General features: G+C 53.1%; 12 protein-coding genes and 2 long non-coding RNA genes across 37 annotated transcripts; 10 read left to right on the forward strand and 4 right to left on the reverse strand.

Annotated features, from left to right (window-relative positions):
• Positions 1–43,370: 43,370 nt before the first annotated feature.
• EIF3I (eukaryotic translation initiation factor 3 subunit I) lies at positions 43,371–47,203 on the forward strand. Its single transcript, XM_061449747.1, has 11 exons — positions 43,371–43,388; positions 43,571–43,663; positions 43,797–43,884; positions 44,572–44,637; positions 44,807–44,956; positions 45,050–45,177; positions 45,499–45,609; positions 45,713–45,802; positions 46,134–46,207; positions 46,417–46,509; positions 46,847–47,203. Exons 1-11 carry the CDS (start codon positions 43,386–43,388, stop codon positions 46,926–46,928), a joined length of 978 nt encoding a protein of 325 aa, XP_061305731.1. The 5' UTR covers positions 43,371–43,385; the 3' UTR covers positions 46,929–47,203.
• LOC133267477 (myotubularin-related protein 9-like) lies at positions 47,163–51,352 on the reverse strand. The gene is given in 11 exon segments (XM_061449749.1): positions 47,163–47,796; positions 47,798–47,880; positions 48,328–48,479; positions 48,625–48,845; positions 48,932–49,073; positions 49,156–49,317; positions 49,451–49,668; positions 49,761–49,934; positions 50,029–50,154; positions 50,412–50,520; positions 51,060–51,352. Coding segments are annotated over 11 exon segments (1,665 nt in total). The 5' UTR covers positions 51,257–51,352; the 3' UTR covers positions 47,163–47,715.
• A 1,580-nt stretch (positions 51,353–52,932) lies between these two features.
• On the forward strand, positions 52,933–54,160 carry FAM167B (family with sequence similarity 167 member B). The gene is made up of 2 exons (XM_061449748.1): positions 52,933–53,334; positions 53,888–54,160. Exons 1-2 carry the CDS (start codon positions 53,044–53,046, stop codon positions 54,149–54,151), a joined length of 555 nt encoding a protein of 184 aa, XP_061305732.1. The 5' UTR covers positions 52,933–53,043; the 3' UTR covers positions 54,152–54,160.
• An 842-nt stretch (positions 54,161–55,002) lies between these two features.
• On the forward strand, positions 55,003–62,707 carry LCK (LCK proto-oncogene, Src family tyrosine kinase). 4 transcript variants are annotated; one of them, XM_061449744.1, is made up of 13 exons: positions 55,003–55,017; positions 55,962–56,074; positions 58,684–58,790; positions 58,902–59,167; positions 59,298–59,396; positions 59,512–59,615; positions 59,698–59,847; positions 60,194–60,346; positions 60,810–60,989; positions 61,174–61,250; positions 61,337–61,490; positions 61,946–62,077; positions 62,379–62,707. In XM_061449744.1, the coding sequence occupies exons 3-13, from the start codon at positions 58,689–58,691 to the stop codon at positions 62,579–62,581; spliced, it is 1,620 nt and encodes a 539-aa protein (XP_061305728.1). In that variant the 5' UTR covers positions 55,003–55,017; positions 55,962–56,074; positions 58,684–58,688; the 3' UTR covers positions 62,582–62,707. The 4 variants fall into 4 exon arrangements, with proteins under 4 accessions (XP_061305728.1, XP_061305729.1, XP_061305726.1 ...); XM_061449745.1 differs by lacking the exon at positions 55,003–55,017 and having other exon boundaries at positions 55,940–56,074; positions 58,902–58,983; positions 59,077–59,167; XM_061449742.1 differs by lacking the exon at positions 55,003–55,017 and having other exon boundaries at positions 55,940–56,074.
• Positions 62,708–63,651: 944 nt separating this feature from the next.
• Positions 63,652–79,984, forward strand: HDAC1 (histone deacetylase 1). 2 transcript variants are annotated; one of them, XM_061449751.1, is made up of 15 exons: positions 63,652–63,747; positions 68,033–68,145; positions 68,587–68,704; positions 71,641–71,715; positions 72,898–73,036; positions 73,654–73,795; positions 74,960–75,052; positions 75,348–75,456; positions 75,582–75,722; positions 76,198–76,306; positions 76,412–76,542; positions 77,329–77,475; positions 77,578–77,626; positions 77,973–78,044; positions 79,317–79,984. In XM_061449751.1, the coding sequence occupies exons 1-14, from the start codon at positions 63,699–63,701 to the stop codon at positions 77,998–78,000; spliced, it is 1,443 nt and encodes a 480-aa protein (XP_061305735.1). In that variant the 5' UTR covers positions 63,652–63,698; the 3' UTR covers positions 78,001–78,044; positions 79,317–79,984. The 2 variants fall into 2 exon arrangements, with proteins under 2 accessions (XP_061305735.1, XP_061305734.1); XM_061449750.1 differs by lacking the exon at positions 79,317–79,984 and having other exon boundaries at positions 77,973–78,138.
• A 1,533-nt stretch (positions 79,985–81,517) lies between these two features.
• Positions 81,518–83,318, reverse strand: MARCKSL1 (MARCKS like 1). Its single transcript, XM_061449752.1, has 2 exons — positions 83,166–83,318; positions 81,518–82,731 (listed from the first exon to the last, which is right to left on the reverse strand). The coding sequence occupies exons 1-2, from the start codon at positions 83,250–83,252 to the stop codon at positions 82,198–82,200; spliced, it is 621 nt and encodes a 206-aa protein (XP_061305736.1). The 5' UTR covers positions 83,253–83,318; the 3' UTR covers positions 81,518–82,197.
• Positions 83,319–88,450: 5,132 nt separating this feature from the next.
• LOC133267442 (uncharacterized) lies at positions 88,451–90,213 on the forward strand. Its single transcript, XR_009742765.1, has 3 exons — positions 88,451–88,514; positions 89,132–89,232; positions 89,732–90,213. It is a non-coding gene; the product is annotated as an uncharacterized LOC133267442 (long non-coding RNA).
• A 7,174-nt stretch (positions 90,214–97,387) lies between these two features.
• On the reverse strand, positions 97,388–113,089 carry TMEM39B (transmembrane protein 39B). Of its 6 annotated transcripts, none has more exons than XM_061449773.1 (10): positions 113,015–113,089; positions 110,343–110,404; positions 104,004–104,212; positions 101,946–102,165; positions 101,473–101,556; positions 100,695–100,849; positions 99,762–100,098; positions 98,775–98,962; positions 98,230–98,350; positions 97,388–97,762 (listed from the first exon to the last, which is right to left on the reverse strand). In XM_061449773.1, exons 3-10 carry the CDS (start codon positions 104,129–104,131, stop codon positions 97,526–97,528), a joined length of 1,470 nt encoding a protein of 489 aa, XP_061305757.1. In that variant the 5' UTR covers positions 104,132–104,212; positions 110,343–110,404; positions 113,015–113,089; the 3' UTR covers positions 97,388–97,525. The 6 variants fall into 6 exon arrangements, with proteins under 6 accessions (XP_061305757.1, XP_061305758.1, XP_061305760.1 ...); XM_061449774.1 differs by lacking the exons at positions 110,343–110,404; positions 113,015–113,089 and adding exons at positions 104,943–105,051; positions 106,170–106,272; XM_061449776.1 differs by lacking the exons at positions 110,343–110,404; positions 113,015–113,089 and adding an exon at positions 106,170–106,285 and having other exon boundaries at positions 99,819–100,098.
• On the reverse strand, positions 108,007–129,635 carry KHDRBS1 (KH RNA binding domain containing, signal transduction associated 1). Of its 3 annotated transcripts, XR_009742777.1 has the most exons (11): positions 129,302–129,635; positions 122,183–122,310; positions 121,513–121,629; positions 120,309–120,455; positions 117,998–118,134; positions 116,933–117,161; positions 115,958–116,025; positions 115,597–115,655; positions 113,015–113,209; positions 110,343–110,404; positions 108,007–109,036 (listed from the first exon to the last, which is right to left on the reverse strand). XR_009742777.1 is itself a non-coding variant. In XM_061449779.1 (10 exons), the coding sequence occupies exons 2-10, from the start codon at positions 125,646–125,648 to the stop codon at positions 113,112–113,114; spliced, it is 1,065 nt and encodes a 354-aa protein (XP_061305763.1). In that variant the 5' UTR covers positions 125,649–125,664; positions 129,302–129,432; the 3' UTR covers positions 111,898–113,111. The 3 variants fall into 3 exon arrangements, 2 of the variants coding, with proteins under 2 accessions (XP_061305763.1, XP_061305762.1); XM_061449779.1 differs by lacking the exons at positions 108,007–109,036; positions 110,343–110,404 and adding an exon at positions 125,567–125,664 and having other exon boundaries at positions 111,898–113,209; positions 129,302–129,432; XM_061449778.1 differs by lacking the exons at positions 108,007–109,036; positions 110,343–110,404 and having other exon boundaries at positions 111,898–113,209.
• Positions 129,636–131,919: 2,284 nt separating this feature from the next.
• On the forward strand, positions 131,920–151,658 carry PTP4A2 (protein tyrosine phosphatase 4A2). 2 transcript variants are annotated; one of them, XM_061449787.1, is made up of 6 exons: positions 131,920–132,187; positions 140,372–141,062; positions 142,614–142,706; positions 147,340–147,470; positions 148,299–148,373; positions 149,467–151,658. In XM_061449787.1, exons 2-6 carry the CDS (start codon positions 140,967–140,969, stop codon positions 149,573–149,575), a joined length of 504 nt encoding a protein of 167 aa, XP_061305771.1. In that variant the 5' UTR covers positions 131,920–132,187; positions 140,372–140,966; the 3' UTR covers positions 149,576–151,658. The 2 variants fall into 2 exon arrangements, with proteins under 2 accessions (XP_061305771.1, XP_061305770.1); XM_061449786.1 differs by having other exon boundaries at positions 131,920–132,149.
• A 10,459-nt stretch (positions 151,659–162,117) lies between these two features.
• Positions 162,118–243,001, forward strand: ADGRB2 (adhesion G protein-coupled receptor B2). Of its 12 annotated transcripts, none has more exons than XM_061449760.1 (32): positions 162,118–162,174; positions 223,623–224,418; positions 227,763–227,846; positions 228,911–229,075; positions 230,123–230,287; positions 231,295–231,459; positions 232,432–232,596; positions 232,671–232,772; positions 232,876–232,982; positions 233,348–233,542; positions 233,626–233,694; positions 233,770–233,878; positions 233,953–234,099; positions 234,580–234,655; positions 234,725–234,827; positions 235,031–235,074; positions 235,906–236,032; positions 236,550–236,653; positions 236,876–236,978; positions 237,244–237,394; positions 237,625–237,694; positions 237,825–237,891; positions 238,004–238,089; positions 238,741–238,839; positions 239,621–239,792; positions 239,870–239,965; positions 240,572–240,611; positions 240,725–241,368; positions 241,641–241,676; positions 241,958–242,062; positions 242,192–242,245; positions 242,375–243,001. In XM_061449760.1, the coding sequence occupies exons 1-32, from the start codon at positions 162,133–162,135 to the stop codon at positions 242,567–242,569; spliced, it is 4,683 nt and encodes a 1,560-aa protein (XP_061305744.1). In that variant the 5' UTR covers positions 162,118–162,132; the 3' UTR covers positions 242,570–243,001. The 12 variants fall into 12 exon arrangements, with proteins under 12 accessions (XP_061305744.1, XP_061305745.1, XP_061305737.1 ...); XM_061449761.1 differs by lacking the exon at positions 162,118–162,174 and adding an exon at positions 216,801–216,917; XM_061449753.1 differs by lacking the exon at positions 162,118–162,174 and adding an exon at positions 219,668–219,947.
• On the forward strand, positions 162,187–163,871 carry LOC133267494 (uncharacterized). Its single transcript, XR_009742778.1, has 2 exons — positions 162,187–162,747; positions 163,373–163,871. It is a non-coding gene; the product is annotated as an uncharacterized LOC133267494 (long non-coding RNA).
• Positions 243,002–246,816: 3,815 nt separating the features above from the next.
• On the forward strand, positions 246,817–266,252 carry COL16A1 (collagen type XVI alpha 1 chain). Its single transcript, XM_061449765.1, has 71 exons — positions 246,817–247,010; positions 247,918–248,029; positions 249,802–249,864; positions 250,011–250,128; positions 251,340–251,463; positions 251,548–251,823; positions 251,897–251,977; positions 252,204–252,335; positions 252,492–252,542; positions 253,196–253,231; positions 253,648–253,674; positions 253,833–253,895; positions 254,035–254,076; positions 254,155–254,199; positions 254,384–254,419; positions 254,558–254,620; positions 254,736–254,780; positions 254,866–254,961; positions 255,061–255,099; positions 255,362–255,406; positions 255,670–255,705; positions 255,840–255,956; positions 256,041–256,076; positions 256,168–256,203; positions 256,278–256,361; positions 256,445–256,489; positions 256,584–256,619; positions 256,703–256,756; positions 256,896–257,012; positions 257,079–257,114; positions 257,248–257,355; positions 257,446–257,559; positions 257,635–257,688; positions 257,756–257,797; positions 258,225–258,260; positions 258,473–258,526; positions 258,597–258,665; positions 258,761–258,814; positions 258,914–258,940; positions 259,026–259,091; positions 259,177–259,230; positions 259,311–259,364; positions 259,452–259,505; positions 259,590–259,634; positions 259,704–259,820; positions 260,111–260,146; positions 260,344–260,424; positions 260,546–260,590; positions 260,960–261,004; positions 262,007–262,060; positions 262,157–262,210; positions 262,512–262,565; positions 262,685–262,729; positions 262,806–262,859; positions 262,931–262,966; positions 263,199–263,261; positions 263,426–263,497; positions 263,645–263,698; positions 263,795–263,839; positions 263,961–264,005; positions 264,093–264,146; positions 264,223–264,276; positions 264,391–264,441; positions 264,548–264,637; positions 264,739–264,774; positions 264,890–264,934; positions 265,020–265,208; positions 265,293–265,359; positions 265,449–265,625; positions 265,711–265,788; positions 265,886–266,252. The coding sequence occupies exons 2-71, from the start codon at positions 247,954–247,956 to the stop codon at positions 266,086–266,088; spliced, it is 4,830 nt and encodes a 1,609-aa protein (XP_061305749.1). The 5' UTR covers positions 246,817–247,010; positions 247,918–247,953; the 3' UTR covers positions 266,089–266,252.
• A 689-nt stretch (positions 266,253–266,941) lies between these two features.
• PEF1 (penta-EF-hand domain containing 1) lies at positions 266,942–270,004 on the forward strand. Its single transcript, XM_061449785.1, has 5 exons — positions 266,942–266,991; positions 267,113–267,296; positions 267,760–267,915; positions 268,432–268,575; positions 269,109–270,004. The coding sequence occupies exons 1-5, from the start codon at positions 266,971–266,973 to the stop codon at positions 269,336–269,338; spliced, it is 735 nt and encodes a 244-aa protein (XP_061305769.1). The 5' UTR covers positions 266,942–266,970; the 3' UTR covers positions 269,339–270,004.
• Positions 270,005–276,356: the final 6,352 nt, after the last annotated feature.

A 276,356-nucleotide genomic window follows, 5' to 3' on the forward strand; every position in this document is an offset into this window, starting at 1 on the left:
CAGGACAGCTCTGGGGCACCCAGCTCGCTTCGCACCTCCAAATTCAAAACACACAGCAAGTCATAATCCCACCAGGAGAATAAACTGGAATTTGCTTCTGACACCACAGATTGACTCACCTGGTTCCATCACTCGGCTCAACCCTCCTCCATCAGCCTCTCACACGTGGCTAACCAGCTCACCATCTGCAAGAGCAACCAGGCCTTATTCACAGCAATGCCAAGCAAAAGCTTATTCTGCCTCCAAGTCTCAGCCCAAGCTCACACTGACCCTTAGGTTGACAGGCATACACAGGCTCTGATTCAGACAGTCTCAACCCAGACCCTCACACCCTCTGGCTCAGACACTAACTCTACGTAGACTATCCCACCCACTCCCAAGCAGGCTCTCTGGGCCTGCGTCATTAATTACAAGCTTATTCTCAGACCTCTCCTCTCCATTCACACAGCTCATCAAGAGGAGAGAGCTGCACTGTGATTATAAAACCCCACCACATACGTTCCACAGTTCAAGAAATCTACGTGACAGAAAACCAGAGACAAGCAGAAAACTCACAGCTAGCTTATTAAGACAAAAAAAAAACTATAGAGATAGCAAAGCATGCTTCTCATGGTTCCTTATCTTACCAACCCCAAGGACCCTGGGAAGACCATCAGCAAACCAGCTCCGACAATCGTCATGGCAGTGCGAGGTGGCAGGCCCAACCTTAGCGGGCGTCCCCGCGCAGGCAACCTTCACCTGGCTGGCATGAGCTTCTGCCTCCCTCACACAGCATGAGGCTCGGGCTTTCATACTCACAAAAACGCACGCTCGTTGCTACGCAGGGGGCCAGCCCACGGCGCAAGAAGCGGCCAACCGTATCTAGGAAGGTCTCCCAGGGTCAGGACTTCTCCAGGCACTTCTAAAGCACAACTCTCGGGCTAGGAACCAAAGCTGGACCTCGCCTGAAGCAGCCACAGCACAACTCTCGGCGAGGAGCCAAAGGCAACAAACACTACTTTCCCACCCTTGCCTGCTTCACCAAGGACCCTTACCTACTGTCCCAGACACGACACCCCAGACTTAAGCCCCACAAATGGCACCTTTTCATCCTGGTATTTAACTCCCAGGCACTACCTTCACTAAAACTGACCATTCCCCTCCCAGCCACCTCCAAGCGTCTTCTCAGACATTCTGGATCAAACACTACATTGGAATGATACATCTCAAACGCCTTCCTGCCATTCTGACGCTGTCTCCCACCCCCTTGCCTCCTAAAGCGATCCCTCTACTTAGCCTGCATAGTTCCATGCGTCTCGAAGCAACCTCACTGCTCAGAACTCCCACGGCAGACGCCAGCCATGCTGCAGACGCTGACAAGTTCCTCTTCATCACCTGCAGAAACAAACCAAAAACAGGGAACAGCCTGTGGTGGCCCTCATCTCCACCACCCCAGCCATCCCGCCCGGCCTGTTCCTTACCAAACCTCGGCCTCCTCCAAAGCTCCTCAACGCTGCGCTTGCCTGTCCCAAAGCCGTTCCACAGAGTGACCTGGGGTCTCTCCTGCCCTCCGTGCTCTAGGAGTGCAACAGAAGACAATGACCACGGTTCTTGCAAAAGTGACCGACCCCACAATCCTTCTTCTTACCTCCCTCACTCAACTCGAGCACTCATCCTACTCCAAAGATCCAGGGCAAGACCTGCAATACCAAACACAAATACTAAAAGCACTGAACATGTTCTTCTCGATTCTAAGCTACCGCACACACACGCAAACCCCTTACCTCCTCACAGCCCTCCAACATTGGCACCTTTACCTCGCCTGAGTTGTCTGCAGCACCTGAAACACCAAGGCAAACAGATAAACCCTGAGAGAAGGTTCAAAGTAACACCCTCCCCTCACCAAGTCCCCACTGCCTCTCCCATCACTCTGCTACTCCTCCGCTGGACTTTGCACGCCTTCCCTTCTCTTCTTTGAGCCCGGGCACCGCCTGCAGAACACAACAGGAAGAGCTGGTTTTCATTTCACAAAAACCATAAGACGCTCCACCAATTGCTGCTTCACTCTGCCAAGCGGAACTCACCGAGTCCAGGACAGCTCTGGGGCACCCAGCTCGCTTCGCACCTCCAAATTCAAAACACACAGCAAGTCATAATCCCACCAGGAGAATAAACTGGAATTTGCTTCTGACACCACAGATTGACTCACCTGGTTCCATCACTCGGCTCAACCCTCCTCCATCAGCCTCTCACACGTGGCTAACCAGCTCACCATCTGCAAGAGCAACCAGGCCTTATTCACAGCAATGCCAAGCAAAAGCTTATTCTGCCTCTAAGTCTCAGCCCAAGCTCACACTGACCCTTAGGTTGACAGGCATACACAGGCTCTGATTCAGTCTCAACCCAGACCCTCACACCCTCTGGCTCAGACACTAACTCTACGTAGACTATCCCACCCACTCCCAAGCAGGCTCTCTGGGCCTGCGTCATTATTTACAAGCTTATTCTCAGACCTCTCCTCTCCATTCACACAGCTCATCAAGAGGAGAGAGCTGCACTGTGATTATAAAACCCCACCACATACGTTCCACAGTTCAAGAAATCTACGTGACAGAAAACCAGAGACAAGCAGAAAACTCACAGCTAGCTTATTAAGACAAAAAAAAAACTATAGAGATAGCAAAGCATGCTTCTCATGGTTCCTTATCTTACCAACCCCAAGGACCCTGGGAAGACCATCAGCAAACCAGCTCCGACAATCGTCATGGCAGTGCGAGGTGGCAGGCCCAACCTTAGCGGGCGTCCCCGCGCAGGCAACCTTCACCTGGCTGGCATGAGCTTCTGCCTCCCTCACACAGCATGAGGCTCGGGCTTTCATACTCACAAAAACGCACGCTCGTTGCTACGCAGGGGGCCAGCCCACGGCGCAAGAAGCGGCCAACCGTATCTAGGAAGGTCTCCCAGGGTCAGGACTTCTCCAGGCACTTCTAAAGCACAACTCTCGGGCTAGGAACCAAAGCTGGACCTCGCCTGAAGCAGCCACAGCACAACTCTCGGCGAGGAGCCAAAGGCAACAAACACTACTTTCCCACCCTTGCCTGCTTCACCAAGGACCCTTACCTACTGTCCCAGACACGACACCCCAGACTTAAGCCCCACAAATGGCACCTTTTCATCCTGGTATTTAACTCCCAGGCACTACCTTCACTAAAACTGACCATTCCCCTCCCAGCCACCTCCAAGCGTCTTCTCAGACATTCTGGATCAAACACTACATTGGAATGATACATCTCAAACGCCTTCCTGCCATTCTGACGCTGTCTCCCACCCCCTTGCCTCCTAAAGCGATCCCTCTACTTAGCTTGCATAGTTCCATGCGTCTCGAAGCAACCTCACTGCTCAGAACTCCCACGGCAGACGCCAGCCATGCTGCAGACGCTGACAAGTTCCTCTTCATCACCTGCAGAAACAAACCAAAAACAGGGAACAGCCTGTGGTGGCCCTCATCTCCACCACCCCAGCCATCCCGCCCGGCCTGTTCCTTACCAAACCTCGGCCTCCTCCAAAGCTCCTCAACGCTGCGCTTGCCTGTCCCAAAGCCGTTCCACAGAGTGACCTGGGGTCTCTCCTGCCCTCCGTGCTCTAGGAGTGCAACAGAAGACAATGACCACGGTTCTTGCAAAAGTGACCGACCCCACAATCCTTCTTCTTACCTCCCTCACTCAACTCGAGCACTCATCCTACTCCAAAGATCCAGGGCAAGACCTGCAATACCAAACACAAATACTAAAAGCACTGAACATGTTCTTCTCGATTCTAAGCTACCGCACACACACGCAAACCCCTTACCTCCTCACAGCCCTCCAACATTGGCACCTTTACCTCGCCTGAGTTGTCTGCAGCACCTGAAACACCAAGGCAAACAGATAAACCCTGAGAGAAGGTTCAAAGTAACACCCTCCCCTCACCAAGTCCCCACTGCCTCTCCCATCACTCTGCTACTCCTCCGCTGGACTTTGCACGCCTTCCCTTCTCTTCTTTGAGCCCGAGCACCGCCTGCAGAACACAACAGGAAGAGCTGGTTTTCATTTCACAAAAACCATAAGACGCTCCACCAATTGCTGCTTCACTCTGCCAAGCGGAACTCACCGAGTCCAGGACAGCTCTGGGGCACCCAGCTCGCTTCGCACCTCCAAATTCAAAACACACAGCAAGTCATAATCCCACCAGGAGAATAAACTGGAATTTGCTTCTGACACCACAGATTGACTCACCTGGTTCCATCACTCGGCTCAACCCTCCTCCATCAGCCTCTCACACGTGGCTAACCAGCTCACCATCTGCAAGAGCAACCAGGCCTTATTCACAGCAATGCCAAGCAAAAGCTTATTCTGCCTCTAAGTCTCAGCCCAAGCTCACACTGACCCTTAGCTTGACAGGCATACACAGGCTCTGATTCAGACAGTCTCAACCCAGACCCTCACACCCTCTGGCTCAGACACTAACTCTACGTAGACTATCCCACCCACTCCCAAGCAGGCTCTCTGGGCCTGCGTCATTAATTACAAGCTTATTCTCAGACCTCTCCTCTTCATTCACACAGCTCATCAAGAGGAGAGAGCTGCACTGTGATTATAAAACCCCACCACATACGTTCCACAGTTCAAGAAATCTACGTGACAGAAAACCAGAGACAAGCAGAAAACTCACAGCTAGCTTATTAAGACAAAAAAAAAACTATAGAGATAGCAAAGCATGCTTCTCATGGTTCCTTATCTTACCAACCCCAAGGACCCTGGGAAGACCATCAGCAAACCAGCTCCGACAATCGTCATGGCAGTGCGAGGTGGCAGGCCCAACCTTAGCGGGCGTCCCCGCGCAGGCAACCTTCACCTGGCTGGCATGAGCTTCTGCCTCCCTCACACAGCATGAGGCTCGGGCTTTCATACTCACAAAAACGCACGCTCGTTGCTACGCAGGGGGCCAGCCCACGGCGCAAGAAGCGGCCAACCGTATCTAGGAAGGTCTCCCAGGGTCAGGACTTCTCCAGGCACTTCTAAAGCACAACTCTCGGGCTAGGAACCAAAGCTGGACCTCGCCTGAAGCAGCCACAGCACAACTCTCGGCGAGGAGCCAAAGGCAACAAACACTACTTTCCCACCCTTGCCTGCTTCACCAAGGACCCTTACCTACTGTCCCAGACACGACACCCCAGACTTAAGCCCCACAAATGGCACCTTTTCATCCTGGTATTTAACTCCCAGGCACTACCTTCACTAAAACTGACCATTCCCCTCCCAGCCACCTCCAAGCGTCTTCTCAGACATTCTGGATCAAACACTACATTGGAATGATACATCTCAAACGCCTTCCTGCCATTCTGACGCTGTCTCCCACCCCCTTGCCTCCTAAAGCGATCCCTCTACTTAGCTTGCATAGTTCCATGCGTCTCGAAGCAACCTCACTGCTCAGAACTCCCACGGCAGACGCCAGCCATGCTGCAGACGCTGACAAGTTCCTCTTCATCACCTGCAGAAACAAACCAAAAACAGGGAACAGCCTGTGGTGGCCCTCATCTCCACCACCCCAGCCATCCCGCCCGGCCTGTTCCTTACCAAACCTCGGCCTCCTCCAAAGCTCCTCAACGCTGCGCTTGCCTGTCCCAAAGCCGTTCCACAGAGTGACCTGGGGTCTCTCCTGCCCTCCGTGCTCTAGGAGTGCAACAGAAGACAATGACCACGGTTCTTGCAAAAGTGACCGACCCCACAATCCTTCTTCTTACCTCCCTCACTCAACTCGAGCACTCATCCTACTCCAAAGATCCAGGGCAAGACCTGCAATACCAAACACAAATACTAAAAGCACTGAACATGTTCTTCTCGATTCTAAGCTACCGCACACACACGCAAACCCCTTACCTCCTCACAGCCCTCCAACATTGGCACCTTTACCTCGCCTGAGTTGTCTGCAGCACCTGAAACACCAAGGCAAACAGATAAACCCTGAGAGAAGGTTCAAAGTAACACCCTCCCCTCACCAAGTCCCCACTGCCTCTCCCATCACTCTGCTACTCCTCCGCTGGACTTTGCACGCCTTCCCTTCTCTTCTTTGAGCCCGAGCACCGCCTGCAGAACACAACAGGAAGAGCTGGTTTTCATTTCACAAAAACCATAAGACGCTCCACCAATTGCTGCTTCACTCTGCCAAGCGGAACTCACCGAGTCCAGGACAGCTCTGGGGCACCCAGCTCGCTTCGCACCTCCAAATTCAAAACACACAGCAAGTCATAATCCCACCAGGAGAATAAACTGGAATTTGCTTCTGACACCACAGATTGACTCACCTGGTTCCATCACTCGGCTCAACCCTCCTCCATCAGCCTCTCACACGTGGCTAACCAGCTCACCATCTGCAAGAGCAACCAGGCCTTATTCACAGCAATGCCAAGCAAAAGCTTATTCTGCCTCTAAGTCTCAGCCCAAGCTCACACTGACCCTTAGCTTGACAGGCATACACAGGCTCTGATTCAGACAGTCTCAACCCAGACCCTCACACCCTCTGGCTCAGACACTAACTCTACGTAGACTATCCCACCCACTCCCAAGCAGGCTCTCTGGGCCTGCGTCATTAATTACAAGCTTATTCTCAGACCTCTCCTCTTCATTCACACAGCTCATCAAGAGGAGAGAGCTGCACTGTGATTATAAAACCCCACCACATACGTTCCACAGTTCAAGAAATCTACGTGACAGAAAACCAGAGACAAGCAGAAAACTCACAGCTAGCTTATTAAGACAAAAAAAAAACTATAGAGATAGCAAAGCATGCTTCTCATGGTTCCTTATCTTACCAACCCCAAGGACCCTGGGAAGACCATCAGCAAACCAGCTCCGACAATCGTCATGGCAGTGCGAGGTGGCAGGCCCAACCTTAGCGGGCGTCCCCGCGCAGGCAACCTTCACCTGGCTGGCATGAGCTTCTGCCTCCCTCACACAGCATGAGGCTCGGGCTTTCATACTCACAAAAACGCACGCTCGTTGCTACGCAGGGGGCCAGCCCACGGCGCAAGAAGCGGCCAACCGTATCTAGGAAGGTCTCCCAGGGTCAGGACTTCTCCAGGCACTTCTAAAGCACAACTCTCGGGCTAGGAACCAAAGCTGGACCTCGCCTGAAGCAGCCACAGCACAACTCTCGGCGAGGAGCCAAAGGCAACAAACACTACTTTCCCACCCTTGCCTGCTTCACCAAGGACCCTTACCTACTGTCCCAGACACGACACCCCAGACTTAAGCCCCACAAATGGCACCTTTTCATCCTGGTATTTAACTCCCAGGCACTACCTTCACTAAAACTGACCATTCCCCTCCCAGCCACCTCCAAGCGTCTTCTCAGACATTCTGGATCAAACACTACATTGGAATGATACATCTCAAACGCCTTCCTGCCATTCTGACGCTGCCTCCCACCCCCTTGCCTCCTAAAGCGATCCCTCTACTTAGCTTGCATAGTTCCATGCGTCTCGAAGCAACCTCACTGCTCAGAACTCCCACGGCAGATGCCAGCCATGCTGCAGACGCTGACAAGTTCCTCTTCATCATCTGCAGAAACAAACCAAAAACAGGGAACAGCCTGTGGTGGCCCTCATCTCCACCACCCCAGCCATCCCGCCCGGCCTGTTCCTTACCAAACCTCGGCCTCCTCCAAAGCTCCTCAACGCTGCGCTTGCCTGTCCCAAAGCCATTCCACAGTCTGATTCCAAGCGTCTCCTGCTCTCCATGCCCTAGAAGAGCAAAAAAATCCAATGACCATGGTTCTTGCAAAACTGACCCGGCCTACAATCCTTCTCCTTACTTCCGTGACTCACCACAAGCTCTCATCTGACTCCAAAGGTCCAGGGCCAGACCTGCAATACCAAACCCAAAACTGAACCCCTTTGCTGTGTTCTTCTAAACACTGAGACAACACGCTCCAAAATAAACCCTCACCTTTTCACAACTGGAAAAGGAAACTGGAGCAGTGCCCCAGAAGACTATTGCTGAGGTTTCTGAAACAAAGTATGTTCTTTCCTGAACTATTACAAGTACTGAAAACAAATACTTAGCCCACTTTTAAATAACCAATGTAATCAGTCAGAATAGAAAGAACGCGTCCAAACAACAGGCTTACCACCTTTAGTTTTAGCAGTGATGTGGAAGCGCCAACACAGATCACAATCAAATGCACTCATTGAAACAGTCAAGCTGTATTACTTTGCCCACTGTGAGATGGTGCTATAAAACAGCCTATTTCGGTTTTGTCATCTTTATGGCACATTTCAGACCTATTCCTGCTATTCTGATGCTGTTCCCCACCCCTCTTCTGCCAAAAAGTAGTCTTCCTGCTTTGTTTTTATAGTGACTTAAGTCTCAAATAATACTTATTGCTCAGGTGTCTCATACTAGACACCTGGGTGTTAAAAGCATCCACCCAATTCATTTCTCTCATCTGCAATAACAATAGGAAAAAAACCCAAACAAAAAAGTAGGCATATAACATTTTAAAGGCAAACAATTAAAAAGAAATACTCTGAAATCTTAACTACATGCAGAGTGTAAAGAACCAGCGTCTCCTATACTTTAGACTTTTAACATAATAAATGAGCTAACTAAAAAACATTCTTAGACCTTTCTCTGCCAAATACCACCATTGCTTTAACAGCCTCATCCCAAAACAATAATAATATTCCCTTTTGGTCTTCTGTAAACCGAAGCATCCAACTTAGATTTTGTAATACCACAGACCCAAAAGCACTCTTACAAAAGCTCTTAGCCACATAACCTGTATGTTTGTTCAGTAACCACAGCCATGACCACTATACACAAAAAAGAACAGAAACAAAATCCCATTAACAAGAACATAAACCAAAACCAACTTCTGCCATTACTTCTGTGGCCGAAAGCAACAAAAGAAAAACACTTAGCTTAGTACCACCAATAACAATAACACCTCAAAGAAAATCACAGCACAAAAGACTTCAGTGGCACATGGACACATAAACATTCTAGCAACTTAAAACTTAGACCTAAAGAAAAAAAATTTTTAAAAATTACAAAAACAAAACAAAACATTAAAAACACAAAACACCCCAGAGACCTTACCTTGGAAAGAGCCAAACTTTAAAGAAGCTCCTTTGTTTTGAAGCTCTGCCTTATATACCCCAGGCCCTACCCACAACCCCTCCCTCAATTCCCTGGCTCAGGGGTGGGGCAAATCACCAGCTAGGATAAAAACAGCCTGACAAGGTACAGCTGGGTCTTTTTTATCTGGGTTTGGTTTCTTGGTTGCTTTCTGGCTTGAACTTTTTTGCTTTCTTTTTTTGCTTTAGATTTGCATTCAAAATTCACAGACTACACAGCTTTGCTTTTATTCAGTTAGATTTTGAACTATATTTGGTTTCAGAGCACATAGAGTTTTTGTGTCTCAGATTCTGGGGCTCAGACTCACATGGGTTTTTTTCCACACAGGCTGGTTCAGTCTCATGTATTTAAACTGCACAGACACTCCAGCTCAGACTTAGGCTCAACCTGGCATTCACTGACTCACACATCCACACAAATCCTACATTGAGGCTAACACAGACTTCCTGGCTCAGACTTGCTTTCCCATTTTAAGTGAAAAAAGACATTCAGGTTATTTAGCCAAGGTGAGCCATGCTTAGAACACCCAAGTAACAACTTATTTCATGGCCTTGTCATTTTCATAAAACTGTATTTTTTCTTTCTTGTTAGTGTTTTCCAAGGGGTGTACATGTTAGAATAAAGGGATGGAAAACCTTTGAAGTTTAGTGGATGAGTAGTGAAATAACAGGAGAGAGAAATGGTAGTTGCTGAGGCAAGGGTGCAGCTTCTATATCTCTTTGTGTGTCCTTGTTTCCATTTCTTTGTTTCCATTTCTTTTGTAGGTGTTGCAGGTAACTCCAGAGAGGTGAAGCTGCAAATTGAGGAGGGCTGTGAGAAGGTAAGGGGGTTGTCTGGGTGTGTTTGGTGGTTTAGATTTGAGAAAAGCATGGCAAAGGGGTTCAATATTTGTATTTGGTGTTGCAGGGGCTGCCTTCTTCCATTGGAGTCAGATGAGTGCTTGAGGTGAGTCGGGGAGGCAAGGAGAAGGGTTGTGAGGTTGGGCACTTTTTCTAAGCACTGTGGTCATTTGTCTCTATTGCACTCCTAGGACCTGGAGAGAAGGAGAGGTTCAGTGTTGGACTCTACTATGGGATTGGAACAGGAAAACATAATGTTGAGGAGCTTTGAAGGAGGAAGAGGGCTGTTACAGACTAGGTCAGTATTGGTGGGTGGGGTGGTGGTGATGATGATGGCCAGCACATGGTGTTCCTCTTGGTTCCTTTGTTGCAGGTTATACAGAGGAACTTGGCAGCTGTGGCAAGATCCCAAGACTTTGATGTGGGTGTCCTGAGCATCCATGAGACCCATGGCACTATGGAAGTTAAGTAGAAGGATTGCTGCTTGGGACTGCAGGGTGAGAGACAAGGTCAGGAGGGCAGGAAGGGGTTTGAAGTGTAGCATGGGGCTGAGGGGAAGACGGGGTTACTTTGCAGCATGAGCTTACATGGGTAGGGCTGCTACAGCTTGACTGTGTTATAGAGTGAGGGTGTCCCCCACAACCCTTCCCTCAGTGCCCTGGGTTAGGGGTGGGGCAAACCCCCAGCTGGGATAAAAACACCCTGACAATCCACAGCTGGGTCTTATTTTACCTGCTTCTGGTTCATTGGCTGCTCCCCGGCTTTCATTTTCTGGCTTTCTTTCTGTGGTTTAATTCACATTCAAGACTCCAAGACCACGCAGGTTCCTTCTCACACAGACTGGTTCACACTCATACTCGCGTTTAAATTGCACAGACACTCTCTGGCTCAGATTTTGCTTCACACTCACTTAGGCTCAGTCTGACACTGTCTGGCTCATACATCCACATAAATCTCTTGCTGACTGTATCACAGAAGTTCTGGTTCAAACTACTTGGATAAGGCTCCCTGGCTCAAACTCACTCTCACTGTCTAGCTGAAAACTACCATTCAGAGGACTCAGTCAAGGTGAACTATGCTTGAAACACCCAAGTAGTAACTTATTTCAGGGTCGGCTGCAGCTTCTATTTTTTTCTCAACGTGTGCCTGTTTCAATTTTGTTTTTAGGTGCCACAAGTAACTCGAGAGAGGTCAAGCTGCTAACTGCGGAGGGCTGGGAGAAGGTAGAAGGCTTGTCTGCGTGAGTGGTGGCTCAGAGTTGAGAATAACATGGCAAAGGGTTCAGTACTTATGTTTGTTATTGCAGGTCCTCCCTTCTATCTCTGAAGTCAGATGACTGTTTGAGGTGAGGCATAGAGGTAACAATAGTGGTTTTGGGGGTCCGTCACTTTTTGCAAGCACCATGGTCGATTCTCTCTATTGTACTCCTAGGTCCTGGAGGAGAGGAGAAGCCCAGCATCGTATTTTGCAATGCATTAGTAGAAGGTGAATGTAATATTAAGAAGGCAAAGTAGACTTACAGAAGAGGCTGGCATCGATGGCTGGAGTGGTGGAGGTGATGGCCTGCGCAGCATGTTACCCTTTATTTCTTTGTTTCTGGCAGATGATGAAGAGGAACTTGGCACTAGCTGAAACATGGCTGGTGTCTGCCGTGGGACTTCTGAGCAGGGAGGCTGCCTCGAGACCCATGGCACTATGGACGCTTAGTAGAGGGGCTCCTTTAAGAGGCGAAGGGGTGGGGGACAATGTCAGAATGGCAGGAAGGGTTTGAGATGTATCATTCCAATGTAGTATTTGAGCCAGAATGTCTGAGAAGACGCTTGGAGGTGCCTGGGAGGAGAATGGTCAGTTTTAGCATAGGTAGTGCCTGAGAGTTACATGCCAGGATGAAAAGGTGCCTTTTGTGGGGCTCAAGTCTGGGGTGTCGTGTCAGGGACTATAGGTAATGGTCCTTGATGAAACACTCAAAGATAGAAAGTACTGTTTGTCCTCTTTGGCTCCTTCTTGCAGTGTTCTGCTTTGGCTGCTCCCCAAAAATTCCAGCTTTGGTTCCTAGCCAGAGAGTTGTGCTTTAGAACTGCCTGGAGAAGTCCTGACCCTGGGAGACCTTCCTAGATACGGTTGGCCGCTTCTTGCGACGTGGGCTGGCCCCCTGCGTAGCAACGAGCGTGCGTTTTTGTGAGTATGAAAGCCCGAGCCTCATGCTGTGTGAGGGAGGCAGAAGCTCATGCCAGCCAGGTGAAGGTTGCCTGCACGGGGACGCCCGCTAAGGTTGGGCCTGCCACCTGGCATTGCCATGACGATTGTCGGAGCTGGTTTGCCGATGGTCTTCCTAGGGTCCTTGGGGTTGGTAAGATAAGGAACCATGAGAAGCATGCTTTGCTATCTGTACAGTTTTCTGTAATAATGAACTAGTTAAGTGTTCTCCATTTGTCTCTAGTTATCCCTCACCTGGAATTCTTGAACTCTGGAACATGTGTAGTGAGTTTTTATAATCACAATGTAGCTCTCTATCTTGATAATTCATGTCAATGGGCAGAAGAGCTCTGGGAATGAGCTTGTAATTAATGTGTCAGGGCCAGAGAGTCTACTTGGGAGTGGGTATGATAGTATATCTGGAGTTTTAATGTCTGAGCCAGAGGGTGTGAGGGTCTGTGTTGAGATTGTCTGAATGTCAGTCTGTGTATGCATGTTAACCTAAGTGTCAGTGTGAATCTGGCCTGAGACATAGAGGCAGAATTATCTTTTGCTTGGCATTGTGGTGACTAATGCCAGGTTGTTCTTGGAAATGGCGAGATGGTTAGCCACGTGTGAGAGGCTGATGGAGGAGGGTTGTGCAGAGTTGAAGGTACCAGGTGGGTAAACTTGTTGTGTCAGAAGGAAGTTATGCCTTATTCTCCTGGGGGGCTATTGACTTGCTGTGTATTTTTAATTTGGAGGTGCAGAACAAGGACCTAAGTGAGACCTGTGACCTAGAGCTGACTTGAGCAAGGTGAGCTATATTTTGCAGACTGAATCAGCAACTGAGTGTCTTATAATTTTTATGAAATTAAAACATCCCTTGCTGTTGTTTTCTGTAGGCAGTGCTCAGGCTTGAAGAAGACCTGCAGACCTGCGAATGTCAGTGTATGAGCAGTAAAGTGACCGGAGAGGGAGATGGGACTTGGGGAGGCATGGCTGCAGTTTGGAACCTTATCTGTGTGCTTCTACATGTTTTTCAGGTGCTGCAGCCAACTCGGGAGAGGTGAAGACCTAAACCAAGGAGGGCTGTGAGAAGATAAAAAGGGTTGTGTGTGGGGGTGGCTGCTCAAAGTTGAGAATATCATGACAGAGGGGTTTAGTATTTGTGTTTGGTATTGCAGGTTCTGCCTTCTAAATCTGGAGTCACGTGAGTGTGTGAGGTGAGGCAGGGTGGTAACAATAGGGGTTGTGGGTTAGCATGCAAGCACCATGGTAATTTGTCTCTCTCGTACTCCTAGGTTGTGGAAGGCAAGAGAAAGCCTGGCATCAGACTCTGCAATCAATTTGGAGCATGAGAGCACAATGTTGAGGAGCATAGGAGGAGGAAGAGGGTTGTTATGGAACAAGCTGGTGGTGTTGGCTGGGATGGGGCTACTGACAGCCAGCACGGAGTGTTCCCATTTGTTTGTTGTTGCAGATGATGAAGAGAAACTCAGCAACTGTGGCAAGATCTCAGGACTTCGATGTGCGAGTTTGCAACATTGGGCCTGTCTGGAGACCATGGCACTATGGAAACTAAGTAGAGGAACTCTTGTTTGGGATAAGAAGATTGAGGTACACTGTCAAGATAGTAGGAAGGGGTTTGAAATGTGGCATGGGGCCGAGGGAAAGGCAGTGGGCTACTCAGCAGTATAACTGTGGGCAGGGCAGCTCCAGCTTGACTGTTAAATAGTACAAGAGGTCTGTGTTCTGTATCAGCACCTCTTCAGGTCTTGATATACTCATTGCTCATTGAGCACAAGGTGCTCAGGGCATTCCTCTGGCACTGTTGTTTGGATCCTGACCCCTTGCATCAGTCAACTAAGTGACGGCTAGAAAATTCCTTTCCAGTTTTACAAGCATAAAGCACAGTAGGGCTTGTACCTGGTATCATCAATAGGTTAACAGTAGTGAAGGTAGTGCCTGAGAGTTAAATGCCAGGATGAAAAGGTGCCATTTGTGGGGCTCAAGTCTGGGGTTTCATGTCAGGAACAATAGGTAATGGTCCGTGGTGAAACACAGAAAGACAGGCAAACACTGTTTTTTGTCTTTGGCTCCTTCCTGGAGTGCTCTGCTTCAGATTTTCCAGAAAAGTCTAGCTTTGGTTCCTACCCAGAAATTTCTGCTTTAGAACTGCCTGGAAAAGTTCAGACCCTTCAAGACCTTTCTAGATAGTGCTCACTACTTCTTCTGACATAGGCTGGCCCCCTGTGTCAGAATGAGCGTGCATTTTTGTGAGTATGAAAGCCCGAGCCTCATGCTATGTGAGGGAGGCAGAAGCTCATCCCAACCAGGTGAAGGTTGCCTGCGTGGGGACGCCCGCTGAGGTTGGGCCTGCCACCTCGCACTGCCATGATGATTGTCGGAGCTGGTTTGCTGATGGTCTTCCCAGGGTCCTTGGGGTTGGTAAGATAAGCAACCAGGAAAAGTATCCTTTAGTGTATGCTTCACTATCTCTGTAGCTTCCTATGTTAATGGACTAGTTAAGAGTTCTCTGTTGGTCTGTGGTTTTCTCTTATCTGGAGTTCTTGAACTCTGTAACATATGTAATGGGTTTTCCTCCTGACAGTGTAGTTCTCTCCTCTTGATGATCTGTGTGAATGGACAGAAGAGCTCTGGGAATAAGCTTGTAATTAATGAGACAGGCCCAGAGAGTCTGCTTGGGAGTGGGTGTGATAGTATATATAGAGTTAGTGTCCGAGTCAGAGTGTCTGAGTGTCTCCAGGCTGCTTTTGTGTCTCTGTTCTCTTGGCATCCCATTTCCCTGGTTAGGACATTGTGTGTGCATTTTCATGTTTGTAGGTCTTGAAGCTGGGCTTTTTGCATGTCCATCCTGTCAGGTTTTGTGGTTGATTTTGGAATTACGTGGACATTTCGGGCCTTGTTCTCGGGCTCCTGAGGATCCCCGTTGAGTTGCTCGTGGGTCTGTGCTGGTGATCTGGGCAGATGCTGTGTTCCTTCTGGGAGGCAGTCTGCCTCTCTAGTTTTTTCTCTATTTTCCGTGTCACGGATTCTGTAGTGTTCTTTGTGTGGGTGTGTGTGCGGGGGTGTGTGTGTGTTTGCCTTGGGGTTGCTCTGCTCATGCCCTGTAGCTGGGCCAGCTGGAGTATCTATAATGCAAGTCTATGTGTACTATGATTAGAGGTACAGCTTGTGCGTTTTCTTGGGATGGAGGTTACAAGTTCTGTGCTCATCAATTGTCTTTAGAGATATAAAGTTGCGTGGGTATTAACTGAGTTGGTTTTTAGCAATTCAGTGACAATTTTGCAGTTGTTTTTTCAGATATCCCTTATGAAGCAGTTGTCAACGTGATGGAAGTAGCCTTGCATCAAGGAGCCGTGGCAGAGATGGGCAGCAGTCGTCAAACGCTCATAGAGACCCCCCAGTGATCCCGTAACGATCACACTATGATGGGCTGGGGGGGGCGGTGTGGCGCCGGCGCTCTCGCTGCTGCCATCCTGTGTCCAGAGCTGGGTACTGCAGCCCAGGCTCCGCGCATGGGCCGTGCTGCTCCCTTTGTCCCCGCAGCTGTCCCCGGAAGTGGGCTGTGTCACGTGGTGGCTGCTGGCTTCCGGTGAGCAATGGCCGGCGGGGCCGCAGGTTGGGGTGCTCGTGGCCGCAGCCCGGTGTTCGCGCGCCGGCTCCGGTCCCCCCGGCGCCGTGTCGGTGCCGCATGCGCAGCGCCCGGGAGCAGCATGGCGGCGGGCAGGGTCCGGGTCCCGGCAGCGGCGGCAGCGTGTGAGATCCGAGCCCACCGGGGGTCCGGGGCGAGCGGGGAGGCCTTGGGCGGGCGCAGAGGGGCGTCTCCTGCCCGCTGGGAGCCCGGCGCGGGAAGCCTCACAGCGCCCGGTGCTCGGTGCCGGGGGGAGTAAAGACACGGGGGGGGGGCGTGATTCACACTGTGCCTTCATGAGTGGGGAAAGGGGCGAAGAGAGAAATACCCGTTTAGAAAGTAGCCAAGCAATTCCCTGTTTATTTCCTGTGATCTAAAGTTGCCGTTGTTTTGGAAATGAGGCTGTTCAACGTAGCTTTAAGGTGCTGAAACATCTGGAGCCTGCAGTCCTCTCTCCATGAAATGAGTGAGGTGTGCAGCAGGGCAAGGCTCATTGCTCTCCTTTTGTTCTGCTAATAGACCTTGCCGCGTTGTGCTCTAGGGGAGCCCACCCAGCTCATCACAGCCTTCCTGTTGAGTCGGTCAGCGAGGACATCGGTTGCTGCTGCTCCCCTGGTTTCCTCCTGTTTGGATACCGGCCTTGCTCCAGTAAATGCATCAGGTTTCTTCATAACTGCTTGGTGTTCTAGACACAGAGACAGCATTGTGAGGGAGCTGATCCTGATCCCGATCTGTGTTGCAGGGTGCTTGTAACAGGAGGTGCATAGAGTTACCAGAGTGGGTATCTTAAGGGCTTCTCTGTTTATGCTAAATGATTTCAAGTCTCAACCTGTTGAGAACAGGCAGAATCTTTATGTGCTTTGCTGCTATTTCTGAACAATTGCTGGTCAGTCTTATTTTTGCCCATTTCTTACCAGTTTTAAGACTGTTTTGGCTGTTTCTAACCCATTTTTCCTATTGCTAACCCATTTTAAGTCTTTTTTTGGCTATTTCTAAAAAATTGATGGCCACCTCCATCTTATTTTTCCCCATTTCTCACTAGCTTTAAGCCATTTTGGGCTATTTCTGAGCACTTCCTGGCCATTTCTAGGCTGTTTTAAGCTTTTCTTAACTCTTTCTAAACTGGCTTGAGCTATTTTTAACCCTTTTCTGCCCAATTCTAACTTTTTTTAAGCCCTTTTGGCCATTTCCAAACCTTTTTAGTCCTGTTCTTACCAATCTCTTGCCATTTCTAACCCGTTTTTGCCCTTGCCTGTGTGGACAGGCTCCTGGCCGTGTACTGTCTGTGCAGGTGTCCAGCAGGCCCCTTCCTCTTCTTGCTTTACTTATGTCTTTTTAGGGTTCGATTTCAGAACTCTCTGGTAGGTACATGCTACCCCGACTTACTGTGTAACTACAGCAGCAGTTTGCAGCAGCTTAGTTTCTAACCCATTTTTGCCTTTTCCTAACTTGGTTTAACCCATTTTTGGCCATTTCTAACCCTTTTTTGCCCATTTCTAACCAACTTCAAGGTGGTTTTTTGGCTATTTCTAAACAACTCATGGACATTTATATTTCATATTTGCCCTTTTCTTACCGGTTTTAAGCCTCTTTTCGCTATTGATAAATATTGGGAATTTCGAACCCATTTTATGTCTTTTTATTTTGCTATTTCTAAACAATTGATGGCCACTTATATCTTACTTTTGATCACTTCTTACCCTTTTCAAGTCTTTTTTTGGCTATTTCTGAACAGTTCCTTGCCATTTCTAGCCTCTTTTAAGCTTTGCTTAGCTCTTTTTAAACTGCCTTGGCCTATTTCTAACCGTTTTTTTGCCCAATTCTAAGTCTTTTTAAGCCACTTTGGCCATTCCCAAACCATTTCCGTCCAGTTCTTGCCACTTCGAATCCTCTGTTGCCCTATCCTGCTTACCTTTGAAACATTTTTATCCATTTCTAACCCATTTTATCTGCTTTGTGCTCTTTCTAAACAATTGTTGGTCATTCCTATCTTTTTTTTTGCCCATTTCTTACCAGGCTTAAGCCATTTTGGGCTATTTCTGAACAGTTCCTTGCCATTTCTAGCCTCTTTTAAGCTTTTCTTAGCTCTTTCTAAGCTGGTTTGGCCTATTTCTAACCCTTTTTTGCCCAATTCTAAGTCTTTTTAAGCCCTTTTGGCCGTTTCCAAACCGGTTTTGTCCTGTTCTTACCAATCTCTTGCCATTTCTAACTCCTTTTTGCCCTTTCCCGACTTGGTTTAAACCATTTTTGTCCCTTTCTCACCCATTTGAAGTTTTTTGGCTATTTCTGAACAATTGCTTGTCAGTCCTATCTTATTTTTGCCCATTTCTTACCAGTTTTAAGACTCTTTTGGCTGTTTTTAATCCATTTTTTCCCATTGCTAACCCATTTTAAGTCTTTTTTGGCTATTTCTAAACAATTGATGGCCTGTTCGATCTTATTTTTGTCCAGTTCTTATTAGTTGTAAGCCACTTTGCTGTATTTCTGAACAGTTCCTTGCCATTTCTAGCCTCTTTTAAGCTTCTCTTAGCTATTTCTAAACTGGCTTGGCCTATTTCCAACCCTTTTTTGCCCAATTCTAAGTCTTTTTCAGCCTTTATGGCCAATTTTATACCATTGTTGTCCTGTTCTTACCAATCTCTTCCCATTTCTAACTCCTTTTTGCCCTTTCCCGACTTGGTTTAAACCATTTTTGGCCCTTTCTACCCATTTGAAGTCTTTTGGCTATTTCTGAACAATTGCTGGTCAGTCCTATCTTATTTTTGCCCATTTCTTACCAGTTTTAAGACTCTTTTGGCTGTTTTTAATCCATTTTTTCCCATTGCTAACCCATTTTAAGTCTTTTTTGGCTATTTCTAAACAATTGATGGCCTGTTCGATCTTATTTTTGTCCAGTTCTTATTAGTTGTAAGCCACTTTGCTGTATTTCTGAACAGTTCCTTGCCATTTCTAGCCTCTTTTAAGCTTCTCTTAGCTATTTCTAAACTGGCTTGGCCTATTTCCAATCCTTTTTTGCCCAGTTCTAAGTCTTTTTAAGCCGCTTTGGCCATTCCCAAACCATTTCCGTCCAGTTCTTGCCACTTCTAACCCATTTTTGCCCTATCCTGACTACCTTTGAAAGATTTGTATCCATTTCTAACCCATTTTATCTCGGTTGTGCTATTTCTAAACAATTGCTGATCATTCCTATCTTATTTTGGCCTATTTCTTGCCAGGCTTAAGCCATTCTGGGCTATTTCTGAACAGTTCCATGCCATTTCTAGCCTCTTTTAAGCTACTCTTACCTATTTCTAAACTGGCTTGGCCTATTTCCAACCCTTTTTTGCCCAATTCTAAGTCTTTTTCAGCCTTTATGGCCAATTTTATACCATTTTTGTCCTGTTCTTACCAATCTCTTGCCATTTCTAACTCCTTTTTGCCCTTTCCCGACTTGGTTTAAACCATTTTTGGCCCTTTCTACCCATTTGAAGTCTTTTGGCTATTTCTGAACAATTGCTGGTCAGTCCTATCTTACTTTTGCCCATTTCTTACCAGTTTTAAGACTCTTTTGGCTGTTTTTAACCCATTTTTTCCCATTGCTAACCCATTTTAAGTCTTTTTTGGCTATTTCTAAACAATTGATGGCCTGTTCGATCTTATTTTTGTCCAGTTCTTATTAGTTGTAAGCCACTTTGCTGTATTTCTGAACAGTTCCTTGCCATTTCTAGCCTCTTTTAAGCTTCTCTTAGCTATTTCTAAACTGGCTTGGCCTATTTCCAATCCTTTTTTGCCCAGTTCTAAGTCTTTTTAAGCCGCTTTGGCCATTCCCAAACCATTTCCGTCCAGTTCTTGCCACTTCTAACCCATTTTTGCCCTATCCTGACTACCTTTGAAAGATTTGTATCCATTTCTAACCCATTTTATCTCGGTTGTGCTATTTCTAAACAATTGCTGATCATTCCTATCTTATTTTGGCCTATTTCTTGCCAGGCTTAAGCCATTCTGGGCTATTTCTGAACAGTTCCATGCCATTTCTAGCCTCTTTTAAGCTACTCTTACCTATTTCTAAACTGGCTTGGCCTATTTCCAACCCTTTTTTGCCCAATTCTAAGTCTTTTTCAGCCTTTATGGCCAATTTTATACCATTGTTGTCCTGTTCTTACCAATCTCTTGCCATTTCTAACTCCTTTTTGCCCTTTCCCGACTTGGTTTAAACCATTTTTGGCCCTTTCTATCCATTTGAAGTCTTTTGGCTATTTCTGAACAATTGCTGGTCAGTCCTATCTTACTTTTGCCCATTTCTTACCAGTTTTAAGACTCTTTTGGCTGTTTTTAATCCATTTTTTCCCATTGCTAACCCATTTTAAGTCTTTTTTGGCTATTTCTAAACAATTGATGGCCTGTTCGATCTTATTTTTGTCCAGTTCTTATTAGTTGTAAGCCACTTTGCTGTATTTCTGAACAGTTCCTTGCCATTTCTAGCCTCTTTTAAGCTTCTCTTAGCTATTTCTAAACTGGCTTGGCCTATTTCCAACCCTTTTTTGCCCAATTCTAAGTCTTTTTCAGCCTTTATGGCCAATTTTATACCATTGTTGTCCTGTTCTTACCAATCTCTTCCCATTTCTAACTCCTTTTTGCCCTTTCCCGACTTGGTTTAAACCATTTTTGGCCCTTTCTACCCATTTGAAGTCTTTTGGCTATTTCTGAACAATTGCTGGTCAGTCCTATCTTACTTTTGCCCATTTCTTACCAGTTTTAAGACTCTTTTGGCTGTTTTTAACCCATTTTTTCCCATTGCTAACCCATTTTAAGTCTTTTTTGGCTATTTCTAAACAATTGATGGCCTGTTCGATCTTATTTTTGTCCAGTTCTTATTAGTTGTAAGCCACTTTGCTGTATTTCTGAACAGTTCCTTGCCATTTCTAGCCTCTTTTAAGCTTCTCTTAGCTATTTCTAAACTGGCTTGGCCTATTTCCAATCCTTTTTTGCCCAGTTCTAAGTCTTTTTAAGCCGCTTTGGCCATTCCCAAACCATTTCCGTCCAGTTCTTGCCACTTCTAACCCATTTTTGCCCTATCCTGACTACCTTTGAAAGATTTGTATCCATTTCTAACCCATTTTATCTCGGTTGTGCTATTTCTAAACAATTGCTGATCATTCCTATCTTATTTTGGCCTATTTCTTGCCAGGCTTAAGCCATTCTGGGCTATTTCTGAACAGTTCCATGCCATTTCTAGCCTCTTTTAAGCTACTCTTACCTATTTCTAAACTGGCTTGGCCTATTTCCAACCCTTTTTTGCCCAATTCTAAGTCTTTTTCAGCCTTTATGGCCAATTTTATACCATTGTTGTCCTGTTCTTACCAATCTCTTGCCATTTCTAACTCCTTTTTGCCCTTTCCCGACTTGGTTTAAACCATTTTTGGCCCTTTCTATCCATTTGAAGTCTTTTGGCTATTTCTGAACAATTGCTGGTCAGTCCTATCTTACTTTTGCCCATTTCTTACCAGTTTTAAGACTCTTTTGGCTGTTTTTAATCCATTTTTTCCCATTGCTAACCCATTTTAAGTCTTTTTTGGCTATTTCTAAACAATTGATGGCCTGTTCGATCTTATTTTTGTCCAGTTCTTATTAGTTGTAAGCCACTTTGCTGTATTTCTGAACAGTTCCTTGCCATTTCTAGCCTCTTTTAAGCTTCTCTTAGCTATTTCTAAACTGGCTTGGCCTATTTCCAATCCTTTTTTGCCCAGTTCTAAGTCTTTTTAAGCCGCTTTGGCCATTCCCAAACCATTTCCGTCCAGTTCTTGCCACTTCTAACCCATTTTTGCCCTATCCTGACTACCTTTGAAAGATTTGTATCCATTTCTAACCCATTTTATCTCGGTTGTGCTATTTCTAAACAATTGCTGATCATTCCTATCTTATTTTGGCCTATTTCTTGCCAGGCTTAAGCCATTCTGGGCTATTTCTGAACAGTTCCATGCCATTTCTAGCCTCTTTTAAGCTACTCTTACCTATTTCTAAACTGGCTTGGCCTATTTCCAACCCTTTTTTGCCCAATTCTAAGTCTTTTTCAGCCTTTATGGCCAATTTTATACCATTGTTGTCCTGTTCTTACCAATCTCTTGCCATTTCTAACTCCTTTTTGCCCTTTCCCGACTTGGTTTAAACCATTTTTGGCCCTTTCTACCCATTTGAAGTCTTTTGGCTATTTCTGAACAATTGCTGGTCAGTCCTATCTTACTTTTGCCCATTTCTTACCAGTTTTAAGACTCTTTTGGCTGTTTTTAACCCATTTTTTCCCATTGCTAACCCATTTTAAGTCTTTTTTGGCTATTTCTAAACAATTGATGGCCTGTTCGATCTTATTTTTGTCCAGTTCTTATTAGTTGTAAGCCACTTTGCTGTATTTCTGAACAGTTCCTTGCCATTTCTAGCCTCTTTTAAGCTTCTCTTAGCTATTTCTAAACTGGCTTGGCCTATTTCCAACCCTTTTTTGCCCAATTCTAAGTCTTTTTCAGCCTTTATGGCCAATTTTATACCATTGTTGTCCTGTTCTTACCAATCTCTTGCCATTTCTAACTCCTTTTTGCCCTTTCCCGACTTGGTTTAAACCATTTTTGGCCCTTTCTACCCATTTGAAGTCTTTTGGCTATTTCTGAACAATTGCTGGTCAGTCCTATCTTATTTTTGCCCATTTCTTACCAGTTTTAAGACTTGGCTGTTTTTAATCCATTTTTTCCCATTGCTAACCCATTTTAAGTCTTTTTTGGCTATTTCTAAACAATTGATGGCCTGTTCGATCTTATTTTTGTCCAGTTCTTATTAGTTGTAAGCCACTTTGCTGTATTTCTGAACAGTTCCTTGCCATTTCTAGCCTCTTTTAAGCTTCTCTTAGCTATTTCTAAACTGGCTTGGCCTATTTCCAATCCTTTTTTTGCCCAGTTCTAAGTCTTTTTAAGCCGCTTTGGCCATTCCCAAACCATTTCCGTCCAGTTCTTGCCACTTCTAACCCATTTTTGCCCTATCCTGACTACCTTTGAAAGATTTGTATCCATTTCTAACCCATTTTATCTCGGTTGTGCTATTTCTAAACAATTGCTGATCATTCCTATCTTATTTTGGCCTATTTCTTGCCAGGCTTAAGCCATTCTGGGCTATTTCTGAACAGTTCCATGCCATTTCTAGCCTCTTTTAAGCTACTCTTACCTATTTCTAAACTGGCTTGGCCTATTTCCAACCCTTTTTTGCCCAATTCTAAGTCTTTTTCAGCCTTTATGGCCAATTTTATACCATTGTTGTCCTGTTCTTACCAATCTCTTGCCATTTCTAACTCCTTTTTGCCCTTTCCCGACTTGGTTTAAACCATTTTTGGCCCTTTCTACCCATTTGAAGTCTTTTGGCTATTTCTGAACAATTGCTGGTCAGTCCTATCTTACTTTTGCCCATTTCTTACCAGTTTTAAGACTCTTTTGGCTGTTTTTAATCCATTTTTTCCCATTGCTAACCCATTTTAAGTCTTTTTTGGCTATTTCTAAACAATTGATGGCCTGTTCGATCTTATTTTTGTCCAGTTCTTATTAGTTGTAAGCCACTTTGCTGTATTTCTGAACAGTTCCTTGCCATTTCTAGCCTCTTTTAAGCTTCTCTTAGCTATTTCTAAACTGGCTTGGCCTATTTCCAATCCTTTTTTGCCCAGTTCTAAGTCTTTTTAAGCCGCTTTGGCCATTCCCAAACCATTTCCGTCCAGTTCTTGCCACTTCTAACCCATTTTTGCCCTATCCTGACTACCTTTGAAAGATTTGTATCCATTTCTAACCCATTTTATCTCGGTTGTGCTATTTCTAAACAATTGCTGATCATTCCTATCTTATTTTGGCCTATTTCTTGCCAGGCTTAAGCCATTCTGGGCTATTTCTGAACAGTTCCATGCCATTTCTAGCCTCTTTTAAGCTACTCTTACCTATTTCTAAACTGGCTTGGCCTATTTCCAACCCTTTTTTGCCCAATTCTAAGTCTTTTTCAGCCTTTATGGCCAATTTTATACCATTGTTGTCCTGTTCTTACCAATCTCTTGCCATTTCTAACTCCTTTTTGCCCTTTCCCGACTTGGTTTAAACCATTTTTGGCCCTTTCTACCCATTTGAAGTCTTTTGGCTATTTCTGAACAATTGCTGGTCAGTCCTATCTTACTTTTGCCCATTTCTTACCAGTTTTAAGACTCTTTTGGCTGTTTTTAACCCATTTTTTCCCATTGCTAACCCATTTTAAGTCTTTTTTGGCTATTTCTAAACAATTGATGGCCTGTTCGATCTTATTTTTGTCCAGTTCTTATTAGTTGTAAGCCACTTTGCTGTATTTCTGAACAGTTCCTTGCCATTTCTAGCCTCTTTTAAGCTTCTCTTAGCTATTTCTAAACTGGCTTGGCCTATTTCCAATCCTTTTTTGCCCAGTTCTAAGTCTTTTTAAGCCGCTTTGGCCATTCCCAAACCATTTCCGTCCAGTTCTTGCCACTTCTAACCCATTTTTGCCCTATCCTGACTACCTTTGAAAGATTTGTATCCATTTCTAACCCATTTTATCTCGGTTGTGCTATTTCTAAACAATTGCTGATCATTCCTATCTTATTTTGGCCTATTTCTTGCCAGGCTTAAGCCATTCTGGGCTATTTCTGAACAGTTCCATGCCATTTCTAGCCTCTTTTAAGCTACTCTTACCTATTTCTAAACTGGCTTGGCCTATTTCCAACCCTTTTTTGCCCAATTCTAAGTCTTTTTCAGCCTTTATGGCCAATTTTATACCATTGTTGTCCTGTTCTTACCAATCTCTTGCCATTTCTAACTCCTTTTTGCCCTTTCCCGACTTGGTTTAAACCATTTTTGGCCCTTTCTACCCATTTGAAGTCTTTTGGCTATTTCTGAACAATTGCTGGTCAGTCCTATCTTACTTTTGCCCATTTCTTACCAGTTTTAAGACTCTTTTGGCTGTTTTTAATCCATTTTTTCCCATTGCTAACCCATTTTAAGTCTTTTTTGGCTATTTCTAAACAATTGATGGCCTGTTCGATCTTATTTTTGTCCAGTTCTTATTAGTTGTAAGCCACTTTGCTGTATTTCTGAACAGTTCCTTGCCATTTCTAGCCTCTTTTAAGCTTCTCTTAGCTATTTCTAAACTGGCTTGGCCTATTTCCAATCCTTTTTTGCCCAGTTCTAAGTCTTTTTAAGCCGCTTTGGCCATTCCCAAACCATTTCCGTCCAGTTCTTGCCACTTCTAACCCATTTTTGCCCTATCCTGACTACCTTTGAAAGATTTGTATCCATTTCTAACCCATTTTATCTCGGTTGTGCTATTTCTAAACAATTGCTGATCATTCCTATCTTATTTTGGCCTATTTCTTGCCAGGCTTAAGCCATTCTGGGCTATTTCTGAACAGTTCCATGCCATTTCTAGCCTCTTTTAAGCTACTCTTACCTATTTCTAAACTGGCTTGGCCTATTTCCAACCCTTTTTTGCCCAATTCTAAGTCTTTTTCAGCCTTTATGGCCAATTTTATACCATTGTTGTCCTGTTCTTACCAATCTCTTCCCATTTCTAACTCCTTTTTGCCCTTTCCCGACTTGGTTTAAACCATTTTTGGCCCTTTCTACCCATTTGAAGTCTTTTGGCTATTTCTGAACAATTGCTGGTCAGTCCTATCTTACTTTTGCCCATTTCTTACCAGTTTTAAGACTCTTTTGGCTGTTTTTAACCCATTTTTTCCCATTGCTAACCCATTTTAAGTCTTTTTTGGCTATTTCTAAACAATTGATGGCCTGTTCGATCTTATTTTTGTCCAGTTCTTATTAGTTGTAAGCCACTTTGCTGTATTTCTGAACAGTTCCTTGCCATTTCTAGCCTCTTTTAAGCTTCTCTTAGCTATTTCTAAACTGGCTTGGCCTATTTCCAATCCTTTTTTGCCCAGTTCTAAGTCTTTTTAAGCCGCTTTGGCCATTCCCAAACCATTTCCGTCCAGTTCTTGCCACTTCTAACCCATTTTTGCCCTATCCTGACTACCTTTGAAAGATTTGTATCCATTTCTAACCCATTTTATCTCGGTTGTGCTATTTCTAAACAATTGCTGATCATTCCTATCTTATTTTGGCCTATTTCTTGCCAGGCTTAAGCCATTCTGGGCTATTTCTGAACAGTTCCATGCCATTTCTAGCCTCTTTTAAGCTACTCTTACCTATTTCTAAACTGGCTTGGCCTATTTCCAACCCTTTTTTGCCCAATTCTAAGTCTTTTTCAGCCTTTATGGCCAATTTTATACCATTGTTGTCCTGTTCTTACCAATCTCTTCCCATTTCTAACTCCTTTTTGCCCTTTCCCGACTTGGTTTAAACCATTTTTGGCCCTTTCTACCCATTTGAAGTCTTTTGGCTATTTCTGAACAATTGCTGGTCAGTCCTATCTTACTTTTGCCCATTTCTTACCAGTTTTAAGACTCTTTTGGCTGTTTTTAACCCATTTTTTCCCATTGCTAACCCATTTTAAGTCTTTTTTGGCTATTTCTAAACAATTGATGGCCTGTTCGATCTTATTTTTGTCCAGTTCTTATTAGTTGTAAGCCACTTTGCTGTATTTCTGAACAGTTCCTTGCCATTTCTAGCCTCTTTTAAGCTTCTCTTAGCTATTTCTAAACTGGCTTGGCCTATTTCCAATCCTTTTTTGCCCAGTTCTAAGTCTTTTTAAGCCGCTTTGGCCATTCCCAAACCATTTCCGTCCAGTTCTTGCCACTTCTAACCCATTTTTGCCCTATCCTGACTATCTTTGAAAGATTTGTATCCATTTCTAACCCATTTTATCTCGGTTGTGCTATTTCTAAACAATTGCTGATCATTCCTATCTTATTTTGGCCTATTTCTTGCCAGGCTTAAGCCATTCTGGGCTATTTCTGAACAGTTCCATGCCATTTCTAGCCTCTTTTAAGCTACTCTTACCTATTTCTAAACTGGCTTGGCCTATTTCCAACCCTTTTTTGCCCAATTCTAAGTCTTTTTCAGCCTTTATGGCCAATTTTATACCATTTTTGTCCTGTTCTTACCAATCTCTTGCCATTTCTAACCCCTTTTTGCCCTTTCCCGACTTGGTTTAAACCATTTTTGGCCCTTTCTACCCATTTGAAGTCTTTTGGCTATTTCTGAACAATTGCTGGTCAGTCCTATCTTACTTTTGCCCATTTCTTACCAGTTTTAAAACTCTTTTGGCTGTTTTTAACCCATTTTTTCCCATTGCTAACCCATTTTAAGTCTTTTTTTTTTTTGGCTATTTCTAAACAATTGATGGCCTGTTCGATCTTATTTTTGTCCAGTTCTTATTAGTTGTAAGCCACTTTGCTGTATTTCTGAACAGTTCCTTGCCATTTCTAGCCTGTTTTAAGCTTCTCTTAGCTCTTTCTAAACTGGCTTGGCCTGTTTCTAACTCTTTTTTTCCCAATTCTAAGTCTTTTTAAGCTCTTTTGGCCGTTTCCAAACCGGTTTTGTCCTGTTCTTACCAATCTCTTGGCATTTCTAACCCCTTTTTGCCCTTTCCCGACTTGGTTTAAACCATTTTTGGCCCTTTCTCACCCATTTGAAGTCTTTTGGCTATTTCTGAACAATTGCTGGTCAGTCCTATCTTATTTTCTCCCATTTCTTACCAGTTTTAAGACTCTTTTGGCTGTTTTTAATCCATTTTTTCCCATTGCTAACCCATTTTAACGGGGATATATCTGGCTGTTTCTAAACAGTTGGTGGCCACATCTATCTTATTTTTGCCTGTTTCTTATTAGTTTTAAGCCAATTTTAGCTATTTCCGTATATTTCCTTGCCATATCTAGCCTGTTTTAAGCTTTTCTTAACTTTTTCTAAACTGGCTTGAGCTGTTTTTTACCCTTTTCTGCCCAATTCTAACTTTTTTTAAGCCCTTTTGGCCATTTCCAAACCTTTTTTGTCCTGTTCTTACCAATCTCTTGCCATTTCTAACCCGTTTTTGCCCTTGCCTATGTGGACAGGCTCCTGGCCGTGTGCTGTCTGTGCAGGTGTCCAGCAGGCCCCTTCCTCTTCTTGCTTTACTTATGTCTTTTTAGGGTTCGATTTCAGAACTCTCTGGTAGGCACATGGTACCCCGACTTACTGTTTAACTACAGCAGCAGTTTGCAGCGGCTTAGTTTCATAGGTTGTACAAAGGTAGGGAAGCAGTTGTGCAAGCCTGGTGTTAACAGTCCTCGCAAGGTCTCTATGTATCAGGAGGTGATGGAATGCTTCCATGTGGTTGTGGTATTGTGGCAAGTATCCTTTATGACTTAAGTACTCCACAGCAGTAGAGGAGAGTGTCTCAAACCAGTTCTTAAGGCTCCTGAGTTATGTGCTTAATGAGTTATGTACTGCTTAATTTGGGGCACGGAAAGTAAGTGATTACATCAGTTAGATGCTGTAGTTGGAGAACTAGTGCCTGGGTTTAGACCCAGTTAAGTGAGAAGGGCTTAAATGGCAGCGAAATTTAGTAAGGACCCAGCTGTGCTGATACTTGGCACCACATGTAGCAGCCTGAACTATCCAATCACGGTGTGCTTAGTCCACATGCACTTGTACCGATCTTGCTTTTCTATAGATGTGATGTTATAGCTGACTGGTCTGGCAGTTGGGTTTCGCTTACCTGACGTGCTGAGGGCAAAACACTTCACTTGTCAAGGTTTAAAACAACCCCAGCATGGTCTTTGCACTCTTCAGAAGCACTCATTTGATCTTGACTGTTTCTTAACAGGCATGTGGCATTGTTACGACCATCTCGAAGGAGTCTGGCCTCACTGTTTCTGATACTGGATTCCAGAGAGACTTCAGAGTGTACCTGCAGCTGAGGCAAACGTGGGTAGCATTTAGTAAGTGCCCTTTCAACTTGGTATCTGTTAACAGATATTCAGGAGGTTCAGTCGCTGTCTTGCTCCAGTTTCTGCCTTGGTAAATCTCCTCCTCTGCATATGCTGCTCACAGAAGGAAGCACAATTTTCTTTATGCTTTTTCTGCAAGGCTACTAGTGTATGTGTAAGGGTCAATAATGCGGTCACAGTAGTGATGAGAGTGAAAAAGGCTGGTGTTACTAGCAATCTGCTTGCTCTGTAGCAATTTCTTGCTATTTCTAACCCATTTTTGCCTTTTCCTAACTTGGTTTAACCAATTTTTGGCCATTTCTAACCCCTTTTTGCCCATTTTTAACCCACTTTAAGGGGGTTTTTTTGGCTATTTCTTAACAATTCATGGCCATTTCTATTTCATATTTGCCCATTTCTTACCAGTTTTGAGCTTTTTTTGGCTATTTCTAAACAATTGGCAATTTCAAACCCATTTTATGTCTTTTTTTTTTGCTATTGCTAAAAAATTGATGGCCACTTCTATCTTTTTTTTGCCAACTTCTTACCCTTTTTAAGTCTTTTTTGGCTATTTCTAAACAATTTATGGCCATTTCTAGCCTGTTTTAAGCTTTTCTTAGCTCTTTCTAAACTGGCTTGGCCTATTTCTAACCCTTTTTTGCCCAAATCTAAGTCTTTTTAAGCCATTTTGGCCATTCCCAAACCATTTTTTGTCCAGTTCATGCCACTTCTAACCCATTTTTACCCTTTCCTGACTTGGTTTGAAAAATTTTTGCCCATTGCTAACCCATTTTAACTCCTTTGTGCTATTTCTATACCATTTACGGTCATTTCTATCTTAATTTTTCCCATTTCTTACCAGTTATAAGCCATTTTTGGCTATTTCTGAACAGTTTATTGCCCTTTCCAGCCTGTTTTAAGCTTTTCTTAGCTATTTCTAAATCTGTTTGGGCTATTTCTAACCCTTTTTTGCCCAATTCTAACTGTTTTTAAGCCATTTTGGCCATTTCCAAGCCCTTTTTATCCATTTCTTACCAATTTATTGCCATTTCTAACCCTTTTTTGCCTTTTCCTATCTTCATTTGAACCATTTTTGCCCATTCCTAACCCATTTTTGCCCTTTTTTAACCCATTTTAAGTCTTTTTTTGGCTATTTCTAAAAAAAAAATATGGCCATTTCTATCCTTTTTTGCCCATTTCTTACCAGGTTTAAGCCTTTTTTTATTATTTCTAATCCATTTTTGCCCATTTGTACCCCATTTATACTGTGTCGCGTAGTGCTGTGCTGTGCTGATCACTGCAGTAAAAATTCTGGCCCTCTCCATGGGAGGGTGCTTGAAAGTGCATGATCCTAAGGTGCTTTCCAACCATAACTATTCTGTGATTGTATGGTTCTAATACAGGGCAGTGAGGGGCAATGGTGGGGGAATGGGGTTAATAGGGGGTAATGGGAGGCATGTGGCCGAGCCCGGTGTTCACGCCCCAATTCTGGTCCCTCCGCCTCTTCATCCCTGGCTGCCGCCATTGCTTCCTCACACCGAGGGACACCGCTGATTGGCCGCCGGTCTCTAGGTGAGAAAGCGTCCCCTCAGGTGCGCGGTGTCGCTAAGGGAGAGGCGGCGAGGGATTGGATGACGCTGACCCTCCGTCTGCATGTCCCGCCCTCGCCGTGAGGCGAGCGGCGCCGTGATTGGCTGGGAGGCGGGAGAGGGCGAGGTTATAAAAGGGGCTGTGCTGGGTGGGGGCAGTGGCAGGGGAGTGAGTAGGGGTGGCTTCGGTAGCGGCGGCTTCTGGAGCAGGGGAGGCGACAGGCGAGGTAGTAAAAGGGGAGCCTGTAGGGGCGGGAGTGGCTCGGGGGAATTTCGGGAGGCATTGGCAGCGCCGGAAGGGGCTGTTGCGACGGCGGTGGCAAGGTAGTAAAGGAGCGGCGGGAGTAGCCGGGGGGGGGCGGAGGTCAGCGGCGGCGGCTGCCGGAGCTGCAGTAGCAGGAGCGGCAAGGGTGGTGCCAGCGGCGGCGGCGGCGAAGGTTGGGTGAAGGCGGCCAGAGCGGCGGCCGGTGGGGGTCAGGGACTAAGGAGCTAAGGGTTCATCAGTGCGTTTAATCACATTTTACTTACTTCATGTTTATATACGACTGTATAAATTTCTTTGAGTTTTAGTCAAGGTTTTTGACACTTCTGTTCACTTTTATTCACTTACTCAGTTTTTTATTGAGTTGTATTCACTTAATACTGACTTTTAGCCACTTTAAATTTTTTCTCTTTTTATTCACTTTATATTCGCTTTTTAGTCACTGTTATCAATATTGTAGCCAATTTTGGTTTAAAGTATAAATTTTATTAAACTGAGTAAGCGATAGCAGATAAAACAGCGCTGGGTGCACCGGGGAGTCTTCTGCTCTGCCCAAGATGCTCACACGGGTTCCCTGAGAGGCAGTCCTTTATCTTTTTCAGTTCAAGGTCCCAGCCAATCCTGTCGCCCCTCCTCACTCGGATGTTGACATGGCTCTTCCCCATTGGTTCCCTTTGTTGCAGGGGTCTCATTACTGAGAAGTTTCGAGAAGCTCCCGGAGGCTTCGAGAAGCGTCCACTGCCAGCCTCCTCACCGTCGCAGCCCCCTCCCATCAAGCGTTGCACTTCGAGCAACTCAGCCCCCTTTTCTCTCTCATAATCCTGTGCAACAATACAACTGACCTCCCCCCCGTTACTTACAGAGTACAGCAGTTACAGAGTCAAAAGGAGTATTGTTTCACATAAGGACAGCCACAGAGAGCCTCCCTCCCCCCAAACTTCTTGATGAACAAACCCCACACATTACGGTCACACTTCTCAGGTTTTGTTTTTGTGTTTTCCAGTTATTAATGACTTCTGTTTGTATTTATTTACTTTTTATTGAGGTATATTCACTTTTGCTCACTTTCGCTCAATTTTTTTGTTTAGTTTCATTTACTTTTAATCACTCTTTATTCAGCTTTGTTGGGAAAACCTGCTTTTGATAACAGCTCGTGAGGCAGAGTGAAGTTTAAAGCTTTATTTGAATAAAGAGAGATGGAATAGAATCATGGAATTGGGTTGGAAAGGACTTTAAGATCATCCAGTTCCAACCCCCCTGCCATGGGCAGGGACACCTCCCACTAAACCATATCACCCAAGGCTCTGTCCAGCCTGGCCTTGAACACCACCAGGGACGGAGCATTCACAACCTCCCTGGGCAACCCATCCAAGTGCCTCACCACCCTAACAGGAAAGAATTTCTTCCTTATATCCAATCTAAACTTCCCCTGTTTCAGTTTGAACCTGTTACCCCTTGTCCTGTCACTACAGTCCCTAATGAATAGTCATTCCCAGCATCCCTATAGTCCTCCTTCAGATACTGGAAGGCTGCTATGAGGTCTCCACACAGCCTTCTCCAGGCTAAATCTCCACCAGACACACCTGGTTCAGGGTTTTGCATTTGCATTCAGTATTCACCTACTTGATACGTTCCCTGCCTGCAAAGTCCCTTCTTGCTCCTTTGCCTCAGGTCCTGTGAGCCATTCTACTCTTCAGAAGTGAGAGTTCCCATGAGACAGGCGAGTTTCACAAGGCCAAGCAAGTCCTGCAAGGCTTAACAAGTTACTGCATTATTTACGTGGTTTCTTTTTCATAGAACCTCAGGTCTTTTGTAAGATTCTGCACTTTTTCACTGTTCTCAGCTGGTTGTGTGTTTTTGGCAAGGCCACAGCTTTTCTCCACAGCTTTATTCAGGCTTTTTAGTCACCTTTATTCACTTGTATTCAGCTTTGAACTCACACGTGCCTGCTTTTGATTCGCTTTTAATTCACTTTTATGTGGTTTTATTCAGATTTATTGGCTTTTTAGTTACTCTGAGTGGTCTTCAGTTTACTTTTAGTCACTATTCTTGGAGATTTATTCAGGCTTATTCCCTTCTATTCTTTTTCCTTGACATTTAATTAACTTTTATTGAGTTTTATTTAGGTTTATTGATTTTCATTGGTGTTTGTTCACTTTTTAGCTTGATTCCTGTTTTATTTAACTGCAATCCAGTTTAATCGAGCTGGGGCGACTGCACTCAGCCCAGTCTCAGCATCGACCTGAGCCCCCTGCAAAGGTGAGACCCACAGCGACCGCCACAAAGGTGACACCCAGACTGATCCCCACACTGCCCCATGGTGCCCCAGTGGCACTCGGTAGGTACCCTACAGCAACTGGTAGACACCCCAAACACCAGCCCCATAGTGCCCTATAGACCCACAACACGTGTCCCACAGCTTTTATTGACTCCTGGCATCGTGATGTCACCAGGACCGTGATGACATCATCAGCATCATCAATGAGATAGTGTCTTGCAGGGCTCCCAAGTGCCCCATAGGGCCCCAGCCCCCCTCCCCCGCAACCCCGAAGTACCCCAGCACCACCTGATTTTTTTATTCCCTTTCTTTCATTCATTTTTTCTTTTTAACTCTCATTCACTTTTAATCGGATTTTATTCAGGCTTGTCCACAGTTTGCTCGCTTTTATTTTTTCCTTTATGTTCATAGACACCCCATAGCCATCCTCAGCACTCCACAGATATTCAAAGAGACCCCGTATAGCCCCATAGACTGGCCCCTCAGATCCCCAGTAGGGCCCCCCTCAGCCTGATAGACAGCCCATAGACATCCCATAGAGACCCACAGCGACTGATGTCGTGGTTTAAACCCAGTCAGGTAATTCGTTCGCTCACTTCCCCCCCCCCCTTTCTTGCCCTCCCCCTGCTCTCGGAGGGACGGAGAGGAGAATCAAAAGAATGCAACTCCCATGGGTTGAGATAAGAACAGTTTAGTAACTAAGGTATAACACAAATCACTACTGCTACCACCAGTGATAATAATGATAAAGGAAATAACAAGGGAAGAGAATACAACACCTCAGCACCAGCCGACCGATCACTCGCCCCCCAACCCCGACCAAGCTCCGACCGATACCTCCTCCAACCCTGCAGTCTCCCAGCCCTTCCGGCTAACTCCCAGTTACATCCTGGGCATGACGTGCTGTGGTATGGAATACCTCTTTGGTCAGTTTGGGTCAGGTGTCCTGTCTCTGCTTCCTCCTGGCTTCCCCTCCTCCCTGGCAGAGCATGAGCCTCACAAAGTCCTTGGCCAAACCAAAACAACCTTGTTATCAGTTCTGTTCCCAGGCCGAAAGTCAAAACAGCACTGCACCAGCTACCAAGAAGAAGAAACATGACTGCTACTGCTGAACCCAGGACAACTGACATGGGTCTTTTTTTTAAGATTCTGTAGTTTTTCACCATTCTCAGCAGGTTGTGTATTTTTGGCAAGGCCACAGCTTTTGTCCACAAACTTTATGCAGGTTTCTTCAGGCTTTTTATTCACTTGTATTCAGTTCTGAACTCACATGTACTTTCCTTTGATTCACTTTTAATTCACTTTTATATGGTTTTATTCAGATTTATTTGGTTTTTAGTTACCTTGGGTGGTCTTCAGTTTACTTTTAGTCACTTTTCTTGGAGATTTTTTCAGCTTTATTCCATTTTATTCTTTTTCATTCACATTTAATTCACTTTTTTCCAGTTTTATTCAGGTTTATTGCCTTTCAGTGATGTTTATTCACTTTTCAGCTTTATTCCTGTTTTAACTGCAGTCCAGTTTAATCGAGACATACTGCAACCTACCAATACTCCACAGACACTCTATAGGGAGCTCTGGAAGCTCCACAGTGAGCCACAACCACCTATAAACACCCCACAGAAACCCACTGCAACTGCTACATACCTATTGACCCACACATGGCCCCATGACAACACATAGAGCCATGCAGACACCCTCCACTGCCCCATAGTTCCTTATAGATACGTAACACACACGCCATGGCTTTTATTGACTTACAGTTTTGTGATGTCACCTGGACTGTGATGACATCATTAATGACATGGTGCCCTATAGGGAGCCCCATAGAACTCCCACAACCCCCCCCACCCCTCATAAGTACCCCAACAGCAACTGATTTTTTTTTTTCATTGATTGTAATTCATTTTCATTTTCTTCTATTCAGTTTTATTCAAATTTTATTCAGTCTTGTTCGCTTGTATTCATTTCTTCTCATGGTTTAAGCACTTTCTTCACTCTAATGTGCTTTTCACTTGCATTTTTTTCAGTGTTCTTTAAATTTGATTTAGTCATTTATTTTTTTTTTCGGCTATCCCATATGGGTGCAGAGCAACCCATGGATGCCCCACAGACCCCAGTAGATCCCGGACAGACCCCCCCAGGCTCACAGACTCCATGTAGGCATCCTGTAGGATCCCAGAGTGACCCATAGGCACTCCACAGCAACTGTGAGCAAGCCATGGACACGCCATAGTGACCCACAGACAGGTGTTGTGATGTCATCAGAACTGCAGGGACATCATCATCAGCTGCCATGGTGCTACATAGGACCCCCACTGCCCCGTTGTGCCCCATAAGTACTCCAACACCAATTGATTTTTTTTTAGTTGACTTTTTTTTAATGAACTTTTGTTCACTGTTATTTGTGATTCGTTTAGGCTTGTTCACTTTTATTCCTTCTTATTTGCTTTGTACTAATTTATAGTCACATTATTCTTTTTCGTTTTTTATTGTCTTTACACAGGTTTTTTTATTTGGTTTCTTACTAGCCTGCTTTCTTTGGCTGTCTTTGCTTTTTGGCCTCCTTCAGTAACATGTTTTCTTCAATGCCTCATAGACACCCAGAGAAAGTCATAGAGCCCCACAGACCCTATAAACACCCCATAGGGATGCACAGCACTTGCTAGAGATTCATAGAGACCCCATGATGATTGATCGCTGGTGGGCTGGGTGTGGGGATAATAAAGTCCTAACCATGTGGTCTTTGCTGGAGGCGGGGCTAATGTGGGAATGTTTAGGCTATGGGGCAGGAGGGGAGGAGGCCTCTGTTGGGGTAGGCCAAGGTTGGAGAAAGGGTGTAGATTCCGGTGCAGGTGTGCTCTAGGCTTGGGGGGGGGGGGAAGGGGCTGGTAAGGGGTGGAGGTGTGGTCAAGGTAATGGGGCGAAGCTAAAGCGTTCAAAGGGCAGGGTGGGTGGAGACTACTGTAGGCTGTGGCCAGGGTGGGGGTGTGCCCAGGGGCCCCCATGGATCCACCTCGGACCACCCAGCAGCTGACACCACGCCCCCTGCAGGCACGCCTGCCTCACCTCCAGGGAGGCTCCACCCATCCTCTCACGTGGCCACGCCCCCAGCCCCCCACTAGCCCCCACCCGCATTCCTTGCAAAGGTGTCACTGTCCGTGGCCCCGCCCTCCTGGAACGACGCCCTCAGCCTGGACACCCCCATGGCCTTTTACTAACCCCGCCCAGAGCTCTGGCCACGCCCCTAACCAAGCCACACCTCCCAATTATACCCAGCACACCCGGCCAGCCTGCTCCTGGCCGTGACCACACTCGCACACCCTCACCACCCACCCCGAACCCACCCATACAAATCACACACACAGCCTACACATGCACACACGTGTGTCCCCCCCAAACACACACACTCGCCCCCCCACACTGCCACACATGCACCCTGCCACTCACATGCCTCCCCATTCACACACAACTCCACATGCACACCCACACAAATACGCACGCACCTACACATACACCACCCCCCCAAACCCCACTCACTCACATACCCCCCCGATACAGGCACACATCCCACATACTCCTTCACACACACATCCCCCTCACTCACAAACATGCACATGCCACCACACACACGCCCACCATACATACAAACATGCATGGACACACACCTCAGACTCCCAACACACCACTCACATGCACACACCACCCCACACACACCCTCACACATACACCACACACAAACGCCCCCATATTCACACACATAAACCCCCTACACACACACCTCTCTGCTCACTCCCTGCGTGCACGCACACACACCCCCCAGGCACACCCCACCACACATGCTCCCCCACTCACACACAAACACGCACACACACCCCTCCATACACGCCACCACCCTACTCACACACCCCGCACACACCCTCCATACACACAAACACGCACCCACACACACCTCCCACACTCAAACCCCCCAGACACCCCCTCCCACATATGCACACACCCCACTCACACACCCCCCCTGCACAACCCCACACACACACACCACTCAGACACCCCCCACTCACCACACATGCTCACAACCCCCACACAAACATGCACACACCCCAGACACAAACACCCCCCATCCAGACACTCCCCCTACATACCCCCCCATACAAACGCCTCCCAGTCACACACACCTCCCCACACAAACACCCCTCCACTCACACACCCCCCAAAAACACACAATCGCCCCAGACACACACCCTCCCAAACACATGAACACGCACACACCCCCCACACACAAACATCCCTCCCATGCACACACCGCCACTCACTCCCCATACAAACACACACCCCCACACACAACCCCCTATACACACAAACGCTCACACACAGCCCCCATTTACTAACCCTACTCTCGCCCTACCCACACTCCGTGAACAGGTCAACAGCACAGCCCCTACCCATTTTTTTATCTGATTCAGTAATTTTCTTGAAAGAATAAATTTTTTCAGTGAAAGAAAAACTTTCCTGCTCCTATGTGTATGTTGGGAAAAACAAAAAAATTTAAAGTCGAAAAATATTTTTTAGGTAAGGGGCATAATCATTTTGCTGAATTAATTAGGCTCAATGACTACTGATTGTTTTGTTCTTAGTTGATTATTTTAACTATATTTTTTACCTTATCAGTGATTTGGGGGCAGGAGTTTGGGCTGCATGGGGAGGACCAGACAGAGGTGTTTGGTGGAGGGGCTTGGTCTGGGGGCAGGGGTGTCTGCATGTGTGACCAAGAAGCATAATTTAGGTGAAAAAAGATTTTAGCTAATTAGCATAATAAATAGCTTATTCATTGGATTAATTAGGTTAACTGATTAATGAGCTTTATTAATCAAGTTATTAATTTGTTTACTTAATTGATTAAATAACAGAATTTTTTGAGATTCATTTTTTCAAGAAAAAAAAAAATTTTCCTGGTCCTGTATGTATGCCACCAAAACTTAAAAAAAAAAAAAAAAATATTTTTATATAGTTAAAATTACTTTGCTTAATAAATTAATTAGGTTTATTGACTACTTATTGTATTGTTTCCTTAGTTGATTAAGTAGATTTTTAACCTCTTTGGGGGGGGGGGGAGGGGGTGTGAGGAGGAAAAAAAAAAAAAAAAAGCTAATTAGCATTAGGAATAGGCCATTTAATGGATTAATGAGGTGAATTAATGAGCTTAATCATTTTATTGGTTTGTTTCCTTAACTGATTAAATAACAGAATTTTTTGAGTTAATTAGTTTTTTCAGGAAAAAAAAATTATCCTGGTCTTGCAGGTATGCCTAAATTTTTTTAAATTAAAAAAAAATTAGATAATTAGCATTATTTTGCTGAATTAATTAGGCTCATTGACTGCTCATCTGAGGTCATTATTTTGTTTACTTAGATCATTGTTTTAAATATTTTTTTAATCTATTTTTTTTGTGGAGGAGGCCTTTATTAATCCTGCACCTCCCACAGCCCCCCCACAGCACAGACAACACCCGCAGCACTTTATTAACCCCACACCTCCCACAACTCCCCCACAGCACAGACAACACCCCCAGCACTTTAACCCCACACCTCCCACAGCCCCCCCCCTCCACAGCACAGACAACACCCCCAGTACTTTATTAACCCCACACTTCCCACAGGCCCCCCACAGCACAGACAACATACCCAGAACTTCATTCTCCCCTCCTTGGCCCCATACCCAGCCCAGACCAATCATAATGTCACTAACAACAGAATAAAAAGGTAATCAACCTGAATACAACTTGAATAAAAGTGAGCAAAAAGTGACTAAAAAACAAATACAAAGTGAATTAAACTGAAGAAATTCAAAGAAAAGTGAACAGAAGCGATTACACATTATGAAGAGGGGGGAAAAAACGAACAAAAGAGAATAAAAAACTTTATGCAGTGTGAGCTGTGGGTCTATAGGACATCACAGAGAAGTGGAGGGTGCCCGTGGGGTGCTACGGGCTGCTATGGGGCAGTGTGGGGGGTCACTCTGGGGTCTCTTTGTGTCGCTGGGGGTTGTTTCAGGCATCTGTGGGTCACAAGGTCTATATGGGTCTCTGTGAAGGGTCCATGGATTGCTGTCAGGTGTCTATTGGTTGCCATACATGCCCATGGGATGTCTATAGGGCATATGGGGCTCTATGCAGTGTCCATGGGTTTCTCTGGGTAGCTGTGGGGCATCAAAAAAAAAAACACAAAAAAACCAAGTAACTAAAAAGGACTATAAAGTAAATAAATCTGGAGAACAAAAATGAATGCACAGCAAATAAAGCTGACTAAAACTGTGTAAAGTCAGTAAAAAACCAAGTGAATAAAGTGATTATAAAAAGTAAATAAAGAGGAATAAAAATGAATAAGCCTGAATGAATGTCAAATGAAAGTGAATGAAATTTCATGAAAATGAATAAAAGCAAATGAAAAAACTGGGGTACATATGGGGGGCAGGTGGGAAGAGGGGGCCCTGTGGGGCACCTTGGGGGTTGATGATGATGTCATCCCAGTCCTGGTGACATCACGACACCGTCAGTCACAAGGGCTGTCATGGGGCCATATGGGGGTGGCTATGGGCTGTGTACGGGTTGCTCTAGGTGTCTACAGGTCACTATGTGGTGCCTGGGGGTCACTGTAGGTCACTGTGACATGTCCACGGTGTGCTAAGAGTTGCTGTGGGGTGTCTATGGGTCACTCTGGGACCCTATGGGATGTCTGCAGGGAGTCTGTGAGGCTGGGGGTCGCTATAGGGGATCTACTGGGGTCTATGGGACGTCCACGGGTTGCTCTGGGGTAACTGAAAAAAAAAAAGTTACTAAAAGTGACTAAATCAGAAGAAAACTAAATCAAAACTGAAAGAAAACTGAAGAAAAAAAGTCAATAAAATGTCAATAAAGCAATTAAAAAGTAAAAAATGAATAAAAGTGAATAAACCTGAATGAAATGCAAATAAAAGTAAATAAAAATGAAAGTGCATCAAAGAGTCAACTGGTGTTGGGGTACTTATGGGCTGTGGGGGCCCTGTGGGGCACTTCAGGGTCCCTATGTGGCTCACTGTGTTGGGTGGGCCGCCTGTCCCCTGGGGAGTATGGGCTGTTGGGCATGGAGGGCCAGGAATACTGGGAATGCGCTGGGATCAGCACAGGGAGCCGCTGCCTCAGGTGCTGCTGCAGCCCCTGGACCTCACTGGCACTGTGGGGCGGCTGCTCCTGGGCTGCACCCCGGGGTGCTACCGGCCATCACCCATTAAGAGATTTTCCTGTGCCTCCGGGATGGATCTGGGATGATGGCAATGACGACAGGAATGCTGGAGGCTCACTGCTGAGCGCCACATACCTTGGGGCTGCGCTGTGGCACAGGGAGCTGGTGCACGCTTTCGATGCGCACAGGTTTCGGCAGGGTGAAGGTTAATCTATCTCCATCCTGATCCATGGGCTCTTCCTCATCATCCTCCTCATCGTCTCCATCCCCACAGAGAGGTGCAGCAGCACCGGATGACGCTGGCGCTGAGGAAGGTGCTGGGGCTACACGATGGAGCCCACAACAGCAGCCTGGTCCTGCAAGTACAGCGTGTCCAACATCACCACCTGGTGTCCACCACCCGATATTCCATATTAGAGGGATGGAATCTGACACGCGGGGATGGAGAACATGTCCTCACCCACCGTGTGCTGCACCACCCCATCTGCCATCTTGTCCCCCCCATCTGCCATCTGTTTTTCCCCACCATCGCCATTTTGCTTCACCCACCACCACCATTCCCCTCCCTTCCCTATCCCGTATCCCACTACTCACCTCTTTCTCATCATATATCCCATTTAACAGCCATTATCCCCCCTCCACACCATCTCTCCCCCCTAACAGCCATTCTCCCCCCTTCCCCATCATCTCTCCCATTTAAACCGCTTTCCTCCCTCATCACCCCCATCTTCCCCACCACCAAAGCCGAAACAAACCTTCGCCCAGCAACTCCTGGACGTTCCCGCGCCGACCTAAACCCCGCTAATCTTCATAACCGCGCATATACAGAAAATAAAGCCGCGTTTCAGCCCTCGCTGCCTTCTCCTCCTTCCTTCCCGGCTCCCGCCATCGCTCCCTCACACGAAAGGACACCGCTGATTGGCCGCCGGTCTCTAGGCGGGAAAGCGGCCCCCCAGCTGTGGGAAGTAGCTAAGGGAGAGGCGGCCAGGGATTGGACGACGCTGACCCTCCGACCCCTGCGGAAGGCTTCGGCTGCGCTCGGCTCCCTTCCGCTCCGTCCCTTTCGGGAGGCTTTGGCTCCGGTCGGCTCCCTTTCGGCAGAAGGCGGTATTCCCTCACTTTTACCTTAGAATGTACTGAGGAAAAGGGAATTCCGTCACTTTTACCTCACGAAGCAATGGAAAAGAGGGAATTCCATCACTTTTACCGCATAAAGCGGGGGGGGTAATGTGGTAACGGCCGCACCGTGCCTCCTCCGCCGCCGTTTTTCGTCCCAAGATGGCGCTGGCGAGCGTGGTGTGGTCGGAGGCTCCGCTTCGTCCCGTTCCCTCCTCCCGGGGCTCGCACCGCCTCGGGACCCGGCCGGGCACCTCCGCCCTGGCATCGCCGCCCCGCTCCTCCGGGAGCTGCCGCCGCCGCCGCCACTACTGCACGGACCCGGCAGCCCTGGAAGCACACGCAGTAGACATTTATACCAGCTTAATTGGTTCCTTAACACCACAGACACAGCAATCATCCTGTCCTTCTGCTCACCAGTTAGTTTAACTGCAGCCCATCCTGGACACCTGCCATTCCCAGATATTCCTTAACCTTACCTCCTGTTTTTCTATCCTCTTTTTCTTACGCTCATCTTGTACTAAGGTCATAAGGGCCTAAAACTACGTCAACTACAACGGTTTATTTTATACAAGGACTCTCAGGATGTCCTCTAGCTGTACTCTATACTTTTCCTCTGTGAATTGTGCACCTCAGTCATTTTCCATTGCTACTCTTACAAAGGCTTCAAACTTAACATTACTTAAAACTGATTCGAAGGGTTTATATATTTCATTTGGTGATTTTGTGCCCCCTTGTCTCACTATGGAGTTTCTATGGGGTCTCTATGGGTCCCAGCACCCCCCAATGTATCTCTATGTCCATACCCCCTCCCCAGTGTGTCCCTATGGAGTTTCTATGTGCTCTCCATGGGTCGCAGCCCCCCCCCAATGTCTCTCTATGTGTCTCTATGTGTCTCTCTTCCCCCCCAATGTCCGTACCTCGAACGCCAGTGGGGTGGTGCCGTGCAGGTGGATACCGAGCCCGGGCAGCAGCGGCGGCAGCTCCCGGGGAAGGTGCCCGGCCGAGTCCCGAGGCGCTGCGAGCCCCGGGAGGAGGGATGGGGACGGGAGCGGAGCCTCCGCCCGCACCACGCTCGCCAGCGCCATCTTGGAACGAAAAATGGCAGCGGCGCAGGCGAGGCGCGGCCGTTACCACGGCAACGCGGCCGCCATGATGGGTCAGGGCATGAGTCGGCAGGAGGGAGGGGCTGGGCTCAATATGGAGGAATGGCGGGTACACAATGGCGCCTCACCAATATGGCCGCCCTCAGACTCCCATTACCACCTATTAACCCCCTTACCCCCCCCATTGCACCCCATTACCCTCTATTAGAACCGCAGAATCACAGGTTAGGGTTGGAAAGGACCTTAAGATCATCCAGTTCCAACCCCCCTGCCATGGAGCAAGGACAGAATTTTTCCCGCACGGCTCGGCACGGGGGAGAACCGAGGAACCGGGGCACCGAGAGCATCTGGGGCAGCCCGGCAGCGAGAGGGGGGGGAGTCGAGGCGGGGCGGGGCAGAGCTGCTGTCCCGGCATGCAGCGGGGACGGTATCTCCCTTCCCATCTCTCACGGCGGAGGCACTCGTGTTCCCCGCGGCCGCTCAGTGTCACGGTCTCCAACGGCAAGAGGAGCCCATAACCAGGCTGCTGTGTACCAGCACGCAGCAGAGCCGGGCGCTCCTCTTAGCAACTCCCAGAACCATCGCAGCAGCGCTCCTGGGAGAGGATTTTGTATTTAATGGAATTCAGGCTTTGGATGATGGGGGGCTCTTTAATTTTGGAATTGCTGTACAAGGGAATTCTGTTCTCGTAAATCTGAGTTTCAAAGAATATTCTCCTGCCATTTGGGAAAACGCAGTTCAGCCCAGCCAGGTACAGCACCGTTTAGCACAGTTCAGACCAGTTTAGCATACCCCAAAACAGTTTAGCCTAGTTCAGACAGGTTTAGCTCAGTTCAGACCACTCCAGCCCGCTTTAGCTGCAGCTGCCATCATGTGTCTAAATCTCGGTACTGCACGTGGGGCCGCGCTGTGGCGCCGAGCACCGCTGGCCTTTGTCTAAAATTCGGTAGTGAAACCTGACAGCCCCAGTACGGGTAGACCTGACCTCCCGTCGATGGGCGATAACCCGGCCTCGCTTCAGCCCTGGTAGAAACTCACCCAGTGGAGCCACGGTAACGGTAAAGTACTTCCGCTGTTCGCAACCTCTGACCCGGAAGTGATCTCAGCCGTCCTCGCGGTGCCGCCATGGTGAGGGGCCCAGGGAAGGAGTTGGTGGTCGGGCAGGACTGGGGACAGCGGTCGGTGGTCGGGCGGGTCCGGGTCCCCAGGCCTCGGGAGGGGGTACGGGTGGCGGCCTGCAGGCCCAGGAGGCCTCGGCCGCCAGTCGCCGAGATGATAATGGCGTCTCCTCCCCCCGACCCGCCCCACAGAAGCCGATCCTGCTGCAGGGCCATGAGCGCTCCATCACGCAGATCAAGTACAACCGGGAGGGAGACCTGCTCTTCACCGTGGCCAAGGACCCCGTGAGTGTGGCGGTGCCTGCCTGCCGTCCCCCCACTGGAAACCAGGCCCCTCGGCAATAGCTGACCCACTGTTCATCTGTCCAGGTAATTAATCCGTTTGTTAAGAGGGTGCTGTGTTGTTTTCTTCCCCTAGATTGTCAATGTGTGGTATTCTGTGAATGGAGAGCGGCTCGGCACATACAATGGCCACACGGGAGCTGTATGGTGCGTGGATGCAGACTGTATCCTTTGATCACAGCAACTAGTTTGTACTGTATTTTTCTTTATGATGATTCAGTTGAGGCAATTCCTCCAAACTGCTGCACTGTTTCCTCTTAGAGGAGAGCAATACTCTGTGTTTGACTCTTCTGCTGTGTCCTTTACTTCATCTTTTGGGTATTTTTCTTTCAGGGTTGTGTGGAATAATGTGTATGATGAAACCTGCAAAGGCAGTGTTAATGCAAGAGCTGGAGCCTCTTTCTTTAGCATTTCAAAAGGAAATTTGCAGTTTCAGAGGGCTGGAGCAGCTCTACTCTGGAGCCAGGCTGAGAGAGCTGGGCTGGTTCAGCCTGAAGAGAAGGCTCCTGAAGAGGAGACCTTAGAGCAGCTCCCAGTGCCTAAAGGGGCTACAGAAAACCTGGAGAGGGGCTTTGGACAAGGGCTGTAGGGACAGGCCAAGGGGAATGGCTTTAACCTGCCCAAGGGGAGACTGAGATGAGCTCTTAGGCAGAAGCTCTTCCCTGTGAGGGTGCTGAGGCGCTGGCACAGGGTGCCCAGAGAAGCTGTGGCTGCCCCATCCCTGGCAGTGTTCAAGGCCAGGTTGGACACAGGGGCTTCTAGCAAGCTGCTCTAGTGGAAGGTGTCCCTGCCCCTGGTAGGGAGTTGGAAGTGGCTGAGAACACGCTGATATTCCCTAACGGGTGACTCAGGGGACACACGACACGTGCTCACTGGCTCTGCAGATAACAGCTGTCGGCTCTGGGACTGCGAAACAGGTAAGAGACACTCCCATTTCCAGGGGAGCTGCATTTGAGGCACAGCTCTGCCCTGCAGTGAATTCTGCTAAGGTGGCAAGATGTGGTTGCAGCGGGACATGAGCTGATCCATTCCATTAGCCTTGCAATAAAATACCTGGTAAAGTGACAATTTCTGCTCTGTGTGCAGGAAAGCAGCTCGCCCTGGTGAAGACCAGCTCTGCAGTGAGGACATGTGGCTTTGACTTTGGAGGAAACATCATCATGTTTTCCACAGACAAGCAGATGGGATATCAGTGTTTTGTGAGCTTCTTTGATCTCCGGGACCCCAGCCAGATTGGTGAGGAATCCGGGCCAATGCCTGGATAAGGGAATAAGGGGAAGATGATCGCTGGAGCCATTGTGTCTCTGTCTGTCTCCTTCCTTCCTGCAGAGAACAATGAGCCTTACATGAAAATCCCCTGCAGTGACTCTAAAATCACTAGTGCTGTGTGGGGCCCTCTGGGAGAGTTCATCATTGCAGGACATGAGAGCGGCGAGCTTAACCAGTTCAGTGCCAAGGTCAGTCTGATAAGGAACAGCATCCTCCCTCCCTGGAGAAGATGTCAGTGTTTGTATGGTGATCATGAGACAGAATATGGGCTTTTTGGCTCAATGCAGCAGCCTTATGGAATGATACTTAAAATATCTTAGATTCATAGAACGGTTTGGGTTGGAAAGGACCTTAAATATCATGTAGGTCCAAATATGAGGCTCCATTGACCAAGGCTGATGCACCAACATCTGACCCATCGTTGGCAACAACATTTCCTAACTAGTTTTAATAGGGAAGTTGTGTGTGTGCTCACTTGCCTTGCTAAAACTGCCTCCTCTACCCTTTAGTCAGGGGAGCAGCTTTCCAACATCAAGGAGCACACCAAGCAAATCAATGATATTCAGACCTCCAGGGACATGACCATGTTCATCACTGCCTCCAAGGACAACACAGCCAAGGTGAGGCCTCCTTTCAGAAATGGGGTGGATTCTTGAAATTGGCATTCAAGATCTGCGGGCTGACAGCTCTTTTGAAGAATAACTCTCTCCTTTTTGTTCCTAGCTCTTTGATTGCACGTCACTTGAGCATCTGAAGACGTTCCGGACAGAACGACCAGTGAACTCTGCTGCACTTTCCCCTATTTTTGACCACGTAAGAATGAGCTCACTCATTGTAACAGGCTTACTGTGACTGCCACGTCATCTGGGTAACTGGAAGACAGAGTGTCACTAGGCCAGATAAAAAACACAGCTGTGGAATCGGTCTGGGGAACTTTGCTGTGGTTTGGTGCAGGGAATGAAGCCTCTGCTCCTCAAACAAGCATGTCTGGGAGGTGAGAACTTCTCTGGGGTTGGGGTCAGGCCCACTTGCAAGTTTGTGGGTTAGTGAAGGCATCCCCAAGGTTTGGCCCTGTCCTCCTCCGCCTGCCTCAGAGTGCACTTTGTAAGCACCTCTGAAGTGTTGTGGCTTCTCTCCTTTGCAGGTGGTGCTTGGTGGTGGGCAGGAGGCCATGGATGTGACCACAACCTCCACCAGGATTGGCAAATTCGAGGCGAGGTTGGTCCTTTTCCTCTGGCACGGCCAAGTCCTCACCTGGAGCACTGACAGCCCAGGGGTGCTGCTCCCAAGGTGTCTTCCTGCTGCCAGTGTCAGAGAAGTCATTAAACTCACAGAGCTTTTTTGAGGAAACCCTAATTATGTCCCTAGCCAGGCTCCCAACTTCTGCTAATAGATAATATAATAATAAATCATCTTCCTTCTTCCAGGTTCTTCCACTTGGCTTTTGAAGAAGAGTTTGGCAGAGTGAAGGGTCACTTTGGTCCCATAAACAGCGTTGCGTTTCACCCCGACGGGAAGAGGTGAGTGTCTCTGTGGGTCTTGCAGCATGCTGCAGTGAAGCCAAACACATGATGTGGTTAGGGCACAGTTGGGCTCACAGCAGCTCTGGTGGGAACAGAGCAAGCACCTTCCTTGATGTTCCCATTTCAGCCCTGCTGCCTCCCCCAGGCTGGCCAAGGGGTCACTTACTCCCTATCAAACATTTTTGCTCTCTCACTGATCTTACTTTTTTGTCTCGTGACTCCTTTGTTCATTTCAGGGGGGGTGAGAACAGATTTCACCACAGTTTGGTTTAAACCTAGAGGCAGCGCTCTCTGATAGCATCAATGACTTTATCCTGTCTCTCCTCCTGTACAGTTACAGCAGCGGGGGTGAGGATGGCTACGTTCGCATCCATTACTTCGATCCCCAGTACTTTGAGTTTGAATTTGAAGCCTAAAGGAGGATTTTCCTCTCCACTGGTCTTCCCTCCAGCCCATTGCCCAGTCCATCAGCTCCTGCACTGAATTGTTGCAAGGTCTCACCAGAGGACTCAGTAGCAACTCAGTGTGGAGAACTGGAAACCCAACCAGCTTGGAAGGGCAGGACTGGCTTTGACAGGTGAGGAGGAGAGGTCGGCTCCCCAGGGACACTGGGCATAGTTATATATCAGGAGAGGAAGAAAAACATCATTAGGAAATAAACAGAAATCTTTTATAAACACAAGGAAAATCACCTCTGTGGGGTTTGAGCTTTTTTTCCAGTCTGCAATACAGTTAACCTGAGCTGTTGTGTGCTGGGCTCTCCACCCCTGGGTAGACAGGGACTCTTCCCAGGAGGGATCCAGAGCCAAGGGTCATGTCCAGGCCTGATGTGTGAACAGGCTGAAGTGCTGCAGCCGGATGTTGTTTTTCAGATGACACACACGCGCCCAGTTCTGGTGCTTTGTTTATTTGCTGCACTGACCCTGAGCCAAACTTTCCTCAGGGAACAGTTATTTCCTGAACTAGCATGCTTGTGTTGTGGATCCTCATCCTTCCAGCCCTCTTGCCTGGTGTCTGTCTGGAGGGTGCTTTGTATCTCTTTCCTTCCTCAAAACTGGGTTCAAGGGCAGATTTCCCTGGCTGGCTCCCAGCTTGAAGTGACTGACGCAACACTCAAGCTGCAGCCCTTTGTGGAGAGGGTGTTACAGGTTTGGCTCACCTTGGCCCAGCCACCCACAGGGACCGAATTGTCCCTGCTACTGTTCATCTTTCATCCTCTGTCCAGGCAATGGGGTCAGAGAGGGCCTGGCTCAGTCTATTCCGTGTGCTCTCCTTCCCGGGGGGGGTTGTGACACTCTGCTAACTGCTGGATCTCCCCCCAGGCCTCATCCAGGTGCTGGGATGAACGGATCCATCGGAGGAATAAACCTAGGAGGAAGGGGCTGTGGTTATTCCAGCTGTGAAGGCTCTGGGGAGACCTTAGAGCAGCTCCCAGTGCCTAAAGGGGCTACAGGAAACCTGGAGAGGGGCTTTGGACAAGGGCCTATAGGGACAGGCCAAGGGGAATGGCTTTAACCTGCAGAGGGGAGACTGAGATGAGCTCTTAGGCAGAAGCTCTTCCCTGTGAGGGTGCTGAGGCGCTGGCACAGGGTGCCCAGAGAAGCTGTGGCTGCCCCATCCCTGGCAGTGTTCAAGGCCAGGTTGGACACAGGGGCTTGGAGCAAGCTGCTCTAGTGGAAGGTGTCCCTGCCCCTGGCAGGGGGTTGAAACTGGATGAGCTTTGAGGTCCCTTCCAACCCAAACCAAGCTGGGATTCTATGAAAAGCAGAGCAGCTTTCCCTCATGCAGCCCAGCTCAGAGCAGGACCCAGCTCACCCTGCCAGAGGTGGATGCTCTGCGGCTCCACGGAGGGCCAGATGACCAGGGCATTGGGGGAGTAGAGAGGGTTCAGGTACTTCCTCTTCTCTCCAGGCCGGTTCAGCCAGGCCCAGAGAGAGTGTGTACTCTCCTTCACTTTACAGAGGCACCTATGGGAGAGTCAAGATGCACTTCAACCCCTGCAAGGGGTTGTGGGTCCTCATGTGACCCCAGCTCTGATCATGAGAGCTTTTCTTTGTCTCAAGGGTGACTGTGGCATTGCTCCCAAGGGATAATGGTGTCCTCCCTACTTGCCTCTCCTTCTCGTTGTTGCACAGGAAGATGCCATAGACAGAGGCATAGGCATTGTCAAACAGGGTGAGGAGGAGGCGCTCGCTGAACTCCAGGGAGAAGGGGAACTGATGGCTCAGCTGCCACACGCAGTCAAGGAAGAGAAGGAAAAGTGGTGCCTCCTGCTTCAGCCGGGCATGGGAGGAGGCAGAGCGGGCACAACGGAGGTGGAAGGGATGCCCAGCCTGTGGGACCCGGACAGGGAACAATGGGGTGAAAGAAAGTTTGGGGGTGCTGAGATCCTTATCCCCCTGGGGACTGCCACTCTCACCTGGATCCACTCCCACTCCAGCAGCCCCTGGAAGCCTATGAGCATGCGGCAGGACGGATCCAGGATCACCTGGGCTAAAGCCGTGACCAGCAGTGTCGTGTCCGTCCCGTCCACCCCATGCACCAGCACACTGGCTTCTTTGCTGCAGGAAGTGCAATGCCCAAAGTTTGTGCAACACTGAGAGCTTTGGGAGGGTGAAATTGGGGACCACAGCCCCCCATTACCTGTCCATGCACTGTGCTGCCAGGCAGGCCGTGCTCAGGGCTGCCTTGATGTGGCTCAGCCAGCGGCAGCTCTCCAAGCAACTCAGCCAGTGGTCCATGTTGGTCAAGGTGGTGTTGCAGGCTTCCACCAGCTTAATAAAGCTTTCCTGCAGCGGGCGGCCTCTGAGAGGGGAGGAAAATAGTGTTAGGGGCTGGCTAAGGCTTTTGCAGAGGGGGGCTGGAGTCCAAATGTCATTGGCAGGGCAGTGTGATCACCCATGTCACGACAGCACCAGGCCTCAGCACAGCCCCTCACCTCTCCAGGGGCTGGTGCAACCGCCTCCACTGCGGATAGGAGAATTTGGGCTCCGTGCCCCTGCCAGTCATATGAGCTTGCTTTGCAGTCTGTGCTGACCTCATGTCAATGATAAAACCCTGCTCCCCCTTGTCCAGTACCATCCCCAGAAGCAGCTCATCCTCGTGGCAGCGCTTTCGGTTGGGACCTGTCAGAGGCTGGCTGCTGCGGAGCATTGCCTGTGGGGTCAAACCAAGCTGGGGGCTTCCAGCCACCTTTGCTGGCAGTGGTGGGACAGGGGAAGAGCAGCTGGACAGGGAGATGGGCTCACGGTGCCATTCTTGGGGTGGTAATAGCTGAGGACAGGGAAGCGCCCTCCCTGCCGGAACCAGGCAGCCTTCCGCAGGGCATCATCATCCACTGCTGCCGGCACGATGACTGCCGGAGGGTACGTGGGGCAGGTGGTGAAGTCCCAGTTCACATAGCTCAGCCGCCACCGGCTCGTCTAGGGGTGGAACATGGGACTGTGGGGTTGCCCAGCATGGGTTGGGAGAGTTGCTTCTCTCCCCAGCCCAGCTGGATCTCTCTTGCAGGCTCACCTGTGAGGCGATCTGCTGGAAGTACTGCTCGAGGGGGAAAAGGTGCCAGCCTTCCTCGAGCTTCAGGCTCTGGGGTCTGTAGAAGAATGGGTACATCATCGTCACAGAGTCCACAGAGGAGAGGGCCTAGAGTGGGAGCAAAGGTGAAGCAGGTCATGGGCAGGGGGTGAGGACATCCCTGCTGTGACCCCAGGGCTCTGCAAACCCCAAACCTGGTCCCCTCTCCTGGCCACATCTATGGCACCACCAACCCCATGGGCACCCATGCCAGGGCTGTGTGCAGGCTGTTTACCCACATTAATGATAGACTGAGATCAAACACTCCAGGTGGCTGCTTTCTCCTGCCAACCCTTTGCACCTCGGCACAGTGAGGAGGAGCTCACCTCGATGGAGCTGGCGATGTTGAGACACTCCTCCAGGCCTGGGATCTCCAGCTGAAGCACCTTCAGGTCTTTGCACCGAAGCATGATGGTGCCGGAGGAGCCAGTGGACCTGGGGGAGGCAGGAGGTGAGTGCTGGCTATAGGTCCATGTACACACAGACACACAAAATGGCTGAGCAGTCCTTTTCCAAGGGATGGAGCATGAGGGCTGTGTGGGTGCCAGATCGCTGGCTCTCATCCAGCACTGGTGGCTCTCCTGTCAGAAGCTGCGATTTCCACCATCTCTCCCTGCCCTGGCCGGGGCCTGGTGGGTGCCGCGATAGTTAACACGAAGCCAAGCACTGGATATGCAGAGCCAAGAGGGTATTAAAAACCAAACCTGGTGTCTCTTGCGTAGCTGTAAGTCCAGGGGAGCTCGTACCAGCCTAAATTCTGCATTCTGAGGCAGGGAGGAGAAGAGAAGGTTAATGCCCAGTGTGTGCCACAAGCATCTTCCAGCATGGGCCGTGGGGAAGAGGAGGGCCGAGGCTTGGTGGGCAGCACAATGGGTAGCCATGGACACTGGGAGAGCAGTAGGGAATGTCCTCCAGCTAAGTCAGGGGTGACACTGCTAAAAGAGACCATGGTGCCAGCCATGGAGGAGACTCACCTCTTCTCCACGGCATTCACATTGCGGATGAGCAGCCAGAGCTCCTCAGTGCTGGCCTGGCCGTCCACCCTGGGACAGGAGGAGAGGAGAAGGTGGTGGCTGGTGATGCATAGGGTGCCCTTCACCACCGGCAGCCCCGTACATGACAGCAACACATTCTCCACCGTCGCCGTCTTGATCAGCTCTGAGAACTCCATGGAGGGATGTGCCACCCACTGCTGCAGTGGCGCTGGAGGGAGAAAGGGGAAATCCTGCAGTAGCACAGCCCAGGGCTGGAAAAACTCTCTTCCCTCTGCGTCACGTGGGGCTAACTTCACCCCCTTCTTTGTGTTTACGTTGTCACCTACAGCATATGGAACTTCCTCACTGCAGAGAGGGGTGACATTTGCTTCCCCAGCAATGCTGTCACTGCAGATGGGGAAACTGAGGCACAGGGCAGAGAAGGCTGAGCTGTCTCTGGGCTCCCAGCAGTGCTCAGATCCCAAGCCAAGTAACCTGCTCGCAGTGCTGCAGCAGGGTGAGATGTTTGGTAACTGCTGCCTTACAGAGAGCAGCTCTAGGTCCCTCCCTGCCTGCACTGGGACTGGATGGTGCTGCCAGAGCCCCGGCTCTCACAGGCTCTACACCCACAAGCACCCCTGGGCCTGGGGGATGGAGCAGAAGTTGCTGCAGGTGCCCTGAGCGAGGATGATGAGGATGAGGATAAGCAGCTGCCAGCGCTGCCTGCTCCAGCCAGCCCAGTGCTTACCTGCTCAGGTCCTGCTGCAGGCAGGGACCAGGGGGTGCAAGAAGAGAACCAAGGGCACAAGCAAGAATCTCAGGGTGCAACTGTGGGGTGCATCACAGATCCTGGGATGCAAGCAGGGTCCTGAGGGGGAGCTGCGGGTGCCAACAGGGAACTACCCAGCATAAGCTGGGGGGCTCAGCGTGCAAGCAGTGATCCTGTGGTGTGAGCAGGGGAGCTTAGGACACAAGCTAGAACAACAGGGTGAAAGCGGGAGGCTGTGGGGAGCAAGCGGAGGACCTCAGGGGTGCCAATGGGGAAGTGGTGGGTGTAAATGCGGAAGATCGGAGTGCGGTGGGGAGAGGACGATGACCGCAAAGCCCAGCCGGAACGGCGGCTCGGTGCAGGGCGGATGTCAGGTTTAAGGTGGCCCGGGCCCGGGGCGGCTCCGCCGGAGGGCAGCGGGTACGGGGCGGGGAGTTGTGGGGGGGGTCGGGCGGAGGCTCCTCGCCACCGGGGCTCCTGGCGTGGGCCCGTGGAAGGGACAAGCGAGGGAACACAGGGGCTGGCAGGGGATTTGGGGACTGCACAGGGAGGATGGAGGGGCCGGGAGCAGTAGGGAACCGGGTATGGGGAGTGCTGGGGGGGGGGGGGGGGGGGTTGCGTGCCGGTGATGGGACAAGGGCGAGACCCGTCACCCTCGGCCGCTGGGAACCGCGCTGGCGGGATGGCGGTGAGAGTTGTGGGCACATCCTGACCTGGTTCCACCTTAAAGCCCTCCCGTGCCACAGGACGCCCCCCACCCCCCCACCCTCCCCGGTTTCTTTTTCCTTCCTCGGGATTTTTTTGGACACCCGTCCCTGTCCGCTGCCTCTGGGAGTGAATCTGCCCCCCGGCGCCCCTCGCCAGGGTGTGCCAGTGGAGAGTGGCAGCTTTCCCGAAGAACCGGGAGTCTCCTCCCGGGGGGCACAATCGTGTAAAACAAGGAAAGACAATGGAAAAAAACCAACAAAACACACCCAAACCCCTCCTCCTTCGCACTCCTCTAGATAAGGAGAGTCCCCTCCCGTTGGAATTGTCCTCAGCGTCCCCAACCCTCAGGGTTCAGGAGGTGAATAAATAGCCAGGACGTGGGTGCTGCGGGTGGTCAGCGTGTCGTTTGCCCTGCGGGTGCAGTGAGGCAGAGGCTCCGCTTGGACTGAGGCTTTGAGTGCAGAGAGGTGACCCCGGAGTGCTGGGGGGTCTGTGGTGGGTGCCACCATGGCCCTTGAGCAGCTCAAGTTCAAGGAGCTGGGTGAGGAGGAGGCTGCCTGGAAGGAAGAGAGCCTGGACAGCGTGAAGGCACTGGCGGCCAAACTGAAGCTCCAGACGCGGAGACCTTCCTACCTGGAATGGGAAGCCCGAGTGCGGGGCCAGCCCTGGCACGCTCAGACCCCCGGGGGAACGAGGGGAGCACAGAAGAGCATGGGGCACCACGAAGACCAACATGATGGTGGCATCTGTGGGTTCGCCACCATGGAGGCAGCTCTGGAGTGGCTCAGGATGGAGCTGGTGAGTTGCTTCTGGGCAGACTGGGGTGGCAAAGGGCTGACCCCAAAGCAGGGATGGGGCCATGGGGCACAGAGAGAGTGCCTGCAGCCCGACCTCATGCAGCAGCAACAGGATGTGCTGTGGCCAAGGCACTTGCATTGGCAACACGATGCTTTGCTCCTTTGCCCAGCACTGCTGGTGTACGTGGGGTTTTTGCAGGGCATGTATGGCTCTGCCCGTGTCCCCAGCACAACTCCAGGGGTCATGGCTCTGTCCTGGCCTGCACTTGTCACTCCCCTCCTGCCTTCTCTGCTGGTGCAGTGGATTTTGTTGGTGTGGTGGCACAGCAGTGGTGGTTTCCATTGGGTGGCAACAGCCATGTGTGTACAAATATGAGCTGACCACGAGCTGTGATTGCAGCACAGACCCTGTGCTGACCCCAGGGTTCCCTGCTAACCCCAGGGCCACTTCTGCATGTGGTCCCCAGTGGGCTTGTGCCCTGGCCAAGCCCCAGCCCTGCTGCCTGGGCAGATAGTGGTCCCACTCCAGCCCTGATGCCCATCTCCCCATGCAGCAGGAGATGCAGGCAATGGACCAGCACCTGGCACAGCAGTTGATGCACCTGCGGGCACAGCTGCACCAGCTGAAGGTGGAGCAGGCCTGCCACCAGCACAAGGAGATGTTGGACGATGCTACCTTTGGCCTTGAGGGCTGTGAGGAAGACTCGGATCTGCTCTGCAACATCCCACCCAAGGCCGCCTTCCTGCTCTCCATGCCACTTAAGCACATCGGCATCACCCGCATGAACATCAGCTCCCGGCGGTTCTCCCTCTGCTGAAAGTAGCAGCACTCCATGGAGTGCTCAGCAGTGAGCCTGGATGGGAGCCTCAGAGGAACCCATGGGTGCATCCAGACTTGGCAGGGCTCAAGAACCCTCCTAAAACCCCTTGGGGACTGTGGAGCAGCAGGCAGTGCTGAGCCCTGGTTCTGCCAGCCCTGCCCTGAGCACAATGCCATGCCACAGCAGCATGGGAATGCCACTATCCCCATTGGGCACAGGGTATTTTGGGACACCCACTGCCTTGTCCTTAAGGACAGTGGGGTCAACTGCAGTGGCAAATGTAGGAAGCAGCCCTTTGAGGAGGAATAGAAAGTGAGAGTTGATGTTTTTCCCATTGTTGCACCCAGGCACCTGCCTCAACCTCCAGACATGGGGGACCTGCGGGCAGCGGGGGGGGATGTGCTTCCATCACTCCTTCCCCAACCTGGCTCAGAGGATAGCAACTTCTCACCAGTTCCTGTCAGGGAGACACTGTCTCTGCTCTGCAGACCTCATGGCCAACCTGTCCCCAGGTGTCCCTGGCCACAGTGGGTGCTTGGGCTGCATGGCTGCAGGAAACGCTTGTCCTTGTCCCCAACTCAGCAGCGAATGGAGGGGTTGATTTTGGGGCTTGAGGCCAGAAGGTGCTGGAGCTGTGCTCAGGGTTCAGCCCCCATGCTCCCATCCTGCTCCATCTCCAACCCCCTGCAGCCCTACACTGGCAGCAGGGTAGCAGCCCCCAGGGCTGACAACACTGCCCTTACCAGAGGGGTTAATTTTAGCTTTTTCCCTTCCTTCATTAACAGCAAACCCCTCACAAAAGAAGTTGCTTCTTGGGGAATGTGGCTTCCACAGAACACTTTTCGCCAGCAGTGCCAGGGAAGGTGTGGGCTGACCTGGGGATAATTTGCAGGGGCTGCTTCTCCTTCCCAGGGTAGCAGCAGGGCACAGGAAGAACCCAACATGCACCCCAATAGGCTGTGGCGCACCCCAGGGCCATGCATTGCTCCCCACACCCCCTTGCCTGGGGCACTGTTGGGGTTGGTGAGCAGGATGGGAAGGGGATGGTTGCTGTCTCTGGGAAACATCCCTGCCCAAGTGGATGCTGCGTCTGGAGGTGCCACCACCATGCCCCTGTCACAGCTGAGCTTCCTGCCCCTGCCTCTGCAGAGCTGGCAGCAGGGACCTGCGGCTTCATCTCAAAGGCCAAGACAGTAGTGTGGTGATTGCTCTGCCTTAAGCTGTCTCCAAAAACACGGGCTGGCAGCCTGTCTGAGTCACAGTGTGGCCCCTTGGCTTCAGCCTCTGTCACCACAGCTCTTGGGGTGCCTCGTTTGGGGTAACCCCATTGTGATGGTCAAAGTGGGGACTGCGGGGTCCAGGATGAGTCCCACAGCCCATGTCAGGGTCTGATGGGTCACGGTGAGTGCAAGGTGCCAGCGTGCCCATGCTGAGCACCAGAGAGGGGACAGTGCAGGGGACCAGGGGGGCTCGGGTAGCCAGGACTGCTCTAGCAGCAGGGGATAATCCCGTCCTGCCCATCACTGGTCCTTCGCAGGGCATCTCCCAGCTGCAGGACCCTGCTTCCCAGCGACTGAGCGGCTCAGCATCCCTTTGCCCACTCGTTCCCTGAGGGTTATTGATCAGAGACACCCAGAGCAGCAGCCCTGCATGCTGGGGATGGCAGGAAGCCACCAGGGTTTGTCGCTAACTCTTGCGGTTGTGCTTGAAGCTGTGAACCAGCTTCTCTAGAGTTTGCTCATGAGGCAGGAAGCCAGGGCAGGCACTGAGCAGGAGTGAGCAGGGGGCTCGTCTCTGCTCCTCACAGGGTCACCTCACTCCTGCTGGGCATGGAGAGGATGTGAGCAGGGCCAGAGTCTTCATCTTGCTGCTGGGCCATGGGAGTCTGAGAGCAGCTGGTCCTTGCCTCGCTGCCAACAGGTAATGGGGACGTGGGGTTAGAGGGTTGGCATTGTCCGGATGGGAGCTGGAGAGCACTTGGGTGCATGTGGAGGGTGGGAGGTCCCATTGCACTCTCTGAAGTTACCCCTAGGAGGGATGGAAGTGGGGGTTTGGGCTCATCGCTGCAGGAGGAGTGAGAGCGTTGGTGCCCAAGCGAGCAATGGGGGAGATAGGCTGTGCTCCCCACTCTTACATGGCCTCCCAGTCAGGGTGAAAGGCACTGTCCCCGTGCTCTCTGCCTGCCTAAAAGTCCTGCCCACGGTGGGAGCTCCATCCCCATCACAGGACTCTCCCCAAGGCCTCATTTTCAGGGCAAAGATGGAGTTGTGGTCCCAAGACCAAGCTCTCACCTAGCTGGCTCTGGGTGAGAGGAGTGTGGGACTGGCAGCAATTTAGTGCTGGTCCATCAGGGTCTGCTTCCCAGTCTGGGGGTTCAGACACTGAGACATGCCTGGTTTTGATGCTCTCAGTTTGAACACCTCCCTGCTGCAACAGCAGCTCTGGGGCCATGGTTCATCCAGCTGGGTCACAGCTGCCTTTGGGACATCCAGGCTGCCACAGTGAGCCTTGAAGAGTGTCAGGGACAAGGTCAGTCCATCCTTCAGCCCTCCTCACGCCTGCCCATACTTGTGAACAGGCCAACCAGACCTGGCTGGAGAAGTTTATGCAGAAGGGCTGGCACAGGGCAACTCCTCCAGCATGAACCAGGGGTCTAGACATGCTCCGGAGAGAGGCACATACACAGCCATGCAAGGACACTCATGCACAGGCGTGCACACATGCAGACATGACAAAGCATGGGACTGGGGCACCTACACATCCCTTGCAGAGAAATTCAGTTGCACCAGATGCAGGCACCAAACACCCAGTTCAAACATGGTGTTTCACCAGCAAGGCCCTCCACTGTGCAGGTGACATGGCCACTGAGTGGAAATTCTTCTGTGGCTTGAGTGTGTTAAGACAAAAATGCACAATAGCAGCACCTCCCTCCTCACCCCAGCTGGTGCAGGGAGGAAAAAATACCTCCTGGCAACCCTTGCCTTCAGTGAAGGCATTTGAAGGGCTGTGGGTAGGTCTTCTCCTCCTGCCTGCATTAGGGAGCTGTAATGCGCCCAAACCCCTTTCCTTGGGTGCCAAAGGGGTTCCTAAGTAGCTGTAACCAGAAGCTGAAGGCATCAGGGTGGTTTTTAGCCTTTGAGTCCCCAAAGTGGTGTTGCACGGCATGGGCAAGGAGCTCACTCACCTGCCCTCTCCTCTCCCAGATCACCCATCACTGATGGCCATCTGTGGCTGGTGGCACCTTGTGGACCCTGCACCATTTTTGGGGTCCCCCTATGAGGCTCTTTTCTGTGTCCCCAGCCACCCATAGGGGCACACACTCAAACGAAGCCCCCCGCTACCTTGGAAAGAGGTGGATTTAAGCATGTGCTTCTGGAAACAGCCGTGCAATGGCTCCTTTGGGTAGGAAATCAAGCAGCAAACATTGCCAGTCTGGGTCTCCTGGGGACCCAGCTTGCTGCAGGGCATGGCACGGATGGGACCCTCACACCTTCACCACCTGCTGCCAGATAGAGTTCCAAAGTGGCTGCTGTTTCCAGGTGCTGGTTTTGGGGCATGGTGTGGGGGTCCCAACCTGCCACTGGCACCCAGCGCCTGTGAAAACCGTGCTGGGGTCTCCAAGAGCCCCCAGAGCTCCTGGGCAGAGCCTGGAAAGGAGGGTTTGGGGGCTGGGTCTTGGTGGAGGTAAATCACGGTGGTGCAGGCAGAAGGGATTCTGTGGAAGAGCTTTTTCCAGGGCTTTGGCTGCTGTTTGCACATCAGGCACTGCCAGCGATCTCGGCCCCGCGTCATGATTGGCTTTCATGGCAAGGCAAGAGCTGATGGCTGGTTTGCAGAGTCCACACCCTGCTCATGGCATCACTGCCAGGCTGCCCCAGTGCTCACACTGTGGTGTCAGGTACACCAGCTTGGCATCACTGTGGCTTGAGGTTGGGGGGACCTTGATGTTTCAGGGTGACCTGCCAAGGATGAGGGGTCCCTGAGCAGGTATGAGGACTTAAAGGACATCCCTGACGAAAGAGAAACAGGAGTACAGTGATGGGGTGAATGCATGAGGGGAACCTGCAGGGTGGGGAAGGAAATCAGAGGTGATGCAGCATTGGTGGGGGAGTGCTCGCACCTACCTCTACACCAGGAGCTGCTTGTGGTGCCAGGGAAGTGTCTGGTAAAACACGCCATTGTATTAACTGGTAATGGGATACTCATGATTAGATTGTTAGCTGATGGAGAACACAGGGCCCAGCCCAAGGGCTGCAGAGTCTGAAGGAGCTGGCTGGCTTGTGGCAGTGGGAAATGGGAGCCTCAGACTGGGGACTAATTGCATTCGGTGTTTTTAATTAACAAAGCCAGAACAAAATGATTAGGAGGAAATATGGGGAGTCAGAGGATGCCTCCAGTTCAGCTGAGGACCTGCAGAGTGTGTGGGATGAGCCATGTGATGTGGGAAGATGTATAGATTCAAAGATGGGGATGTGCTGGAGTGGAAGGGGGGCCTGAAGGCTTCCTTCACCACCTATCACCCCCTGCAGCCACCATGGGCTGCTGCTGCAGCTCAGACTATGACGAGGACTGGATCGAGAACATTGACATTTGTGAGCACTGCAACTACCCCATCGAGCCCGACAGCAAGCCCCAGGTAGGAGGGAGCGAGCAGACCCCCCACCCCCCATACTGGTGGCCAAACACCTCCAGAGCTGGCCAAACCCCAGGAAGGTGAGAGCTCTCAGGGCTCCTCATCCCTTGGCAGAGGCTGATCCGCAACGGCTCCGAGGTGCAAGACCCACTAGTGTCCTACAAGGCCACATCTCCACCGTGCTCCCCACTGCAAGGTATGGTCCCCACTGCAAGTTATGGTCCATGGCAGGGGCAGCCATGGCTAACAGTTGGCCACTGCCACCCTGTCCCTCTGCCCCTCCTCCCAGATAAGCTGGTGGTGGCCCTGTACAACTATGAGCCCAAGCACAATGGGGACCTGGGGCTGCAGAAGGGCGAGAAGCTCCGCATCCTGGAAGAGTGAGTGACTGCCAGAGGTGTCCCAGCACCCACATCTGCATCACCCCACTGCACACCATCCCAGTGCTGCCAGGGGCATCCATGCAGATCCCAGCAGCCAGGAGGGTCTTACCTCACTGTGTCCTTGCAGGAGTGGGGAATGGTGGAAGGCTCAGTCGCTCACCACCGGCCAGGAGGGTTTGATCCCCTACAACTTTGTGGCCCTGCTGAACAGCCTGGAGCCTGAGCCGTGAGTAGGGGTTGAGAAGCAGCTGGAGCTGTGTCCTGGCAGAGTGGGAAAGAGCCAGGGTGGGTGAAGGTGGCCTGAGCTTTCCCAGCCCTAACTCTGCCCTGCGTGTCCTCAGGTGGTTCTTCAAAAACATCAGCCGCAAAGATGCAGAGCGGCAGCTCCTGGCCTCGGGCAACACACACGGCTCCTTCCTCATCCGAGAGAGCGAGACCTCCAAAGGTACCATCCTGCTGGCATCTCCTGCCACAGGGAAGCACAGGAGTGTCAGGGTCCCAGACCCACATGGTCCCTGACTTCCCAGGCTCCTACTCACTGTCGGTGAGGGACTTCGACCAGAACCAGGGCGAGACGGTGAAGCACTACAAGATCCGCAACATGGACAAGGGGGGGTACTACATCTCCCCCCGCATCGCCTTCAGCAGCCTGCATGAGCTGGTGGAGTATTACACACGTAGGTACTACCTGGAGCTGGTCTTGCCTGCAGGAAGGGAATGGAATGGGTTGGAATGGGATAGGATAGGATAGGATGGTACAGGATGAAATGCGATGGGATGGGACCATTTGTGATAGGATAGGGTGGGATGGGAACAGGATGCAATGGATTGGGATGGGACAGGACCAGCTGGGATGAGACAGGATGGGATAGGATGGAACAGGATGGGATGGGACAGAATAGGAGAGGACAGGATGGGATGAGCAGGACATGCTGCTACCTGTGCCCCAGCAGTCAGTAGCTTGTGTTGGGTGCCCTGTGCCCTCGGCCTGCTCTGACACAGGCCCTGTGCCCTGCGCTGCAGGCTGCTCAGATGGGCTGTGCACCCGCCTGGGCAAGCCCTGCCGGACCCAGCGCCCGCAGAAGCCCTGGTGGCAGGATGAGTGGGAGGTTCCACGGGAGTCGCTGAAGCTGGTGGAAAAGCTGGGAGCAGGACAGTTCGGAGAAGTTTGGATGGGTGAGTTGGTGACACTGGGGTAATTCCTTGCCTTTGCTCCCATGAGTGGTGGCTGGGATGGGATAGGATGGGATGGGATGGGATGGTTTGGGACAGGACTGGTTTCAGCACTGCTGCCCAGCTCCCCCAGCCTCCCTGTTTAAAGCCCAGCAACCAACAGCTTCCTTTGCTCCTGGAGCTTGAAAGCCACATGTAAAAGTATCTGCCTGATGAGTTAAAATGCAGTTACAGATTATTGCCCAGGAGGTGGCAAGCATGGTCCTGCTGCCAACAGCCCTCCAGGGCACAAGGGTCCATGGCGTGTCTTCAACCAAACTTTGCCTCCTCCAACATCTCTTGCTTGGGCAGCTTTGGTTTGGGATGCTGTAGAGCATCAGAGTAGCCCTCCTATTTGTCTCCTTCCCTGCCATGCATCCCCCAGCAGTCCCTCTCTCCCATCACCTTCTGCCCCATTTCTCTGCAGGCTTCTACAATGGCCACACTAAGGTGGCCATCAAAAACCTGAAGCAGGGCAGCATGTCACCCAGTGCCTTCCTGGCAGAGGCCAACCTCATGAAGAACCTGCAGCACCCACGACTGGTGCGGCTGTATGCTGTGGTGACAAAGGAGCCCATCTACATCATCACAGAGTACATGGAAAAGGGTGAGAGCACCCAGATGCTGTGAAGAGCCGTGGTCTTTCGGCTGTTCTCATCCAGTGGTTGGTGCTGGCTTATGGATCTCAAGCTGCTTTTGGCATCCTTCACCTCCCTCCCCACTCTGCCCTTGCATCACAGCTCTCCCACCAGCTGGGAGCTTGCTGCTGAGACCTACCACCTTCCTTGCAGGCAGCCTTGTGGACTTCCTCAAGACCTCAGAAGGCATCAAGCTCAGAATCAATAAACTGCTGGACATGGCAGCACAGGTGAGGGGAGGCAGAGCTGTGGGGCTGGTGGTGGGGAGGGTTCTGTCATGCTGGTGGTGATTAATTGCAATCACTCTACACTGCAGATTGCTGAGGGCATGGCCTTTATAGAGGCCAAGAACTACATCCACCGTGACCTGCGGGCTGCCAACATCCTTGTGTCGGACACTCTGTGCTGCAAAATTGCCGACTTCGGGCTGGCCCGGCTCATCGAGGACAACGAATACACGGCTCGTGAGGGTCTGTCCACACAGCTCAGGGCTACAGGAGAAACACTCCCCACCCACCCCAGCCTCTTTTTGGGGTCCCTGAGGTGGCTTGGGAGCTACAGGACTGCCTGTGACCACAGGAGAGGCGAGCAGGAGGGTGCAGAGACCCTTTCCCCTCCATCTCTCTCCCCCCAGCTGAAGGAGGGCTGCGGGGTCCCTGCATGCCCACCTAACCCTGCTTTTGGTGGGGTGACAGCTCTGCCTGGTGGCTACTGCAGGAACAGGGCTGCTGGCCTGCCTCAGGGCTCTGTAGCTGGCCAAACAGCAGGGATCCATGTGAGCTGGCTGCCACCAAACCCAGCTTGTCCCTAGGCATACAGCAGAGACAGAAGCAGCCTCAGGGTTGTCACATCCAGTTACACAGAGAGGGATGTTTCCAGCTCAGCTGTAATGTTTTATTTCTCCTTGACTCCTGCTGTTTTTCAGGGGCTAAATTCCCCATCAAGTGGACGGCGCCAGAAGCTATTAATTATGGGACGTTCACGATCAAGTCAGATGTCTGGTCCTTTGGCATCCTGCTCACAGAGATCGTCACCTATGGCCGGATCCCGTATCCAGGTCAGGATTTCCCAGCAGCTGTGCAGCAGAAGGGCTCACACACACGCACTCAACGCAAGCGCACACCCAGGAGTGTGTTCATGCACTCCTGCACGCACACACGCTCCCAGCTGCCCCATCTGGCTCCTTTCCCTGACAGCCCGCAATGGTTTCAACCACTTCCTGATGCATGTGGCCAGCCACGGCGGGTTTCGGTGGCAGTAGAGGGAGAAGGAAGCTTTCCCATAGGATTTGCAAGTGTAGGGTGCTACCTGCAACATGGGGGTGACCCAGACGCAGTGTTGCGTGCCTTTCCTCGCAGGAATGACCAACCCTGAGGTGATACAGAACCTGGAGCGTGGTTACCGCATGCCGCAGCCAGACAACTGCCCGCAAGAGTTGTACGAACTGATGATGCAGTGCTGGAAGGAGAAGCCTGAGGAGCGTCCCACCTTTGAGTATATGAAGAGCGTGCTGGAGGACTTCTTCACCGCCACTGAGGGCCAGTACCAGCAGCAGCCATAAGGACAATGGGTTGGGGTGCCCGGAGCTGCTCCCCATGCACCAGGTCCCCACAGACTCTATGTACATTACCTGGGGTGCTGGCCAGTGCTGCCTGGACCTCAGCAGTAAAGATTTGAAGCACTTCAAGTCTTTGGAGCAGATTTCACTCCTTCAGGAGGGGATGGATGGGCAAAGCCGACAAATGACTCCAAAGAGCAGAGGGCTGGGGGGGGGGGGGGGGGGGGCTGACGGTGTGATGTGGGGCCGTTTGGGTTCCCCCCACATTGTCCCTTTGCACTTGCTGGGCGCAAACCCGGCCTCCAGCCCACAGGGGCTGCCCGAGGCCCATGCCAGACGCTCGCCCATGGGCCTCACTAGCTCCTTCAGCCCCAGTGATGGCAGGAACCCCCGCAAGTGATGTCTGATGAAGCCCTTGGCTGTGTGGTGCTGCTTGCTCTCACTGTGGTTTTCACAGGAGCCATTCTGAGGAGAAAAAGGCCTCTGCCATTGTGGCCCTGAGGGATGCTCAGCCGCTGTGAGGCCATAGGGCAAGCAGGGTGCTTGTCCTATGGCCTCAGGGGATGGACTCCACTCACAGCAGTCTCTGACGGGGATGCTGCTGGGGGTCCCGGGCCGTTCTCATCCTCATCCTGGGACCTGAGACCCCCCCCAGTCCCTCTTACACCAGCCCCGGGTGGGACAAGCCTGGGTGCTGGTAGAGGCCGCTACCTTGTGTGTCCCACCCACCCCGCGATGGCTTCAACCCCACCTGTTGTCTCCTCCCACGCCAAATGGTTCCGACCCACACCCCTGGACCCTCTCCTCATTTGCCCCCACGCCACTCCCCGCGCCTCAGCGATGGTGCAGCCCGCGCCTTCGCCTTCCCCTCCCCTCTTCCCCCCCCCCCTCAGCAGTGGTACAGCCCAAGCACCCCGCCGCTCCGCCTAGCCTGCTCGCTGCCCCCGCTCCCGCGCTCTCCCCGCCGCTGCGTTTTCCTATTGGCTTGTGGGAGGGAGAGGGGCGGAGCGCTCTTCTCTGATAGGCCTTGGGCTGCGCGGTGGGCGGGGCGGCGGGGCATGGGCCGGGTTGGGTTGTGCGGGGCGGCGGGAGGGTTCCGTCGCTGTGGGGAGGTAGGAAAATGGCGCTGACGCAGGGCACCAAGCGGAAAGTCTGCTATTACTACGACGGTGAGGGGCCGCAGGGCACCGGTGGGGCGGTCACAGGGGGCGCCGGGATGGGGGGGCTGAGGGGGGCACTGGGTGTGGGGAGAGGGGAGGTAGGGAATGGGGGAGGGCAGTGGGGGCTGCACTGGGGGTAATTGCGGTCATTGGGCTTGGGGGTGAGGTGTTGGCTGGGGGAAGGTAATGGGGGTCATTGGAGGCCGCAGGGGTGGTAAGGGTAGTAGGGGTGTTATTGGGGAGGGTGGTGGGGCTGGGGGCTGTCCTGAGAGTGGTGGGAGGGGTAGTGGGAGGAGTAATGGGGGTCACTGGGGGCGGAGAGATGGGTATTGGGGGCACTGAGGGACAGGGGAGGGTTGGGGGTTGCACTGAAGATGGTGAGAGGAGTAATGGGGGTCACTGGGCAGAGGCTGCATGAGGGGGTGCAGGAATGGGTATTGGGGCTACTGAGGGACAGGGGAGGGCTGGGGTCTGCACTGGAGGGCAGGGAGCGATAGGGGCATAGAGGTATGGGGGTCAGGGCATGGATATGGACAGGATTATGTGGGGACTGTAGCAGGGTTGGAGAATGGAGGATGCTTGCGGGCATAGGAAGCATGGGAGCATGGAGGTGATATGGGGAAGCATTGGAGTGGAGAAAGGGAAGAGTGCGGGGAAGAGAGGGGAGAAGCACTGGGGAGAGACAGGAGTAGTGTAGGGTGGGGAGGTATGGAGATGTAGAGACTTTCAAAGTGGGGAAAGGCTGTAAAGGGTCCAGGATGGAGAGGAGGGTATGAGTACAAGAGAGGCTTTGGGAGCCATGCTGAAGAAGGTTTCTAGGAGAATGGGGAGGACTCCGGGAAGTGCTGGGGACAGGATGGATTGTGGGGACATTAAGCTTCCTCAAGCCACATTATGAAGAGGCTCTTTTGAAGCTCCAGTTTGGGACAGTGGTATTGGCTGTCAAGCAAGGGATAAGATGGAGGTGTGAGGAGCCAGAAGGACTGCATGACTGGTTGTAGGGAGTTTCCTGTGTCTGGGAACATTGTTTCCTTCTGGCTGTGAACTTGGCTGGACTGTAGACTGGTTCTTTTTGTTTTCTGTTACAAGGCTGAGACCCATTTCTTTGGGCCTACATAATCATCCCATTGGAGTTGGGAAGTAATGGGGTGTTAGGGCTGGCCAAATCCCAAGCTGGGTATCATGTATGGCTTCTACCCCATAGTCTGTGGGAGAAATCACAATCTGCACATTCTCAACCTCCTCCCTTTGGAGGGGTGAACTGCTGCCTTGGTGATGGGCAAGCTCGTTTTTAACAGAGGCTGTGAAAGGTATTGTACAATTCTGTTTCCTCATGGTGTTCAGTCTGTGAAATCAAATAAAAACCTCACTAATTTTTCTGGCAAAGTGGATGGGCTCAGTGTTCCAGCAATGAAGTGGGGCTCTTCTAAACTGCTGCATGTGTCAGGCAGGTAGTGAGGGCTTTTATTTCTCTGGACAAGTCAATCTAAGCAGGTTTGCAACCTGTAATGACAGTCTGCAGGGTCTCTGACTCAGTCAGTGCCTCCAGGAGAGCAGGGTGAGGAGGAATCTGTTTTAGAGCAATAGGTGCAGTGAAACTGAGCCCAGTTTCACCATGCAACTGATCTCTGTGCAATCTTACCAAAATACAAGGGAGTGCTGGAGCCCTGCCCCTTAAAATGCCTGTTTTAAACTTAGAGTGCTTGTGGGATGTGACAGAATGCCACACATGTGCACATGATCTGGATGCTGGGTAAAAGATGATGTCCAAAGTTATCCCTGGATTTGGAATATGACATGTTCACAAAGCAGCTTGCCACTTTGCTCACAAAGCAGCAGTTTGTGGACAAGCTATAATCTTTAAAGGCACACAGTGATGTCTTAAATATGAAATTACTAGGCATTTTGCTTGAAAATGCTAAGAGAGATGCTATCCTTGTCGTCATTATTGCATGGTAGCTATGTGAAGTTACCGTTACATGCTCTCATCTATAGCTGCACTCTGTGGTGAGGTTTTAGGGTCTTCTTTCCACTGCTCTTTTACAAGTGGCTGGCAAGCATCCCCAGTGTGTCCTACGGTAAAAGTGTGCTTCCTGGGGAAGGCATGATCCGCAGTTGAGGGAGGCTAGTTTGTTAAGGTCTTATTTTCCACATAGGGAGGTTGAGCAGTGCAATCTAATGTGGTAGTTGCACCCTGAAAGGAGGTCCCTGGGAACTGTTTTGGGTGGCTTGTGGGTGTTCCATAAATTCCAGATAGTTGGAGGGCATCCTGTGCTGGAGAAGGAACCTAAGCTGTAGGGAAGGGTCTAGGTGCAATGCAGGAAAAGATAATTGGGTATCCTAAGGGTCCTTCCTGGAAAACCTGAGGGGTGCTGAGGTTTATGCAAAGGTTTGAGCTTGAACAGTTGCTTCTCCTTTATAGGCTCCCTGTGTAGGGACTTGCTTAACCCTAGCAAACAGGAAGAGGTACCTGTTGAGTTCACACTTCATCTGCACTGACATCCATGAGCAGACAAGCTAGTCTGCTACTCTGGTGGACCTGTGGTGGGATGTGTTTAGCAGAGTGAATATCATCAGGCTCTGGAAGAGGTATGGGCGTGCCTAGGGCCTTTTGCAGGCAGACTGAGGTGAAGATGATGGTTTTTCAAAGCTTCATGTAGTTTTGTGCTTGTATTTTCTAGATAGGGTTTTACGCATCTCTTACAGGATTCCCCAAAGCTTGATTTAACCTGATTTTATTGAAGGGATAGTTGCCCCAATATAATACCTTCATGCAGAGGGCACCCTGTTTCATCTTAGTGCCACAGGAGAGGTAAGCTCCAGCAGCAGAGTTGCTTGGGTGTAGGATTTGCACTGTTTGCATCTACTTTGATTAAAAAATAGAGCCACGTTCACAGGAGGAAAAACTACATATGTGTGCACTGGGGAAGCAGTTTCTCCTGAATGTTAAGACGGGTGATGAAATATTAATACTCCCATCTGAGTCACCAGACAGACTGGACTGGGTCTCCTGCTTCCTAAACTGATGGGGAGTTGTACAACTACATGAACAACTTAGTCTGGTTTCCCAGTAAAATGGGGCTTGCATGGTGCTATCGTAGAATCATGGAATCCCAGACTGTTTTGGGGTGGAAGGGACATTAAAGCTCATCCAGTTCCAACCCCCTGCCAGGGGCAAGGACACTTTCCACTAGAGCAGTTTGCTCCAAGCCCCTGTGTCCAACCTGGCCTTGAACACTGCCAGGGATGGGGCAGCCGCAGCTTCTCTGGGAAACCGGTGCCAGGGCCTTACCACCCTCAGACTGCTGCTGTGTGTAGCTGTCTGCATTTCCTGCTCTCTACAAGTTTTGACTGTCTCTTGCAGCCAAATCAGACAGGAGGCAGAAATCTGTGAATTAAATTTCTAAGTTTTATGAAAATAAGTACCCTGGGAGAGAAGGGGGGAGACCCAGCAGTGCCTGCTATGAGAGAGTGCAGCATGAGCTTAGCTTTTGCTTAGGTAGGAGAACGTCCACATACGGGGATGATAAATTTGTGTGATTTATCTGTGTGATATACTGACAGGAAGCCAACTTCATTAATGCTGATGCCCACAGATAGCTCATCAGGTGTGTCTGTGTGTGGGACTGAGATTCTTCTGCAGGATTTCCAGCAATAATAAGGGTTGAAAATGGCAAAACTATAGCTGCTGTGGTGTTTGCTTATTGGCAGGGTTTTATCTTGTTTCTGTTAGGGAAATAGTAAGAAACTGAGGCAGAGGCTATGTGCTCCTACTGGTGAGTCACTGTCTGAGCTGGGATTAGACTCATGTACCTCTTGGTGTGCTGCTCAGAGCGTGGCTGCATTTCACAGCGAAACCTGTGAGCTGTAGATGTGAGGTACCACAGTGAGCCTGAACCACCTGGAGAGGACATTGGAGAGCTGGAGTGCTTTGAGGAAGGCAGAAGTGATGCCCAAAGCTCATCCTGCCCAGGAAATCTGGAGCTCCTTCCTCTTGTGCAGGTTGTTCAGGCTCTTCCTAGATTATTGTCTTCAGAACTGGCATTAAATAATTCCTTGTCTGGCCATATCCTAATTTACAAATGTCTGTCTTGTTTGACTCTTGGATAAGCTTTTTTGAATCCGTGCAGATACCTTTGTGAACAAGATGGGAGCCCCTATTCCACTGGGAGCAGAGAGCTGATGAAGGACAAATAAAATGACAGATGACCTGGTGGATTTGTGGCTCTGCTGTGATCCCGATTGAAGGAATTCGTAGTTTTCCCTGCTATAATAAAATCCTTTCTGCTCCCAGGTGATGTTGGAAACTACTATTATGGCCAGGGACATCCAATGAAGCCCCACAGGATCCGGATGACCCACAACCTACTGCTGAACTATGGCCTGTACAGGAAGATGGAGATATATGTAAGTGTAGGGCTGGTTGTGAAGAGAAATTCATGTGAAAGACCTTAGTTTAGGTGTTAGGTTTTACGTTTGATGCTTCAGACTTGTAAGTTGTCTGTTGACAATCCAAAAAGGAAGAGAAGGGAAAGGAAAAGGAAAGGAACCAGTTTTTTTGATGTATTTCTTCTGCTTGCTTATAATGAGATGTTCTTTCCTTCAGATAAACTTTGGAGACTGGAAAATTGCTTTTCTTCCTGCAACTTAAATACTTTCTTTGTCTAGATATGTAATACTTGCCAGTCTCTGGTAGTGACATTCTTAACTGTTGAAAATAAGTTTCCCTTGTTTAATGATGCTGGTTTGAGTTTTTTGCTGTTCTGGGAGTGAATCTGAGATTGGAAATGGGAATTAGGGAGAGAGATGTCTTGCAAAATGAGCCTCGCTCTTTTTCTGTCCTTGCAGCGCCCTCACAAGGCAAATGCAGAAGAAATGACCAAGTACCACAGTGATGACTACATAAAATTTCTGAGATCTATTCGCCCAGATAACATGTCTGAGTACAGCAAGCAGATGCAAAGATGTAAGCATTATTCCTGCCATTGTTAAAACTTGTGGTTCTGGGAATCCCAGGCCAGCTTCAGAGGTTTGTGATAAAAAAGAGTAGGAAGAACTGCAGGAAATTGTCTTTATCCTGACTTTGGGTTTGATTTTTCTGTTAAACTATGCATTTTTAGAATGGGTCCCTCTCTTTAGCTAATATGCCAAAAGAGCTGAGGAAAACCCTTTGACCTGGCTGTCTTTTTTGGTCTTGTGTTTTGATGGAAACTCTTCAAAATTGCCTTTCTAATCAGAGATGACTGAACTATTCCATTTATGAGCTGCATGTGTTTTGTGTTATTGCTTACCTTAAACCAGGGGTATTGAGGTGGGGAAAGGGTTGTGTAATTTAAAACAAACAAACAAAAAAAAACCCTTCACAACTTACAAGTTGTGTTCAAAATCTGCAGTAAATCTGAAGAATTTTCAGGGTAGTGACCGTTTGAAAGTAGGGGGAAGGTTGAGATGCACAATAATACATGTCCGCTTGGTGTTAGAATGGTTTATTTTGTGAGATAATCTCTTGTTCCAACCTCTCCAGTCCACGGAGGGGCCTTTAAAGGTGACTTTAATGTTACAGAAACCTTTTTTCGTGGTCTCTGAAACTCTGAGTTGATGTTCTTTGGCAATAGCTGTGGCAAACTAGATTTCTAGCAAGTATGTATAGTGGGGAGGGCTCCAAGTTAATTTAAACAGCATTCTGGCCTTGTGTACTGCAGTCCTCAAGGGCAGAAAAAAGCTCTTAGCCCATGGGTTTTATTTAGGTGGAGTAAGTGTAGTCTGCAAGTTGGAGGAGCTGTAGGTCTTGAGTCTGAAGTAGAGGCAGTTGAAAATGTGGTATGAGCTGAAGGGGACAGGTATTAAGGCATAAGCAAAAATGGGTAACATAGTTCATAAGTAATGTATGTTGAAAGACTCCCTACAGTAAATGGTATGTCTTAACGTACCAAAGTACATATTTACACAAACTGAATGCTTTGCTCCTGAAGCAGATAAAGCTCAAAAAAACCCCACTCTGCTCTCTGGTAGTCAGCATTTTCTGTACTCTATTTCCACAGAACCATTTTTATCTGGAGGAGGCAAAATATGAAAATTAATCTTAAAACACGCAGAAGACAGAGCTCTGCTTCAACAGGACCTCAAAATAGCCTGTGTAGCTAGAGAACTAGCACAGGTGGCTCAGAACAGAGAAAGGGATATAGGAGACAAGGTCACTGCTCCCAAGTCCAGGGGCAGAACTCTAGCCTGCTTGATGCTTCAGCTTTCCCTTTGAGGGAAGGGTAGCTGCTATGATTTCCATGAGAATATTTCCACCTTTAATGCTGGTCTCTATCTGATTGTGCTCTCTCAGATACAAAGCTGCTCACCCACCCATTGCAAGGAAAAAGGAGCATCCATGCCCTTCATTGTCTTATGCCAGAGATTTATGCCTACAGTCAGTGATTGACCCCTGTTAATAAATCCCTCCTTAGCAGTCCTGGCTGCTTTGAATCTCCAGGTGGGAAAAAGCCCAACTGGCATCTGTTTGCACAGCAGTTCCTTTCTTTGTCAGGTATAGCAGAGGGATGCCTTCAAGTAATGTCAGTGCTGCCCACAAAGTTCTGAGTGGCAGTAAAGGTAATGAACAGGCTCTGATTTCATTCTGTTCATGTCCGTTGCCTGCCTGAGGAGTTGGGAAAACTGCTCTGTCACCTAAAGGGCAAGAAGTTTAATTTGCTGTGATGGGAAGCATGCAGAAATCAACAATTTAAATTCTCCTCACTTAACAGGGAAAGTTTCCAGCCTCTTTGAGTTGATTATTCAAACTCTGCCAGTTGCCATGCCCTGCTGGAGCAATTGGAAAGCAGGAGCAATTGCTTCATTCTGGGTCTCCCTGCCCCAAACTGGGGCCATTCAGGCTCCCTTACCACACAGTCTTTGTGGAGTCTGTGGAGTGATGAGTTTCCAGTGCTGCAAGAGCTGTGCTGGTGGTGCCTTTCTCATTAAACACAGAAGAAAACATTCTACAGATGTTGTTACAAAAATACAGATTTTTTTTTTTTTTGTAAAAGTAAATCTTGCAAAATCTAGATTCAATATGTCTGTTGTTACTGTTTTAATTTTTAATCATGGAAATATTCAGAGTAAAAAATTTATCTAGGCCAGAACTACAGTACTGCTGAGAACTTAAAAACTGGTTGCCCAATGTGAAGTAAAAGGAATTTATGAAGTGTAACAAAAGAGATGTGGATGTGAACTTCTCATCCAGTACCCACCACTCCCTGCCATTCCCCATGTTCTCCTGCAGTGCTGGCACTGTTTGCTTTCTCAGCTCCTCATCAGCAATACAGCAGGAAACCGGAACAAAACCCTTTCCCCCTTGCTGGGGGGTTGTGTAATGGAGATTGGTGTCACTCTATAGTCACAAACAACACTGTCCTCCTTCAACCCCCACAAAAACATGGTGCCCAGGCAGCAGCATGGCCTGTGCAGTGTAGCAGGGAGTGGTGGTCCCCATTTTGCACAGCCTGTATGTGCCTGTGGTGACCGAGCTGCCTGAGCAGAGCAGAGTACTGTAAATCCACCTTGAGTTGCAGCTGAGGACATGTATGGGTATTATTACACAGCTCTCACTGGGAGCTCCTCCCTGCCCTCTTATTTTCCACTGCGATTGCCTGGTTTCTGGATTCCCAGTAGATGGAGTGCTGCTCTCACCCGTGCTCTTGGGACCTGCTTTCCTATTTTCTTGCAAGTCAAGAGCATCTTCTCTACAACAAAACCCTTTTTTGCCTTGTCAGGCATCGTCAGGTTGATTATGCTCATGTTTTGTAAGTGTTTAAAACTGTTGCTCGCTTACCTGGCTAGCTTTTTAAATGAGTGGTGGTATAAGCTTTGCCACTTGAAGTTTTGTCTTGCTAACTCTTCTGTATTCTTTTTAAGTTAATGTTGGGGAAGACTGCCCTGTGTTTGATGGGCTGTTTGAGTTCTGTCAGCTCTCTGCCGGAGGTTCAGTTGGTAAGCTCATGAGTTGTATGTTCTTTCCTTTTAAACAGATGTGTGTAATGTCATTCTGTCTGGGAAATACATTGTTGTAGGTTGTGGTGGGGAAGCTCTGTGAACATATTTCTGATTTCCTTAATAATTAGATCCAGCTTTCTTCCCATGTGGGAGTTCAAGCCTTGTGTATTGACAGATCCCTCTACATTTATTAAGTGTGTCTTCACTAGTCCAGGTTACTTCACTGAGTATGTGAAGCTCTGTAACTGGTATAACAACATCACCAGCAATATAGTTAAAACAAAACCACAGCAGCAACAAGGATTTAATAAAAAAATCAATGTCAGCTTTACAGGAAAGAAAAAAAAAAAGAAGTTGTTAACATTCTGACTCAGGGCAGGCAGAACCTGAAAAGGAAAGACAAGGGCCACTTTATCTGTTGTTTTTAACAAAATGGCAGTGTCTCATGGACACCTGGCAAAACAGAATCTGCAAGGTTTCAGTAAGCTCCCTGAAAGCTGCAACATTTAAAATGCTTTTGCTATTTTCAAGTACTTTGTAGCAGAAAGACTGATATCCCTATGCAAAGGTATTAAAACTTTGTGGCTGCTACTCCCACAGTGGCATCTAGAAGTCTCTATTTCCTGTAATGTAGCTCAGCAGTACAAACAGGGTGCCTGCAGCATCTTTTGAAGTAGCTGTGTGCTCTCTGGTCCTAATTCCACAGAATACATCATTTGTTTTGAATCTGGTAAACTTTCAGGATTTGCAGAATGTTTTTGGAAGGGGTTGGGGGAATAGAACTTCCTTTGCCTGAATGCATGTTCAGTGAATGACCTACATTTATGTTGTATAAGACCTTTTGTTAAAATCTTTTGTTCAGGGCACTGAGAAATCTCAACTGTCTTCAGCTGTCACCCCAGCTAGAATCCTGTGTATTTGTGGAGCTTTCATGCTCTGAGGCAGAAGTGGGAAGCTACGAAAGGTGTATGCAGACAAAACACAGCTGCATGTCTCCTCCCTTGCTTTTTGTTCATTTGTGGAGGCATCCAGTGTTAAACCCTTAGCCTTGTGCTTTGTGAAGTACACAAACACACACATAAGCAGAGAGGTAGCCATAAGGGACCAGTGCTTTACCCTTTGGTCTCTGTCATGGGCCTTTACTCTTGTGCTAACGCTGTGTAATTCTTCTCCCAACAGCCAGTGCTGTGAAGCTGAACAAGCAACAGACAGATATTGCAGTGAATTGGGCAGGAGGCCTTCACCACGCTAAGAAGTCAGAGGCTTCTGGCTTCTGTTATGTCAATGATATCGTCTTGGCTATTTTGGAACTCTTAAAGTATGGGCACTGCTGTTTACCCCTTTTGTTTGTCTGTTCTGCTGCATTTCCTCTGAGTCCTTAGTGCTTTCTTCCCAGTCTTCTCTTTTTATTGCTTTTTTTTAAGCTGTGTTTTCCCAGGAGGGCTTAATCAGCTATTTTTTTGGGGTGCAGCACCCTCTCTCTCAAGGGCTGTGTCTAGTGGTGGCACTATGCAGGAAGCTTGAAGCATTGTGTGCTTGCTTTTAGACCCTTCCCTTTACCACCCACCCTGGAATATGGGCCACAGCTCTAATATGTGACAGCTTTTGGCTCAAGGCAGACCTCAGTGGGAGGCTTGACATAAAAATGCAGTCTGTTGGCTGAATCTGAATAAACTGAGTTGAGTCTGCCTTCAAAGATCAATTGCAGCAGCAGAAGCCACTTCATTTTCCTCTGTGGTTCTATTCTACTGGCAACCAAGGCTCGTGTCTGTTCTTCACAGCTCTTTTGCTTGTAGATCCCGGAGAGGGAGCTGCCTGGTAGCTGGCAGTCTGCGGGTTAGCACCAGGTTCCTTCCTCTCCTCCCATTTGCTGTGCTGATGAAGACATTTTCTGCTCTGAAGAAATGCAGTATTTTGACTTCTTTCTGATCCTAGGTATCACCAGAGAGTGCTGTACATTGACATTGATATCCACCATGGAGACGGCGTGGAGGAAGCTTTTTATACCACAGACCGTGTGATGACCGTGTCCTTTCATAAGTATGGTGAATACTTCCCAGGAACAGGGGACCTGCGGGTGAGAATGAAGGCTTAGTGAAAAAATTACCCTGGAATTTGGTCTCTACCATGTTTGCTGTTATACTAATTTGACTAAAATCAGTGTTTTCCTCGAGTTTCCTGCTCTCGAAGTGGCATCCGTTTTCTGAGGGCTCAGCTCTTGGAGTGGGTGCCTTATCCCTGTAATCATGGCCAGTATAGTAATAAACCCAAGGTTTTTGCTGTCAGTCTCTTGGTGGCCTTCCAGTGGGATTATGCTCAGAAAAGTGACTCTGAAGATGGCATGTTGGTCCTCTGTGGCTACCTGGAAACTAAGCTCAGACATGCAAGCTTTGGGGTGAAGGTTTATGAGGAAGTACTTCCGCCTGTGCTGGTTTATCTTGTTGGCATTTCCTCCTGTGAGTCAGTTCTGCAGGTTCACGAATTGTGGTGTTAAACATGGCACTAGTTTGGTTTAGATGTAGGTGTGGTTCACTTCGTGACATTGCCAGAATGCTGTTCTTGGAGGTGAAAGGTTCTTTACTTTTTTTTCATATGCTTCTGATTTAAATTCTTTTCTCTTCCACTTGAGTTGTACTTTTTCAGCCCTGCTTAGAGTTTGTCTGTGGTAATGCCAAGCTGCATGCAGCTGCAAGTTTCTTTCCTGGTGCAGCCTGGTGCAACTCTGCACCATAAATTAAACCCTTATTTTTAATAAAACACTTGGTTATGAGAATGATAATGGAAATGTAAATATGTATATGTATATATATAGTCTTAAATATAGATTCCCTCAGTTACTAGGCTGCACAGTTAGCCCAGACTGGTATTTTGGGCTGCACATCTCTGCACTGTACAGGTTTGGAACTAGAGTTTTGGCTGCCAGTTTTATTGCTGTGTAAGAAAGTGCCTTTGCCAGGGGAAATGAGAGCCTGTGTGCTCAGAACAACATGTAATAGCAGATTTTTCTTCTCTGAGCATTGAGGGCCAGTGCACCCACTTCTGCCAATAAGCTGCGGTTGGAGTCAACTGCCTCCTGCTGCCTTCTGCCAGGACAATATTTGTCCATGAGACAAATCCTGGGTTTACATTCAGATTACACTGATGGAATCCCAGGCTTTCCTTCCTAATTTTTGAGAACAATTTCTGTGTTGCAGTTGGTTCTCTGGTGACTTGTGGTCTCTCCTGTCTTCCACTGTAATAGGATATTGGTGCAGGCAAAGGCAAGTACTACGCTGTCAACTATCCCCTCCGGGACGGAATTGATGATGAGTCCTATGAAGCAATATTCAAGCCGGTAAGTCTGAATATCACTCACTTTGCTGAGTGATTCCTTGTGGTTCATACTTTGTCTTTGGGTAGCTCATTAAGCCGATTTCTGGGGAGATTGATTCAGTCTATGTTCCTCTCTAACAATTGCAGCCTGTCAGCAGGAAGCGTCTCTTCATGCGAGCCTCAGTGTTACCAATACAGGGGAGTCAGCAGCTGTGGGAATACTAAGGATGTCTTCATGTCACTTGCTGACATGGATATTAGTGTGTTGCTGTGACACTGTCCTGTGGAGAGTGTGTAACAGTAAGTTTCTTGTTTAGGTTATATCTAAAGTGATGGAGACGTTCCAGCCTAGCGCAGTTGTCTTGCAGTGCGGGTCAGATTCTCTGTCAGGGGACAGGCTGGGGTGTTTTAATCTGACCATCAAAGGTAAGAATACTGTGCAGTGCCTTTATTGGATGGGCATAACTGATAAAATGAGATTTCATGGAAAAGTTTGCTGTTCTTATGCCATGAGGCTGTGACCTCACTTTCCCCCGCTGCTTTTGCTGCAGGTCATGCCAAGTGTGTGGAGTTTGTAAAAAGTTTTAATTTGCCTATGCTGATGCTGGGAGGAGGTGGCTACACAATCCGCAATGTGGCTAGATGCTGGACCTATGAGACTGCTGTGGCTTTGGACACGGAAATTCCCAATGGTAATTCTCCCCTTTGAAGAAAGACTGAAGGACTAAGGGATACTCTAGTAACAGAGCACAGGACAGTGATGGTGCTGTGGGAGAGGTAGCAACCCTGAGATGTTTCATTAGCTCTTGATTGTAACTTCGGAGGAGCTTTTGGATGCCTTCATTTGCAGTAGCTCTTCTTGTTTGCATTTATAGTCCTGTAGCTCTCCCCTTCCAGCAAAAGGTACACAGCAGCCTTGCCAACTTACTGAAATGAGATGACCTTGTATTGAAAACTTAGGTGTGCACAGCGTTTAATTGCCAAGTAAGCTTTGACTGCACGGTTGCCAAGTTGTCTGCTTTGATCTGAATTTGGGCTAGGAGAGCTTTGGCTCCTATGCCCAGGTAAATGCAGTTGTGTTTTTCTGTAGAAGTATAAAGTGTTTATTGTATTTCATCACCAGTTCAGTGGTAATTTGGTGTTTATTCCTTTTTAACTTGCCTGCAGAACTTCCGTATAATGACTATTTTGAGTACTTTGGACCAGACTTTAAGCTCCACATCAGTCCCTCAAACATGACTAACCAGAATACCAATGAGTATCTCGAGAAGATCAAGTAAGTGTTTGCTCCTCTTCGCGAGACTGACACCTTCCACTGAGGGCTTCACAGCCACGGATAGCATCTTGCTGACGGAAGTGTTCCTTTCCTGGCTGGCTCTAGGCAACGTCTCTTTGAGAATCTGCGCATGCTGCCTCATGCCCCTGGTGTCCAGATGCAGCCAATTCCTGAGGATGCTGTTCAGGAAGACAGTGGGGATGAAGAAGAAGAAGATCCTGAGAAACGCATTTCAAGTACGTGCTTGTCTCTGGTGTGGTTGTGTTGCCCAGCTGAGCAGTGTACTGTTACAGAGCCTGTGGGTGTCAAAGCTGGGCAAGATGTGTTAGTTGGAGAAACATGCAGGCTCCAGACTGAGTTACCTTCATAAAGGGCTATGGGAGCTATGGTTTAGATACAGCTTGATTCTGCAGTCCTTCAGCTGGAATCTTTCCAACTGATGTTGTAAGATAAAGTGACGAAGCTCAGCACTGTAGGGCTGATAGATTCGTTGTGGTTTTTTTTTTTCCTTTGGAGAAGTAGTGCTATTGGCAGATGATTTCCATAATGAAAGAACCTAGGCTTTAATGTGAGAATTTAAACAGTTCCTGTGATGGAGGTGCTATGACAGGATGCTTTCTGAGAGACTGTCAGGTTTGATCCCACAGGTTGTCTTCCACAGTGAAAATGGCAGTTTGTATCCAGATTGGCTGATGGCCTTTAGATCTGGCAGGCAGATTTTCTCAGTGTGAGGCTGGTTAACCTTCTTACACCGTCAAGTCTAGACATCACACTGTAGCTATTCCAAGTAGTATGACTATTCCAAGTCATACATGTGATCTGGCATCTTGGGCATGAGTAGTTGGAGTGATGAGCTAAAAGATACAGCACATAGAAAGATAAAGTCTTTATCATGGCCTAATTCTGACTTACATAGGCTTGGTAGTTCATTCCATTGTGTAGATGCACATGGAGAAGTTAGTGCTTGGTCTCTCCTGACTTCTAAATCGCCTGAAACAACTCCTTGTCCTCTTCATGCTCAGTTCGCAATTCTGATAAGAGAATATCATGTGATGAAGAATTCTCTGACTCTGAAGATGAAGGGGAAGGAGGGCGCAAAAACATTGCCAACTTCAAGAAAGCTAAACGTGTGAAAACAGAAGAGGAAAAGGAGGAAGAGGAGAAGAAGGGTAAGGATGAGAGCTAGAACTAGAAGCCCTCACAGCTCTGCAACTTTGCCTGACATGTACATTCCTACTGCACTACTGTGAGTCTTTTTGTTTTTTTCATAGACGAGAAAGAAGAGGAAAAGGCAAAAGAGGAGAAAGCAGAACCCAAAGGGTGAGCCCCATTTCCTGGCACTGCGATTAAATAGCACTCATTCCACCAGTGGAATGTTGCACAAGTTGAGGGGTTGGAGGAGAGACATGGTGGTTTGGGTGGCTTTGTCATGGGCTCTTAATGGGAAGAAATTTGCCTATGTAGAACCCCACATCTGATAAGGCACTGTGAGAGCCTCCATGGAAGGGGCTTAAAAATACTGTTCCTTCATTAGTAACATGTTGCAAGTTTTAGATGAAGATGGGGCATATAAGCAGCATTTTTAGGGTTAAACAAACAACCCTGACTTGTTATGAAAGCTTGGGCTGCTTGTTTGAACCAAATTCTTCACTGCTTGCTTCCACAGGGTGAAGGAAGAGATGAAATCCACCTGAGATGGCTGCAGCTGGACAGTACTGTCAGTGTGTAGCTGTCATAGGTTAGCTTCTCTGGTTGCCTCCTATTCCATAGGATTTATATTTTATATATGTTTCTGTATATATTTCTATATAAATATATAAATGACTTGAGAACTGTAAATTATTCCTTGCTGCACTCCGCTGGGAGCAGATAGGGAGGATTTTGCGGAGTAGACAGACCTGCACTGCCCAGATTTGGTGACTGGGAAGTTTCACTCCTGCCTTCCACTGCCTCCTTATAGTGTGTCTTTAAGAAAAAAATCACTTCCTTTGTTTACTCTTTCCTCTGAAATAACCACCCTTGGAAAAGAATAATTTAAATAGAAGTAGTATCTGCATTTCAGATTATGTGGAAAGAGATGGCCATGAATTTTCTTTCTCATGTTTTATTTCCTTTTTGTTTTGTGGGAGAATCCAAGTTCCTAAATGAAGGCTGTGAGAAACTAATTATTCCTTTGGTTTTCAATTTGATTCCATCATGGCAAGTAACTGCAAGCTGGTGCCGCTTCTCAGGGTCAAATAGTGCAGTTCTTGAATAGAGTTGGCTACCTCCCTGCAGCAAACTTGCGGAAAGAGACGAAGCAGCTTAAAAGTAATCTGAAAAGTGAACCAGCCCCAGAGCCCTGAGGGTGTAGATCTGGAAAAAGCAAACTGAAAATCACCCTCATGTGGTGGTTAATACTTTCCAAGCTCTTGCAGATCCAGTTGGTGTGGCATTCTACATCTCGAGTAAGAGAAGGGATAAAACTTTTATACCTTTTTTTCTACACCTACGCCCCTTTTTGGGGAGGGAATTGAGTTACTGCCCATTTGGCTGCCTGCTTTGCTTTCCCTGCTGGTTCAGCCCGTGCTGCATATGCCATCGTGGGCTTTCCTCAGTACTGATCCGTGTCCTGACCCTGAAACCACCATTCATGAACAGAACTTGGCTGACATCTTTTGTTGATGTGTGTCAGTCAGTGAAAAACTCTTCTCTGAAGTGAAGTTACAAACATTATCAAACCAAACCTTTCCTCTCTCTTGCTCTCAAGGCCAGTAAGCAAGGAGACCCTTCTTACCAGCCTCCTAAGCTGTTATCTTTATCAGGGAACAGCAGATGGGTTTCTGTTTTTATAACTACTCCTCTTCCTGCTCCCACACATTATCTCACACGCAGAGGAGGTCTTTTTTGTGACCAGAACTGGCCTTTCTTTTGCATCTCATTGTGTACAGCAGATCATTAGATAAGCTTCTGGGGAAATACTTCGCTGAAGTTTTGCAGGCAGTTTTGACTCGCTGCTCTCCTTCCTCAGGGCGATTCCTCTGGCCCTAAGAGGATCTGTACCTCCCACGGAGCGCTGCTGACAGTTTCAACTCTAATAATGCTGCTAACTTCACACAGGTTATTTTTTAAATGTTTTATTTTTTTAAATACTTTCTTTCCCTTTTCCACCATGAGTTTTTAAGTCTCTTTTTGAATCTGAGTGACACCTCACTCCAGCTCTTCAGTGTTTGTATGTGAAGTGAGAGAGATCAGTGTACCTTTGGGTTGGGGGGATATAGTGTGTTTTTTTAAAGATGCTTTTATTTTGAATTTTGAGACTCTTTGTAATAAAACTGGTACGTTTCTATGGGTGGTGTGAGTTTGTGCTGCTTTCTGCTGAGAGGAAATGCTTAAGGGCTGGGGTTTAATTTGTTCTCAGAGCCATCGATGGAAAATGGAGTGGTAGCTTGGTCGTGATAATGAAGTATAATGTAGATCCAAGCCACAAAACACAGTGGCTGTAACAAAGCTTTGGAAAGAAAGATGAGATGAAGCAGGATTGCTTTCCCTCTTTCAGGAAGAGGGCTGGATGTGTAGGTTTAAATGCCATTCACCAAAACATTATATTTGGAGCACATCCCATGCTGCAGGTGAAAGGTGTCCTCATCTTCTTTGGTTGATGTTTGGGGGTTTTGTGGTTTGTTTTTTCTTTTCCCCTGTGCTTTACAGAATAGCCTTGAAATTTTCCTCATGCCCATTCTCTCCACAAAAAGTCAAAACACCACAGGGTCTGTGTGCTCACAACTTTCCTAAGGGTCATGGGGGTTGTTTGTCTCCTTCCTCAATTACAGCTGGGTTCTTATCCATCAGCACTGGCTTTGCGGTATGTTTGGAGTTGGTTCTTCATGCAGTAGATGCTCTGAAAGTAATGCTGACCCAGAAGAGGAATGTGTTATGGGAAGGAAGCATCTTCTGGATCAACTTGAGTGGGTTTTATCTGGTATTCAAGTGTAAAAAAATGATTTAATGTAAGTAAGAGCAGGATAATTCTGTAACAGGCATCACACCTGAAATGGGCTCAAAAGACTCAAGCTTCATAAGCAAAGGATTTTAATTCTGGTTTTGCTGTCGGCAAAACAAAGCTCCGTATGGCACAGTTGACTTCCCTTGCTGGAATACTGCTCTAGGAAACACTGTTACCCCTTCACCACAGCAGACAATTGAAATCTCCTCATCCTTGAACAAAACCAAGTGCCCCATTGAGGTGACCCCTGCCCAGCTCATGCTCCCTGATGTGCATCTACAGCCCTCTTCTAACCAGTGTCTCCCAAAATGGCTGCCAGGCTGCCACACTGGAGTGGGCTGAGCCCTGCATCCCACTGGGGCTCACTGCAGCTCCATCTCCCACCACAGACCCCCAGCGATCCTGGAAATCAGTTGCAGACCTGTGAGTACATTTAAAATACCCAATTTTTTGCCCCTCCAGATAACTAGGGATGAACATCAGGCTGCATTTGGAATCAGGTCACTTGCTTTAGCTGTTGATAGCAGGATGTGATATGTAAACCCAAGAGTTTGGCTATTTCCAGCTACTCCAGGGCTACAGAAGGCAGTCCTCACCCCAGGCCCCACCATCCCATTGGGCAAACAAGGGTCCTTGCCCTTCTCTTATCTCTTTTGCCAGCCCAAATACCAGGAGTTAGGAATTAGGAGCAGGCCATTAAATGGAGGGGCTGCTGCTGCAGCTCTAAGGTGAGGCCACAACCCTCAAGGTCTGTACTACTGCCTGCTTGGGAAACATCACCTCTGTCCCTATGCAGATCAATGGGACAAGAGATAATAACACCCATTTTCTCTTTGCAAGTAAATCTCTGCTCCCAGCACATGGCTCTTGTACTCCAAGCTGTCTTTAGGGAAGAGGAGTTAATCATAGTCTAAAGAATATTTAGAATTAAAGAAACCAAGCTTAAAATGGGAATTTCACCCAGCAGCCCTCCTGGGCTCCTCTTTACGAGGAAAGGCTTTTTCCTTCTGCCCTACCAGATCCCAAAGAATACAGGTACAGAACAGCCAGTTCAACCCTGGGCCCAAAGCAGTGACAAGAGGCTTGTGTGAGAAAGTCCCTTGTGGCTGCAGCTCTACATCTGCTGCAAGTCAATTAATGGGGCTGGAGTGATTAAATGCAGCAGCTGGTGAACTAAATAAGCAACTGGGACCGTCCTCAGCCAGGACAAGGAGGAGTCGAGCTCACCCATGAAGGGGTCACCATTTATTCCTTTCAAATGTTACAAGAAAGCCCATACAGCTTTTTTTTTTTCCTTCTTTTTAGAAAATTGCAAATCAAGTGTTTTGGCCATTAAAAAAAAAAGTAATTATTTACAGAGAACCCCAACATGCTTCACAGTTTACAGCTGCAGGTCCCTGCCCGCCCACCCCACACCCCTACAGTAGAATTAAACACAGGGGACTTACAAGCTTTGTGGTTTTAAGCCAAGAGTAAGCCATTATAAAAACCTAACAAGGTTAGCTCTTAACCCATTGATTTCTAGGGGAAAAAAAAAAAAAACAAACCACAAAATACTTTCATTTAAAGTCAGAACCAGGAATGTAAACCTGAAAGAGAGAAGAAAAAGGATCCACTGAACAGTTTAGGCTTCGAGGACTGCCAGGAGCCAGCAGCGATCACAAACTGTAAATTCCAGTTACGTCCAGGATAATCTCCCTCCACCATCGTGAAGGATTCCGGTAGAACTACTCCAAGCTGCAGTGGCGGTGGTGGGAATCCAAACCAGGTCTCTAACGGAGATGGGAAAGAATCACCCTGGGAGGGGGCTGGTTTTGGAAAGCCGCGTCAGTTTGGGTGGGACGGAGGTGTGGGGGAAGGCAGTGAGTCCGTGACACTCCCGGGGTTGGGACATTCCAAGCGGGATCTACTCCACCTCCTGCTCCGCCGCGGCTGCTGTAGGCTCAGGCCCCGCAGGTTTTGAGGGTTCCCTTGGCTCGGCTATGGCCCCGGGGAGCTCCCCTGGCTGCTGCTGCTTTTCCTCCCCGCTTCCCCCGGGCTCGGTGCCCGCCGCGGGTCCGCCCCGCGCCGCCGCTTCGCCGGGGGCAGCCGGGGGCTCCGTCCCGGCGGCCGCGCTGCCTGCGCTCTCCCCGGCCTGGCCTTGCTCCTCCGAGGGAGTGGAGCCCGCGGAGTCCCCGGCTTCCTTCTTGTTCCTCCTGAAGGAGATCCCGCTCAGCTTGAGGGATTTCTTGAACGAGAACTTCTTCTTCTTCTTGGGGGTGTCCCGGGGGGCGGCCGCAGCCCCCTCGGGCTGAGCATCCCCCGCCTCGGCGGGGGGAACAGGCTCGATGGCGTCCCCGCTGCACTCGAGGGCCTCGGACGAGCCGTTCCCTTTCGGGACCGCCGCTTCACCGCCCGTCCGAGCCGTCGTGTCCCCGTTCACCCTCAAATGGCCGTTCTCCTGCGGGGGGTGGGGGGGGAGGGAGTAGAGAACCGCATCAAGCACGGCGGGGACCCGGCAGCACCGCACCCCGCACACACACTCCCTCTCCGCCACAACCCCGCACCCCGCCGGGCACCTGGAGCCAGAAGGGGAAGCCAGGACGCACTCACCGGACACGGGGGGCGGGTGTCAATGCGCTGCCACCGGGCGGCGCCCGCGCTTCACGCCCCGTCCCAGGGCGAGGCGCCGGGCAGGTCCCCACCCGCTACCGGGAGGGAGCCAGGGACGCGGCGCGGGAGAAGCCGCATCGCTTGGTACCCGCCGGGCAGGAGGGGCCCCCCGGGGCCGTCACCGCCACCCCTTCTCCGCTGAGCGGCCGCCGTGGCCGCCTTTGCGAGCCCGCCCGCCCGCCCCGGCGGGGTCTCCGGGGTCCTCCCCCACTGGGTACCTACCTGCCCGTTTGCCTTGGCCGGCTCGGTGGAGGCGGCGTGGCTGGCCGGTGGGGCGCTGCCCCCCGCCTTGGAGCCCTGGCTGCCCATGGTGCGGCACGTCGGGCTGACCGCGCCGCAGCGGGCGAGCGGCACCGAGAGAGAGAGTGAAGAAGCCCCCAGCCGCCCCGGTAATAAGGAGCGGGGCGGGGGCGGGACGATGACGAGCCCGCCCCGGGGGCGGGGGACGGGGATGCAGCCGCCGCTCCGTCGGGAACGAGCTGGCGGATTGCCGCTGGGCGACCCCAGGGGACGGGACAGTCCCTGTGGGGACGGGGCTGGTGCAAGGCGCTCGGCAAAGGGAGCGGGCGGTGTTCCCCATGGCCGCGACACCCCTGGGGTGTTCCTCACCCCATCCCGGTCACCCCTGGGGTGCCTCTGTCCCCAGCCCCGACATTTCTGGGGTGCTCCTCCATCCATCCCTGTCATGCCCAGTCCCGGCAACCCTAGGGTGCTGCTCATCCTGACGCTGACACCCCTGGGATTCCTCTGCTGCCAGCCCTGACACCCCTGGGGTGCTGCTCCCCAAATCCCAGTCACCCATAGGAGGGTGCCATGATGTCACTCATCCAACTCCGATCACCCCCAGGACAGTGTCCTGGTGCAGCTTGCCTCAGCCTTGTCATCCCGGGGTACCACTTACCCTGAGGTACTGCTCACCCCAGTCCCATCAGATCCTAATGGGTCTTGCTGCAGGGGACAGGTTGTGGTATGGCTCACACCTCAGCTCCCCCCTTGCAGTGAACCCCGACATGCAGACCATTAGGGTGTTTTTTCACCTCTGGGTCTTTCTCCTCCCTGCTTTCCTGGAAAAGGAGAGTTCAGGAGAAAAGAAAATGGAACTAAACCAAAGTGGACACTAACACTGGCAAAGGGCCTGCAGCTTCCCATGTGCCATAGCCACTGGCCACAGCCTTGCTGCTGTCTGGAACCAGCAGTGGCCATGGGATACTCATGGGGGTCCCTTCCCACCCAGGCACAGCTGATTTCACTGGGGGGGGGGTCACCAAATCAAAACCCTTTTGTGCTTGTCCAAGCCACTGGTGCTCCCTGGCTAGCCACATCCTACCAGAGCTGCAGCTCCCAAGTGCCAGGTCCTGAGCCCCACAGCCCCAGTGCCATCAAAGCACCATGCATCCCATTCCTCCCAACCCTGCCATGGGGTAGGCAGGACCCCAGCACCCACCGAGTCTGTGCAGCATCAAGGCCATCATCTCCTTGGGGAAAACAATGTGGTGCTGTGTGTGTTCCACGAACAAGGTCATGTTTTGTCTCTGTCCTCCCTCCTCCCCTCAACACACATCATCTCACCCTCGTTAGAGCAAGATTTCTCTGTTAATTAAACCAGGCAGCATTTTCCTTATTGACTTTCAGTTGCCATTCAGTTGGCCATCAGCAAGATGGAGCTGCCCAAGCAGCCGGCGGGGCTGCAGAGGAGCCACAGAGGACGTGCCCTGTTTGGAAGCAAGTGCTTTGCTGTTTGCTTTGGGAAGATAAGTGGTCCAAGAAAGTGTACTGGATCAGTCAGTAAATACACTTTGTCTTCTGCCACTTGTTCCTGGGGGTGAGCTCCAGGCCAATGTTCCCAAACATTACCTGCTGGGGAGCAAAACCCAGCAGAGCCACAGCTCTTTCCTCTACCCCACCAGCTCTCTGGTGGCGTCTGGGCTTTTCTTCCCACTCTCTGGGAGTGACTTTCTGTCTTTCTGCTAAGGTTCATTCTGTCCTGGCTCTGCAGCAATGCAAGGAGTCCTCATGATGCTGTCCCATCCCACCCCACCCCATTGCATCCTGTCCCAACCCGTCCATCCCATCCCACCCCACCATGCTGCCCCACCACTGCACCAAGACATCTGGCATCCGGAGAGATCACCAGCTTTCACCCACCCAAGTCTGTCCATCCATGTTACAACCCCAAGACCCTCCTGCACCATCCCCACTGCAGGTACTGGAGCTGGGGGCTCTGGGGGTGAAGCCTTTGGGGTGCCAGTGGCAGCCCTAGTGCTCCTTGCTGGAAGGATGTTTTCTTCAGTGATGGGCTGGATGAGTGGCTGAGCTTCCTTATTTGAGAGGAGATCTATGGGGCTGGGGCCTCCCATCCACCAGCCCTTTGCAGAGCCCAGGTCTCTTCCATGTTTTGCTGGAGGGGAGAAAACACTTCATACCCACTGCTCCCTGCCACAGCAATCGGTGGGCAGCACTGAAGTGAGGGCAGGCAGATGCGATGGCTCTAAAGGGCAAACTTCAGCATGATCAGTCAAGATGCAGACTTGCTGGGGCGGTGGTGGCCCCTGTCCCCATCTGAAGTGATGCAGGAAACCTCACCCATGGTTTTCTTGTGGCTTTTATCTCAAAGGAATCCCCAGTTGCCACATCTTTTTATCCCAGCTTTTAACTAAAACCCTCTTCTGCAGCACTGTGTAAGGGCTGTGTTTATAAATAGAGACCTTCCCCTATGCATTCCCAAGTGTTTCTCCCCTTCCGAGCCCTGACTCTGCTACAGATGTCTATCCTGCCATGCCAGTGGCAGCAGCACCAGGAGGGCTCAGTGGTGCTTAGTGTGGCCAAGCCCCGGAGCTCTGCAGAGTGAGCATGGATCTCTGGACAGACCCGTTTGTTCCAGCTCTGAACCTGGGAAGAGGCTGTTTTCCTCTTCTGTGTGTTGCAGGGATGTTGATGGCACAGAGCACATGCTGTGGCAACACCATAAACCAAAAAACAACCCAAACCCACACAGTGGAAGAGCCACCTCTTGCCATGGGGTCTATCACATGCAGTTTGGGCTGGTCCATCCCCAGGTGCTGTACAGGGGACTGGAGCAGGGCAGAGGATGCTCTGTGTGGGATCTCCACAGGCTCCCAAGGCTGTGGCTGATGGGGAAGTGATGGTGCTTTGCAGGGTGCAGCGGACGGGCAGATTAGGGCTCTGTCTGCTCCTCTAGCAGATGGGTGGGCAGACAAATCTGTCTGCCCAGCTCCTACCTGAAAGACCCCCAAGATCCAAGATCTTTGTGGATATTATTTTCCACTTCCCAGACCTACTTAGCCTGTATGCTCATTAGTAATTTAGTAGGTGTTAAGGGCTGAAAGACTGCAGCAAACACAGCCCCTGTCCCATGGGGTTGGGTCTGCAGCCTCCTGCCCCTTGCCCTGCCCCTGGCACCTATCGTATCCCCCAGCCCTTAACAAAGAATTAATGCAATTATTTTTTCATGTATCTAGAGCCATTCTCAAGCCTCTGATCATCTGCTTGAGGGTTTTAACTGAGTTAGCAGGGCCCCAGCCAGGGCAACCTGTGGTGCTGAGAATAAAGCAGAGGGATTTCCATATTGATTTACAAATAGCAAAGGAATTAGCTAATTAGATCTCTCCGGGGAGAGAATTCCAGCAGGGACAGTGCAGGGCGGGGCTGTGCTCTATGCAGGGATGGATGCTAATGGTTTCTGCCAACATGGCAGCTCTGGCATGGGAACAGCCCTGGGAAACAACCCTCACATAAACATAGTACATGCTGCTGAGGGTCTGCCTCTGCCTGTGCTGCCCTTGATGGGATGGGTGAAGGGGCTGGGGGGCTGTAAGTGCCAGGTGAGGGGGATTTCTGCAGCAGATGAGGGTTGATGGGGCCGGGCAGGCAGGAGGAAGAGTGTGGCTGTGGGGGTGCCCAAGGGGTCTTCCCAGTCCTTCAACTAAGCAGAAGTCGGTTGTTGCTGAAGCCACTCATGGCTTTGCTGTCACTCGGGTTGGCTTCTGAGTCGGTGCCAAGTGGTGCTCTGATACTGGCCCCAGGAAAAAGCATCATGGACGCAAGCAAGGGTCTGCCTGGGACATCACCAGGGGTCTTGCTGCTGCCGGCACAAAGCTGGTGCCACACCCAGGGTCCCATAATCCTTCCTGTGCTGAGAAAGGCTCCAGCCCGGTGCTGACTTCCCCTAGAAACACATGAAAGGGCCGTTCTTGTGCTTGCCAGAGCCCCGGCAGTTTTGGTGTGAAGATCCCATGGCAACCGGCGCCTTGTGTAACCGTGTTTGCTATTTCTGGGCTTGCCTTTCCCTCCAGTACCATCCTCCCACATCCCACCCCATGGGACCAACCCCTGCTTCCACCCCAGGACCCTTCTCCTCCAGTTACCCCCTTCCCTCCTCGCACCGGGCAGGAAGCAGTTGGCAGCTGGAGTCATGGCAGAGGAAAGAGAGCAATCACCTTGGGCTCTTTATGTCAGCGACCTTTGCCCCTTCTGCTGGGCCAGCAGCTGGAGCACTTGCAAAAAAAGCCAAGCTGAAAACCTGAACCCCTCCAAGCTCATCAGCAGGAGCTGCACTCTGCTGCCCTGGGCCCACAGCCCCCTTTGCCCCTAGGACACTGGTGGGATGTGAGGCATGGGCAGGAGGAGTTTCTGGGAATCAACACCCTGCGAGGAGCCCCTACATCCCCATTCCCACCCCACTGGTCTCTTGGCTGTTCCTGGGAGAACAGGAACCCAACACAATCCCTCGCCCAGGCGGGATGCTCATCCCACATGCCTTATCTCCTGCATCCCACCGCAGGCTGCATTTCGGTGCTGATAAAGGGCTCCTTGACCCTGAGCAAGCCGGTTCGGCTGTGTTAGGAGAGCAGGGTGGCTGTGAGTGGGTGTCCAGAGAACAAAGAGGCTGCAGCATCCAGCTGGCACCAGAGATGGTAGGGTGGATGGGTGCTCTGCTCCCTCCTGCCCTGGCCGGGGCTGCTGGTAGGGTCCCTGGTTGGGTACTTAGCAGGGACTGCGTTTCAGAGACTCCTTCCTCAACAAAAGGGAAGTTTATAACGGTAACAAAAGCACTGCTCAGTCCAATTGGAGCTTTTCCCTTCCTGTTTCCTCCGTAGCTGCCTGTGGAGGTGCATGGGACCTGTCTGCATGCCACAGCTGGGGCACCCAGTGGGAAGCAAGCCGGAGAGCACGTGTGTTTTGGGGATTGCCACAGTACTCAGTGCTCCCTGAGCCCGGCTGTGCTGTGGTGAACATGTCTGGGCCCTTCCCTGATCTCAAAGGGTACAACCCTGGGTGAGACTCAGGTTTCCTTGGGGCTGCAGAGGTGGGTGCATGGTGGGGGGGACGCAGCAAAGTCAGTGCGAGTCCAGTGAGCTTCTCATATGTGCACAGCCACAATGCTGATCCCAAGGACATACCCTAGCAATGGGGCACGACCAACCCATCGTGGTGACCCCCAGCCTATTGTGGTAACCCCCAGCTCATCGTGGTAACCCCCATCCTGTCATGGTGACCCCCAGCTCATTATGGTAACCCCCATCCCATCATGGTGGCCCCCAGCTCATCACAGTAACCCTCATACCATCCTGGTAACCCCCATCCCATCATGGTGACCCCAAGCCCATCCTGGTGGCCCCCAGCCTATCCTGGTGACCCCTCTTGCCCAAGTTCCAGGGCCGGTGGCATCCACCCAACCACATCATGGGGCAGCCATGCTGGCAAACCCAGGCCAGAGGCTCAGTGCTGGGATGCTCTGGGGCAGCTGGGGATGTGTGGGCCTCTTTCTCCCAGCAAGTCAATGTGTCCTTTTGTTGCGCTGCTGGATTTTGATGCCTGCGAGCGGGGAGAGACAATACGTCGCATTGTTCCCTTTCAGCAACATCTGACGGGCCCAGGCAGAGAGAAGAGGCCAGTGTGTGCAGAGGACAGCATGGGGGAAGGGACTGGAATGAATGGACAGGCAGCAGGAAGGACACACAGACACCCGGCCTGGATGGAGGAATAGGGAGAGCCAGAGGGGTGGAGGGGGGAATGGGGGAGATGGGAGGGTTGGTGTCATTTTTTGGTATCCAAACAGGGAGATACAAACTCCAGCCCCACTCATCTTAATGGATCATTAACGTTAAAGCCTCATTAAGAACCTGTGTTGATGCCATAAACCCTTTCATTGCTGCTCCTTCTACCAGGAGATCCTGGCTGTATACTGAGGCTGTGCCACCAGGAGTACCTGTCACTCCCAGTAAATCCTGGGGTGCCAGGAAAAGCCTCTTCCCAAGTTCCCATGCGGGTGAGATGGGGCAGGGGCTCAGTCCCCACAGGGTGGGATGTGGGGTGGGAGCTGGGAGCAGAACTCAGCAGGGAATGATGCAGAATTGGGATTGTCTGCAACTTTCCATCAGAAATCCCCTCCCTCATCCCCTGCTGTCCCTGAATTGCTTAATTGTCAGGAACAGAATTCCCCTCTACCTTGGAGCAAAACCGAAAGTGGCCCCTGAGCTGGGCTGGGCGGGAGCCTGATGGTCAGGCAGCCCAGACACCCTGGTGATGATGGGCTCAAAGGGCTGCTCCATGCCCCAGCCTGGTGCTAAGGTTCTCGGGGAGCACTTTGCCTTCCAGGAATGCTGGTTCCACTCTCTGCCTCCCAAGAGCTGGTGGGATGCTCTGGTGGGGGGCACATGGGCTGGAGTCAGCTGTTGCTCTCTAAACCCCCACCCCTGAGCTCGCTCAGTGCTAGCAAACCTCTGGCATGGGGGGGTCCTCACTGCAATGTACTCATCATACTTCAGTGGCATGCAGCAGAGCAGTGGTGCCCTCCCCACCCCCATGGCTTGCGGCTGCTCCAGAAGATGCATTTGACCCAGACTTGCACGGCCGTTGCCATGGCAACGGCTGCGGGATGCGAGATGCGGGTGACTGCGGGTGCAGGGATGCACGGTGATGGGCCCTGTGTTGCTGCTGGTGTGCCCCATGACTGGGTTGCACCCAGGTCTGTCTTCACCCCAGGTCTGGATTCACCTCATTCCCAGTCCACAGTGCACCAGCATGTTCATGCTGCATTGCACATGTGTGTGCAAGCACGGACATGAGCACTGGTGGGGATGACAGTGCTAAGGGGAGCAGCACGGCAGGGAGAGGCGGGGCAGCTGGAGACGGAGCCACTCACCCCTTTATCAGGGCTGGGCTGCCATAAAGCCAGCGCTGTTTGCATTGGTGGGGCTGCGCTGGCGTTACTGGCCCGACTCTGCTTTGTCTCCGTGTTAACTTTTAACTGCCGCAGCTTCTCCTTTTCAGCCTCACCAAGAGCCTGTGAGAGCCCCAGCATCTGACAGCCCTTGTGGGGGGCTGCATTATCCCCCAGGAGGGTGCATGTGTCCTCCCTGACTGCTTCCTGCCTGTTGGCAGCAGGATGGGCACTGGCCTGGCTTCTTTGATGCCAGTGTGTGATGGCTGGAGTTGGTGAGGGCATTAAGATCATCGCAGCCCCAGGGACCCGCAGCCACAACACCTTGTCGTGGCCTCAGCTGCTGCCTGCCCCAGCCCTGTCAGTGCTGTGGTGCTGGGTTTGGCAGCAAAGCAGCTCAGCTGGAGCAGAGCCTCGGGTGCTGGAGTGACCCACTAACCCTGTCCTCCTGAAAAATGCATGACACGCAGGCAGCTGCCCGCAGAGGCTTGCACATGCACGTTGTGCTCATGTGCGGGCACAGTTTTGGCACTGCACCATGTGCCAGGGTTGGGCAGCAGTGGCACCTCTGGATGCACTCTGTGCCTCCTGACCATATCCCGGGGTATCTGCAGGGGTTCGGGGGCTCTGGGCTCCCTTTGGAACTCCCTTTGTGCTGGTGTTGGATGCCCTGTGTGTCCCCAGCAGTGCGGAGGGCATGGGCAGCTTTTCCTCAAGGTGTGGTGCATCCCTTCTGCTCAGCTCTGCTGTTGCTGCCAGCCTGCTGTAATGCTGTGGTGGTGCAAAGTCCACCTAGCACATGGCACCAGTCAGGGCTGGGGCTTGCTTTGAGCTCCCATTTGGGCTCCAAGGACATCCCAAAGAGCAGTCCCTGCTCTGGACAATTGGGTCCCACTGGAGAAACAAGAGGGTGACCAGGGAAGGCAAAGTGGGTGCAGGATGACCCCATCCCCGCTGCCATCACAGCCCTGACCTCGTTTCTCTCCAGCTTCTCCAGGCCTTTAACACAGCCCGGCCAGATGGCTGGGAGCCAGGGGCGACATCAGCTCAGCCCCATCATGGGGACATAGACCCTGCTTCCCTCAGTTAGTGGCAGCCCAAGGCCTCAGTGTGTGCCATGTGTCCCTGCCCCGGTGTGGCCTTCACCGTGGGGCCAGTGCCCCAGTGGGATGGATGCATCCCTGCTGCCCTGGCAGGGGTAACGGATTGCTCTGGCATGCAGCTGATTTAATCTCGGTCCCATTTGCAGAGCTGATCTGGTGGCTGCAACACCCCCACAACGACACTGAGCTGCATCTGACCATGGGCACCCCAAGCCTGCGCTGCACTCAGGCCTTCAGCATAGGATTTACAGGATTAAGGTTTTGCCTTTTTTTAGTATTTTTGTGGTTGCAATCCTGTTTTAGGAAGAAAGAAACCGCAGAAGCCAACAGCAGCACAAGCTGTGAGACCAAATTGACTAAACTGGTGTGAGATGGAGCAGCTTCATCCCTTGCTCAGCCCCCAGCCCAGAGAGGAGCACACTCCTGCCTGGATCCAGCCACGCCATGTTTCGCATCCTCTTCCCTCCCTGCAGCAGAGCCCAGTGCTGCTCTTCCTGTCCCTGCTGCTGCACATAGGGCTTCTTCACCCCCAAAGAGCTGTGTCTGGATCCTGAAGAATGGAGGAAATCCCAGTGGGGGAGTTTTCCGAAGCCTGTCTGGAAATCCTTGCAGCTTCCTCAGGGCTCTCAGCCCTTGGTGTAGGGCAACAAAGTTGAGAAAGAGCGTGAATCACCCACAGGGAGCTCCACGTCCCTCGTCCCATCGTGAGCACATGGACACGGGAATGTGGGTGCATGGCTGTCTGTGCACGTGCAGACACCGACACCCATGTATGCACATGCAGGTGCATCACACACACCATTGTGCCATCCACCAGCCAGGCCCTGCTCAACCCAGCCAGGTGGCAGAGGAGGAATCAGTCTCTCAGCTCCACTGACTAATTAACATGAATTAACACTGAGTAATTAACCTCCCTGCTCTTTAGAACTGGGTGCTGCAGTGCTGTCAGCAGCCAAAGCACCACAGCCACACTCTGCCCTGCGTCCCCATCCCTGTCCCCATCCCGCAGCCCTCTCGAAGCAGCCGGCAGTGATAATGTTTCCTAATCCACTTATTCCTGGCTGGCACAGGGCTGCCAACACCCTGCTTCCAGCGCCTGCTGTGCAGTGAACCTCCCCTATCCCCTCTGTCCCCTGGGATGTCCCCAGCTTCACTGGAAATGGAGGGGGAAAACCCTGGTCGGTCTTGGCCAGGCAGCTGTGGGGCAGGGAGGGATGAAACGTGAGGGCCATCACCCTTGCAGCGGTGGGTGAAGCTGTCGGGGCAGTGACGCTGCAGCAGGGTGGCCCTGAGGAGCAGCGGTGATGAGCAAACCTTGCGTCACCCAGGAAGGGAGATAAGGAGCCCTTCCCTATCCTCAGCCTGAGGGGTGCCCGGGGGGGGGACAGCAGGGGCTGTGGTATGGAGCGGGAACACAGATCCCTCCAGGAGGAAGGAAAAGGAATCCTTTTTGCCTCCCTCTTCGCTCATGCTCCATTGTGGCTGCCTGGGTCATGGAGGTGCCTGTGCAGGTCCCATCCTGCCGATGCTCCCTGCCCCCCCGCCCCGGGGCTGCTGCTGCAGGCTGCGGCTCCTGCGCACTTGACCGGTTTGGGTGAAACCCTCGAGATCAGTGTGGGAATGGCCTGACCTCAGAGGGACTGCGGCACGGAGGGGGGCCGTCCCTGCCGAGCTGTGTGGGATCCTCAGCTCCCAGCAACAGCAGGGTTTGAACTGGAGGTATCGATGGTCTTGCTCATTCCCACCCCGAAGGCAGCCCAGTGTGGGATCCCTGCTGCAGGTTCAAGACTACGTCAGTGATAGATCCCCAAAAGTGATGAGAGCCAAGGAACTGCTGCTCTGCAGGGGTGATCCCACCGGAGACTTGCTCCTTTTGATGCCTTCATCACTGAGCTAGAAGAAAATGGGTGGAGAAACACAGACCCCCTGAAATTCCCTGTCTGAGCTGGGTCTCTTCCACAGCAGCATCGGGGCTGTGTCCCAGAATGGTGTTCGGGGACACTGTGTTGGGGGCACGTCCCCCCGTCCCAGGGAAGAGACATAGAGAGGATGGATGGCTAAGGCTCCACAGGGAAAGCTGGGAACACTGGGAGCATGGGCAGGAAATGGGGTGGCAGGGCAGGAAGGCAGCCGGCGGCCCTGGGATTGACGGAAGAGCAGTGGAAAGGCTCGGGGCTGCAGAGGGAGGAAGCCGGCCCGCAGTGCACGTGTGGCTCATGGGGGACTGAAACCCTCCTGGTGCCAACAAGAGCTCTCCCCAGGTGAGCCCATGGGTCTGCAGATACGTGTGGGAGATCCTGCAGCCATCTGGGGACACACAGCCCAGCACCCCTGGGTCCCCCCTGTTGCTACCCACAGGTCTCCTGGTTGGGGTCTGAGCAAGGAGCGATGTCCCCCAGGGTCTCAGGGGTGGGTTTGGGGGTACTCTGTGGTCCCTTGGACACAAAGGAGGGCTCAACCTGCGCAGAGCTTGGGATGGGGTCACCAAAGAGGCTGACACCTACCGGGAGGTGGGAGACCTGCTCCCTCTTTGGTCTTTGGATACTCCAAAGGCTCCGATCAGTCCATTCTCGGCCTTTCAGTCATCGAGTTTCCAGCCTGTATCACCTGGGTTATTTAGACCCAGAGTAATGCAGCTTCTCAGCCCAGCACAGTGCCAAGAAAGCAGCAGTGGTGGCAGCTCATGTCCCTTTGCCTGCTGGAGCAGAGGATGGAGCTGTTGTACATTTACAGCCACTTCTGGGGACAGCTGGGTCAAATGGCAGCAAAAGCAGAAGGGGAGGAGGGGACAGTTCTACTCCACTGATCCATCTGGATCCCGGGCTGCTCCATGCAATGCAGTGCTGAGAGTCATCATCTCCTCATGGGGACCATGTGGTGGGAATGAGGGTGCCAGCACCATTCTCTGCTGCACAAGTGCAATGAGTTCAGCGGCCTCAGGTGATGAGCAGTGGACCAGGAGAGGCTGAGCAGCACCTCCCCATGTTTGTCTGCTCTGCGGGCTTGTTGAGACGGGAAAATGAGGCTGTGTGTGTGTGCAGTTGCTAATGAGGGTATGGTTACACTAATTCAGGGCTGCCAATTATGGCAGGTCTCAGTGTGGGGCCTCTTGGGCCATGTCCTGCCCTGGTTTTGGCCAGGGGAGCCTGGAGCAAGGTCAGGCAGTGGCGTGGCAGTGGTGGCCGATGTGGCTCTGCTTGCATCAGCAGCTCCTGTGCTTGGGATCCCGGGGCCCACAGGGAACACATGGGTCTGGGTCAGGGGAGAGCAGGGCCCGGGAGGCCCCATCCCCTGGGAGTGGGGATGCTGATGGGATCAGCACTGGGAGGATGGTCCCATCACTCCTCCGTGATGTTTTTTCCCCTTCATCACACACAAAACCCTCTATAGTGTGAGATGGCAGAGGGCAAACGAGCCCTTCATCAGTCCCTTCAGGGTTTGGCTTCATTAATGAACGGTTAAGGAAGAATTAAAACTACCAGCCTCCAGAAGACAGACAACACAGGCCAGAATGCGCCTAGGCTGGGTATCTTTGGCTTCATGGGGTGCTCCTGTCCCACCCTAGGTGGGGGACAAGGAGGAGCTGGGGGATGTGTGTCAGGTCCCCAGTGGGGTACCACTGTTGCAGGCTCCTCCTGGGAACCATCGCTGCACCCACGCTGGAAGGTGGCAGTGGCTTCACCTCTGCATTGGGGGAAGAATGGAGGTTTGCAGGCTCGGGTGGGAGATGTGCTCCCGTGTTTCTGCCCCACATCAATGGGTGCAGGTGTAGGGAGGGTCTGTGGATCAGGGGTCCTGTGCTGAGTGCCCTGCAGCTGCTGTGCTCCATCAGTGCCCAGCTGGGGTGGGAGCAGCAGGTTCCCAGCTGCACATAGGTCACAGGAAAGGGGGGTGCAGGCAGCAGATGTGGCTTCTCAGGAATGTTGGGATGGGTTCTGCAGGGAAAACAGCTACTTCCCATCATCTGTATCTGCTGGGAAGCACTGAGAGGATTCCTGAAGAGGCGTGGGAGGCTGAAGCTTAAACCCTGTGCTCCACTTTTGGGTCTGCACAAGGAAGGGCTTGGCTGTGCCCTGTGGGGGGAATTCCTGCCTGGCTTTTTGCTCCATGATCCTCAGCATGGCCTTTATCTGGATGTCCCATGCTTGGGGTCACCCCAGGATGTATCATAGACTCATAGGATCTCAGCCTGGTTTGGGTTGGAAGGGACCTTGAAGCTCATCCAGCTCCAACCCCTGCCACAGGCAAGGACCCCTTCCGCTAGAGCAGATTGCTCCAAGCCCCATGGGTTGCAGCTGTGGGATCAGACCTAACTGCCTGCACTGTGATGTCCCCAGTGAAGTCACCTCGAGGACAGCTGCTCCCAGGGGAATTCCCACCTGGGATCTCCCCTTGGATGTCATCACCTGGAAAAGCCCCTGTGGACTGTCAGAGAGGATTTGAGAGAAATGAGAGAGGAGATGTGTCCCTGCTCCCTGCGACCACACTTCCCAGAAGCAGGAAGAGCCTTTTCTGGGAATCCATTATCTCTGCATCCAACTTCTTTTTTGCCCCCAAAATATCTGCTGGACACTCAGGCTGGGCAAAGGGGAGCCATGAGGAAGCAGAGAAGGAGACATCCATGTCTCCATCCTGACCCCACCAAACTGGCTCCCTCACCCCTGCAGGCAGCTGCATGGGGTCCTGGCCAGGGAGGGGAGGAAGTGGGGGTCCTTCTGGGAACTTTGCCCCATGTAGGGTGTCAGGGGGTGCCTCTGCCCCCCAGCTCCCTGCCAGGCCCTCATCCTGCAGGCTGAGCGCCCCACAGCTGCGTGCTAACCTCAGGGGCCCTGCTCAATGGGAGGAAGGAAATCCTCATCCTTGGGAAAGGCTGGACATGGCTATTTCCTCTTGCTACTCTGGGGATGGGGTCGGCACACAGGCACAGCTGCCCACAGCGCCCCGACATTCCCACCAGGACTGGACTGGAACAGTCTGGGGCAATGTGAGAGCCTGGAGACAGGCTGGACCCTAACCCCCAACCCCAGTCCCAACGATCACGCCAAGGGGATTTCGGGGGGTTCTTCCTGCAGCATTCCTACAGCAGAAATCAGGGAAGCATCCCTGCCCTCGGCCTCCCGGTGTGTGGGCTCAGCTCCGGCCCGTTCCCATCCCGGTGCTGGTGCTGGTGCCGGTGATGGATGCGGGGGCCTCTGTGGGGCTCAGCTGTGCTCCAGCCTGGGGCTCCGCAGGATCCCCATTCTCTCGTCTTTCCTCCTGTTCCTCGGGGTGCCCTTCTGCTGGCACATGGCAGCCGGTAACAGGATACCAGTGGCCTTTGGCCCCACCGTGGCCTTATCCCCACCGTGTCCCTTCCGTGTCCCGGGCTGCCTGTGGGGTTCTTGCCGGGCACCGAGACCCCCGGGGCACGTTCGGTCCCCTCGCGGCTGCCGGGGTCCTCCCGCAGGCACGGCCGGGCACAGCATTCCCGCCCCACCGGAGCCCCAGCGCGGTGCTGCTGCCCTGCCCCGAGTGCCGCAGGGGCCGGTCCCGCTCCCGCCCGGCTCCGATCTCCGCTCTCTGTCACAACGGTGCCGGACAACTGCCAGGACCGGGATACCGGGAGCTGGAGCCTGCGGGGCCCCGGCGCCCTCTGGCGGCGGCGGGGTCGCAGAGGGACAAAGACCGGATCCCCCCTCCTCGCCCTGGCGATCCCCTCGTGCATCCGGAGGGGAAACGCCGGCATTGACACGGCAGAGCTGGGGCGGCCGGAGCACCGCCCCTGGGGCTTCCCAAAGCTCCACCTCGCCCCCCACCCCCATCCCCTCACAGAGCTGCAGACCCCAAACCATCTGCTGGGGGGGGGGGGGGCGTGTGGGTTGCATCAGCTCCCCCCAGCCGTTAACCCATTTCAGTGGGGCAATGGAGAACTCCACTGCGGGGGTGCAGGAGTTGGGCGTCAGGGCTCAGCCTCGGTAAAGGGACCCAAGGTGTGAGCTCTGATACCCCAGAACTCTCATCCTCACACCCAGCACCAGCTGGAGCTGGCTCCAGCACAAGCAGCAGCAGTCACGCCTCCCAAACCTCAGTGCAGCTGTTCATCAACCACTACTCTCAAATACAAACAGGAGGAGGCTTCTCCGAGGAGTTTTACCAGACAACAAACACACAAACAATGGTTGGGAGTAAAAAAATATGTTTTTTTTCCTTTTAATTACATCAGTTATCAAAGAAAAAAAAGCAGTGGTAACAAAAATACAAAGCTCTGAGGATCTCGTTTTGTTTTTCGTCATCAGCTGAGCACCAGTGCAATTGGTTTAACTTAACTTCTGCTCTGAGTCTCTGCTGGCAGAGTAGGAGTAGGCTTTGCCCAGCACCAGACGGTCACGCAACAGCTTGAAGAAGGCGTAGTAATTGCTGAAGAGGATCAGAGCCAGCGAGATGGTCTGGTGCCACTTCTCTGAAGAAATCAGTGAGTAAAGCTGGTAGAAGATGACGGCTCCTTCCAGCAGAATCAGGATGTTGAGGATCCTCAGGGGGTTGCTGAAAAAGAACTGTAGGAGACCACAATGAGACCCTTTGGGTTGTGTTTTCCACAGGATGCATGTAGCAGAGGCCTGTGGGGATTCCCCTTGGATTTCCCTTAATATTCACCATTGAGTGGCTCTGGACAGAGCCCTGGGCTGCAGGGACCAACTGCCCACTGGCAGTGCCAATGGGAGAATAATACATGCCAAACACAACCTGTTCTGCCACCCTTGCACACCATGGACAGCTCTCCCACCAGAGCCAGCTCAGGCAGTTCAGCGCTCAGGAGACAGGACCAAGAGGTTGCCCAGAGAAGCTGTGGCTGCCCCATCTCTGGCAGTGTTCAAGGCCAGGTTGGACACAGGGGCTTGGAGCAAGCTGCTCCAGTGGAAGGTGTCCCTGCCCATGGCAGGGGTTGGAGCTGGAGGAGCTTTAAGGTCCCTTCAACCCAAACCAGACTGGGATTCTACGACTGCAGGAGATGTGACCTTACATGAAAGCGGAAGTGCGAGACGTCCGAGGGCACCGCCACGTTGTAATGACCCACAGCTTTGTATACGTTCTTGCTGTGTTTCACCAACACTCCCTGGGGCCACATGCACTCCTCTGTCCACCTGCAGGGAGCAAGCAGAGCGCTCTGATTTCTACCTTCATGGCTGAAAGGGGGTCTGCTGTTGTCCCACCATCAGATAGGAGAACATATGAGCCACTTCCACAGCTGCGAGACCAGAGTTTGGCCACCGAGGCTCAGAATTATGGCAGTGACAAGCAGCAGTTACTTGTGGCAACAAGCAGAAGGCATATCTCCAAATATGAGATCTGCTTGCTGCACTTGGAAGTGGACAGCACAGACAGTGTCTGCACGCTGTCAGATGTGTCAGCCAACAACTCTGCCTTCGTTTTTCTTTCTTGTAAGCAAGAAGAGGAGGAGAGGTGGCTGGAAAGCTGAGCTCCCCATCCCATCCCTGTTCACGTCAACAGGCCTGCCAGCTAAGAGAAAACTCCAGCCCCAGCCCCAGGAGTCAGCTGCTTCCTTACTGATGCTGCAGCACATTGGAGCAGAGGGCTGGATCGACCTTCTGCCAGCAGCCCAAGTGCGCTGCAGCTTTATGGAGCAGGTCACAGTAGCGCGCAGGTAGGAGGTACTGCATCAGGATCACTGATGTGCTGATGGACACCAGGAGGAAGAGCTCGCATGACCAGCGCTTGTCATAGTACTGAGTATTCTGTGGGGGGACAAGAAGAATGTGTGATACAAAGCACTCAGGTAGGTAAAATGAGGGCTTTGTGCAGAGCTACTGATCCCGTTTCAGAAAGAAGCACCCACATAGGATGGCTGCTGTACAAGTTCTGAACACACCATAGTGAAAATATGCTGTTACCCTATCACAAAAGCAGGAAGACAGCTCCTGATACGCTCCTCATTCAGCTGATGATGGGTGGGAGCATCAACCCTGCAGGGGAAGGGACTTGGGCTCACCCCTGAAGTCTGACGTATTTACTATAAGACATTTATCTCACTGTACAACGTATCAAGAACTTAAATAAAACAGCTAATAATCCTAATAAGGTCCAGGCTCCTTTTTTACTGCCTCCCTTACTAAAATCAATCCCCTTGTCCCAGGGCTCTGTCCTCACAGAAGGTCAGTGTGTGGGGGACTGGGTGGCCTGCAGTCCTTCCATCTTCATGGGGAAGTAGGAAGAGGCAGAGCTCCTTCGTAAAGGGATGCACACATTCCTGACAGTCAGAATACACTTTATCAGGGTAATATTGTCCTCTGTTACCTGGAGTTGAAGCAAAGCTAAACCTAGATGGCTTTGCTTCTTGCTTTTCACATGGCCTCTCTAAAAGGGTTTGATACGGCTGGCTGTGCATGCAGACCAGCCCCCTGACTGACCTCTCCCAGGTTCCAGCTAAGTGAGAAGCAAGAATCAGACCTCATCTCTGTGTCCACCTCTCCGCAACCCTCCCCAGCCAGTCCTGGAGGAGCAGCATCCACAAGAGCAGTGCTGGCCCTTGCTCACCTTCACAAACCAGACTGGCACAAAGGCCACATAGTAGGCACTGAGCATGGAGCTCACCAGCACCTCCTTCATCCGCCAGTTAAAGTCCATTTTCAGGTATTCCACCTCGTTGCGGATGAGATCTGGAGAGAGGCAGCAGGCGTGCGTGGGCATGGCCTCCATGCCGTACATCTGCCGCGTGTGCTGCTTCCACGTCTCCTTCAGGACACTCAGGTAGTCTCGGCTCCTGGAGGTCACCTCGCTGGTCTCCCTAGGACTGATGTTGGCCACGTGGGAGAAGAGCCCCGTCTTCCGAAAGTCATAGTTGAGCTGAAGGAAGGGAATGTACATGCCAAACCTGGGGCAGCAAAGTGCAGAAAGGCCGTTACTTCCTTACAAGCTCCCCGTGTGATGCCTTCGCTGGTGGCAGATCAGCATCATGATCACATCCCCCTCCCAAACAGCATCTGGTACCTAGATAAACTCCAGGAAAGAACTTCACCAATCTGATCTCAAACACAAGCAGAGTCTCAGCTTTTTGAGATACTTCCTCCTGTACCTACTAGAGAAAAGGGAGCTACTGGAAATAGAACAGGCTTCCTTTTGTTAGTTAACGTGAAGCAGGGAAGCTGTTTGATTCACTGCCTGGCAGAGGCACCCAATGACTGAAGTAAACCAAAGACACAGGTTCTTTAACTACCATGAGAAAAGCAGACAATCCTTTCCAGAGCAATCTACGAATCAATGCTTACATTAAAGCTGAAATATGGGTAAATGTTATATGCCCTACCACCAAGAAGAAATGTGACACAGAAGGACATAAAAGGGTAGTTTAAATTCTGTTAACAGGCAATCAAGTGCTTATTTACTCTCAGGCTTCATTTCAACTGAGCACCACCCACTGCACCGAAGCAACATTAGAAATCACACACAAGTGACAGAAGAGATACTTACGGGTAACACAGGAACAGGAGATTAAGGAAAGAGTAGGTTCTAAAGAGGTGAATTATCGATCGACACAAACTCCAGCCTGTGCCAGTGAGAACAGCAAACCGAGTGACCACCAGGAAAACAGAACGTGGCAGGGAGACTTTCCCACTCTGTGAGGCCTGCAGGGGGAGAAGAGGGAGCTGGGCAGAAGGGAGACTCATCCACTCTTCCTACGGGAAGCAAACAGTAAATGAGCATCACTCAATCTGTGAAATCAACTTCATATGAGTGAAGGAAGAGCTAGTGAAAGGCTCTGTTTCACTAGGAAGGAGAGGCTTTCTCAAGGCTGAAATTTGGACTCTCCATAAACCCGGACCTAATTCCTCAAGCTGGGATGAGGAGAGCTTTCAGAGTTTCTTGTTAACGTGTGGTAGCTATCAGTGTGACCAGACCACTCTCCTGGACCTGCTCACCACAGTCAGCAGAAACTGACCTACACTGGTTCTTCCTTGCAAAGAGATGGAGTAATTAAGAGAACAGGAAAAGAGCCAAAGACTGTTCTTCACAAGGAAGAAAGCAGAAATACTACAGTCCAGTTGAGACAGTAATTCAGAAGCAATCACAGAAGGACAGCAATGGTTTGGGGCACTCATTTCTGTTCTCTGTTCTTCCCATGCTTCAGTTTCTGACTTGGACGTAGCACAAAGTTCTTTAGAAAAGGACAGAAGAGTTTGGAACTGCAACAGCTTTACGTTTCACCCGAGAGGAAAGAATAGGTCTGAGATCTGCTTGGAGACTTTACCTCCTTCACAATAGCACTGATCAGCCGGCGTGCCAGGACAATCGTTGTCACCGTCAGCACGTTGAAGTCGATAAGATGAAAGTTCTGTTGTGACAAAACCAAAGTGATTCTACTTTCCATCAGGCACCAGAAACCCACATTCGACAGAGAAGCTCCCAATTATTCTCTTCTCCTTGGACTCTCTCTTCCAGGATGAGAAGCACAGAATCACAGAATCAACGAGGTTGGAAAGGACCTTTAAGATCGTAAGTCCAACCGTTACCCCAGGACTGCCAAGGTCACCATTAAACCATGTCAAATGCCAAGCAGACAGTCACTGACCAAAATTTCCCAAATAAGAGTCATTTGAGCAACCCGCCAGGGCTGTAGTGTCACATGTAGAATGCATCAAACATACCTAGAAAACTCAATGTCTAAGGACCAAGGAGACAGCCCATGAGTATCCCCACCACCAGCTGCCCGTCAGTGCTTACCAGTGACGTGTGGGAAGGAGGATGGGAGGGTGGGTACCACCACACCGTTTTGTAGATGTTGATGTAGTGGACAAACAGAGCAACGAGATGACAGAAGAAGAGCTGAAGCTCAAACAACACACTCCTCTCCACAGGCAGCTCTGGGATCTTACAGTGCCGGAGGGGGACAACTGTCTGAGTTGCCAAGGGTGGGCTTGAAAGACCTGTGCCTGAACCACTCCTGTCAAGGTAAAGTGAAAGCCAGCAGTCACTTCAAGATCAGCACAGTGTTGTCCTCCAGCCCACATGCTCACACTGTACAGTGTTCTAATACTGACTGTGAAACCTAAGCTGACTCATGGTCACTGGCTGCCACAAACCAGAGGCATAAGCACCCAAAGGTGTCTCAGACGGCTGTTACAGCAGATGTGAGCAGGAATTTTCTCAGCGAGAGGAGCATTTGGAACCAGGCCAGCCTACACCACCAGGTCATTTGACATTACATCCCTTGCATTGAATCAGGTTCAAAAGCCATAGCTGTGTTTTGCTATTCAAGAGGTAACCAGTGGCCCTCTTAATTAATTGGAAGCTTTATGGCCTCAAGTTGCTATTTACATTTCTAAGAGTACTTGAACATGAAATCCAGAGCAATTAAACCCAAGCCCTTTCCCATTCTTCAATTTCATTCAACTATGGAGGAAAAACAAGTATAGTCAGAGGTGCATATGCCTGTGTGAGCATGCACACAATCCCAGACAGCAACCATTTTACTCAAAGGGAAGGGAATTAATATACACTAGATATATCTCTCCTGATTTGCAATCTCTAAATAACAACAGTCAAAGGAATCTGGGTGTGGGTTTCAAAGGAACTAGAGAGCACAAACTCCTATTGAAAATTCCAAAATGAAACCACAACAGTCTCAGAGTATGACTGCAGACAGCCTTTGAGCCCAGGGGTGGACACGGTGCATCACTCCTGATGGCCTAAAGTAAGGCCGTGCATGAAGGGAAAACTCTAGGAACCTGAGCTGCCTCTCTGAGATGCCCACATTCTCAAGCTGCCCAGACTGATTCAGCTCTTCAGGACTGATAAATCCACCAATAAACTCTGTTCCTGTACACAAACATGAATTCCCGTTTAAATTCTATTTAAAGCCCTTTCCCAGAAAAGGGCTTTAAATAGAAACACAAAGCCTTTTCTGCTTGAAACAGACACACGAGACCCAAGGGTGCTCTTGCAAAAGCAGCACCAACGGTCTCAGACACATATAAAGCACTTTGGGACTTCTCAGCCTGGACTGCCATGTAGGTGATGGAGGCTACCACAGAGGGTACGGCTACGCTCTGATACTGTATCAGAGGGTATGGCTATCAGAGGTGAATCCTTGGAGGCACACTGGGGTGTGGATTTGTACCACATTACCTACTCATGACAAGGACCTCTGTGTGTGCTCTCACAGCAAAGTAAGTACAAGGTGGATTGCTCCATCGTCTGTGGCCTTGCAATAGCTTTTTTGAATAACTGTATCCCTATAAATTTCTTGGCCTGGGGCTGTAAGCAAGGAGCATGTTAAGACAGATCTCACATTTTCTTCACAGAGAGTTCATAAAAAGGCACCTGCTGCTTATGCACTGCTGTTGGCACTCTGCTTCTCCTTCCTCCTCTCTACTTCAGTTGCAGAAATGCAACGAACCAGCTAGGTTATAACCTGCAAAAAACCCCAAACACAGCCTACACATCACCTGACCTGGCTAAATTCTACCCTAGACTGATGTTAACTTCAGGGCTCAAGAGATGTAACAGCCTGAACTCCAGAGTAAGGCTTTGAAGAAAGATTTGTCTCCTGGCAGCCTGTCACACTCTGATAAAGCACTCAGGGAAATCAGAACTCACATTATCCCAGTTAGAACACGTAGCATGGACACTGCTACCGGAGAAAGAGGATCCCAGCTAGACACTGGGAGGCAACAGATGCTGAGCCCCAGGAGAAGCAGCAGTGTGTGATATGGGGACACAGAGGTGGTCTCACAGCTTGCTGAGGAGCAGCTGGTGTGAGGACATGCAAGCTGGATGTACCTGGTGCGTGAGCGCACGCCCGTGACAGAGGAACTCGTGGCGTGGCCAGAGCTGCCAGCGGCACCGGGATCACAGAGGGGATTCCGGCAGTAGGACGTCCGGTTGGGGCCCCGTCTTCCCCCTGCCATAATAACAGAGGGAGCACAGGGCTCTTCTGCCAGGTGCCTTCTCTGCTCTTCACCGCCTGGTGACGTCTGCAGGCCTTAGAACTGAATGGAAAAGGTTTATCATTTAAGGCTCACCTGCTTCCCGCCCCCAGTGTCAGCCATAACCCATCGCTCACACTGCTGCCTTGCAGGAAAAAGCAGGATCACTTTGCTCAGCCCCTTTCTACACCTCCTGTATTTGCCACAGGCTATAGATGCAGCTCCAGATAGCTCCTGACTCCTGGACATGCAGCAGCTTGTCAAGGTGCTGCGAATTCACTGAGTCTAAAGCCTAGTGTATGCAGGCTTCCAGGGGAGCAGGAAGCAGCTTTTCATGCCTCTCTCCCAACCCAAAGCAGTTTACAAGGAACTCAATCTGCATGGCTGTGGTGTTATCCCTGTTTTACAGGCAGAGCAAATACACTTATGGAGATGCTAAATAATTTGCCCAAAGGATTGAGTAAACTGGGGGTTCTACCTAGGTCCCCTTTTGCCCATTTTTGTTCTGGAATCAAAAGATTCACAAGTCTTTTAAAGGGATACCAGAAGAGCACACAAAGGGGCTTCTTCCTGCTTTGCTCCTTTAAGAGGGAAAAAAATAACTAGCACTTTTACAGCTGTATTTTGTTGTATGTTTGGATGGCACAGAGCTCAAGAAGACGTCAGTCCAGTGTTAGCTTTTCTAGTGCTTTCTTGTCAGTGTAAACCATAACACCCATAACAAGGCCCTCCCTCTAGATCCTGTTTAACCTTAGATCTACAGACCATAGCAAAAGGCCAGGTGATAACACACCAGCTACTGCAAGTGAAATCTGAGCTGTGAAGAAACCCGGATCAGGCCGTAGCAATTGCTCAACCTTTCTTTTACTGACTGCTGATTTCCGGTTTGCATCACTGAGCATCTGGGGAAAGGAAAAACATAACTGCTGAAGGATTAGAGATTGCTCTTAAACAAGGTCTAAAGCTTAGGATGAGCTCCAGTCCTCCAGCAAGTGATGCACTAGTCCTGAACAATGAGGGACAGAGCACAAAGGAGTTGTGCCTGGAGCCAGACCTGAGCGAAGCAAAGACACCCCAAGGTGGGTGTCATCACAGGGGCACAGAGGGGGCTGCAGGGCTGCGAGTACAGAGTGAAGTGCAGAAACCCCAGTACGTGCCATGGCACACAGAGTCCTTGTGAGCTGGGGATGCCGGTGAACAGGATGGGCTGTGCACAGGGATACAATACACAGGCTGGGGGGGGGGTGGGGGTGGGGCACAGGACCTCAAAACAGTGAGTTCGACACCCACAACACCACGACAAGAGAGTCTGAGAGGGGAAGGCTGTAGGATGCAAGTGCTGGGCCTGATTAGAGAGCTGGGGGAGACACTTGGGAGGTGCAGGAGTGCAGGTCAGGGGCTCTAGGAGCTCACTGTGGGCTCTGAAGGGGCAGTGGCGGCTGTGAGGGCAGAGGACAGGGGCTGTAACGTCTAGAGGGGTGCAGGCAGGAGCCACAAACACTCCAAGGATGCAGGCAGAGGCTGCAGGGTAGAAAGGGGAAATCTGCGGGCACAAGCAGAGACCACAAGAGAGCAGCGGGGGGCACACGGGGAGTAGTAGGGGCGATGAGAGAGCAGTGGGGGCTATAAAGGCCTCGGGGAGCAGGCAGGGCTGCAGTGAGAGCTACAGGCTCACAGCACAGGCCACGGGAGAGTACCGGGGGGCTCCGGTGACTGCACCGGGGCACGATAAACCTGCACAGCAGCACTAGCGGCTCCGGAAGGGGACTCCAGAGGAGCTACAGGAGCACGCACCTGGGCTGCAGGGACGAGCGCGGCTCCGAAGCAGCGCCGCTGACTCCGGACCAGGCCGCGGCCCGGGAGCCGCCCCCCTCGCGGCGGCAGCGGGGCGGGGCGAACTGCGGGCTCTGCAGCGGCCCGCGGGCAGCCCGGCCCTTCCCCCAGCTCCCGGTTCACCCCCGTCCTCCCTCCTCCCCGCCCCGGTGCCGGTCCCAGTCCCGCCGCCGCTCGCCCCCCTCACCCATCTCCGGCCGCGCTCAGCCTGCGCCGGGCACAATATGGCGGGCGGGGCGATGGCGGCCGGCAGCGGACAAGCCTCCTGCGTGCGCGCCCGCATGGCCACGCCCCCGCCCCTAAACCCCGCCCGCCCCCCCCCCCCCCCCCCCACCTCGGGGGGGGATTATGGGACCCCCCCCGACTCCATCCCCCAGACGGAACGGGAACGGCAGCTCCGCGGTGGGAAGAGACACAAGAGAGAGACCTCAGGGCAATAAACCTCATTAGGCCTTTATTGAGGGGATGACTAATCACTTCCAACATCTGCCCCAGCTCCCCACTCTGCCAGCCATCTCCTCTGTGAGTTATTTTAATGCTGTGATTCACCTTGATCAGCTTTCACCATCTCCACCAGCCACGTGTGGTGTTTTCCACTGATTTCCTTAAGTCGTGGGTGTTTTGACGCTTGAGTGCAGATGGAGCATTATACAACCCTGAGAATCACCTGCGTCTGGGCTGGAGGCAATTAATGAACTTTCACAGGGCCACCTCTACTGATTAATGAGCTTTCATGGGGAAATCTCTGCAGTTCTTGCCCTTTCATAGAATCATGGAATGGTTTGGGTTGGAAGAGACCTTAAAGCTCATCCAGCTCCAACCCTGTGCCATCTTGCTCCAAACCCTGTCCATCTCTGCAGTTAAAGACCTTTCATCAGGACAGTCTTTCATTTCTTACTGGTTTTGAAACCTCTTATCATGCAAAGCCATCAAAAAAACTGAGCATCCAGACACCTGAGGCTGTCAAAGTCCTCCAGGAACAACTCTAAAGGCAACAGTACTGACAACTCTATAAAGGCAAACCTGTACTGATGCCAGGTTTGCATCTGTAACACTGCATCTGAGCTGTTGGTTGCAGTATTTGGTTCTGAAGCCAGCAGTAAAGCAGCAGCTTTGCTGGAAAACACTTTCTATGTCAGTACTCCTGCATGCTGGTGCTCTCCAGCATCTGTGGCTGCCAAGAAGCTCTCCAACACTCTGGTGTTCTCCAACACTCACCAAGAGCTGGCAGGTTCCTATTTCCCAGCCGCAGCAGAGCAAACAGCATCTTAACCTTCCTTTATCAGATCTGTAATCATCTCATCAGGAGATTCATCCGACTTTGCAAAAGGAACAAAATGAGCACAGAGACAAACACTTTCAGTAAAACATATGGTAGCAATAGAAGCCTCAACTGAGCAGTAACAGCAAAGGTTTCTGCTCTGTGCTCACAGTAACTGAATTTCCTGAGTAGAAAGGAGTAACATCTACATCAGAGATGGGAGCTCCCACGGGCCCAGGGTAACCTGCAGGAATTCCTTCCCCTCAAAGCTTACAAACGGGGCATGTGTCCAACATCTCACCCAAGATGGTAGAGGCTTATCAATTAAAGTATTTCCCTAAGCCCCATCTTCCTCCCCAAGAACACCATATGTACTTGTTCCTTGTAACCCTCCTCCTCCAGGGCTGCTCAGAAGGTTGATCACTGGCTGCAGGAATCACCCTCAGCCCTGGTGTTCTGGAGGAGGGCACTGGCATGGGGTGAGGGAAGGAAGATGCACACATCTGAACTCTTCCTCTTGGCTCTGCTTGTGACAGATGCTCTCGTACAAATTTAAACCTTCTTTCTGTACTAAAGGAATCATTTGCTTCAACAGCCGAGTGGGGAATCCAGCTGTGCTCTCAAACCCCATCTACCAAACAGAGAGTTTGACAGGGCTGTGTCAAGATAATGCCTTAGCCTTACTGAAAGAACAGTGGTTTAAGTTAAACATTAGAATACCCTAAGTTATAAAAGCAAGCTCATAGCAATTTGCTTTATTTAATAATCCAAACAGCAACTTGAAACCAGGCATAAGGAACGGGCAGGGAATGACAGCCTCCGTGCAGGAAAAGCCACTGGGAGATATCTCTGTGATACCAGTCGGAGTGTTTTTCCCTGAAAGCTCTGGTTCCCACTCTTGCTGCTGCCCAACATACTGACTATGAACCACTGTGCATGGTGAGATATCACCAAGGAAGAGTCAAGTCCAAGTCTGTGGCAGCTCCAAGCAAGGCCAGCCTGAGTGTTTACACCAAAGAGCTGGAAGCATGGACCAGAGGAGATGGGACTGTGGAGGCACAGAGCAGTCACTGCAAGAGAGTGTTTCTAGAGCTATGTGACTCTTGGAAACAACAGAATTGTTGGGAAACCCCTCCAGAGAGGAGAGGTGACCATTGCTGCACATCACACCCCACAGCACCAAGTACAGTTGCGGCCTTCATCTTGTTTATGGTCTTTACCAAAATCCTACAAATAATAAGATATGGATTAGCCCTTTGGGGAAAGCAGGAAATGAAAGATCACTGGTGCTCGTGAGCTCAGAGCCAGATTACCACCTCCAGCAGGTACCTGCCAGTAGAAACAGGAAGGTTATTTAAGTGACTCAGCCTTCAGCACTCAAAGGAATCTCTACCTCTGACTAATTTCAGTCCTGGATCACCCTTGGAATGCCTGGCTAACTGGATTACCTCCAAGAGACACATCAAGTGCCAATGGCTATTTTGGGACCTCAAATTAGCATCTGCAGACTCCAGGCTAAAATCTAAATGCAGGAATGCTATGAGAGGGAGGAAGATGTCTGATGCAGGGCATGTTTTCAAAAAACTTTTCCCATATAGAGTTATTTCAGTAGATTAAGATTTACGTTCCTCCATAACATGAAAGTCTTCTACATAAACATGCAACAAATGCAATGCACAACCAAGCTGTGCTACTCCAAAGGCAGTGTCACAAGATCCACTTCTACTGGTAAAAAACTGCATCATAATAGATGATCTCTATCAAATCTTTTCCACTTGATATAAAAGCTGTGCCTATTAAGAAAGAAATGGGAAAGATTGGTACACCACCATACAAATTGATGTTCCAATTACATTGTAAATGAAGATGCATTCAATAAACAGGCCACAAATCCAGACGTGTTATAATTTTCCCTAGCAGAAAACTACAGATTCAATTTTTGAGTTGAAAACTTAAGGGTAATTTCACTCTTGCATTTCCACTATCCTCTGCTATCCTCTTTCCTCATGTTCCTAAGATAAGAGAAGCTCATTTGGTAGCTTTAAATTTCCATATAAGACTTATGTCCTTCTCTGTCCTATGCCCAAGGCTTTTCACAGTTGTCTTTTGAAGCCATTTGACTTCTTCAACATGGCAAGGACTTGATTCTTTGTTCTTTTATTTATGGACCTTGAGCTTGGACAGAAAGCGATGAGCTGTCTAGAAAGGAAATGCTTCCAGCTTCTGCCTTTGGGCCCTGGGGAGATGTGCCCTTGCTGTGTGTGCAGGTCTCTCTACTCGTGCATGGTGCAAGGTGCCACTTGGTATGGGAGCACTTGTATGCAGTTATTAAGGTATTTATTGGAGATTTAGCACATCAGTGAGGCCAGAGCAGCCGACAGAGGGAGCCCCACTGCTGTGAGTGCTCTTCAGCACCAGCACCCAAAGGTGATGGGGGTCCAGCATTCCTCCTGAAGGCTCATGATGTTACCCACTGACAACAGGTGTGCAGCCCTGCAGGGCTCTGAGCTAAACGTGTCCCAGTCAGTCTGGCAGGACCACTGATGGAACCATCTCTGGCAATGATATCGGACAAAAGCCAGTAGCCAGATCCCATTCCAGAAGTGATGGAGACATAGATGGGGTAGAACTAGCAAGATCTAGCTGGGCAGCATCCGATCGAAAACCTGCAGTTTGCAATTTTAATACATTATGGGTTCACATAAGAATTCCTATCAGGCTGCTCTGTTTCTAGAGCATTGGATAACAATTTCAACAGCCCCTGATGCTGACAGCACCCTCCTGGAGGTATCTCAGCTAGGAACTGGCTCTAAGACACACATCTCCCCACATTTCCATCTCTTCAAACACACCTAAACCTCCTTCTCTCCGGAATCTCAGTGGGAGAGCTTTACACAGGTATGTACCAAAGCTTCCTCCACACTGTGACCTCTGCAAGAGCATCAGTCATGTAACCAGCCTTCCAGAGTAATTTATTTATGCATATAGCAAGAATGGCTTTGATTTCACAGCTCAGATGGTGCCCTCCCTACCCCCACCCCGTTCCCACACAGAACACATTAGCAGCTTGCAATGGGTTGCAAAAATAAATAAACTCACCCACTTCATGGTGCCCCTGCTCGCCCTCACCCAAGTGATTCGGCACGGTGCACTCTTGACTCCTGTAAATTGAAGACATTTGTGAGTGTCCCAAAGGCAAGCACAAATCAAAAGAAGATAAAAAACCCAGAGAGATTCCTGCATGCAATTACACAGGAAGGAAAACATGCAACTTAAGCTGAGCTTTGGGCATTTTGCAGTAAATAGCAATATCGGGGTCTAAAAAGGGCCATCATTTTACATGTTTAAGTAACTGAGCAGAATTTTGTTGTTGGCAGTAGCAGGACTATCTATATCCGCTGTCATTTTACATCCCTTGAGATTTAAGCTTGCCGATTCCTTTTTGCCCACATTACGTTACAGTTTCAAAGGGCATGTTATTAAAGTTATTGCTGATTTATGCAGAAGCACGTGGTTTGGGTGTTTTTAATGTTTATTTTAAACAATTTTTTGCCATTTTTTTTTACACTAAAATTAACATCTGAAGAATTGGTTCAATAAAGTTTATGCAAGTTGCCGTCGCAGTTTATGTAAAAGAGAAATGTGCTATTAAAATCAGACATTTAGGTTACCTTTTGGGCTTTGCGATGCATGTTAGCTTTACACATCCTGATTCTCCTGCGATAATTTTCCTTTAAAAGGGGGGCATAGGGTGATCTTTTCATCAAGCAAGACATTATGCCCTGAAAGCTGACTCCAAACCAGTGTTGAAAATGCCGTTATTTACACTTTAATAACAATCTACAAATACAACTTTTTGTTTTAAAGTATTCCCCTCAATCATGCACTACTACAGGCAGTTTGGTTCCTAATGCTCTATTTTTCACCCCCGAGCAGTTTAATTCTCTCCCCCTGGAATGCCAGATTCATTTTGCAGATGGGAAATACAAACCCTTTTTCATATATAAGCAGCAGTTTAAGCTATTCTATTCTATCTCTAGACAGACACACCCTTGCAGAAAGACATGAGGAGCAACTGGAGCACCTTCTCAAACAAAAAGCTACATTTTTATGTGGCTTTCCAAAGAAAGGCCACTGTAAGACGGAAGGGCTTAGCCAAGGGGGGTAGGGGTGTTAACATGAAGCAGAAAGCAACCTTCCTTCTCCTCCTGGTGGCAGCTGAGCCTTGGAATTTTCAGCGCTCATTTTGTCACGCTACGTTTAAACCAGCCATTTCAGACTCAATCTGGAGTCTGCAGCATGGAATAGCCTGGTGAGGCTGAAATCTGAATTGGTAATTCAGCAAAGAACCATGACTACTTTCCTAAGGACAGATTCCTGCCATAGCCCAGGATCAAACTGATTGCAACAACTTCCAGGGGGTGAAAAACAAATTTGCTTTTCTTTTGCCTTTTTTTTTTTCCTCTCCTTTTTAACTGAAGCTCAATGGGCTTGGTGAGATTTTTTTTGTGAGGATTACACAAACGACCGTGGTTTAGAATGTCTCCAGGTTTTAAAAAGACAATTAGCTTTAGTGTTAATTTAAATTTATCTGAATGAAAAAAATATAAATAGCTATTTTAGCTCTCAACCAAAAAAATGACAATTCATCACATTTACTTTGATTAAAAAAGGACTAAACTTTATTGACAAACTGAGGCAGACATTTTGACAAGTTTTAGCTACCTAGTTAGGCAGACTTACACATGTAGCATTTAATCTTCAGGAACAGAGTGGGAGGACAGTGTACAAATCCAATTAGGACTTTATCCTATGTACAAAGTGAAGCTTTTCCTCATTTTTTTTTCAGCTGCAGTGTCCCTTTTTATGCAAAGCTAGTGTTGAGATACACTTGAACAACGCAATGGATCGCTAACATCAACACTTATGTCGGTTTTAAACTAGAGCTGATTTATCTGCCCCAAGAACTAGAGGAATAAAACGGCACTTTTACTCTGCTTTCTAATCAAACACTGGGCAATTAGATCCATGCTTTGATTTGGTTTTCCCTTCCAAGCTCTTCATACAGAACCAAACTAAGAACCCCTTTACACTGGAAAATCTGCTTCCCAAGCATCTCTCAACACCGCACGTTCGGGGCTAGATTTCAAAACCCACATAAGAAAAGTCAATTTTATAAACCTAATTTGGTTGGTTTTTTTTTTTTAAGTCAATTACCTTAAAATAAATTAATAATAAAAAACCCCAACTATTTAATTTGTTTGAGGATCCTTCATATTAAAATTTAAACTTAGAATTCACCAGCAATCTGCTTTTAAGGAAATTCTGACATCTGAGGTTACTTTTAAACGGTGGCAGCTACTACCGTTACATTATGCTATTAGTTCTTAAAAACAGCCCTGAATTTTGAAATGTAGCCTACTTTGGGATTCTGCAACTACAACTTTTATGGGTTCCTTAAAACCAAAGTGAAGGGGTTAACAAAACCTTAATTTTGTAACTGCTAAGCAAAGCATGTCACTTCTGAAACTAACATTTTTAACTCAACTTTTTTCTTTTTCTTAAAAAAAGTTACAGTTTGTGTTTTAGCTAAACAACAAAGAAAGAAAAGCCACCTACACACTTAAAAAAAGGACAAAACAAAAAGAACTGGAAGTTGCTCCTCTAAATCTATTTAACTCATTTTAAAATACTACGTACAGAAGCCAGAATGCAGGGTGAGGATGGAGTGGGAGAAAAAGGGCCACGAAGAAAAACAGTTAGACAATTACTTGTCTGGTGTGGGTAAAGCAACGGGAATCCTGGGAGATACAAGAATCAGTAACAACTGTTTGCTCATAACTGATATTTTTCTCTCATGTTTGCTTTTTAATAACGTCCGTATGGGTGCTCTCTGTAGGCCCCCTTCACTGGCCTGGCCGGCGGGGCCTTCAGGGAGGGCCTCGTTCCATTCCAGTCATCTTGCCCTGTGGAAAAGAGAGGGATATGTCAAGGATGGTGGAGTGCTGTGAGTCAAGGGCGTGGAGGGAGCTGTGGTGCTGGATGGACGGGCTTTCCTCCAGAGTCGATACAGCAGCATGGGGCATCTTCAGAGTGGTTTCACCCCAAAATTAGTCTGCAAAGTACCCTGTGGTCCACCAAAACCTCTTGTTCACAGCACACAAAATCATTCAGGTTGGAAAGTACCCTTGAGTCCAACCACTAACCCAGCACTGCCAAGTCCATCACTAAACCACATTCCTTCTGACACTGTGGGAAAAAAGGCACTTGTGTGGGATCCTGGGAAGCCTGCAGCCCTGACAGCCCAGCTCAGTACCAACTTGGACAAACCCAGTGCCTTTTAGAGGTCATTACCTCCAGCAGAGCCAAAGCCAGTTCACAGGGCAGCACTGGCAGCTGGCTGTGGCAAAGGTGGCAACATCCACAGCCCCTCAGGCTGGTGGCCAGCAGCATCTCTAACCTGGGGTCTGGCTGGGGGGACAGCTACAGGTAGCACTTCCCTCCTTCCCAGGCACCAGGTAAGACAGGTCCTGGATAACTGTGCCAAAATAATTAAGTCCCTACGCTGCTGTAGCATAGGACAACTTCCAGACACCAGTCTGCTTTCTGACTGTGACATGCTGTTCCTTCCCCTCCACAAATACAGGAAAGCATCTGCTTGCTGTACCAGTGTTAACTGCTGATGAACAAAGCACTCGCCAGGACAGCCCTAACCCTCCTGCTGCACACAGCTCGAACAAGTGAAGTTCACATCCCATTGTCTCTGAGCTCGCTCAAGCCTCAGATATCAAAGATCAGCTTTCATTATGGCTTGTGCTTGCAACATTTACACTTGCATGCCTGTCACTCTCTCCAGGGTGACTGGTTTATGAAATCAAGTGTATGAAGCCTGGGGCCAGCCAAGCTGGTTCCTACCACCTCAGAGCACGTTCCCATTTTCTCAGAACTCTCCAGCTTGGCTCAACAATTTATTTCTCTAATTCTATTTTTATGAAAGCAGAGACCAAAGGAAATTACTGTGGATAAACAGATTAGCTGTGGCAACCTGACACCAAGTGTACAGTGAGCATTTTGGCCATCATATCCCAGGCAGCACCACCACTCTCCTACCAAGTAGGAGGCACAAAAGCCTCTTTGTACTGTGTGACTAAACACAGGCAACAAACCAAGCCACTGAAGGCAGGAAAGAGAGGAGCTCCTGACAGCAGCTGTCTATTGAAATGCATCTCAGACTGGAAAAGACTGGAAACACATCCCTGAAAGGCACCTGAATTTGAACTTCACACAGTTTAAATCCAGAGCAAGGAATGCCCTGGGGCAGGAAACAGCCACCTCATTAACAGCTCTGCTTCCCTAATACATGACAAGGGATTCCCAGTTCCCAAGGATCCCAGAAATCCCCTCCAGTTGGTCATTACCCTCACTACCTGCATTCACTGAAGCCTTCAGGCTGATGCTCTGCTAAAGGGACTGTTTACAATACAGACTATTTCCATGCCGTTAAGCAGCATGCTGTGTGGCTTTCATAACTTGTTTATAGCTTGTTTACAGAGAGAGGAAAATGCATCTTACTCACTGCCACATGCAGATGCCATTCATAAGCTTGGATATATGAACTAGCTTAAAAAAATGCAGTTGTCACCCAGTCCTTTATTGCCAGCACCTCAGATATAAGGCTTACTGTTTTTGACAGCTGGTGATGTGCAGTTGTGGTTAAACTGGTCTCCCCCACCCCTCAGTCTAGCCTAAGTTTACAGCCTTATGTAATTAGCTAAACTTCACAGACTACTTAAAAGTCATATTGACCAAAACTGTTTCACCTAGTCAAAGGGAGGCCTTCAGATGACATTTAAATCCATTTTTCAATCAAATGTATATGCAGAGTCAGTATCAGCCAGCAGGTTTTTGAGGATAAGGAAGCAGATGGAACCATGCACTCATCCAACTCAACAAAATACAATCTGTGAAAACCAGACTGCAGCAAAAGTAGTGCTGTGGGTGGAAATCCAGAGCTCTTAAAATATTCTAAAGCTATAAGGAAATTAAAAAATATTTCCATAGTTAAGAAACAGAATTTTGAAAGCATCATCTTTGAGACAACCCACTTAGATAAGAATCTAAAATCCACAGGATGCCTTTGGTTGTTCAGACCTGCATAATCTGTAGGGCATAAATGCCCTACCATGAAAACTACTTGCGGTTCTCCTCAGTAAGATTTTGCTTACAGAATGGAATGGCACTAGAAAACAGCTGGCTGACCACAAGCAATTCCCAACTATGTGCAACTGCTGCAGGCAATTTCCAACTATGTGCAGCCCCTTCCCTGTCAAGAGAACAGTATTCCCAGACATACCATAAGCTTCATAGGTTTCCTGTGCCTCCCCGTGTCCATAATCATAGTATTCTGTGTTCCTGGAAGAGTAATTGTGTTGGTTACATACAGGCTGAAATCAAACTGACACAACTTGCACAAACACTTGAAAAGCAAAAGATGCCCAATGTCACTCATGACTCTGGCAAGTCTGATCGCTGCTTTTATGGATTTATCAAGGACACTGGGACACTCCCAAAAATTATTACCCAGGCTCTCCTGTGTTTCAGCAGAATAGGGCACTTTCCCTACAGCTCAAACTCTGAACTGAGCGTTGCCATTCCCTTAAAAGAAAAGAGGACCATGTATAACTTGCTCAGTAACAGGAGACAAGCAGACTTACCCTTGGCCCTGGCCGTAGTAGCCTTCATACCCCTCATAGCTCTGGTCTGCATACGCATCATCATAGCCCTGAAATGGACGATGATGTAGAACAGTGTTAATGGAAGGACTGGATGGTTAATGCCTGACCAAGAGTAATGGCAAAACTGAATTCAGCTTCCAGGGGAAGCTGTGAATCCTTGCCTGCTGCAGGGAAGGGGCTCAGCCGTAAGACAGGTAGCTGAGATCTGCTTGTGTCCTCTGGTTTCAGAAGAACGAACCACACTAATGTTTACAATGTATTTGAAAGTCATTTACACATCCAAGGTTGCCATTTGTCTGTGCTACAAATCCTCATGCCAGGAAGCCTGTAATTGTGCTGTCAAAACCACAGATTTACAGGTAGACAAACACAACCTAATAACTTCTGATTGGTTTCAGTGCAAAATTAAGTTCAACTGAGAGGATAAACAGACTTTTTAGATGCATGAATATTTGTGATGACTTCCAAAAATGCTATTGTGCATCAAAACCTTTTTCTCCCTTTAGAATACCAAGAGCAGAGATGCCAAGAGAAGCTTGGAGGGAGGGTGGTGCTTAGTTACATTGCATGAAACATCACCATGCTCATTCACATATTCACTCTCAGGATTTTAGGGGAAGCAGGAAATCTTTGGTGTTTCTTCCTTAAAGAATTCCCTTGCAGAATGTGAACTACATCAATCTTCGTGATGTAGTTTTTCTACCATGCACTAATAGTTGGCCAACTTCAGCCTTTGGGGAACATTTCTGTTTTACCAAAACCATGCCTTGCCCTTTATTTTGGACATGAGCAGCTCCCTCCTTTGAGAAGTAAGACACAAAGCAGGTCACCCAGCCCCATCCCAACATTTGTGCTGCTGGTCATGTCTCCAGAGCAATCTTATTTCAATAATGTGGAGCATCTGATACATGGTCAGCTAAGCTGGAATTAAACCAAAGATATAGAGTTACTCACATATTCCTCATAGGCTTCTGGTGCGGGAGGAGGAGGAGGAGGAAGCGGTATTCTCTGAATGCCGGCTGCTCGTGCTCTGGGTGCAGGAGCCCCCCGGACTGCTGGGGGGGGAGGTACCCCACGGGCTACAGCAGCTCCCCGGGCAATGGCACCTCGCACTGGGGCTCCTCGCACGAGGGCCCCTCGAGGAGGAGGAGGAGGCAGGGGGGGGACACCAACCCCACGTCCCCTGGGAAGGAGATGAGAAGGATTGTGAAGAGCTACAGGTCAAGTGCTGAATGCAGCACATGTGCTTCTTAGACCTACTTTAAAATGCAATAGCTTGATAAATAGAGTTACCATTAACCAAACTATGACTTCTTTAGCACAAAAATTGTTATGTTACTGCTGGATTTACAAAAACTTCTTCTGGGATGGGAACTCTACTGTATTAGATGTGGTACAGACAGTGAAATAAATCTGATACAGAGCTTTGGGCTAGTAATTTCTCAGAGTTCATTTTAAACAACCCTCTGTCATTAACCTGCAACGACTGCCAGACCTCCAGAAGTTACAGATCAATGATGAGATGAGCAGGGGCACTTCTGGGCTAAACACTCAGAAGCAAAGACTTCCCCTTCATGAAACAGCTACTGAAGCAAGAACTCTAGTAACAGTTTTATCACCAATTTATCCCCATGCCTTGACAGCAATGACAGAATAATGTTGTAACTTTCAAAAGATGGTCAGTTTAAACTGAAAATGCTTATTCTGCTGAAGGCTACAGAAGCAAACACAACATCTATCTACACATGATTTTGTACACCTGGTTTTGAAAGGTTACTTTATGAAGCTACTGATTTCAGATATCAAAAATTATATAGAATATACCCACTGTGCTTGATCACATCTCAAACCACAAAGCATTTAATGCTAACTTGCCAAAAGCAAGCCTGCAACGCAAGGTCAGAAAGCCTTGGAAAAGCCAAGGTCAAGTTAATAGCTGATGTGCATTAACCTCATCTGGCAGGACAACTCTTGAGCAAGATGCAGCATTTCCACGTCTTGTGCTTTTGGGAAAGATACCTTGGGACAGGTGGAGGCGGTGGTGGAGCTGCTCCCCTTCCCCGCACAGGGACTCCCCGGCCTCGGGCTGGGTCTGGTACACCGTTCAGATAGGACAGCTCCAAAAATTGCTCCTGACAGATATCATCCATCATATCCTAAAAAGGGGAAAGAGTGAACTCCAGAGAACAGTTAACTAGCCAGTCTGTGCTCCAGGATATCACAGGCTACCATGCTGGAATAAAACAACCTCATAGTCCTAAACGAAAATCCATGGGTTAGGTTTACTGGGATGTCCTGGGATCAGCAGTGCACAACTACACCTTTCTCCAAACTGGCCAGGAAGGGCACATGACCTGCACGGACTGAGGACCTGTGGTGAGCCCAACCACTGGAACCGGGGAAGAGGGCCTCTCACAGCTGTTCTGGAGCTGTGCGATGTTCAGCATCCCAGGGATGTCAGCAAGATTTATTTGCAAGCACCAGGGAGTTCAGAGGTAAAGTCATGCCAAGACATATCTCACCTCAAGCACCTTACATTTAAGGAGTGACTGGCAATGAGCCCATGTGAGGTAACAACACCTTGCTGCAATCCTGACACACTAAAGGAACTGGGTAAGACGCAGCCTGACAAAGAGCAAACACCCATGTACAAATCCAGGCTGCCTTTTTAAATTCTTAGGAATGTAGCATGCTTCTGGCTCTGCGCATTTTATCACCCTGGGGGATGTAGCTCCTGGAATTAGCACAGATGCCTGATGACCCTGCAGAAGTCACAGTAAGCCACATCTCTCCTCAACACACAGGCAGGCTGAGCCTTGCACCAGGGATCTTCACAGTGCCATGGCAACACCACAGAGCAAGGAGTCTCCTACCAGATGTGTCTTCACAGCACTGCTGGCTTCCATAATGACTTCTCTGTCAATTCTCACAAGTTTCACACATTGTCTGAAGGCAGAAGTACTTAAGACACTTTAAATAGCAAGGAGCACGCTTGCTTTAGCGAGCTGAGGCTTTGTACATCCCAGGGGCTCCTTGAAGATGACCTCTTTCCTTCACATAGCGATCTCTCTCCTCTCCATGGCTCTCACAGAAATCACACAGTACCCATAAGCTTTTCGTTCATTCTTCCCTACTACCCACAGTTCTTGGGTTCCACCTGCCCCTGGTGCCCTGGTGTTTCAGGAAGCACATCTGAACTCTCCAAGCACAGCTACAGAGCAGCACCAGGGCCTGACATTCATGGAATCCCAGACTGGTTTGTGTTCAAAGGGACTGTAATGCTCATCCAGTTCCAACCCCTGCCACAGGCGGGGACACCTTCCACTAGAGCAGCTTGCTCCAAGCCCCTGTGTCCAACCTGGCCTTGAGCACTGCCAGGGATGGGGCAGCCACAGCTTCTCTGGGCACCCTGTGCCAGCGCCTCAGCACCCTCACAGGAAAGAACTTTTCCCTTATATTCAGAAAGAACTTTTCCCTTATATTCCCTTACATGTCTGAGTTACAGGCTGAGCAAGCCAGACACAAAGGATAAGAACCTGCTTCTTTCCCCACTGTGTTTTATCCTAATTTAACGAGCGACATTATCATTTTAATACATGAAAGACTCTTCCAAGCTCTGCAGTTCTTGGACGCAATACTCTAGCACTTTTGCATTACATACTGGCACAAAACTGACCACAAACATCTTACAAGGTTCACCAGTAAAAGGCATCCCCAAACCGACAAGTGTCATCTGTATAAATGCTGGGTAGCAAAATTAGAGGTTCCTTCATATCACTTGCATTTAAATCAGGAGAAATATTGATTTGACAGTTTTGTCTCACAAAACAACTACAACGTTGAATACTAATACCCAGCTGCCTGGGCAATCTCCCTCCTCATCCTCTCGCCACCCCTTCAGGGCAGAGCAAACACCTCTGTACCTAGTTTCTCATTTGACTGATGAAGTTTTCTAGCCAGATTTCTACACTACAGCCCCAATTCAGAGGAAGCCAGTCAGGACTCCATGCCAGGCACTGCTAAACTTAATCCTCCTGCTAAATGGACACAGCTAGTCCTGGGAGAGAAATACCTACTCCAAGTGCTCTAAACAATTGCTCTGTAAGTGTATGTCTTTATAATTATGGCTAGAGGAATGATACATGCCTTCATGCAAGATTAATGGGGTCATCTTCAAATGCCACACACACACTTTAATACTCCAGGGCTCTTCAGCGACACCAATTCCTGCAACATGAGCCTTGCACTGTGCAGACCTTACCCCATCCTTATAGCCAGAGTCACAACCCATCCACCTCCTTCAAAAAGAAAAGAACACCAGGATACATACTGGAACAAGGAACTTCTTGACTTCTTCCATGGCGTGAGCCATCAGAGCGTACGCTTCACAGGGGGGGCCAAAAACCTCAATGAAGACATGCAAATCCATGTTTAGATGAGCATATTTAGGATCTCCCCCTTTACGCAGTTCTTCCTCCTGAAACAAAGCAGATTAGAGATTCCTAAAGCTAAATAAGATACAGAGAAACTATTTTTTTCTTTTACCTGTCTTCTAAGCCTTAGCAGGAGATGTCTGTGAAGGCATTTTGGTCACGTCTGGACACAGATCATGGTAACATAGGACAGATATGAGCACAGAGCTCTATAAAAAGCCACACACAATTTACACTTTCCATCTCTTTACAGCTGCTTTTGCAGGTGACTGATATTTTTGCTAACACAGTGATGCCGGCCCCTTTTTCCGCCCAGATTAGGCATACGCAAGCTGCACTATCCCTCTTCCACACCACCTTTCTGCCCAAGGTGCTCTTTACTACCTAACAACACAAACATGCTTGCTCTTTAACTTGCCTTTCAGATATCTGTGTTATACAGATGGTTTGAAGAAGCTACAAATAAGCTAGAAGTAGAAAAGCTTTTTGTGCTGCTGAAGTAAAAAGCTGAATTAAGTTATAGCTCTGTCGACTGCTGGCTCAGTTTTAGGAATAAGAAGGAAGAAAAAAAATATTTCCAATTTTTTTTTTCTGTCAAAAAAACCCCCTCTTGGCACTTTCTCATCCAGTAAAGAGTCCCTGGAACATTCTGCTCCAGCATCTTCAGTGAACCACTGGAATTTCAGGATTTCAGAGGGAATCTCTGGAAAAAGGATTTTATTTATTTCCTGGAGGTGAAAAATATTCCTTTTGTGAATGACTTGTCAGAGTAGCTGGGATTAATTCTTTTTATAAACTTGGTACTTCACCTTTCAAATAAACTATCCCTGCATCCAAGGGCACAGGGAATTAAAAGATGACTGGCCTCAAAGTCATGTTCATAAAGAAAACATATCTCACGCTTCTGCCCCATCCAAGACTGCTTCCAATAAGCACCGAACACTTTAGGAAACATGATTTCCTAAACATGGGGACTTCTGACTGCCTTTGCTTATGGATTTTAATGGTTTAATGTTTTATGAAATGCTTTCAAATGCACTCTGCCTCACGGCCACATGAAAGGCATTAATGTGTACATGTTTTCAAGGGTGATGCCCTTACCTTTGCTTTATCTCGCATTGAACCCTTCCCTAGGACAGATATTTTAGCACCAGTTTCTTCCTGAAGCCTCTTGATGGTATTGCCTTGAGGTCCCAAAATCTTTCCAACAAAGTTGAACTGTAAATGAAGAATTAAAAAAACCTTAGCTCCAGATCTCAGTAACAAAAGCTTTTCTGAATGTTATGCTGGCTGACAAGAAAATTAACCGCTCCTTTTTCTCTGCACCTCACCAAAAAATGCACAGGAAAATTTAAGTTCCAGAAAATTCTTTTCATGAAAAAACGCTCCACCAGAAAATCAAGCGAAATCAACTCATGTAAAGTGTTTAATTCTAACATCTACTCTACAGCAGTTTTACAGGCAGCAAGTCTGAAGAGTTAAATGAGTTCTTAACTGTAAAACAAAAAGCTCTACATATCAAAGTGTCTATTCTAATAATAAAATATCTGCTATGCATCACCATTTAGCTTTATCCCAAGGCATTCTAGAAATGTAACATATTAGGAATAAGACCCTGCAAGCTTGCATAGGAAAAAATCCATAGCAATAATGGAACAATGGCATAACTCCTGGTGACACTTTGACAGCTCCTATCGCCAAAAGTCAGCCATAAAATTCATAGAAAACAAGCAAATCACAGAGATTCAATAAGCTGTTTCCTGGCCCTCACCTTGGGGTACTGTTTGACTGGTATCAGAACTCGTTCTTTCAGTTTCATATTCTTGTGGGAAAATAAATCCAGGTAGTTCTCCTCATCATCCTTCTTTGTTGTTTCACCCTTCTGAATTTTTTCAATTTCTAAACAAGATAAAAATAGGGCTGCTTATATTCCTCAAACAAGCATCATTTAGAGTTGGAATTACAACAGGACAGACAACCCTCATTCTCTGTGAATACATGAACACTCAGAATTGTACTGATGGAGTCTGGACAGACAGTGCTAGGCTCTTCCTCCCTTCACACCTAGGGACTCCAGAAGGCCAATAATGGGGTAATGAATAAACCTAAGAAAGAACAGCAGAGAATGCCCTACAAATAACTTCAACACATCAGAGTAGGAAACTACGCACAGTTCTGTGTATCACTTCTGCTGTGCCTTCCTCTGCCAGCGCTCAGCCTCACACCTCCACCACGAATGCAGTAATCCATGCAGACACTCAAACCTCCAAGGACACCAGCTACACTATGTGTTAATGCTCACTGTAACACAGCAGCCAGAAGCAAACCAAGGAAGTTCTTATAATTCAAGCTGATGCACTATTTTAAACCTGTAATTTAATGAGTGGTGCCACCACACACTGAGACCATGGAGTTCTGGTGAGTTGCAAGGATTCCTAATAAACAGAAGCCTGAATGCATGACACACTAGAGTGTGGTCTGCTTTAGGAAATTCTTACAAGCTTCATTCCATTAAATTAATTCTAAACACCCAATTCGTAACTTGGTTGTAAGCCTCAGGCATCCAGCTGTAAAAGTGAGTGTCAAGTCCTTAACTTGATTCATAGAATCCCAGCCTGGTTTGGGTTGGAAGGGATCTCAAGGCTCATCCAGCCATGGGCAGGGACCCCTTCCACTGGAGCAGCTTGCTCCAAGCCCCTGTGTCCAACCTGGCCTTGAACACTGCCAGGGATGGGGCAGCCACAGCTTCTCTGGGCACCCTGTGCCAGCGCTTCAGCACCCTCCCAGGGAAGAGCTTCTGCCTAAGAGCTCATCTCGGTCTCCCCTCTGGCAGGCAATGCAAGGACAAATTTTTGTTTCTCAAATTAAGATTCTGATTTTTAATTGTATATTGTGAATTCCAGCGTCTTGGAAAAACACTGAGGTAGCCTGACTGAACTGAAGGCATGTTGCAGCCCAAGGGGAATCTGGAACAAAGACCAAATAACCTTCTGGAAGCAGATGGTTAAGGCAGGCCAACTGGGAACTAGCACACAAACACCTTCTCAAATCCAGCTAGAAATTAAACTCACGTGGAGATGGTAGGAGATGATCACCTCAAAAGACAAACCAAATGGAGATTACGGACCATCTACAAGGCAGGCATTTCTAGCACAGGTTCTTAATAGTCATTAACACACCTTCCCTTGTGCAGGACACTCAACATCTCCCCAAAGCCTGCAGCCCAGAGCTGACTGGCTTTTCTTTTCCAGGAATGTCCATTTAGGTACAAATTTTATTCAACGGCCACCAATTAGAAGACAAGTTCCCACAGATCTGAAGCCAATCCATTATGAACAACCCCAAATCACTGACGAACCATTACACACTCTTTGGACCAACCAAAACCAAAATTGGTCACACCATGCATAGCCATCCCAAATATCTATTTACAGATGCTGATCAGGAGAGGAGCATGGCCCTGTCTTAAACCTAAATGGTGCCATTTCATCAGCAAACTCAAGAATGATAAATACCTTTTCTGCGTTGAAAGTGCTCTAAATACAAATTCTCACATCTCGGGAGAAGAGAGATACTTTCACCAGGTTACACCTGTAACTGGATTGAAGCTGAAAGACAAAACTGAGGCTTACTTAGTCATCACCCGAGTTCCAGCAGAATTTTAGTATCTGGTGTTTCCTGTGACTTCTGCCCATGTCAGAAACAATAAGCTTTAGATTAAATGTTCATGTTTACAACTTGGTGTATCAGATACTTGACGTATTATCCACCTGGTCATGCTCCCATGTCATCCAAACAGAAATAGGTATAATGAGATAACAGCATCCTCCTGACTGCACAGGCAAACACAGTCTAGTGGGCTCATGAAGCCCCTTTCCACAAGGAAGTCGTCCAACAACATGTGCAGTCAAGAAAAATCCCAAACCTTTAGGAAAACATCATCCAATGATCAATATTTTAACCTTTCAGTTCTGGACACAGTAATATATACTGGGGTTTAGTTTCAGGTTCTCAACATGGAACTTGGAGATTTGTATTGCAAAATTATGGCAAAAAAATAAAAGAAAAAGCCTGAATATCATTATTTCTACTGGCAAAAACATCTTGGCTCTCTTACAAAAGTGTTACCGTGACTATCTTATCTAAAAAAGATAAATAACCAGCTCTAATTGCTTTGGAAAAGCTTGGTTTTTGTTTTAAGAGATGATTTTCTGAAGATACTACTCAAAAATAAAAAAAAAAAACAAGAGTTCAAGCACTGGCAAATGTATAAAATAAGAAAAAGAGCTGCTGCTGTGGGGAGTTCTACGTAGTTTTTAATTTTAGCTTTAAGAACAGATCGGAGAATCGGGATTTGGAAACTGAAGATTGCTCTGGTGGCCTTATCCCTGGTTGGGAGCAGCTTTAGACCCTGTAATGCACCACGGTGACTTCTCAAGTGTTCTGTTTCTCCAAAAACACTAGATGAATTCCTAAAAATGCATTCTGCATGCTAATAAGGAGTGTTTTCTATGCCCACATCAGCAATAAAGGCACCCTAATCCTTTCTTGACGTAAATTAAAGTACCTAGAGGCATATTCTACCTTGTCAAACTACAACACAATCAGACGTCAGGCTCTGCAAAGCAGTGAATCACAGCTCCCACCAACCCCACAGCTAGATGCACTCTGCCTCCTGGCGGAACTGGGAACCAGTCTGTGAGGGCAACAGGTAACAAACTGTTGGCTAAAAACCCTCATCCGATCCACCACCACCACCACGTCTCCAGCTCAGGTATAAAACAAAGGAGAAGGGGAAACCCTGCACAGCAGAATGACTCTAAGTTCTTCTCTAGGTTTTGTGGTTCAGGTCATTGTGGTGACCCAGCAGCTCCCTTTACACCTGCAGAGCAAACTCTGAGCCTGGAAATAGGTGTGAAGAAGGACTCAAAACATTCCACTTGTGACATGTCTTATGGCTCCGGATTCCAGCGTTATCTGTCTGCATTCTGGCTATACAACACGAAGCAGGACTGAATGAACTGATGAGTGGTAGCAGTTTGTCAGACCACTTACTGATAGGAAGGAGGAGCGTACGTATACCTGGAGGGATTAAGCATGCCTCATTTCAGTGCTGATATTTTAAAGCCGTGTCAGAGGTGCAGCAGAAGGTTACCTTCTTGCCATGGGGAATGGTAGCAGGCTGGCGGCATGTGTGGCAGTGGTTTCCAGGACTTCATGTGGGGCAGTGATTGCATTGTCTCAGAAGAAATCCTAAGGGGTAGGTAAAGGGGGTTGGTAACACCGCTGCTTTGCAAGGAGGAGGCTAAGCAGCCACAGTGCTACTCCTGATCTAAACCCAAGCTCTTCCTTAATAAAAAACACATTAAACACTGTTCCACAGCACATTTGTGCTCTGTAAGCAGAGAGCCATTCTGTTTATTCACAATACTGAGAGTATTATCAGTATTAACAGTATAACAATACTGACCCCACATCCAAAAAACCCCAGGAAAACCCCAGGAAAACCCCAAGAGTTTAGGGATGGGATCCGCTGGAAGAAAGCAGAGCCACCTCTCTCCTACACTACTGCTCCCAGGCTCATTTGATTCCACAGGAGAGGAAGCAAGGACCTGCTCTGGGACAGACTCCTTTACGAGTGGAAGCTGCAGGGTTTGGCAGTTCCCATTATTTCCCTCCCGCTTTCTGCCACAACACCCCCACACACGTGCATATGCTGGGATCACACACAAACAGCACTGCTGAGAAGGGAGGGAACTGCCACTAGCACAGGGACGTGGGGAAGAAAAGGAACCAGGCTCAAGCTGAGGCAGGGAGAAAGCCTGTAGGTGAGCTCTGAGGAACACACAGGTAGTGGAGGCTCCTGGGAGGCAGCGCCGAGCAACGCCCCATCATATTGACACGCTCAGCAGCACATAATACATTGGTAAATGGAACAAGGAAATGCTCTGAGCGCATCACAGCCTGAAACATCTGGGCACTAGTGTAAGGCTGCAGTTACAACTCCTGTGGAGCTGGGCATGCACATGGAAGCCCAGGAACCTGTACGACTGTCCGCATTTCAGGACAGCTTTAACCCCACACGAAGAAAGCTCCAGCAGACTGGACTGCTTTGGGTTACACACAGCTTCTCATCACGCCCATGACCTCAGCCCTTCCCCAATCCCACTGGTGGGTTCTTTAGCTGGTCACTCCACCGAGGCCACCACCCATGCAGCCAGTTTTCCCATGCAGCCCTTTTTCCTTCCTCAGGATACACACAGACTGAAGGAACCTGGCACAGGAACCAGCCTGGTCAACTGGGGATTGCTTTAGGAGTCCTCCAGCACCTCACACTGCTCCCTGCATCACAACGTGCTGCTCTAACTCCAATCCTCAGCCCTCCCTCCCTTTACAGGTCCCTCTCCAATACCCAACCCACTGCTGTGAATCCACTCCTCACCACCCCACACCTCTGGGGAAGGAAAGGGCTGCATTTAACGTGAGGACCAACTAGATTCTAGCTATATAGAGCCTTGCTAGTGGAACGACACAGCTCCAATACCTGTTTGCGGCTTAGAAAGCTCATACATGACCAGCTCTTTTCACTTGGAATTTCTCCATGAAATAAAAATAGCCAAGATTACCACTAGAATTTGGACAATCCCCCACCCCTACGCCTAGCTAACACATTGCTGGCCATCTCCTGTCCTCCCAAGGCACATAGGGAGAGAGGACTGTGCCTTCCAAAGCCTCAGCATCTCCTCCTGCTCTCCCTGCAGCAGATGGAGGGCATAACTCAAAGTGAGAGGGGGAAAGAAAAAAAAAAAAAGGGTTTTCTGTTCCTACAGAAGATCACACAGACCCTGAATGACAGAAGTGAGGAAACATGGATCATATTCCAAGGTTCAAGAAATCCCAGTTTTCAGTTTCTTTAGAATCATGCCTTTCCATCACACGGGACACTTCTCAGGAATCAGTATGACATCACTGTGTTGCCCTTCACTTTGCTCAAAAATGCTCTTTTTCTCTAGAAATGCAGCTTTAGAACCACAAAAGTATTGTAGGCTTCTGTTACACGTTGTATTTAAAGAAGAAGTCTTAATTTCACAGAATCATAGAATGGTTTGTGCTGGAAGGGACCTTAAAGCTCATCCAGTTCCAATCCCCTGCCACAGATCAGGACACCTTCCACTAGGGCAGGTTGCTCCAAGCCCCTGTGTCCAACCTGGCCTTGAACACTGCCAGGGTTCAAGGCAGAGCTTCTCAGGGTTTCCTCCCAGACGCAGGCAGGACAAGCAACTTCCATTCCTGAAAACAGGCTGGGATAGGAATACTGCTGACGTTCAATAATCAGTCACTTTTTTGTCTGGAAGTCATTTTGCTTAAGTTGTGCTTTAGCTCAGACCTAAATTCCTAAGTAAGCTTTATAGCAGGTTCTCCAACATGACATCACCAAAGGGTGCCACAGCAGAAAAGAAATTCTGAGCAATGCAGATCAGTTTGGGGTCATCTGTCATTCAGTCACCTAAACCCACTGTTTTAGTTCAGATTCTCTCTCACAAGCTCCCTGCTCAGACCGCCCTGAATTTGGGCTGCTTGTGAATGCTCCTAAAGGTCACCAATTTTTCAAACATCCAACGCAAGCATGAAGCATCTGGAGCCCTTCCAATTCTCAATTTTAAGCCCCACAAAGCTGCAGTCTACTACAAGCAATTTTTAATTTAATGGAAAAAAAACCCTCATAAGTTACACCACTTGAGTGACCAAACCTTTACTAAGTGGGCTGAGAACACGGCTCTGTGCCAGAATTAGCAAACTCCTTAGGTTTCATTTCTCTAGGAGGCATTATCCTGAGCTGCTAGGCATCAGCTGGCTAAAAGGGTTTATTAATGAAAAGTATCAAATTGATGTCAGATCAGATTATAAAAGTAATTTATTTAGATCAAGATGTCAGAGAGTGATGCCAAGGTCCCCACGATGACACACCTCGATGACAGACCTCGGCTACTCGCACAATGAGAGGCAGTGATTCCTAAGGATCATTTCCTATGTTAAAGGAGGAGCTAATAAAATCCCAAGCACTGCACCAGCCACAACAATACTATATATTTTAAAGACCTTAAAAAAATAAAATGAACCAATTCAAAAGCAGAATAAGCAACAGAGCTAAGCGCTCTGCTCATGTGAAGATTAAACCAGATCATATCCTTGCGCTGGGTGCCTCCACTACCTGCACGTAATGCTGTCAGTGGCAGCTATTTTGACTCATTCTCACTTTTAAGCTAGCCACAGAGTCTCAAAGCAGCAGAATCTGCTCGGCAGAGGCACCAGCAGCTGCTCCGTGGAGACATGAAGAAATCAGAGCCACCAGTGATGGGGACGGAGAGGAGCCAGTCAGGCCCAGAACAAAGGCTGCCATTTCCATTCCCTGTTCAGCTTCACCAGGAACACGAAATAAACTCGAACACAGGTTACCAGAATGGATAATCAAAAGAGATCACAAACCATGGCTCGCAGAGGCTCGAATAGGCGCTGCATGGGGAAACCCCGGGTTTTACCGTGCTCTCTGGTCCCCTCTTTCCCCAGGGATGAAAAGAGCCAACGCGACCACACACCATGTTTAGAAAGAAAATTGTGGCTCTGCGTTTAATCCGGTCCAGGCCACGGATTAAGCACAGGGCTAACAGAGATTAAATAAGAGAAATACCTGAACTTCAAACCCTCGCGGTCACACTGAACAGGGTCGGTCAGCGGCGGCCCCTCGCCGATGCCCCGGCGCCGGCAGCATCGGCCACCCGGGAGTCTCCTGCTCCCCTATCCCTCCACACAGGGCGCTCACCGGGAGCTGCATTCTCCCCTGCGCGCCCCACCGAACCCCGGGGGTCCCAGCCTGCCCAGCCCCCGGTACCTGCGGTGAGGAGCTGCATGGCGTGCGTGAAGGACGGGTCCAGGCTGTCCTTCTCGGCCATCAGCTCGGGGAGGTACTTGTTCTCGGGCTCCATCTTGGCAGAGCCGCCGGACAGCAGCGGGGCGGGGGTGCCGGCGGCGGGGGCCGGTGCGTTAGAGGCGCCGGCCGCAGCGGCATTGGACTGCAGGAGCGGCGGCGGCGGCTGCGCCCCGCTACCGGCCCCACGCCCCCCCCCGCCTCGGGGCGGCCGCCGCGACGGGGCACCCCCTTGCCGGGCACCGCCGGGGCCAGGCCCGCGGCCCATGCGAGCGGCGGGGTCGTCGCGGCGCTGCATGGCAAGGAAAGGGGGGCGGAGCACTCCGCAGCGGCCACACCGACCGCCACGGCGACAGCGCCGGAAGTGACGCAACGGAAGCTCCCCGTCCTCCTCCTGCTCCCCTCTCTTCGCCCAGCTCCGAGCCCCGCGCGCCTCCGCACTTGCGCCGTGCAGCCCCCGGCGGCTCGACACGTGGGTAGGCGGGGCAGCGCCGGCCTGGGTCCGGATGCGCATGCGCGGAGCTGCCGGAGTGACGCTAGGCACGGGGCGGCGGGAGAAAGCGCACGCGTGTCGCATTGCGCATGCATAGGCGCTGGGCGCGCCGGCGCCAAAGCTGCAGTCGCGCATGCGCGTCTCCTGCAGGCGGCAGTGCTGTGGCGCGGAGTCGCCCGGTGGGCTCGGTGAGGGGCAGTGGTTTCTCTCTGTAGTCCTGTGCTGCGCTGCCTCGGCAGTGCCCGGGGAGGCAAACACTCGTTACGTTGGTCCCATGTAATGGGGGTTTGGAGAGAGACAGCAATTTCTGTGTGCCAGGTGACCTTACGCAGCAGGGAAGAGGAGGAATCCTATGGGCTGGGGTTATCAGAGGTTAAGGAACTCCAGTTAAACGCGCTGGAGGGGAGCTCGCGGGGGAGGTCACAAAGCCGTGAGGTCCAGCCCAGGGGCACTGAAAAGCTCAGACAGGATGATGTGTGACAGCCCTGGTGTGCAGGGCGTTCTGTTAGTGTGGATGCAGAGGCAGCACAAACAGAGGCAGGGTATATTTTGAGCCTCTCAGCTCCTCAGTTTAGTATCAAACACGGCATTTCATTAATAATTTGACAGTTGCAGAATGAGAACATGAGAAGACAACAGCTTTTATAATGAGTGATTTACACATATACTTTAGCCTGTTCAGGATTCTTATTTGATCTCTCAGTATCTGGTGACAGGCTGCTGCCTGCAGCAACCCCTTCTCTGCAGAGCTGAAGCTGATGTTCATGGACCAACATAACCCCCGACATCAACAGGTAACACAACCTGCACCTTGTCCTGTCCCTCTCACCTCCACAGTGTCATTTCCCAACAACCTCTCCTGAACCTGCACAAACCTTTTGTGCTGCGCTCAACACTTCTGCACAAAACCATCGTGCCTGCATAGAGCTCCTGCTAGGGATGGCTTCAGAGTTGTGTGTGTCCCGATACGTGAGCCTGCTCTGCTCCTCCTTCACCAACTCCCTCCTCATTCGCACAGAGCTATCAGCTCCTGTCCTCCACAACCTCTGCTGCACTCTGCAGGGCAGGTCTCTAGGGGTTCCTCAAGGAACTTCAGCACAAAGCGAGATGCATGTGGCTCCTTGGGAGTGTTTCAGTTTTTTAGAGGAAAGCTGTGGAATGGGGCTCTGGACTGGAAACTCGGAAACCCGGGACCAGTTTCCATCACTCCCTAGGTTTCTGGAGTGAACCTGGACTCTTTGCTCAACGAGTTGGGTCACTATTTGTAACTTAAGTCACTTTTATTGTCTTTTATCTTATTGTCTTGCTTACTGAGGGTGTAAAGGGGCTGAGACCTTCCTTTGTCGTTACCTTACGTAACGAGGTGGGACTGTCACCGGGGGGTGCGCTCCGGCTGGAATTCCGATCTCTGAGCCACCGTGCTCCTTTATTTCGGTTGTGGCGGCGTCCTGCTCATGTGCTGGCCGTTCCGGAGATGGCAGCAGCAGCGCTGTGCCCGCCGGGCGCTCGGGAGCCGCGGTTCCGGTGCCACCGGTGGAAGCTAGAGCCGTGGGAATCACCGGGCGGGCCGAACCACTCGGCGGGGCTGAGAACGAGCGCGCTGTACCACTGCCTCTGTGCGCTACGTGTTGGTGCGGATGCAGCCGCGCGCACATGCGGCCAGAGGGACAGTCCAAGCGCGACGCAGCGGCGGCGGGAGGGCGAGGCCGGGACGTACCAAGTGTGAGAGGGGGTAGCAGGGCGGTGCGTTTCGCTTCGTGCTATGCTCAGCGCCGGCAGGGCGGGCCGCACCACTGCTCAAAGGGAAGAGAAGGGAACCGTACTAATGCTACCTCCCACGCGCAGGGGGAAGGTCTGTTCTAACAGCAGCGGGACGGAGGGAGTCGTTCCCCGCGGCACGGGGAGGGGCATCCCGCACGGCGAGCCGCGGCAGCGCGTAGCGAAGCCGCCCCAGCACTTATGGGAGCATCGACATAGCCGGAGCACCCCCGCGGCGCTGCGGATGGGTGCGCCTGGCGCGCTGAACCGGGTCGGGTGGACCGTACCAATGCTGGGTGTGGGTGTGAGGCGGGTCTTGCCAATCAGCGGCGGGCTGGGCCGTACCACGGGGCGCGGGCGGGGAGGGAGCGGCCTGTGAGCGAGGAGCCGTGTGGCGGCGCGAGGGCTCTCGGGTGTCTCCGGGCCGGACCGGTCCAGCATAGCCCCAGCCCCGCCGCTACCGGTCCCCCTCTGTTCCCTCCGCTCCTTACCAGTGCCCGGCCCGGTGTCTGGGAGGAGCCGGGCCCGCTCGGAAGAACGCTGACGCGCTCAATGCCCAGGGTGAGGGTCTGCGGCGAGGAGGAACTGGGGGGCTTCGGGTGAGGAGGGGCTCGCGGGAGGCTGGTCCCCGGTGCTGGAGATAATGGCTCTGGGGAGGCCTGTGGGGTCCTTCCTTCGGCTGCTGAGGAGGTTTTGGGGGGATTCCGTGGCCGGCGGGGCAGGTCTGGGGCTTCTTTGGCCTGAGGAGACTCCTTCGGCCCCTGCGGACGGTTTGGAACCGCCTTTTGTGCCCAGGGCCCCTTGCCTGCTCCGCCGGGTTGGCTTGAGGGGGGGCATCCTGGTCTTGGGGGTGTTTCCTGATCTCTGAGGCCTGTTTGGGGAACCCTTCCGGGCATTAGGAGCTGCGTGGGCAGGCGTGGGGCGCCTCTGACCCTGGGGTCCCTGCTCTGCTTCAGGACTCGTTGTAGGGGATTACCCCTCTGCCTGTGGGGTGGGATGGTGTGAGGGGCCCCCATGGCCGGGAAGGCTCGCCTAGAATAGGAGCCCTTGCCTGCAGCGTTGGGTGCTTTGTGAGGTGTCCCACCTGCGAGGCTGGTTTCGAGGGATCTTGCTCGTTGGTGGGATGGGGTTAACTTCCAGCCCCCATCCACCAGGACTGTGCGGCTGGTTAGTGTGGGTCCCCCTTCAACAGTGGTGCTGAGGGGGAGTGGGCCCCAAATAAATGGCTTAGGGGAGAGAACTGCTTTCTGCTTTCTGCTTGGGCTTGAGGGACTGTAGGGTTGCAGCAGTGAGAGGATACGGAGGCTGCAAAGGGGCTGGTGTGCGTGAATGGGGGATCTTGCTTGTATCTGAAAAGGGGAGTATTTGTAAGGGTTGGTTTGAGGGGAGGGGGTGTTACTTCCTCTGTGTGTATGTATGGATAGAGAAAGGATGGGCGAATTGTTTTGGGGGAAGGGGTTAGGCCTGGAGAAGGTCTGTAACGGGTAAGAATTTTTTCCTGGGATCAGGGCTGGAAACTGGAGGGAAAAGGCTGGGAGCAGTGTATGTGTGCAATCTTTCTCAGGCTCAAGGGGAGCATGTGGAGCTGGAAAGGAAGGGTGTCCAGGATGTGGTGGTTTTCCTGGGGTTTGAGTGGGAGCAGGGTTGTGAATGCAGAGGGCTGCCCTGTGGGACTTGGAGCTGCCTGGGTTGGAAGGAGGGAGCTGATGAAGCTTGGCCAGGGCAGCAGCTAAAAGCCAGTGCTGATGTTGCTGAGGGTGCTGAGTGACCTGCAGGAAGGCCTGAGACAGGAAGTGCTGTCCTTACTGGGCATGTCTGGGGTTTGCTGCTTTAGTGGGTGAGGAGCCCTAGTTACTGAGAGCTGGAAGTTTGGGATTTGGAGGTTGGGAGGTGTTATGGGATGGGGATGATTGTAGATGTGGCTTCCACTCAGCTGCGGTGATGGTTCCTCGTGGTTCCTTGGTGTGATTAGTCACAATCTGCTTTGTCTCTCGGGGCAGCTGTGTGCTCCTTGGTTTCAGTGTGAGGAGGAGTAAGGCAGAAAGTTGGCTTTTAAAGGCTACTGTATAAATGGAAACTCGCTTCAAAACTCCCCAAATGAACCAGTCAGGTTCTGACTCAGAACTGCAGTTAGTATTTAAAGAAGACAAAAAAAAAGATAAACCCACTAGTAGCAGCAGCCAAAAACCTCTATCTCCGTATGACTCAACACGTAGAAATACTTCGATTTAATGAACCCAACTGCTGGAAAGAAAAGATTGGTCAGAGTTAAGGTAGGAGTAGGTATCTGCATATGTATGGCTGCCGAGCCAGAAATGTAGGTGGCCTTGCATAGGGGCTAGCTGCCATCTTTTTAATGGAATCTCTCATAAATGTAGATGATTGACTTCAGGTTTAATTACCTGCAGGTAGTCAGCATTCTGTTGCACGCAGCTGTACTCAGATGTCCTTCCTTGAGCAGAGCTGAGCTGAGATCACAGTAGCTCACCTCACTCCTGCTGCTAGACTTCGCCCTGTGGTGGCATGTCCTGTTGGTTGACTCTGGTGAGGCCTGGGAGGGAGAGTTGTCGCTTGTGGAAAGGCACATTTCTGTCCTTGCTTGAAGGAGGATAGTGATCCACAGCTCAAAACATAGCTCTTGAGATCCTGCAGTGCAAACAGATCACGTCATTAAGTAGTGTAGGTTGTGTATTTTGATAGTACCTTGGAGGAGAAAACACATCAGTGCTGCACCATTACTGAACTAGCAGAGAGGAGCTCTGGGGTGTTTGTTGCATTTGGATTAGTTTGACAGCTTCTTTGCCTGGTAAGGAGCTGGAGATGTAAACTAGCTGTGTCTGACACTGAAAAACAGACCTGATGGCTTGAGGATCTAGGCTAAAAGTTACTTCTCTTTTTGAAGCTGGGTTAGGCAGGCACCTCTTCAGGCCGGTATCTGGTTGATGCCTATCATCAAAGAGTATAAAGTACCTTTAGAGTGGGTATTGACTTTGGTATCATCTTGGGGCTCATTTTTCTAATTGAGAAGGGCTGAAAGAGTCTTAAATCTCCTGATCCTTTTTTTCAGCTCTAAGACAGGAGACACTGTGGTGCTGTTTCTATTCAGGTCACTGTTAGGTATACTTTTTTGTCAACTCTTGTTTCTCTGTTCCACACTAAAAAGATAAATTCTGTCTCTTACACTGAAATTTAGCTCTGCTCAAAATAATGGACTGTGGATTCTGACAATTGAGACTTAGTGGAGGTGCAATGAGATTTATCAGTAAGCTTCAGTTTGTGTTGTCAGGCTGAATTTAACTGCCGCAGGAGCAGGGAGAAGGAGCCAGCTCTCCACTCAGTCATTTTTCTGGCCGAGGCACACACAAATTCAGATGAGTGAGATGAGTAAGATGCAAGTAACTCAGTACCTCTGCAGGGTAAAGTCTCCATTGCTGTGGTGTGAAAGTCCTGCTTGACTTGTTAAGGGCTTTTTTCTGGGTTGTTTATTTTTTTGCTCCATCATCTGAAAGTGTGAGAATATTTAGTTTGAGTTGTTGGGGAGCTGCTGACCTTGCAGGGCCGTGTTTTCAAAGACCAGCAGTTGATACAGCTCAGAGCACTCAGCATTTAGGTTTTTCAGGATGAGTTCTTAGTGTCACATCCTCATGAAAGTGATTTTTAATTTTACTGAAATACAGTTCTGTGAGTTAAATGGGATAAGAGCTTAAGTTTCTTTTTTGTAGCAGGGCCTTTTGCTTTTGACTTTCAAAGACTTCTAGCAACTGTAGACTATTCGAGGCATGGTATGTAAATAGCATTCGAATGTGTCTTCTGAAGGGTTTTTAGTATGTAAATGGTGGGTGGGGAAAGTGTTCAAAAGAGCCAGTGTCAAAACAGGATTTTTCGCGATGAAGCAGCTTCTGTTTTGCAGGAAGGAATCACAGAAACCCAGTCTGGTTTGTGTTGGTAGGGACCTTAAAGCTCATCCAGTTCCAACCCCTGCCACGGGCAGGGACACCTTCCACTGGAGCAGCTTGATCCACGCCCCTGTGTCCAACCTGGCCTTGAACACTGCCAGGGATGGGGCAGCCACAACTACTCTGGGCACCCTCTGCCAGCGCCTCAGCACCCTCACGGGGAAGAGCTTCTGCCTAAGAGCTTATCTCAGTCTCCCCTCTGGCAGGTTAAAGCCATTCCCCTTGTCCTGCCCCTACAGGCCCTTGTCAGAAGCCCCTCTCCAGAAAGAAAAGTTCTGAGTCGCAAAGCACACGTGCCTGTTGGGCCTTGGAAAGAGCTCCAGTGGTGTCTCATCGCTTCCCACTCCCAGCTTGCAGAATCATGGGCTCTGTGCATCAATGCCTGTGTTGGATGTTGTGGTTTGACCTCACTCAAATTTGGGGATGGCAGCTAAACCTTTCCTGTGTAGTACTCAGAACTGAGTTGTGCTGCAGGATTCTTCTCTCCCTGAGTAGTTTTGTACAGCACACTTGACAGTTCTTGCAGTTTCCTTATGTGTCACTTGTGAGTTACTTAATCTGTACTTACTTTCCCTCTCTTGCTCTATGCTGCTGTGGCTTCTACGGGTGGGTTTTACAGCCTGGGCTGGGGTTGGTGTGAAAGGAAACGTGTGAGTCACCCGCAGAGTTTGTCTGCAGGCTGGGAGGGGAGGGTGGGACAGTAAAAGTTTGACCTCACCCCTCTCTAGGCATGTGTCGTTCCAAGCAAGCTTCCTTCAGAGACGGTTCAAGAACTCCTTCCAAGAATGTTCCAGAGTTGCTTTCCCCTTTGTACTAGGAGAGTGTATTTTAGAAAAGATAGTGCTTTGCTTCTTGGTAGTGTGTGTTTCTGCTGGTTTAAGGCTTAGTTTGGAGGACTTGGTGAATTCTTTCACCTGGGAAGCACTCAGATGAAACAGGACGTTTTAAGGGTGTATGGACAGAATGTGGGTCACTTAGCGGGGCAGCGCAGAAAGGGGAGGTGAAATCTGACGTACACAGTGTGTCAGGAAAAGCCTGGCTGGCTGCAGCCTCGTATGGATGGGAATTTTTATGGGATCAGCTGGGCACCCTCAGCATGCCGTGATGTTGATTTCACGTGTGGAAATGCTAACCCCAAGAATGAGGTTTTATAGAAAACGAAAATGAAGCACCACATGACCTGACTCTGTTAACATCGAATGCAGATTCCCACTTACAGGAACAAAACCAGCTGAGATGGTTTGAAAATACTGGACTCCAGAACACAGCAGTGTTCTTCACTACAGCCTCACAAATTAGAGGGCTCTGATGCACATCCTGTTGCCGGGTTGTTTTGAAAGGGGATCCAAGTGACCTTTCCACAGGTACCGGTGTTCTGCAATCTGGAAGCTGCAGCTGTTGCAGGCTCTTTGCTGCCTCGGTGTAGCTAAGGCAGCTCTTCTGCCAGTGTGTTTTGAAGGAGATGGTGGAACTGGGAATTCCTGATGATGTTATTACTTTTTTTTCATTAGCCCTGTCTTCCTGCTTTGCATGGGCTCAACAGGGAAGAGCAGCAGCTTGTCCTATTGAAGCATCTAATTGAGGTGTTGGTGTAATGACTGAGGCTCCAGGCTCTGGAGGTGAGCGGTGTAGGTGTGCTGGGTTTTTGCTTAAGGCAGTCTCAGGTGAAGCTTCTGTCCAGTCAGGAGTTCATTTACCTGTTCTCTTAATTAGTTAATCATCCTGATTTATTTATGTTAGTTAATACATTGCCCCCTGCTGATGTTTCAAGCATATTCTTCCATGTCCATAGTAGTTTAAAATACAGTCTTCTCAAATTGCTCTCCTTAGGCTTCACTAAGCTCTCTTGGCATGTGTGGCTTTGTGTGAGCATGAGGTGGGGAGCTCACTACACTGGCCGTAGGTGCACTGGCACAGCTTGCAAAACTCAGTTGTATAGATGCACACCTTCATTGATGGTGATTCCCTATAATTAAGTTAAACAGCATCATGATCTGGCTCCCAAGCATATTTAGTTCTTTTCAGATGCATGTATGGCTATTGCTTGGCTTGTTTGTCCTGCTCCCTCTGCTTTTTCTCCTCCTCTGGATCCTGATAGAGCTCTTGCACTTCATTCATGGTGTTGACATGTTGGATACCTCTGCTCCCTTTCTGAGGCCAGCCATGCAAGACGCGGTGTCATCTTTTGGTTTCTCTCCATGTACTATCTCACTTTCTAAATATAAAAAGTTGAAGATTAATTGGCTGAGAAATTATTCCTTTTTTATGTTGTGCATAGACCTGGTTTCTAGTTACTCTTGTTGGTTTGGTAGCGCTCTGTTCTCTTGGGATTTTTGAAGCGCAGATTTTCTTGCTAGCACAGGGTGGAAGAAATTATAAAGTATTTGCTTGGGGAGATCAGAAGTTGCAGACAACAGGGGTTTTCCTGGGTTTTATTTTCTTAATGAGGAGCCTAGTTTTTCTTTTTAAACTTCAGCTTAACAGTTAGCAGCTGAAAATCGAGGGAGGAAGGGATGTATGTGTCAGTAACCCAACTTCTACAAATAGTTTCCTGTACTACATGAACTTCTTATCCTTTTGGAAATTGTTTTTCAGCCTTAAATACAGCACTCTGTTTTTAATCACTCCTTAGCTATTAGCTGATTAAATACTTCAGTCATACTCCTTTGGGGAAGGTAAATTGTGTCATTCTTGCTCTACAGGATGAGTTGAGCTACTGAAAGTGGCTTGGCCAGGGTCAGACCACGAGTAGCTGCAGATCAGAGCAGAACTGTAGCTGGTGCCTCCCCTGCCGCTCTGGATTCACTGGAACATGACATCTCCATGTGTCCTTTCTCAATGACTTGATAAATCAGTTTTACAAGACATAAAATAATTGGGTTGAAATTCCTTCTTTGATTTGCTTGAGGGAGGTGAAGTGTAACTATAATGATCTGGGCTGATACAACTCACAGTGCAAATAGCACTGCATGAGGCTTTTCCAATGAAATTATTGGTGCTGAAAAGAAGAATGTCTAAAGGATTTGTTTAAATATGATGCAACAGCTCTTCCCCTCATGACAGTGTACTTTGTAATGCTGCAAGCCTCTGATGTGCAGGATCCAAGTTCTGATCTCATATGCCAAGATCTGTTGACCATTGATTTTATTTAAATGACCTTTTTGGGTCCTAAAAAGTTAGTTTTGGAACCACTGTGTAGCATAGGTGTGTGGGTCACTCTCAGGACGTGCCAGATGACGGGGCTGTGTTCAAAGCCGGGAAAACAGGTAAGAGTTGGCCTGAAAAGAGACTTTCTTGCATCAAGTTTTACAGGTGTTGCACATGTGGACGCTGTGACTTTGGTCATTCTGTTCCTGGTGCATTACGGCTACAGCAGGCTGGAATTGATTTTAGCAACCTCTACCCTTTGAGATTGGGTATTATATAGGAGACAAATTGGGTATTGTATTGGGTAGTATGTGTGTGACAAATGTGCAAGAATTGACACGTGTACGGACTTGAGTGTGATGTGCTTAGATGGAATTCTTCCAGCTGGGGTGAAAGTGGATCCTGTAGTCATGACACTGCTGAAATATTCCTGGATTCATTTTTGAAATGTGTATTTGAGTCACTCAATGGAGCTGTGCTAAGGCCAGGGCAGGTCATTGACAGCATCTCTGCTCTTGCCTCTGGCAACCTAATCCATGGATTTTTTTTGGCACTGAGAGCTGTTCTTTAAGGAAACACTTGCTGTTCTGTGGGTGAGTTCTGACTTCATGTCAAGTGAGGAAGGTGATTCTGTAGGACTTAATTTGACTATTTTCAAGTGAGAATCTCATTAAAATGTTGGGTGCACCAGAAGTTTGGGGGATGAACTTCCGTGTGTGTGTTTCCCTGATGGCATTCACTGAGCATTGACCTTTCCACTTGAGTTGCAGGTTTGTGACTTCTGGCTGTTAGTTTAGATTTGATTCAACAGATTTCAAGCTTTTTCCTTAAAAACCCTAAAGTGTCAGTAGTGACTCTTTGGCTTTTTAAATGCAGTGAAAAGCCATATTGCTTTTTTAGTGTTTCAGCCTTAAATGAGCTGAGCTCTTTTAGCTCCATTTTTGTCTGCCTAACATTCATGGTTGAATTGCATGGTTCCATCTTTTATTGCTATTGCCGAAACGTCTGTATTTTGAAGCCTATGTGTTAGGACTGGAATCTGCCACAGGCTTTTAATGCCCTAGTCTGTGAACACAGGTAAGACTAGAATAACTTACAGTTATTACAGTTAAGTGACCATTTAGTTGCTGTTGAAATGGCTGATTTCTGGAGGGTATCTCCCTGGTGCTGTAGGAGATTGTGGATACAGTGCTGTGGGTGAAATTTATCTGCTAGCAAAAGCTCAAACACATGGCACTTTAGGTACACTCTTATTTCTGCTTGTGCTACTTATTTTGCTCAGAAAAAAAAAGCTATACCAACAGTATTTTTACCATATTTGGCCTTAAGCCAAACAGGTATGACTGTACCAACAGCCACTTTGGAGCGCGTACTTGGCTTTGTGCTATTTTCTTCTCTTTTGAGGCACCTGGATGGGAGGGAAAGGCTGCAGAGGGCATAGAAAGGTTTCCTTGTTCTCAGTTCCGGTGCCTGCCAGGAGCAGCACTTAACCAGAAGTCCATGTCTCAGTACCCACAGAATATTTGGGATTGCAACTACGAGGAGTCCAATGACAATTGGTTTTTGTTTATTTTTTAAACATTCTCTAGTCTAACTCAAGTTTCTCTGGGAGGGTCAGTGTTCAGTGTTTCTGGAAGTAGAAGCAACAAATCCTCTTACCTGATCTTTCTCTTCTCTCAGGTGTTCTGTTGGAGCATACGCTGCACATTTATGGCGATTCTGAGTGTGAGGGCAGAATTCTGCCAGGCCCAGCACAGCATCCTGGCTGACAAGTGAGCTGAGTGCAGTGGCTTCCACGTGCCATAATTACTTTGCCTTGAAGACTCCGGACACAGTAGATACTCAGATATATGGGATATCTTCTGCACATTGGAAGCATTTTCCTTTTACTGACTCTAGCAAAACTAAGCATCAAGAAAACAAAGTGGAGAGAAAATCTGCCCTTACTTTTTTTGCCTCACCAGTGCCTAAATGTAGAACAGGCTGCCTAGTCTTGCATGTAGTCCGAGTTTTGGAGTCTGAAGGGTACCACCTGCAGCAGTTGAGGCTGAAGTTGAATTCAAGTGGATTCTGAAGCAAACCAGCTTTTCTAGCAGTGAATTCTTTAAGGAACAAACACGTCAAAGCAAGCTCTGATCTGTCCAAGGCATTTTAGTGGTCTCTTTAATGTTTTCTGCTGTGAAACCTTTCCAAGGTTATTGATTTTTTTTTGATTTTTTTTTTTTTTTATTATTTTCCTCAATCTTTTGGCCCCTTACACACTTCAGTTGCCATTATGAACCGTCCAGCCCCTGTGGAAATCACTTATGAGAACATGCGTTTCCTGATCACTCACAACCCAACCAACACAACCCTCAACAGGTTCACAGAGGTAAGGCAACCAGATAAAGCTTCCTGGCATGCTCATGCTTCTGTGGAAGCACTGGACAGTCACTCTTCACACCTGTGGCTCAATACTTTGGCTGTATATTATGTGTTACCTGAAACTTAAGGTGTTTTTATCTTTAATATATTGGTCACATTCTCCTGACAGGATGAGAAGAGAATCCATTGATTGGTTTTTCCTAAGTCCTGCATTTCTTTAATTGCAAGAGGCCGAATGAGCTTCTGTTGTAGAATACACTCCCCTCGCCGTGTTCTTGGCCTGGTTTCTGAAGGTCTGCGTGTTCTGTGGTTCTAAATGTTATCTTTCATTAAACAATGCAGTGCTTCCAGTATATCAATCTATGGCTCACCTTTTGGCTTTTAAAATAATTGACAGAATTGTAACTGGTTTCTGACCTGTCTTCTCCCTTAGACTAGGGGTAAGCATGATACTTAAACCCATGCTGTAGTTCACAGACTGTGTTACCAAACCACCCTGATCCAGAACAGCCCAAGAGTTCGGGTGCTAGAATGTATCTGTGAGACATGACATCTGCTGGGTCTGAGTGCTGGGAAGAGTAAGTTACATGGGCAGTGGGTTGCATTGTCACTGACACAATCAGAGCTTAAATACAGCAAAACCTAACATTCGGCTTTCTGAAAAGGAACCGATGATGGTATCATCAGAGGAGTGGCAGGACGGTGTATTTCTGTGTCCTGGGTCACTGCAAGCACAGTATCTTTGTGGCCTCATATCTAGAGGATTTTCATGTTGCGTGTGCAGGTCTGTTTCTTCCAGAGAGATCCTGTCATCTGATACTGATGTCGGACTGTGGCTATTGACTTCTGTCATTCAGCAGTGGTCATTCGCCATGGAGCTGCTCAGATATTATTGGTTAATTTTGAAAGCCACATTCTTTTGGTCTTTATATATATTTTCCCCATTAACATGGATTGTCTTCCTTTTTCAGGAGTCCTGACTCTGGAATAGGTGTTACTGCTAATTGTTAGAAGTTACAGTGATTCATTCCAAGCATGAGAGGAAATTCTGCTTGCTGTATGAACCTTCAAAGTGAACTGGAACAGCTTTTGTTTGATCTTCTGATTATTTATCTAGCACAATGTGCTACTTATAGTGCATTACAAGGAGGCTAGAGTATGATGGTGTGTGTGTTCTGTTCCTCGCTCCCTCAAAATGTCAACACTGTCCGAAGCAAACAGTTCCAGGCTTCTATTTAAAGAGAAGAAGCAGCTGCTTGGAGAATATAAGTGGTTATTTTAATTTGGCTCATATATATACATTTTTTTCCCCACCTTGGCATTCCCCTGGATAAGGAGGATTCAGAGTGTTTTACATTTATTCCTGTCATTTGTAGCCCTTGTCCTCTTATAGGCCATAGCCTCCCTTCCTGTGCTGGCATTTGCTCCTTCCCTGTATAGTCACCTTGGAGCTGTACAGTAGTGGTGGCACCACTGACTGTTTAGTTCTGCAGCTGCTGGGAAAGTGCTTGTGTTGGTCCCTGTGTCATGTGCTCACCTGTGTTCCTTTTCCCTAAAGGAGCTCAAGAAGTATGGAGTGAGAACCTTGGTGCGAGTTTGTGAAGCCACTTACGATCAAGCTCCCATCGAAAAAGAAGGAATCCAGGTTATAGTGAGTTGCCTTTAAAACTGTCTATAAATGAAACCCACCATGGGCAGAAGTGGTGGGGATGCCCCAGGCTTTGGGCAAGCAGTTGTGACTGTTTCAGACTGGCCAAAAGCGATGTGATCTCCAGCATCAGCTGATGCTGGTTTTGAGAAGCTCACTGTACTTTTGTAAGAGGTACTTGCTTGTTTATTACTATTGCCAGAGCTCTTTAGTTGGAGTAGAAATGCCTATTCCTGGATTTCTGGGTTTCTTGAGATACTTGATTGCCTTTTAGTGACTAGTTTGATACTAACCCAGTGTTCAGCCTTGTGGTTCATACAGCTCACTGCTTTTCAGCACTTCTTGGCTTTACTGTTGGACCTTCTCAGGGTGCAGATAAAAGTCTATCCTTCAGAAAGTGCCACCTTTTGGGACTTTCTGACATGTTGATACTGACTGTGGCAGGATATTGGTCGACAGCCTCATCACTGCTCATCTCCAAATGGAGCCTGACTGCTGGTGGCTCCCCTCTTCAGCAGTTGGAATTCCATAACTGCTGCTCACAGCTACCATTATGCAGTGACTGTCTGACTGTATGGTCTGGTGTTGCTCGGTGGTTATGGGGAGGTTGTTTTAGTAGGTGTGTGCTCACACGAAGCTTGCAGGCGGTATTTTTCCAGGCAGTACTTCTGAATCATCACAGTGTGTCAGATGTAATCAGTTTATTTTACTGGAGTGAATAATACTCTGTTCTGAGGCCAGAAAATGGATCTTACCTTCTTGGTGCAGGTAGTCAGCCTTCCTTTACCCCTTGATTTTTATGGCTCAGGCGGAGAAAAACTTTTGAGTTTTCCATTAGGAGAAAAACTTGTATCCTGGCATATCTGTGAACACTCCTGTACAAGTTGATTGGGTTTCTTGGCTTCTGGCCCTGGTAAGCATTTACTCCAGTTCCAGGCAGCCACATGTGCCTCAATGTTGTTGCAAAAATCAGTCATTATAGGGTTAGCTGTGCTCCCAGAGCCTTTTTGTTCTCTCTGGAGCTGTCTTGGACTGGGACATGACAAGCATTCTCATAACGCTGCTGTGAAGCTTCCAGCTGTGATATTCCTGTGGTTGCCAGAGGCTGGAAGGATTAAACTTCTGGTGCCAAAGGACTCGGAGCCCTGATTTAAGCTGGGGTTTAAGAGTTTGTGTTCCTGTGCTAGCTCAAGAACTGGGTTCTTCCTATAAGGCTTGGGACAGTTTTGCAGGTGTCCAGCTCTACCCTGTGAGACCTTGGCGTCTGCAGCTGGGAGCCAGATCCACCTCCTGCAGTCCATGCCCCCTGGGGCAGCTGCAGGAGCTGGAAGTGCAGTGTCCTCTGCAGCCTCTGCTTCTGAAATAGTTTGGGGATTTTGGTTCTCAGGAAACTTTAGGAACTTGGTGTTGGCTTGGTTTGAACTGAAAGCAGGTTTTTGAGGAAGCTTTTGTAAAAAGCTTTTGTAAAAGCTTTTTGTAAAAACTGGAAATGTTTTTTCTGCAGCTGTGCTGAGAGATCCTTTCACTTTAAGTAACAGATGTGAGAGTCTTGTGTCCACAAGTTTGTCTCAGCTAACAAGCCTCTTTGTATTGGGTACATACGAGATCTTAGTGTTCCATTGCTGCAGAAGGACAAACAGGAGAGAGCATAAATCTACCAGGCATATGTTAAGGATAACAGAAAGCAGAAGGTAACAGGGAAGGTTTGCTGCTAATGTTATCCCTGATCCTGATTATCCCAGTCATGGGGTTGTCTTAGTAATTCACTGTATTGCAGTAGTGTTTTCTATTTCAGATAAGCTTTAACTAGTTACCAGCATGACCAGCTTTGCTTTCCTAGGAGCACTTCCTTTTTCAAAGCAGAGTCCTGTTGCTGTTCAGAATTGATATTGAATTACCAGCTGGCTTAGAAAATAACACGTCACTATTTAAAGCTAATATTTGCTTGCAAAAATAACATTAAGATTAAAACCAGCCTGACAGAGATTAGTGTCTATTTTAAAACTGTTGAGGTCAAAAGCATAGTGAAACCTCTCAAAATGAGAGCACTTGAGCAGAGCCTGCTGTCAGGCTGCACTGGAAGGGTGGGTAGAACTGGCAGCTCTAGAGCTGCTTTGGCAGATGGCATAGTGAGAAAGTAGAGAATTGGATGTTCTGTGTTTGAAGTAGTACTATTACATGCGTGTGTTTATCAACAGAGATTAAATCCAGGAGGTGGGAATGGGTTTAGTTTCTGTGGGTTTCTGCAGTTCTTGGGTTCATGCGTCAGGTCTTTTAACACAGAAATGTTACATCACAAAAACTGGTGGTTTTCTGGAAATAGTTTTGCACTGGCTGGTAACCAAGGAGGCTGTAGGGGGTTTGTTCGTCTTCAGGATCAAAGACAGATATCATTGTTCGTCTTTCATGTGGGTTTTGAACATGGGATTCTTGTCACCTTAAAGTCCTGTTACTGCTTCTTGCTTGTCTCAGTTCTGCATTGCCAATCCTGCAGTCGTTGCCAACTGACAAACCCAGAGCTGTTCTGCTAAGCAACGCTGCTCCAGCTGAAGGATAGATAAGAATAACCCCTTCTTTCCTATCATCCTTCCCAGATCCTGCAGAGTGGCACAGAAGAGCTGTGTATTCTGTTTTTTCAATCTCGGTGCATCATCCTGGTTATTAAATGACTGGTTTGGTTGGGGAGCTTAGCAGTTGGGTTTTATCCTGTCTGACAGAAGCTCAGAGGTGATGCTGGCAGAACTCCTCAGCAGGAAAAGACTTGCAAAACTTTGCTGCATTCACTCCTCCAGTCTCAGAAGTGTTCTTGTTCCTTGTCCTGGGCAGGGTTTTATCAGTGCCTGTTCAGTGTCAGGGCTATACTGTTCCTGGGAAGGTGATGCTTGCGTGAGGTTGTGATTAATTCGGGCCAGCACAAGAGCTGTGTGGATGTGATGTTTAATATATAAGCTCAAGCAGTGTAATAAGCTCCTGTGTTTAGTTTGAAGGAAAGGGTTTAGTTTAATGGAAAACCAGGAAGCAGAACTGACATGCAAATCCTGTTCTTTGCAAGGCAGTTTCAGAAGAAAGCACCTTGCAGTGGGCAGTGCATCTTCTCTTGGCAGCCCATACTTCTCTTCCTGGGACAGTGCATAATACTAGGTCTAAAATAATAGAGCTAGCCATGTGTGATGGGGTGGAAAATCTGGTGAAAGCCTTTAATTAGAAAGAGCGAGTTTCACTTTATGATCTTGTTTCTATAGCCTTGTTGTCCCAGATACTTTTAATTTCCCATTTGCCTTAGAAAAGGAGTTCTCTGTGCCCCTCAGACTTTGTGTGTCTTTCTGAATTCATCACATACAGTGTCATTTCAGGAACTAAAAACTTTTTGATTTGAGTTCCAAGACAATTTCCACCTTGCAGCTTTTGTAAGTGCCAGCACATCGCTTGGGTGCTCTCAGGCAGAGGGTTGTGCCAAGTTGTATTTGCTGTTCAGGAATTATCAGGGTAGCAGTGATTGTATTTCAAAAGGGAAAGCCTGCAAAAACCTGTGGTTTTTTTTTTACCTTTGGCTGTACTTGCTCAGTTTCTGCGTGCTTCTTTAAGGCTTCACAGAATATTACTTCATATTAAGCTGTTCTCAAGACACTACATGAAAGACCTGTTTCTAGCCAGTGAGGGAAGAAGACGGCTCCTTTCAAAGCCATTTCCCTGCCACTTGGAGAGGTGGCTGAATAATACAAAGCTCTGGCTATGAGTCTCTCTTGTAAAATGCATTGCAGTCTAATGAAAAGTGCTAAATAACTACTAAGTATTATTTTTCCCCTTGCATCTGGGAGTGCTCTTTCTGCAGCACTTTGTGTTGTCTTGAGAAGATTATGAAGCACATGATGGTCCTGAAATGTAGGACATGTACTACACTTAGTGCAAGTTCCAGGAGAGTGCTTGTGACTTCAGGGAAATGGGAAGCTTCTGACGTGCAGTTTTGATTGACAGGCATGGTGATGCTATCAGATGTGATTTGGCTAGTGAAATGGTGGCTGCCCCTTTAGTAGGGAGAAAACTGTAAATGCTGCTTGTTTGGTGACTTGGCTGATGTCTGAGCACTATTCTTGCTTGTGAATGGGCTGGGGGATTTGCACTTGAACTGTCTTGCTGACTGGATTCATGGCAGCTGGACAGGGTGATCCTTTTGAGTTGTTATGAAGAACCTTCTCCTCTGCTGATCCCCTTGAATTTTTAGGAAGTAGCTTCTTTGTACAGTCGGAAGTACAAATAGCACTTTAAAAGATTGACAGAACCACAGGCAAAAGTCTGCAGAGTTCTCATTTCTCAGATGTTTATTTGAACTGTCATAATTTTCATGTATTTTTAATAAAATGGATTTCCAAGGCAGCCATTTTTCTAATAATTCTATACCACATAAGAGTCGGTAGAGTTTTACTGAAATGTTATTGGAAAGCGCAGTTTAATGGTTGTTAAACATTTAGTGTTCCATTATATTGACTTTCCAGCTTCCGTGCAGCCAGAAAAATAGATCTGTTTATAGTACGCACTTCTTGCTGATGCAGTATTTTGTTTCTCCCAGTTCCGGTTACCTTGCTGTTGACTGTGGTTTGAAATCCATGCCACTAATGCCTTTTTCTTTCCTTCAAAGGACTGGCCATTTGATGATGGAGCACCACCCCCCAATCAAATAGTTGATGACTGGCTCAACCTGTTGAAATCCAAATTCCGTGAGGAGCCTGGCTGCTGTATTGCTGTTCACTGTGTTGCAGGGTTGGGAAGGTTGGTGTTCTGGTTTCTTTTTGTACTGGACTTAAAAATTAGTTCCCTTGTGTGGAAGGTCAGGGAGGGTGTTAAGTAAGTGCCAATTCCTCTGTTTTCTCACAAGTAACACTTTAAAGCAGCAGCAAGTTTGTGCCATTAAAGCAGGAGAGACTTACTGCAACTTAATCTTGAGTGGTTTCATAACTCTTATCAAGGATGGAAGGAAAAACATGGTGAGATTGTTGAGAACGCTCCTGTCAGGAGTGACACAGGCAGTTGGAGGTGCTGTTCATTTGAAGGTGTCTTTTTGCTGAAAATCTCCTGGGCTTCTTGACACGTGTGGTACAATTTCTAAGGCTGTACAGTTTTTAATTTCCTCCTTTTCAACTGATGTACTAGTAAGGATGTGAGAACAATAATAAAAGGCATTTAGAAAAACCAATTCAATGGCTTTCTTACTCTATAAAGTGACATCACTTCAGTTTCAGGAGGAGTTAGGCTTGTATTTCTTGCTCACATGAGGACTGATGTTTCTCTCCTTGCCACTCAACTTCCTTCTTTGCAAAGAACTTCCTTTCAAGATGAAGTAATAATTTAAAAAGACTGATTCAGGGGAGCTCAATGATAAATTCATATTCCCAAATGTAACCTCTGAATGTTCTGTTTATTCTGTGAGCTAGGAGGAAATGGTGCTGTCTACTTAGGTACTCAGCAGGCAAATGTTGTTCTATAGATAATGCTTACAGAGAAAGTACTGAAGCTGTTTAAGATTAACTTGATGTATTTTGAGGGGTTCAATGTATTGTTTCTCTAGATCTTCCTGAAATACTGATACCTCTCCCTTAGGGCTCCTGTACTGGTTGCACTTGCTCTCATTGAATGTGGAATGAAGTACGAAGATGCAGTTCAGTTTATAAGGCAGTAAGTTAAACTTCCCTTTGCGCAAGAAATCTCTCATTTATGTTGTATTTGAACAGTATCTGCAGCAGAATTCATTAGATTTCTGATTTCATTTCTAGTACTTATATCCTGACATGATCGGCATGACTTTGATGTAAATATTGAGGCTTGTGTCCTTTCCTGTGTTTAGAGATGAGGATTAAAATGTGGTCTCTCTCTCTCTCCCTCTCTTTTATTGTTATTATATATATATGTATATATGCATTAAACCTGGGCTTATGTATTAAGCCATTGACTTGCGACTCAAAGATTTTGAACTTGGGAGGAAAAAATGTCCAGGCTGGGGCTGTAAAAATCATGGATGACCTGACCATGGGCTAGTTGCTCCTAATGAAACTGACATAAATGGTAGCGTGGGTGGGCCAGCACATGAGTACCAGTGCCCCTATGTGTCCTGTGGGGAGTGTTACCCACCCAGGAAATGTCTGGAAAATTGACAGATGTGATGAAGGATGAGACTGCAGAGCTCTGCTGGTTTAGTGATAACATCACATTTTGAAATGAAGCCCAGCAGGTGCGATTTATGTTGAATGAGCTTTGCCAAAGAAACAGTTCATCCTTTTACAGACTCCCAGGGTCCTCAGTTTCCTCTGTGAACTGTATTGCGGTTGAGAGATTTTCCTGAATTTTAACTTACTTAAATTCCATTTTTCTCGTCTTGGGGATGATGCCTTTATCCCAAGAAGCTCTTTCCTGAGAACCTCTTACATGTTTGTATCTGAAAGTCATGGCCTTGCTTAGCTGATATGAGTAGCCCACGCACCTGCAAGGAAAGAGTAACCTTGATGTTCAGCTGCTGCTGGTGATGGAAATAAACTCTCCAGTCCAAGAAAACAGACTGAAATTTGTTACCTGGATTTTAATATTCTGACATGTAGGCAATGAACTGGCCTGGTTTATCCCTCCTCAGAGAGTCGGTGGATATAGAACTGAGACAAATGCTGGTTTGTAGCTACAGGAAGGCTTTGAACAGAGGACTGATCTGCCTTGGGGGGTGTGGCGATTGAAGCAGTACTTTTTCCATTGATATTAGCCTTCGTTCTCTTTGTTTTAGGAAAAGGAGGGGAGCTTTCAATTCCAAACAGCTGCTTTACCTTGAAAAATACCGGCCTAAGATGCGATTACGCTTCAAAGATGCCAACGGTCACTGCTGTGTTCAATAAAGCATAATCCCAAACGAAGGCAGAAGTTAGCATGGCTCTTTTCTGGACTCTTGGCACCTGGAAATGTGAATCTGGAATCAAACTACGTCATCAGATTGGGGGGCGTCAGTCAATGACCTCAGCCTCTGTCCTAATGGTGGTGATGATTGAAATACAATAAAAATTAAAACACAAACCTAAGAGCAACATTTCAGTGAAGGATTGTTTTCTCCTTGAGCTGCAGTTGGAACATCTGCAGGGAGAAAATCAGTTTCTGAATCTTCTGTATTTTTAACTTTTTAAGAAAAGAAATAAAGTAAATTTTATGTCTAAGGAAAACCAGCAGAGCATTGGCTTTTGCAGAAACTATTTTCTTGATTGGAGGAAATTTCCCAAGATTAGGGCCTGATAAATTAATTCCTGTTTAAAAGGACTCTTTGAAATGGAGTTGCCTTGTTTTTCACCTTGCTGGGCCCTGGTTGAGGCACAGGAGGAGCATTTGGTGCTGGATGGGAGCAGTCCTGCAGCCTTAAGCCCAGCCTGGGCAAATTCTAGAGACTAGGTGATGTCTGTTGTATGCGTACATGGTGTTCAGGCTCTGCAGGTGTGAGAAACCTTCCTGTGGGCTTGAACAGAAGATTCTCTGCCTGATACTTCTGGTGACTCTGCTAAAGGCCTTTTCTGATGGGTACAAGGTTGTGCTTTAACTGAGTGTGTGTAGCACATGTGTGTCTCTGTCTTACTTTTCCAAAACATTTGGCTGAGATGTTAATTGTCTTTCTGTTGTTAGAAAATCTATCCTGGCAGAAGACCGATGTCCAAGGGGTGATTCAGACAAGGACTTAAAATGAATTGAGCTGTCATAAGAAAGAAGAAAAGGCTTTTCGCTGCTGTCCAGATTCTCTGCCTTGCTGAACACAGTAAATGAGGATTTTGGGGGAGGGTCTCATTTGTATCGCATCTGAGGTAAAGGTGGGATGCACATAGAAAGGTGGTCCATGAATAAATGCCTTGTATGGGTCTTTTCCCAGACTAGCTCTCATGTACAGCTCCATTTAGCCACTGATTTCCTTGTTTTTTTATTAGGCTCTTTTGGAGGGAAAATCTCTTGTTACCCAACAACATGCCTCTCGTTCACCATTGGCAGGCTAGAAACGCACCCATTTTTGGAGTGTGATGGCACCATGTTCTCTTTGTAGGCCGTTGGTGTTGTCAGTGAATTAAGACAAGTCATGTTACAGCCTCTAATAAGTAGTTTCAACCAGGCTGCTTCTACCAAACACATGTTAACTTTGTGCCCTGCCCTAGGAGTGACCTCATATGCTTTGAACTTGACATTATATCTGTAATATTGAGCCACTGAGTGCTCTGAATACAGGTTTAGTGTCCTACTCTCCTGTGATCTGCTGTGAAGTACCAAAGGTTCTTGTTGGTCTGGATCTGTGGCAGTAGATTGGTATCTGTCTCTACCTATGCTTCAGCTTCGGGTGATGTGAGCTGCTTCATAGGATTTCTTCCTATTCCAGATTTCTGCTTTTAGACTTCAGGTTAACTGGGCACATGTTTTCAGAACACAGGTAATGGCCTTTTACAATTCTATTCCTGGATTTATAAATTTAAGCTAAAAATAATGGCACTTGTGAAGCCCCTCCCCTCCCAGAGCTGCTGGCAGACCTGTTTAAGGTCCATGGCTAGAAAACACCAAGCTCCACAGAGCTTGTTCTGAGCCTGACTCAAGCTGTGGTGGTGTACCGAGTTCCTTCCTCCCTTTAAGATGTGTAACGTTTCTGATTAATAGATGAAGACACAGAAGTGTTTGTGATGTCGATGCCTTCATTAGGGAAATAACATATCTGGTTGTGTTTGAGTCCATATGAAAGGTAGATGATGCTGAAAGGGGCTTTACCCTCCCCTTGCAAACTAGAAACCTAATGTTCTAACTGTTTCTGCAAAGTAAAATGGATGTTTCTAGTAAAATGAAATACAGGTAGTTAAAGCTGGGTTGGCAGATGATGGAAGTCAGGTTGGAGGGGAAGGTGTTGATGGATTAAAAACCAAACCCTAAGCCCTTCTGAAGAACAATAAAATCAATTTTTACATGCTATATGTATAACTGCATTCTTCCCCCTAGTTTTGCTCTTGATTTTTACCGTACTAAGTATCCTATACTATGATTCTGCAGCCTTAATTGAGGAAAAATAGTGGAAAGTGCAGACTGTCATGGAGTGTAGACACAAAGGGGGGTGTAACTGTGACCCATGTCCAGTAGCACAAGACTTGGTTCAGCACTTGAGCATAGTGCAATAAAGTTCTTGCAGTAAAATGTCTTCCCTCTGGCTCCTGATGAATTTATTGCAGCTAATTAATGTTAAATGCTCTTTAATCTGCTTTGTAAAGGCCCTTGGTAAGTTTGTTCATGCCCTTTGTGTTACTAGTGGCCACTGGGTTCTATGCTTGGGTTTGCTGGTGGGAAAGGCAGCTCTGCCTTGGAGAGAGGGTACAGCCCTGGAGGCAGGAGCAATTCCCTTCCCTTCAAACATGTAAACTTACCTTCAAAGAACCAAAACAGCCCCCAACCCAAGCACCAGCTCTGAACTTTCCCAAGAACTTTCAAGGGTCTGTTGCAGAACCTACTATTGAGCCACAGGCCTGGGGTGGCAAGCAAGTTCCTGGAGCCTTGGATCCCAGGAAATTACCCTTGCTTGGCATTGGAATGTCAATGCCTCCATCTGTGTAATTCATTTAAATAACAGCAAGATGCTATTTACTGGGCTTCACAGATAACAGCCCAATCAGCTCTGCTTTGCTGCCATCAAAGAAATATGACTTGGGAATCAGTGTTGTGTTCCTAACATGCATCAGATTTTTCCAACTAGGTTGAATTTGAAGTGAAGAATTTCTTCCTCATATCTGATGTAAATCTACCCAAAGGGACACAACAGGTAATGCTTTTCACAAGTGTGTCTGGAACAGCTTATGCTTTAGGCTGTCCAAGGGCTATGCAGACATCGTTACCTTGCAAAAATATTTAACATCAAACTATCAAAACCCAAAACCTTTGGTATGAAGCTAAATCTTATGACCTTCTCTTGTTTTGACCACTCGTTTCATGAGAACCTGAATCACCATCATCAGTGAATGGATGTGACATAACTGGAGTCTTGTTTTTCATGCCATATAGTCAGTCTAGATTCTGCTATATAGTCTTGCTATCAGACTGGTGGGACACCACCACAAAGAAAACTGGGTGCTGTCACGAAGTTACAGGCTGACAAAGCTGTTGGACCACCCAGGACAGGAGCTTCTCTTCCTGGGCTTTGTGGATCACTGGGCAGACCCTCGTTTGGGGGCTGTGGTTGGTACCAGGTAACAGTACTTTGGGAGGGTCGTGGTGTGACTGGCAAGGAGCTTGCCTCTTGGTGAAACATCTGGGTGAGGTTTAGAGGCTGCTGGAACAACTGCAGCAGACCTGGAGTTTGAGGGCTATGTCTGTGTCCTTTCTTACAGGGCTTAACTCTGTAGATGGAGACAAACGAGGGACACCCTGAGCCAATGCCAGAGGAAAATCCTTGATGTAATTCTGTGGATGGATGAAGCCAGCTCAAGAAGGGAAAAGCACCAAGTAAGGAATCACTTTGGCTCTGTCCAGCAAGGGAAAACAAGCACTGAGTAATAACGTGACTCCTTTAGGGCTGCACAAAGTCAACAGAGGGAGGGAATCTGGTCCTAAATGTGGGATGTCCTCTGTGGTTCCTGAAGCCACTTTGCTGGGAAGCTGGGCTGAATGTTAATGACTGGAGTCCTTCACTGAATCAGTTCCCTCACTGACAAGCACCCTGAGGGGATGCACATGCTGAGAGTTGAAGGGTGGGAGGTTGTGAAAGGCCCCCTGCTCTCAGAGAAGCTGGAGGCTGGCGCTGGGAACATCTGCAAGCTCCTGCAGAGAACGGAGAGCACAGCATGGGCCCTCCACTGTAATAGTACTCATCAAGCGCTTGGGTTGTCTTTGGCAAGGCCGTGTTCGTGTGAAGCTCCTGACTTTCCTGGACTACTGTTTTGTTTCTGTTTGTTGTCCTTGTTATCCAGGGGGCTGCTGGATCATGGGTGTGCTGGGTGTTGTGGGCTGGCTGAGCTGGTTATTTCAGTTGACTGGACTTGGTGCTTGGGCTGCCTTTTGCTGCGGGTGACTCTGTATGAAGGCAAGGCTTGTGCTACTTGGCGATTTATTGCCATTTCAAATTTCAGTTTCCAACAATAAAAGGGAAGAGGAATTCTTGCATGGAATAGAAATGGCTTTAGGACTGAAGTAAGAAATTTTCCTAGAGAAAGGACAGTGGGGCTTATCAGGCTGGAGCTGAGTGGGGTTGAGGGGGAAATGTTAGTTGCAGCAGCTTGTTGGCATCTAACCCTTGCTGCTGCTCAGCCTTGCTGCCTGTGCTTGAAGTGCAGGCAAAAAAGCCTCCTGCTTCTTTGAGATCTATGATGGATCTTCGATCCCATTGTTTCCACATTTGGCAGGAAGGGGAGCTTCTGTTTTGCTGGGAGATCTTTGACTGTTCCTAATAATGAGCCTCACTTTTGTGTTTCTGTTGCTGGGGGCCAGCGAGTGAGTCAGTGGGTTTCTTACTATCAGACCAGGCACTGGAGAGGTAAACTAAAGATTTGATGGGCTCCCTGGGGACAGAGGGGTTGGCTGGTGCTTTGGAGGAGTCAGCTGGGATGTGTTGTACTGCAGAGCACTGGCTGTGCGACTTGGGCTAGAGCAGCTTGTGCTGTGGTGGGTATAAGCCATAGCTTTCTCTCTTTGTCCCTAGACAATGAAAACAAGATGAAGGGTAACACAGTGTTGTCAGGGTAGCAGGAAAAACCTGGAGGCAGAACTGGGGGATGCACAACTTCATGATAATCACTAGCTTCTCAATTTTCTTCAGCTCCTGTGCCACTGCAAGCTGTGTGGGACTGGGACCTTACATTGCAGACTGGCATCTGTGGTGTTCCTTTTTGTGGAATGCTAATTTGTACTCATAGAATCCCAGAATCCCAGCCTGGTTTGGGTTGAAGGGACCTTAAAGCTCACCCAGCTCCAACCCCTGCCACGGGCAGGGACCCCTTCCACTAGAGCAGCTTGCTCCAAGCCCCTGTGTCCAACCTGGCCTTGAACACTGCCAGGGATGGGGCAGCCACAGCTTCTCTGGGCACCCTGTGCCAGCGCCTCAGCACCCTCACAGGGAAGAGCTTCTGCCTAAGAGCTCAGCTCAGTCTCCCCTCTGGCAGGTTAAAGCCATTCCCCTTGGCCTGTCCTTACAGGCCCTTGTCCCAAGCCCCTCTCCAGGTTTCTTGCAGGCCCCTTTTGGTATTAGAAGACTGCTACTCATGGTGTCTTTGCAGTCGGGGTTCAAAGTCAGGCCTTGTCTCACAGCCATGGAGTGGGGCAAGGGGAATAAGAGCTGCTATTTAAAAGCAAATGTTGTCAAGGAAACTGCTCGGCGGCAGCACCGCACAGAGCAGCCTCCCCACGGCAGTGTGCGGCATGGGGCGGCTCCACAGACGTAATTGAGACAGCAGGAATTCAGTGCTAGCTACAAAGCCTTGTTTTGATTACCATGTGGACTCCATCCCAGCCTACTGTAGTTACTCTTTGTGCCCTGGTTAATGAGCCAGCCATGCTTGCTCGTTCTGTAAAGCTAGCCAGATATTTTAAATAGGAGAAGGGGTCAGGAGGAAGGTGACAGGGAATTACAGCAGCCTTGCTTTTGGTAGCACTGTTCTGCCTACAAGGGTAATTACTTAAAGCAAGACGAATGCACTGCATTTCAGTGAGCTCCTCTCCAGCCTGCCTTAAATCCGTTACAGGATGGCTCATTTTGACATCTGCATCTTTGTCCTTAATGATGACAGTAAATTTAAACAGCCTGGGAGGGCTGCGGGAGCTGCTGCTGCTACAGCTCCTTTAACATCACCCCATGGGTGAGGCTTCTGGAGCTGCTTCACTCAGGAGTAATGAGAGAGGCTCCCACACACTCACATCACAGGGCAAAGCTGCGCTGTCAAAAGCTGATTGGATTCTGGTAACCTGCAGTTGTTTCCTGGTTACTAAGTAATAACACTGTCCCAGGTGAACCCCTCATGCCTGCAAAGGTGATTTATCATATGGCTTTCCTGTTCGTGTTCTGCAAAGCTGAATCCAAACCTTCCAATTTATTTCGGGACCTTGGTAAGAAATCAAAGCAGGGTTGCCAAAGGGCAGCAGAATTAAACTGTTTGCCTTTGCTTGGATGTGGCTCTAGATACTAATTCTGGTGCTCACAGAGCTGAGTCTGCCAGTGATAGTTGGGATGGGAGGCAGTTCTAGGCAGCTGTTTTGCACTTTGCTGCCTTTCCCAGACCTGCAGCTGTGTCATGACTGATAGTGATAATAAAATCATGATATATCAGTAATAATTGATACAGCACCAGAGCTTCTCTTACTGCAGACATGCATTAAACTCCTCTGGAGTGACATCCAGGGCAGCTCCACTGTGCTGCCAGGGCACTTCCCTGCTGAGCCCATTGCTGCTAAGGGTCCTGCTTTATGCCCTGAGCTGGGTGGTCTGCAGGGGAGGGAATTCTGCCCTGGATGCTGCAGTGCCAGCAGGGCAGTGACAGAGCTTCATTGTGAATCCAGGCTGTTGTTGCTGCTAAACAAAGCAGCTCTCTAAGCCAGGCCTGCAGGACTGAGAGACTAAATGCCCCCCAGCTCTCATGTTTATGCATATATGCTGTATACGTTTCCAGTATTCCACCTGTTTGGTGATAATGGGTGTTTGGGATGGAGCAGCTGCTGAAGTGGCACATGGGGCGGATTGCATCAGCAGGTGACATTTTTCACTGGGTTTATCTTTGAGGACAAGCTGGGCCTGCGATAAACTGGCTGCTCCTTCGTTTTCCAGAGGACAAAGCTGCCATTATTCAGGGGCAGAAGAAAGTGAAACCCCAGGGGATGAGCTGAGTGCATGTGCTATAGCCCCGTTCTGGCTACACTGGCATTAATGCAGGGACTCAAGGTCAAAGGCTACCCCGCTCTGAGCCTCGGAGGCAGAAGGGGCCTCCAGAAGGAAGAATGGTTTATTTCTTTCTCTCATGGAGTCATGTATCAATTATCCCTGCTGTCTAGCAGCCTAGGAAGGGAACAGAATTTCTGCTCTTTGAGAGGTTCTGCATCTACCATTCATTTTCTGGACAGAGGATTGAAACTCTGCATGCCTTTTGGGGCAGGAGGCTAAAAGCAGAGATGTCGTGTAGCTTTATGAGAGGGGAAGACCCAAAAGGCAGCAGCTTTGCTTTTAATCTCAGGTGGTCCTTCTGTTGTTCATGAGGCAAATGGTGCTGATTATGTGAATTAGGGAACTCTGCTGTGCTCTATTCTAGAGGGATTGCTGAGAAATTGAAGAAGAAATTACCAGTCCTGTGTGGCAGAGGATTGTGGCGGGGTTCAAATAACCAGATCAGTTCAAAACTGGAGGGACTTAAAAATCAATTTCTTCAAGCTTTTCTGACAAGAAACCTCTACCTGGCTCTGCTGCAATATCATATCATAACATGACCAGCTGTTGGCTGCTGCCTGGCTGCCTCCGAGCCCTTGGTCTTGCCATCTGCAGAGCAGTACTGTGCCCTCCATCAGGGATGCTCGTGAAGCCCCTGCCTCGTGATGAGCCTTGGGAAGACTACTCACCACAACCTAACAAACCAGCTCTGGGGCAAACCCATCCTCAGCAGGAGCTCGAACAGGAGCAGAGCAGAGCAAGCTCTGAGCATTCATCACAGCCTCAGCTTCTGCAGGGGGACCCCGTTGGCTGTTGTACGAACAGGCAGAGGAGAGGATCCTGTGGAATACAAATGGATCTGGGCTTCGGCACGGGCATCCTGCAGCACGCTTATGCTTTCCCTCACACCCAGCCAGGGCTCTGCTCACTCAGCAGGTTCCTGGCCAGCTTTCCCTCAGGCAGCAGTGCTTGCTGCCAGCTCCTTCTTGGTTGAGAAACATGCAGGCTAGAGAAAACTGGCCCTGGGCAGGAGAGGCTCCAAGGTGTCCCTGGCAATTCCCAGGCTCCTGGCCTCTCTGGGATAATGGGAGGCTGTTTCCACCTTCAGATCAATTGAAATCAGCACCTTGTTTGGGGGAAAATACATGATCTGTTGTCTCATGGCCTCAGCAGTGAATTGATTACAGGAAGCAGTTGCTGTAGCATGAAAGAAATGCCACTCAGCTAGGCAGCAAGGAGCAGGTTAGTTTGTGCCTGCGATCTGTGTGCTTGCCTCGGTAGATGAAGGTGTCAGCAAGCACCCCAGAAGATTTCAACTCTGCCGCCTCCTGCCTCTTCCAGCTCGGCTCTTGGAGCTCTGGAAATGTGTTTGTTTGGAAGCAGCGTGTGGAACAGCCCACATGAGCAGGGAGCTTTTTCCTTTCCTCTTGAAGCACCAGCATTTGGGTGCCAGGCACAAAATCCTGGCTGGATGCTGCTGCGGGCTGGTGAGGTCTGCTGCCCTTTGCAGCTCTTGCCTTGATCTCCTTAATGGCCTCAGCTTGGGTCCTGCTTCCAAACTGAAGCCAAATGGGAATGATTCAGTTATGGTGCAGTTCCACAGGGGATTATGATGTCCCTGACAGATGGAGGGGATGGCTGCCCATCTTTTCCAGCAGCTCTGAGCCCTGTGTGCACCCCTGCTCCACAGGAGGAGCGGGCAGGAGGTGTGAGAGCCCCTAGCTTGGTGCTGGGGGATCGTTGCTCTCAGCAGAGCTGTGGTCTGTGCTGGTAACAGCGAGCTGTGAGACAAGGCGAGAATGTCACAGCCTTTCCTCAGGGGCTCTGGCTGTCTGCACCCTTTCCTGCAAAAGCACCGTCTCTGCTTACACAAGTTACATCCTTCCCTTTCCTGGGCCTTTTACTCCTTGCAATATGCCTGCAAGATCCCAGCAATGGGAAATGCTCGGTCCAGGCAGATGGAGGCCTCCTGAGTACCATGTGAACCAGCTTCCCCCAGTCTGAATTTTGGCATGAGATGGGAGTGGGTTCTTTGGGAGATGCTCTTTGATGGGAGCCAGTCATGCCGCACAGGATGCAAGAGCTTCCTTCGGTCCATCATCTTCTCTTGACACCTCTTCAGGAATTATCTGGCTGGTTTTATCCTGTGCTTTGTAACTTGGCATCTGGCAGCTCCCTGGAGAGGGGCCTCTTCTCTCCCTTCCCTCCTTACAGCAAGCCAATGTCTCCCTGCTGCCCTGCCCCGTTTTCCTGGGATTACTTGCAGATATCCCTGTGGTGCTCTTGCTGTCTGACTGCTGGGGCTGTCATTCGTCCAGTGAGCCATTTTTGATGGGAATAGATGTAACCTCTTAGAGATCAGTCTCATATTGAAAATGCAATAATATAGAAAGCAATTCCTCTTTGAGTCAGCCCTTGAGGGCTTCTGACTTATGTCTGCTGCTGGGCTTAATGCAGCAGGGAGCATTGTCATAATTGATGAGAGCTCTGTGTTGCTCCAGAACACCAGTATGTGATCAATATGGGGTAGAAATGGAGCAGCATTAAATCTGTTCCTTCCCAGGACCTCCCATGAGAAGTGCAAGGAATATTTCCAGCCTCAGAAAGTGATTTCCCAGCTGGAGACTGACAGGGCCACATGTCTCTGTGGGGCTCTGCAGCACTGCCTTCCCAGTCCTGTCCCGCCCCCACGTTTCCATTGTTACGTCAGATCTCTGTGCTTCACAAAACCTGATTCTAAGCTCCAATCTCCCTCATATTTGCTGTGTAGCTGAGGCAGAAGACAGATGAGAACAGCACTGGGAGCTGAAGGCTGGGGGAATGTCTCCAGCTCTAGTGAGAAAAGGGTCATAAAACACCAGGGGTGTTGATTTAATGCACGTTTTGCTTTTGGTGTGAGAGAAAGAAGGGATTTTAGATAGATTCCTTGGCAGAATGCAGGAAGGAGATGATCTTTGTTCCCTTGACAGGGAAGTTTCAAGGGCAGACAGTGATGCTGAGGACAGTGACCTTCTAAATCTGCACTATAATCTCAAGTATGAGCAGCCCTGGAGATCCACATCAGTTACTCTCATGAGGAGCTCTGGCTCCTTGCTCTGCAGCACTGGGGCTGCGCAGCTGGGCATCTCCTCATCCTGTTGTTCACGATGATGGACCAAGGCCGTGGCCCTGTTGCTTGTGGGGTCCTGGTTGTGGGCTGGGGTGAGATGCTCTGCCAGTGCCAGGCTATGCATGGCAGGGCTCTTTGGGAATCTCATCTGGGAGTGAGAATAATTCCCATCAGCTGAGGCAGTGGGACCCTCAGTTGCTCTGTCAGAAGCCTGCAAAGTGCAAGATTTGCCTCTTCAAATGGCATCAGCTCATTCCTGTATTGGTGAGATCATCCCGGGGTGGCCCCAGAGCCAGATGTCATTGCTGTTAGAGGAGAGGTTTCAGAGGCTGTTTCCTCATGACTCCAGGGTGGTGACTTCTCCACGCCTCCAGCTTTGTAAACCTCCCCTTAGGAGCCATGGGAGCCACGTGGAAGATCAAAAGGTGCTTCAACTTGGCTGCCTCTGTTGCCCTTAAAGTGTAATTAGAAATACAGTCCATCCCCTGTACACCGGTGCCATCCCAGCCTGTCTGAATTCCACAGCTATATTTTGTGATTACCAGCACTGGAGCTGCTGTTCCCGGTTCCCTGACTTCCCCATCTGCTGTCTGCCTCGCACAATCTGAACACAATCCCAGAGGGAGACAGGATGTATTTGTCACATGGCTGAGCATGACGGTCCGGACCCTTGAGGTCTTCTGCATCCCTTAGTGGAATGTCTTTGCTAACTAAGAGTGAGGCAGATGTAGGGGTGGCAGAGCCTAGCATGGGTGGGTTCCTGGCTGAAAAACAGCAAGTTCCATGAATAACTTCCTTTCTTGGTTATGGTCCAGAATGGTGTATATCACTTCGAGAGGCTTGTGAGCTCAGACGCCTTTGGTTTTGATGCTGGATACATCCTTAAAGTTCAGCCATCTGGTAGAGCACCTGCCTTTGCCTTGCCAAGGAGTGAAGAGCAGATTTCCTGTGGTGCAGTACCCTGGGATTTATCGTGACGGCACTGGGAGAGACAGGGACTGAGTCATCCCAGGGGGTGGAAGGGGATCAGGAGTGATGTCTCGCTGTGTCCTAGTGGAGCGGTTCTCCTGCTCCATGCCAGATGGATTCAAACGTGCCTGGGCTCCCAGGGCAGGGATAGGGAGGGTGTGATGTGCTGTGGCTCAACAAGGTGCTGCTCCCCTGCTCTGCTTCCCATCCCCTCACTGCTGGCAAAGGGGAAGGCTCGTGTGTGCTGTGCCAGTGGTGGCCCTGGCATTGTCATGGCCAGGCTGCAAGCCCCCTCCGTCCCTAGCACGTGCACCACCGGTCACAACATGTGGGCTGTGTTTCCTAAGCCCCATCTGAGGCAGGCCAGGCTGCTCCGATGTGCTCCAGTGGAATGCTTTGCGAAGCGCCGCAGGGATGAAACCTGAGGATTTTATGACGCTCTCCTTGTGTTTCTAGGCAGGGCTCATGGCCAAGGCAGGGCTCGCTGAGCTGCAGTGAAATGGGATGTTCGGGCTAACCTGTTTCTGGGAATCTCCTGTCCTGGGAGAGAGGAGCCCAACTGGCCGGTGTCGCTGCAGGGTGCTGCAGCTCTCTTCTTTCCCTGTTCCCACTTCCCAACTGACTTAAAAAAACCTGTTAAAAACACTGGAGTCTTTCTCAAGTCACATCCTTGTGCTTTGGAGGACACGCTGACGAGTGCAGCAGCCGGAGAGCGTGATGGGACCATGTTTTTCAGAGCTTCTGATGCAAGGGGAAGGGGAGGGGAACTGGCCTGCGTGGGAAGGGTCCCTGGCACTGCAACACAGAGAGCTTGAAAAGAAAGAAATCTGCAATTTGTTTAGCTGTTTCCTCCCCACTTTTCTCACATTCCTGGGACTGACTCATAAACCTGCTGCTCTGCATTTCTGGTACTCAGCCTGAGGGCCTAATTCATGTGGTACTGGATGTCTTGTAGCTCTGCAGTACTGTTGTGGAGCACGTGGAAGAGCTCAGCCCAACATGCTCTGCACCCCACAGGATTCATCTTGGGGACCCCTTGTCTGTAGGAAAGGAGAGAGCTGATTGCTATGGAATTAAAAACAGTTTGCATGTTTCTTGAGCCTTCAGGAAGTGTCCAGACAAGCTCTGTTCAGGATGCTGCTCTGTGCTTTACCCAGGGCTTGGGCAAGTTGTTAATGGGGATTCAGACAGGGGGTTGGGTGTACATCAGATCCCCTCGGGTGGGGAAAGTTGGCCTGGATAGTCTATAAATACAGCAGGGTCAGGAAACAGATCCATGACATTTTGCATTAGCGGGGAGAAAACAAAATTTCATCCCAGGTTTTATTCAATAGAGTAACTGATAATGAACCTTCCTCCAAGCGGTCCATCGCCATGGCAACCGGCGTGACACACTGGGATGGAGAGTGGTGCCGAGAGGAGGGCGGGCTGCGGCCTCCGGGGCGGATGGCAGCAAATGGCTTTACCGTGGTGCATTCATGGGCTCCTGCCCCGGCTGGCTCCCGGCGGCAGAGGTTCAGGTTGGCCCGGGGACGCGGTGTTGATCTGGGGAGCGTTGGCTGAGGCTCGAGGCGCTGGGTTTGCAGCACTGGGTGGAGCAGCTCTTTCCATCGTGGAGGCTGTCACTGTCTGTGTCCTGTCCTAAAGGGAAGAGGGAGAGAGCGTTGTGCCTCGTAAAGCTCCACTGCCTGTCAGCAGGTTCATGTGCTGCTGTCTTCCATGGGATACACCTGAAGGACCCTGCAGGGCTGAGCAGGGGATGAGACACCTGCGAGCAGACCCTTGAGGTTGTGATCTCTGTTCCCTTTTGTCCAGGGAGGAAGAGGGTCCTTTGGTTCATCAGTCACACATTGTGCAACCCATGTGCATTGCTGACCTTTGGCTTTTCTTGTTTGGTGTTTTTTGCAGGCAGTGGTGCTTTGAGGTCAAACCCAGCACTTTGAGGTCTTATCTTCATGAGCAAGAGCAGTTGTCTGATTCCAGGTAGCCAAGAGCATCAGGCACTTGTCTGGGATGCAGAGTCAACTCCCTCCTGTGAATGAGACCCCAACATATCATTGCTGGGGATCCTGACACAATGAAATAGGCACTGGGTGAGAGACAGGCTTGCCTTGTGAGGCAGGGAAAGGGTTTAGGAGCAGCTTTCTTCCCAGGGAAGGGCTGTCAGGGAAGCAACAGGAGGTGGAAAGGTGCCAGCCTGGAGCTGCCCACGCTTCCCAGGGTATAGCAGGGAGAGCAGCAGGACTGAGTGAGGCCCTTGAGGCTCTAGAGAGGGAAGGCAGCTTTTCTCTGGCCCTAGGTTTTTTAACCTTGCTGCATGTTAAAACCTCCTGGTTTCTCCTTCAGAGGCTGGTGATCACAGAGCCTGTTGGGGCTGGGGGCCTTGTCTGTGCCTGTCACCTACCTGCATGAGTGCTTTGTGTCCGTACGCCAGGAGCAGGTCACTGTGGAGTTTAGGATGGAAAATAAAAGCTGGAAGTGGAGCAGGCTGAATTCCTTCCAGGCGGGAATCATAGATCTCCTGTCTCCTGGGGGCATGTTGATGAATGTGGCAGATGTTCCTGGTCATTATTTCATAGCCTGTGGGCTTCCCTGTGACAGGCATCATCCCTGTGCCTGGTGTCCTTGTTGGTCATCTGGTTTGGAGACTGAATCTCTGAACTCCCCAGCCTGCCATAGGGAAAGCTCTTTGCAGAGTCGCTCTTTTATCTCTTGCAGAAGCAGGCGCCAGAGTCAGGAGGGAGAGCAGATGGTGACCTGGTTTTGCCAGTGAAAGAATGAGGCTGGAAAGGCACCGTTGAAGTGAGGACACAGGGAAGAGGCTGCCTGGCAGTGCCTTACATAAACAAGAGTTCATTTGAGCCAGCCCCGGCCTGAGAGGGCGTGAGACCTGCCTCTTCCCATGCTCCAGGAGGAAGATGTGGTGGGGAGGTGATGGTGGAAAATGTAGATCCTTGTGGTGCTTGATTCTTATCCCGTGGTGTTAAAAGTGCATGTGGCACTATGGGAGGAGTTTGTCCATCATGGAGATGGTCTCTGATTGTCACTGCAGAAGTGATGCTCCATGAGATAGACCCCACTGTTCATGTTTCTGCCTGATCCCCAATATTTGTCCGAAGCAGGAAGGATGAGTGTGTTTTTCCCTTTGTTTTCCCATGTGCAGTTAACTATTTGAAGATGATTCACTGTTATGCACATAAACATATGCTTCTGCTTGGTTGCTGCTAATTTCTTGGCTTCCGCAGCTTCTTCTGGGAGTTGGCTGTGTCTGGTTCGTGTCGAGTGAACAAGTGTCGTTAGTGCCTATTACTTCGTGAGGGGTTGGCTGTGGGGGAGTTGTGGGTTGAAGCCTGGTCCTTGCTTACATTCATCTCCTGCCTTCATCACAGCTTCATCACTGACAATTTCTGCTGTAGCAGAAGGTGCCTGGGGCAGAGGGGGTTGCCCTGAGCAGGAGAACTCAGAAGTCACTTGAGCTGCAGGGCTGGGAGGTACTGGATGCATTACCCTGGGAGGGATTGGCTGGTGATCTACAGTGGAAGATGTGGCTGTCACTTCCCAGTGGGGAATACGGAATAATGGAGAAAGGATTCAAAGCGTGGATAAATGAGCCCTTTGCCTCATGGTAGTTCATGCAAATCTTCCCTAGGTCCTATGTCGATCAGGTTTCCAGCTGCTAGCTCCTGCATGAGATGGAAGGTGGCCATCAAGGCCAGGTTGGGGCTTGGAGCAAGCTGCTCTGGTGGAAGGTGTCCCTGCTTGTGACAGGGGGTTGGAACTGGATGAGTTTTAAGGTCCCTTCCAGCCCGAAACCATTCTGTCATTCTATGGTCTTGATCCGACACAGGGCAATGCCCTATATCAGCTGCTCCCCACACCACCATGGCACAGCTTCCGGGGAAATCCCAGCTCTGCTGGAACTAGCCCAACAAGGGGATGGATGTCCCTGTGTTTAACAAGGGTGCTGTGTACCAGCCAGGTATTTGGGAGGTATTAATGGGAGGAAGAGAGTGTTTCCTGGGGAAGTGCTGCCTGGGGAAGCAGCAAAATGATCTGGAATGGTCCAAATGTGGATGTGGAGGGAGATACTAAGAGCAAGAGGCTGAGGAGTGCTGTGGTGATTAGGAGGGGATACAGGGAGGCAAATGAGTCACTTGGAGATTAGGTAAATCTCAGTAGGATTATTACAAGTGAAAATCCTACAGATGTTGGATTTCAACAGCTTGAGAAGTCACCTTAAAAGGGGAATTTTCTAGGACACTGACCTTGGAAAAATGCATCTTGTTTTAATGGGGATTTGGGTGCAAAACCCTGTCTGGTTCTGGCTCTGCTGGTTCATCCCTCTGTAAAAATGATTCATAGCCCTTCGCAGCCCATGTGGTTGGGCAGATGGCCCAGCACACAGGTCAGCAGTGTCCTCCGGGTGCAGGACAGGGTACCCCGGCTGTCCTTTGGTGCTCACCATGTCAGGTCCTGCTGCTCTGAGCCTACCAGGGGGAGGTTCCCCAGCTGTTTCTGCAGGACAGCAGTGATGGGATGGAGTGGTCCTGGTTCTGCTCTAGGGCATATGGCACTAGGGGACGCCTCATGTATCCCTAGTGACCGAGGCTGGGCTTTGAGCAAGGAGTTGCTTGCAGGGGAGATGTGATGGTAAAGGCCATCAACACTGGCTCAGAGAGCCAAGGGGGAGCAGGCTTTGTTGTCTTGGTAGGACTGTGCACTGTCTGGGAAGCTGGCTGCTGGTATGATCCAGCCTGTGATCCTTCTAGATGGAGTATTAACTTTCAGAGCATGAAATGTTTATGAATGAGGCAGTGGTATTTGGGCATGCGGCCTTGCAAGGCAATAGCTCTGAGAGAAGTGCCCTCCTCTTTTTCTGGCAAGCTATCAGGATCATCAGTTTCTTTTTATGACCATCCAGAGGGAAGAAGGGGGCAGTTGGATTATGAAGGTTTCTGTGGGCGGGTTGTGCTGTGATGGATTTTGGTGTAGGGATGGATCTTGGGAGAGCACAGCAGTTTAGCTGTCTGCTCTTCAACCCCTCTGTCTCCTGCAAGGTTGTAGATTAGCCTGGTGTAGGCAGGGGAGGGTGCAACTGGTGGCCCTGTAACTGCCTCTTGTTCACTCATGAGCGAGCTCTGCCTCTCATTGCCAACAGTAAAGGTGCTGTGAGCCAAGCGGTTTCAGTGTAGCCCACCCTGCCCTTGTCCTCTGGCTTCTGCAGGGAAAATGGGTATTAATGTTGATTTGGAGTCTGGCTCTGCAGCTTTGCCTCATGTCCCTTGCCTTGGTGGGGCCTCCTGTGAGCACCAGGCAAGAGGAGAAGGAGCTACCACCACCCAGACCTTCATCAATGGGAGCATCTGCATGGCCTTGAGTGCAGAGTGGGTTGTTCCCATTATTTGAGCTGTCTGCAGGGGGAAGCACTCCCCACAGGGGTCGGTGTCAGTGCCTGGGGTCAGCCCATTCGCTGGCAGTGCTCCTGAGCCAGTCTCTTGCACCCTGCCCCTTTATTTCGAGCGGCATCTCTGCAGCTCCCCAGGTAGCAGATGAGCAGCACTCCTGTCTTGGAGCACAGTGCCTTGGTTCACTAGGAACAGATTAGAACTTAATCCTGAAAAGATAAAGTAGCGCTGCTCCTCAGGGAGATTAAGTGATAGCAGGAGGAATTTTCCAGCCCATGGAACAGGCGGATGGAGGTGGTGAGCATCCTCCTGCATGGCAGCCCCTCTGCTGGGATGTCACCTGAAGCCTTTATTCCTGACCCGGAGCATTCTGTTCTTTTAGGGGTAATTGGGCTACGTGGTGCTTTGAGCTGCCAGGATGCACCTGTCCGGGCTCGCCTCGCGTTCCCATCACTGGGATATGCCTGGCGTGGGGGACACATCTCCAGAGCCACGTGCAGCGATGCTGGCCTGGAAAGATCTGAAGGACGCGTATCCACAGCAGAGAGAAGTCTGCCTTGTGTTTGCCACAGGCTGCAGCTGCTTCCAAATGCCGTTGCGCAACGTGAGCCCTCCTGTCGTGTGGAATTTGACTTTAACAACCTTATAATTTAGCAGAGTGATGATTTTTCCCCTACCTTGTTCCCAAGTTGTTGCCATCCGGGGAATGCTGTGCTGCCGTTAGAGATGGACTGGAGTTAATAAAGGGTCAGCCCCTTTGCTAGGCACAGCATGGGTTTCTGCTGGGGCAAGGGTGAGGAATGAACTAGTTAAGCAAGCTGGCATAGGCAGGAATGAAAATACTGGCAAATACACCTTGGTCAGGCAGGTGATGGCCTCAGCCCTCCTGGTTCAGCCAGAGCACATATTGAATAGTCACCTCATGCAAGAGCGAGGTGCCTCTGTGCCGTTAATGAGGAGGCTGTGATGCTGTGTGGGGAGATGCGTGTCTGCATCGTGTTTTGAGAATGATTTCAGTCAGAAAATGATTTTGTTCTCTTATCTGCATTGATACAAACAGGAGACAGGTTTGGGGAAGGCAAAGAATAAATTTTAATTGGATGCTGAGACTCAAATGTGCTTGCATTAGATCTGAAGAGCACCTTGGCCCCATGCTCCTGCTCAGAGAATGCTCAGGGCTCCTGAATCCCTCTCATTAGTGGAAGAAGGGGTTCAGGTCATCAGGGCTGGTCTCTGTAACGTGGTGAGGAGGAACAGAGGAGTGGGGAGGCATATTCTGAGGAAGCTTCAGTGTCTGCCCATTGGTGGTGGCTCTCTGAAGAAGAAAGTTGGACTCTGTGATTGCCCAGAGAAGCTGTGGCTGCCCCATCCCTGGCAGTGTTCAAGGCCAGGTTGGACACAGGGGCTTGGAGCAAGCTGCTCCAGTGGAAGGTGTCCCTGCCCATGGCAGGGGTTGGAGCTGGGTGGGCTTTAAGGTCCCTTCCAACCCAAACAAGGCTGGGATTCTGTGAGACAGCAGGAATAACACGCAGGGCAGGAGCCCATCCCAGCAGTGCCAGGGCTCCGTCTCCTCCCTGTGGGCATCCAGCTGCCTTTGAACGCCTCGGGGAAGATTCTGTGCCTCTGAATTTATCTCCTTTTCTTGTCCAGGATCCAGATGGCACCGGGCTCCCTGTCCTCTGGTAGTGAACACAGGAGGCAGCCTGCCAGCACTGGGAATGCTCTGCTCAAGCCTTTGGTGCTCCTTGGCCTTGGTGTGTTGGTGTTGGTCTCCTTCACCTCTCTGGGGGCTGCAGTGGTGACCCCGGGGCCCACAGTCCCGGCACTCACAGGTTGGTGAGGACCAGTTCTTGGTGGTGCTGCTGGCAGAGGGCTTTATGACACAGGTGGGGTTTCCCAGGGAAACCAGTGCTGCCTCGTTCAGCCGCGGGTCCTGCTTTCTGAGCATGAAATTAGGAATTCGGAAAGAAACTTGGAGCTACAGGGAGGTTTGGCAGGGCTGGGGTCTGGTCCCCAGGGTGCTGAGCCCCTCTTTGTCCCATTTCCCAGCAGTACCTGCTGGCTGTCCACATGCTGCTGGGACACAGGTACCTTTAGCATCACCCAGAAATGTGTGCTGGGTCTGTGCCTGCTGTGCAAGGGAGGGCTGCCCTGAGCATCCCCAGGCTGGCAGGGAGGCAGAGCCAGGAGCTTGCAGGTTGCTGTTCAGCAGAGACCAGGAATGATGGGAAGAGCTGCCTCCAAGTTCTGAGAGGTAAGTACTGGGCCCCCCAAGGAGGATGTGGCTGCCAGCACCTGGGACTGGTGGCCCTGTGTCACCAGCCCTGGGAACAGCAGCATTCTGCTGCCCTCTAGTGAGGTCTGTCAGCCGGGCTCCCTTTGGGGTCCCCACCACACTAACACCACCTTTCTGGGGTCTGCAGAACAGGCCATGTCTGCAGGATGGTGGCACTTTGTGGTGGGAACTGCTGTCCCGGGAATGGCTGCTCCATGTCCCACTGCGGGATAAGTCACCAGCTTAAAAGCGATTGACCCCCAAAGCATCTGGGCTCATGTTCCCCTTCCCATGGGCTTATGGGACTCCTCTGTCTCCCTGCCATGCCCTGGACTGCAGAGTGCTGTCACCAGGGTGTCATCCCTGGCCACCCCTTTCCTTCTGGGACCTTCTCTTTGCCAAGCAGCGAGGAGACACTTACCCTGGTCCTGCCCAGGCAGCTGTTGCTGTGTGTAAATAATACAAATTAATTAAAAGGAAAATCAAACCAAGGCACATTTATAATGAGATAATCCATGAGCCCCTGGGATAATTAATTATGGTAATAGGGCCGCCTGTACTGTGAGGGCTTGCAGGGGATCAGCGGTGCAGCACAGCAGGTCACAGTGGGGGGATGCTGGCATGCAGGGATGTAGGGTCCAGCTCTGCCTCAGCTGGGTGTGGATGCAGCCAGGCCTCTGTCTCTATCTTAATGGATCTCAGCTGTGGGAGGTTTCCTATTCCCAAGGTGTTTTATCTCCTTGCTTGTGGTGCCCCAAGCCCAGGCTCACCTCATGCCCCTTCCAGCTGGGGAAGAATTCAGTTTCATGAATGAAGTGCTTCTGGAGTACGTCTGAAGGAAAACAAGCGTTAGAGCTTCCCTCTGCTCTGCCCTTGGAGGTACGATCCATCCCTTTCTGCTCAAGAAGAGACACAGGCACAGTCGGATGTCAGCCTGTGACACCACATGTGTGCCACATCTGTGTGTGTGTGCAGGGTCCACCTGGGTGCTGAGATGCAGTTTGCAACCCAGCACCGTGAGGAAGAGTGTTACATCCCCAGGGATCCCCCAGGAAAGGGCCAAGTAGCTTTGGCTGGCATGTGACATTGGGGACGCCACCAGCACCTCCAACATGCTCCCTTCCTGCCGTTCCCTTTCTTTCCTCCTTTTTCCTCCATTTTTCATCTGTTCAGGCAGCAGGGACAGGGATAGGGATGGCCAGGGTGGGGCCATCCCCTGCCCTCCTCCCAGTGCTCTAGGTCTGAGGGGAAGATGGAGCTTATGAGCAGGCAGATGGATGGAGGCACCCTCCACCAGTGCCACACGTCCGTGTGTTAAACAGTTGCTGTAAGTCAAGATTAGAGCTGACACTTAGAGCCTGACAGGGGAAGATGTTGTTAGGAAACCTTGCAGGGCTCGAGGCATGCGAGCATGTTTGTCTCCTGCAGTGATAGGAATCCATCACTGCTGGGAAGTGAAGGGTGGCTCAGTGTAGGAGGGAAGCACAGGCAGCCCTGCACTGGGTCAGGCTCTGTGCTGCATAGGCAGTGGGACATGGGGAGGTGTGTATGGGCATGTCCAGTGTGTGCAAACCTGTACGGGCATGCACAGTGTGCGTACACACCTGCATGGGCATGTACAGCACATGTGCATACCTGCATGGGCATGTACACACGTGTACACAGCTGCACGGGCCTGTACAGCACGTGTACATACCTGTATGGGCATGTACACACATGTACACACCTGCACGGGCATGTACAGCACATGTGCATGCCTGCACAGGTATGCACAGTGTGTACACACACATGCGCAGGCATGTCCTCTTCCTGGGACAGCCCTAGCTGCACCATCTCCTTGCCCATCCACTCCCCATGTGTGGCTCCCTCCAGGGCTGAAGCTCATTTGGAGCACAGTGAGCAGGCAGATGTATCTGCTTTCTCTGAGCTTCAGACAATGCTCAGGTATTATGAGGGCTGGGCGCCCGGAGGACACCTTGAATTAAAGGGAATTGTTCCATATTTGCCAGCTAAGTTTAAATAAAATGATGAAAATATCCCCCAACAAGCCTGAGCCCTTGGCCAGCCCACCAAGAGGTTTCAGCTGAGGGACTTTATAGTCTAAACCACCATAAAACAGAGCCTCAATTGCCTCGCTTGAAACAATTACACTTTTTATCTGTGGGTATTAAGAGATGATTGCTCAGTGTAGCTGAAGAAGCCTTTCTTTTATAATTTAACCTTTATGGAGCTGGGGAGAGGGGTGTGGGGCTGCCCTGGGGCTAGGGGATGGGAGAAGGGGTTTGGGTGCACAGCTGCAGTAACAAGGGGCTTGAGCAATGCAGGTCCTCAGGGCTGGGAGAGCATCACTGTGTCTGTGCCATGCTGGAGCTGTGCTCTGCAGCATCTCAGATGATGAGCTACAGCTCTCTACCACCTTCTTCCAGAGCTGTTCCTGGACACTGGAATTTGGGTGCTGCTGGAGGAAGATGCTCGAGTGCTTGGAGCAGGGTTTGGGCTGGTTGCTGCTAAGCTGCATTGCTGTATATGAGCTGCTCCAGTGCAGAGGGGACTGGCTGGGCTGGGGCTGGGACTGCAGTTGCTTCTTGCTGAGCCAGGCAAGGATGGCTCTGGGATCCACATCCCTAGGATTCAGGGCTCTGGGAAGCATCCTTCCACTGGCTCTTGATTTAGGGATATTTGCACTTCTAGACCTTCCAAGCCCCCCTCATCATGGAGGGAGAAGGGGTCAGGATGAGGTTTTAGGAATGGGAAGGAGCCTGGCATGGCCCCATGGTGCTGCTGCCTGCTTTAATCCCAGGTAATTGGCTTTACAGGGAGTGCTGTATCCAATACAGGATCCTAATTACGGGATCTGAGTTACAGTGTGCTGTGTCTTGCTTTCAGCAGTTGTGATTAATTTTGCCAGAATACACACGCAGATGTTGATCACAGGATCTGTGGGCAAACAGGAGCTGAATGCTGGTAACTGGGCTGTCAACGAGGAGGAGCAGTGTGGGGACAGAAGGTCCTGCTGCCACCAGGCCAGGGGACACAGGGGACAGTGTAATTCCCAGGGATGCCCTGGGATACACTCATGTATTGATGCATGGGGAGCAGGAGCAGCATCCCTGTGCAGCACATCCCCTTTGCTGCATCAGCACTTGCCCATTGCTAGGGTTTTCCACTGCAGGAGCTGCTCTGTGGCTGTTTCTTGCCTTGCTAGGCTGGAGCAGCTCCATCTCTGCTCAGGCTGAGCCATCACCGGGGACGGCTGGGGGAATACCAGCAGTGCGTTGCCTTGTGCTATGACGAGCCCCTGGCAGGGAAGCTGCTGCGCTGCTGCTGCAGAGCCAGGTGCCTGCTTTGAGGCACTGGAGGGGAATCATCACGTTTTCTCTCCTTTGAAAAAGAAATACCACCCCCCCCCCCCCGCTGCCCCAAAGTCCCAATTGCTCGAGACACCTCAGTTGCAGCAGCAGCCCTTGGGCTTTGCTTGCACCAAAGCACTTGCTGCAGCATCCAGCATCGTGCCTGTCCAGTGCCAAGGGTACCTTCTTCCCTGCCAGGCACCCTCCCAGCTCCTCCAGCACAAGGGGACTGCCCGGGCTGGGGGGAGCACGGCTCTGTGCCATACTGAGCCTTATCGCTCCGTTTGCTGCTGATTATCTTGTTCCCAGGCAGCTGCGAGTCCCTGGCTTGGGACACTAATCCAGCACAAGCCAGAGGCTTATCCAAATAGGGAATCTTCCTCGGTGATTTTTAAACAAAACTTGATAAATCCTTTGTGAAAGAAAAAGGGTTTTCATCTCCAAAGGGGCCGTTGTGGAGCTGATGAGTGATAAACGCTCCAGCACTGCACATCTTCATTTGCTGCACATTTTCCCTCCAGGAGTCCAGGCTGCTCTTGTTCCCACTGTGTTTCCTGCTATCACAGCTCAGTGGAGGTTTCCCAGCCTGGGGGCCAGATGCTGTGCCCCATGGCCTTGCTGCTGGTTTAGGTGTCCCTCGTGAGCCAGGGTTTTGTATTTGGGGCTGGTGGGGTCTCGGTGGCCCCGGTGCTCAGGGATGTGCAGATGAGCAGGAGGGACCTTACCTCTCCCTGCATCTGCAGGGACCCTTTGGTTGTCCCTTCCCGGCATCATCCTGGTGGGTCTCTGCCTCCTGCCAGTGGGGACATGTGCCCTTCTGTGCCCTCACCTCCCCCTGGCCCTAGGGCTGCTCTGCAGTTCCTGACCCGGGACATGGCACTGGGTGGGGGAGACGAAGTGGGTGGCCAGCACCAGCCTGGACATTTTATGGTGTCTGGGGGCAGGGGGTCTCAGGCTGCCCTGCAGCTGCTGTCCCTGACGTTCTGCTCATGCCCAGGCAGTGGGGAAGCTCCAAGTGCAGTCTCCAACCAGTGCTTGGAGCCACATCTCTGTCCTCTCCACCTCCTTTTGTTCCCAGACCTTGCTCCCTTCCTCCCCATCCTCTTTTTCCTCTCCTCCCTCCAAGTCCCTCAGCTCCTCCAGTGCTCACGTGGGGCTTTGATCTCCTCTGGAAAGCCCCTTCCTCTTGTCAAACTGACTGCAGCGCCTCAGCCGAGACTCATTAAAATAGATGAAGAGCTCCCTTTGATCACCGCGGTGCTCCCAAGACCTTTCCCCACTGCGAGGCTTCAAGCGAAGCCGTCTGCCTTTCATCCCAGGGCTCAGCGGGCTGGAGACCTGGAACTGCCTTCCAGGGAAAGGCTGGGGGAGCCTGGCCCTTGGTGAGCCCGGCATAGATGGAGCAGGGCCATGGCACATCCCAGCAGTTCGGTACCTGCCACACAGAGGGATATCGGGATACAAACCCAGCAAGGACACAGGCTTAGACACACCAGGGAGGAGTGTGGCTGGAAAGCTGGGGAAAACAGAGAGGAAAGGAAAAGGTGAAGATAAAAATAGTCCTGGGGAAAAAAGGAGAAGGGTTAGGAAGCGGGGGGGGGGGGGGGGAAGGGGGGATGGGTAGCTGCCTCCTGGGCAAAGCAGGAGCTCGGCAGACATGCCTGAACCGGATAAAATATGAATTATTAATCCTCTTCCCCCCTCTGCCTCCCCCGATGGATGGGGCTCTGTGTAGATGATGTGTGTCTGCAGGCTCTGAGCTGCCACTAGGCTGAGGAACGGGAGAGCCCCTGCCCTGTGTGGGATGCAGGGATGCAGGCTGTGGGGAGGCAGTGTGGGGATGTGGGATGCAGGCTGTGGGGAGGCAGTGTGGCAATGTGTAGATGTGGGATGCAGCCTGTGGGGAGGCAGTGTGGGAATGTGTGGATGTGGGATGCAGGCTGTGGGGATGTCCTGGGCAGTCCCCCAAGGGAAATGGCCCCACTTGGGCCTTTCCCCTCAGCAGAGGTGACGACCAGGGCAGCATCTGGGGCCACAGGGGACCCATGGGGATGCTGCAAGCTGGATGTGGCTCCTGCCCTTTCCCACGCCGGCTCATCCAGCCCCATCCCCGCAGGAGCCAGCCTGGCTGTGGCTCCCAGGCACATACTTGCCCAGAGCACTCCACCGAGATGAGTGCTGCTGCTCACAGCTAACGGCCTGCCCGGGCAGCCGCTGTTCCTGCCTGTCGTGGAGATGCTCACACTGAGCCAGCGCAGTGGCTGCTGCCATCCCGGTGGGGACTGTCCCCAAACCCTGGTGCTCTGCACATGGCATCTGCCCTCCTGGGTGAGTGGTAGCACTGGGGATCACACCATGTCACCAAGTGAGAGCTGGGGGCCCGTGAAAGCCCCGTCCCACCTCACACGGAGCCTCCACCGTGAGCCCCCATTGCCCGGTTCCACCACGGTGGCAGAGGCTGCTCTGAGTCCTCAATAATCCGTGATTCACACCGTGCTCATTTAGCAATTCAGTTAACGGTTTGTAATTCAGGCACGACCCTGATTGCATCCGAATGCTACTTTATTCCTTCTCTGCTGCTTGCATTCTGAGCACTAATTACGCCTCTTTGGATGCTAATTGCTTCCCAGCCCTCTGCCGCTGTCTTTCCTGAACAACATTTATTTTTCATGCATCCATGTGTTTAAACTAAGGAAAGCCGGGAAGGGGAGGAAGAAGCTGCCTCCATGCAGGGCTTCACTGAGACCAAACACCCCAGGAAGGTGAGCCGGGGTGTCTAAGCACTGCCACTGCCCTCACTGCGGCCCCGGTGGGGAGGAGTGAGAAAGAGCTAGGCTGCCCTGTCCTCTTCCTCCTCCTCTTCCTCCTCCAGCCCTGGCTCTACCCTGCATCAAACCTCCCCAGGCTCATCTCCCTTCTCTGCGGGGTGGCCAGATGGGAACCATCCATAGAAAGCCATAAGGCTGGGTTAGGAGTGAACACATGCACTGTGGATCAGCTCTCACCCCGTTCGGTCCAGGACAGGCAGGAGATGCCCGTGGAGGGTACAGAAATGAGCAGTTTCCAAGGCCGTGGGCTTGTCTCTGCGGCACGGGGACAGGGCTGGGCTGCAGGCAGATGGCAGATGCCAACCCCATCGCATGGGAACAGGCTGGGGAAGCGATCACAGTGGCGAGCCAAGGCGGCAGCTGGGGCTCAGGAGTTTTTGCTGCTGCAACGAGAAAGGAGCCAAGGGAATACTGCAGGGACCTCCACTGCCCATGACCCTCCCAGGGCTCATCCCTCCTGTCTGCACTGCTCCTTAGAGAAGATGGGCTGTTAATGGGCCACCTGAGCACATGCAGGAGCCTCTCCTGGTAAAGGTCCCTGGCCACAAGCCCTCACTGAGCCTCCTCATTTCCCCTGCAGATCCCTGGGTTCCCCATCCCACAGGAGCCTGAGCAGCTCCTGCTCTGGGCTGCTTTGAAGGGATGCTGCAGACAGGGCTTAAATGTTCCCCAAATTCCACCTCTTCCCCACGGAACCCTGCAGCAGCCTCAGGCCCCACAAGTCCTCACTCTGCTGCTGTGCAGTTTTGCAGTGACCCAGCTGGTGGGAGCTGAGCCCTCTACATTCATTACAGGAGTGCTGATGGGGGTTTCCAAGCCAGGTAACGAGTGAAGCTGGAGTGGGTTTGCTGCTCCCTGCTCTGCTGGGGGTTGGCTCTGGCAAAGTGGGGTCCCACTGAAGGGGCCCAGACCCCCAAGGCCTGCAGCATCCCTGCAGAGCCCCAGAGAGCGACCCAGCCCCCAGCCTGGGGCTTGCCGGTGATGGGGGTGCTGGAGTTAACTGGTGGGTAATTGGTTCCCATCACTTTGTCCACCAGCAACATGAGCACATCGGTTATTGGGGTTTTGGGGCATTCACGGAGCAGCAGGACTGGTGATAACCATGGCCAGGAGGGGTGAGTCCAGACTGTGCTTTGTGGCTTCATGCCTCAGTTTCTCTGATGTGTACCTGAATACTCGGGCTTCCCAAAGCCAGGGATGAATCTCACATTAGGAACAGAAAGAGCAACTCTTCTGAGAACCAAATTGCAGCACCCAAATGGGCCTGGGCAGGGCAAGGGTGAGTGAGAGCATCCTGGTAGGCAGGACCCCCTTGAGCTGCAACCTGCTCCAGGAGGAGACACAAGCCTCTTGTTTGCTTTTCCTGCCTGTCTTGTTATGGTGAACAAAAGCAGGCTCCAAACTGGGGCTTTTTATCCCTCTCTGTGTGTTTCCTGGGCTCTGCTTTGCATTAGTGCTCAGCACTTGGCTGTCAGGATATCACTGGGGCAGGGCTGTGTTGTGTGCACGCCAGCACCCATGGGACCCAGTACTGTGCTGCAGGTTGCTCTGCTGCAGGCGCTGGGCACAGTGCAGAGCAGAGGAGCCAGGGAGACCAGAGGTGGATTTTATTGCCCTTGTTAATGAGTGTATCACTAACAGGTATTTAATTAGCTCAGCTGCTCTTAATGGTCCAGCAGGGCTGTGAGCTCTGTTTCAGACGGGGAGCACATTGCCATGCACTGGGGCACGCTGGAGCTTGGGCCCAGGGCACCAACCGTGCCAGGGCTGAGGACTGAGGACGTGCAGGGGGGTTGCAGTGACCAGCCAAGCTCACAGCACCCAGCACCACACCACAAGGGGGGACCCTGGCATCCCTGCATCCATCCCTCCCCACCCTGGGTGCCCCAGCACCCCACAGATGAGATCTGAAGGCAGACAGCTCTGTTCTCACCTCTCCCAGCATTCCCAGTAGCATGGGAGGGTGAGGGTCATGGCCACTGGTGCTGCAGGAGCTGCTTGCCATGGACCAGACCCGTTAACATTAGCATTTTGCCTGGTGTTTCATGAATAGTTAATGGTGTGGGAACCTGCGGAAGGGTCCCACAGCCGCAGTGGAAGCATGAATATTCATCTGCTGGGGAGATGCGGGCTGAATGGCAGCTGTCAGTCTGCAGCCTGGGCAGGCAGTGGGTGCACTGGGGCATCCCTGACTGAAGGATGCGCTTGGTGTGGGGTTGGGGTTCTGTGGACCTCCATGATGTGTCATACCAATGGCCATGGGGTGCAGGAGGTGGACGCTGACCCACAGCAACTGGGATTTGGAGCTGGGTGCTGGGATTTGGGCTGGTTGGGAGCCCAACACCTGGCTTTGAGAACAGAGCGAGTCTGGATGCGGCTGCCAGGGAATTAAATTGCTGCTGGGGTGGGAGATGCCGGCTCTTGGTTAGCGTCTGCACTGTGGGACATTAATGCAAAGTGTTGTTAAGCAGCTGGTTCCCAGCCTGGGCTGGCACTGCAGGGCTGGGGCTGAGGCACGTGCTGGGATGCTCTGGATGCTCCCGGCAAAACCCCTGCCCAGCTTCTCTGGGAATGATTTGAGCTCATCCCACCACAGCTGGGGGCTGCAGGGGAGCCCGCAGTGGTGCTGGTGCTGTGCTGGGCCCGGGATGGGTTGACACAAATGTGTTTATTTATTTAAAGTATTTGGCAGCCGGTGAAGGAGCAGAAGAATATAAAATCCCGTTTGCACTGGGGTGTGCGGTGCGGCCCCACTGCCCCCCAGCCACTTGCCAATTAAATACCCATCAGTAACAAGGAAAACAAACCCATGGATCCCTAGCGCTCCACATTAAAAGTTAATAATACAGGCAGCACCTGCAGCAAGAGCGGCAAATTAAGAGCAGCACTTGGAGTAACACAGTAAGTGGAGGAGGGAGCAATTAACAACCATATAAAGATGAAGACAAACAACTGGGGAGGAAGGTGAGCGCAGGCACACACATGCACAAGGTGCTGTGTTGGATGCCTGGGGTGCTGCTGTCTATTCCCAGTGCCAGGAGTTTCTGTGGTGCCTCACTGGGTCCCTGCAGATCCCCACAGCGGGGGCCTGCGAGGCTCAGAGGAGATCACAGAACCATGCAATGGTTTGGGTTGGAAGGGACCTCAGAGCTCCTCCAGCTCCAACCCCTGCCACGGGCAGGGACCCCTTCCACCAGAGCAGCTTGCTCCACGCCCCTGTGTCCAACCTGGCCTTGAACACTGCCAGGGATGGGGCAGCCACAGCTTCTCTGGGCACCCTGTGCCAGCGCCTCAGCACCCTCACAGGGAAGAGCTTCTGCCTAAGAGCTCAGCTCAGTCTCTCCTCTGCAGGTTAAAGCCATTCCCCTTGGCCTGTCCCTACATCCCTTGTCCCAAGCCCCTCTCCAGGGTTCCTGCAGCCCCTTCAGGCACTGGAGCTGCTCTCAGGTCTCCCCCTCAGGAGCCTTCTCTTCCCCAGGCTGCCCCAGCCCAGCTCTCTCAGCCTGGCTCCAGAGCAGAGCTGCTCCAGCCCTCGCAGCATCTCCATGGCCTCCTCTGGCCTCGCTCCAACAGCTCCAGGTCCCTCTTGTGATGCTGCCCCAGAGCTGGATCAGGGCTGCAGGGGGTTCTCCTCGGAGCACAGCAGAGGGGCAGGATCCCCTTCCTGAGCTGCTGCTCACGTTCTGGGGATGCAGCCCAGCACAGGGGGTTCTGGGCTCAAGCGCTCACTGAAGCCGGGTCACGGGGAGCTTCTCACCCAACACCCCCAAGTCCTCCTCAGGCTGCTCCATCCTGCCTCTGCCCAGCCTGCAGCTGTGCTGGGGATTGCCCTAACCCAGCACCGTGCCCCTTCCCTCCCATCCTTTCCGTTGCAGTGCCGTGTCTGGCCATGTGCTGTGCCTGTCCTCATCTGCCATAGCCCAAGGTGCTGCCGCCCCCGGCACACGCAGGAGGGCAGCTCTGGCTAATCCCGCCGCTCCCCTCCCCTGCTTCCATTGACCCGATATATTCAGCTATTAAATGACTTTGCTGGTTTCAGCACTTGGTCAATAAACACTGAAGCTGTAGGAGGGAGCGACCTTTCTTGTGGGCTGCTCTTGGGCACAAAACCTGCATCCTCATTGACAAGTGCTGGCTTCCGATGCTGCTCTGGGACCTCTCCTCTCTGCTTCCTGCCATTGGGGTGTTTCCCTTGGAAAGGAGAGGAGCTGAGGCTGGTTTAGCAGCACCAGGTTGGTTTGTAGGTGCTGCTGAGGTGATGAGATCAGGCACATGCTTCGAGGCCGGGCACTTGAAGGGGCTGGAGCCGGTGGTGGGGCAGGGCTGGAGACATTGCCCTGGGCTGTGATCACGACACTGATTTCCCAGTGCCCCATCCTGGACCACTCCACATCCCAGTGATGGGATGGGACCAGTGCCAGCCTGCCTGCACCATTAGAGAAACTGAGGCACAGCACTGGAGGGGACATCTCCCCTCTTTGGGAGGCAATGGGATCTGTGTGGGTTTGGGAAGTGAACCACGGGATGGAGCCCCTGCTGCAGCCTGTCACCATCAAAGGTGGGGATGTTTGCTGGGGCGTTTGTAAACCTGTGCTAAACATGGTCTGGAATTGCAGCTGTAACAGATCTTGGTGGCACCAGGGCTGAGCCGGCTTTGAAATGCCAGGAGTCATTTGGAAATATGGGGGTTTGTTGCCCTTCCTTTTTGAATCTGTATCAGAAGGGAGAGCTGCTATTGCTGCATATGCAGGAGAATCCTTCCTTGAGGCTTGAAACAGAGTGAAAGGTTTTAACTCTTACAATAGGGTATTATTAGAATGGCCCCAGCAGGATGGAGGCTGCCGCTGCCGGTGGAGCCACAGTGAAAGACGTCTGAAATCCTGAGAGCTCTTTCCATTACAGATGTATTTTTGGCAACCAGAGAAGTTCCATTTTGGGTATATTTTGATCTGACAGATTATTGAACCCTTTGAGTTTTGCATGAGCAAAGTCAGTGTCTGGGGGTGGTGATGGTTAAAATAAGCCCCAGTGGCTCCAGCCCTCATCCCAGCCCACACGTGCAGTAGGAACTGTGTCCCCACAACAGCCCTGCCCAGGCTGGGGAACCTCAGCTCCATAATGCACTCAATGAGATGAGCAGCATTGGTGGCTGCTCATAAAGCAGGAGCCAAAGCCCGTCCTCCACTGGTGGTGTCTGACTCGCTGCCTATCACCACCACTCAGTGTCCTGTGAAGCTTTAGATCTCCGAAGCTGCTGTAATGTCATTGATTCTTTGCAGCATCTTGGTGAGATGCAGAAGCAGGATCCTCATTTTGCTGCCAGACGAATGGGCTGGTGGAGAGCAGTCGGTGCCCGGCTTCACCAGCAGCCCCAGTGCAGCCCAAACCCCACACCTGGATCCTGTTTCTGATTTTTAACCCATTTTCCTTGGATTTTGGCATCCTGGGAAATGGCTGGGAATTGGGTTGGCTTTTCCAGTGCAGGGGGTGGAAAGGGGTGTCTGGGCTTAGCAGGGAGCAGCCTGGCTCTCCAGCATGTCTGTGCCACCCTGTCCATGCCCAAAAGCCACACTGGGGATGCCACAGCTCCAGCACCAGCCGGGGGTCCCGGCAGGATCCCAGCCACTGGGATCCCCAGCAGTAACTCGGATTTATGCCAGTGAGCCAGGAAAGCCGGAGGGAGAGATAAATTAGAATTAGTTTTAATAAAACGGGGATCATTTTTAATCACGTTTCAGTTCCTTTTCTGCACCACCTCACCCGGTGCAGGTTCCCCTGAAAAATGGGCAACTTTCATCTCTTACTGCTTGGAAATTAATTCTTCCCTGACAGCTGAGGTGCTTAATGTAGATAATAACTATTAGTTCTGCCCCAGACAGCGCATCCCGTGGGCCGGGGCTCATTTTTCTCCCTGGATTAGACAAAGTCCTTCGAATGGCAGCAAATCCCTTGGGAGAGGAGGGGCTGGGGGGAATGTTAAGCCATGACGTTAACCTGTATGGATGCTCCTGGTCCCCATCCCTCTCCCCATCCCTGTGCGCAGTGCTGAGGGAAGGCAGCCTGGGAATGCGGTTTTCGTGCAGGTGATGGGGCTTGGTCCTGCAAATGGGTGTTTGGGGTTGGCATTGGGGTTCCCTCGTGGATTTCACCATCTCTGTGACCAAGGGAGGGAGCATTGCCCCACTCCCGGCACATGCTGTGGGTATCCTCCATCAGCAGCAAAAGCACCTGTGTCCTGTTAAAAGGGGTCGTAAAGGAGAAGTGAATGGAGCTGGAAAACTGGCTGTTTCCTTGGTGTGAGTCTCTGGCTGAAATTCTGGGGCTTGTTTGTGAGTGGCTCCAGGGATTTAGGGGTTTTACAGTGGGAATGGGGGGTAGGGGCAGGGCTGGAATGACCCCCATGACTGAGGGGGTTTGATGGCTGATGGCAGCACCAAGGTGTTTGGTGTCTGCCCTCTGAAAATCTCAGTGACAGGAGAGGAAAACAGGAATAGAAAATACTGTAATGGAGGGGACGCTTGAGAAGGAGCCTGCTGGAGGCTGTGCCCATCAGAGCAGGGCTTTGAGGGGGCATCCATGGTGCTTTTGTGTCCTTGTGGCTTTGCAGGAGTGTGGGACCAGCTGGCAAAGAGCCCTTTTCCCCCATGTCTGCTCTCCCTGGTGCCCCAGGAGATGCTAAGGGGACACTGGGACCATTGCCCGGTGGGGTCAGGACTCTTGAGGGAGCTGGCTGTGCCCAGCAGCCCCAGTGTCACCTCTGCCAGCACCTCATCCATCCATCCCTGATGGCTGGCCCTTGCCCGGGAGCGTGGATCCAGCTTTTCCCTCCCTGGAGTCATTAATCCGCTCCCATCACTCGGGCAGAGATAATCTCCCTCCATCAGCAGAAGCCCGTGGGGCTGCAGCAAGAGCTGCTTAAAAGCAGCACAAAGAAGCCAACGGTAATTTAGGTGCAATAAAGGGCTTTCTGCTGCTCCCCCCCGTGCAGAGCTGGGCTGAGCTGTTCTCCCCTTGCATCCTCCTGTCACCAGCGATTGCTGCTCCCTCCTGGGCTCTTGTGCAAAGCCACGTTTCAATCAAGCATCCCCTGGTCCATGCATGAGGCTCTGCTGGGGCTGGTTGTGCTCCCCGAGTAGGGCTGGAGGGAGGGGATGGAAAAGCCCCTGCTCACCTCGCTGGAGAATCCTTACGGGAGCACTTTCATCCCCTTCATTCCGTAAGCATCTCACTGGTTCATCTGCTGGGCAGAGGCACTCAGCGCAGGGATGCTGGTGCTGAGAGGAAGAGCAAAGCTGAGATTCCCAGGGGAATTTCAGGAAACCTGGAGAGGGGCTTTGGACAAGGGCCTGTAGGGACAGGCCATGGGGAATGGCTTTAACCTGCCAGAGGGGAGACTGAGATGAGCTCTGAGGCAGAAGCTCTTCCCTGTGAGGGTGCTGAGGCGCTGGCACAGGGTGCCCAGAGAAGCTGTGGCTGCCCCATCCCTGGCAGTGTTCAAGGCCAGGTTGGACACAGGGGCGTGGAGCAAGCTGCTCCAGTGGAAGGTGTCCCTGCCCATGGCAGGGGTTGGAGCTGGAGGAGCTTTAAGTTCTCTTTAACCTAAAGCAGGCTGGGATTCTGGGATTCCTGGAATGCCTGGCCACTTCTCAGCCTCCTTCTTCTCCAAAAGCATCACTCTGGGTCTGGCCCAGCATCCAGCATCACCCACCCCATCTCTGAGCACTGCTGAGCATTGCAGCCAGTGCAAAGACTTTTCCCCACACAGGCTATGGATGCTGTGGCTGAGCTGGGTGCCAGGATTGGTGCCTGGGCTCACAGTGGGTTTGGGGGAGCAGAGACTAGGATGTGACCCAACTATTCGTGCTCTGCATCCCTCCAGTTCGGTTATTGTAACAGGAATTACTTTTCTAGTGTTGACATGCAGATCACAGGAGCTTTTGATCCAGGGTGTTTTTCTCTTTTGCTGCAATTTCACATTCATTAGCTGCACCATTCACTTAAAACATTGAAAAACACACCAAAAGCCTTAGCTATTGTTAAAAGGATGCTTCCCTCAAGGGATAGGTGATGCTCTCCTGCCTCCCGCTGGGACACAGGGCAGAGGGAATGCAAACAGCTCTGGGCTGGCAGCAGAATGGGTTGCAGGGGGTGCGTGGTCCAGCTCTGGGATACTCCCACTGAGCCCTTAATTAGGGCTCATAACGGAGATGTGAGGATCCAGCGACCGGAGCCATTCAGTCCGTAAACAACGGAGCGGTGCCTGTGCTGGGGCGGGTGCCCGAGGCAGGGCTCGCGCTGCTCCGCACCCCTGGGAGCTCCCCCCGCCCGCAGCCGCTGCTGGGAAAGGTTCTTTTAATCAGGGGTAATTTTATGCATCATTAATATCAGGCCTGATTATAAGGAATCAAAGTTCGGCAGAGGGAAAGATGAAAGGAGGTGGGACCGCCCCATCTGCCCCGCCACGGGCTGGGGAAGGGAACCGCAGTCCCCGGCTGGTGCAGTTGTTTGTGCTCAGCAGCCCGGCATCCATCCTGTCCCCGTGTCACAGAATCCCAGCCTGGTTTAGGTTGAAGGGACCTTAAAGCTCCTCCAGTTCCAGCCCCCTGCCACGGGCTGGCACACCTTCCACTAAAGCAGCTTGCTCCAAGCCTTGTCCAGCCGGACTTGAAGCGTTGAACACTGCCGGAGACAGAGCATCCATCCTCTCTGATGGCTGCGCCTGGTCAAGGTGACAGAATCCAGGAGGATCCCACCCTTTAGGGACCCTTTGGCTGTGGGTGTTCACCAGGAGATCGGGGACAGGAGCAGGTCTCCCAGTGCTGGAGCAGTCAGGGCTGGGGAGAGCAGTGGGATTTCAGGGAGCCCCAGCCAGCCCTGTCTGGCACACACAGGAGGGATTATTCCCTCTCTTCATTAATATCATTTTATGGATGTAACGTGCTTTTGTAGTCTCTCCTGCTTCAAAGGAATTTCTTTTCATAGGCGATTCATCAAATAAGCCTTGAAATCCCTTGTCCCCAGGGCTCATCACCCCGGGGCATCCCCATCCTCCCCAGCAAAGAGCCATTGGCAGGAGCTGGGCTGAACACCATAATGGGGCTCAGTCAGACCCCAGGACCAGCTCATAGGTGGGGAGATTTGGTGGCGGGGGGGACATGCAGCATTTTGGGGGTTCACCTATTCATTTTATGTGGCTGCTCCCTGGGAGCAAGTGCAAGGATGAGCAGGAACAGAGCAGCAGTGAGCTGAGCAAATGGCTCCTTGGAGACCCCCCTGTTTCTGCCTCTTCTTCCTTCTCCTTGCCATCTCCTCCCCGCTTCCCCTTCGAATGTGGGCACAGCCGTAAATTAGACCCTTTGTGAGGAAAACAACATCTGTTTACCCTCCACCGGTGTATGGCTCATAAAGGGAGAAGGAGAAAAAGGCTCCCCAGTGGGTTATTTCTTTCTTTATCCCCTGGCTGGCACCAGGCATGATTGGTCCCTGTGGCTGGACCTCCTCTGGATGAGGCTTCCCGACTCCAGGAAACAGGCATGGAGAGGGACAATTCTCATTATCTGGGGTGTTGAGGGAAATACACCCAACCTCAGGTTTATTCCTTGAGAAGCACAGGATATAAAGTCTAAATGCCAAAAGAATCTTCAGGGATGGGGTGTAAATTTATGAGGCTTCACCCCAATAAAACTTGACGTCTTGCTGCTGAAAGGTGGCTGCATCCCTGGGATGCTCAGTGTGATGGGAGCCAGGGAGGGAAGAGGTTCCTGCTGCTGGGATCTCCCAGCAGAGCTGGCACATCCCATCGAAGCTGCAAATCCCCCAGTGTGGAAGTGCTGATGAACGTGATGTAAATGCTGGTTAATTGGATCAAGCCATCTCACTGTCTTTGCTGCCTCACAGCTGGGAGCTGGTGCCAGAGCAACACTTGCACCTAAATGCCGTTAGCCACGTTAACAAGGTGCATGTTTAATTAAACACCGGTTTCCCTCCCCATCCTTGGCAAGGATGAAATGTGATGGAACCCTCTCCTTAACTGCCAGCCCAAAGTTCCCTTATAATGTTAAACTGTAATGAGGTGAGCTTCACTGAACATGATGTTATACTCAGTTCCCTTTCCCATTAGGTCCTTCCGTAACACACGAAGCCATAGGATTGTGAATTTCCATGAGCAGTCCTTTCCCGAGAGCCAGGATTAGTGGGAGGTTTTAGAGATGCCGAAGTGGCTCCTGATTGGGGTTTTGAGAGGAGCACTGATGCTCTGGTGGGTGCAGGGGCAAAATCCTTGGTGCTCAGGGGATGGCAGAAGGAGGGAGGAGATGGCTAGCCTCATCCTAGCCCCTCACTGCTGGGTGCTCTCCCTTCCCCATCGCCACTGTCTTCCCATCAGGAATTAATTGCACTTGGCAACATAAACAACCTAATAAAACAGGGGCAAAAAATAGAGGATGAAAGATGAGCTGCAGCTTTGATTTAATGGCCTGCTGGCTAGGGAATTCTTGGGAATGCATGGCACTGGGCCGTCTGTTGACAGAGGGTCTGTGCAGTCCTGGAGCAGCACCCCACAGGAGATGGGGGCTTTGTCCAGGCCTTCCCTAGCACCATGGGCATTGGGATGTTTGGAGCATCCCTTCACCATGTCTTCCTGGAGCTGTGCTGGGAGTTACCACCCTGTGGGACCCACTTGGACACAGCCACCTTTGTAGTGGTAATTCCAAAGACCACGTTGGGTGAGCCCTGCCACAAAATATCAGGGAATCAGCTTGTTTTTGCAAGGCTGCCCATGCCAGCATTTCAAAGGATTGACTATAAAAGGGCTGGGGGATAAGGAGATGTGGGGGATAGGAGCTCACATCTGTGCTGCTGAGGGTCAGCACTCACATGGGTGCTGAATGGGATGAGCCTCTCACTGACCATGCAGAGGCCTGAAACTGGGGCATTGCCCAGGTTTGTGTGCAGTGTTTGCACCATTGCAGTTGTTTGCCTCCCTTCCGTCTTCGAGCAGGTACGTTGCAGGGCAGAGCACTTAGTGCATTAGCAGCGGCTGTAATTAATCATTCATAGAGCTCTGGGGCCCCGGCATCCTTGAGAGGGGATAATTGCACTTCTCCTGCTCCTCTTCCTCACCGGGTGAGCAGGGAGGTTCTGACAAGGTGATCAATGAGGGCTGCAGTGCTGGTGCGGCGGGGGCAGGACGGGGAGGAGGGAAATAGAGCAGAATAAGGGGCCTGGGAGGAGGGAGCCCATCCTAATGGAGCAGCCGGGCTGCAGGTTTTCCCAGCAGGCATGCCGGGGGAAAGGGGGATAAGAGCTGGAATGTGGCTGCGGTGTGGCTGACCCCTTGCTGAAAGCCCTATGGAGACCTCAGCAGCTGCTTGGGATGCTGCCCTGGGTGTGCCAAGGGGGACACGATGGGAAGGGTTTTGGGGGTCTGGTGCGGGACTGGTGGCGGGAAGCACATGTTTGCACATGGTCTCTCCGAGAGGAAGGTCGGGACCAGTTTCTCTGTGGGGTGATCCAGTAACACCAGTGCTGCATCTGCTGGCCCTGGAGATGCTTGAGGGTCAGTCTACTGCACCGTGGATGCAATTTGACTTCCCACAACTCCAATGCAGCTGGAAAGAAGGGGGGAAAAATCATAAACCCCATCATTTGGGATTGAATTTGCATCTCCAGCTGCATAAGGAGTCCTGGGATGGGTTTGAGGGGGGAACTCAAGAGGTTTGGGGGTGATGGGGTCCATGGGCAGCAATATCATGGTTGAAATCACTTGTCAGCCCCAACCTGAATCATTGTGAGGCAAAAATCCCACAGGAAAAATCTCAGTCCTTAAAAATGCAAATAACATGGCATGCTGAATGTCCTTGTTTGTCTGTAATTGCAAAATTCTTAGACTCAATCAGCCAAAGATAAACTGTGTTATTTAGGAGCAATTTGGAAGCAGACGGATTGAAAACAATGGGCCGGATTCAGCTGTCAGCAGCTCAGGAATGAAGCCAGAATCCTGCTGGATCAGTTGAGCTGTGCAGGATTTACACCTCTTGGATGGAGAGCAGAGAGGTGCCTGGCATTACTTCCAAAGGCAAAGCGTGCGGGATGCATGCTGCCTGCGCGTGTCTGCCTCCTTCCAGGGAGCCTTTTCCTGACAGATTTCCTGGGCATTCCCAAATTCCCTGTACATTCAGCCTCAAAACACCAAAATTGCTGCAAGAATCCCCCTGGCTTGCTGGTGGCTGTGGGATGTACCCCGGACCAGCATGTCCTGTTCCCATGTATGTATTTAATATGTAGGGAAGAGCAGGCACAGGGACTCGTGAGCATGCGTCCTGCACACAAATCACTTCAGGCCCCAGCCCCAGCCCCTGCCCGGCTGGGCTCTGCTCTAGTGCTGCATGACAGTCTCTCCTGGCAGTTCCAGGGGGGAATTGCCCCGCTTGTCCCACCTGCACCTGGCTCCATGTCCTGATGCTGTCAGCCAGGTGACAGCTCAGCGGGCACAGCAGTTCCCTTCTGCCCATAAATACAGGTATTCCCTACTCCGCTCACTGGGAAATGAAAGCTGGGACTGGTTGGTCTCTGCCTGTACGGCAACAACTCAGAAGAGGACAAGAGCTGTCCCTGGGAGCTCAAATCCAGCTGGAGCTGCTGGTGTCTGAGTCCCATCACTGCCTGTGCCATGCAAAGCACCCTGCTGCTGAGCAAGCTCTCCCTTCCATGGATGCTCTTCCTACCCTGGATGCTCTCCCTTCCATGGATTCTCATCCTGACATGGATTCTCATCCTCCCCCGGGTGCTCTCCCTTCCCTGGCCAGGGCACAGCATCTGATGCCCTATAAATCCCCAGCAATCTCAGCCTCGGCCTTTGCCCAGAGCCAGGTTCTACTGGATGCTCTCCGGGGCTCTCCTGGGTGCAGTGGAGCAGGGGGAAGGGGGTGTTGGAGAAGCAGGGGGGAGCCCACGGTAATGCAGAACATGAAGGTAATTATCTTTAAACAATCACATTTCCCTTCCTGAGCAGACCTACAAGGATGTAAACAAGATACCCTTTAAACACACGATTCCTGGCCATCCATCACCACATCCACACTTTATTATGCTCTACTCTATATGTTATAAATTACATTTTAATGATACATTACACACTCCTAATGCAAACCGCAGCCTCCTGTTGTTGGGAAAAGCAATAATAGGTTTGTAGAAAGTGAAAATTGGGAAATACATATTTATGAGGTTGGACAGTTTGGGGGGAAAAAGGCAATTGCTTGCTGAAATGTTTGGATTTATGAATTATTTCCGATTTTAAAAGGTCTCTGTGTCTTCTCGCATTCCCAATGTCGCTGCAGCTCCGGTGTTGCCCAAACGGGGCTGCTTGCTGGGTAGGCTGGAGCAAAGCCTGGTCTTTCATGGGCTTTATGGGGTGAGAAAGTGCCAGGGAGGAAAGTTCTTGTGATGCTCTGATGATGGCTGCAGGGCTGGGATGGAAGCAGGGACTCCCGCAGACGGGGCTGGGGCATGCAGCTGAGGTTGCGGCTGCTGGGCAAGGGAGGAAAGCATCTGTTTGGTTGGAACCAGATGATCTGAAGGTCCTCGCCAACCCAATTTATGATTCAGCAGCATAAACACGCAGTGAAGGGGACCCCCCCCCCCCCTTTTAATTTAACCATGTCATAGTGGAACTGCTGTATTGAGGCTCCCCGGGCCTCTGCCAGGCCACGCTGACAGTGATGGTTAATGTGGGGTTTATGTGAACTCGTGCCCTGCGCAGGGGCAGAGGAATGGGGCTGTGATCTGGGAGGCTCATTCTGAAGGGGAAGGATGTGATGGGGTGGCTGCCTGTAGCAGAGCGGCAGCGGCCACTGTGCAGTGAGGAAAAGGAGCAAGAGCAGGAGGAAACATTCTTGGGTGTGCATCTGCTCTCCTGCCCCATCCTTGCCCTCTCCTTCCTTCCTTCCCATGATGTCCCCGGGAGCTGGTGGGTTTGGCAAAGGCACATCTCAGCTCCAGGACGCATCCTGCACAGCTCCAGCTATTGGGGTGCCAGGACAAAGCTGTGTACCAGGATCCCTGGTTCGGATGGAGGCAAGCTGCCTCATGCCCAGTGGCACACAGGGCTCAGAGCAGCCATCCATCAGGAAGGAGGGGGTGAAGCATCCCTCAACCCTCTGCTTCCAAGCCGGTGCTTTTGTCTGCACATGAATTACTGGAGCAGCTTTTGACTTCATCAGAGATCGTGTCTCTGGCCTTCAGCAAATGGCTTTTTCAAGGTGATCATCAGCTCTCTGCCAGAGCCAAAGCTTTTGGGAGCTTTTAAAAGAGCATCCTCGATTCAGCTGCAGCAGCTGGAATCCTGCATGAGATCAGGGCCCCATGGTGGGAGCCCCTCAGCTCCTGCCTGCACAAACTCCCAGGCAAGACCAGGCAACGGGGAAAACAGAGAGGGGCAGGAGGCAGGGAGGGTCCAAAGGGATGCAGTAGCCATGGGGCTGTCCCAGCCCCGGATGTGTGGGAAGGATGGAGGTCACCCATGACTGGCTCCAGGGAGAGGAAGAGGTTTTGGGTTTTGAAGACCTTGGGCAAGGGCAGCAGCCCAGGGACAAGAAGGACAAAGAGAGCTTGAGCTGGTATCCCAGATGTTGCTCCTGGATGTTCTGCAGCAGCTCCCAACCCTTGGGAAGCTGCTTCAGCGCTGGGACCAGCCTCGTCTCTATCTTTGTGCTCATTCCAGCAACATCTGCTTTTGGCAGCTGAGCTCACATGGGGAGGGTGAACATTGCCTTTGCTGCAGGTCAGCCCCAAAACCTCACCAGGCTCTTCATTCCCATCAGGCTCTTCATTCCCATCCTTTCCCATGTGGAGTGAAACCCATTGTTCCCTTGTGCCCACAGTGCTTGGCTTTGGCTGCTGCATGGGAGAGCAGCGTGCTGCCTGGCTGTCACAAAGGCCAGCAAGGCTTCCTTCCCCCGTCCGTCAGTCCCAAGCCTGTAGCTTGGCCATCACCTCCTCATCCCACTAATCCATGGTGGCTGTGGTCCAGCATCACAGCAAGACCCACCCGAGTCCAGGATCCCCATTGCCCCTGCAGCACTGGTGTCACCTCCTTTGTCACTGAGGGGCTTCTGAGGATCCAGTGGCGTGGAGCAGGGGACTGTGTGAATGCAGTTGGATCCTCACAGCTACGCCTAAGCTCCAGCACAGTGTGTTCCAGCTTCCCATCACCAATAAGAGGAGTGAAAGCTCTTTTCGCTTTCTCTCTCCAGTGTGGTTTGCAGCCAGGGTGGTGGTGGTGTGATGGTGCAGGGGGGATGTCACCAGAGCCAGGGACATGGGAGGAAGGAGAGAGCTGCCAAAATGGCACCAGGCTGCTGCCAGTGCAACTGGGACATTCTCAGAGCTGAGCTGTGTTTTGGATGGGGGCCCTTTCGCCAGGGCTTGTGGGTGCTGGCTTGGTCCTTAAAATTCCAGTGAGGGATTTCATCCCTCCTCCTGGTCTCCACCTCTGCGGGACCGACTGCTGCCAAGCAGCCAAGGCAGCTGCTGCCGATTGGGGCATTAAATTTAAAGAGCTGATTAAGTGCAATGAAAACCGTGTCAGCTCCTTGTCAGGAGGAGAATGCATCAGGGCTGCAGATTAGGGGTTGAGTGATGGCTGGGGATTGCAGCAGCCAGCCGATCAATCAGCCACGGAGGGGAAGCTTCCCTGGTCCCAATGTGCAGCCTGGGGCGCTTCATGTTCTCCTTCCCTGGGTGCTCGTCTCATTCTCACCCTTCTCGCATCCAGTGGTTCACACCGAATCCAGTGGGAATGCTCCAGGCAGAGGAGCTGGGGGTGCATTTGGTTGTGAAGGTGCAGGTACCAGCCGGTGCTGAGCTCTCCCTCACAACGCGGAGCTCCAGTGACTGCTCCCACCGGCTGCTGCTGGCACTTGCAGGGTTCATGCCCACTTCACACCCTCCCTTCCTGGAATGTGGAATTCTCGCACGCCTGCGAGGTGGGAGCAGCCGCACCAGTGCTGCGTGGGGGGTTCAGCACTCGCTTCCCAACCCTCCCCTGCTCTGCATCCGTCAAGGAGTGCCGCAGGGCTGAGGGAGCTGGAGGTCTCACATAGCTCCCGCCACCTCCAGCTCTTTCCACGCCTCATTTCCCAACCTGTAAGGAAGGAATGGCTACGGTGCTGGCAGAGCTTCCAGTGCCAAGGCTGGCTCTGCCCCTGGGGCCCATTGCAGTGGGCTGGTGGCTCTGCCCCATGTGTCTGGGGCAGCCTGGCACAGGAAGCACTGGGGCTGACCTGCCTTTAATTTGGGTATCAATGAATGCAAAATGATCATCTGTTCTTCGGGGGCATCCACCCTTCCCTCTCCTTCCCTCGGCTAATTAATTTAATGGGTTTATGATTGCAAAGAGATTAGCTAAGAGATATATAATCTATATATAGAGTTATAGAGGGGACTATAGATAGCACATAAAAGTGAGAACAGCCCCCACTCCCCTTGAATTGAGAACTTTGGCAGCGAATGGGAGGCTGTGCCAGAGGATGATGATGGGAAACCTGCAAATCGCTGCAAATCGCTCCCTGGAATTTGACAGGGCTGGCAAGTGCCGGAAGGCAGAGAGGGCAGGGTGGGAATCCCAAAATGCTGAGCTGGGGCTGTCAATGGCTGTAATGGGTGGTGGATGAAGTGGCTGTAATGGGTGTAATGGGTGGTGTCCTGCCCTTAGGGGTGCCTATGCCCGCAGCACCCATCTGCTTCGGGGTGCCCGGGATGCCCGGGGTGCCACGGCAGGTCAGGCTGCGCAGCGCAGGGAGACCTGTGGTGCTCTGGGAGAGACGGAGGGGCTCCTGGCTCTGTGTATTTGAGCTTTGGCAATGATGGTGCCATGCCCATGATGTCCCCATGTTGCACAGCCCAGCCTGGTCCCTCTCCAAGGGCTCCCTCATCACTACAGAGCAGGGACCTGAGGGGTTATGGGCAGATGCACCCATAAAGGCACTTCTGGTGCGTTTTCCTGCTCAGAGAGGATCAGTGATGGCCTTGGGAGGGGCTGAGCCCCTTTGCAAGATCTGAGCTCTGTCTCTTCCCCCTCTTCCCCTCCACTTCCAGCTCAACACGGTGCCGCTGTGCCTGGCAGTGCTGTGAATGGCCCCGTCCTCCTTCTGCAGAATCCTGGTCCCTCTGCCTGTTCCCTGGCAGAGAACACAGGAACAAAGGACCCAGCTCTATGGCAGGATTGGCAGCTGTCACAGAGGAGCATCCTCGAGCTTTTGCTGTCCCATTCCCACGGTGCTGGGGAGGGAGGGTGAGGTGGGAGCTCAGCACCCCCAGCTCGTGACATGCACCATGGGCAGGCAGACAGGACGCTGGAGCCAAAGGTGATGCTCCTGCACTTGCTGCTTGGGAATGGCATTTAATTAATCCCTTTGGTGCTTCTTTGGCACTTACAGATACGGGAACATCCACCCTGCAGCCCCCATGACCCAGTGGCTCCTTGCCAGCACCCAAGAATTTGCATCGCTGGGGCTGAGTGGGACAGGGGCTGCACGGGGATGGATGGAGGGTTCCCAGCACCAGCCTAGCTCTGTGGCGCTGGCCGTGTGGCTCCGTGCAGCAGTGATGGCAGTGCCAGCGCGATCCCGGTCAGGCTCGATGCCGTCACCGCGCTGGGCTCTCCGGAGGCAGGAGCTGAGATTGGCTGTGACAAACACGGCCCCCGAGCTGCGCCTCGGCGGGTGCAAATTACACAGCAGCTCCTGAGAAAAGCGCTCCCTGACAGCGCCGGGGGGGCGGGCTTCACAACACCCTGTCACATCCCTGCCAGCTCCCGCTGCGCCGGCCCCCGCCGCCGCCGCCACTGTCACCACTGCCCTCCCAGCAAACAGAGTCGGGGCTGAGCATCAGCGTGTCCCCAAAGGCAGGTGGGGTGAGGATGGGGAGGTGACACAGGGAGGGTGAACCAAGGGACAGACCCTCCCCAGCCATCGGGACCCCTGGCAGAGTGTGTGCACTGAGAAGCTGCATGTATGTGCTGCTTCAGCCGCGCACAGGGAGATGCCTGGAGCATCCCAGTTCATCCCAGTGCATCGTGCTCCACAGGCCTGGGTGTGAGACTGAGCTCAGAGCTGTATGCTGGGGCTATTCCAGAGCTGGCTGGGAGCTTATAACAGAGGAGGATGAAGATCTGGAAGATGCCTCCAGGGTCACGTTACAGATCTGATTTGCCAGGTAGATCTTGCACAGAAGCCTCATCAGCCCAGATTCAATTCATGCTCAGAAAATAAGTGGCAGCAAAGCTGTTGCTGGCTGTGAGCCTGGGAAAGAGCCATGGTCATGGCTGTTCCCAGGTGGGTGACATCTGGGGTTGGGCACCGCAGCCTTGTTGGGGTGAGCTGTTACAGACCCAAATGGGCACCGTTTGCTCTAAGAAATGGGAATTTGTTCCTCTTCCTTGTTGCAGAGGTGCCTGTGCCCAGCTGGAAGCATGGAACCTGACATGGGAGCTCTGGCACGGCTGGGAGACCTGATCTGAAGTGACCCACAGGGGTTTTGAGACCATCCCTGCCCCAGCCACAGGCAGAAGACACATTTTGCCTCACTTCCAAGTCCCACAAAGTCCAAAGTCTTTGTGAACACCAAGAATCAAACAGGCAAATCCTGAAGAGGAGGGTGGGAGCTGAATGACAAGAGGAGAAGATGTTTTGAGCCACTTCTTTCTGGAGGTGGCATTTCGGGATGGGGGATGGAAGCCAGTGCTGTCTGAGGAGGATGTGATGGAAATGTGAACATGAAGATGTTTCGGTGGCCTCATGGGGGCCGGTGCCCTCTGAGAGCTTAAAACATGAGCCTGCAGCCACTGACCCACAGCCAGCTCCTTGTATAAACACCTCTGGCCCTTTGGAAGCAGCAGGGACTGCTTTCAAGGCTGAGGGCTGGGGCAAAGGCTTCTGCTGTCTTTGCTGTGCTTGCTGCCGGCTCTGCTGGGTGCAGCAGGGATCATGGCACATGCGGGAGATGCCAGATCTGTGCCAACCACTACTGCCTGTCATGGGAACACCAGAGAGCCCCACACAACGCTGGCTGTTGTGGCTCTGGTGCTGAGCTTGCCCAGCACCAAGCTGTGGTTTTGTTCCTGGGGTTCATGTTAATATTTATCTATCAGCAGCTTATAATTAGGCCTTTCAGTGATGCTCCTGTACTGGGCTGAAGAAGCTAAATGCAGATGATCTGCAAGCGGAGTGGAGGCTTGCTTGGGTATGTGCTTCGTGTCTAGATAAATAGAGGGGCATGGTTAAAATTTTCCATGATGCTTTTCCATGTGCCACCATTCCCGCTCAGCTCTGTTGCCTCCTCGGGAGCAGGGATGCAGTGTGGGAGCTGGAATTTGGAAAAATTTCCTCTTCAGGGGTTTTCCAGCATTTTCAGGACTTGGTGACCTGGATCTGCATCAGTGGTTAGGGATGAGGATGAGCTGGGCAGGAGGGAGACAGCGCCACAGTGCAGGGATTTGGGGCTGCTGGAACAGGATCAGGCAGGATGGTCCCAACCAATGCTGGATGGGGAGGGACATCTCCGTGTCTGCATCCCATGGGTACCCCCAGATCCCAAGGCACATCCCACCACAGCCGTGCCTACATAGGGCATCCTCTGGATGCCTTCCTCCTGCTGGCCAGGGCTGCGGGATGCTGGATGTGGCCGGGAGCTGTGTGGCACCGTGGGCAGCATCCCAGGCCCCTGCAGCTGCTGTGGTGGCAGCAGCTCCTCTGGGCTCCTCTGGGCTCCATCCCCGTGCTGCTTTCCATCTGCTGTATTATTTCAGCATTTAATCAGTTACTGCGGGCTGTGTGGGCAGCTGCACTGAGGCAGTTCCTGCTTAATTGAGCTACTTGACTCCAGAGCTGCCAAAACAATGACACGTGGCAAAACCAGACACCTCCTTGGTAGACAGCACCAGCCCAGGGCTTCCATGAGGAGCCGGAGGTGTTCACACTGCCCCCCATCCACACCGATGCAGACGTCAGGGCTTCCCCTGCAGCTGAGGTTGGAAATAGGGAGCTTTGCGGCATTTTCCTGTTTCCCAGAGGGAATCCAGCCCCTTCTGCCACTAATTCCCTGCGAGCTCCCTGTCTGTTGTTAGGCTCTGTGTCCCCACAGCTGCTGCATGGGACCCCTGCCCCTCTGGCTGGCAGTGAAGACCTGGAGAACACAGAGCTCCAAGAATGGAAGCCTGGGGTAATTGATGTTAGTATTGAATCCAGCAGGATGCAGATTGTCACAGAGCAAACATCTGCCCACTGCTCCTCAGGGAGCCCGGGAGGAGAGGAACGGGAGAGGCAGCTGCTCACATCTATCCCTGTAGTGGGGCTAGTGATGATGTGAGGCCGGAGGAAGTAAATGAGACCTAAACATATGTGTTGAGGCATGTGAATGCATGTGCGTGTATAGGTGTGCATGTGTGTGCACATCCATGTATGTTCAAACCACTGACTGCCTGCACCCCTGGTGTTTGTGATTTGTGGTGGGGTGAGGGGCCTCATGGTGGGGTTTGGTACATCGATGGCAGTGGCATCCAGTTCCACCCCCCCTTGGACACCTTCCACTAGAGCAGCTTGCTCCAAGCCCCATCCAACCTGGTCTTGAACACTGCCAGGGATGGGGCATGTGTACATAGAAGAAGGGGTGAACAAGCATGTAAAGGTCCTGGACTGTGGGTGCTGGGTGGGTGGATGGGTCCTTTGTTTATCCCTGTCCCCTAAGTGTTTTGGGGTTGACTCAGGATGGGTTAAGCCCAGCACTGGGCAGGGACAAGGACAGAACCACACTGATAGGGACAGCACAAAGTGATGGGGGCTCTGGGTCCCTAATGGGAGTCTCTAAGGAGGATAGCGAGCACCTGCAGGGCTGGGTGGGTGGATGCTGCTGCCCTCCCCACCCGGGAGCCCAGCTGCGGGGTATAAGGAAGATGGTGGAGGTGAAGGAGGCTCCTGCCTTGTTGGAGAGGATTGAGCACATGGTGGGGAGTTTGGAGCAACTTTGTCCCTGTGCTGGTACCCACGGGGCTGTGCACAGCCAAGCTGGGCCATTGAGACCTGGGGCACAGATGGAGGCAGGAGGAGCCGAGGGGGTGAGTGGTGTGTGCCGGGAGCTGGGTTACAGCCCCTGTGTGATGTGGGGCAGCTTGGGGTCATCCCTGGGCCCCCACAGTGTCACTGAGCCTGGCAATGCTGCCTTGGGGTGTCCCCAGGAGCCACCCTTGGGAAAGACCTGTCCACGTGGAGTTGGGAAGAGCAGTTGTGTGCAGAGCAATAAATTAATTAAACCCATCAAATAAACCAGCACAACAGCCCCAGTGGGAGCCCTGCTAATGCATTTGCTGGTTGCATTTAGGTATTAATACCCTGACAGGAAGGCTTTCATTATCAGCCTTTAAACCTATTTTCCTCCTCCCTGCCGGAGCATCTCCTGGTGCGGGTCCCTGCATCCTGTGGGAGCTGCCTGTTGGCTTGTGTTGCTCTCCAAGTGCATCCCTACTCCTCACTCAGCATCCACGGCCCCATCCCAGGTCATTTCCCATTGTCATCCTCTCACTGGCACTCCTCTAGGACGCAGCAAGCAGGGATCAAACTGAATTAGCCTGAAATTCTTGTGTAAGGATCTAGCAGAGTGACTCCCACTTATCCCATCGCACTGCTGTAACCCATGCTGCTGGGGAGCCGCAGGGAGAACGTGGTGGGAAAAGGCTGGGGTGCTGTGGGTTTTGATAAGTTATTGGTAATCTCGACTGCTGGAGTAGCTCGTGGGATCTTCTTGTTATTCAGGAAAGGAAGGAATCCACAAATCCATGAGTTTAAGCAGCCCCAGTTGTTGGTGTGAATCCCTAGGCTCGCAATGTGAACAGCGTGCTCCAGGCAGCCGGTGGCATGGCACAGGGGTAAAGCATGGCTTTGCCTCCCTTGGGTCTCCCCATCCCCACATGGGAGCATGTGGCTGGTCTCCTCTTGTCCCCGTGTTCAGAGCCATCCTCAATGCCAGCTTGTGGCCACATCCATCCCTAGGCTCAAACCCATCACTTGTAAATGGAAAAATGGGATTTTCCATATGGAGGGGTGAAGGAAAGTGCCTCTCCCACTCAGTCCTGGGCTCCCTCTCACTCACCTCCATCCCGGCAGCACCCACTGGTGCTGCCATGCCAGCATGATGCCATTGTGCCCATCCAGTCTTGGCATTCCTGCCTGGAGCTTTGCCTCCTCGCAGGATGTGATCCAGCAGGAGGATATGCACAATTTAACCAGATATTGCAGGCTTAATAACGCAGTCATTAGGAGTTTAGAAATTAGAGGGTGAAAAACAAGCCAGTGCTGTGCTCAATGCACTGGGTGTGATGGGCGGGGGGGCAGGATTTAGCTGTGGGAACCCCCCTGCCTTGGGAAGGGAAAGGAAGGAGCATGGGTTGGTGGAGTGGCTCTGGTGTGGTTTTGGTGCTGGCATTTCCCAGCCAATGAGGGTGTTGGTGGCCAGGAGCTGCTTGCTGGTCCTCAAACCCATGGGGAGAAGCTGCCTGGCCAGAAGGGATGAGGCACCGTGCAGCGCCTTGCGCAGCTGTCTTTTAATTGTAATTAAAATAGCTGTAGTGAGCTGTGATTTAATTAGCAGCAAGCCTCAGCCACAGAGCTGTCGTGGAACCCAGGGCTCCGTGCTGTGGTTGTGTGTGGAGCTCATGGGGCACCTGGCAGCGGAGCAGGGGGATCATTGGGATGGGTGCTTGCACAGGGAGGAAGTGGTGCTCCCCTGGGATGGATGTGATGCTGGTGGGAAGTACTTGGAGGGCAAAAGGATGGGGATGGTGCTGGAATGAGGAAGGGGAGGAGAGGATCCCCATTGGAAACTGGGAGAGACCTGGCTCCATTGGAGGGGTTTGGTCCTGGGACAAACTGCAGGTGGGGCACGTGGATGCTGTTCCCAGATCAGCACTGGGAACCAGGATGGAGCTGAGTGGATCAGTTCTCTGTGCTGACCAGTTCTGCTGGCTGCCTTGTGGCTCTCAATTCATTGGATTGTTGTTTCAAATATAGTGCAAAGCTCAGCACTAGATGGGAAGCAGCTCTCAAGAGCCTGTCTTGGGGTTTTCTCTATTTCCCTTCAACATGTCAGAAATAACAAGTGTGCCATGTGGATAAGACAACTTCCCATTCCTCCCACTGCCCGAGCTGCCATACTGGGCTATTTCGGACCCAGGCGTCAGCATGGGAGTGACCAGGGCTTTGCTGGCAACTTACTGGATGGTGCTCATCAGCAGCCCTGGGTGTTGCTGGCTGCTCACTGGGGTTCTGCTTAAGCAGAGGGAAGTCAGGAGCAACGCGAGGGACAGGAGGTGCTGTCACGCCATGCAGTGTGCTGGCTCTTCTTGGCAGTGCTGTCCATCAAGCTCCGAGCCATAGGGTTGATGTCCATGGTGAGCAGCGCTGTGCTTTGGGAAAGCAGAAATCCTCTGAAGATGGAGAAGAGTGATCCCAATGGGCACCCAGCAGTGTTTCCCTTGGGGTGCTTCAACCCCAACTTCGCTCCTCGTGGGACAACACCAAGGACATCCAGGGGTGTTGGAGAGAGCAGCCCAAGCTGCTTCCTTCCTCAAAATCATGCTTTCTCCTGTTTCACCTTGGAGTGAAAACGCAGTGAGACCAGGGCTGGAGTCTCCTTTACCTGACTGTTTCCAGTCTGGTGCCATTTCAGGCTGCTCGCAGGGTGCAGCCACCTTCCTCAGCCCCCCTGGACCACGCATCACCCATCGGAGAGCTCACACTGCTCACATCTCAGTGCCTCTGTTGGAGCTAGCAACGCCAGCAGGAGCAGATCCGGCCTGCGGAGGGGTTGATCCCTTTTGGAGGGTCTGCCCCTGCATCACATCTGCCACAGAGCAGATGTCAGGGCTGGCTCGTGTTAGCGCCCGTATTTTCCCACCAATAAACTTCTGCCACAATTACCCCATTTTTTATCTTTATGGTCTTGGACGCTGCAGGAGATATTGGATCCATATCGGAGCAAAAGAAGACATGAAAAAAGCTACTAAAAGCAGAGAGGAGATCAGTCAAGCCGGCGGGTGAAATACGCTATTTTGATTAAGCATTCAGCAGGTAACACAAACATAATTTATGGGCCTTAAACAGCTGCACGCTGGGTTTCACTCAGCTCCTTCGCGGAGCACCGGCTCAGCATCATCCACAGCTCAGCGTGGCCCATGGAGAGCAAGGACAGCCCTGGGGACCCCAGAGACCCTCAGCCTGACCCCATGGGGTGCTGCACCCCGGGACAGTGGTTCTGGGAGGCTGAGATTGATAAGAAGCAGTTTGGTTGTGCTTGAACGGAAGAAGAGGCTTTACCCGTGCAGCTGCTTGCTGCTGAAGAGCAAGTGAGAAGCAGCCAAGGAGATGCTTTCCGGGAGCAGGGATTTAATTGCTTGAATAATGAAGCCCCACTGAGGGCAGGACCTGTGTTCTTTGGCTGGGGGACATGTTCTTATCCCCCTGAGCAAGGCTGGCTGCAGAGCCCTGTGGTTTTGGGTGCCCAGGGATGGGCTCTGGGTGATTTTTTGGTCCTTTCAGCTGGGACCTGCACAGCTCTGTGATCACTGTGCCAAGGGGACATTTATCCTGGGGATGCTTTAAAGCCCTCATCCATCACCTGCTCTGATTGGGGCACTGGCAGCCCCTCATCCTGCTGCTGCTGCAGGTCATGTGCAGGCGTCTGCCCTGCCGCAGGCTGCTGCTCTGGAGCTTTATGATGTGTATTAAAATCTAAAGTCAATAGGAAAGGGCTGGGAGGGGGCCCATCCATCATGGGTGAGGAGCTGCCGTCATGGCTGAGGCTTATCCCAGGGACAGGACCATGGAACTGGCCGGTGGCCCCATCTGTGGGCCCAGCTCTGGGGTGCCTGGGGAGGAAGAATGAGTGCTTTGGTTAGTTAGCCATCAGAAATGAGGCACTGCGAGACCTCAGGGACTGGCAGTGAGTGATGACGATCGGGATGCCCCAGAGACTGCGGCCTTCAGGCGAAGCTTGATCTACGTTCCCTCCCAGGAGCAAAGGCTGCTTTGGAGGTGTGTTGATGCTGGGGCTCTGCAGGGCAGGCGGGAGAGCAGAGGCCAGAGGATTTCCTTGCCTAGTCCGTGGTCTTGTCATTTACCAGCAGTTAATGAGCGCTTGCAGCAGTATGTAAATCTGCTCTTTGCTCTCACCCCAAGGAATCACATCAGAGCAGGTGCCTTTTATTTTCCAATTCTCTTTTAATCTCACCACAGACTCTTTCCTTTTTCCTCCTTTTCCTTTCATTTAGCAGCAAAGCAGCTGGGAGATCACACCAAAAGCTGGATTTACACCAGGGTATGTGGATTTTATAGCCAGGCATTACCTGGGTATTGGTACCATGGGTGCTGGTGAAGGTTTTTGGACCCGTGGCATTAAAAATTCCACCAAGAAACACGCAGCCTTGGTGCCACTGCTGATGGGCTCTGCCACGCGCTGATGCTCAGGCAGGGAGCAGTGAGTGCTGAGGTTTGGTCTGGTCTGAATTCACACATGTTGGTTCAACCCTTTGGTGCGCTGCAAAAGCAAAGACTTGGCTTTGTGCACACCTGTCTCCTTGGAGTACTTTTTAGCTCCTTTGCTTAGTAATTATTGTTGGTGTGAGAAAGCAGCTCGCAGACCTGGAGGGAGGAAACGTGTCAGTCATGGAACGATTTTCTCGGTATTTTTGCCCCTTCAACTGAAAGTTGGCTAATGGTTCATTTCGAAGAAAATAATTGCCACTGATTTCTCCAAATTGCAGAAAATGTATTAATGACACTTTTGAAGACAGAAATAACACCATTTGCATCTAAATGCGCCTCATCTTTGCAAACTCCACTTGGTATTTTCTTGTAGACACGTAAAATACTGAGCACTTCAGCGCATCGGGGTTGTGGCGCGGCTCCAGAGCAGTGCTGGTGAGCAGTGCTGGCAGGAGCACGTGCCTGACAGCTAGGAATGGCAATAGGGAATGGATGGAGGAGCAGTGGCTCCATCTTGGAACTTCGGTGCAGGCACTGATGTTCAAATCATGCTGGGTTTTCTCGTCCCTGCGCTGCTGGGGGACAGTGCAGCCTCCCTGAGCTACTTTGCTTTATTAATAACCTGGCCCTTGATTTCTTTATTGCTGCCTCATTAGTGGGAGCCCATGGGAAACCAGTAACAGAAGTGATTTATGCAGTGGGGCACAGCTGGTGCAGGATGGGGAGCACAGGAGGAGCTGGATGTCCCTGTCCTGCAGGGATCACCTGGACTGAGGATGGAATTGGGGTGTCCTGGGCTCTGCCCTTCACATCCAGACCCAGGGCAGCCTCCTGTGTTGCTGCTTCAGGTCTTGGCGTCCTCAAAGGCTGGGGCTGTGGGCAAGCAGGCGGTGGGGTTTGGGTCATTGCATCCCTTTGCTGCCTTTATGTGCCCACGAGCATTGCTGGTGATGGGAGGGATGATGCTGGGAGAGTTGAATGTGTAGAGCTTGGTGAGCATCCTATGCCTGGGGAGCAGGATCATGTTGCGGGGAGGGCTGCTCTGCCCCCACACCATTTGCTGTGCACCTGCACTCTCCACCATGGCCACTACAGCCTAATTCTACATTAGGCATAAACACACTTGAGTTTAGGAGATCAGAACAGACTCAGGGCTATTGAAATTGGGCTTTTCCCTGGCTTTGGCAGGGCAGAACTGCTGCAGTGGAGCTGAGAGCGAAATCCCCCCGGTAGCTTCAGCGGGAGATCAAGAGTAGTCAAGAAATCATGATGAATCCTTGGTCTAATCCTCCTCTTCCCAAGTAATGATCATTCCCAACTCCCTGTGCATGGGCTGCCTGCAGAGTGACTGGGCCCTCCCCAGCCATCGCATGGGGAAGCTGAGGCACGGGGCAGCACTGGTCGGAGCTGGGACAGTGCTGGGGGCTGGCTGGAGGGTTGCCCCGGGGGCAGCAGTGCAGGGTCTCTGCCTTCCTTCCACCTCTTGCTTTAGGACAGGTGCATTTACCTGGAGCATGGGGCCTGCAGACCCTTCCCCTCCTGCCCAGGCAGGGATGCACAGGGTGCTGTGCTCCCCCCCACCTTTCTGGCTGGATGCTGGGTGTGCACCTGCAGTGCTGGATTAACACACACTGCGCTGCATAGCCCTGGGGGCTTAATTCAGCTGGCTGTGCTTTATGGCCAATGCACTTGGATCCCCCCTGGGCCTCCAACTCCATAAAAAGCAAACTGCTGCCTTAAAACCTAAAACGAGGAGGAAAAGCTTTGTTTTTTTCCATGGTCCATGTGCTCACCTTTTCTGGCTTTCCAATTGCTTTTGCTCTTCTCCCCTGTCCTCCTGGGGTCAGACCCTTTGCAGACTGGCAGAGGCAGTTCCTGCTTTGAGACTGGGTTTGGGAGCATCTCCATCACCTGCAGTCCTGTTGCTCCCAGACGAATCCTGCTGTAAGGACTCACCCCTGGTGTCCCTGTCCCTCGGGAGGGGAATGGAGACACATGATAGATGGCACAGCGAGGGGGTGGGGGGACAGAAGAGGTGGATCTGAGCATGAAACACCAGGGCTATTGCAGGGTTTATTGCTGGTACCCTTGGTGAGGAGAGGGGCACTGGGGACCCTCGCCAGCCCCTCTCTCCTCCTGAAGTTCTTTCTTCCCTCTCCTCTTCTGTTTTCCTTGCAAACAGCTTGCTTTTGAAATTCAAATCTTGCTGCAGCCCTCTCCTCACCCGCTGCAGGAATATCTCTCTTTTCATCCGAAAATAATTAACAAGTGAACAAAACTCCTCTGTGAAATTAAAATCCTGCCCAGAGGTGACCTTTGAAGCCCGGCTAGGGCTGCTGCTGGGCTGGGATTTTTATTTTCCCTTTTATTTTCCCTCCCTCGTGCTCTGCCCTGCTTCAGAAGGGCTCCTTTGCGCCTCCTTTTCTCTCTCCGTTTTTAATGGCATTACACCGCATTCCTCCAGAGATGCCCATCATCACCTCCCTCCACGTCCCGGCCCCGTGCTCCCGCGGGCGCAGCGTATGGAGCTGTCTGGCAGACCAGTGCGGGTGCGAAACCCCTCAGCCGGCCGTGGCCGGGCTCCATCTGCCGCTTGGCACCGGCACGGGGCCGGGGTCACCCGCCACGGGAGAATAATTGTGTTTAATTGGTAGGGAAGAGCCTCGGGCAGCAGCTCTGCCCCGTGGGAGGCTGCCCTGCTCTGGCCCCGCCGCGTGGGGATGTCTCGTTGCTGCTCGTTTGAGCTCGATATTGGAGTGTTCTGCGTGCGTCTGCCTCGGTGCTGGCAGCTTGCAAACACTGCGGGGTCTGTCCCTCCTCTTGCCCAGTTCGACAGCTGCCTTCCAGCCTCTACAGGGGCTGCAGGAAACCTGGAGAGGGGCTTTGGGCAAGGCCAAGGGGAATGGCTTTAACCTGCCCGAGGGGAGACTGAGATGAGCTCTGAGGCAGAAGCTCTTCCCTGTGAGGGTGCTGAGGCGCTGGCACAGGGTGCCCAGAGAAGCTGTGGCTGCCTCATCCCTGGCAGTGCTCAAGGTCAGGTTGGACACAGGGGCTTGGAGCAAGCTGCTCCAGTGGAAGGGGTCCCTGCCCGTGGCAGGGGTTGGAGCTGGAGGAGCTTTAAGGTCCCTACCAACCCAAACCAGTGATTTTTACGACCCTTCCCACATCCACACAAGAAGCAGCCGATTTTCTCACTAGAGCAACACGATGGCTCTGGCAGGAAACATTGAGCCAGGAATGGTGCAAGCTGCAGTGTGGGGTGTTTTGGGGAGGAGCGTGGGAAAGTGTGACCCATCCAGCCCTGGTCCCCTTGGTCTGCTTTAGCTTTTCATCCTGGTTTGGGTGAATGGTTGTGCCAGGCCACCCCAGCGTATGTGGTGGGGCTCAAGGAGCAGCAAGTGTAGGAGTAAGGTGGGACAAGGGCTGCTGGGGGACACTGGTGCCTGGTAGCAGTGCCACAAGGAGGAGGGAAAGGTCTACCCCTGCAAGGGAACAGCCTCTGCTGGCTTTGCCCTGGCATCCAGGCTAGCCACAAGTTGGGTGCAGCTGGGACATCAGCTTGGGTACACACCAGGCTTGTTTCGTGAGGATGCTCTTTTAGGGCTGGGCAAGGACTTCCGGCTCCTGTGGGATCCTGTGGCTCCCCATCAGCTGCTGTCCTGCAGCCCTGGCTCTGTGGAGCAGAGAACAAACAGCCCCCTGCAGAGGCAGGAACGGGCTCTGTAATTAAGCCAAGTGGGAAAGGTTGCCATGGTACCACAAGCAAAGAAATGAAGCTGCACCTTCATTGCTGCTCTGGAGCCTCCTGACATTCCCAGCCCCTCCACCTGGGGCAGCGGGATGCTGTGGGGCACAAAGGACCCCCTGGTCCCCCTGCCTGCTCCCGGTCACTGCCCTGTGTCTGTGGAGGGGCAGAGGTGTTGGGATGGGGCAACTGAGTCCTCAGGATGTGCCTTGCCTCTTCCCTAGGGATCTGGGGTTTGTCCCTATGGGCTTCCTTCTCCATCCTGCTTTCCCCGTGTTGACATGGTGCCTGCTACCATGAGGCCATGTCCCTGTTCATGTGGAGCCTGCTGGGATGCATTCAGCATGGTGCAGGTGGGTCTTGGGGGGATCTCCAAGGGATCCATAAGGGCTCCAGCCTGGGCGTCCTCCTTAGCACTCAATCCTGCTGTCTGTTGCATCCCCCACACCCCAGCATCTCCCTGTGCCTATAATCGCCCTCATGGAGATGGCTCCATCACACCCTGTTGTCCTGGCAACAGGGAAGGATGCTGCTGAGCCAGCCCCCACCATCCTCCTCCAGCTACGGGGGGCTGCCCTCACCCTGGAGTATCCCCTCTGTGTGGAGATTTGAGGGTCTTGATGCATTTCCCAGCGAAAAGGAGCACTGCTGCCCCAGGGGTGGTGGGGACCCTGCAGTGCTCAGCCCTCTGCTCCCGCGGGTGCACATGGGATGGTGACAGGGGTGGCTGGAGGCATCCCTGTCCCTTTGCCCTGCCCAATTCCTGGCTGGGTTGTGGTTATTTACGGGGTGAGGAGCGGAGCGGGGCTGGCGCCAGTGGAATATCAATTAGCTCATTACCAGCAGCCTGCCAGCATGAAGCCATTTGCCACAGGGCTCCTCTGGAGCCACAGAGCTCCCTGCCACCAGCTGGGACCAGCACTGGGACCAGGAGAGCCCCGAGGTGCTCCATGCCAGGGTTGGGGTTTTGATGCAGCCCCCAGTGCCTGAGAGCACACACCCACTGCAAAGCCCCCATCTACCCCTCCAGGCCTCCTCCACAGACACAAGTCTTCAGTGCAGACTTGAAGCCTGCACCAGTTTAGACCATGGGGATGAGCAGATGCTCAAATAACCCCCATTGGGGTGAATTTCCCCTGTTTAACCCCCCTCCCTTGAATAAATCCACTGTGTACAGGGCAAATGTGCCTTTCACACCCAGTGGAATGTAACGAGCAGGAGCAGCAGCTCCTGGCCGTGAAGGTGGCACCACAGTCAGAAGCTCAAGGCGTTGGGTGCGATGAGCAGGAGAGGTCTCAGCCGTGCCTGTGCGCTGGTTGGGATTTATTCTTTCTGCCTCTGCCCCACATTTGAAGCCCGTTCCTTGCCCTTTCTCTGGCCTTGTCCTCCTGTTGTGTTTCTGCTGCGACAAAAATAGACGATGAGGTGCTAAAATAGAAATAAGGTGCTTGAATATGTAAATGCCGTTTGCGCTTGCCCTGTTGCCTCCTGAATTTCAGCAGAATGATGCTTTTCTTCCAAGGAGGCAATTTTGGACTGGGGAGCACTGGGACACAAAGCCATGTCGGAGGGGAAGAGCTGAGATCCCTGGATTTGCCAGCCCCCACCCCATACTGACGTCTTCTATCACAAAAGGTCTGATAAATGTTGGTTTTCCACCCAAACTCGGCGAGTGCTGTCGCTAGCAGTGGGTGAGCTGCCTTTGGCCACCTCGGGGAGGGGGGGGGACGGGGACACATGGCTGGTCCCTGTCCCACTGGGGGATGCTCTGCAGTCAGCATCCTCCTAGAGGCAGGTGGTGAGGAGCCAGGCTCAGCCCTGAGCAGTTGGACCTCTCCTAAAGGAAGAGCTTCACAGCCCGGAGTCGATTCCTCTTCCTGCTGCAAGGGGCGATATTTCGGGATCACCGCCATGAACCTCGGCTGCTGCCGAGGGGAAGGAAATAAGCACTTTGAGAAGCTGGGAAAAGTCCCTCTGGGATCCTTATGGTGGCTTTTTCAAAGTCACCCTTGCTTTTCTCTCCCATTAGAAGTTACAATACGTGGTCACTGCCAGTGCTGACGCTGACCATCCCTGCTCTGCTCCTCGTGATGCTGGGGTCTGCGTTGCTTCAACCCTGCACCAACCTCCCCATGAGGCAGCTGAGAGACTTGGGGGACCCTTAAATCCCTGCCTATGGCTGCAGGCTCCCATCCCACCCTTTCTCCTTCATGCTTCGTGCTCCTTCTTCCCCCGGTCTGGTTTCCCTGTGTGGAGGGTGTGCTGGTGTGCGGGAATGGGGAAGGCTGGCTCTGAGACAGGAGATCTGGGGCTGTGGGTGTGAGCTCTGCCAGTTGCACAGATGCTGTATTTGCTCACACAACAGCTCCGCTTCCCCCCTCCACGTTTTGCCCTGCAGAGCTAGGGTGCACCCACGCTGCCCATGTCTCCTAATCCCCTCCCAGCATCTCCTGTGCCTGGTGCTGGGGATGCAGACATCCCATGTGTGGCTCCAGCCATTGACTAGGGGGTCACAGTCAGGATGAGTCCTGCTGCTCCATTCCATCTCTGCCTGAATTCCCATGGCAAAATGACAGCAGGGTGGCTTTCAATGGCAGTGTAGCGGCAGCTGGTGCCTGGTTCAGGACGGAGCAACGGGGCATCACAGGGTTTGCATTGGGGGTGTTTCCTCTGGATCCTTTCTCCCCACCTCAGGCTTGCATGGAGCAGTGGGTCGGGCTCCACCATGGTCAAGCACCCACCAGCTCCAGCTCCGCAGCAGGCGGTTGCAGGGAGACAGCACAAATCTGCATTTAAATAGGGATATTTAAAGCTGGAGCCGGGTGGGAAGTGAAGGAATCAATTTCCCAAGTGGGAGGGTGGGGTGTTATTTTTACATATGATTGGATACACAGCTTAAATCCGGCCCTAGAAGATGAAGAGGAAACGGGGTGGGGAAGGGAAATCGTGTGCCAGTGCTACTGCTCTGCAGCCATGGGCTCTGGACGCGCTGGGAGCGTTGCTTGTTGGTGCCAGCCCCAGCCCATGCCACGCTGTGTCCCCAGCCCAGCGAGGGTGGCAGGAGGGGCCAGGGACCCGTGTGAGCTGCTGCTTGTGTCCCCATCGGTGCATCCCTGCAGCTCATCGTGCTGCAGTGGTGCTGGGTGTGAAATGCAGATGGGCAAAGCATGGGAAAGCAAAGCTATTGAGTTGTTTGTGGTGCCTGGGGCTGCTCTGCACAAGGATTCATCCAAAGGGCTCGCTGCCCTCAGCTCCGAGCATCCTCTCTGCTCCAAGCATTCCTGCAGGCTCAGGACTGTGCATTCTGGGCTGTGGCTGGCCCTGGGCTGGCTGCGGGATGCTCCCCATGGAGCTGTGCAGCTCCTCCAGCAGGATGCTGGCTTTTAGAGGTGGGCATGGGCTCCTATTGTGCTGGCTGTTAATTAAGAGGATCATTCAGAACCACTACTAGTGTAGTGTGTTGTCTTATAATAGTTGCAATTCTGTCTCTGTGCCAGCTTCCATTAGCAACAAAACCCACTTATCTTGTTCTTTCCTATCTCTTCTCTTTATATTTTTATCCTCCCCTCTCCCTGCAAATCTCTCTCTCCTCTTTCTTTCAACTCCCAGCACCGCAGTAATAATTCTACCAGTCGTCATCTGGGTTGACAAAACACTGGTGATGTGACAGCTCAGGGCCGGGAAATCTCTGTTACTGCTCCCTAATTAATTTACTAATTGCATGCGCTGCTTTGGCACAGCCTCGGAGGCAGCAGCGGGGCTGGAGGCCCCATCCTGGCCTTGGGAATGCCTGGAAGTGGTGCCTTCCTTGCACTCCTTGGGCCTGCGGTCATGTGGACACGCTGCTGCTGACCGGGCTGCTCCATGGACGGCTTTTCCATGGGGTGTTGCTCCCTTCCACAGATGTGCTTGTACTGGGGAATGGGGGAAACTGGGATGGAGGGAAGGGAAAAGCTGGATGGAGCTTGTCGGGGTGGCTGGTGTGCCCCACTTCCCCTTGTCTTTCTGCCTCGGTGAGCTGCCATCACTGCCAGCCATGCTTGAGTGAGTGAAGGTGTCATTCCTCTGTTGCACCAGAGAGAAGTATCAAAACTGGGCCATAATCTGGAAGAAAAAAAGCCCTTCCTTGCTTGTCTCCTGGCTGCAAAGGTGGGCATGGGCTTTGCCCTGGTCCCAGGCATCATGTGGGACCTGCCATTGCCTTTGCACTGTGCAAGAAGCAGGAGGTGTCCCCAAAACCTCCTCCATGCCTCCCATCCTGTCAGCTGGTTTCTTCCTCCCTGTTGAAGACTCATCCCCTGTCTCATGTACATGGGAAGGCATGATGGAGGGGAGTGGGGAGGTCTCTCCTCCTGCCAAATCCTTTTAAAACCAATTCCAACCCTAGCCTCCTGGCCAGAGCTGAGGGTTCCCACACAGGGATTTTGGTGGCTGGGAAAGGTTTGATTTGCTCTAGCTGTAAGAGTCAGAATGGAACAAGTTTGCCATGAACTGGTTCAGGATGTGACAACAGCCAAGGGCTGAGTGCTGGTGATGGTCAGTGCTGTCCCTGGAGGTGCTCAGGGCATCGCTGCTGCTCTGGGGACTGTGGCACTGTCCTTGTCGGAGGGCAGGGATGGGTTCCAACCTTCCAAAGTCCTTCCGTTTTCCATCCATCCAGAGCCCCCAGACCCAACTTGCTTTCAATTCTCTGCTGTTTGGGTTGCAGGGCTCCCATCTCCCATCGGCAGCAGTGAGCAGGGGGATGCGCTGTCCTCTGTCCCCACATCTGGGAGCTGTGGCTGTGCTTGGAACTCACCTGGAGCCTGGGAAAACGCTGATTTGTAATTTGGGATGGGAGAGGAGGGGCGGGGAGGGAGGGCAGGAGCTGCTGGGAGCTGAGGCTGTTTGGGTGAATGAGTGATGGTTTGAGGCACGGCGCTGTGCCTCTCAGCAGCTTTTGAAGACTTGGGAAATTTGTCTTTTTGACTCGGCAAGGTGCTCAGGCAGGAAGGGAAATGCATTACAAGTTGAAATGCTTTGAGAGCAGAGGGGAAACATTATGTGATTCAAGCCCCGTTCCTCCCAGCAAGAGCAGCCCAGCGAACACAATCTATTGTATTCTCCACATTCCCCCACCTCCCTGTGCCATGTGTGTAAAAGTCCTTGTTTCCTCCCCGGCTCAGGAACCGGGGTCTCAACCAGGAGCTGGCGGCTGCAGCACCTGCTTCCCAACAGGTCAGGCATCCATTGCATCCAGCCTGGCGCCGATGGATGCAGGGAGTGCCAGGAGGAGCTTGGGGAGAGCCTGGATCCTGATCGAGGATAAAGCCCATTCCTAACCCAAGCATCACGATGCTCCCCCAGCTACCCCCCAGTCGGGTTCTGGCCCTTCAGAGGTGGAAAGGGGCTGGAAAGGGATGAGGGGGTGATGCTGAGCATCCTGGGCACCCTGAGCACCCTGATGCTCTCCTGGCCTCAACCCCAAGTGAGATTTGCCACAGCAGAGGGGCTGCGGGTTGGAGCTGTGCTGTGCTGAGCACACACCAGCCCAGAGGAGCCTGGGAGCCCAGTGTGGTGCATGAGGAGGCGAAAATAGAATCAATGCTGGTTTGCTCATGATAATAAATAGGAGCAGATCGCAAACAGCGGGTAAGTGACTGACAAGTGCTGGTGTTTTAATGTCCTCACAGAAGGCCTGTGTGTAAGTGGGACTTTGCATGAGTAATTCCATACATTTTTAATGGTGGCCCCTGCGGGGGAATCAATCATGCTGTGAGCTGGGGTTCCCTCATGCGAGGGACAGCACAAAGTGATTCTGTTTGATCCGGTGGCACTGGCAGCAGCAGCTCCCTGGGGCAGGAGGGGCAGCATGAGCCAACAGCTCCTATGGCCCTACAGCAAAGTCATCCCGGGACCTCTCCCTGGGAATATCCCTTTGGTTGTGTCTCCTCGGGAGTTACTGGCTGGGCTGGGGTGTCCTGGGAAGGTTTTTCCAGCTTTGCAGGGCAAAGTGTCTGTTGTTGGGGGATTTTGCATGGAAGGATTGTGCTCAGCGTGGCTGTGTGTCATCTTCAGTATGAGATACATATGCAGTATGAGAGGCCTGGGGGTGCTGAGTGTCACAGTGGGATGCTCTTGCTGGTGGGACACAGAGACACTGGGGTTGGGTCCTGCTTTGGGATGTGGGGCCTGGCCGTCAGCCTCTCTCCAGGCTCCTGGTTTTTGGGAGCATACCGAGCCTGTGCTCCAGGCTCACCTGTGCACCTCTCCTTGATATTCCTGGAAAGGCTGAGAGACAAGTACCAGTTCTTGGGGGAAAACACACCATTATTGGTATTCTGAATGATCCCGGCGGCGTCCATCTCCGGTGGCAAGACCCTTAATAAATATTAGCAGAGCTCCCATAAATATTAGCAGAGCTCCCAGCGAGCTGCAGAGGAGGGTGCATCTCCCATGGCAGGAGGGTGTCACTTGGAGATCTCGGCCAGTTTTGGGCTGTGTTACCCATCCTGTGACCGTGAGGGATCACAGATAGAATCAAGGCCAGGTTGAACAGGGCTTGGAGCAACCTGCTCTAGCAGAAGGTGCCCCTGCCCATGGCAGGGCCTGGATCTGGATGGACTTTAGGTAGCAGAGGTGGCAGGAGCGTTTTCTGGAAGGGCAGACAGCAGGCATTAACTTTTAGTGATGGAAATGGGGCCCTGCAGGAGCAAAGAGCTAATGTGCTCTGGGTAGCTGCTGAAACTTCTGCTGGGGATACAGAGCACCTCATTTACCAGGATATTTTTTTATGCTGAAATGGAGGAAAGCAGCTGCTCCCTGTACAAACAAAATTAGGGCAAAGGAGGAAAGTAATTTTGTAAAAGAAATAGGGAGATGCAGGGCGAGATGGAAAGGAGACAGATGAATAAACACCATCTACATAGAAACTGATAAAAATTCAATTTCTGCTCACACACATCCCGGGCTAACTCACTCCCTTCCTCTCCTCTTCTCCACACGCTCCAACGTTGTCTGCAGCCTGCGTGCATCCATCTGGGATGTGGGAGGTAAACACAATGATCCTCTTCTGCTTCAACATGCTGCAGAATTTTCTTTAATTATGGTTCTTTAATTCCCCTGGCTCTGGCTTTATGTTCAATATTTTTCCCTTGTAAGCAGCGGGTGCCAGGGTGAGTGTCCCATGGGATGTGATGGCCCCAGTGCTGGGGGCGTCCCTCTGGGCATGACCCTGCTCCTACCACGGGGTTCCCACGGAGAAGGGCTCTGGGATACTTGGATCTTGGATCTGAGGCTGTAAGCCTGTGGGATGAAGGGGAAGGAAAACATTGGTGACTCCAAGCAATCCATGGTACCCACATATCTGCTTTACCTCTGTTCCCAGGACCAGTGTCCCTGTAAACCTCATTCCATGCTCTCCCTGGTGTCTTTCAAGCACATTTAAAGCCTTTAGGTGTGGGTTATATTGAACAAACACCAGGCTCTGGATGCACTTTGAGGTGTTGCACCCCTGGACAGACCCTGAGGACTGGTGGGGTGACATGGAGCATCCTCACGGTGTGGGACCTGCATCATCCCTCCAGGGACCCCACTAAGAGGCCCCCCAGGAGTGGGTACTCTGCTTCCCCCCAGCCTCTGGCTCAAGGGTTTGTGTGGCTTCATGCTCTGCACCAAGCATCAATTGATGCACTAGTGATAGCTGGGAGCAGAGATGGAGGGTGTGGGGCACCCACATCCCCCATGCACACACCCGTGGGCAGAGGCTGAGCTGAGCTGCAGGCTGGTTTCCATAGGAAACCGAGTGGAGCCCAAAACCATACTCGGAGGCACTGGAGGGGCTCTGCAGAGCTGCAGACCTGGGAGCGTGTCCCACCCGGTGCTCCGGGGACACTGATGGCAGTGGCAGTGTGGTGGCACTGGGGTTGCGGCAGGTGCAGGAGGGGCTCTGCTGGTGGCAGCTTGGCTGCGGCTAGGGGTTTGGAGAGGTGGGTTCAGTGATGAAGCAACCTCTGGATGCTCCCCTGACAGTCTAAAATGACTTAGATTGGGTGGTGCGGGGCTCACCATGCTAGGACGTGTCCCTGACCTTCCCACAGATGTGGCCTTGCTCAAAGCTCACCCAGATCATCCCCTTCAGAGCAACAGGGGGGTTGGGTCTATCCAGAACTGGTGACGCTGCTGCCAGAGGGGCTGGGAGGCCACATTTCCCTGGGAAAAGCCCATGGATGAGAGGGGAGAAAGGAGGGCATCATTTTAGGGTCGAGCTGTGGCATCAGCCCTGGTTCCTCAAGGACCAGGCAGGATGCAAAGGAAAAGCTTGCAGGCAGCCAAGTCACACCTTACCCTGCACGCCAGCCCTCCTACACTTCCTCCTCTTCCTACACCTCCTCTTTCTCCTCCTCCTCTCCTCCTCCTCCTCCATGGGCCTTTCGCACGCTGCCAACTGAAGATGCGTTTGCCGTGCTGCGCGCTCCAAAAGTTGATAATTCCCCTCCAGGCAACTAAAAGGAGCCTTTTCTCCTCAATCAGCTGTATTTGAATATGGAAATGGTTTTTAATTACTCAGAGTCAATATCATTTTATCACCGAAATGTGTTTGAACGAGGCTCGCCGCACTCGCAGGGCACCTCATAAGAATGCAAATTCACTGTGATTCATGGGTTTTAGCTGGTTGGAGGGCAAGGGATGGTGCTGCCCTTTGAAGGTTTCATTCCCAGGTTTCTGACAGGCACAAAATGTCACATCCCCTTCTGCCACCACGGGTGCAGAGGCAGACAGGATGTGGCAGAGGCCACAGGCCCAGTGAGGACATGGGGACCGTGCCTGCCCCTTCCCATGCATGGCTATCCCTGGCTTGTCTGGCCCTGGACATACTCGGGGTCAGCTCCACGCAGAGCTGGTGACAGCTCAGCAGCATCAGAGCCCCAGCTATTGTCTCCTGATTAATCTGCTAATTATGTTCTGCTTTCATCCTGGGGCCTGGGAGCAGTGTGGAAATGTCAGGCTCTTGCTTGTGCCCCAGGTTGCTGGCAGAGTGACAAAGGCAAAGTCCTGGAGGAGCCACACATAACCTGGCTCTGATGGCTCTGGCATCACCATCACCTTGCTGTGGTAATGGTGATGCTGGGAGCATGGTGGTGATGGGACCATGGGGCCGGGACTGAGCTGCTGCATCTGCCACCGGCAGCCCTGAGCCTATCTTTTTGCCTCAATTTCCCCTATGGCAGGAGCTGAAAACATCCAGATCCATCTGAATCCATCCAGATCCAGACCAGTAAGCCCAGTTTATGGCTTACTGGGAGGTACTGGGGAGCCAGCCCCCTGTGGAAGAGGCCACCAGAGATGCTAAGGGGGACAGGGGATGTGGCCATGCAGCTTCCCAACATTCAGATCCGGGTTTTCCTGCTGTGAAAAGCCATCAGGTGCCAGCATTGAACGCAGCAGGGCTGAGCAGCCAAGATAACATCCTGCTGACGGGCTTTCTGCAGCCCTCATGTATATTAATCCAGATGAATATTCATGCAAGGTTCCTGCTCTCAGTGGTGACTCGTGTGCAGTGTGATCCGCCTGAGGTTTGGGCACTGAAATGGCCCTGTTGGCCAGAGGCTGCAATGGGGCAGCCCCGCAGTGGGGTGGGGGGTGCAGGGGTGGGTGTGAGCTTGCTCCTTGCCAGGCTGCTCCAGTCTGGGAGGACCTTCCAGCACGCTATGATCCAGAGGGATTTATCCTCGCCAAAGCCCCAGGATGGAGCAGGGCTGTTCTGAGGCGTGCGGAGGATCCAGAGGTAGAAATCCTGCAGGTTTCCCATTTGCTGGCTTCTTACTGATGCTGTGCTCATCCCTCGACCCCACAGATCCAGAAGGTAGCCCCTGCCCCCTCACCCAGCAGAAATTATTCCAGTCATTGCACTGCTCTGCTGTGTTCCAAGGCATCATCTCCACATTGGCACAGATGGACACGGATCAGCCCTGGTCCATCCTTCAGCACACAAAAAGCCTGGAAAAATCAAAATGAAGACCCTGAGCTGAAACCAACCTTCCTGGGCACAACAGCCATGTCCATGAGCCTGGGAGCCACTTGAGATTGGGAATTGGCTGCGCCATGGTGGCAGCGCTCCTTGGTCTGTAACAACACCCAAATGACATTTGCTTTGGAGCTTATTCACATCCTTCCTCTTGTGCTCATCACTCGGGCTTCCCTCGCTCCTTTGCTTTTCTCCCTGCGCCATCAGCTTCATGTGAAGGTACCTGGAGGGGTGCAGTGGCCGCGGGCAGCCGGAATGGGGCTGGTCCCTCCACCCTGGTGATGGGCTCCTGGCACCTGGTAGAGGCTCCTCGGCCTGCACTTGCTGCCTCTTCCCATTAGAGAGGATGCTCCTGCAAACCAGACTTCCCTGTTTATCCCTGCTTTTGTTTTTCCACGGGAGCGATTCACAGTGAAGTTTATGGGAAGCGGTTCAGACAGGTGGCTGCCTTCTGCTGCTCCTGTCCTGCTCTGAGCTTCAAGCCAAGATGCTCCCGCTGAACCCTTCTGCAAAGCTGCTGCTTGGGGGAGATGAGCCCTGGGCTGGGGCCCATCTGAAGCCATAGGAGCTTGGGGGCATCCCCACATTCTCCCAGCCAGGAGCTGGAGTCAATCTCTTCCCTGACTCCTCATCCAGGGCCAGGCACAGAGGAGCTGCCACCTCGGCATTCTCCCCTGTGTCTCATTTCTGTGCCAAATGAAGGGGAAATAAGAGTATTGGAAACCCAACCATGCCGGTGCCTTGGGAGCCCCTGGCTGGTCCCTGCCCTGTGCTGCCTGTCCCGGTGATGCCTGTGGATGCTGGCAACTGCAACGGCAGCGCCTGTGTGATGATTGTGGCGGCACCGGGGGCCTTGTGTCAAACTGGCAGGTTATTATTGCCTTTAATGGCCAGATCTAATTCCCATCCAGCAGGCAAAGCCCAGTGTTCCAACATCCACACATGCAGGCACTGCTTTGACTCTGCCCTGCTCTGATCTCCAACCCCCCTGAATCCACAGCACTGCTGAGGCTGGGTGCCCTGTTCACTGCTTTCCCCATATCCCATCTCATTGAGGGGAGCAGGATGAGGAAGACTCTGGGTGCTCACACCCATCAGCCAGGGATATGCTTCATTTTTGCTGGGGGGTCTCCAGCTACTTCCTGAGCACTGGCAGGGTGCTGATAGGGGCTCAGCACCCCTCTTGACTTGCTTTGGGCCAAGGGTATGGCTGGCAGTGGAGCTCCCACTGTGCTTGGGGAGGTTTGCAGGGATGCAGCAGCAACAAGCAGCTACAGAGAGCACCCAGTTGTCCTGGTAACAGTGGGTGCCTCCAGCTCCTGCAGCTCAGTGCCGCAGGCAGGGTCCCACTGGGGGCCGAGGAGACTTTTGTAGATGCTGGACAGAGCGGTGCAAGCCAGTCTGTGCCACAGCTGGCACCGGGGTCAGGGCAGAGCATCCCGCTTTATATCCAGCATCGTGCCCTACGTGGCTTGCAGGGCAGCGGGAGCTGGTGACAAGCAATGTGTTTGGGAGTCTGTCAAGCACGCAGACCTATTCAGCATCAGAGTGTGGCCCAGAGAGCTGGGGTTTGGGACCGCTCATCTCCTGAGCTGCAGGCACTGCAGTGATCTGGATTTGCAGAGACGGGCTCTGGAATATCCTCCAGTTATGTCTGAGCTAATGACGCTTTCCTCCCTGGTATAAAGATCAGCCTGAGAAACCGGTGTGCTTGCTTTCAGCCTTAAGCCAGAGGGATCCAGTGCCTGTCTGGAGACACTGGGTTGGGCATCCTCAGGCTGCAGGGGAACACTGGGAAAAGGGAATGCCAGGGAAGGAAGAAGCACAAAGGTCTTGAGTGGATACAGCCCTGCAATTCCAGCAGTGCTGGGCTGGATCAGGGCTGGTGCTGAGCTACAGATCCCCAGGGTAATGAACAGTGGTCATGAAGGTGCTTCCTGCTACTGGATTTCTGCCTTGAATGGAGGCTGTAAGGGGCCAGCAGCGACCTGTGCACTGCAGGTCTGACACGGTGCAGGATGTGGCCGGTGGAGGTGGACAGGCTGCAATGGGAACATGCTGCATTGCCAGCACCATGGCAGTGAGGCTGTGCTATATCCCACTGGGCTCCCTGCTGCATGGCTGGGGCTCCGTGGTGGTGACACCCCATCTCTTCCAAGCCAGACCTCCCTGTGCTCCTGGTAGGCTCTGCCCTGGGCAGGATCCAGGCTGCAGTGCAGCCTCTGAGCCAGCTGCTCTCTATCGCCTGTGAACCACCAGGTTTACCCCATTTAAGCACAGCTTTCACATGGGAAACTGCAGCTCTGCAGCCCCCCCAGACACCACTGTGCCTCTGGGAGTCTGGGGTCCCTGTGTCACACACACCTGTGCTATGCTTGTGCAATTAAGGGGCGGCCCCATTTCTGACCTGCTGCAGCTGCTCCAGCTCTCCCTGCATCCCACATCCAAAACATGCCATGTCAAGGCCTCCACCTGTGTGTGCTGGCAGCGAGCACACGTACCCCACACAGGGGAGTCCATACACGTGCATGGGCCCTCCACATCATCCTCCCATGTGCACGTGTCCCTCAGCAAGCCCCAACAGCCCCACATGTGTGCACACATGAAGAACGCAGCCATGTGCATGCAGACACGGCCCAGTGCCGGTGTGTACATGAACCAGTTCACGTGTGTGCCTGCACACGCCAGCCACACGCATGCACAGCCTCCAGCAGCATCAGAACACCCGTGTGCACGTGTGTGTGTGCACCACGTCCATGTGTGTGCGTGTACGCCCCCCCCCCAGCGCTGCAGCATCCCGGGGGTCACCTTCCCCCCCCCCCATCCCGGGGTGCCGGCCGGGGGGGGGCACCCCCGCTCCCCCTTCCCCTCCCCACCGCTGTCACCGGCGCATGCAGCAAGTGCCCGAGCGGCGCGCGCCGCCGCCTCTCCCCCCCATCTCTCCCCCCCCCCCCCCCCCCCGCCTCCTTCCCCTCCCCTCCGCCGCTACCGGGGCCCGGCGCGCCCGCTCCCGGCCCCGCGCGCCGCCGCGCTCCCCCGGGCGCGCCCGGGCACCGGCAGCCGCCGCCGCCGCTCGGGAATGGCCATCCCGCTGCACGCCGCGCCGCGCTGCTGACGGAGCGCAGGTAAGGGCGGCGGCGGGGAACCGGGACCCCTCCACACCCCCGGTGCACCGGCACCCCCCCCACACCGGGTGCACCGACCCCCCCCCCCCCCCCCCGTCCTTCCCGGGGCACCGAGCCCCGATGAGCTCTGCTCTCCCCGCCCCCGATCCGCGGCGCAGCGGGGACTGCGGGATGCGGCGGCCGGTGCCGCCGGTTGGCAGAGCCCCGGTTCCGCTGTGACCCCCCCGCCTTTCCAGCCCCGGGGCCAACTTCCCTGCCCCGGTGGTGGCTGGCGGGGGACGGGAGTTGCAGCCGCGCCGCGGAACCGCCGGTGCCCGGTGCTGGCAGCGACACCCCCGGGGCGGCCCCGGCCCTCCTGGAAGTTGCGCGGGGCTGCGGCGGCGGCGGGGCGCGCTCGGTACCGGGGCTGGCTGCGAGCGGCGGCATGGCCAGGGCTGCCGGTTCTACCCGTGGGTCTACCCGGGTCTACCCGGTTCCGCGGTTGGCGGTCCTCGCTCTGATTGCCGGTTCTCCCGGTTGCCGGTCTTCCTCCAGAGCTGCATCCCCCCCCTCCCCGGTACCCGGTTCCTCCCCGTGGCTGCCGGTTCCACCCCTGTAGCATGTTCCCCCTTCGGTTGCCGGTCCTCCCCCTCGGTTCTGCCGGTGGTGTGTCGTCGTCGTCTCGTCCCGTCCCCCCCGTCCGTCTGTCGTCCCCCCCCCCGCTGCTCCTGTTCTGCCCCGGTTGCCGGTCCCTTCCTACAAGCAGTGTCAGGGCTCCGGCAGCCCTACATTGGTGGTGATGCACGTGTGTTGGTGGGCACATACATGTTGCTGGGCGCACATGTGGCACCACGGTGCCATGGCATGTCATCCAGAAAGGCCACAGCTGCGTGCTGTGCCAGCCCTGGCGTGGGCACACACGTGTGAGTGCTCTCCCCACGCCATCACCCATGCCATTGGGCCCGGGTTTTGGCATGCACCAGGAGTGTGGGCCCACGTGTTGGCAGCGGGTGGTGTTGCAGCTCTCCCTGCGTGGGGCTTTGTGCAGTGCTGGTGGTGGGGACCCTTCGTGTCACGGCACCTGGGCACTGTGGGCACCCAGCGTGTGCCGGTGTGGGCACATGAGGCATTCAGGTGGATCTGGGGGGAGCTGGGAATTGCTTCCCTTCCCCATGGGACCTGGGGTGGATGGTGGGAGGGGTGCCACGTGTGCATGCGTGTGTGTGTGTGTTGGTGCAGGTCACTTGTTGAAGCAGGGGTGCGTGTGCACTGTTGCCTACATGGTCGGTCCTGGGGGCTCACGGCAGCGCCGCGTGTGAACAACCCTTTGCTTTTCTAGGTCATGTCACTGCTGCCTGTGCTGGATGGCGCCTGGCAGCCAGGGACGCTGGGGACGTGAGAGGTGGCCCTAGGGTGGCTGCTGTGGCACAATGTCTGGTCGGGGTTTCTGGATGGGTGCTGCTGATGGCTGTGGAGTTGGTGGCATGGGGCTGGCACTGAGCTAGAATGCTCCCAGCGGGTGGTGGGGTGGTTGTTTGGGACTGACCTGTCCCCCTTTGAAGGCGGTGGCTGAGCCAAGGAGGGCTCATGGGGATGGAGCTGGCTTGCGGGAATCGCCCCAGTGCCCATGGGGAGGAGCGGGGTGACGTGGCTGTCGTCACTGTCACCATCACCCGGCTGCTTTCCAGCCACCCTCATTGGCACCCGTGTCTCACCGGGGTTCGTTACCAGTGGCACGGATGGCAGCAGGGGCTGGAGTTGGCTGTGGGGCAGTGCAGGAGCCTGGCAGCAGCTCCTCTCCAAGTCCACCCGGCTGTTTGTCCAGCCTTGTCACTAAGCCCTGCTCCGAGCCGAGTCTGCATGCAGCCAGGCTCCTACGGATTTTGCTGGAGAGAAAACGGATCCGGCACTGGCACCATGGGTGACCAATTGCTCTTCGACCGGCAGCCATGTGGCAGAGGGGCTCCAGCACTGCCTGGGACACGCTGGCTGCTCTTCCCAGCTGCCTCCAGCTCTTCTTGATGCCTCTAAGGACCTCTGGCCGTGCAGCACAGCACCTCTTCCCAGAGAGCTGCAGTGGGATCTGTCCTCCCCGGCACGCTCAGCAGCTGCGGGAAGCCCTGTCCTGGCACCAGCTCCTGCGCAGAGCACCGAGAATAGATGGGTCTTCCTTCCCCTGGGTTGTAACCAGCGCTGCCACGTCCCCATGACCCATGCTGGATGGGGGCTGCAGGATGGGCTCCCCACATCCCCCTGCCTGGAGGAAGATGACGCTCAGCCAGACGGATGCACAAACCGTGGGACAAGCTGCTAGCACAGCCCCCGGGGCTGGGCTGCTGCAATGCCTCGATGCTTCCCCACGGGAACCTGGATGCAGGCCCTGCAAACTCATTTCCTACCACGGAGCCATCCTCTAACGGGGACAGGGCTGGGTCTGAGCCACGCAGTCTGGCTGCCAAACGTCAGAGGCTCTGTAGCTCCTCAGTGATCATGAGGGCCACTGTGTCCCCCCCTGCTCTCATCCCATCTGTTTGCTCTTGATGTTCCCCAAGAGCAGGATGGAGCCAGGCCCCTTCTCTTCCTTGGGGCAACTTTGGAGGCTCCTGGTGGATCTGGGTTTGGAAGAGATGGTGGGTTACGAAAACCGTTCCCCTCGAGTGAGCACACATCCACCCTGCGACCTGTCCCCCCAACTGGATCCCTCCTGGGCCATCCCTTTTGCAGGATGGAGCTGATGGAGAAGGAGCCACATCCCTGCGACCTGTCCCCCCAACTGGATCCCTCCTGGGCCATCCCTTTTGCAGGATGGAGCTGATGGAGAAGGAGCCACATCCCAGCGACAGGGAAACTCCTTGGAAGCAGCAGGAGCAGCTCAGCTACTGCAGCCCCTGCGGGTGCCCAGCTGCAAGGGGGGGCTTTGCCTCCAGGGACTCCAGTGGAGGGGGAGGCAGCACATGCTGTTCCCTGGCACAGCCTAATCCCGGATCCCGGTGGAGGTTTCCGTGTGCTGTCTCTCGGCCCTGCTTTTGGAGTGGAGTTTTACCAACAGCAGTTAAGTAAAATAAATAAACTGGCCTGTGCTTGCCAGTGCGAGCGGGGCTGAGGTAGCTCCTGGCAAAGCAGCACCATTAATTACAGCGCAGTGCTGCTGCCAGCCTGCCCGCGCCAGAGAGCCGGTGGCAGCACTGGGGAAGCCAGAGACGGAGAGCATGGAGAAGCCAGAGATGGAGAGCATGGAGAGAGGGAGTCATGGAGCAGGGCAGCGGGGGGGGGTTGCTGTGCCGCAAAGGGAGGGAGCAGCATGGATAACGCTCTCCCTTCTGAGGGCCGTGTGTGGATGGAGCCCACGTGTGATCACACGTGTGCGTGCGCACGCCTTGCAGGAGGATGGGGTTTGGTGGGTGAGGGGAGGGATGTGGTGGAGTTGCTCTGGTGATGCTCACAGTGATTGTTACTCAGTAGAGCTGCGGTGTTGGTGTCGGTGCTGGATGGGGTTTGGAGCTGGGGGTCAGTGTGGAGGCAGCCTTGAGCTTCCCAGATGCCTTTGAAGCACTCGTGAAGATCCTGGTAACTGGAGGTTGAGGACAGTCCTGGCGGGAAGAGCTCGTTCTGGTGCTTGCTCCTTGGCATCACTGCTGGGCAGACAGGGATGGAGTTGGTTTCATGGCCCATTCCTCCCCACATGCTGTAGCCTGTCAGCAGGAAATGAGGCTTTTCCAGCCATAGCTCAACACCCAGGATTGTCCATCCCTTCCTTACCCTCATGCCTTTGGCCCGAGCCATCTTTGTGTTAAGAATTCTCATGGATTGTTTATTTTCTACAGCCTATTGAAAGAACACTGTTGAGTTAAAAAGCGTGTCTCTCAAAACCCAAATCCCTTTTACATTGCTATTAATTATTTCTCAGATTATTAATGCTAGTGGGATTTAGTGCTGTCTGTTTATCACTTTGGGGTTGGTTGGTTGTTCCTGGCTGTTCCTGGTTGAAGAAGGGTGGCTGCAGGCAGGTGGAAGCATGATGGTCAGGAGCTGACCCCTTCTGTGCCAGGATGATGGAGCTGGACCAGATCCCTGCCAATATTCCCATTCAGGAAAAGCATCTTCAGGGAAACAACCTGTTTGTGCAGCATGATGTAGAGCAGTGCCTCCTCCTGTCATGCTGTGGTGAGGGAGACATGAGCCCTGCTCGGATTCAGCTCTGTACCAGAGCCGGGAAGGATGCGATGGCAGTGATGGAGCGGGACCATGCTCTGATGCCTTGGAACAGGGAGTCTGGGATGTCACTTCCACACGGCTGCTTCCCAGCTCTTGTGATGACTCTTTAAAAGCTTTAATTAACATCCCAGCCCCTCCCCGCACCGGGGTGGGGAGTAAAGGCAAATGGAAGGTGCTGGAGCGGGTGTCTGCAGCACACGAGTGTGCCAGGCTGTGCCAGCCCTGCTTCGGTGCCATCACGATCCCAGCGGAGCAGCGCCCACTCTTGCAGCAGCCCAGCGAGGCAGTGGGATGCAGTGGGTCCTGGGGGCAGTCAGCATCCCGCATCCCACCATGGGCAGTATTTGCCAGCAGTGCTGGCGTGCAGTCACTGTTGATGGGTGTGTTATTTCCATGCATGGACCAAGGCTGTTTGGGAGGCAGAGGGGTGACGGGCTGTGGTGCCCTGGCACCCAGCGAGGCTGGGCTCACCCTTGCTGGACCACACGATGGGACATTGCAGCGTGCAATAACTTCACCATGGTGCCAGGTCAGGGGTGCCGGTGACCCCATTTGGGTGACTTTGGTGCCCCAGATGTTAAGTATCTGTTAACATCTTGCAGCTCAGCAGCTCACCCAGCTTGCAGCTCGGTGAAATGTTTTCACTGCAGCAGCAACAAGCGCTGCAGGGAGCGGGGCTGGTGCTGAGCGAGCTGGAGCAGATCTGAGCTGCTCTTCACAAGCCCTGGCCTTTGGTAGCGGCACTGGCACGGTGCCGGGCTCCTGGACAGCCGCAGCCCTGGCAGAGTTTTGGGGTGGGGGGAGGCTCCCCATGGTCCAGAGCAACCAGGGTTTAAAGCATGGGAAGCCCGGGGTGCTGGGGCAGGGCTCTGCTTGGCCTTGCCCATCCCCAGTGAGCTTTCCAGCAGGCTGGGCACCGGCAGCAGGGAGGGATGAGCGGATGGCGGTGCTGGAGCATCCCTCCTCACTGCTCCCGGGCGAGGGAAGCAAACACCATCTTGTGTCCCTGCCAGGCTGCGGGAGCCCCAGGAGCTCGCTGCAGAGCGGCAGCGTGTCCCTGCCTGACCTCCTCCTCCTCTGCCTCCTCCTCTTCCCCCTCCTCCTCTTCCCATCCTCGGCTCCTGGAGCAGTGGAGGGCTGTGACTCTCCAGGGCATCCCAGGTCCTTGCTGCGTGCTTGAGGAGCATCAGTGGGGGGTCCTCATGGGGCTCCCCTCTCCAGCTGCCCCTTGCCTCCCCGCTGGAGCTGCCTTCAGTGAGGGGTTTCCTGGTGAATCCCCTGGGGTCTGTCAGTGTTGGACGTGGCTGTAGGACAGGACAGGGGGCTTTTCTTTTGCCCCAGATCCCCCTGCTTACATCAGGGTGGTTCTGCCTGGATCCTGCCGCAGGAGTGGCTGCTCCCCCTGGCTCCATCCCAGCCCCTTTCTCCCCAGGCCGGTGTCCTGCTGGCAGGGGCCGGCTGCCGGCACGGATCCCCACGCTGCCAGGGCAGCGGGAGCCAGCGCCCGCCTGTTGCATGAGAGCAGAGTTATTTTTAGCTGTAATGTGCCTGTCGTGGCTTCGGCGCAGGCTCTGCTGAGGCTCAGGCTCCCTCCCCGCTGAGCATGGGGGATGCCCTGGTAGTGGTGTCTCAGCCAGGGGTGATTTGGGAGCAGGAGATGGAGAAGAGCATCCCTGTGTCCTGTCGAGTGCTCGGCATCCCCCACATACGGCTGGGATAGAGGGGAGCAGGGACCTCAGTGAGTCTGGAAATCAGCTTCTGGAGTACCATCCGTCCCCTGTGGCCATTCTAAGTGTCCCCTGGGCTGTCCCAGGCACAGACTGGCACGGCAGAGCACTGCCAACGCACGCGGTGGCCTCGGCCTCTGTAGAGCCACGCTCCGATCCTGTTTAATAAGGCCACTGAATGCATTATTTTATTAATGAGTTATTAAAAAGCCATCCTCAGCGATGCTGCTGCGTACCCGGCGTGGTGCCCAGGAAACATGTCCTTTAACCACTGATAGCCCTGTGCCAGGGTCTCACTCGCACTGGGGGGACACCATGCTGCTGGTGCCTGTGTACCCCCAGCACAGCGCCCTGGCCTCCTCTGTGAGCCTCTGGCCTGTCCCCGTGGTGCTCTAAGGCACCAGCAATAGCTACAAGGCTTTTTATAGCCCTGTCTGGGCAGAAGCTGTTTGGTGGCTCCTTGTCTGGGTTATGTTTGGCTGGCTCCTGAGGGCAGGGGGGTCACTGTGATGGGGGACCCTCAGTGTGGGGTGCGAGCTGGGTCTCTGTCTGGTGTTTTTTGGGTGACATTCCCCATGCTGCATGCTCCCCACCCCAGGGGCAGCCTTGGAGCAGCCCAGGAGACAGAGCAGGGGCTCCCGATGGCTGTCCCCTGCCTGCAAGGTGTGAGGTGGGGACATGGGCCACACCACTGACCCCCTGGACCAGCTCCACACTTGGACCCACAGCGGGTGCCTCCTAGGAAGCATCCATGTGTCTGCCTATCCGTCTGTCTCTTCTGCAGGGCAAATGCCATAGGATGACCGCTGCTGGTCCCCTCTTACTGGCTGTGATATCGACTCTCCTGTGGCTCACGCGGGGCTTCGATCCCGCTCCCAGTGCCTGCTCTGCCCTGGCCTCCGGTGTCCTCTACGGCTCCTTCTCCCTCAAGGACCTCTTCCCAACCATCGCCTCCGGCTGCTCCTGGACCTTGGAGAACCCCGACCCCACCAAATACTCACTCTACCTCCGCTTCAACCGGGAGGAGCAGGTCTGCACCCACTTCTCGCCCATGGTGCTGCCACTCGACCATTACCTGGCCAACTACACCTGCGACCCCCGCGGCGAGGCTGCCAGCCCCCCGCCGGCCACGCGGCGCCCCGAGGACGAGCAGGAGCAGGAGGAAGCGGAGCTGGAGCTGTGCGAGGGCGCGGGGCCCTTCACCTTCCTGCACTTCGACAAGAACTTCGTGCAGCTCTGCCTGGCGGCCGAGCCCGAGGCTGCCCCGCGCCTCCTGGCCCCGCAGGCGCTGGAGTTCCGCTTCGTGGAGGTGCTGCTCATCAACAACAACAACTCCAGCCAGTTCACCTGCAGCGTGCTCTGCCGCTGGCTGGAGGAGTGCCTGCAGGCGCCCGGCGCCCGCCGCTGCGGCTTCACGCACGCCGGCTGCAGCTGCCAGGCCGAGCCCCCGGCCGCACCGCGGCACAACGGCACCCGGCACGGCCCCCGCGGCCCCGCCGCGCCGCCCGCCACCGCCTGCTGCCCCACGGACCTGCGCTCCGGCGATGCCGACGGCCTCGACCTGCCCGACGCGCGGCACGGTGAGCGCGGGGGGGGCACCCCGGCTCCGTCCCTGCTTCCCGGGGGGTGCCGTGGATGGGGCCTGCCTGGGAACGCTCCCGGGGAAGGAGGGTGCAAAGCGGGTGCTGTGCGTGGAGCAGGGAGGCTGTGCCACGGATTGATCCTGCTCGTGCACGCTCCCTATGGGAAGAGGGTGCCAGTCAGGTGCTGTGTGTGGAGAAGGGAAGCCATGCAATGGACGAATCCTGCCTAGAGCAGAAGGATGCAAATAGGGTGCTGTGCTTGGAGCACGGAGGCCATGCAATGGACGAATCCTGCCCATGCACGTTCTCAGGGCAGTGGGGTGCGATGGCCAGGCTGGGTGGAGCTGCCCCTTGCTCTGTCCTTGCCGTGGTCCGGCTGGCACTGCTCCGTGCCATGCCAGTCCCAGCTGCTTGCCACGGCTGCTGTGGCACAGCCATCACGGCACAGGGCTGCTGCTCGCCTCGCTGCTCGCCCGGGGCAGAAACCCTTTCACTCTACATTGGTGGAGACCTGGAAAACAATTTGCAGGTAAAATGACCCTTTCCAGTGGCAAATTACCCTTGACTGCTGCAGCCCGGGCGCTTGTTATTCCAGGCAGGAAGTCGCGGCACAGCGCGGCCGGGCTATTAACCAGCCGGAATGAAGCCATTTGCTTGTTACGGAACCTCAAGTGAAGATAAAGCAGCCGTGCTCTCGTGGGCACTGAGGTTGGGCTGCTTGTAGCAGGGGCCTGTCTCTTCCAAGTGCTCCCTTCATCCGTGGAGCATCTCTGCCGAGGCGATGCAGGCAGTTTGGGGCACATCTGGCCAGACGTTCCCACTCTGTCAGTGCTTGGTGATGCACAGGGAGGAGTGATTCCCAACTGTGCTGTGTAGGGTCTTTACCCAGCAGCTTAGGCAGTAGTGATGGGCTGTGGGTGTATATATAATTTCATTGGGATTTAGCGTTTATTTCAGGAGCTAAATGTCATTATGGGCAGATCCCCTGACTAAATCCGTGGTCTGTTACAGCTGCAGGGTTACAAATCGCCTCATCCCGAGGGGAGCTGCTTGAGCTGGCTTTATTTATTCTGTTTCTTCCTTTTTTTCCCCCTTCAAATGCAACTCCACGTGCATGATTAAGAGCTCAGTGTTGGGTCCAAGAGCCATTCCCAAGGTCAGGGGCCTGACAAGTGTTGTGCATGCTGCGGGCTTCAGGATGCCCCATTCTTGTCCTTCTCAAGGGGTTCTGCACCTCTCCACAGGTGGTTTGGTGGGGTTAGCAATGCCAAGCACGGCTCAGAGAGAGGATGCTGGGCTGGGTGATGGAGAGCAGGGTCCCTGCAGACCTGGTGCGCTTGGGCACTGAGCTGCTTGCCACCTCCCTGCAGGCTGGCACAGCAACTGCTGCGATGGTGAGAGCATGAACTCCCTGCTCCTTCCCCACACCACATTCAACATTCCATTAAAACCTGGAGGAACAGTGCTCCTGCGGTACTGGAGCTGCAAGGGTAGTGTGCTGCCTTGGCCACCCCGTGTGCCACACTGCTGCCACCCGGTGCAGCCCCTGCGCTGGGGTTTAGCCTGCATGGCCACACTGGGCATGGGGCCGGAGCACAGAGCACCCTTCATGGTGGCAAGGGGGGGTCTCGGTCTCCCCCCGGTGCCCCATGGCGTGGAGAATGGTCGCCTTTCAGGGGGGTGGTGGCAGCAGGGCTGAATGGTGCCTGTGAGCGGAGCCTTGGCGGGCACCCAGCGCTGATCTCACCGGCTTCTCCTCCTCTTAGCGCCGCAGTCGCGCAGCGACGTGGGGCTGGCACTCACCCAGCTGCTCCTCAGCCCCCCCTGCCAGCCATGGCCCCCTCTGTGCACCGGGTGTCCCATGGGGATAGAGAGATGTTGGAGCTGGGGAGCCCTGGTGCAAGCACAGCGCTGGGTCCCTGTGGGCAGAAAGCATGGACGGGCATGAGGATGAGGTTGAGGCTTTGTGGCCTAATGTTGGGCCTCTTGCAGCCATGTGTTAGGGATAGGCCCCCACAGAGCCCACAGTGTTAAGTGGTTCCAGCTCTGGGCTGCATTGCCCCAAACCCATCACCCTTCAGAAACCAATCCCCAGGGAGGTGATGAAGGATGCGACTGTGGGTTGTGGGGACACAACTGGTCATGGGGGACACCCTGATGTCCCCAGGAGAACAGCCCTGCCCTTGCAGCCCAGGCACCATGCCATGGTGAGGGGCACTGGGGACCCCCAGGAGAGATGTGGGAGCTGGGCGCGGCCACAGCCACCCTGCAGCGACAGCCATGGATTTAGTGCTCTCTGAAGGAAATTGAATTTGGTGCCTCTGTTGAACACCGCCCGGGAGAGCTCCCTCGTATATCCTTGGGATTTATGGGTTTCCCGGGCACTCGCTGTGATGTGCATAATCCTGCTCATGGGGGTGAGCAGCTCTATGGGGACCGCCTGCACATGGAGCAGGATGCACAGGGGGGAAGGAGCTGGGGGTGACAGCAAGGGGTCCATGCAGGGGTTATGCTGGTTGAAGGCAAAAGTCAGTGAATTTGGGTCTTGTTGATGGCTCTAATAGGTGTCAGTGCAGGCAGCGCTCCCCTCCTGGGGCTGGGATCACCTCTGTGTGTTACAACAGGAGCTGCAGCATGCCCAAAGCATGGCTGGGGGCTCCCCTGCCCATGGGTGTCCCCATGTCACTGCCCATCCATCCCCTGGGGACATCACCGCACTGAGTTCGGTGAGGTGGCTGTGCCATCCCTGGCTCTGTCCTGGCTGTCACCGCAGCACTGTGCCCCTGGCACGCTTGGGGGGCACATCCATGGTGCCTGGGGGAGCCCCTGCTGTTTCCTGTGGTTCACAGCAGCTCCCCAGTGTCCTGTGCCCAGGGACAAGGGCCCCTGCTGCAGGGCAGGGGGTGGCCTGGGGCGGGGGCCCTCTTGCCGAGCCCTCCACGTGCCAGTTAATTTCACACCAAGTGCTCTTGATGGATCGGTTGTTATTTTTGGTGAGCCGAGCCATAAATTTGTGCCACCTCACTGCAGCAAGCTGTACAGAAGGGATGGGAGAGCACCTCTGCCCAGCACAGCGGGGACACGGCACCCCAGGCCATGCTCCTGCTGCAGCCCCTGTGATGGGGGATGATGTGTCTGGGGGAGCTGTGACACATTTTGGGGGGTCTATGAGTGTGCTCACCCATGCTCAACCGTCTCTTGCCCTTGGGGATGCCACACGGTGCTCAGTGTGGGTCAGGCATCCCTATATCCCTCTGCAATGTCCCTTAACCCACTGTGGCCTGTCCCCATCCTCATCTCCATCCCCTGCCTGCTCTCACAGGAACACTTCTCTCTTCCAGGCAATGCAGTTGAGGAGAACCAGAAAGTGAAAACCCAGTGGCCACGGTCAGCAGATGAGCCGGGTGTCTACATGGCCCAGACAGGTACCAGCGCAGCCCCAGCACAGCACACTGGTGGCAATAGGCTTGGTAGCCAGTGGTGATGGAGGTGGAGTGGTGATGGAGGTGGAGTGACTCCCTTTGCTTCCTGCCTGCAGAGTGACTTGATTTGCTCCACTGATATGGTTTTCCTTTACGCCTTCCTCTGAGGCTTGTAAAGCAAAGGACAAAAATCCATTATTAATTGTTTCGTTCAAATGTATTTATTTGGCAAATCCATCGGGGTCACCTGAGCGTGCTGTGTTGTCCGTCCGTCCCCCCCCCCCGCCACCTTGATTTATGGTCGGAGGGCTCAGAGGTGAGCACAAGATGGATTCTCCAGCACTCCGAGGGCTGTGCTCCATGTGCCTGGCGTGCAGATCTCCTCCTGGCCACACTCAGGTGCTCAAAGGGGTCCTGCCCCCCTGGGATCTGTGTGGGGTGACCCCAGTGGTGACCCAGTCCAGCCCCAGTGTCCCTGTATGACACAGAGCACTGTCACCTCCATGGGAGCCCTGCATCCTGCCTGTCTCCAGGACAAATTATCCCCTTCAGAGCCCTCCTCTGTGTATTCCTTTTTAATTTAAACTGATGGCCTTTTCTTCTGGCCTGTCCAATAGCTTCAGAGACACCATCAAGCTTAATAAGAGCCAGGTGGTTGTAAATGTCAGTGCTGTGCCTGGGTGGGGAGAGGGAACTGCACCGGGCTGCCCTGGTTTGGTGCTGTCCCTCATGTGGGGCATGATCCTGTGCCCTGACCCCTTCTCCACATGCAGCTGGTCCTAGGTCTGAGGGTGGCCCAGGCTCCTTCACCTTCCTTATGTCCTCAGTGCTGTTGTCACCATGTCCTTGTGCTCACGGGTGCTGCCTGGATCAAGGCCAGGCTGGACACAGGGGCTTGGAGCAAGCTGCTCTAGTGGAAGGTGTCCCTGCCCGTGGCAAGGGTTGGAGCTGGAGGAGCTTTAAGTTCTCTCTGACCCAAACTGTTCCATTATTCTATGATCCCATGACCCTCCCCAGCCCCTCTCTGTCTCTCAGGTTCCGTGTCTCTCTCTCCCTGTCTCCCACAGGGGATCCAGCAGCAGAGGAATGGTCCCAATGGAGCGTCTGCTCCCTGACGTGCGGGCAGGGCTCCCAGGTACGGACACGCTCCTGCGTCTCCTCGCCCTACGGGACGCTGTGCAGTGGGCTCCTCCGGGAGACACGGACCTGCAATAACACAGCCACATGCCCAGGTACGGGGGGCACGGGGGCCCCAGGGGCGTGCCCAGCACTGGCTGGGGACAGTGGGGGTGTCACTGGGGGTGCTGGGATGGGTGAGGAGGGTGTCTCTGCGTGGCAGCACTGTCGTGGAAGCAGATGCTGCCCATCCCATGCTGGGCTGCTCCCAGACATCCCCCCATCATCTCGCCTTCCCAGCTGTCCCAGCTCTTGGGAATCCAATGGGGAGCAAGCGAGCCTGGAATGGGTGCCGCCGTGCCGGGGCGTTTGCCTTGGGAGCAGCTCAGCCGGTGACCCCTCTCCATCCTGGGAAACTCAGGGAGTCTCCATGCTTTGTGCTGGAGAAGCCAGGGCTGGAGCCTGCGCCAGGAGACTCGGGGTGGTGTTGGGGTCCCCAACCATGTAGGGCAGAAGGGGGATGAGCTGCTTGGTGCATTGAGGCAGGTTGTAGGCAAGGAGCAGGCAGGATGCCTGGGGGCTCACTGGGCCATGTACTGGTCTGTCTGTCCATGGTGGTGTCTGTGTGTCTTGTGTGGGACGCTGGCAGTGTGGGATGTCCTGTCTGAGCCTAGGATGTTCTGGGGACTTTGCACCACCAAAACACACTCCCTTCCATACTGGGGAGCACAGCCCTGTCCTGGCATTCCAGGGGGATCACAGCTCGTGCAGGAACATCCTTTAAGATGTGTATGTGCCACGTGGGTCCCCGCTCCCCGATTTCCCATGGGTGCTATGCGTGAGGAGCCATGCCTGGTGCGGTGCTGTGGGTTGGGGTGGTCCGTGCTGTGCGTGGATGTGGGGATTCATGTGCGCCGGGGCCAGGACATGAACGGCAGGCCGGAGCAGGGCAGGGAGCGGCAGCGGCACCGCTGCCTGCTTGGGGCCCTCAGGGTTCAGGCTCAGGCGTGATGATGGGCAGGAGGTGCCAGTGGAACCGTGCCAGGCTCCTCCATGGAGCCCTGGACACAAGGGGTCTGCCATGGGCAGGACCGCGGCGGCATGAGGAGGCGGCGGGCGCCCCGGGCCGGGGGCTGCGGCGATGGCTCTGTGCTGTGTTGCAGTTCACGGCGCATGGGAGGAGTGGTCCCCGTGGAGCCTGTGCTCGGTGACCTGCGGGCGAGGGGCCAGGACCAGGACGCGGCGGTGCGTGGCCCCGCGGCGCGGAGGGAAAGCCTGCGAGGGCCCCGAGCTGCAGGCCAAGCCCTGCAATATCGCGAGCTGCCAGGGTCAGTACCTCCTCCCCCTGCTCCTCCTTCCCCTGGGAATGCCAGGACACAGCTCCCGGCACGGGGCTGCGGCGCTGCGAGGGACGGGTGGCACCCACGAAGACCGGGGACAGCCCGTGAGCACATGGGTGCTGTGACATGGGCGCACCCTCCGTTCCCTGCTGGAAACCTGGCTGCAGATCCAGCTCTGTCGGCCGTGCCAAGGCGCTTGAGGGCCTGCTGCAGGCAGGCAGGACCAGGCTGGGGACCATGGAGGAGCTGGCTCCTCCCCTGCCCATTGCTGACTGCTCCCTGTGGCCGGCGCAGTGCTGGCACCAGTGTGACAATGGGGACATCGTGGGTAGGCGGCCGGAGGTGGCAAAGGGGGTCGGTTTCAAGGTCTGTCTGTGTGTGGTGCGGCATCTTCATCCCTTCCTCCTGTGTGCCCGGAGAGGCTGTGGTGGTGGCCGTGGGGTTTCTGTTGTGATTGGACAGAGATGATGCCGTGTCAGGCATGGACCCCACACGTGGTGTGGAGATGCTGGTGGGCAGCTGGGAGCCGGAGAGAGGTCAGGAGCTATGGGGTGCATGGGGTGCACCCCATGTGCAGCAGCTCCACCAGGGAGCTACCACTATGGCACATGGAGATGCTGCTGGAGTGATGGAAGCTCACAGCAGCTCCTTCCCCTCCTGCCCTGCCACTTAGAGCAACTGGTTTGGTGGGGAGTGATGCCAGGGCTACTGGTTTTTGGGGTCGGCGATGGCAGGGTCCCTGGAATGCGGCCATGCAACAAAGCTGGGTGCTGCGGTGCTGCAGGCGCAGCGCTCAGGATGCTGAGGGGGCCAGTCCTGGTGACGGTCCCCGCGCAGGGCAGGATCCGGTGCTGGCCATTGGGGGCAGCACGGGAGGAGCCGGCACGTCCGTAGGTTGGACCCGTTGCACAGAGAGCCCGGTGTGGGTCACGGGGAGCCGTGGCCGAGAGGCCGCCGGCCGGTGGGGGCTGACGCCGCTCTCCTTGTCCCCGCAGTGGAAGGGCAGTGGCTGGAGTGGGGCGCCTGGAGCCGCTGCTCCGTCACCTGCGCCAACGGCACGCAGCAGCGGACGCGCAAGTGCAGCGTCTCGGCACACGGCTGGGCCGAGTGCCACGGGGCACACGCCGACGCACGGGAGTGCTCCAACCCCACCTGTCCCAGTAAGGCCCCGCGCGGTGGAGGGAGCGGGAGGGGAGGCCACGCGTGCCAATGGCACAGCACATCAGTGCACGGCACATCAGTGCACGGCACATCAGTGCACGGCACATTAGTTCACACCAACTCAGTGCACAGCACCTCAGTGCACAGCACCTCAGTGCACACCACATCAGTGCATGACACATCGGTGCTCTGCACACGGTGCACACCACGTCAGTGCGTGGCACATCAGTGCACATCACGTCAGAGCACACTACTTCATTGCACACCACATCACTGCACACCACTTCATTGCACACCATGTCAGTGCACATGGTCCAGCCTTTCATCTGCTGCAATGTCACCACTGGTGACATGAGGATGCAGATTTGGGAGTAGGGGAGCAGGAGCCAAAGGGTGGTGCCAGAGATCAGCAGCCACCCTTCCTCGTACCAGCTGAACCCACTGGGCATGGAGGCAGGGATTCACCCTGTGCCCTCACCCCTGTGTCACGCTGGGGGCACCCGTTGGTGCTAGGTGGCTACAGGTACTGGCGTGCTTTGGGTGTGCAAACATGTTCGAGTTCTTGTGTGCACACATGGGGCTGGCTCTGGGGATGGAGGGACAGCAGGCAGGGGGTAGGCAGGCCAAAGGATGGATTCTGTTCTCATCATGTCCTTCAACCTCATCTTCATCTTGTCCTTTGAGCCCTTGGCATTGGTCGCAGTCGCGGAGAGGGGTGGTTGCTGTGCCATGGCCACCACAGCAGCCGGAGCAGGGATTTGGCTCTGCCATGCACCCAAGGAGGCCCTTGGGCTGCTGGCACGGGTAGTGTCTACAGGAGATTTCAATCACTGATCCATGGATTTCATACCCAGAGGGGCTTTTGATCCATGGCATGGGGGCAGCTGTAGCTGGTGCCTGCCCCGTCTCCATCCCTCTGGTGCCACTTCCCATGCTGAGCCAGGTGTCCCATGGTCTCCCCATCCCCACAGCAGACAGCAAGTGGGGCCCCTGGAACCACTGGAGCCTCTGCTCCAAGACCTGCGACACGGGCTGGCAGCGGCGCTTCCGCATGTGCGAAGGCACGGGCATGCAGGGCTACCCCTGCGAGGGCTCTGGCGAGGAGGTGAAGACCTGCAACGAGAAGAAGTGCCCAGGTAGGGACATCCCCACCCCAGTGCCCATCACCCTGCATCCAGCCTACCTCTGACCCCCTGTTCTCACCCCCCAGCCTACCATGAGATGTGCAAGGACGAGAACGTGATGCTGATGACCTGGAAGAAAACGGCTGCAGGGGAGATCATCTACAACAAGTGTCCCCCCAATGCCACGGGTGAGGGGTGCAGGGCAGGCGGTGACGGGTGGCACCAAGGGTCCTCGCCCACCCTCAGTGTGCCGGTTCCTGCACCAGCTCCAAACCTGGTTGTCCCACACAGGGTCTGCCAGCCGCCGGTGCCTGCTGAGCCCCCATGGTGTTGCCTACTGGGGCGTCCCCAGCTTCGCCCGCTGCATCTCCCGCGAGTACCGATACTTGCATCTCTCAGTAGGTGCTCGCTCTGGCGTGGACCCTCCTTACCATCCTCTTCCCCTCCCCAGCACTGGGGATCTGCCCCATCCCTGGGCAACCCTGGCTGGCCACCACATGGGGAAACTGAGGCAGGGCCCCCCAGCCAGGGCTGGGAAACGGGACCCCATCCTAGAGCCAGAGGTCCAGGCTGTGCTCCTGTGTCCTTTGGATATCAGGATGGGAAGGATCCCCAACACCCCCATATCCTGCTGCTACCCTAAGTAGTGCAATTAGCCCTGCAGCGCCCACCCTTCCTGGGCTCTGAGCTTGGTGAGGAGCTTGGGGACACTGCTGAGGGTGCTGGTGGCCAATTGACACCGGTGTCCTCCCCCTTGTACAAGCTGCGGGAGCATCTGGCCAAGGGGCAGCGGGTGCTGGCAGGCGAGGGCATGTCGCAGGTGGTGCGGAGCTTGCTGGAGCTCATGGCCCGCAAGACCTACTACAGCGGGGACCTGCTGTTCTCCGTGGAGATCCTGCGCAACGTCACCGACACCTTCAAGAGGGCCACATACATCCCGTCCTCTGAGGACGTGCAGGTAGCGGGGCTGGGGACGGCGAGGGACAGCCCTGGGAGGTGGTCGGTGCCCAGCCCCGGTCCCGCTGAGCCCCGGCCCTGCAGCGCTTCTTCCAGGTGGTGAGTTACATGGTGGATGCGGAGAACCGGGACAAGTGGGAGGATGCGCAGCAGGTCAGTGGAGCCGGGCACGGGCACGGGCGGCTGGGGCGCAGCCGGCGCATCCCCACCACAGCCCCTCGCCCGCAGGTCTCGCCTGGCTCCGTGCACCTCATGAAGGTGGTGGAGGACTTCATCCATCTGGTGGGGGATGCGCTGAAGGCTTTCCAGAGCAACCTCATCGTCACTGACAACCTGGGTGAGCACCAGGGAGGGGCACTGGGCTCAGTGAGGGCAGGAGGCTGGGTGCTGACATCTGCTCTGCCCCTGCAGTGATCAGCATCCAGCGGGAGCCCGTCACCGCTGTCTCCAGTGACATCAACTTCCCGATGAAGGGGCGCCGGGGCATGAAGGATTGGGCCCGCAGCTCCGAGGACAAGCTCTTCATCCCCAGGGAGGTGCTCAGCCTCGCCTCTGCCGGTGAGCCAGCACGCAGCACATGCGCGTGAATGTGTGCAAGTGAGCATGCACGTGAGGGCGCACATCTGCTGCTCTGCACGCATGTACATGTGCATGGGCACGCACGTGTGTGTGCGCATCTGGGACTCTGCATGCATGTACATGTGTATGACCATGCACATGTGAGTGCACATCTGGGGTCTGCACATGCATGTGCATGGAGCATGCATGTGTAGTGACGTGCACATTCACACACATGTGAGAAAGCATGTCTGGGACCGTGGATGTATGTGCCTGTGAACATGTGCGGGCTGGCACGTCTGGGGCTGCGTGTGTGTAGCGGCACACCTGGGAGTACACGTGTGTGCCCGTGTGGGCCGTGTGTGTGTCGGGGAGGGGTTCCCTGTGTCTTCCCGCGTGCTGTCACGTGTGCCCATGTGCTGGATGAGCCCCCGCGTGCGCTGGGCTCACGGCGCCGCTCTCCCTGTGCCGCCCCTGCAGAAGCGGATGAATCGTCCCACTTCGTCATCGGGGCCGTGCTGTTCCGCACGCTGGGGCTGATCCTGCCTGCGCCCAGGTGAGTGCGCTGCCCGCTGGGCCTGCACCTGTCCCCATCCCTGTGACAGCCCCTGCTGCCCCCCCGCAGGACGCCCCTGGCCGTCACCTCCAAGGTGCTCATGGTGACCGTGCGCCCTCCGACCAAGCCCGCTGAGCCCCTCGTGCTGGTGGAGCTGTCCCACATCATCAACGTGAGTGTCCCCAGCCCCGCACTGTCACCTCGTGCTCCCACGTGGGTCCCACCAGCCCCATCCCCAGGCAGAAGCCAGCAGCTCCTCCACGGTGGGGATGTGCCAGTGCTGGGGGAGCCGGGCAGGTCCCCATGGACCAAATACCCCTCTGGGGATAGGAGAAGGGCAGGGGGTGAAGTTCTGACCCACCCCTCTGTCCACAGGGAACGTCCCACCCGCAGTGCGTCACCTGGGACTACTCAAGGACGTGAGTGGAGACAGGGACATCGCTGGGTGATAGGTGCTGGTGGGAGGGATGGGGAGCAGGGCCGGTCCCTCACTGGGGTGAACTGGGATGGCTGCGCCGTGGCACTGATGCTGCCAGCCTGCCAGATGCAATTGTGAGCACGGAGCCCGGTGCCGTGGCAGCAGCGAGGGAAAGTAGGGCATGGGGAGGGGGCCAGGCTCCCGTGGGGGCTCTGCCCCCCAGGGCACTGGCTCCAGCGCAGCTCCAGCACTGACAGGGTGGGATAGGTTGTGGTGAGTGCGGTCGGTCTCAGCCTGGCCCTGGGTGGGTTGAGCTGCGTTCCCAGCTGTCCCACAGGCCCAGTTCCCAGATTCTCTGCCTTGCTGGGAGCCATGGCTGCTCTCCCTGTGCATGGCCAGTGTCACCACGGGGCACCCAGGCCCCTCCACTGGGGGTTCCCATGGGGGGTGTACCCAGGCGGCTCTGGCTTTGGGGCAGCACATCTCTGTTGTGAGCCATGGGGGCTCCTGCCCTGGTGCTGCCTCATCCCTATCCATCCCCACCACCCCTCCTCCTGGGCCTGTCCCCCCCTTTCTGTGGTGTCCCCCTCCACCCAGAACTGTTTGGGATGATTAAAAATGAAGCCTTCACATTGCACAGCTCCGTGATGATCAGAACCAGGGTGGGCAGGGCAGCGAGGGGGGGATTAACCTGGCCCCTGGCAGTGACCCCTCCATCCACCACCCCCTAGGCAGGGCCAGCAATGGGTTAAGTCTGGAGAGGCCGAGGGGCTGCGCCTGTGTTTGATCATTTCAAACTGCTCCCCCTCACTCTCCCTGTCCCATTAATCAGGGATGCTGGCTTGGGAAACTGGGACACGGAGAGCTGCCAAACCCTGGAGACCCTTCCGGCGCACACCAAGTGCCAGTGCCGCCAGCTCGCCACCTTTGCGGTCCTTGCCCAGCTGCCCAGAGACCTGGTAGGGGACTGGGATGAGCCTTCTGGGAACATGGGCTGTGGATGGGGGGTGATCCCCGGGCTGTGGGGCCTCGCCAAGTTGGGGGTCCCAAAGGAGGATGGCGATAGGCAGGGTGCTGCCTGAAGGCATCCTGGTGGATGGGGTGGGCACTGGAGGGCAGGGGGGTGTCCTTCATAACCCATGGGAAGGACCCCAGCCCCCTGGCACCCCAAGGATGGGCTCATGTGGGCACGGGGCTGTTGTGGTCTATAGCGCTCCATGCGGGGCATTGCTGTGTGCCAGGAGGGGAGGGGCAGGCCTGGCCGCAGCATCCCCCCATCCCATTGCTATTCCACCTGCATCCTGCGTCGGCATGGAGATGGGCATGGGTCCCTGGGAAGCCGCCTTAGCTGCAATGCCACCAACCCCCCGGCACCCGGGGGTCCCCAACCAGGGGGGTGAAGGGGCCCAGTGGTGCACAGGGAGCAGCTATGGGGGCGCCAGGCTCAACCATGGCCCCCTCCCTGTTCCACGCCAGGCCATGGACTCCTCGAGTACCCCATCCGTGCCGCTGATGATCGGCTGTGCTGTGTCCTGCATGGCCCTGCTGACACTGCTGGTGATCTACGCTGCCTTCTGGAGGTGACACAGGGACAGAGGGGAACCTGGGGGGCACATGGGGTGCAAGACCATGGGGGAAGGGGGTGACAAAAGGGGGGCACAGCATGAACAAAGGCTCAGCACCAATGTGATGAAATGCAGCGTGGTGGGAATGGAATAACCGTAGCAGCAGCTGGGCTACCTGGCACTGCCCCTGGTGTGGGACAGGCTGGTGCCCCAGCCCCATGCTGCTCCTGCCCGCAGGTTCATCAAGTCGGAGCGCTCCATCATCCTGCTCAATTTCTGTGTGTCCATCCTGGCCTCCAACATCCTCATCCTTGTGGGGCAGTCCCAGATGCTCAGCAAGGTGGGTGCCAGCACTGTGCCCCCTTCATGGGCGTCCCTAGGTGGGCGCAGGGGCTGCAGTGGGGTCTGAGCCTTCTTCTCCTGGCCGGTCTTCTCATCCCTGCTGGCTCCCAGCATCAGATTGGATTTGGATTAACTCAATCTCAGGATTAAATCCTTTGTGCCCATGGCTTTGACACAAACCTTGCCGGGGTTAGGGAATTTAAGCACCACGTGGCTGCGGTGTTGCCGTGATGCCTCCCCTTGATGTACCCACATCCCCGCAGGGTGTGTGCACCATGACAGCCGCCTTCCTTCACTTCTTCTTCCTCTCGTCCTTCTGCTGGGTGCTGACGGAGGCCTGGCAGTCCTACCTGGCAGTGATCGGCCGGATCCGGACACGCCTGGTCAGGAAACGCTTCCTGTGCTTGGGATGGGGTAAGAGCATGGCAGGGTTGGTCCCGATGGGCAGAGGGGAGGCACTGCAGGGTTGTCAGGAGGGGAAACTGAGGCGCAGTGGAGGAAAGCAGACCCTGGTGTCTTGGCTCCTCTGAGCACCCAGACCATGGAGGGCTGACAAAAAGGCCCCATCCCCATTCACGGGGGTGATGCTGGGGGGTAACAGGGCTGCCACCCCCTGCAGCTGCAGCCTCATCTCCCCTCTTCAGGGTTGCCAGCCCTCGTGGTCGCAGTCTCTGTTGGCTTCACACGGACCAAAGGCTACGGAACAGCAAGCTAGTACGTGGGGGCAGGGGGACATAAGGCTGGGCATGGGATCGCCCTGGGCTGGAAGCAGTGCTGGGAGCAGGAGATGGGGACCCGGATGGTCCCATCTCCACCAGCCCCTGACACAGCACAATCCCTGCAGCTGCTGGCTCTCGCTGGAGGGCGGTTTGCTCTACGCCTTCGTGGGACCCGCTGCTGTCATCGTGCTGGTGAGCTGACCCCGAGCCTGAGACCCCCAAACCCCACCCCGGTGCGTGGTGGGTGCCAGCCCTGCCTCGCCGAGGGCTCCATGCCCTAATCCCGGCGCCGCTCTCGCCCAAGGTGAACATGCTGGTGGGCATCATCGTGTTCAACAAGCTCATGTCCCGCGATGGCATTTCAGATAAGTCCAAAAAGCAGCGAGCTGGGTAAGTGCCCTGCGCCCGCGGGGCTGTCCCGGGGCTGCCGCGGTGCTCCCGGCCCTGCCGCAGGGCACGGCAAGGGGTGTCCGGCAGCAGCGTGCCGAGCACGGGGCACACTTCACTCCAGCAGCGGGTGGTGGGAGCCAAGCATGGGGCAGCCACAGCCCCTTGTTGCAGGCTGCTGGTGGGGGGAGGTCACCCCAGCACCTTCCCCTGGGGAAGGGGGAGCCGCACTCTGCGGAGCCCATTCCCTGCTGCCAGCGGAGGGGGCTGAGCCCTGCCTGCCCCATCCCGCCACCGCTCATCATTAACAACTGCTGCTTCCCTCAACTAACCCGACTCTTCTCTCTCTTTTTCTTCTCCCATTTGCTTTTTGCCTCTCTCCATTCCCCCTTCCCTCCCTCCCTCCATCCATCCATCCACCCATCCATTCCTCCCTCTCTCCCTCCCTCCATCCATCCATCCCTCCATCCATCCCTCCATCCATCCATCCATCCATCCATCCATCCATCCATCCATCCATCCATCCATCCATCCATCCATCCATCCCTCTATCTGTCCGTCTACCCCGCTCTCCCATGGCCTTGCTCCCCTCACCTGCATCCCCGCGTGGCCCGGTCCTGGCCGTGGGGCGCCGGGGGGATGGTGGGCTCATAGCTCCAAGCCCCCCCCCTGCGGCAACCTGCTGCTGAAATGCACCAAGTGCGGCGTGGTGTCCAGCGCGGCCATGACCTCCGCCACCGCCAGCAGTGCCATGTTAGTGCCCACCACGCGTCCCCCCCGCCCCCAGCACAGCCTTGCACCCCGGGGGGGGGGGCTGTGGGCATCGCCCTGGGTGGGGGACATGCTCTGGGTTGGGGGTCCCACGGGCAGGGTGAAGGCTGTGTGCTTGGGGCGGCCCCACCGTGGCCATCACGTCTGCATGGCATGGCTTCCCGCAGGTCACATCATCGTGAGGGCTCAGCTTCTCTTCCCTGGGGCAGTTTGGGAGTGGGGAGGGAATGAGGGGACCCATGCCATGGGGCATGGGACAGTCCTGGCCTTGGGGTGTCTCTGGGACCCTCTCCCTGGCTGGGATGTATCCAGAGGGCCAGGCTGTGACCACTGCACCCTGGTCAGTGGAGGTCCCCGGTCCCAGGGGTTAGTTGCAATAGAAGCAGCCCCAAAATTCACTGTTCAAAAAGAAATAAACCCCATTTATGCTCTTCTTGTGGCTGTGGGAGGGTGATGGTGGCCCCATGTCCCCACTCACACTGTGTGGGGACAGGGATGTGTGGCTGTGCCCCACCTGAGCTGCTTGGCAATGCTGCTGGCTCAGCCTGGGTGGGCAGAAGGAGCCCTGGCCCCCCTCACCCTAAGGCAGGCACCCAGACAGCACTTGGGGGCACCACAGAAGAGGGGTCCATGGGGGCCTGGGGGGGTGCTGGGGTTCAGTCAGCCCTGTCCACATTGCAGGGCGAGGGGTGATGCTCGAGGGGCTGTTGTGGGGCAGCCCCGGTGCAATGGGCTCACCCCAGCCCCTCTCTCCCTGCCCCAGGGCATCGCTGTGGAGCTCCTGCGTGGTCCTGCCTCTGCTGGCGCTGACCTGGATGTCGGCCGTGCTCGCCATGACCGACCGGCGCTCCATCCTCTTCCAGGTCCTCTTTGCCGTCTTCAACTCTGTCCAGGGCTTCGTCATCATCACCGTGCATGGGTTCCTGCGCCGAGAGGTGGGGTGGCCCCGGGGGTGCCAGGGCAGGGGGGGACACCCCTGGCTGCGGGGCCATGACCGGCTCTGTCCCCACAGGTCCAGGACGTGGTGAAGTGTCAGATGGGGGGGTGCAGGAGCGAGGAGAATGAAAACTCGCCCGACTCCTGCAAGAATGGGCAGGTTCAGATCCTGGTGAGTGCAGCAGTGCCGGTGTGGGATGCAGCGTGCAGTGGTGTGGGATGCAGCGTGCAGTGGTGTGGGATGCAGCGTGCAGTGGTGTGGGATGCAGCGGGCAGTGGTGTGGGATGCAGCGGGCAGTGGTGTGGGATGCAGCGGGCAGTGGTGTGGGATGCAGTGGGCCGTGGTGAGGGATGCAGCGGGCAGTGGTGAGGGATGCAGCGGGCCGTGGTGAGGGATGCAGCGGGCAGTGGTGTGGGATGCAGTGGGCAGTGGTGTGGGATGCAGCGGGCCGTGGTGAGGGATGCAGCAGGCAGTGGTGTGGGATGCAGCGGGCAGTGGTGTGGGATGCAGCGGGCCGTGGTGAGGGATGCAGCGGGCAGTGGTGTGGGATGCAGCGGGCCGTGGTATGGGATGCAGCGGGCCGTGGTGAGGGATGCAGCGGGCAGTGGTGTGGGATGCAGCGGGCAGTGGCATGGGGTGCTCACCCCACTGGGGCAGGGTCCCCCTTGCAAACTCCACTCCCCCCCATGCTGGCCAAGATGCATTCATTTCCCCGTCTCTCTCCCCATCTTTCTCTCTCCTCTGTCTCTCTCTTCCCCCATTTATGTATTTTTATAGACAGACTTTGAAAAGGACGTTGACCTGGCGTGTCAGACAGGTGAGGTGTCCCCGTCCCCTGTGCTGGGGCTGCTGTCACCATGGGACAGGGACAGGCAGATTGTGCTGGGGGTCGGACCCATGGGCTAGCTCTGACCCCACTCCCTCCCACAGTGCTGTTCAAGGAGGTGAATACCTGCAACCCTGCTACCATCACGGGCACCTTATCCCGCATCTCCCTGGATGGGGATGAAGACCCCAAGCTCAACACCACCTCAGAGGGAGGCCTGGGCTTCTCCAGCCTGCCAGGAAACATTCCTCCCTCCAGCATCCTGGTCCAGGTCCCCAAGATGACACCCAATGTGGTGGCGGGCTTGGGCGAGCTGGGGGAACCCCCGGCGCAGCAGCTGGGTCTGGAGGCACCAGGTCCCGTGTACCTGTGCACGGAGAGCAGCCTGCGGCCGCTGGAGTACGGGTGGCTGCGGGCCCCTGAGCCCCCCCGCGAGAGTGACTACATGATGCTGCCGCGCCGCACCAGCAGCCTCAAGCGTTTCCCACGGGATGAGAGCACTGAGGAAGGGGTGCCCGGCGGGACGGGGCGCCCGGCAGCTGAGGGTGATGCCTACCCCAGCTTCGTTGCGGTGGATCACGTCAATGTGAACTTGAACCAGCCCTACGGCACCGTGAAAGCTCCCTATGGCCTCCAGTTCAAGCAGCATCCCACCGTGCGGCAGATCCTGGCCTCGGAGCTGTCAGAGCGCAGCCGCACCATGCCCCGCACCGTGCCCGGCTCTGCCATGAAAGTGGGGTCCCTGGAGGTGAGTGGGGGGCTGGTGAGGAAACACACCCGGGGACGGGCTTTGGGTGAGGGTGTAGCATGCATTGCCCCCATGCTCCCTGCTCAGCATCCCACCCTCTGCATGGGGCAGCATGGTGGGTGTCTGCATGTCCCCACCTCGTCCTGGAGCTCCGTGTCCCCAGCCTAGGGACTGGCATGAGCTTCCCCCGCCACATTCTGGGCCTGCAAAGACCTTTCCCTTTTCTTCTCCATCTCCTCCCCCTGCTCCGGGCCCTGTGTGTCCCCTACCAGAGGAAGAGGTTGCGATACTCAGATCTGGACTTTGAGGTAAGCCCCACCATGGGGCTGGGTACCATCCGGGTTCTAAACCAGCTCATCCCTGGTTCCCTCTGCTTGATGCCAGCAAAGCATCAGCCAGCCTCAGAGGGGTTTACACCAGGCAATAACGAGTGTTGGCTCTTGATTAAAACACCAAGAGGGAGCATCGCAGGGGGCTCTGGGTGCCCCAGCGGGCAGGAAGGGGTCAGGGATGGGGATGGCAGTGGAGAGGATGTGCCAAGGGGCACAGGGCCATGTGGATGGCCACAGGCCCTGCTCTCACCCCACAGAAGGTGATGCACACACGGAAGCGCCACTCTGAGCTTTACCATGAGCTCAACCAGAAGTTTCACACACTGGACCGGTACCGAGCCCCGGCTGCCGGATCCTCCAAGGTGAGGCCCTGGGGACCCCAGTCTGCTCCTCTGCACCCTTCCCTCTCCCCCTGCATGCACTGGGGCTGATGGGGAAATGAGGCATCCCTGGAATGATGCTGGAGCTGAACACGGTGGGTTTTTCCACAGCGAGAAAAGCGGTGGAGCGTCTCATCGGGTGGCGGGGAGAAGAGCTTGGCCAATGTAAGTGCCTGGGCCCCATCCCACATGGGATGGAGCATGGTGGTGGTGGTTGTGCCCCTGGACAGGGTGGTGGTGGTGGGACATTGCCATGCACCTGGCTGCTTGCCGCAGCTCCCTCTTTGCCCACAGGATGCGGCCAGCCCCAAGGAGCAGCAGCTCCAGGCACCAGCAGCGCCACCGAAGCCCTGGAGCACATTCAAGGCGATGACACTGGGGTCCCTGCCCAGTGCCCAGTGGGACCGGCTGGAGCTGCGATGCGCTGACTGGGGGGGGCCCTGTGCCGGCCTGGATGTGGCCGATGGTGACTTCCAGACCGAGGTGTGAGCCCCGTGCCTGGCACCACTGTCTTGGACCAGCCAAGATGCTGCGTTTGCTCCATCATCCGCGGCGGCCAGGGGCCCTTGTGTGGCCAGAGCCATTCCCATGGGACACACCGAGCTCCCCCCGGCTGCGGCCGCCTCCTGTCCGTCCTTTGCGTGGTTTCTCCTCCTGCCACCCTCCGGATGCGGGTGCGGAGGGGACACGTGCACCCCCCTGCCCATGCTCACCCCACTGCTCACGCCTGCACCCCCCGGGGCAGGTCCGGCCGTCGAGGCCGTCGGATCCTCATTTCTTTTGTACCGGGATGTTTCTTCACGCCGTGCACCGTGTGCACGCGAGCGGCCGCCCCCGGCGCCCCGTCCCAGCCCTCCCCACCATCCCTCCCCACGGGGAAGGTGCTGTTGTTGTTGGAAATAAAAGTTCACTCTCTGTGGTGCCGTGGGGCCACGGCCTCGTGTCCAAGCGAGGGAAAGGGGGTGGCTGTCACCCTGTGGTGGCTGGTTCCCCCCACCCAGCTATCAGCATCCTGCCGAGCCCATGCCCTTGCCTTGCAAATGAGTGTCTTATCGCGGGAGCCAGGAGCGCTGAATTACATGGTAATTAATCCATGAGCAAATTAGTAACTTTAGAGGCAATTCCCGTGCAATCTGCAGAGGGATGGAACATGGAGCATCCTGGCATCAGCACAGGCGCAGCTGCCTGGGGCATGTGAATGCCAGGCTTGTGCTAGACCAAGAGCTGTGTTGGGAGAGCAGGGGCAGGACTCGAGCCTGGGGAGTGCTGGAGGAGAGGACATCCCTGCGCCGTGGCTCTCGAGGACTAATGGGGGCTCTGCTAGGGGTTGATCCATGGTGTGGCTCTCCAGCAGCTTGGCTGGACCATGGCACTGGAACCATCCTGCCATGGTGCATCATAATGCACCAGGAAGGGTTGTGATGGTTGGGACCATGTCCTGGTCATGACTATTGATCAGCACTTGTATTTTGGGTGTGCAACTTTCCCTCAGCAATGGAGCTTGTGGAAGCCATGGGATACAGCACAGGGGATGCCAGCACTGCTAGGACAGCTAAGCAAAGGATACTGCCCAGTCTGGACCAGTGGCCTCTAAGGTGCTGGTTTGCTCCTCATCTGGGCTCAGCACCCTGCAAACCTGGGATTCCCTGAGCCCTGGGTGCTGGGGGTGGGGGGCAGATGTGCTTTCCCCCACCACAGCATCAGTTTGTCCTCCAGAGCAGGCTGGGAGCCATGGAGATGTTGACTGTGAGATGGGGCATGAACTTGGGCAGGGTGATGGGGAGCATCACGGGCTGAACCTGCCTTGGGAGTGCCTGGAGCTGCCAGTACCCACCATCCCCGGGAGTAGGGGGTCTCTCCCAGGCAGCCCAGTTAAGGCTGAAACACTAATCACATAACAGCTCATCCCAACACCACCCAGTTTGGGTTTGGAGTGTGGGAAGAAGCAGGCTGGGGGGGCTGCAGCACGGTGATGAGGGCAGGGAGGAGGTGGCCGCCCTTGGGGAAGGTGAGGGAAGATGCCAAATTCTTCCTCCTCATTAGACCGTCCTCAATCACAGCAGGAAGGGGATCTCAGCCCGGCACAGCCGCCTCTTGCCCGGGGTTTGCCGGCTCTGGGCTGGTGCCAGCTCCAGTTGTGCAACAGACGCAGGAGCACGGGATGAGGGGACAGGGCTGCAGCAGGGGCTGCGACGGGGCTCATCCCATCCCCAGGGATGTTTGCCCGCTGCCATCGCCTGGCTGCTGATCTGCCAACTAACGGCAGCCGCATCCTCTTGCCCCAGTTGCCGGGAGCCCCATGCGATGGGATCCCCCCGCCCCGCACTCCGGGGGCTGGCTCCAGCTCCTTTCCCTTCCCAGCCAAGCGCAGCCGCGAGAGCAGCGTCAGGCTTTCCCGGGGCATCTGTTGGCAATTAGCAGCTTTTATCAGTCACGGAGACGCCATATGCGGTGAGGGAACGGAGCCCGGGCGAGAGGAGTAGGCTTGCGGGGGGACAAGGGGAGCCCCCAGTCCTGCGGGTCTGGGCAGTGTCTGCGGAGTGCAGACGGGTCCAAGCAGGTTGGAGAGCTCTGGAGCCATTTTCCATCCGCAGCTTCCACCCGAGCCAAGCTGCCTGCTCCCCCCCCGTGCCAAAACTGTTCCGTTTGAGGGGCGGAAATGCTGGAGAACCGGCTCTGAGGCTGCGCCGCGCCCGGCAGCGCGGGGGGACCGGAGCTCCTCCGCTTGGCTCCGCTCTTCAGCAAACTATTTCCTCCGAAAGAGGCGAAACTGCTGCTTTAACGCCGCGGAAACAAACGGGCCCTGTCAGGCTGGAAAGAATCCCCGCAGGCTCCTTCCTTCCCGGCTGAAAGCTGGAACCTGGGGGAGGGAGGGGGGATCTGTGCCTAAATCAGTGCAGGAATAAACGCTGAACCGCCGAAATCCCCGCCACAGGCATTCCCTCCTGCCCATTGCCCATGCAGCGAGGGAGAGCTGCCGTTACCATCGCCCCCGGCCCTGGAGGGGTTGAGCTCGGCGCGGGAGGTGGGAGCCCCGTGGTAACGCTTGGGGTTGGAGTCTAATTGACTCCAGCCCGAAAATTGCCGGGTTCTGCTCCGGCTTGTATTTCCTGGCATCTGGCGCCGGTGTTTCTGGGAAGAGCAGCTTGTCTCTGCTTTTTCCGTGCTGGGTCGGTGGGCAAGGGCCGCAGGATCTGGATTTTCCGTCACCCAGCTCGGCAGCATTCCAGGGAAAGCCGGCACGGGATGGAGGCAGACTGCTCCCCCCCTTAGCAGAGTGCTGGGGAGGCAGGATCCCATGTACTGGCACAAGGGAAGCAGGAGCGGAGTTTTCCACTCAGTGTTCCTGTGGCTGGCGAGGTCCCTTCATGCCACTGGACTGGGCACAACGTACCCAGGGGAGCACCCTGGCAAATGAGGGAAACTGAGGCACTGGAGGAGCAGTAGGAGGGAGGAACCCGAAGATGTCCACAGCTAGATTTGAGGGCCCAGGTTGCTGCTGGCTGTGCTGGTCTGGCTTGAGAGGAAGGGATGCGGCTGCCCTTCATCCCTGCTCTGCTGTGGGGCCAGGGCTGGGGTGTGGGACAAGGGCGGTCCTACCTATGAGGTGCTCAAACGCTGCACGGGGAGTTGTTGCTGCTGGGTGGCCACAGAGAAAAAATCAGCTCGGGATGAAAAATTGCCTAATGAACGGGAATTATGGAAGTTTCATTCTATCTCGTCCCCACTTGCTTTAATTACTCTTAATTACTGCAGCAGGAACCTTGAGGGAGGATGGAGCGCTCTGTCACAGCACCTCGGGGGCTGGCCCTGCATAAATGGCAGAGTGGAGCCGCTTGGTTTGCCCTCGACAGCTTATTTGCTGTGGGCTGAATAAATATCAGCTGTTAATTGCGGCGCCTTCATTGAGATGGATGCGTCCTGCACACACGTTTGTAAAGCTTCCGTGTAAATAGATCCATCACAGTTTGGGAGGAAGAGCAGCTGAGCAGGGGTGTGTGGTGCCGTGCGGGGCTTCCTGCAGAGGTGGGATGAAGGGATGGGGACACCCATGGGTGCTTTGCATCCCGCAGACTCGAACTTGAGTGGAGGAGTTGCTGTCCTGGGTGGGTCTGTTCCCCACCTGCTCCCTGCCCCTGCAGGGGCCCGGGATGGCTTGGGTCGCCTTGGCATGGGATGCTGGCATGGATCCGAGCAGCCAGGCACCGGGGGCAGTGGGGCAGTATTCGGGGCTGGCACATCTCTGTGGCTCCTGGTGGGAGCTGGGATGAGTGCTGGAACCAGCCAGTGCCCAGTGAAGATGGTTCAGCTCTGAGGAGTCAATGGCTCTGCTGCTGGGGACCAGGGAGGAGCCGTGGCAGAAGCAAGCAACGTTACTGCTGCAAGCAGCGATGCCAGCGGGATGATGGCAGCAGAGACCCTGAGCCCCAGCACCTTGTCCTGGGGCAGACCTTGGGGATACCAAGCCACCAAGCACTGGAGGAGCACTCCTAGGAGGACACCATCATCTCAATAGTGGTGACTATTTTGGCCAGCAGTGCCCATCCTCAGTGCCACGACCTGGGTCCGCTCTGATCCCTGGGAATGAAGAGTTGCTCCACAGGGCTGGAAGCCAGGGAATGGAACTCGGGATGGGTCCTGTCCTCCGGGCGGGGGTCCAGCCCCGGGGAGGGAGGGGGGAGACGGGTGGGAGGTGCTACAGGAGGAGGCGGCCGAGGGGAAAAAGAGGAGGAGGAGGGCGGGGATGCGAAGGCGGGCGGCAGCTCGGTTCCCCCCAGGCTGGGAGGCGGAGGGCGGGCAGCGCCGGGGGCGGCCCGGGCCCCCCCGGAGGGAGGCGGGGAAGGCGGCGGAGCTCCCGGTGTCCCGCGGCGCTCCCACCGCCCCGTCCGGCCGGACCCGCTCCCTCCGCGGGCAGCCCCGGCCCCGCCAGGTGAGCCCCGGGCACGGGCAGCGGGGCAGAGCGCGGAGCCGCCGTCGAGCGGGCGCGGAACCGGCGGTGCCCCGTTAATTATCGTCATTAATCACCGCCCCGGGGCGGGCCGGGGCTGGGACCGGGGCCGGGGGGACCCGCCGGTGCGGAGGGTGCGAGGGTCGGAAAGACGGGGGGCAGCGGGAGCGGGATGAGAGCTTGGGTGGGTGCAGGGGGGGCAGGATGGACTCAAGCGGTGCCAGACACAGCAGAGGGGAGCCGGGAGGTGCAGGCAGAGAAGAGCTGGGGGTGCGACAGAGCTAAGTGCAGGCAAGGCGGAGGCAGGGTTGCCGGTGGCAAGGGTCCTCGGTTACTGTGGCTGGGATGGAAACGCAGGGATGCAGGTCCTGCTCTTGCAGTGCTGAGTGGAGCTGAGCGTGTCCGGTGTGTCCCAGCGCCGGCTCCTGCAGCCCGGCCTTGCCTCGTGGCAGGAAGCAGGCAGGAGGGAGCCAGGTCGGCGTGACTTGCAGAGCCTGGGCCAAGCGGGGATCCACATGGGATCAGGAGATAAAACGGGAGGGAGAGAGACCTTTCCGGGGGGGGGGGGGGGGGGGCGGTGGGGGGTGGTCCGTGCAGGAGGCACCGGTTCTTCTCTGGGGCACCTCAGCCTCTGCGTTTCCAGATGTTTGGAGTAAATCCGGGTGCTGGGGTTGGACTGAGCCCATGAATGCCGGGATGCTGGGGCTTGTCCTCTGTGCTTGTGCTGGGTGTGGAGCAGATGGGGGATCCAGCAGTGGATGGGGGCCACGCTGAGCCCCCAAAACCTGCCCGAGCCATGGTCAGCATCCTCTCGGTGCTGGTGGCTTTGCTCGTGGTCAGTACCCACCATGTGCCTGCCCCACTGCTGCCACATCTCTCTCCCTCACAGGCAGCCACATCGCCCTGAGCCACTGCCCTGGGCACCATGAGGGGTCTCTGGGCCCTCATGCTCATGGGGCTCATCAGTGCCTGCGAGGGGAAGGATCTGCCGCTGGCAGAAGGTAAGAGCACTGGGATCGAGGGCTTGGGGTCCGCATGGGAGCATCCCACCCTGCTCCTTGTCTGTGCCTGAGGAGAAGGAGGGATCACAGGGCAGTGGTGCCCAGGGGACACCATGAGCCATGCCAGGACTGCACACAAGGGCACGCTGGTGGCTGGAGTGGTGGCTGTGGCTATCAGCTCCCTGCTGTGTGCCACCACTGTGCTGTGGGGCTTTGCTCAGCTTCCCAAGCAGGCAGGATGCCAGGGAGAACCCTGACATGGGAAGCCAGCCTGAGGACAGCCCTCCATCACCCCTGACACAGCTGAGCACTGGGAATGCTGCGGTCTCGTGGAGGGAAGAAGGGGTTTGGCCACGCTCTGGCCACTGAGTGCCTGGTGCCAGCTGGCAGCAAAGGCAGCGTTGTCTGGGGCTGCTCTGTAGGTGAGCCAGGACCACTGGGCAGCAGTGAAGATGCACTGAGCTCCCGAGGGAGATCTGGCTTCTGGCTGCGAGGTGGGAAGAGGTTTGGCTGTGGTCCATGCCAGCGGTGGAGGGCTCAGTGCTGTCTACGTGCAGCTGGGGACAGCTGGACAATGACTGAGCCCATGGGGCCACTGCGTGTGGGTCCCAGTGTGGGGCTGGCTGCGGCTCGGGGGGAGCTCCAGGCGGATGGTGGGGAGGAGCCACTGGCAGTGAAGCCGTGGTTGCATCAGTCACTGTGGGGTGGAGCAGTGGCTCCTCCGGGGGGCCTTTGCCCATGAGAGGGACCCCGCGGCCAGCACCAGCGACCAGCGTGTTCTCCTGGCTCCCGGCCCTTCGTTAGGGAAGTGGCAGCGCTGGGGCCGGGAGAGGCTTCCCAGCGGTCGCTCTGGGGTGATTCATGTTCTCTTTCCACCCCTGCCCCGCTGGGGATGATCTCATCACCGGCGGAGGGAGCTCGCCCCGGCCACCACGCGACGCGTGCGGCGGGGCTGGTCCGGAGCCGCCGCCGTGTCAGGGTCCGGGGGGCAACGGGCACCTCCCTGCACTGCTGCTGGCCCTGTGCGAGCCAGGGGTCAGCGTGCGGAGATGCCTCGGGCAGCGGTGGAGGTGAACGTGGGGCTGTTGGGGCCAGAGCTGCTCCTTGGGAATGGCTGAGGGCTGGGAAGGGGTGGGCGAATCCATCATTAGGGGTCAAACCTGCTCCAGGGCTGGTGAGCACAAGAGACAAAAACAAATTCCTTTGTCAGTGCCCGTTTGTTCCCTTTTCTATCTCGCACCTCCCAACATCTGGTAGCAACCAGCGGAGGTGGATTGATGCTGCTAAAGCAATAATACAGTTGTATCCCTGGGACCATCACTGGTCCCTGCGGCTCAGAGCCCTCACCCTGTCCCTAGGGCCACCAGGTCAGAGGATGTCACCAGGGTGGCACACAAAGGCCAGCTGTGGGTGCCATTTCCCCGACTTGGGTGTCCGTGGCACCTGTCCGAGTCTCCTGATGTTGATTCCAGCCATGAGGCTGTTTTGGTTCCAAGCATGTGGTGACTGGGAGAAGCATTTTCTTCACCTGGGGAACTTGCTGGGGGGGGGGCAGGCCAGCTCTGAGCTCACTGCCCACCCCTTCCAGCCCTGTGCTCCGCTCCTGGCTGCCAGGGGTGGTGTTTGTTGGAGCTGTGCTGCCCCATGGCTACCAGGGGCCTGGCAGCCCCCAGACCCACTTGGGTTTGAGGAGCTCTGCCCAGTCCAACCCTGTTTGTAGAGCAGCCCCATGCCCTGGGGACACTGCGGTTATGTGCAGATTTGCCTTGCAGGGGAGCTGTGCCCACAGCTCTGGGATGAGGATCTGGTCGGTGACAAGTATGAGAATGTGACGGGTAAGGAAAAGCCCCTCTTGCTCTGCAGATGGGGTCCCTGCCAGCCCTGACTCCATGGGGATGGGCTCCGTGCCCTACATGGGGACCATCAACCCGCAGCACTCATGCCAGGGCCAGCTCTCACCTCCTCCACTCTTGTCCTGTAGGTTTTAACCTGATTAAAAGGTTCGACCTGCTCAAGATCTCCTCCATCAAGAAGGTCCGGCACACACGGGGGCCGGTGGTGCTGCGCCTGGGCGCTGTGCCGCTGGTGCAGCCGACACAGTGAGTGTGGGTGGCACAAGGCAGGGGACTGCGGTGGCCAAAGCATCTCTGGGCACCTTCTCCATGTTTTAGGGATGGGGGAGGCTCTTCGGCTTTGCCTTTAGCTCACGCTGGAGATGCCAGGCAGCTCCGTGGCACCGGGGGGGGATGCAGAGGTGCCCAAGCCACCTTTCTTCTAGAGAGTAACTGATGGGCTGCAGCGGTGGGGCTGGGCTGCGGCCAGGCCTTGCGCAACCGCAGCTCTGTGACTGCTCCGTGGCTGCTCTCCTCAGCTTGGCAGGCACTCGGCAGGATCCAGACAGGCTCAAAATGCTGCTGAGCTCTGAGCAGGCACTGGTGGGGCTGTGGGGCTGCTGGGGGAGGCATCACAGACCTGCTCCCAGCCGTGCCCAAAGCTGTGCTCGCTGCCAGGCTGGCGCAGATGCTGCAGCGTGGTGAGGTGGGAGCAGGTCCATGTCCTCAGGAGCTGCTCCTGCAGGAAGCTGCTGTGGTTTGCCTTCTCCTGCCTGTCCCCACATCACCCCAGAGCTGGCATGAAGCTGCGCATGGCATGGGGCTCTCCCGAGGGTGATGGAGTCCCAGCCTTGGCTCCTGACCTGGGCAGCCAGGTCCTTAGATGGCTTTGGGATGGTGGATGCTCCAGACTGGTGTTGCTCTTGGCTGGGTGCCTGCAGCAGTCTAGAGACAGCCCCAGGGCATGTTCAACATGGAGGTGGCCCCAGCAGCCAGGTCACAAGCTCCAGAGGGGCACCCATGGGTGCTCCTTGGTGCCCACTCCAGCCCTGCTCCTTGGTGCCCCATGGAGAGCAGAGGGGCCCGGTGGCTCTGGCCTATTCCCCACGCCTTGGTCCAGCTCCAGAGTGGTGGCTTGGAATACCACTGGTGTGGAGCTGAGTTGGGAGCAGAGTGGAGCCTGGAGCAAAGTATTTCCAGGGCTGAGCAGGCTGTGGGCGAGTTGGGCACATCCCACTGGGAATGGTTCCCATGCTCCCCGCCATGGGAGCATCTGTCCCATGGAGCCGTGGGGTCAGGAACAAAACCAGGCACTGTGGTGATAAGTGCATGGATCCCAGGAGGGGCTGTGAGGTGGAGGCAGTGGCTTTGCGGTGATGGTGGTGGGTGCTGCAGGGGTTGGGGTGCTGGGGCCAGTGCCGCCACCAGCACTGGAGCATGGAGCAGGGTCTGGCCACCCCTGACAGTGGTCCCTGCAGGAAGGTGTTCCCCCGAGGGCTGCCCCACACCTTCACCCTCGTCCTCACCTTGCTGCTGAAGAAGAACAGCACCGGGGAGCACTGGTACCTCTTCCAGATCACCGACCGGCAGGGCTACCCCCAGGTACAGCCAGGGGCCAAGGGATGCACCAGTGGCCAGAGGGCAGCCGGGAGCCACACCTGACCCCGCTGTCCCCGCTCTGCCCAGCTCTCCCTGGCCGTGCATGGCCCAGAGAAGAGCCTGGAATTTCAAGCCAGGGCTCCGGGATCCACGTTCGTCAGCGCTGTGTTCTCCGGGAAGGCCGTGGCCTCGCTCTTTGATGGGTCGTGGCACAAGGTGGTGGTGGCGGTGCAGAGCCGCGCCGTTTCCGTGCACCTCGACTGCGCCTCCATCTCCTCCAAGCCGCTGTCGGCGCGGCGGGCGCTGGCCGCGGAGGGCAATGCCTTGCTGGGGCTGGATGCCACGCGCGGCACCCCCGTGCGGGTGAGTGCCGGGGGCCGGGTGGCTGCAGGACGCCCCCCACCTGCCCCTCACCTCCCGCCCCGTCCCGCTGCAGTTCGACCTCCAGCAAGCTCAGATCTACTGTGATGCCGAGCTGGCCAAGCAGGAGGGGTGCTGTGAGATCTCAGCCAGCGGGGTGAGTGCCTCCGACCTGCGCCCGGACCCAGCCCTGCCATTGCCTATCAGGTGTCTTCCCAATGGGGAAACTGAGGCACGGTCAGGGCAGAGCTCACCTGTGTCCAGTGGTCAGGGGCGCTGCCTGCCCCCATGGCCAGTGTGGGGCATGGTGCTGGATGCATCCCTCTCCCGAGGTGCACGGGTGCTCCCGGCTCTCCCCCCAGCACCCCTCTTTCTCCCAGCAGTGCCTCCCAGAAGCACCCAAGACGCGTCGGCAAGCGGAGCTGATACAGAGCAGCAACCTGATCGAGCTGTCACCGCAGCCTGAGGGCCGCCTGTACACCCGCTGCTTCTGCCTGGAGGAGCCGCTGGGCACGGTGAGCTCCCACATCCCCGCAGCCTGGCTCAGGATGCTCCTGCTCTGCTCCATGGGGAGTCAGCCCGAGCCAGGTCTCACCCGTGGGTGCCACACGCAGGATAACACAGGGGTGCACAGGCAGGCAGCACCCATGTGTGCTCTCCTGTCTCCACAGGAGCCACTGAGGACCTCAGGAAGGACTGGCCCAAAGGGAGATCACGGAGAGGTGAGGGGAGGTGGCAGAGTCCCTGGTGCTGGCTCTGCTCCCCTTCCTCCTGCTGATGCTGGTGCCATGCCAGGAGCCCGCCCGTGCCCTGGGCTGGGTCTGTTCCCATTGCATTTGGGACCTTGCTGCTGCTGCCAGAGCTGCAGGACGCCTGCAGAAGCGGCTGCTCTGCTCCCCCAAGCAGGAATTGAGGCCCCACTCGCTGCTGCTGCAGCTGGAGTGATGCCAGCCGCAGCCAAGGGCCTCTTTGTTCCCTCCGAGTGTCTCCAGAGCACTCCCAGAGCCGGGAAGTGTCTCCAGTGCACCCCATGTCCCATCCCCACATGTCCTCATATCCCCGCAGCGGCTGCATCCCCATGTGGGACCCTGCCAGGGATCCCCGGGCTGTAGAGCAAGTCCAGCAGCTGGACTGGGGGCCCTGGGGCCCTGAGGTCCATGAACCTGCCTGGCTTTTCCTCCTGTCACCTTCCCCATGTCACTGCTCTGCTGGGTGACAGGGGACCCCCCAGTACCAGGGGACACCCAGTGAGGGGTGAGGCTGTGAGGCTAGTCCTGGTTGTGGGTGCTGCAGGGCTGCAGGTGCTGTAGGGGTTTGGGTGCTGTGGGCAGCGCGTGGAGCTGGCACAAGCCACCACCATCCCTGTCTCTTCCAGTGCCCACCCTGCTCATCACAAACGGCCTCGGCAAATGTGAGTGTGCCACTGGGCAGCACCGGTCCTGCTGGTGGGAGATGGGGACCCCGACCTGGGGACTGCCCAGGCTGGGCTGAGCTGGGGATGGGGATAGCCACCGTGGTGCTGGTTTGGAGGTGTGAGCCCCCCCACGACCCACAGCTCCTCCTGGCATGGAGCCCATCAACATTTGGCTGCACGGAAGAGAAAGTCTCTGATCCTTTCCAGATGTAGCTCCAGTCCTAAGGCAACCTCTGGCTGGAGGTGTGGGAATGTTCAGGTGTTTGAGACCCCACATGCCCCATGGGGCTCCTGGGGTGGCACTTGGGGACAGGGTGTTGGGGGGTGGTGCCCATGGCAGGGATGGGGATCTCTCCTGGTGCTCTTTGGAGGGGCTCAGGGCACTGCAGGGCACCTTTCCGCTTCCTCCCTAGGTCACGCTTGGCCCCGCAGGTCCAAAGGTAGGTTTGTTCCCCCCACCCCAGCACACACAGAGCCCGGCTCCAGCAGGACCGTGGCCACACGGACCTTCGGCTGTGCCTGGAGCATCCCTGCCCGGGAGCTGTGAACATAGGGACACCAGCGCCGTCTCATCGCTCCCATCTCCCCTCTCTTGCAGGGCGGGAAGGGTGAGCGAGGTCTGCCCGGCACCACCGGCAGCAAGGGGGAGAAAGGCGAGCGTGTGAGTGTCCCGGGCAGGGACCCCTCTGCTGTGGGGCAGCACAAGGGGGTTCCACTGCTCCTGCCCCCATGGCCCCCCCATCCCTGGCCGTGGCTGGTGCAGGCAGAGCCCCTGAGCTGCTCTCCCTCCCCTTCCTCAGGGCGCTGACTGCGTGCGCACCCACCCCGGCGGCCCCGTGCAGGTGAGACCCCCCCCAACCCTCTGTGCACCCCCCGGGGTGCTGCCCACCCTCACCCCACTCCTTCCTCATCCTCCCCAGTGCGCCGAGGGGCCGCGGGGCGAGAAGGGGCAGCGTGGAGAGGAGGTGAGTGATGGTCTATGGACGGGGCTGAGCGTGGGGTGCATCCCCCCCATGTCTCCTGTGTACCCTGGGTTGGGATGTGGGGGTGCAGCCCGGAGGAGACAGCTCAGCTGGTGCTGGTGGGGCAAAAGGAGCAGGAGGGAAGCCCTGCATCAGCCCATCCATGGGCACCCACTTTCCCTTGCAGGGAATACCGGGGACAGCCGGCAGCGATGGGCAGAAGGTGAGTCCAGCTCCGCTGCAGGTCCCAGCATTGCAGCTGGGGCAGCAGCCCCATGGGTCCTGCGACGGTGTTGGAGGCTCCAGGACCTGCCGGGGACGACCCGGGAGGCGGCACGGGTGACGTCTCTGTGCCCTGCAGGGCCAGAAGGGTGAGAAAGGCGACGGAGGACTACAGGGCAAGCCGGGGCGCCCAGGGCGTGATGTGAGTAGCGCTGGGTGGTACCTGGGCATCCCCTGGGCTCCCCCCCGGGCACTGGGGTTCCCCTCCCCATGGCGCTGCACGTCTGGGGCACTCACACCCTGCTCCCCTCTGGCAGGGCCGGCCCGGAGAGATCTGTGTGGTGGGACCCAAGGGGCAGAAGGTAAGAGCTGGGGTTTGGGGGTGAACGGGTGGGAGCCAGGGCACCCGGGAGCATCCCCAGCACTGACACCCCCTTTGCCTTCCAGGGTGACCCTGGGCTGGTGGGACCCGAGGGGCTGGCTGGGGAGCCGGGGCCCCCGGGGAAGCCAGGATCTCCTGGGATCGGTTTTCCAGGGAAGCCGGTAAGGAGCCTGTACCGTGGGGCTGCGGCATTCCCGGCTCTGCAGGCAGTGGCTCTGCCGTGGGGCACCCAGGCTGACACCTTCCTCAATGCATTGCAGGGAGACCCTGGTGGCCCCCCAGGTCCAAAGGGAGAAAAGGTGAGCTGGGGGCAAGGAGGTGCTGGCTGCCCTTGGCACGGCCATGGGCTGTGCCGAGGATTCCCGGTTGGAGCCGCATCCAAGCGGCTGAGCCAATGCTGGCTCGTGGTGCTGCCGACCCGGTGAGCCCCAGCCGGGTGGCCCAAATCTTGTCTTGGGGGACAGGACCCCCCAGGGGTGAAGGGAAGCCCGGGGCTGCTGGGGCGCCGGGGCTGCAGCTTTCTCCCTTGCTGAGCTCAGGCTCTCCCACCTCTGGCTCCAGGGCAGCTCGGGAGCTCCTGGACCTGGAGGATCCCCTGGGATGCCCGTGAGTACCATGAGCATGGAGCCAAGGCCCGGGGTCAGGGATGGGTTTCTTGGCTTGGGGTCGGGGCTGCTTCCCCGGAGCAGTGATGGGATCCAAGCCCAAGCATGGAGCAGGGTCTGGGAGAGCCGGTGGCCTCGTCTGGAGCTGGGATCATCCCGTGCCATAGCTGGTGGCAAGGACTGGGGAGTGCTGATGGCATTGCCGGGTCAAACGTCAGCTTGGGGGCTCCCAAAGCAGCCTCATTCCTTGGCTTCATCCCACAGGGTCCTCCCGGCATCCTGGGGCCGAAAGGAGACAAGGTGGGTGCAGCAGCCGGGGGGCACAGGGACGGGCACGGGCAGACCCCGCTGGCACAGCCCCCCCGCAGAGCCCATGCTCTGGGCGCGGGGCTGCTCGGGCCCCCCGGGCTGTGCCTCACTGTCCCCACGGGCAGGGCGAGCCCTGCGAGGTTTGTCCCACACTGCCCGAGGGGATGCTCGGTGCCGCGGGGCTGCCCGGAGAACCGGGACCCAGGGGAGCGCCCGGAGCGCCCGGCAGGGACGGCGCCTCGGTGAGTCTGAGCGCGGGGGCTGAGGGGCAGAGCAGGGGCTCCCTCAGCGTCCCTCATGCTCCCTCTTCGCTTCCCCCTCCCCAGGACAGACCCGGACCGGCAGGACCCAAAGGGGACAGGGTAGGTGAGATAGGGCCGAGGGGTGGCTCATCCAGCCGGAGCAGGAGGATGCTGAGCAGCATCCAGACCAGCTCCTGTGTTTCCTTCCCAGGGAGATCCCGGCATCCAAGGGATGAAAGGGGAGAAGGTCAGTGTCCAGCCCTGCATCCCCCGTGCCTCCTCGGCCCGTGCCTGAGCCGTGTCCCCTCCCTGCCCTCACAGGGGGACTCCTGCATGGCCTGCGATGACCGTGTCCTCGCCGCGCTGCTGCGGGCACCCAGCGAGGGCCTGCGGGGTGACCCAGTGGTGAGTGTGTGGGGCAGAGTCCCCCTCCTGTGCCCGAGGGCCACCCTGGGGCTGGGTGTGTAACTCCATGGGGTGTCGAACAGGGTGAGGAGGGGTTCTCCAGGATGTCTGGCATCAAGGGTGAGAAGGTGAGTGACCCCAAACCCAAGTGGCTGCATCACCCCAAGGGGATGGGGCAGTTCAGCTTCTTCTGGGTCTGATCATGACCCTGCTGCCTTCCAGGGGGACAACGGCCAGCAGGGACCCACAGGCACACCGGTGAGTGGGTGCTGGGACCCAGGGGTGTAGGAGCCGGGTGCTGGGGGCTGTAGGGTCACCTCCACTGCTGGTTCTCCATGCAGGGTCTCCCGGGAGACAAGGGTGATCCGGGTGCACGGGGGCTCAAAGGAGAGAAGGTGAGTGCGGAACCCCCCAGCTGCGACCTGTGCATGGCACAGCCCTGAGACGGGGACAGCAGTGGGGGACTTTGAGCTGCCCCCCAAAGCTCTGGTCCCCAAAGCCAAGCTCCAACCAACCGGGATGTCCCCTGTGCAGGGGGAGCCATGCGGGCAGTGCCCTCCCATGCCACAGGCCCTCGAAGGGGCTGCCACGGTGCTGGCGGTGCCAGGACCACCGGGGGAGAGGGGCCAGGGTGGCCCCCCCGGCAGAGCGGTGAGTGCCCCCCCTCACGGGTACCCCCTGGGGGATGCTCCAGCCTGAGCCATTGCTCCTTTCCAGGGCAGGCCCGGGGATGCTGGGCAGAAGGGGCAAAAGGTGAGTGGCACTGGGGATGGGGTTCCCATGGGGCTGGCAGTGGCAGGGGTGGCTGTGACCCCCACCAGCTGAGGGGCTGGGGGAACGCTGTGCCCCCCTGCCCTGTGCCAGCCCTGTCCCCTCTCTCTGGCAGGGGGATGCAGGCAGCCCCGGGGACCCGGGCACCCCAGGCATGGCTGGAGTCCCAGGGCTGTCGGGTGAGCCCGGCCTCAGGGGTCCAGCCGGCCCCAAAGGAGAGAAGGTGAGAGCCCCGCTCTTGTATGGGGACCTGCATCCCATTGCTGGGGTGTCACCCATCCCATCCTGCCCTCCTGTGCTCCCTCCTCTGCAGGGAGATGCTTGTGAGCCTGGTCCTGCTCCACATGGGGATGTGGTCAGCATCCCTGGAATACCAGGGCCCAAAGGGGACCAGGGCCCCCCGGGCATCGGCCAGCCAGGCAGAGCTGTGAGTGCCCTGTCCCCACGGTGGGGGGTGCCCGAAGGTGGCACCGTGCCCTGCGGTGACGCTGGTGTGTTGTAGGGGAAGCCAGGACCGCCGGGGATCCAGGGCCCCATGGGGCTGAAGGGGCTGCAGGTGAGCAGGGCCATGGGGGCCGGGCATGGGAGGTCAGGGGCTGCTCACTGCCCCTCTGTCCCCATAGGGCGAGCCAGGACCACCGGGCATTGGCCATCCAGGACCACAGGTACGTGCCTGTGCCGTGTGCTGTGCCATGCTGTGCCATGCCGTGGTGTGCTGTGCTGTGCCATGCTGTGGTGTGCTGTGCTATGCCACGCTGTGCCATGCTGTGGTGTGCTGTGCTATGCTGTGCCATGCTGTGGTGTGCTGTGCTATGCCACGCTGTGCCATGCTGTGGTGTGCTGTGCTGTGCTGTGCCATGCTGTGGTGTGCTGTGCTATGCTGTGCCATGCTGTGGTGTGCTGTGCTATGCCACGCTGTGCCATGCTGTGGTGTGCTGTGCTGTGCCATGCTGTGGTGTGCTGTGCTGTGCCATGCTGTGGTGTGCTGTGCTATGCTGTGCCATGCTGTGGTGTGCTGTGCTATGCCATGCTGTGCCATGCTATGCCATGCTATGTGGCTCTGCCAGCTCTCATACTCTCTGGTTTTCTCAGGGAGAGCCCGGGAGCACCGGAGCCCCCGGGACACCCGTAAGTAGCGTTTTGGCTGCCCCATCCCTGTTAGTGATCAAGGCCAGGTTGGACACAGGGGCTTGGAGCAAGCTGCTCCAGTGGAAGGGGTCCCTGCCCGTGGCAGGGGTTGGAACTGGAGGAGCTTTAAGGTCCCTTCCCCCCAAGCCATTCCAGGTTCCATGGGCTGTCCGGGGCTGCTGGGGGCACCTAACATCTTCTCCTACCCCCAGGGCTCCCCCGGACCACAGGGCCCTCCAGGGCTGCCGGCAGAGAAAGGTGCCAAGGTAAGGGAGCATCCCCCAGCCCCCCCTCCCTCTCCACTACCCCCCAGCTGCTGCTGTCCTTCCTCTGCAGGGATCTCCGGGGCCCAAAGGTGCTGCAGGACCCCCGGGGCCACCAGGGACCAGTATCCCAGGGCCACCGGTAAGTCCTGAGTGAGCATCGCTGTGCATCCCTCGCTGTAAACCACCACACCAGGGCCTGAGCCCAGAGCTTCCTCACCCTCCTCTTCCTCACAGGGCCCTGAAGGGCAGCCGGGGCTCCCCGGGGCAGCCGGGTCCAGAGGGCTGCCGGTACGTGCTGGGCACAGCGGGGTGTTGAGTCATGGAGGGGGGAGCGGGGGGGTCCAGGGACCTCTTGTTAACGCTCATCTGTGGCTTTCCTCCTCGCAGGGGGAGAAGGGTGCCCAGGGTGAGAAGGTGAGTTGGGGTCGGGGTCAGGCTGTACCCCCACATCACCCTGTGCCTCCCCATCACCTTCCCTGCCCTCACCTTCCCTCTGCAGGGAGACCCTGGGGAATGCTCCTGCCCCCCTAGCCTGCGCCAGGACCCCAGCTACTCCGGGATGCCAGTAAGCACTGCGAGCACCCGTGGGCACCCCCAGCACCCGTGGGCACCCCCAGCTCTGCTTCACCCCCCTTTTCCCTCTGCCCCAGGGAGCCCCAGGCCTGTGGACAGGGATGACCTGGCAGCCACAGCCAGGCCCGCAGGTGGGTGCTGCCCTCACTGTGCTGAGCCCCCCCATCCCCCCCACCTCCTCCACACCTCTCTGTGTCTTGGGGTGTTGCAGGGTCCTCCCGGAGCTCCCGGGCCCCCGGGCCCCCCCGGTGCCCCAGGCCGCCAGGTGAGCACTGGGAGATGGGAGCAGGGACTGATCCTGCCCAGCTTTTAGCACAGGGGTTAAACAGTGAAGCTTCCTCCTTGGCTTTAGGGAATGCCAGGACACAACGGTTTGCCAGGACTGCCTGGGCCAGCCGGGGACCTGGTAGGTACCAGCTGTGCCCCTGCATCCATCCATCCTGCTCCTGCAGCACAAGGACCAGCCCCATCCTTCCTGCATCTCTTCCAGGGCCCACTGGCCATCATGGCAGAGAGGAACATTGAGGTGCTGAAGGTGAGTGTGGGTCTTGCCCGGGGGTCCCCAGCACCTCAGGGTGCCCCTGACCCCCATGTTCCCCCCCAGACCCTGTGCGGGGACTGCGCGCAGCTGCAGGCAGCCTTCGAGGTGTCCGGTGGTGCCAAGGGCGAGCAGGGCCCCGGGGGGATGCCGGGTGCCCCCGGCAGCGAGGCCTGCGCCCAGGTGGGTGTTGATGCTGGCCGCTGGGATCCCGGTGCCCACAGCCCCTGCTCCTGCTGGGGTGAAGGGCAGGGACGCTGCCCCCGGCTCACACAGCAGCGCTGCAAAGCAGCTTGGCACGCGCTGGGCACGCGCCGGGCACGCCGGTCCTGCTCCATGCACAGCTCCTGCCACCGCAGTGCGGCCCGGGGGGGGCGATGGGCCCCAACGGGAGCGGGATGCGGGCTCTGCCCCGCGGCTCCCGCAGTGCCCCCGGCGGGCGGTGCCCGGGTGACCCCTGCCTTTTCTCGCAGTGCTTCGCGCAGCTCCCGAGGGCGGAGGAGGCCCGGGTGAGTGCTCCCCGCTGCGCAGCGCCCCCTCCCGGCCCTGCGCCGGAGCTGCGGCCCCGCTCCCGCTGCCCCCGGCACCGCAGCCGCGCTGCGGGACCCGCGGGGGCTTCGGGGGGCACTGGCGGGGCTCGGCAGGGCTCAGCCGTGGCTGGAGCGGGACCTGGCCCCGGCTCCTGACGCGTCCCCGCTCCCCGCAGGGTGACAGCCCCGACCCGCACTGCGCGGGTGAGCCCGGGCTGCCGGGAGCTCCGGGGATCCCTGGCGAGAGGGGAGAGCAGGTGCGTGCGCACCCGCACCCACACCGGGCCCGGCACCCAGCCCTTGTGGGTCCCTCAGTGCTCCTCAGAGCCGGGCCCTGTCCCCGCTGTGGTCACATCCAATGCACCCGTCTCCCCCCAGGGCTCACCAGGAATTCGGGGACCCCCAGGGCCACCCGGACCCATCGTAAGTAAACCCAGCCAGAGGTGGGGGGGCTGCCAGGCTCTGTGGGCATCACGGTATGGTCCTGAGGGACTTGGAGCCCCCCCCCCCCCCCGCAGTTTACAAGGGGGGTTCTGATGCCCTGCTCCAAGGCCATGGTGATGAGCAGAGGGCCAGGGTCATGGCCAGGAGGTGCAGCACAGCACGGCTATTCCCAGTGAGGCTGGAGATGGAGGTGGAAGTGTTGCCAGCCTGGAGACAGAGCAGGAGCCCGGCTTGGTGGGAGGCTGAGGCCAAGCCAGCCCCTGCCCAGCCACTCCGTGGAACCCCCAGGACTCAGGCCAGGCTCTGGGCACGACTTCCAGGCTGTGACCTCCCTGTTTCTCCCCTCAGGGCCCTCCAGGTTTTCCTGGAACACCTGGTGCACCCGGACTGCCCGTAAGGACCCAGCACGGCTCTGCTCTGTGCCTCTTGCTGTCGCTTGGTTTGGCTGTGTCCCTTGTCCCTGTGCCCCCGGGAGCAGTTGCAGCCCAGCTGCCCACCACCTTCCACCCCATCTCCATCCTCCCATTTTCATCTCCTCCATCCCTATGCAGGGGGTCTCGGCAGACCCGGGAATGATCTTCCCGGGGCCCTGTGCTGGGGCCCTTCGTCGCCGTGGGACCTGCCTGTGCTGAGGACAGCAGCAGTCCCCAGGCTGCTGTCAGGGTGCCAGGGACCAGCTGGCAGCCAGCGTCCACCACCATCTCCATCTTCATCTTGATCTCCACCTTGATCTTGGTCTCCACCTCAATCCTCACCTCCATCTTCATCTTCATCCCCATCTCATCTCAATCCTCACCTTCATCCTCACCTCCATCCTCATCCTCCTGCTCCCCCTGTGCTCCCTTCTAGCACAAGGTGGCAGTGGGGCTGTGCCGGTGGCTCTTTGTGCCGGCTGTGTCCTGCTCCTGTCCTTTCGTCCATGAATGTCCCTGTAACACCACGGTCTGTGTGGGTCTGTGTGGGTCGTTGCTCTGCGGTGTGCCAGCGTGTGCTGTCCAGCCTCCAACACCACATCACTCCACTAACCCATCCAGTGCTCCCATGACACGGAGCCCATGTCACCCATGCCTGGGAACCAGGCTGGAGCTGTGGTTTAAGCGTGTCCTGGTGCGTGGCCGGGGTGCTGGAAGCTGGCACCCCATGGGCTGAGCTGCCCATGGCTACAGGGCTGCCCCTGGGTCCTGCCAGCAGCAGTGGCCCATTTCTGGGTGTCCCCCGGGCACCCCTGGGTGCTAAGCCCGGGGCACACAGTGCCCAGCGGGTCCTGCCTGTGACTGGTGCAGGTCACAGGCTCCAGGGGCAGTGCCCGGGTCCTCATCCCTGGCTGTGCTGTGGGTGCAGCCGGGGCAGGGGCTGCAGGAGCCCCCCTGCAGCTCTTCTCTTCTCCCTCCCAAGGGTCTCCAGGGGGAACGTGGCCCTGCCGGGCTCGCTGGAGCCAAAGGGGAGCCGGTGAGTGCTGTGGGCAGTGGGGACGTGGGGACGCTGGGCTTCGGGCACCGGGCAGGAGCAGTGCAGGGGGCTCAGCATCATCCTCCTCCTGCGCAGGGACCTCCAGGGCAGCCCGGCTACCCGGGGGCGACAGGGCCCCCCGGCCTCCCTGTGAGTACTGGGGGGGCCAGGCAGCCCCTGCCACCTCCTTTGTCCCCCGTGTGCCCCCCTGGTGCCTGCTGAGGGCCCCCCATGCAGCTGGGGTGGGGACCCCAGCAGGCAATGGGCACCATATCCCTGCAGGGCTCATCCCTGTCCCATCCATCCCGTCCCACACATTCCCGGTTCCTTTCTGTTCACCCCATCTGCTCCCTGTTCATCCCGTGTCTGTGCCCATGTTTCCTCAATCCATGCCCCATGTCTCAGCCCATCTCTTGTCCTGCATGGAGCCTTCATCTCCTTCCTTCCTTAGGGCATCAAAGGTGAGCGAGGCTATGTGGGGCCCCCTGGGGAGAAAGGGGAGCTGGTGAGTCACTTGGGGCCCTGCTCTGGGGCTGGGGGTCTCCCAGCCCCCCCCCTCGCTGTGGGCACCAGGGCTGAGGTCCTTCCAGCCACATCCATCCAAGCTGTTCCTTCCCTTCCCAGGGACCCCCCGGCTTGGACGGTCTCCCCGGCCCCATAGGGCCAGCGGTAGGTCTCAGGGGGCTGTAGGAGCAATGGGGTGCTGTGGGTGCAGCGAGATGTTCCTCACCCTCTCTTTCCTCAGGGGCCAAGGGGCGAGAGAGGGCTCCCTGGCAGCGCTGGCGAGAAGGGGGAGCAGGTGAGGACCCGGGGCCCCCGCGGGGCAGGATGCGGCCCTCGGGGTCCTGCTCAGCCCTTGTGTCTCCGCAGGGTTTCCAGGGCCAGCCTGGCTTTCCGGGACCACCGGTGAGTGCATCCCAAAGGGGCTGCGGGAGCGCTGCTCCAGCACAGCACGTGTCCTGGGCTGTGTCCCCCATGGGGCAGGGATAGGATGGAGGGTTCCACCCAGGGGACATGAGCACATCCCATGGGATAAAGTGCAGAGAGCAGCCCCTGAGCAAAGCCATTGCACTGAGCCTGGAGTCGGTGCTGTGTGGGGCTGGGCTCTCCCCTCACTCAATGCTGCTCTTTTCCTTAGGGACCTCCCGGCTTCCCAGGGAAGATCGGGCCAGCCGGGCCACCGGGACCTGCAGCTGAGAAGGTGAGTGCTGTGTGTGAGTGCCACCGTGCAGTGCCACTGGGACATGGCTGCATGGCGGCACCCTCGGGCTGGTGGCACCCTCATCCCTCGGACTGGTGGCCAGGTTGGCCCCTGCTCTGGGGCCCATCCCCAGCTGTTCCTGTGACCTCCTGTGGCTCTTGCAGGGCAGCGAGGGCATTCGTGGCCCCACTGGGATGCCAGGGCCCCCTGGGCCCCCTGGACCCCCAGGCATCCAGGTAAGACCCCCCCCATGGGGGGCAGGACCACCAATATCATGGTGCTGCTGGGAAGTGCTGCTGGATGGACCCATTCCCATGCCCTGGGGGATCCCCAGAGCCCCTCAGTGCAAGCCACCCCCTGACCCCCTCACCTTGTTCCCGCAGGGTCCCGCTGGCTTGGAGGGACTGGACGGCAAGGATGGCAAGCCAGGGCAGCGGGTGAGGCTGCGGGACCCATGGGGGTGCCCGGGGGGGGGGATCACAGCCACCCCTCACCGCCCAGGCCACCCACAACCCCTGTCTCTTTCCCACCAGGGTGACCCTGGCCCCCCTGGGCCACCAGGGATGATGGGTCCTCCGGTGAGTGACAACCACCCTTGTCACCTCTTCCTGGTGCTGGGGTGGGTGGGCACATGGGGTAGGCATCCCCTCATCCTGGTGCTGCAGGACAGGGACCCCCTCAGCTCTTTTCTCTCTCCAGGGTTTCAAGGGGAAGACGGGGCACCCGGGTCTCCCGGGACCAAAGGTGAGTGATGGTGGCACTGGGGGACACTCAGTGGTGACAGCCCCGGGACCACATTGCACTGCCCGTGGTGTCCCTTCCTCTTTCCAGGGTGATTGCGGCCAACCTGGTCCCCCGGGGAGCATGGGCCGGCCAGGAGCAGAGGTGAGCAAGGGGATGGGTGCTGGGGGCTCTGAGCTGGATGGGCCCTCATCCCCCCTCATCCCCCTGCTTTCCTCAGGGTGAGCCTGGACCCATGGGACCCCAAGGCCGGCAGGGACCCCCGGGGCTCATTGTAAGTTAGTCCTGCTCTCCCATGGATGGGAGAGTGGTGGGATCTCCCTCTGGCACATGGAGTGGGGACGTTGCCATGGTGCCCCCGAGCTGACACCCCTCCCTCTGCCCGCAGGGACCCCCTGGCACCCCGGGGCAGCCGGGTCCCGCTGGCCTCGCTGGAGTGGTGAGTGGTGCCTATGGGATGTGGGGCTGGGCAGGCGCCATGGGAGCAGCTCTGGGGACCCCGTCCCTGCAGATGCTCCCGGCTCCCTCCTCCTGCCTCCCTGCAGGGGCTGAAGGGTGAGCGCGGCTCCGCTGGGGAGCGAGGCCTGCCCGGGATGCCAGGACAGCCGGGACCCCCCGGCCACCCAGGGCCACCGGTGAGTGCGGTGGGCACAGGAGAGGCACAGAGCCCTGCATTCCGGGGCAGGAGCACCTGCAGGGCAGCACCGCCTCACACTGCCCCGTTTCTGTTCCACAGGGGGAGCAGGGACCAGATGGACCCGTGGGTAAAGAGGTACGAGTGTGGCTGCCGGCTCTCCCGCACAGGGGGACCTGGGGCTGGGTGGTGGCAGGCTCTGTCCTGCCCGTGGTGGGGACATCCCTGCCACCCTGCTCCTGTGTCCCCTCAGGGTCCCCCAGGAAAACCTGGCATCGCAGGACCGGCTGGGCAGAAGGTGAGGGCAGAGCCTGGCCGTGCCCATCCCGGCACCCCACGTCCCTCTCAGGGCAGGGGGTGCCAGCGCTGACGTCTGTTCCCAGGGTGATGCTGGATCCCCCGGCGAGCGCGGCTACCCTGGGGAGAAGGGCAGAGCCGGCATGCCGGGGGGGCCCGGGAAAAGCGGCTCCATGGGGCTCGTGGGGCCACGGGGACCTGCAGGAGAGAGGGGTCCCCCGGGCTCACCGGGCCCCGCGGGCAACCCCGGGCTGCCGGGACCCCCCGGGATGATGGTAAGGAGCAGCTGCTGCGGGGGCAGGACCGCCCCTTGTCCCCTGCGGGGCCAGTGGCAGCGTCCCCTCATGTGTGTCCCCCAGGGAGATGTGGTGAATTACGACGAGATCAAGAGGTTCATCCGGCAGGAGCTCAACAAGATGTTTGATGGTAACGGGGCGGGGGGGGTGCAAGGGCCGGGCACCCCTCGGCATCACCTTGTCCCCGCCGGTGCTGAGCGCAGCCACCTCTTCCCGCAGAGCGGATGGCCTATTACACCTCCCGGCTGCACTTCCCGGTGGAGATGGTGGCATCCCCGGGGAGACCCGGGCCCCCAGGGAAGGACGGGCTGCCCGGCCGGCCGGGCCCGCCCGGCTCCCCAGGGATGCCGGGGCAGATCGGCAGGGAGGGCCGGCAGGGTGTGCCGGGCATGCGGGGTAGGTGCTGCTCCCCGCGTCCCCCATCGCGGCGCTGTCACCCCTGTGCCGGGGTCTCACCCTCCTCCATCCACATCTCCTCCAGGTGAGCCGGGCGCCAAAGGAGAGAAAGGAGAGAAGGGCGTGGGGCTGATGGGGGACATTGGCCCCCCGGGACCCCCAGGTGAGACCCTTCCCTCCTCGTCCCACCAGCCCCATGGTGGGGCTTGCACCCATCCCCCCACCCTGCCACCCCCCCACCCCCCCTTTCTCTCTTCCAGGTCCCCAAGGGCCCCCAGGCTATGGGAAGATGGGCCCCCCCGGCCCCGTGGGGCAGCAGGGCATCCCCGGCATCCCCGGCCCGCCCGGTGCCACGGGGCAACCAGGCAAGACGGGGCACTGCAGCCCGGCGGAGTGCATGGGGGCCCTGCCCATGGAGCAGCCCCTCTTCCAGCCCAAGAACGTCAAGGGCCCCTTTGGCTGAGGGTCCCCCCGTGCCCCCGTCCCCCGCCTGTGCTGTTAATATTGTTTCCCCGCTGTGCCGGGGCCGTGCTGTCCCGCGGGGGGCGGGAGGCTGGTGCTGTACAGCTCCGCTGGGATCGGGAGGGCGGGTGGATCCTGCCCGGTCAAATACACCCGTGCTGGTGCCCCCACGCCTCCTGCCTCCTGCGTCCGCCACGTCCTTGTCCCCATCCCTGTGCCCGAGAGATGCTCTACACAGCCCCGGAGCCCCAGCCCAGCTCTCGGTACTAAGGCCACCCCAGCCGGGGACACGGTGCCCACCAGATCCCTTGGATGGGGAAAGATCCTGGGGAGATCCCAGCTCCGATTCCAAAGGATCCCAGCCCTGAGCTGGGGATCTGGCCGTGCCTCAGGAGCAATCCTAGACAAGCTCATGTGGAGAACCAGGCACTGACCCAGGTGTTCGCAGTCGTGATCTGGGGCAATCCCAGACCAGCTCCTGGGGAGATCCCAGCTCTGACTTGGCCCCACCCCTGCTCCCAGGCTGATCCCGGCCATGCTCTTGGGTTGATCCCAGCCCTGCCTCGGGACATCCCGGAGCAGCTCCTGCGGAGGTCCCAGCCCCACTCCCAGGCTGATCCTGCCCCTGTTGCTGTTCCTGTTCCTGCCGCCCCGGGTAGATCCCAGCCGCGCTCCGGCCATGACCCACGGGGAGCGGTGGGTCCCACCTCATCTCACCCTAAGGGCATTGCCGCCTTAAGGCGCCTCCGCGTCTGGGCTTCCTCCCGCCCCGCCCAGCTGACCCGCCCTCCCCGAGAGGGGCGGGGCCATTGTGTGACCAATGGGCGGGCGTGCTTCCCGTGACCTCACGAGGGGGGCGTGGTCGGGGAGCGGAAGCCGTGTCATGGCGGCGTACCCGGGGCAGGTGAGGCCGCGCGGGGGCCGGGGGCTCGGGGCCGGGCCCTGGAGGTTACGGAGGGGTCCGGGGCGGGCGGCACCGCGGTGCCCGGTACCGGCCGCACAACCGGGCTCTGTCCCCTCCGCAGGGCTTCCCCGGCGCAGGACCGGCCCCCGGCGCGCCCCCGGCCGGGCCCTACCCCGGGGCTCCGTACGGCAGCGGAGCCCCCCCAGCTCCCGGGGCTCCGTACGGACAGGCCCCGCCGGGGGCACCCTACGGATCGCCCGGCTGCGGGCCCCAGCCCGGGCCTTACGGAGGAGCTGCTCCTGGCGGTGAGTGGGGCTGCGAGGCTCAGGAGAACCGGCCCTGGTCGGTACCGAGCCCCTCGGTGGCGCTGCGGGGGTTGGGGTGTGCCCCAGCCCCGTGCCCCTCAGTTGGCTCGGCTCCATTCACCCCTGGGTGAGGCTGAGCCCCGGTTTGGTGCGTTAGGATGGGCAGGAAGGTGCTGAGGAGGCTCCAGCCCCCAGCAGCACCCCTTAAACCTCCTGGCCGCACGTCAGTGTCCGGGTTTACGGCCCGCAGCCGTGCCGGGGGCTGGTGTGGGTCGCTTCCGGAGCCCCCAGGCGCTGCGTGCCGAGCCCTGGAGCTCCCAGCCCGTTTCCCTGGGATCATCGGGCTGTAAAACGCCACTTAGCAAAGCGCTGAGGCCCTGGTGCCTCTGAGCCACCGCCGGGACGGAGCGGGCAGCGGTCGCTGAGGGGAGGTGGGAGCTGCTGATGGCCTCTCCCCATGCAGGGAACGCTCCCCCGGGTGTGGACCCGGAGGCCTTCTCGTGGTTCCAGGCGGTTGATGCCGATCGCAGTGGGTACATCTCTGTGAAGGAGCTGAAGCAGGCTCTGGTCAACTCCAACTGGTCAACGTTCAACGATGAGACCTGCCTGCTGATGATAAGTGCGTCTGGGCTCTCCCTGCCCTGCTGCTGCTGCTTGTGCTGGTCTCTCTGGGATGAGCTGCTCTCGGGGTGAAGCTCAGCCCAGGCCGTATTCCCCTGTCTCTGGGTGTCACTTACTTGGGCAGCTGGTCTGTAAGTGCTCTCTGGAGCAAGAGCTGGGCAAATCAGGGAGTTGTGAGCACCCTTTTAGTGGGGGACACAGGTCAGAGGCTCAGAATGCTGCTTGGGAAAGGGAGCCCAGCTCTGCATGAGCCCCTGCTCCCAGAGAGCCAGGAGAAAAGGGGGGAATGCTCCAGTATTGACCCAGAGTCATCCCATTCCCCCGCAAGCCCCGGCATCGGGGCTTGGTGCCGTTTCATACCAGCCTCTTGGGTGCTGGTTGATCACAGCTTTTGGGGCCAGAGCTGAGTGCTGGGGAGCCATGCACAGATCCTGAGTTCTCTGGGAGTTTCTGCAGTGTACCCTTGCTCCACTTCTCACTGCCCTGCTCCTCCTCTCTGCTCCTGCCTCCTCAGACATGTTCGACAGGACCAGGTCAGGACGCATCGATGTGTACGGCTTCTCAGCCCTGCTGCGCTTCATCCAGCAGTGGAAGAACCTCTTTCAGCAGTACGACAGGGACCAGTCGGGCTCCATCAGTTTCAATGAGCTCCAGCAAGGTGTGTGAGAGGCAGAGACACCAACCTGACCCCTGCTGACACCAACATCTGCTTCTGCTGGTGTTTATTCCCAGCCCAGACCGGTGCCATCCGAGCAGCAGGGCTGGGTGAATCTGAGCTCCTGGGGTGCCTCCCATGCAGTGGTGGAGCAAGGAGCATGCTGGGCTTGCTGAGCCAGCCATGGCAGAGCTGGCACTGAGCCTTCCCACAGGACAGGAGACGAGGAGACACAGCAGGGTTGTGGCACAAACTTTCTTCCTTAAGGAAACCCAAAATGCCCCCTCAAATGGCATGCAGCTAAAGCCTGTTTTCTGGGAGGAGCTTTTGTGTGTATCTGATGGAGGGGAAAAATGTCTGGAATTCGTGCCTTGGTTTGGTTTCTCCCTTGGGAGAGCCCTGCCTGCACACACCCGCTGCTGCAAGGGAAGCCGTGGGGTGGTGGGAGGTGGGGTGTGTGCCAGCAAGGGGCAGGCAAGGCGCAGTCACTCTCCCTCTTGTCAGGAAGGTTTAATCCAAGTGTTTCTTGCTCCCAGCTTTCTCCCAGATGGGCTATAACCTGAGCCCCCAGTTCAGCCAGCTGCTGCTAGCCCGCTATGCCCAGCGATCGCCCAGCCCCAGCATCCAGCTGGACCGCTTCATCCAGATCTGCATGCAGCTCCAGAGCACGACCGACGCCTTCCGCGAGAAGGACACGGGGCTGGTGGGCAACGTGCGCCTGAGCTACGAGGACTTCCTCACCATGGTCGTGACTCGCATGCTGTGATGCCCCTGCCGAGGGTGGGGGCTCTCCTCTGGGATGTGACCAAGCTGTTTTCCCAGGGCAGCTTTCCAAGGAGCCCTGAGCCCTTCCAGGACCCTCCCGGCTTCTATTCCGTGTCCCCACTCGATGGCAGTACACGCCTCCATGCCAAACTAGAGCCTGGTTCTGTGGCCACACTGCAGGGTGGGACAGCCAAACTGATAGCCGGTGCTGTGCCTCCCGGGGAGCGCTTAGATCTTCCCTTGCCAGACACAAAATCATCCTTAGACCCCCTTTGTGCCGACCCTTGGCTTGGTGGGATGTCTGCATTGGAACAGCCCTGTCTTACTGCACTTTCAGGGACTGTCCAGTGCCTAAAAGCTGGGCTTCATTGGAAAAGCACAAGGAAGGGTTCAAGTGATGGCAGAGCTCATTCTTCCTCACCTCACAAACCGTTCTTCCTCCCTGCGAGCATTTCCAGCCCCTCTGATCTGCTGGAAGTGCTCCAGCTTTCCTAAGCCCTGTTTCTCTCTGGGCCACACTGGATCATTGATATCCCCCCCCCCTTATTGCCAATGTGCGTTTTGCTGCATCTCTGCCAAAGCCAAACTTGGAAATGGTTTAGAGCTTATTTCTACAGCTTTTGAATAAAGGGTGATGTGCACTGGCTGCTGAGTGGTTTGTGTTTGCTGAGCGGCTCATGGGAGCATGGTCCTGCCTCCTGTCACCCCCATGGGGTCAGCAGCAGCTCTGGGGACACATCCTGTGCTTGTAGCGCAGCCCTGGAGGCGGTTCTTAACCCAGTTTGTGTCAAATCACAGAAAATCAGATGCTGGGGTCTGCTGCTGAGGTACAACCAGGAATGTAAACATTTAGCCAACACAGAAGTGTTTTCCTGGGGTTTTAAAATGGTGTCTAAGCGATTCTCCTGGAATTGGGCTTGTTGAGAAGCTGAGATGCTTTTGGAGACTGTCTATTTGAAGGAATATTTATGAAACAAAATAGTTAAAAGCCCAAGTAATTTACCTGCAGCTTTTAGAAGGTAGGTAAGAGGAAAGAATACCCAGGGAGGTGTATGTATGCACAAACACCACCCTGTGCACACACATGCTTAGCCCTCTGTGGATGTATATACCCATACAGGGCTCTGTGCACATGTATGTATACACATACATAAATATATATGGAAATATAGAATAATATATGTCATATAAATAATAAATACATATATATAATATATATAATATATAGATATATATGTATTATATATTATTATATATTTTTATATATGTATTACCTATTTATATTAGACATATATTATTATATATTTCCATATCTATGCACACACCCATATATCTATGTATTTATTTATATAAGATATTATTATACATAATATATAATAAATACATAGATATGTACACACACAGAGTAACAGACAAGCCTGTATATACATACATGTATACAAACCCCATATATGCAAACAGGAATCCCTGTGTATACACATACCTGCACATGTGCACTTACTGACATGGATATACATGCACTAACTGACATGGATACGCACTTCTTGACACGGATACACACTAACAGGCACTGATGCACCCAGAAACACACCCCTATGTGTGTATGCACAAAGTAAGACCCTCATGTGAATAGATACACACTGATAGAGGCCCCTATGTAGCCACACATGCTGACACCCCAAATGTATACGCACGTGTGCATATGTGTGTGTGTGTGTGTGTGCACGCAGATGCTGCTGCTAATACAGAGCTGGAGGCACACGCACTCTGACAGACATGGCTGGGTTTGTATACATATATGCACATGCATACACAGACATATATATGCATATGCATACATACACAGCTATACATACACATACACCATAGAACCACAGGATCACAGAATAGTTAGGGCTGGAAAGGACCTCAAGATCATCCAGTTCCACCCCCCTGCCATGGGCAGGGACAGAATTTTTACCGCATGGCCCAGCTCGGCTTGGGGGGTGAACAGAGAAACCGGGGCACCAAGGGGGTCTGGGGGATATCTATACATAAACATATACACATATACAGATACACATATATATACATGCACATCTATACACACACAGACACTGTTGGGAGTTTATTTACATGTATATAGACACAGTGCTTGGGGTTTTATATATATATATGTGCACACACACAGTATACACACACCCAGAGCTATACAAAGTGCACAGACAGTGCTGTTTCAAATCACACTGTTCTCTGTGTGTATAAAGTATACATATATGTATACATATATGTATACATATATGTATACTTTATACACACTTTATACTTTAATCTATCTATAGATAGATTAAAGCCTGTGTTTTCATATATAGAGAGATATATAAAAAATAAATAAATCTCAAAAAAAAAAAACAAACCGGCACTAACAGTATCTGTTAGAGTCTGTGTATACATATACACGCTTACATCTCTATATTAAACAAAAACCCAGAAGTGTGTGTGTATGTATGTGTGTAACTAGATAAAAAGCAGTGCCTTTTAGTTTGTGTATATATCTATAAAAACTCCACAGTGTTGGTCAGTGTGTCCCTCTGTGTGGTTGAGTTTATGTGTGTTTATATGTTTTATGTTTATATATCCACATATAAAATTCCAGCAGTCTGTTAGTGTGTGTGTGCATGTGTGTGTAGATATATATAAAAACCCATAATTGACTGTGCTTGTATATATATATAATATAAAAACCCCACCACATCAGTATCTGTTAGTGTGTGTGTATATAGATATATTAAAAAAAAGCCATCGCTCTGTGTGTATGTATATATAAAAATAAATATATATAATATAAAATAATATAAACAAAATATAAATATATATAAATATATATAAAATCCCCATCAGTGTCTGTTAGTGTGTGTGCATATATGTGTATAAATATATACATCTAAAAAAATCAGTGTCTGTGTTTGTATATATAGATATAAAAAAAGCCCATCAGTATATATATATATAAAAACATCAGTGTGTGTGTGTATATATAAATTAAACCCCCCCACCATCAGTGTATGTATATACATAAAAAAATCCCCATCAGTGTGTTTCTGTGCGTGTATACATATCTATAAAACCCCTGCATCAGTGTGTGTATATATATAAAAAACCCTGCATCAGTGTGTGTGCATGTGTGTATATATATATATAAAAAACCCCATCACTGTCTGTGTTTGTGCATATATGTAAATAAAAAACCCATCAGTGTCTGTTAACGTGTGTGTGTATATAAATATTAAAAAAAACACTCTGCTCATGTGTGTACATACATATATATACACAGAAAACACCAACACTGTTCGTGTATGTGTATAGCCCCAGCAGCATCTGTTCATGAAAGTGAATGTGTGTATATGTATATGTATATGTATATATGTATGCGTATGTGTTTGTGTATGTGTATGTGTTTATGTATGTGTATGTGCCTAAGTATGTGCATGTGCATATGTATATGAATATATGTATGTGCTTCTCTGTGTATGTGTGTGTGCATAATGTGTGCATATATGTGTATATGTTTGTGTACAATGTGTGTATCTGTGTATAATGAGTGTACATGTGTGTATAATGTGTGTATATGCGTGTACAATGTGTGTATATGTGTGTATAATGTGTGTGTATATGTGTGTACAATGTGTGTATCTGTGTATAATGAGTGTACATGTGTGTATAATGTGTGTATATGCGTGTGCAATGTGTGTATATGCGTGTATAATGTGTGTATATGTGTGTACAATGTGTGTATCCGTGTATAATGTGTACATGTGGGCATAATCATGGAATCACAGACTAGTTAGGGTTGGAAAGGACCTCAAGATCATCCAGTTCCACCCCCCTGCCATGGGCAGGGACAGAATTTTTACCGCATGGCTCGGCTTGGCTCGGCTCGGGGGGGGAACAGGGAAACCGGGGCACCAAGGGGGTCTGGGGGATATCTATACATAAACATATACACATATATAGATACACATATATATACATACACATCTATACACACACAGACACTGTTGGGAGTTTATTTTCATGTATATACACACAGTGCTGGGTTTTTATATATATATATATATATATATATATATATATATGCACACACACAGTAACACACACCCAGAGCCATACAAAGTGCACAGACAGTGCTGTTTCAAATCACACTGTGTGTATAAAGTATACATATATGTATTTATCTATAGATAGATTAAAGCCTGTGTTTTCATATATAGAGAGATATATAAAAAATAAATAAATCTCAAAAAAAAAAAAACAAACCGGCACTAACAGTATCTGTTAGAGTCTGTGTATACATATACACGCTTACATCTCTATATTAAACAAAAACCCAGCAGTGTGTGTGTATGTATGTGTGTAACTAGATAAAAAGCAGTGCCTTTTAGTTTGTGTATATATCTATAAAAACTGCACAGTGTTGGTCAGTGTGTCCCTGTGTGTGGTTGAGTTTATGTGTGTTTATATGTTTTATGTTTATATATCCACATATAAAATTCCAGCAGTCTGTTAGTGTGTGTGTGCATGTGTGTGTAGATATATATAAAAACCCCATCATTGGCTGTGTTTGTTTATATATGTAATATAAAAACCCCACCACATCAGTATCTGTTAGTGTGTGTGTATATATATATTTAAAAAAAGCCATCACTCTGTGTGTATGTATATATAAAAATAAATATATATAATATAAAATAATATAAACAAAATATAAATATATATAATATATATATAAAATCCCCATCAGTGTCTGTTAGTGTGTGTGCATATATGTGTGTGTAGATATATATAAAACCCCATCACTGACTGTGTTTGTATATATAGATTAAAAAAAAGCCTATCAGTGTATATATATATATATACATATAAAAAAAATCCCCTATCAGTGTGTGTGTGTATTTGTGTGTACATATATATATAAACAAACCCTGCATCAGTGTGTGTGTACATATAGAAAACCCCTGCATCAGTGTGTGTGATTGTATATATATATAAAACCACCCCATCAGTGTGTGTGTATATATATATATACACATATATTAAAAAAACGGCATCAGTATGTGTGCATATATATAAAAAAATCCCCATCAGTGTGTGTATATATATATAAAACCTCACATCAGTGTGTGTGCATGTGTGTATATATATATACGTATATAAACCCCCATCACTGTCTGTGTTTGTGGATATATAGATAAAAAAACCCGCATCAGTGTGTGTGCGTGTATATATATATAAAACCCATCACTGTTTGTGTTTATGCATATATATATATAAAAACCCCATCAGTGTCTGTTAACGTGTGTGTATGTGTGTGTGTATATATAAATATTAAAAAAAATCACTCTCTTCGTGTGCGTACATACATATATATACACATAAAACACCAACAGTTTGTGTGTGTGTATATAGCCCCAGCAGCATCTGTTCATGAAAATGCATGTATGTGTATATGTATAATATATGTATATTCATGTGCATATGCATGCGCATATGTATATGAATATATGTATGTGCTCATATGTGTGTGTGTACATAATGTGTGTATATGTGTGTATACAACGTGTGTGAGTACAATGTTTATATGCGTGCACAATTTGTGTATGTGTGTACAATGTGTATATGTGTATAATGTGTATGTGTGTATAATGTGTATGTGTGTATAATGTGTATATGTCTGTGTATAATGTGTATATGTGTGTGTATAACGTGTATATGTGTATATAATGTGTGTATATGTGTCTGTATAATGTGTATATGTGTGTATAACGTGTATATGTGCGTATAATGTGTGTATATGTGCTGTATAACGTGTTTATGTGTGTATAATGTGTGTATATGTGTCTGTATAACGTGTGTATGTGTGTATAATGTGTATATGTATGTGTATAAAGTGTATATGTGTGTATAACATGTACATGTGTGTGTATAACGTGTATATGCATGTAAATGTGTGTGTATAACGTGTATATGTGTGTATAACGTGTATAACGTGTATATGTGTGTATAATGTGTATATGTGTGTGTATAACGTGTATTTGTGTGCATATGTGTGTGTATAACGTGTATATGTGTGTGTATAACGTGTATATGTGTGTGTATAACGTGTACACGTGTGTATAATGTGTATAACGTGTATATGTGTGTATAACGTGTATATGTGTGTGTATAACGTGTATTTGTGTGTATATGTGTGTGTATAACGTGTATATGTGTGTATAACGTGTATATGTGTGTATATGTATGTGTATAACGTGTATATGTGTGTATGTGTGTGTATAACATGTATATGTGTGTGTATAACGTGTGTATGTGTGTATAACGTGTATATGTGTGTGTATAACGTGTATTTGTGTGTATATGTGTGTGTATAACGTGTATTTGTGTGTATATGTGTGTGTATAACGTGTATATGTGTGTGTATAACATGTATATGTGTGCGTATAACGTGTATATGTGTGTATATGTGTGTGTCTATAACGTGTATATGTGTGTGTATAACGTGTATGTGTGTGTATAACGTGTATATGTGTGTTTAAAATGTGTATATGTGTGTATAATGTGTATACGTGTGTGTATAATGTGTATAAGTGTGTATATGTGCGTGTATAACGTGTATATGTGTGTATATGTGTGTATATGTGTGTGTATAACGGGTATATTGCGTGTATAACGTGTATATGTGTGTGTATATGTGTGTGTATAATGTGTATATGTGTGTATATGTGTGTGTATAACATGCATATGTGTGTGTATAACGTGTATATGTGCGTGTATAACGTGTATATGTGTTTAAATGTGTGTGTATAACTTGTATAACGTGTATATGTGTGTGTATAACGTGTATATGTGTGTATGTGTGTGTGTATAATGTGTATATGTGTGTATATGTGTGTATAAGTGTGTATATGTGTGTATAACGTGTATATGTGTGTATATGTGTGTGTATAACGTGGGTATGTGTGTAAATGTGTGTGTATAACGTG

The sequence above is a fragment of the Pezoporus flaviventris genome, unplaced genomic scaffold, assembly GCF_033815535.1.
Source record: "Pezoporus flaviventris isolate CSIRO_AGI_PZ_B2104156 unplaced genomic scaffold, CSIRO_AGI_Pfla_v1 ptg000008l, whole genome shotgun sequence".
Classification (NCBI taxonomy): Eukaryota; Metazoa; Chordata; class Aves; order Psittaciformes; family Psittacidae; genus Pezoporus; species Pezoporus flaviventris.

Coding starts and splice junctions, on each gene's coding strand:
- PEF1 (XM_061449785.1), top strand. CDS start 266,971: ATGGCGGCGTACCCGGGGCAG. Junction 266,992..267,112: donor TGGCGGCGTACCCGGGGCAG/GTGAGGCCGCGC, acceptor TCCCCTCCGCAG/GGCTTCCCCGGCGCAGGACC. Junction 267,916..268,431: donor GACCTGCCTGCTGATGATAA/GTGCGTCTGGGC, acceptor CTGCCTCCTCAG/ACATGTTCGACAGGACCAGG.
- MARCKSL1 (XM_061449752.1), bottom strand. CDS start 83,252: ATGGGCAGCCAGGGCTCCAAGGCGGGGGGCAGCGCCCCACCGGCCAGC. Junction 82,732..83,165: donor CGGCCAAGGCAAACGGGCAG/GTAGGTACCCAG, acceptor CACCCCCCGCAG/GAGAACGGCCATTTGAGGGT.
- LCK (XM_061449744.1), top strand. CDS start 58,689: ATGGGCTGCTGCTGCAGCTCAGACTATGACGAGGACTGGATCGAGAAC. Junction 58,791..58,901: donor AGCCCGACAGCAAGCCCCAG/GTAGGAGGGAGC, acceptor ATCCCTTGGCAG/AGGCTGATCCGCAACGGCTC. Junction 62,078..62,378: donor TGGCCGGATCCCGTATCCAG/GTCAGGATTTCC, acceptor CTTTCCTCGCAG/GAATGACCAACCCTGAGGTG.
- COL16A1 (XM_061449765.1), top strand. CDS start 247,954: ATGAGGGGTCTCTGGGCCCTCATGCTCATGGGGCTCATCAGTGCCTGC. Junction 251,464..251,547: donor ACCGGCAGGGCTACCCCCAG/GTACAGCCAGGG, acceptor CGCTCTGCCCAG/CTCTCCCTGGCCGTGCATGG. Junction 252,336..252,491: donor TGGAGGAGCCGCTGGGCACG/GTGAGCTCCCAC, acceptor CTGTCTCCACAG/GAGCCACTGAGGACCTCAGG.
- TMEM39B (XM_061449773.1), bottom strand. CDS start 104,131: ATGGCAGGGGGAAGACGGGGCCCCAACCGGACGTCCTACTGCCGGAAT. Junction 102,166..104,003: donor GGCGTGCGCTCACGCACCAG/GTACATCCAGCT, acceptor TTACCTTGACAG/GAGTGGTTCAGGCACAGGTC. Junction 98,351..98,774: donor TCCAATGTGCTGCAGCATCA/GTAAGGAAGCAG, acceptor TGCTCCCTGCAG/GTGGACAGAGGAGTGCATGT.
- ADGRB2 (XM_061449753.1), top strand. CDS start 219,702: ATGGAGCTGATGGAGAAGGAGCCACATCCCAGCGACAGGGAAACTCCT. Junction 232,597..232,670: donor CAACGAGAAGAAGTGCCCAG/GTAGGGACATCC, acceptor CTCACCCCCCAG/CCTACCATGAGATGTGCAAG. Junction 238,090..238,740: donor TCCAAAAAGCAGCGAGCTGG/GTAAGTGCCCTG, acceptor GTGGGCTCATAG/CTCCAAGCCCCCCCCCTGCG.
- KHDRBS1 (XM_061449778.1), bottom strand. CDS start 129,635: ATGCAGCGCCGCGACGACCCCGCCGCTCGCATGGGCCGCGGGCCTGGC. Junction 121,630..122,182: donor CAGTCAAACAGTACCCCAAG/GTGAGGGCCAGG, acceptor CTTCATTTACAG/TTCAACTTTGTTGGAAAGAT. Junction 120,456..121,512: donor CAATGCGAGATAAAGCAAAG/GTAAGGGCATCA, acceptor GCTTTGTTTCAG/GAGGAAGAACTGCGTAAAGG.
- HDAC1 (XM_061449751.1), top strand. CDS start 63,699: ATGGCGCTGACGCAGGGCACCAAGCGGAAAGTCTGCTATTACTACGAC. Junction 75,053..75,347: donor ATGAAGCAATATTCAAGCCG/GTAAGTCTGAAT, acceptor TTTCTTGTTTAG/GTTATATCTAAAGTGATGGA. Junction 76,307..76,411: donor GAGTATCTCGAGAAGATCAA/GTAAGTGTTTGC, acceptor GGCTGGCTCTAG/GCAACGTCTCTTTGAGAATC.
- EIF3I (XM_061449747.1), top strand. Junction 43,664..43,796: donor TCACCGTGGCCAAGGACCCC/GTGAGTGTGGCG, acceptor TTCTTCCCCTAG/ATTGTCAATGTGTGGTATTC. Junction 46,208..46,416: donor ATTGGCAAATTCGAGGCGAG/GTTGGTCCTTTT, acceptor TCCTTCTTCCAG/GTTCTTCCACTTGGCTTTTG.
- PTP4A2 (XM_061449787.1), top strand. CDS start 140,967: ATGAACCGTCCAGCCCCTGTGGAAATCACTTATGAGAACATGCGTTTC. Junction 142,707..147,339: donor AAGAAGGAATCCAGGTTATA/GTGAGTTGCCTT, acceptor TTTCCTTCAAAG/GACTGGCCATTTGATGATGG. Junction 147,471..148,298: donor TGTGTTGCAGGGTTGGGAAG/GTTGGTGTTCTG, acceptor CCTCTCCCTTAG/GGCTCCTGTACTGGTTGCAC.
- FAM167B (XM_061449748.1), top strand. CDS start 53,044: ATGGCCCTTGAGCAGCTCAAGTTCAAGGAGCTGGGTGAGGAGGAGGCT. Junction 53,335..53,887: donor AGTGGCTCAGGATGGAGCTG/GTGAGTTGCTTC, acceptor CTCCCCATGCAG/CAGGAGATGCAGGCAATGGA.